At 41.3% G+C, this 288,358-nt stretch overlaps 2 protein-coding genes across 3 annotated transcripts; one reads left to right on the forward strand and one right to left on the reverse strand.

Moving 5' to 3' along the window:
* Positions 1-57,403: 57,403 nt before the first annotated feature.
* Positions 57,404-186,343, forward strand: LOC124596517 (beta-1,3-galactosyltransferase 5-like). Of its 2 annotated transcripts, none has more exons than XM_047135683.1 (2): positions 57,404-57,570; positions 185,451-186,343. In XM_047135683.1, exon 2 carries the CDS (start codon positions 185,515-185,517, stop codon positions 186,163-186,165), a length of 651 nt encoding a protein of 216 aa, XP_046991639.1. In that variant the 5' UTR covers positions 57,404-57,570; positions 185,451-185,514; the 3' UTR covers positions 186,166-186,343. The 2 variants fall into 2 exon arrangements, with proteins under 2 accessions (XP_046991639.1, XP_046991638.1); XM_047135682.1 differs by lacking the exon at positions 57,404-57,570 and adding an exon at positions 166,374-167,303.
* On the reverse strand, positions 134,496-166,276 carry LOC124596518 (probable RNA methyltransferase CG11342). Its single transcript, XM_047135684.1, has 2 exons — positions 165,977-166,276; positions 134,496-138,720 (listed from the first exon to the last, which is right to left on the reverse strand). The coding sequence occupies exons 1-2, from the start codon at positions 166,139-166,141 to the stop codon at positions 138,124-138,126; spliced, it is 762 nt and encodes a 253-aa protein (XP_046991640.1). The 5' UTR covers positions 166,142-166,276; the 3' UTR covers positions 134,496-138,123.
* Positions 186,344-288,358: the final 102,015 nt, after the last annotated feature.

Genomic DNA, 288,358 nt, shown 5'->3' on the forward strand with positions numbered 1-288,358 from the left:
TTGTCTTACTGACTGGTCTATCCCGGCATTCTTCATTACTTAAGTTGTTGTCCGCCACTGTCTTTTCCAGCCCTGACAGAAGGTCTCTTGCAGACGGCGCTGGAGCACCAACCCTAGATGAAAGGACGGCCCCGATAGTTGCTTAGTCAAAGACTACGGGTCGTTTCCAGAATGTGGAATTTAGAAAGTTTGAAGAGGTTCTGATAGATGCACTGCGCTATATTTCACAGCGCATGCGGATAGCGGGGTCAGTTAGAGCAGCACTCTAGATTCGAGTCTCGTTTCGGTAAGGTGCTTAAATCTGTAAGGAGTTTCCAACCAGCGTAAACTCCACTGTAGAGTTAAAAATGTTCTCAGTTTTTCCACCGCCAATTTTGGGCTACATACAGCGAACTTCCTTTTCACCTTCTACACAACTTTGCGTACGGAGTGTAAGCCAACTGAAGAATAAATACTCAGACTTTAAGTTGCTAATTGAAGCAACACAGTTTAAAATTCACAAACAATCTCTTAAAACTGTAGCAAACTGAGGGAGATGGTCAAGAAATGGAATATTCCTCCGTCTCTTTGCTATACGGGGTGGTCAGAAACAGTCTGAAAAGATTGTAAGGATGTTGCAGGGTAGGTTGTGCTGACAAATAATACTTAAGAAAAAATTCTATACGTTGAGCCGTTTTCGAGCTGGTTAGCATGAACTTAGCTGATCACGCCGTTGCGCGCAAATTCAAGCGGCCCACCAGAGACGGTGTCGCCAAACGTGTCCTTCGTTTGGTTTCCTAAAACCGAACAAAAGAGCGATACAAAAATTTGACATGGGACGGTAGTAAGAATCGAATCGGAACGAAGGATTGAGAATCCTCGTGGGTTGTCATCTACGTTATGAGAACGACTGACACTAACTGTACCTGGCGGACCGTCTGAATTTGGGCGCGCAACGACCTGATTGACCAACTCCAATGCTAATTAAATGGACGTACTTACTTCTAATATATTTTTGGTTCCGTGATCTCATTTCGTAGATCAGAGAATTCTGTTCTTATTCTGCTGCTCTCTCAATGTTCACATTAAACTGGTAACTGTTTCTCTTCCAAATATTAAATAACACCTTAGCGTTAGTTTTGTTTCCCTTTAGTCCGTGCCCTGTGAGACGTATGCTGTCCGTCCCATTCAACCAATCTCTTGAGTCTTCTTGCTTCCGGCCGGGATTGAGTCGTCTGCGAAACTTTCCATCGGTAACTCTTCGCCTCATGCTTTTCTTTCACTTCTGAATTAGCGTTTCATTTAAAGCGTTTCTTTTTCTGATGTAAAATTTAATTAATGGCGGCGATAACTTCTGTGCCACGAACCCGCTTAAAATAAGCTTGTCTCGCTTTCTCTCTTCCATTTATTATTTCCTCTTGGTTTTTGTGTATATTCGTGATAACTTGTCTGTCTCTCTGCTTTATTCCTTTTATTCTCACGTTTTTGATGATTTTATACCACACTACATTATAGAAGGCTTTCGTCAGCGAGTCCTCCATCGGGCATTGGTGTGTGTGATGGTCTTAGCATAAGTTAGTTTAAGTAGTGTGTAAGTCTAGGGACCGATAACCTCAGCAATTTGGTCCCTTAGGAATTCACACTCATACACGCTTTCGTCAGATCCACTAAACCGTCGAATTTGATCTGAGTTTTCGTTGATAAATGCAACGTTTGAATTGCTGCTTTGATTCTTTTGGCTTTTCTAAAAGTAGCGCAACCTTGTTTTGACTATTCTTCAGTTTTTAACTAAACAAACACTGTCTTTAGCCTTGTTTCACAATTTATTTTTAATGTTATTGCACAACCCAGCTTTCGGTTTAGTACTTGAAAATGGGCTTATAACCCGAAACCTAGGTTGTGCAATAACGTTAATAATAAATTGTGTAACAAGGCTAAAACAGTGTTTGTTTAGTTAATTTACACTGTTTCACCAAGAACCCACAGTTGATTCAATTAAAATGATCTTCAATTTTTGTTTCTGTTTCTTTATACAGTATTACAGTCGGTAGTTTGCAGACGCATGGTTACGCACTAATCGTTTGATATACGAATATTTCGTAATTACCTGCTTCTACCTTCTTTAGGAATATGAAATCTGGTGGTAAGCCTCCTGTTTCATAAACTGTTAACATCAGCTCCAACGACGATCTAGTTCCTATACTTTTCACTCTTTTTAATAACACAGAAGGTGTACCACACACCGACCTGCTCGTAGAGTGTAATGCGAAGCACACTATAGCTTTCGAGACTTAGAGGTAAGCCATATTCTGATGGAAAATGCGCGGTGAATCAACGACTGCTGTTCGGGTAAACCGGCCAGCCCGAATGTGGTTTGTAGGTGTTTTTCACACGCTGATTAAAGCAAACGTTTGGCTGTTTCCCAATTTCCGCTAGAGAAAAGACGATTGTTTAACAATTAACGTACGATGACACACAAAATAAAGTTTACACGATTTCCAGACAGGTAGCATTCAGTAGTACTGTGGCGACAGAAACGACATTACGACCACAAAGTTAAAATAAAATGAATTTGCCAAATCATTAAAAGAGCCGACCCTGTACGACAAGACAAACACTAACAAAGAGGGATGGTATATCATTGACTCCGTGTGATTTACTTCAACTCAGACCTTTCTGTGTGAACTCTGTCAGACTTTGACCACATCGCTAATTCAACCTATGTATTTTATATTATGTTTCAGAATATTTCCGCATCGAACATGCCTGTAACATAATCTGACCATGTACCGGTGTTTATAACTAAAGTGCAGGTACTCACGGAGGTTCAGTGTGGGCTCTAATTATCGTATGGCAGCGATATATGGTGGGTATGTAATGCGTTAATGCGGAACCGATTTACGCTGGAAAAAACATTAGTTCCAGCTGCGGCCACCAGGTGAAAATCTGACGCTGTTCACTGTTTGTATGACGGTATAACGTACACGCTGTCATTTGACAAGCGATAACGCGAGTGAACAGCATGGCTATCGAGAAGAGAGACAGTGCGCTGTTAGTGAAACTGTTTTACGTGAACGGCAGCAATTACGGTGCTGCATTGAGAGAGTATCGCCGACCAAAAGGTCTGAGGAGAGGCCCGTGTCATTAAATGGTTTAAAAAAGAAGGAAATAAAATTCGAAAACACGGGTGAGCTTGGTATGCACCTTGAAGGGTCCTGTCCCGGTGAAAGTTACTGGGAGGTTGCTGTTGCTGTTTTGCAGTCACCGTTTGTGACCGTGTAATGTAGATTCACAAGCACCTTTATTCTCGGCGGGTTCTTCTTTGAAGAGAATGCATCCAGAGGGCCTGTCGGGTGTACCGTGACTTCTGCACATTATCGAGGCCTCCTTGCACGGCATATGATCTCTGCTTTGGAAGAGTGCAACTATGTAGAAAAGACGATTTGCGCGCGAGATGGTGCAACATCTCATGTCGCCATCCAGAGAAAGATTCGCTTAATGAAACCTTTCTCGAACTTTCTGTCTCCAGAGAATTTCCAGGTGCATGAACTACAAGATCACCTGATCTCAATCCATGCAGCTTTTGGCTCTGGGTATATCTAAAAGAACGCGTTTACCAGGGACATGTTCGGTGTTTACCTATTCTGAAGGCCAATATACAGGAACACATTGCTCAGATTCTTCCTGAACTGCTGCGAGGAACTGTTAATCACTTCGTTTTACTAATACAGCTGTCCGCTCCTGGTAGCTGAGTGGTCAGCGCGACGGAATGTCGTACCTAACGGCCGGGGTTCGATTCCCGACTGGTTCGGAGATTTTCTCCGCTCAGGGACTGGGTGTTGTGTTGTCCTTATCATCGTCATTTCACCCCCATCGACACGCAAGTCGCCGAAGTGGCGTCAGCTCGAAAGACCTACACCAGGCGAACGGTGTACCCGACGGAAGGCCCTAGCCACACGGCATTTCCATTTATTACTAATACAGCTTGTCTTCGACGTCGCCTGTACTCATACTGAATGAATCTTATAATAGGCGGTTAGTAATAAAATCAACATTTTGCCTTCTCACTTGTTTAATCGTCTCTGTCCAAGATCCATTCCTCATACGATATGTACTGGTATATTTGTCTACGTCTTTCTTCCAGTCAAAGCGCCAGATTTGCACCCGGTGGCCAAAATTGGAACTATTTTTTTCCAGCGCAAATCGGCCCTGCTTTGATACATCAGAATATTTACCAAGTTTCGCTGCCATACGATAGTTACAGCCCACACTGTACCTCTGTGTGTAGCTGCACTTTAAGTTTAATCACCCGATATCTGATCACTCAGCTGCACTTTACAGAGGTTCCAGGTCTGTGTCTTCTACCATTAACAGGTTTCCTTTCCTTAACCGAGACTATGGTTAATTTGTATCCGAATTTATTTGCACTCCTCTTTCATCCATGTCCTGCTCAATTTCATTTCCAATCAGTCTGCACTACTGACCTCTTATCTCACCATTTAATTTCCTCGTGTTTCCTTTGTTCATCTTCTTCCATTGATAAATTGTTGTATTACCCTAGTTGTCCCTGATTTCTTTTCCTCTTCCTTCACCTTTCTATGACGTCATTACTTGCTTCTTAAACGCTTTTCAATCGTCGTATACTGAACTATTTCCGGCGTTTTTACTTAGACAATAGGCAAATCGAAGCAGGAATTTTCTCTTAGTACCATTCTGTCCAAAATTCGTTAGTTTCCATATCATCGTATGCGCATTTATATATAGTCCATTTAATTAAATTCCAACCTACTTTTCGTTAGTAATAGATCATGAAATTATCATATAGTCACGTACTTACATAAGGGTATGCTTTACTCTTGCCCATATTTGATTTATAAAAGTCTGTCTGTCCCAAATGTAGTCCAGCTGAAATCTTTCCAAGAATATCTACTTGTCTTATGATAGAGGAAGAGAGTATTTGCAACGACCATATGAAATTTATTGCAGAATTCTAGAATCCTCTGTCCCATCCATTTCTCTCAGGCTATTATCTCCAGCTAGTCTGCCTTCCACATCTCCCCTACTACAACATTTCATTGATCTATGAAATCGTCATTGTCATATGCATGTCTTGGTGTCTCCATTGTTTCCTTGTGCAGTTTTTTTTTGTTGTCTTATCGTCAGCTTGTAACGTGTACATCCAAATTTGGACAGTAGTGGTTTGGCACTGGATTCTTTTCAATCTTTACAAGACATTTTAATCCTTCCAACCCACTTTGTTTCCTAAATTCGTATTCGGAATACTTCTTACACTATCCTTTGATGTTGTTGATCATCTAACCATAAATATCCATCCGCTGTTCGTTTCACTTCACTAATTCCTGCAAGTCTAAGTTCAGAGCGCTCATCTGTTTCTTCATTGACTCCAATTTCTCCTCAACAGTCAAAGTTTCTGACATTCCGTACTTCGATTCATGGAAATTTAACCTAATATCTTATCCTACTGGCAAGATGCTCTTGCGCTGTTTTCAGCAGAGATCTGAATATGTAACTGATTGAAAAAGGAAAAAGTCTTCGTTTTGTAAGGAAATCAGTTTACAGGCAACTGCTACGGACACGTGACGGTAAGTCCGCTGACAGAGTGACGAGGGGTGAGAGAAGAGCAGATATTTCTCGCATATCCTGACTCAGCATCACGCCAATGCATACTATCGTAAAAACTAGTGAAATTTGTAAGTGGAATGAGGATTTCTTACTAGGGAGGATGCAGAATACTATCTTGGATGGAGAGTATATGTAGAAGTTAATTCAGGCTCTCCCACGGAAAAGTGTTGGGTCTCCTGCCGTGCATTTTGTATATTAATGAATTCGCAGACAATAGTAGCCTCAGAGTTTTCGCAGATGATGCAGTTACGTTGTCAGACCTTGATAACGTTTCAAAGCGGTGCAAAGACTGGCAACTTGCCTTAAATGTTCAGAAATGTAAAATTATGCACTTCCGATATAAACGTAGTACGAGTATCTTATGACTACAGTACGTACGAGTCACAGTTGGAATCAGTCATCTCGTACAAATACCAGGGTGCAACACTTTGTAGGAATATAAAATGGAACAATCACACAGGTTCAGTCGCACGTAAAGCAGGTGGCAGACCTCGATTCATTGGTAGAATGCTAAGCGAAAGTCGACAGTCTACAAGAGAGATTGCTTGCAAATCACTCGTGCGGTCCCTCCTAGAATGTTGGTAAAGTGTGTGGAACCAGTACCGTATAGGAATAACAGAGTGACCTGGAGGTGCTGAAGGAACTGAAGTGGCAGACTCTTGAACATAGACGCCAACTATCCCGAAAAACCTCACTTCCGAAGTTTCAAGATCCAACTTCCAATGATGAACCTAGTAATATAGTACAACCCCCTTCGTATTGCTCCCATATGTACCACGGGGACTAGATAGATTAATTGCAGGCACGCAGAAGCACTTAAAAAAACGTCCTTCCCGAGCTCTACACGTAAGTGGAACGGGAAGATGCCCCAATATCTGCCATAATGGGGAGTAGCCTCTGCTAAGCCCGCCCGGTTAGCCGTGCGGTCTATTATAACGCGATGCTTTTCGAGCGGGAAGGCGTGTCGGTACCCGGCACAAATCCGCCCGGCGGATTAGTGTCGAGGTCCGGTGTGCCGGACAGTCTGTGGATGGTTTTTAATGCGGTTTTTCATCCGCCTCGGCGAATGCAGGCTGGTTCCCCTTATTTCGCCTCAGTTACACTACGTCGGCGCTTGCTGCGCAAACACTGTCTCCACGTACACGTAGTTACTCTACCACGCAAACATTTGGGGTTACACTCCTCTGGTGTGGACGTTCGCGGGGTGGGGGGGGGGGGGGGGGGCACTGGGAGCCGAACCGCACAATAACCCTGGGTTCGGTGTTGGGCGGCGGTGGGGTGAGTGGAAAAAAATTGGAAATTTGTGGTAAGGTCTTATGGGACCAAACTGCTGAGGTCATCGGTCCCTAAGCTTACCCACTACTTAACCTAACTTACACTAAGGACGACACACACACCATGCTCGAGGGGGAGGGGAGAGGGGGGGGGGTGTTGAGTGGACTGCTGTGGCGTGTTGTAGGGGTTGTGAACCACTGAGGGCTACGGCGGCAAGGACGAAGCCTCTCCGCCGTTTCTAGGTCCCCATTTCAATACAATACAATACAATACCCTCTGCTATGTACGCCACAGTATTTCGCAGAATATGGATGTAGATGTAGACGCCGAACGGCGGTTACGTGCCACGGCTGTGCGACTGCTGGCAGCGGAAGTACTGTCGCACACGGAGAACGCCAGCATTACTGATGAGAGCAGTCCATATCCTCTCTACACAGTGGCAAGGCGAAAGCTCAAGGATGGTATGAGCTACCACTCCGCATCAGTTCTCAGCTGTCCGAGCAGTGTGGATAGGTATTCTCAATAGCAACCAGTCCATCAGTTATTTGTTGGCTATACACACTCACGGATCTACGATATTTCCGAACCGGGGTGAAAAGCTGATGCTGGTGCCCCCTCCCCCCCCCCCCTACCCATATAACGTTTGAGATGTTGTTGTTGTCTTCACTGCAGAGACTGGTTTGATGCAGCTCTCCATGCTACTCTAACCTATGCAAGCTTCTTCATCTCCGAGTAACTACTGCAACCAACATCCTTCTGAATCTGCTCAGTGTATTCATCCCTTGGTCTCCCTCTACGATTTTTACCTTCCATGCTTCCCTCCACTACTAAATTGGTGATCTCAGCCTCAGCCTGAGAACGTGTCCTACCAACTGATCCGTTCTTTTAGTCAGGTTGTGCCACAAATTTCTCTTCTCCCCTGTTCTATTCAGTACTTCCTCATTAGTTAAGTGATCTACCTGTCTAATCCTCAGCATTCTTCTGTAGCACCACGTTTCGAAAGCTTCTATTCTCTTCTTGTCTAAACTAATTATCGTCCATGTTTCGCTACCATACATGATTACACTCCATACAAATACTTTCAGAAAAGACTTCCCGACTCTTAAATCTATACTTGATGCTAATAAATTTCTCTTCTTTAGAAGCGCTTTCCTTGCCATAGCCAGTCTACATTTTATATCTTCTCTACCATCAGTTATTTTGCTCCCCAAATAGCAAAACTCATTTACTAATTTAAGTGTCTCATTGCCTAATCTAATTCCCTCAGCATCACCTAATTTAATTCGACTACATTCTATTATGCTCGTCTTTCTTTTGTTGATGTTCATCGAAGCGTAAACTGAATCTAATGTAATCTGATCTCATCCAATGTCCAGTGAAATCGCGCCTTACATCACCTCAATTGCCTCCCAGCACAAACTACAGAAATATATTATGTGGCCTGTGAGGAGCTGCTCCACCATTGTAGCTCATTCTTTCTAACTCTCTCTGCAGTCGTTGTGTAATCTGGACTTCTGGTGTCTGTGACGCTATGGAACTGACGATCGATTCCTTCAGTTGAATTCAATTTGGTACAACCGCCTTCCGCAGTGCTCGACGGTCCCTACCCGTCAGTACATGAGGTCTGTCGGGTCTTGGTTTAACTGTAGTTGTTTCTTTGCGTTCCACTTCACAGCCACTGTACCAACATTCGACGTGGGCAACTCTATAAGCTGATGTGTATCAGGTGGAATTGTTACTCGTCCACATTCCAAGTCATTTAGTTCTCTGACACATTAAGCGGTCACAATATCTCTCCTGAGAACACAATTCTCCCCGCCTGTTTTGTATCGGCGCCTCCGACTCGTGACATCTAGCGGCCGATGGCGTTAGTGTATATCCAGGCCCGGATCTAGTGGGGTTGGCAAACCGGAGTATCCGGCCCGGGCGGCTATTTCAGAGGGCGCTGAATTCAAATTCTTGAAGAAAAAAAAACTTGTTTCACAAAACGCCTACCATCCAGTGCACGTTGGTCTATAGATTGTTCATATGATTTTGAAACCCATCCCTGTTCGTTTTTGAACATTTTTCAACAAATTACAAGTTGATTTCTGAATGAATCATTAGTTAATTTTTGAATGCGTACATAGTGTAGGCCTATGTGATGTCTCTGCCAGGGAACCCAGTCGCATCTACGAGTAAAAAACTTTCCCGCAGACAAAAGTGGATGGAGCTTATACGAGCTGAGCCGAATAAACCCGAACGGATGAATGCCAATCACTGTTCGTTTATGTGGTTGATTGGGTGCACGAATGACAAGCTTTGTTATAGATTTAAGTATCAGGAAGTCTATTCTGAAAGTATTTGTATGGAGTGTAGCCATGTATGGATGTGAAACATGGTCGATAAATAGCTTAGACAAGAAGAGAATAGAAGCTTTCGAAATGTGGTGCTACAGATGGATGCTGAAGATTAGATGGGTCGATCACGTAACTAATGAGAAGGTACTGAATAGAATTTGGGAGAAGAGGAATTTGTGGCACAACTTTACTAGAAGTCAGTGAAATTTTGCTTAGCAGCCATTTCTAAATGTGCTCTTGACTTAGTATTTATTGCAATGTTTCTATCATCTGTAAACAAAACAAACTTAACATCCAGACGAGAGGTACGCTGCGGCAATCCGATGGAAGGGTTCGGTTTTGTCGACTGCCTGGAGAACCTTACTTGCCATCACGTGTTGTGCCAAAAGTAGCGTATGGAGGAGGAAGCGTTACAGTATGAGGGTGTTTTTCGTGATTATGCTTCAGAAAACGTTGAATGCGGCAGGACGTGAACCCATTTGACAGCACTGTGCACTGCGTACAGTAGAGTAGCAATTCTCAGACGATGACCATGTGCATCAGCATGACAATCTGTCCTATCGTAAAGCAGTATCTGTGAAGCAATTTTTTGGGGCAATCACATTCCTGAAATGGGTTACCCTGCACAGAGTCGCAACCTGAACGCAATGAAATACCTTTGAAATGACTTAGAACGTCGACTTTGCTTCAGAATCCAGCGTCCAACATAACTACCTTCTCTGGTTGCGGAAGTTGACGGAGAATGGCAAAGCTTATAGGTGACAGCATAGGTGGGGTTGGTGGGATCACTCATGGGAAAATTCCTGCAGTAGTGGGTGTTAGAGCTGCACCTTTTTTAGATTGAAGTCAGCCGATAGGTATTCCTGCTTAAGGGAAGTCTCTCTAACAAGGGAATCACTTTTGACAAAGCTTTGGTATCCGAGTAATGAGGGAATTAGTATATTTCATCAAAATATACAAGGTATTAGAGATAAAGTTAGTGAACTGCTTATAGATGTTGACTCTGAAACTATTGATATATCTGAACACTTCTTCACTAAGGAGATAATTCAGAGGCTTCCTTTACCAGGATACAGGTTGGCTGGCAGCTTTTCGAGGAGCTCTTTGCGGTGTGGGGGAGTAGCCATGTATGGGAAAAACGGCATTCCATTTGAGTCAATTGATGTTTCAAAGTACTGCACTGAAAAGGTGTTTGAATGTTGTGCAGGTGTGGTTAAATTTAACGGAGCTAAACTTCTAACTGTTGTTATTTATAGATCCCCAGACTCCGATTTCACAACATTTTTGTTAAAGCTAGAGGAGGTTCTCGGTTCACTTTATAGGAAATACAAAAAGTTAGTTATATGTGGTGACTTCAATATTAATTGTATAAGTGATTGTGCAAGGAAGAGGACGCTGGTAGACCTCTTTAATTCATATAATCTTATGCAAACCGTATTCTTTCCAACGAGAGTGCAAGGGAACAGTAGAACAACCATAGACAACATTTTTGTTCATTCCTCATTACTAGAAGGGCATTCTGTTAGCAAAAAGGTGAATGGCCTTTCAGATCATGATGCACAAATTTTAACTTTAAAAGATTTTTGTGCTGCTACACGTGTTAAATATAGTCATCAGCTGTTCAGGAAAGCTGATCCAGTTGCTGTAGAGACCTTTGTAAACCTTATAAAGGAACAAGAGTGGCAAGATGTTTATAGCGCTGATACAGTAGACGATAAATATAATGCTTTTCTCAAGACTTTTCTCATGCTCTTTGAAAGTTGCTTTCCGTTAGAACGTTTAAAACAGGGTACTAGCACAAACAGGCAGCCTGGGTGGCTGACTAGAGGGATAAGAATATCTTGTAGAACAAAGTGGCAATTATATCAAAACGTTAGAAACAGTCAAAATATAAATGCAGCAGCCATTACAAACAGTATTGTAAGGTGCTTAAAAAAGTTATTAGGAAGGCAAAAAGTATGTGGTATGCAGATAGAATAGCTAAGTCTCAGGATAAAATTAAAACCATATGGTCAGTCGTAAAGGAAGTTGCTGGTCTGCAGAGACAGGTCGAGGATATAGAATCAGTGCGTAGTGGGAATGTCCGTGTTACTGATAAGTCGCATATATGTACAGTATTTAATAAACACTTTCTGAATATAGCAGGTGAACTAAATAGAAACCTAGTCCCAACAGGAAATCATATAGCGCTCTTAGAAAAAAGTGTTCCGAGACTGTTACCTGAAATGCTCCTCCGTGATACCGACAAGAGGGAGATTGAGTTAATAATTAAATCACTAAAGACCAAGAACTCTCATGGATATGACGGGGTATCTAGCAGAATACTGAAGTATTGTTCTATGTATGTTAGCCCAGTTCTCAGCCATATCTGTAACTTTTCCTTTAGGAGTGGTCGGTTTCCTGACCGATTAAAGTACTTGGTAGTGAAGCCACTTTATAAAAAGGGAGACATTGATAATGTTGACAATTTTAGACCTATTTCTATGCCATTGGTGTTTGCTAAAGTTATCGAGAAGGTTGTATATACAAGGTTACTGGAGCATTTAAATTCACGTAATTTGATGTCAAATGTTCGATTTGGTTTTAGAAATGGCTTAACAACTGAAAATGCTATATTCTCTTTTCTGTGTGAGGTTTTGGACGGATTAAATAAAAGGTTGCGAACGCTAGGTGTTTTCTTTGATTTAACGAAGGCTTTTGACTGTGTTGACCACAAAATATTACTGCAGAAGTTGGACCATTATGGAGTAAGGGGAGTAGCTTACAATTGGTTCGCCTCTTACTTTAAGAACAGAAAGCAGAGGGTAATTCTCCGCAATATTGAGAGTGGTAGTAATGTTCAGTCCCAATGGGGCACTGTTAAGTCGGGCGTTCCCCAAGGGTCGGTGCTGGGGCCACTGCTGTTTCTTATTTATATAAATGATATGCCTTCTAGTATTACAGGTGATTCAAAAATATTTCTGTTTGCTGATGACACCAGCTTGATAGTGAAGGATCTTGTGTGTAATATTGAAACAGTAACAAATAATGTAGTTCATGAAATAAGTTCGTGGCTTGTGGAAAATAATTTGATGCTAAATCACAGTAAGACTCAGTTTTTACAGTTTCTAACTCACAATTCAACAAGAACCGATATTTTGATCAGACAGAATAGGCATATTATAAGCGAGACAGAACAGTTCAAGTTCCTAGGCGTTCGGTTAGATAGTAAGCTGTTGTGGGAAGCCCATGTCCAGGATCTTGTTCAGAAGCTAAATGCTGCTTTATTTACCATTAGAACAGTATCTGAAATAAGTGACACTTCAACACGAAAAGTAGTCTACTTCGCATATTTTCATACGCTTATGTCGTATGGTATTATTTTTTGGGGTAATTCTTCTGATTCAAAATGGGTATTTTTGGCTCAAAAACGGGCTGTTCGAGCTATATGTGGTGTAAGTTCGAGAACGTCTTGTCGACCCCTATTCAAAAATCTGGGAATTCTGACATTGCCCTCACAGTATATATTCTCTTTAATGTCGTTTGTTGTTAGCAATATTAGCCTATTCCCAAGAGTTAGCAGCTTTCACTCAGTTAATACCAGGCAGAAATCAAACCTGCATGTAGAATGCACTTCCTGACTCTTGTGCAGAAAGGAGTGCGGTATTCTGCTGCATCCATTTTCAATAAGCTACCACAAGAACTCAAAAATCTCAGCAGTAGCCCAAACTCTTTTAAGTCTAAACTGAAGAGTTTCCTCATGGCTCATTCCTTCTATTCTGTAGAGGAGCTCCTGGAAGAGCTAAAAAATTAAGCAAATTCCAGTGTTACATTGTTTATTTTCTTCATTTAAACTTACAACTTGTCACCTGAATATGTTTTTTTATATTTCATTTTATCTGTTTCTAATATCGTGTTATAATTTCATGTATTGACTCGTTCCATGACCATGGAGACTTCTCCTTAATTTGGTCGCACGGAACAATAAATAAATAAATAAAAAGTAAAAAAAATGGGCTGTCATTCCTCCACAGACAATCAGACACCTCACTGACAGTATGACACGGGCACATTTCAAACCACCATAAAGGCGAAGGGCGTACACATCTCATATTAATGTCCACTAATAGGCGTACGGATACTTTTGATCATGTAGTATATTCCAATCTACGTCTTCCACCACAGCTTTTACAATCAACATCTCCTTCTAGTACCACAGAAATTCTTGCTTGCTGTCTATGTCTCATCATACCGTAACTTCTTCCTGTCAATCGTTGCTACATGTTCCTCTCCTCGCCGATTACGCAGGGAACCTCCAGATTTCTTATCCTATCAGTCCACCTCATTTTCAAAATCCTTCTGTAGCTTCACATCTCAAACAGTTCGAGTGTCTTCTTCTCAGAATTCCTTCCTCAAATTAATGCCGAAGTTTGAACTAGCAAACTTCTTCTAGCGAGGACCGACCTCCCTGCTTGTGCTAGTCTGCTTCTTATATCCACCTCGCTTCACCCGTCGTGTGTTACTTTGCTTCCATGCTAGTAGAGTTCCTTCATTTCGGCGACTTCGTAGTCCCCATGTTTGCTGCTAAATTTATCGCCAACTCATTTCCGCAAGTCGCCACTACTTCCTCACTTCTTCAGCTTACCTGCCATCCATAGTGATACTTCACTCTCCTCGCTTTATTTCGGCGATATAATCGCTGTTCGAATCATTTTTTCCCATTCGTGGTAAGTGCTGCACCAATCAACAAATATAAAGTGCGCCTATTTTTGCAATTAAGATCCGACGAATTTGATTCTACATTTCATTTACAATGTCAATGTAAATGTTTTGTTTCTAGTGGTTAGCACCGAGTGTTGCAAATGTGATTATACGGTACAAATAGTATGTCTAGACATTGACACTTCTGGCAAACAAGCTACTTGTATGGTAACGTAGTTTTCTGTTCCTTATGGGGCTGATTGTGGAGAATTCCCCAAACCAGACGGAAGACTTGATTTTTGTGGCCGCCCTCGAACCCCGCCATCAGGGTCATAGTTTCCATCCAACCGCCGCAGGTCTCTCTCTGGCCCGTACGCAGCTACTGGCGGAATACAGACAGCAACCACTGCAATAAGGTAAAATGCCCATGACATGATAGTGGCAGGCGCACCTACCACGGATGCACAGATATCGAGTAAACACACACGTGCTGAGCGAAGTCAAGCATCCCAAAGTGAGAGGTAAGGGGACCCACCGAAACCAATCACCCCAATGGTGGGAGGCACCCCGATTTCAGACATTCTGATGGGAACAGAAAGCTATTACATCCATGTCGTTGTTCCTGGATCACGCCAAATGTAGTTTCTAACCAGACATTGAAACGGTTAACCATATTGTAGTGTACAATCAAGTTTGCAACGCTCAAGTAAATTTCGAATGTCAGTAACAACCGCTATAATACAAAGGTTTACATTTACATCGCAAATGAAATATAGAATGAAATGTGTCCATTCGTAATGATATTTGTCGATTACAACTCCACCTACCACGAATGTAAACCAATGGTATAAGTAAACCGTAAGTATGTTTTAGCGTAGAATCCGAATATGCGATAAAAATGGGTGGTTCCCATTTGAAAAAGCAAAATTGACCCCCGCACACGCAGGAAGGGTGGTTAAGAGGTGGGTAGTTGTAGCACAGACAGATGTGCCCTTTACTAATATTAACTTTTCCCTTAGAACTTTTTTTTAGCACGATGCGTCGTTCTTGAGATATGTAGTTGCCTCAAGTTAAAACAAACAGCCTGATGCCCGAATACCGACGAAAAATACGCCACACTGTTCGGATTCGAAGTAATGAGCAAGTACACGTTTTTACTGCTTATCTGCGTAACTGTTCGTCATACGTACCGAAGAGCATTGTTTAAAACACTGCTTCGACAACGTGTTTGTCCAACTCCAGTATGGTTTTCGTATGAACGAGCTCGTAAGTGGTTGCTTTTCTTTTCCTGGTATTTCACATTAGCTGATGTTTTCTTATGCCTTGACTGACGGCAGGAATTAAATTCCGAAACAAAACTGTGGTGGGTGAGGGAAATGCCGTCAATCAATGAGGATCTAGTCATATGGCAAAATCTATAGTTATGCCATTACATTCTGGGGTAAAATGGGCATTGAGGAAAAAAGTGTTTGTTGCACAGAAGCATGTAATGAGAATAATACGTGTCGTCCACAGCACAGTCTATGGTCGACAGCTCTTTAAACAGTTCGGCACACTGACAAGTGCCTCACAGAACGTTTACTCCCTTATGAAGCTTTTAACAATCAATCACAGCTTGAAAACGAGAGTTACGTTCATAGCTATAATTCTGTGAGGAGAAATGATTTACTCTGTGGACCACTCAGCCTTATTGCAGTATAGTTAGCTACAAGGTATTTAGTGATAAAAATATTTGACCATATGCTGACCGCCGTAAGGAATTTAATGGAACATAAAATTAACTTCAGACAAGGACTGGAATCATAACTGCTTGACAACTGCTTCTACTCCATAGAAGAACTTCTGAATGTCACGTAGTGAATAAATCGCAATTTTTTTTGATCATTACTTATGAATGGTGGTGAGCTGAGAAGAACTGAATGGTTTAAACTGAAGAACAACAGCGTATCGCAGACTCGTGGGCGGCAGCGAATGGCACGTTGCACTTCCTCGCCGCTTTCTTGGTGGGCGTGACTTAACAGCGTAAACACGTCGCCAGATGGCGCCGACCCGTAGCTGCCAGTGATTCATGACGTCACAGGTCTTTTTTGCCCGCGGTGCGCTCAGTATCCAAAAGTGGGCAGACGAACGCGGAACAGCTACCGCGAAGCAGCCTGCAGAAGACCTGTCCCACGCGAACCATCAAGATGCATAGCGTGCGAAAATGATGACATAACGCTCAGCGGATGTGACGATCAAACGTCATTACTTGCTTAGGTATGCAGCGACCCTGATGTCCGGTATTATGGTCATGATCCATACATTTGAATGAGATGCAGGGAACATTTTACGTTTTCAAACATCCAGCGAAAGATATAGATATAAACAAAGGAAAGTCTTTTTCTTGCGAAAGTGCTGTCAGGTCTTCGTTTTCTATTACTATTTGTAGACCTTTTGACAACGAGATCGTGAAATATGACGCGATACCTCAGGAAGATAGAAAAGAGATTTAGAAGGCGCTGTTTGGCGTTGGCAGGGTAATAGAAATAGAGAAATACGATGAACACGGAATGAGAAAGATTTATTTATGTTCGGCTTTTACAGAATTAGCGAGAGGATAGAATAGACATTTAGGGCTTAATACAGAGAAGGGAGGAGGCGTGATCGCCAGTGAATTGCCTCAAGGAATCATGCCAGTATACGAGTGCAATGATTAGCAGAAAAGACGGAAATCTTATACCAGATTTAATTTTCCCCGGTAATAACCAAGTTTACAAATGTCTTATTTATAGTGTATTTCGTTTCGCGTGGCTGTTGTTGCGACCCTCAGCCTGAAGACTGCTTTGATACATCAGTCCACGGCAGTCTTTCCTGTGCAAGACTCTTCACCTCTGCATAACTACTGCAACTCACAGCCATTTGAAGCTACCTACTGTATACAAGCCTTGGTCTCCCTCCACCGTCCTCCACACTGCCCTCTTTACTAAACTGACGATTCTTTGATGCCTCAGGATGTGTCCTATTACCCGAACTCTTCTTTTAGTCAAACCGACGCATAAAATTCTTTTGTTCTGGACTCTATTTGCCACCTGTTCATTAGTTATAAGATATACCCATCTAACGTTCATCATTCTTCTATACTACCATGTTCCACAAACCTCTAATCTCCTTTTGTTTGAACAGATTATCGTTCACGTTTGACTTGCCTATAAGCCTAAATTCCATAAGTGACCAGATCGTGGCCTTATGATTATCGTTGGTGCCTCTCGGATCACGAGGCCGCGCGTTCGCTTACCGGCTGAGTCAGGGAATTTCTCCGGTCAGGTCAGCGTGTGTGTGTGTGTGTTGTCCTCCTTATCATTTCATCATCATCGACGCGCAAGTCGCCGAAATGGTGTCAAATCAAAAAGACTTGCAACAAGTGGCGAAATTCCATAGGGGACTCCTAGCCCACAGTGCCATATGTACATTTCATTTTTTCACAGCATACAAATATCTAAGGAAAGTCTTCCTAACAGTGATATTTATCTTTGATGTTAACAAATCTCTTTTTCAGAAACGACTTTCTTGCTATTGCCAGCGTGCAGTTCCGAAATTCTCTTCTTCGGACTGCGTCTGTTCTTTTGCTACCTAAATAGCAAAACTCGTCTCCTACTTTTAGGATTTCATTTTTTAATTTCACTGGACTCCATTACCCTTCATTTTCGTATTGTAACTACTTTTTAAGACACTATCCGTTCCCTTTAAATGATCTTCCGAGTTCTTATCCATCCCTGACAGAAATTCAGTGTCATCGAGGAAATCTTAAAATTTTTTATATCTTCTTGCTAAACTTTAATTCCCTTTCCGAATATCTCCTTGCTTTTCTTCACTGCATGTTCAGTGCACAGATTGCATAACACCGAGAACAGGCCACAGCCCTGTCTCACTCGCTTTCCAATTATTGCTTCCCTTTCATGTCCTTCAACTATTTGTAACAGCAATCTGGTTTCTGCTGAAGTTGTAGATAATCTTTCACTCCCTGTATTTTACGCTGGTGCTTTCCAAATATCTCATTTAGAAAGTATGTGGTTTTCCATAGTAACTTCAGACTACAGCTGGGATGTTTTTTAAATGCGGCAAGGCCGCGCCGTGTTTTTGTGTTCCAGCCCTGTCCTCGTTTTTACTTCTTTTGCAGTCTCTTTTACGGCCATCCAAATATATGTAGTTTACTTAGTTTCAGTGACTAGGTTACTAGCATATGCGGGTGACAATTAACGAAGACAAGGAAAGGGTTACCTCGATACCTCGACAGCATATCTTTGCCCACCGTGACTGGAGATCTATGCTCCATGGAGCGCTGAACTCTGATTAAGTAAAAAAAAAAAGACACTGAGAGAAAAAAATCGCGACAGCAAGAAATAATTAATGTACAGTAATGAAATTTAGGTTCAAAATGGCTCTGAGCACTATGGGACTTAACATCTATGGTCATCAGTCCCCTAGAACTTAGAACTACTTAAACCTAACTAACCTAAAGACATCACACAACACCCAGTCATCACGAGGCAGAGAAAACCCCTGACCCCGCCGGGAATCGAACCCAGGAACCCGGGCGCGGGAAGCGAGAACGCTACCGCACGACCACGAGCTGCGGACTGAAATTTAGGGATTACATTTGTATAGGTAACTGGGCCGTGCTGCGGTTCACATTGCTGCTGTTTGTAGGTTTCTGTCCTCTGTTGGAGGCAAAACCGTATCGTTTAGTTGACATGGTTGCGGTTGTTTGTCTTCATCTCGTGTTGATTGGCGCCAATTCGTTTCGCAAGCGTTGCCTGTCCGCTAGTGGCAGCAGCGGCGGTAATGATATGTAGTAACTGTGGCCCTATCTTTGGGGCGACATCGTGGTTCTTCCGGGTGGTGTCAGTGTGCAGTTCGGTTGGGGACTCTGATTAGCTTTCCTGGACTTCTAATTACAATTTATTGCGTTCAGTTTGTTACTATTTGTTAAGTTCAACCAGCGGTATTTTGCTTGCCTCATGGCCGCTAACGCCCCAGATACCTGCCCTGGAGGTTTCTGTATGTAACGGCAGTGTACGTTTCCTCACCTTGCCGCTGCTGTCCAGTGAGGCATATAGTTTTGACAGCTTCCTTGATTGTAGGTTGGTTGGCGATTCTTCTCCTCTGGTGGTAGTGATTCCTTTCTCGTTCTGGCCGCTCTAAGCACAGTATTCTGCGGGCAGAGTCCAGACTGCCAGATCGAACTTTGGCGTATTTTTACATCTTTGCATTTGGTCTATTGGACGTCAGGTAGTCTCAGCAAGATTATCATTAGTCGTTCGTTAGACTTGTCACTAGTCTGAGTTACCATCTTGTGAAGTGAATGCAACTCTTGGCTGCCTATCTCACCACTCGCGAAAGTGTTTTTTTGCCAGACCTGCTCAGAGGTCTATTCCTGGTGCACCGTCTGTGACTGCCCCTTGTGTTTTATTATTGTATTTTCTGTTTTATTTTATGTTTCTAATTTTTTATATAATTGCCATTCTTGGCGTTACAACAGGTTTAAATGATTGTGCTACCAAGTTCACCATCATTTAGTCTCACCTGTTTGTTGATAAGTTGCTTGTCCTTTCAAATTAACATTTGCTGCTGTATTTGCTTTTTTACTGTAAGTTTTTTTTAATTTTTTATATAATTGCCATTCTCGGCGTTGCAGCAGGTTTAAATGGTTGTGCTACCAAGTTTACCATCATTTGTCTCATCCGTTTGGTGATCAGTTGCCTGTCTTTTTAAATTAACCTTGCTATGCATTGCTGTTTTACAGTATGTTTGTTAAATTTTTTTATAATTGCCGTTCTTGGCGTTAAAGGCCTTCAGTCGTGACTGTGGTTACTTGCCTTAAAATTCTAATTGGGATCACATTGGCTTGTTCGTAAAACATTATTTGCTGTGTCTGTATTTTATGCTCATTTGGTAAACTGTAACACACTGAAAGCACTACTAATTACACAGTTGTTTATTCTGTGGTGTCACCGCCAGACACCACACTTGCTAGGTGGTAGCCTTTAAATCGGCCGCGGTCCGGTAGTATACGTCGGACCCGCGTGTCGCCACTATCAGTGATTGCAGACCGAGCGCCGCCACACGGCAGGTCTAGAGACACTTCCTAGCACTCGCCCCAGTTGTACAGCCGACTTTGCTAGCGATGGTTCACTGACAAATTACGCTCTCATTAGCCGAGACGATAGTTAGCATAGCCTTCAGCTACGTCATTTGCTACGACCTAGCAAGGCGCCATTATCAACTGCTATTTATCTTGTGATGCATGTACCGTCAGACCGATGTTCACCAATTATGGATTAAAGTTAAGTATTCCACAGCTACGTCCTGTTTCTGCTAGTTCATTCCCGTGTCCTGTTCCAGACCTCACGCCAGCCTGCGTGAGCTTAAACGCGTGCCTTTCGGCTTCACCTCGTAGAGGCTTGGCTGTCTTGCCAAGTCACAACAAATTCCTTCATTAATAACGTGTGATATCCTTATTTATTGCTGAGTCTGGAATTACCGTTTTAAAATAAATGTGTATCATTGCAAAAGGAAACAAACAGTAACTGATTACGGCCCCGTCGACGGTCTTCACCGAATCCCGCCTTCCTTGGCTACCAGGTCTCAGTAATATATTTAGCTAATTAACATTGGAAGGTCACAGGTTAATTTAACAGCGATATAAACGACTCCAAATGTGACACGCTGGTACATTAATAACCATTGTAAACGCCAAAATGTTGAATGTAAGCATGCAAACTTTGGAGTCCCATGCCTGTTGCACTTGGTCGCTCAATACAGGACGGCAATGCTGGTTGTGGATGACGCTGGAGTTGTCGTCCGGTGATGTCCCATATGTGTCGATTGAAGACAGATCTGGTGGCCGAGTAGGTCAACGCAAGTCGACACTCCGTAGAGCATGTTCAGTTACAACAGCGGTATGTGAGGGAGCTTTATACTACTGGAAAATACCCCCTCGAATGCTATTTATGAATGGCAGCACAACAGGTCGATTAGTCAGATTGACGTACAAATTTGCAGTCAGGGTGCGTGGAATAACCATCAGAATACTCATGCTGCCATACGAAATCGCGCCCCAGACCATAATTCCAAGTATAGGTCCAATGTTTCTAGCACGCAGACAGGTTGAGTGCGAGTCCTCACTGGCCTACTTCTATTCAACACAAGGCCATCACTGACACCTATGCAGAACCAACTTTCATCAGAAAACACAACAGGCCTCCACCTTGCTCGCTAGTGAGCTCTCGCTTGACGCCACTGAAACCGCGAACGGCGGTGGTTCGGGGTCAGTGGAACGCGCACTACAGGGCGTCTGGCTCGGAAATGTCGTTGAAGTAAGCGATTTGCAACAGTTCGTTGTGTCACAGTGGTGCCAACTGCCGCTCAAATTGCTGCTGCAGATGCAGTACGATGCGCCAGAGCCATTAGTCGAACACGATGGTCTTCTCTCTCGGTACAGCCACGTGACCGCCCTGAGCCCCTTCTTCTTGCGACCGTACAGTCTCGTGACAACCGCTTCCATTAAGGGGGGTAAGACGTCAAACGGACCGACTTGGAGCAGGAGAGGCACCACAGGACATTTTAATTTCCACTGTCTATACTTTTACGAATAAATTCATAAAACTTTGTCAGCATGACCAGGAAGGATTCAGAATTCACACTCTTAGCAGTGGAACTTTGAAAATAATAACGAAATAATTTTTTTACATGTGAAATTCCATCATTTTTTTAACTTATTAATGGCAGCATTTGTTGCTGTAGGCACACTTTTCTTCATAAGTAAGAGATCCTTCGATGAATTTTGCACAGCACACAAACCATATTTAAAGGTGTATGAAACTCTAGAATTTTCCAAATCTATTAAAAACTGTGGTAAAAATTGAGGTAAATATCTATAAAATTTGTGTTTTTTCTAATAATGAAGTTTAAAATCTAACAGCTCATTCTTTTTTTCATAAATTAAATAAATTCTAGAGTTTCATACACTTGTAAGTATGGTATGTATACTGTACTAAATTGATCGAAGAATCTCTCTAACTTATGAAGAAAAGTGTACCTATAGCAAGAAATGCAGCTATTAGTAAGTGAAAAAACGATGAAATTTCGCACGTAAAAAAATTTATTTTGTTATATTTTCGAACTTCCACTGCAATGAGTGTGAATCCAGAATCCTTCCTGGTGAAGCTGACAAAGTTTTATGAATTTATTTCTAAATGTATAGACACTGGAAATTAAAATGCCCTGAGATGCCTCTCCTGCTCCAAGTCGGCCCGTTTGACGTCCTACCCCCCTTAATCACCTACAGTGTCTACATTCCCTCCAAGTGTTTCTGCAGTATCGCAGAAGGAACATTCAACTTCTCGTAGGCCTATTACACGACTTGTTGCAAGCGGTGATGTGTTGGTTCAAATGGCTCTGAGCAGTATGGGACTTAACTTCTGAGGTCATTAGTCCCCTAGAACTTAGAGCTACTTAAACCTAACTAACCTACGGACATGTGTTGAATATGGCCTTTTTGTCGTCTCAAAGGCATTCTTGATTAACTTCAACTCACCACGTCCAGTCTCAAAGGACCGTTACAGCGGCGTATCTGAAGCAAACTGTAGCGCCACTATTATGCAACTGGCCCGAAATTTTAACTGATATCATCTTTCAGATATAGAAACACGCCTACCAACTTCCGTCCAAGTCGCACAACTCCTTCTTTGTATTGCGATTTTTTTAGTGTATATGGAAGGAATAGAAAGGAGGAATCTCAGGGGCGAGTGCTATCGCCACGCCACCGGGCAGTGGGCAGCGGCAGTGCGGTCGTGGACCGCCGGCGGTCGCGACCTCGCGGTGTTTACACGGCCGCCGTTGCCTATCAGCGGCGCGCTGCCCCTCTGGCAACAGGCACCGTCTGGCTGCTACGCAACGCAGCCTTCCCGCGAGCCACCCCACGTACAGCTGCATCGGAGAGTTTTTGGTGAGACTGATTAGCCGACTGCACGACTACTTGCGGGTAGACACTACGCGAAAGGAATGGTTGCCGCGCGTTCCATGAACCTATAAGAGTGCTAGTTAAGAACTAGATGGTCCGTGGTCTGTCAGCGACACCTCTAAAACTTCTTGTTATCAGTTGTATGGATCACAGATAAACCAAGTAGGAATAATGGCAAGCAACTCTTGCAAAGAGATTCTTAAGCAGTTCTACATCCGACACTGAATCTACGGTCGGGCACGGAAGGAAAAGAAGATAATCCTTTGCGCTACTGTCATCGACGGAACAATAATATTCCAAGTAAGTAGTTTTGTCTCATTTCTTTATTTTTATTCTGTGAGTTCTGTATCACTGGAACACTTCATTTCCTCGCCATGATTCTGTGCTCTTCCTGCGGCTCCTGTCTACGCCAAAGTCGGTTTCTCGGAGAAGGAGGCTTTTTTCAAACACGATTTGATGGGTCGGTCTTTCCCTAATCCTCCTAAATGGATAGTTTCTGTAATTCTGCCTTGTATAAATGGAAGAATGGGACTACCGCTGATCGATGTTTGCAGGAAACAGCCGTAAACTTATGTAAAAATTTTATTACGCTACCAGTTTCCGTCCTCATTGGCACCATCCTCAGGCCCCTATACACGAAACGAGATAAGCCATCTAGTCGCTTGTGCTCACTAAGGGAACTTTCAAAGCAATCGTGGATACTTCACACATTTAACGACCGACGTTAGATGTGTGAAGTGTCCACGTCTGTTGTGAAAGTATCAATGGTTCAAATGGCTCTGAGCACTATGGGACTTAACATCTGAGGTCATCAGTCCCCTAGAACTTAGAACTACTTAAACCTAACTAACCTAAGGACATCACACACATCCATGCCCGAGGCAGGATTCGAACCTGCGACCGTAGCAGTTGCGCGGCTCCGGACTGAGCGCCTAGAACCGCGAGACCACCGCGGCCGGCGTGAAAGTATCTACGGAAACCAGATTGACATAGTGGTTCGTTTAGTAACCACAAACGACTGGATAGTATGTCTCGTTTCGTCTACAGAGGACTGAAGAGGGTGCCAGTGAGGCACCGAAAGTGGTAGCGTAATAACATTATTCCATAAATTTCGGCTGTTGCATATCTGTTTTCTACAAGTAAATGGGTAGTGGTCTAGGCATACGCCTGCTCAACGTCGAGTGACTTTCCTTCGACGGCTGGTGTTTACAGTACCCATCGGAGAGAAACTTGTAACAAATTAGAGTTATATATTAATACCTTCCGCTGCTGGCGGGCGTTGATATATATCAACGGGGACAGGTGAAAATGTATGCCCCGACCGGGACTCGAACCCGGGATTCCTGCTTACATTGCAGACGCTCTATCTATATTTATTTATTTATTTATTTTTTGCATTTTGTTCGCTGTTGATCGTTGCGTTGAGGACGTCACATGATATCTGGTCAAGTTCGTTTGTTGATCCTTCCACTCAGTTTTTTTATTACAGAGGCCAAGTAGCTCTCTGACCGAACACCCTGAGCTAGCGTGTCGGCAAACATCCATCTGAGCCACCGAGGGCACAGAAAGTAATGTGACTGCAGGACTATCTCGCGCACGCCCCCCGCGAGACCCACATTCCCACCTTATATGTCCACACACTACATTCGTAGTGTCCCTACCCAACACAATCATTACTCGTGGAAGACATTCTTACCAAGTCCTTTGAGAGTTCGGGTAATATGTGTGCATTTGCACAGAAGAAGAAGGTCATGGCCGGTATTGCCAGAATTATATACTTATATGGATATGGTGTCTGTTCTTTCGGACATGTCCGAAAGAACAGACACCATATTCATATAAGTATAAAACTTGTAACAGTCCTCTGGAAACAGCACCTTAGAGAAGCGCTTCAAGTGGCAGCAGGATATCGCTAATGAAGATATCAACGTTGTGTGCCTGATTCTGATTGGTTGAATTTCCCGAATATTATATAATTTCATGGAGCGATCTGGAACTCGCGATATCGACTAGGCGGCTGACAGCGCTCGTGGGATTCGGAAGTGGTGTGCTCTCAGGGGCGGCGCTGGCGTCCTCACACTGCGTTTCAGATACAAGGGACGCCTTCGTGATCAACTGAGTAATTTCTTGCAGAACGGAAAACTGAGAGATTCCGGGAGTGTGTTCTCGTGCGCGGGCTTGGGTTCCGGGCTGAACTTTCCGGTGCCTTAGCGGCGTGTAGCCGTTTTGGGATTACTGGAGAATGGTATACAACCAGTCGGCTTTCACTAATGACATCAGAAGTTACCAGCGATGAAGTTTTGCACAGCTCTAACAGCAAAGACGAATATTGAGAAACAAAGGAATGCAGGAGAGAGAAAACAGATAGTATATATCACGAACATTCATATTTCGAACATAATATTAAGTATATCGCTTCTTTGTGTCCTAGTATCCTATTCTTCAGCTGACCTATGCAGCTCAACTGAAGAGTCCGATACTAGTGCAAAGAAGAAAGGAAAAAAAAGGGACAGAAGTAACATTAGCATGCAGTGCGTCAGTTGTGACATATATGAATTGTATCCCGAACTTCAGTTGAGCTGTTTAGGTCAACTTGCAGTACGGGATACAAATTTAACGTACGTCGACCTTTCTGCCTTCGCTAGCACCTGTATCCTATTCTTCAGTTGACCTATATATGTCAGTTGAATTACGGGATACAAATTTTACAGGTGTTGCTTTTTTCGCCTCCGCTATTACTTCTTCAGTTGATACTAGTACTAGCGAAGACGAAAAAACTGACGTACGTAAAATTTACATCTCTTACTTCAGATGTCCTACATAAGTCAACTGAAGAATAGCGTACTAATGCTAACGCAAGCGGAAAAATCGACGTATGTAACATTGGCATCCTGACCTCAGCTGAACCACGAGTCAGTGAAAAATAGCTACATATATAAGATTTGCATCCCGTACTTCAGTTGGTCTGTATAGGTCGACTGAAGAACAGTATACTACCCCCGTAATTCAACTGAGGTACAGAATGCCAATGATACGCATGTCGCATTTTTCGTCTTTGCTGCACTAGTATCCTATTCTTCAGTTGACCCATACAGGTCACTTTTCGTAAATCGTTCTTTTCGCCTTTGATAGTACTAGTATCGACTGAAAAACGTCGTGGTAACACTACTGCTAGCGAAGGCGAAGAAAAACAACTGTACAATTTGTATTCCGTACAGCAGTTGACGAACTCTGCTTCAAGCCTTCCATATTCACAGGAATAGATAAATCCATAGGTACAAATGAAAATCAAAAACGAAAAATTGTCCAGAATGAAAAACAATTCTTTCGAAATACCTCATACTGACTAAGAATGAAAATAAGTACCGAATGACTTGGAATCAACAAATCATTTAAATATAATAACAGCGACAAAAATCGTACACAATGTCTACCCCTGTCTTTTAAAAATACATTCATTTATTTCAATTTGAAATAATGACGCCTCGCCACATAAGACAACTGATTTATTATCTATGGCTCAAAAATAAAAACAATAATCTCTATGAGTAAACTATGACGTCATTGGTCAAAGCCGACGGGTTGTATCCCATTCTTCAGTTGACCCTTTAGCGAATGTGAAGGCGCACAACAGGCAGCCAGAGAGCCAGGTAGCTAGCTGGACAGTGGTGTTTACAGAACGAATCGGACTTGGAAAGGTTTTCATTCAAGCCAATAAATTACATTCATTTTCTTGGAAATCTGACATTGGTGCTCTTTTGTGGTTCGTTGCCTGATGAGTATGACATGTATTCCTGTTTTATTGTGTGCAGACTATTGGAGTAGTGGAATTTGAACAGTGAGTCGCGGATGTAAGCGAGGCTGGCGATCCTTGTTTAGACTGACTGGACAGTGTGACAGTGAAGAGAAATAAGCTAGGTCCGCCAATAAACGTTTATAATAAACTCCGCGGAGCAACACGTCACGTAATTTGTCTCGAGTGCTTCGAATCGCCAATGGCGCGTGGATTCCGGCTGCGGCCGCGAGTGTGACGTAACGCGAAGCTACGGGAGCGCCGAAACGTGTTCTATTATGTCATTATAAACATTCACTTATACGGTAAGCCTGAATCTCTGAAACAATAATGATTGTTCAGAGCCTATTGTGAGCAAAAATGAAATATTTTTCTTCATCTGAAATTTATGCATTTTATATGGCTGTTACTTGAGGGCTGCGACTGTACTGTAAGATTTGTATGAAATAATGTATACTGCAACAGTCACTTGTTACTAGTATTTTATTAGCACGACGCATTTCAGCATCATACCGCCATTTTTAGGTGCATTTATGGTTGCTTTTCATTGTAATTAATATTGCATATTAATTACAGTGTAACAGTAGCTGCAAATGCACAATATTAATTACAATGTAAAAGTAACTATAATGCACCTGATGATGGCAGCATGCTGTCGAAACGCATCGCGCTAATGAAAGGTTAGTAACTAGTGAGTGCTGCAGTATGTATTATTTCATAAAAATTTGTGGCTAGATTCATTGTTAACGCAAGGGAACGATGGTCGCCGATGAAAGCAAAAAGACAGAGGATGATGTTGGTTGCCTCCGGTTACAGAGCGTTATCAGAGGAGGGTTTTCCAGACTGTATTCCGCAGAACACTGGTGTTCCACGATAAATGAATAAGTGCTCCGCAAAAAATTTATTAGCAATGTGGAGGTTCTTTTCGACTGTTGACGATGTTAGTTAATTTTTTAAATATTTATCATGATTTCGTATTACTAGGTGTGATTTGAAGTTGAAGCAATCACTGAATAAAACCAGTTTTCTTCATTAAAAAATTAACAGAAAACGAGGTGTTATACACGAGTACTACGTATTTCAGAGTGCTCCGTCAGGATAAAGGTTTGGGAACCTCTGCTCTAGAGCAGGTATGAGCAACCGTTGGCGAGCTGCGGGCCTGATCACATACTTATTTGAGCTCGTGGGCCGCTCCGTCACGTGACGCGACAGCAGCGCTCCTAGCGCATTAGGCCAAAACCAAAGCGTCTGCGACAAAATCGCTTGTCCAAATCGGAAACTATAATTTTAATTTTGTTGTTCCGTAGTTGTCTTGTAGACTGTTTCTGCGCAATGTGTTTCGCAGAACAGTCCCTATTCGTACGAGATTCTTTCACAACAGATAGTTATTGGAATTAGCGATATTAACGTCTGCTTTTCTCTTCTTAATGCAAAGCATTTTGCGTATAAATTCAGTAAATATGCACGGAAACACTTGCACGAAATGAACAATCATAGGACTTTAGGCGTGAAGAGACAGCAGATAACAATTCCGCAAGTAATGGTCCCTGCTCCCTCGTTCAGATCGGCATATTTTGCGACAAAAATCGGCAATTTTCGTGCCATCGTCGCCTACTACCAACATTTGCTAGCTATCAATGTGCAAGCAATAAATAACATGTGAGTGGTTGTTGTAGCACTGATACAAAGACGAAAATATTTCTCCCCGCACCCCTTCAAGGCAGTGAGCTGTTTTCACCATTCTCCACCCGCACATGAGCACACGGCCTTAACTTCGCTCACAGACCGGAAACGTGTTTCTTCTTGCTGCTTCCAGCGGCGGCGAAACAGCATTGTACACCCGAGGAATGACTAAAATATTCACTGTTCAGCGTCATGAGTCGAGCGTCAGCAGAAGTATCCGAAAATGCACCCCGGCCAGGGCACAATACTTGTGCGTCATTTCGTTTTTGTCGAATTTCTTCCGCGTGTCGGACTGAAATCATCGCGGTCCGGATGCGACCCGCGCGCCGCCGGTTGCCCACCTGTGTTCTAGAGTGTAATGCCGTCAATAGTAAAACAGTCTCTGAGAAAACAGTGAAGCCTCCAGTATGTAGTAGTACGTGGCTGACTGAAAGCTACGCTTGTTCGCACGTCGCTGCCGGTATTCGAGCAGGAGTGCCGGCTCACCACATTAACGAGAGTCGGTGTGCCGGCCATCCAGGATGTGGTTTTTATGTGGCTTACCCCACCCGGGTATGTGAATACCGAGCTGTTACCAATGTTCCGCAAATATTCAGAAAACGTTCGCACACTTTCACATGGATAGCACTACGGAAATTCCGTCTCGGCAGATGAGGAGAAGGGGGGGGGGGGGGGGGGGGAGATGGGCGCGGTACAGGGGTGGCGACAGGAATGGCATCTGGCTGACATTCACAGTGCCAAATCCAATGCTAACGAGGCCGACTTCTGCAGGTACAGGATAAAGGAAAAAGAAAAAGAAGCTGTAATTGACTGATGGCAAAACTTTTACTAATTAACACAGTACGATTCAGTATGGTCCATTTCTTTACGGCAGATGTTCCCATAAAACTGGACATAATAATCAAGAAATGTGCTCTAGCAGTTATGAACAGTCTCGAAGCCTCGTAGGAGACTGCGCCTGCTTTCCGATTTGCGGAATCCCTGCCTTGTCGGTTGAGTATCGTAAAGCGAACTCTTCACGTGATTGTATAGGAACACAACTGCGTGTACTATATACTTGACGAAGAACCTGGGCTAGGAACGGGGAAGTATCACTATTAATTACTAAACAATTTAGGAAAGAGTTTCGTAGCGCTACTCGAAGCAAGTGCCGACCCGGTGGCGCTGAAACAATATGCGGGTAGCTTATTTAGTTCGGAAAACAAGATAAATAGCGTCTTCGTATTCACGATTTAGTTCACCTGGAAAGAAAACAGAAAATACACATTTATTCAATAAAAATTTATTCTCCAATTGAAAACACCATTGAAAATCAGACAGCCACCTCTAAAATGGGTAAGCTAAGTTTAAAATTTTTAAAACTGTTAATTTTTTTAAAATTTGGTGGCATATGTAAAGTCATTATATTCTTCAAATGAGATCACGCACTGATTTCTAGACTGAATAGTCCATTAATTTTGACGAGTTAGTACCAAGCAATACCTAACGATCAGGTCTGTTGACATTGTCAAACAGGAGATATGCCGTCTGTTGTAAATCTTTTATTTATGTTACGGACTGAAAATTCATGAAGTCAAGACCGCCCATGAAATCATCTTTCTTAGGACGAATTACCAGTTTCGGCTAACAATCTAGTCATCTTCAGATGGTAAAACATTCTTGATTAGTATGGGTGTCATTAGGATTTCACACATGGTTACAATCTTCCTTAAAATGACGACATCCATACATGACATAGTTAGAAATAGCTCTTCATCGTTCGTGGGCAGTGTAATTGAACGATGAGTAATCCCGTTAAAACAACAAGTGTATGATAATCTGTATTACGAGATAATGTAGATACTGATTGTCACTTACGAAATTTTGACGATATAAGCCTTTCTGCTATAACCATTGTTCAGTTACACTGGCCACGAATGATGGAAAGGTTTTTTAACTATGTCGTGTACGGATTTGTAATTTTAAGATAGAATAAACGATCTGGGGAGCCGTTATGGCACCAACACCAATTGCGAATGTTTTATGATCTGAAGATGGCTAGATTGTAAGCCGAAACTAGTAATAAATCCAAATAAAGAAGATTTCATGTGCGACCTCGACTTCATGGGTTTTTAGTCCCTAACATAAACAAAATAAAAATAGTAAAAAAGCGTTACCTAAAGTTTCTAGCGCTGTTAAAAAGCATTCGGCGTTACCTGATAAAATTGTAAGATACTTAGTTAAATCGAGTGCAGTATACTTTCTCTTGCAACTAACGCAAATAAAATTTAAAATTCTTGGTTGAATGACGAACGTCAAGAAATACCTGTGTGTTTATCAAATGGTTCAAATGGCTCTGAGCACTATGGGACTCAACTGCTGAGGTCATTAGTCCCCTAGAACTTAGAACTAGTTAAACCTAACTAACCTAAGGACATCACAAACATCCATGCCCGAGGCAGGATTCGAACCTGCGACCGTAGCGGTCTTGCGGTTCCAGACTGCAGCGCCTATAACCGCACGGCCACTTCGGCCGGCCCTGTGTGTTTATCATGTCATCTAAAATAATGTGCACGTACTCCTCTGAATGAAAAGGAGGTACGATACGTGAAAATAACTGGATTATATCACATTTCGTTTTTCTGTAGAATCATTTCTCTCTTTCAGTGTCGTTGCAATAAGGTGTGTTTTCCATGTTTCAAAGTAATTGACAAAATATGCAAATGGTGACTGAAAAGTGTGCTTGTTTTATTGTATTTCTTCCAACTTTGGGCGATAAATTGCTCGGATCCGAAGTCTGATTCACGGCACAATGTCATAATAAATAAAGGACATACTTCACTGAGACGATGACCGTAGTAGTTTATTGTAGGTTGGTGGCAAAGTATTTGAAATGAGCATTGTGTACTGGTCCGTTATATCATAAGCTTCTTTAAATTTTATAAAAAGTTAAATATCTGTTTGTAAACACCGTGGAAAATTACCCAGAAGCCGTCAGTTGTGGTGTTATTCCGGTATGAAACAATCCACGAAAATTTGCTTTATCTTTCTCACATCATTTTAACCCGATGTACCTGGACAGCAGGCTAAGCTGACAGTCTAAAAGGTCCACGTTATTTTCTTGAAGACGTCCAGGGGTAAACTGTTACGGTAAAACGAAGTCAAACTGGATCGCTGTTTGCGAAACACCGAACATACTGGCCAGGTACACAGTTGTGCAATGGAACACGTCTCTATAGGAAAAGAGAGCAGCCCACGGCCTCTGTTGTTGCCTTTGCTTGGGCAGAAGCCAAGAATATGATTGCGAAACTTGAATTGGATCCAATGAAGCAGTAACTAAAGTGAATCATAAACTTTGTATCGGATTAATGGCTGGCTGTTACACGAGTCTGTTCATTCATCGCTGTAGAAGAATTGCCGCACTTACGCGCTTGGCATCTTTTATGACAAGCGGAGCGGTGCACAAGGTTTATCATCCCAGAGGAGATGATGACGAGTGCATAAAGAGATTTCGTGTCATAAACACAGAAATTTGAGAAAAAGGAAAGCACGTTTAAGCTTCCGTCGACATGGTGCTCGTTACATACATTGCACTGACGAAGCTGAACCAGACAAAAACATTTGTGTGTCCATTCCGGATAAACTGTCCCGAAATGAACCTCAAGGGAGTAACAATGATTAACAGTCAAATATTACATGACTCTGTTACACTGTGTCAAATCACAATACCTTATATCTACATCTACAAACATCTACATCTACATGGATACTCTGCAAATCACATTTAAGTGCCTGGCAGAGGGTTCATCGAACCACCTTCACAATTCTCTGTTATTCCAATCTCGTATGGCGCGCGGAAAGAACGAACACCTGTATCTTTCCCTACGAGCTCTGATTTCCCTTATTTTATCGTGGTGATCGTTTCTACCTATGTAGGTCGGTGTCACCAAAATATTTTCGCATTCGGAGGAATTTGCTAGAAGATTTCGCTAGAAGATTCCGTCACAACGAAAAACGCCTTTCTTTTAACGATGTCCAGCCCAAATCCGGTATCATTTCTGTGACACTCTCTTCCATATTTCACGATAATACAAAACGTGCTGCCCTTCTTTGAACTTTTGCCATGTACTCCGTTAGTCCTGTCTGGTAAGGATCCCGCACGGCGCAGCAATATTCTAAAAGAGGACCGACAAACGTAGTGTAGGCAGTCTCCTTAGTAGATCTGTTACATTTTCTAAGTGTCCTGCGAATAAAACACAGTCTTTGATTATATCCCCACAACATTTTCTATGTGTTCCTTCCAATTTAAGTTGTTCGTAATTGTAATACCTAGGTATTTAGTTGTATTTACGGCTTTTAGATTAGACTGATTTATCGTGTAACCGAAGTTTAACGAATTCCTTTTAGGACTCTTGTGGATGACCTCACACTTTTCGTAATTTAGGGTCAACTGCCAATTTTCGCACAATTCAGATATCTTTTCTAAATTGTTTTGCACTTTGTTTTGATCTTCTGATGACTTTATTAGTCGATAAACGACAGCGTCATCTGCATACAACCTAAGACGGCTGTTCAGATTGTCTCCCAAATCGTTTATGTAGATAAGGAACAGCAAAGGGCCTATAACACTACCTTGTGGAACGCCAGAAATCACTTCTGTTTTACTCGATGACTTTCTGTCAATTACTACTCACAGAGACCTCTCTGACAGGAAATCACAAATCCAGTCACATAACTGAGACGATATTCCATAAGCACACGTTAGTTCCTGATGTGAAAGGAAATGAGAAAATTAAAGGCAGTTTGTTCCTTCTAACTCGTTCAGAACAAGTGTGTTGCCTACTGTTACACAACGTGATTCAGCTCTGCATTGTGCACGTCATCAGTTGTCTGCACTTTCTTTAAGCTGCGTGGGTTCTTGTGAGATACGAAGTAGAGGGTACTGTTGGTCATCCCGTTGTAATGGATGTGCTCTTTGTTCTGGACACGGAAGACTTTGGATGGAACAACTATTTGCGCGTTAATCTAATCTTATCTCTGCGATGTGTAGATGATAGACACACGGATACCGACGAAAGCATTTGAGTTTCCCTGTTGGAAAGTTGACACCAGTAGCTCCGCGAGAGAATCTTTGCGTAGAAATATAGTGATTTCCCATTTGCTATTACCCACTGTTTAGTATCTGTTAAGGATATCATTTGAAAACCCGACTAGCGTTCTTGCCTACCTTCCCTGTTTTCTTTAGACATCAGCTTTAGTCCTGTTACGTAGGGGTGATGTACCCCCTGGTCGTATTCAGAAATATGTGCACCGACAAGTATTCGCGGATGGACTGAAATTTTCAGAGATGTCCACGATCGCCTCTCGATGGGTCTGTCGAAGGGGACTGTCTGGCTCATCTCCTGGGATACGCACTCCGGATACACACATTCAGAAATTCATTCCACATTCCCGTACCAACCAATAGAGCTCATTTACGGAAGAAAGCATTCTCCAGCCCACTTCTAATACCTTACTTTCTTCGACCATCCTTTGTAAGTTCCTTCCTACTATAGTTCTAACATATGTTCCACTACTATAGCGTTTCTGATTTCGACGATGTTCTCCTTTCTTGATCTTTGTCTCTGCTTTGCTTTCTTTATCCTTAAGCTATATTCTGTAATGAATACGTTGCCCGTGCTTTTCAACAGATCGCCTAACTCATCCTTAAATGTTGTCTGCGAACCTTAACGTGGGATATGTTCACCTTGCATTTTTGTTCATCTCCTTAAATTCTTCCTTCACTTTCTTTGCTGACTTTTTGACGCAAAAGTTGAGCAGTAGTGATGATAAGTTGCAATCCCTGCCATAGATCTTCTTAACAGAACCTATCCTTCTGCATCTTCCACGCTTAATAATTCTGTTGAAATTCAATTGTCTTTTGTTTTGCACAGTGCTACGAGTTTCGATCGTAGAACATTTTCAAGCTTGGCGGGTGTAAATGGCAGGAATGTTTCACCATGGTACAAAGGATTACCAGTTGCTGTTGCAAGCCAATCATACTCAATAAAATTTTCAGCACTATAATAATTGTACAAAGCAATTGTCACCATAAGGCTTATTGCCATTGGCCTGCAACAGCAACTTGTAATCGTTTATATCATGGTGTACCATTCCTGCAATTTACGCCTGCTAAGCTTGAAACTGGTCATGACCGAAACTGCTAGCTCTGTGAAAATAAATAAATAAAGTCCGCTGAACGTTTTCACCATGAATTTCAACGATTATTTATCAGATGATTTTTCCCCACCTATATGCATACATAAATTTAATAATTTCCACTTGTATTTTGCATGTAGCGTAATTGATCGTCTGTCTATGTGCTTTAGCCCCAATCTTCTGGGGATTGTGAACATATTATTTCACATTTTTGTTGTTGTTGTGGTCTTCAGCCCGAAGACTGGTTTGATCTAGCTCTCCATGCTACTCTATCCCAAGCAAGTCTCTTCATCTCCGAATAACTCCTGAATGAGCTTACTGTACTCCTCTCTTGGTCTCGCTCTACAGTTTTGCGTATGAACCGATTCCTTCTATAAGTCAAGTTGTGCCACAGATTTCTTTTCTCCCCAGTTCTATTCTGTGCCTCCTCATTAGTTACGCGATCTACCTATCTAATCTTCAGCATCCTTCAAAAGCTTCTATTCTTCTTGTCTAAACTGTTTTCCGTGTATCTTTTACTTCCATACATCGCTACACTCCAAACACCTCCAGAAAAAATTCCCTAACACATCTGTATTCCATTTTAACGCATTTCTCTTCTTCAGAAACGCCTTTCTCGCCATTGCCATCTACATTTTATATTATCTGCTTCGGCCATCATCAGTTACTTTGCTGCCCAAATACCAAAACTTATCGACTGCTTTTAATGTCTCGTTCCCTCATCTAATTCCCTCACATCACCTGATTTAATCCGACTGCATTCCATTATCATTGTTTTGCTTTTGTTCATCTTATATCTTTCTTTCAAGACGTTGTCTATTTCGATCAACTGCTCTTCCAAGTCCTACTGTCTCTGACAAAAATTATCATCTGGAAACATCAAAGTTTGTATTTCTTATCCCCGAACTTTAATTCCAGCTCCAAATTTTTCATTGGTTTCCTATACTGCTTGCTCACTGTGCAGATTGAACAAAATATAAGCCTGTCTCACTTCCTTCTCAACTACTGCTTTTCTTTCATACCCTCGACTCCCCTCGACTCTTATAACTACCATCTGGTTTCTGTACATGTTCTAAATAATTTTTTGCTCCCTATTTTTTCCCTGCTACCTTTAGAATTTCAAAAAGTGTATTCCAGTCAACATGATCGGAAGCTCTCTCTAGGTCTATCAACGCTGTCAACGAAAGTTTGCGTTTCCTTAACCTATCTTCCAAGATACGTCGTAGGATCAATATTGGCTCTAGTGTTCCAACGTTTCTAGGACCCCAAACTGATCTGCCCCGAGGTCAGCGTGTACGAGTTTTTCCACTCTCTTATTAAACTGATAGTTCGGAAATATTCGCACCATTCAGCATCTACGTTCTTTGGAATTGGAATTATGCATTCTTCTTGAAATCTGAGGGTGTTTCACCTGTCTCATTACCTTGGACACCAAATGTAATAGTTTTATCATCTTTATCAGCAGTTCTGACGGTATGTCGTCTACTCTAGCGGCCTAGTTTGGACTTAGGCCTTTCAATGCTCTATCCAATTCTTCTCGCAGTATCATGTCTCCAATCTTATCTTCATCTACATTCTCTTTTCTTTCTACGAGTATAGTACTGCCTTCAAGTTTATCTTCCATGTGTAATCCCCCTATGTACTCCTTCCACCATTCGGCTTTCCCTTCTCTGTGTAGTACCGGTTTTCTGTCTGAGCCCTTGCCATTCATACAGCTGTTTCTTTTTTCTCCAAAGACCTCTTTAGGTGGCACCTAGGCCTATCGTTTCCTTGTGAAATCTGCTTCTCAACTATTACAGTTGTACTCCAACCATTCCTGCTTAGTCATTTTGCACTTCCCTTCAATCTCATTTTTTAGACTTTTGTGTTGTCTTACACCAGCTTCATTTGTTCCATTTTTATATTTTATCCTTTGCGCAATTAAATTCAGTAGCTCCTGTGAGATCCAAGGATTGCTCCTGGCCACAATGCAATCTTCCGGTGGCTCCAGGTCTCTTCCACGCATAGAAACTTCTTTCACGATTCTTAAACCACGTGTGAGCGATGATTAATTTATGCTCTGTGCAGTTTCCTCTTTCATTCTTTTGCCCCCGTCCACATTCACCTATTACTTTTCCTTCTCTTCGTTTTCCTACTGTCGAATTCCAGTCCTCTGTCGCAATTAAATTTCAATCTCCCTTAACCAACTTTCCCTTACCTCAGCATATATTTCTTCAATCTCTTCATCATCTGCGGAGCTAGTTGTCATATAAACTTGTGCTAATGTGGTGTGTGTGTGGGCTTTGTGTCTACCTTGCCTATGATAATGCGTTCACTAGCTGTTCACAGTAGCTTACCTGCATTCTGATTTCTTATCCATTATTAAACGTTCTCCTGTTTTATCCCTCTTGATTTAGTATTTATAACCCTGTATTCACCTGACCAGAAGTCTTGTTCGTCCTGCCACCGATCTTCACTAATGCCCACCAAATCTAACTTCAACCCACCCATTTCCCTTTTTAAATTTTCTAGCCTAGCTGCCCGATTAAGGGATATAATGTCCAACGCTCCGATCCGTAGAAAGCCAGTTTTTGTTTCTCCTGATGGTGACATCCTCCTGAGTCGTCCTCGCCTGGAAGTCAGAATTGGGTACTATTTTACCTCCGAAATATTTTATGCAATTTAACCATACAGTAGAGTTGTGTACCCTCTGGAAAAATTATGGCTGTAGTTTCCCATTGCTTTCAGTCGTTCTCAGTACCAGCACAGCAAGGCCGTTTTGGTTGGTGTCACAAGACCAGATCAATCAATCATCCAGACTATGCCTCTGCAACTGCTAAAAAGGCTGCAACTCATCTACGGGAACCACAAGTTTACATTGCTGAAAATTTTTTGTCTATCCATAAATGCTAACAAGGTACCCTGAGTTTTCCTCAATTTGCTTTCCATTACGAACCACAACGCTGCTGATCAATTGTAAAGCAATGTTTTATTGCGATCAAAAAAAAAAAATGAAAGATTTTATATTAAAAATATAAAAATTTTAGAAATACATCAGTTAGCTTATCTCCGTCACCTGATGATTCCAAGTCTTAGTAGCAGGAGCGATCTTAGTAATGTCAGAATTGCTTCGCTTGTACGTTTGCCCATACTTAAACCACATTGTGCTTCTTCCAGTAGACCTTTTTATTCTGTCCCTATGCATGACTTTTCTGACTAACTGTCCAATAGTTGTGAATATATGACGCCAAATCTAGTTTTCGTGTTTTAGTTCGTGATTTACGAGTAGTTCTCGCCAGATCCAGTTTTCCTGATTTAGCACCCGCCGCTGTGACCGAGCGGTTCTAGGCACTTCAATCCGGAACCGCGCTGCTGCTACGGTCGCAGGTTCGAATCCTACCGCGGGCATGGATGTGTGTGATGCCCTTAGGTTAGTTAGGTTTATGTAGTTCTAAGTCTAGGGGACTGATGACCTCAGATGTTAAGTCTCATAGTGCTTAGAGCCATTTGAACCCGATTTAGCAATCGCAAACAACGTTCTGTGGCTATATTGTTCGATGCGTCTTATATACGTTTTCCACCACCAATTTTCGTGATACAGTCCATTGAAAATGTGAACAGGAATGTGTTTCCGATATTCCTCCTCACGTGGGCTGCGAATCCATAATGTCAGTGATCCACAGCTCCTAATAGGTCATAGCCCTGGATCGTGTCTGTGGACATCCGTTGCTCTTCATTTCCTCTGTGCATTTCCCGAAGGATGGTTACGTCAACTTAATTTCCCATTAAAAATTTTTGAATGAATCTGACTGTTAGAACTACTAAGCCTCTCTACATTCAGTTGCGAGATCCAGGTTATGCTGCCCATCTCTATTCTCAGTACAGACTTAGAAGTCTGACTTCTTCATACTCGTCGTATTAATCAGCCCAAGTGTTTGAAAGCAAGTTAGACCCGCAAGTGGTTACTGGTGGTCTGGCTGCATTGAATTCTGACTGCAGCTTTGTGGCTCGATGTGAGTGTTTTTTAGCACCACCCAGGGGACACGTATTGCTGGAAAATTCTACACTTGACTGGAGTCTGTCGGCACAAGTAAAACGGAAACAACATGTAGAGAAGCCACAAAATGTTCTAACGTACACTTCGACAATAATATGCTTCCCCACTATCAATTTCCCTATGTACCCTGGCGTCGTACTGGATACACAGAAACAACGACAGGTAGAGTGAAGGCACGCAAATATATCCTGAACGAATTGTGCAGCAGCAGGTGGGGAGAATTTGCTTCCACACTATGAGGTTCTATCCTATGAACTGTGTACTCTGTCGCGTAATACCGTTCCTCTGTGTGTAGTCGACTAGTAGCCAAGTAAGGAAACTAGGCGTCAAACTACACAACAAAATGCGTATTATCAGCTGGCACATCAAAAGTGCACCCCTGTAAAGCTTACCCGTGCTGAGCTACAGTGCGCCACCTCCGCACCGCAGAAAAGGCTTGTTAGTCCATAAACCGAACAGAATTCAAAGTGACCAAGAAGGACAAATCTCACATATTACTGGAAAAGTCGAGGTCCAAGCAACCCTCACTGCAACTATTAGGCACAGACTTGAATTTCAATGCGCAGTGGCGGACAAACTGGAGGGCCGATAATTTGGCGACTCACTGGCCCACTTCCGATGCTAAACAAACACCCTCTGGGTTCAACTTCCCTGCGACAATGGAAAGCTCTTAGCGGTACTCGAACATCGCATGGAATTTGCCAGGACTTTCTGTACAATGGTGCAAAACGTCCACTCCTCAGCTTGACTGCGGATCTCTGCGCCAGACAATGGACCATACTGTGAGTGACTGCAACATCAGAGCGTACCCAGAACGAGGAAAAAAAATCTATTTGAAGTGAATATGCTGCAATTCCCAGTCTGAATGGCTTAGACATTAATATTTAAGGATTATGCTTGCTGTCCAACTTTCTTAATCCAGTGTTAACTTTCTTAGTGTAACTTTATTGTTCATTCTATTGTTCTTTTTATTACTTACGTTATCGTTCATTTTAATATTCTTTTTATTGTTGATTTTAATGTTCATTCAACTGCTCATCTTACTTTTCACTTTATTGTTCCGTTTTATTGGCTCTTTTTACAGCTTGTTTTTATTGGCCATTTTACAGTCCATTGCGTTGCACATTATGCTGTTCATTTTACTGCATATTTTATATCTGTTTTGTAGCTAATTTACATAAATCTTGATGTACTTGTTTCTCAGCTCCTCAGCCGGAGTCATTTACATGCCTAGTGTCCCATACATATACAAGTGTCTGTGCCAAACGGTAAATAAATAAATACAAACAATGGAACGCCGAAGCGTTTTTTGCAGAAAATTGCAGCGAGAAGTTTGCAGTTCTACTTTGCGAGTCACAGTGTCGGATGGCGGCCGTCCAGAGCTGGGCGTCGTCCTTGGTTGGCCTCGCGGAACACACGCCGTCCAGAGCAGGTGTCGGGAAGCCACGGTTGCGGCTGTGAGCTGCTAGCCACACATCCCGCAGCGTGTGAAGTGCAGTTTTATAGGTGACAGGCTTACGCCTACATCACGTGTACTCTTGATGATATTCTGGTTACATGTAAGTTTATTGCGGCCACTCGCACGATTCCGAGCCCCACGTTGGTGGTAAACGGATAAAAATCCAAAAGCGATATGCAAAATCGTAAAGTTTAATGAAGTTCTCGTTAGCTGGGCGCCAAAGTTGATCAGTCTCGATCAAATGGAATGTTACCACTAAAGTGGATATGCATTGCGCGTCGAATTACTTAGAACTGATCTCAAAAGTTAGCACAACAACTAATTTGTTAAAACAATTAATGAAAATAAGAACATCGTTAGTAAATGGTCCCAGGGTCAATTTGAGTGTGCAGACACGGCACAGGTGGGTTATCTACGGCCGGCGACTTTACCAATGCCTCGAGCCAGCTTTCGGCGACGGAGGCGAGTGGCTTTGACGGTATTCGGGCTGCAGCGGATGGACGTTGACCTTTAAGCCTCTTTTATATGATCGACTTTCTTGTCTCAAATGACTACTCGAGACAATCGAGTCTACCGCAGTGCCACTGGCGCTTCATTCCTGCGCTCAGTCTCATCTGTTTCGAGTGGTCATTTTCGTTTACATGTTAGCGACAAAACTGCGTGTGTTGTGAAAGATGTGTGCTGTGCAATTTGACATCTGAATGGTGAAAGTGAGGTTATGAGCTATCCTTTTTAGGAAAAAATCGAAATGTAGTATCGAAGTGTAGGATCAAGCCATGTTAATATATGATTAAAGTTCTTTCGAGTGTTGTTCCGTGTCACTCTGTAAAATACTTCAATTCTACACCCCTAGCGACCGGCCCGGCTTCGAAAGAGAAGCATCAAGTATCTATGGTCAGACAACTTAAGTGGCTTAGGGGATATTGTTTGCGGGCAACTCGATAGAGTCATGAATAAATTTCACAGAACAACGCTAAATAACTGAATATAATCATGTTCATATAACTTACGCGGTGTAGGCAGCGCACAGCAGGACGTTTGTCTGGGGGCACGAATGTTGTGTGTCCCATATTGAATTGGCGTTTGTAGTGACATCTAATGGGAATAATGGGAGCACATCGTTATGTAAGTGATATGTTTACAACCAGTGTAAATGCTGTATGCGAATCATGAGTATATATGTGTGCGTTAGTGTGAGAGAGTGATTCAATGTTTATTGGATACTGGCTGAGGTGTCAGAAATGAAAGAAAAAATTAGAAAAAAACAAGCATGATATACATGTTAATCTCATGTCACAACACTCCTATTCTACATCTACATGGATACTCTGCAAATAACACTTAAGTGTCTAGCAGAGGCCTAACTGACCCTCTTTATAAAATTTTCTATTATTCCACTCTCAAACAGCGCGCGGAAAAACGAACGCCTATATCTTTCCGTGCAAACCCTTACTTGCCTTATTTTGTTATGATGATCGTTTCTCCCTATGCAGGTCGCCGTCAAAAAAATGTTTTCACATACGGAGGAGAAAGTTGGTGACTGAACTTTCGTGAGAAGATCCTGCCGCAACGAGAAAGGCCTTTTTTTTAATGGTGTCCGCTCCGAATCCCTTGTCATGTTCGTGACACTCTCTCCCCTATTTATCGATAATACAAAACGTGCTGCCCTGTTTTGAAATTTTTCGATGTACTTCGCTGTTCCTGTCTGGTAAGGATTCCACACCATGTGCCAGTACTCCAAAAGAGGACGGACAAGCGTAGTATATACAGTCCCTTTGTACATCTGTTGCATTTTCTAAGTGTTCTGCCAATAAAACGCAGTATTTGGTTCGCCTACCTCACAACTTGTGAAGCTTAGCACGCACTGTGATGCATTGCTTACGCTCATTACCACAACTTTTTGTAGTGTACTCTTGATGGCAGACTTCCTCGCCGTGCCACGCAAAAACTCGTGTCATCACCTCAGTTTGATTCAAGGAAGGCAGGAAGCTTAAATTTGTGTCATCTGCTGTTTTGCTGGAAGAACGCACTGTATGCAAACGAAGTAAAGTTGCTGAAGTTACAGAAGTAGTTTTTCGGTAAACGTTTTACCTGTAGCGTAAAAAATAAAATACCACATATTTTGGATTCTCTTATTTCCTCCCCATGCAACAGGTCTCAAACGATTGCAAGAAAGCTATTGGTTAAAAATATTTGATTATTTCAAATGGTGAGTCTCACATCACATCCTGACAATGAGGTGATTATCTTTCCGTTATTTGCCATATGTATTACAATTCGTCAAAGCTGAATGACTCAGTGCCCGTTGTTCGTAAAATTTGCAATGAATTAAGAGTGCAAACAGCGACTGATAATTTGAGGGAAGCAGAAACTAGCAGTTTGAAATTGTAGTAATATTTCGAAATGCTTATCTCCACATCATTGAGAGGTGGATGCTAGGTTAAAACGGGCAGTGAAAAAAGTGACCCAGGCAGGATTCGATCCCCGAACCTACTACTTCTCTTTTTTCGTTCATTGTGTTCGTCATTGCTCTCGTGATTTGGTCTGGACTGACGTCACATAACACTCTTTCAAGTTCATCGTTTAATATTAAACTCGGGTTTGTATTACAGAGGCAGCCAGCCCGATGACCGAACACCTCCGTTAGACCAACACACGTCATGCAAGATATCCCTCGCTAGCTGCGCTCTCAAGAAACTGCTGCTCTCTCGAGTTATGGCGATGGGAGATAGTGCCACAGACATGATACGTGAATTGGAGTGGCAATCATTAAAACAAAGGCGTCTTTAGTTGCGAAGGGATCTTCTCATGAAATTTCAATCACCAATTTTCTCCTCTGATTGCGAAAACATTCTGTTGGCACCCTCCTACATAGGGAGAAATGACCATCACGATAAAATAAGAGCAATCAGGGCTCGCACAGAAAAATTTAAGTGCTCGTTTTTCCCGCGGGCCGCTCGAGAGTGGAACGGTAGAGAGACAGCTTGAAGGTGGTTCATTGAAACCTCTGCCAGGCACTTTATTGTGAATAGCCGAGTAATCACATAGATGTAGATGTCGATGACGGCTGTATGGTTGGTGGCATTTGCATCGTTTTCACAACTTAACTTTAATTAATCGTAATTCAGACGATTTGTACGAAATATTTATAAGTTAGCCTGCTTCGTGAATCAGTATATCCGTTAGTCAAAACTGTACCAAAATCCCTATAGCAGTTCCTGAGATTAGCCTGCACATACAGACGGACGCGAGCAAACAACTTCAGTTTCTATATGGAGAGAAGAGAAGTGGATATAAAACCGACGTTTCGACCGCACTGTAACAGCCAGCCTTTCTCAGGGCATCATGATACCGGCCGCGGAAGCCTACGTAGTTACGCCAGTGACAACAGTTTGTGTGTTAGTGTAAGCTTTTTCTCTGTAAAGCGTAAATATTTTGCCTCTCTTGTAGGAGAATACTAGCTGGAAAAAAAAACCAGCACCTTATGTAACTTTTCCGTGCGTCACAAAAAAACAAAGCAAACAACACAATAAAGACTATGAAGACACCAAAGCACAAGATCCATTTCCATAATAGGAGTGAGCACGGTCAGAATAGGTTTACTTCCTATCTTAGCAGAAGCAGCCACTGTCCTTTGTTTTTGGACATGCGCACTGTCCGGCACACTCGAAACTTAAAACTCCACATTCGGTACAATCTATAAATCGTTGATCTGACAGACACACTCACGTCGAGGTTGGTTGCTGATTCAAGCCTGGTTTCGACAGGCGTGAATTTCTTACAGGTGCATCCCCTCACCACTGCCCTTACATGAGCGTTTCCACACGCCTTAGTTGAAAAACTGCTACCACTACATTTACGATGGTGACAAGTGAAATTATTCGTACCGGAGCTGTGCAACTTTTAGCCGAAGAGCTTATACTGACGCTGACAAAAGAAAAACGGACTCACAGGTTTTGGATATGTAAATGGGCATCACGTTTGGGAACATCAAATGTGATAATCCCATCATTGTGGCATGGCGTTAACTTTTCAGTACATAAACGATCCTAGAGCTGTACTTTCGAATGGACTAGAGCAGAACGACATTTCGTTCGAAAATTATTTTCGAATGAGTGAAACCAGTTCTGAAATCTTTTTGAGCCAAGTTTCTGGATCTGTATAAAAGTCTAATAGGCCTACAAGCATGCGATATCCCGTACCAGCTCGCATTAAATTACAAGTAACATTGCAGTATCTAGCAACTATAGTCACTACGTTTTCCGTATTGCATTCCGAGAGCGTAATTTCTAAATTTTGATGTGATCTGTAACAAACTGAGGATACATCGAAAAATAACGTCTTTTGTACCCACAGTTCAGCTTCGTTTTTATTTTAAGAGTTAGCCCAAGATCTGATAAGTAACAGGTGCTGTAAATATACTTTTGTTTTAGCGGTATTGTATTTAAACTTGTAACCAAACTCTGTACCACTGTGCAGATCAGTCATTTCTCAGTGATAGAGCCAGTACAAACACTCTTATATTTACATAGGATTTTAATACGGTCAAAAGTAGTTTTGCATCTCTAACGCCACAAACGAATTTCCAATTCACGCCGATATTTCCGCTCAGAGACCAAAGCAAAAAATTATCAACATTATATTGAAATAAAAGCTTTAAATTGCTGACTGTTCTGCAATAATATAAATCTGAGTAAAGTCACACAATCACATCAATACTTTTTAACACATTTTGTCACTTCAAACGATAAATAACTTTAAGTGATTATAAAGAGTTGCTGTATGCTAGAATGATATTCTCATCACACTGTTTAAGAACGTTTTGGCACTTTAAAAAAATTTATTTACTTGGTTGAAAACTAATCCCATCGTTCTGGCAAGACGTTAACTTTCCCGTACATTAACGATCCTAGATCTGTACTATCGAACGAACTAGAATAGACTGAGAGCAGATCCATCTGGAGCCAGTTCTGAAGCTCGTAGACGATGGTGGGGGAAGCGACATCGTGCAAGGAAGTTAAAAGCCTTTTAACTGTCGTAAGCTACGCATAAGTTTCCATTCAGAAAGCAAGTAGGGTGTTTCCACATGTAAGTTGACATGCGCAAGTGGTGTTGGGGGGGATGCACGTGTAAGAAATTGATGCCTGTGGAAACTCGGCTTTACACACGTGCACTCCGAGTATTCGATTTTGACCAAAAAATCGTTAGTTCAAATTGGCCCTAGGTGGCGAGTTCCCCTCGCACCTCTGCCTCTCGCACGGGCTGAAGAGCGCGTTTGGCACGGCCTTCGGGGAGCGGCCTTCTCTCCTTTGTATAGGCCGGAGAGGATTAGTGCGGTTTCCTTCTAGCGGTCGCTACGGAGCCTGCGCGTCCACCACAGGTAGCGCACTACGAGGGCTTCATTCGCTGACCGAGATCTGTGAGACCGTATAACACAGGCGGCGTTAATGAATCGGAGTCAAAACTCGAATCGGCGTTGGGAATTATCGTGGACAAGCAGCGTCAGATGGAAAAGAGAAGGTTGGCTTCACAAAAGGCGAAGTCAGTCACACGAGCACTGGACTGTAACCAAAATCCAACAGTGGCTGGAAAGGGACTTACCGTTACATGGAGCAAGTGTAAGTCGACAGGGAATCTGGGAATAATCAGTGCAGGTGCGTAGTCAAGAGACAAGCTCTAAATGATATCAGAGCCATTAGCGAGATGAGAGGATCAGTCAGAAACTCCGGAAAATAGGTAGATCAACCACAGAAGTCAGAGCCCAGCACACCACGAGAAGCTGAAGATTATCAAAAGAGAATACCCGGAAAAATCTCTTCAACTCCCAAGTTCCTGGTATCGCTCGTCGTCTCCCCTCCCCTGTATTGGTTCAAATGGTTCAAATAGCTCTGAGCACTATGGGACTCAACTGCTGTGGTCATAAGTCCCCTAGAACTTAGAACTACTTAAACCTAACTAACCTAAGGACATCACACACATCCATGGCCGAGGCAGGATTCGAACCTGCGACCGTAGCGGTCGCAGGTTCCAGACTGTAGCGCCTTTAACCGCTCGGCCATTCCGGCCGGCCCCTGTATTGGCACAGCACGGAAATCATGTGTCATGTCTTGTCATTGGCTGGCGGAACGTTAGCATCAGCCAACAGGAAATTCCTCCCGGTCTATCACTTTCTTTCAGTCCCAAGTTCCAGGAAGCTGAACTTCCATTGCTGCCCACGCGCCCACTGCGCTCATTGTCTTGCAAGATTCCAGCTTGCGACGTTTTCTAAGTACAACTTTTTAGAGAAAACTCGGGCTGGTCTCCCAGCTGTAGAGACCGGCGCTTCCTGTATTGGTTTCCCGTGTTCACTGGGTCGAGCGCAGCAATATGCTTTTCTCGTGTCGAAAGGGTGCTACTTCGGCGAACCCCTTCTGCTAACTCTGAACCATTCATAACAATGCCTAGCGGGATAGACCGGTTCCCGTGTTCCGTCTGCTTCGTCCTCGTCTCAGGCTCCGCAGAAGCTGACAGCGCCGGTAAACACTTAAGCGGTTCTTTTTGTATGTGGGGCTGGCGCGTCTCGGAGGTGGCACACGTCAGGCTGTTTCGCCCACTACATTATACCACTGGCTTCCTCGAAGAGAAAGACTTTGTGTCAGATGGCTCTGTAGTACTGCTTCTTATGCTACGACTGTAAACATGGATTTTATTCTTTATTACTCAAATATATAGCAGGACATATATCAATGAGTCAGAGGCTCTAGATTTACGCCTATACATATATCTATACTTCGGAAAACACTGTTAAATGCATGGCAGAGAGTATCACTTTTAGGGCTCCTTCCCGTTCGAGTCGCATATGAACAGAGGGGGTGGAGGGTGGCGGTGAGTATGTGTGCATTGCAAGCAATCTTCTTTGTAGATTCATTATACGGGGTGCTCAAAAAGTCTCACCGCAGTGCTGTATGATTGTTAGCCGCGAGTGCCGTATGATTGTTCGCCTGCCTGGGTTACTTCCCTTCAAGTAGACTTTCCCAACATTCCACTGTTTCGCTTATCTCAGCCAGCGTCAGTAGTATAGTTGGTGTGTGTCGTTACGTGTTGACGTAAACGTTTTAGTTCCTTTGTTCGTTTGTTTCGGTTTTGTCACTGTTAAATTGCTAACCACTGAAGAACGTGTGTTTTTAGTCGAATAAGTGTTCAAAGCTGGCGGAAAATACACAGTTTCAGTTCATCAAACATTTAATTCAGTTTTCCTGGAGATAAAACTCCCACATCGCGATACTGTGCGAGATTTGATTAACAAATTTCGGAAGTACGGGTTCAGTGACAGATGCACCGAGAAGTGGTCGCACTAGCGTTTTCAAATGGTTCAGATGGCCCTGAGCCCTATGGGACTTAACTTCTGAGGCCATCAGTCCCCTAGAACTTAGAACTACTTAAATCTAACTAACCTAAGGACATCACACACATCCATGCCCGAGGCAGGATTCGAACCTGCGATCATAGCGGTCTCGCGGTTTCAGACTGTAAAATGTTCAAATGCGTGTGAAATCTTATGGGACTTAACTGCTAAGGTCATCAGTCCCTAAACTTACACACTACTTAACGCAAATTATCCTAAGGACAAACACACACACCCATGCCCGAGGGAGGACTCGAACCTCCGCCCGGACCAGCCGCACAGTCCACGAGTGCAGTGCCTCAGACCGCTCGGCTAATCCCGCGTGGCGCTAGCGTTTTGTCTGAGGATGAACTACTCGATACTTCCGATAAAATGTCCATGAGTCCGAAAAAGTTAGTAAGAAAATTCGCCCAGGCAGTGGATGTTAGTGTCGGAACGTCCCCCACAGCTGTAAGGAAAAAAATTAGAACTTATCCCATACAAAGTGACAGTCGTGCAAGAACTGAAAAATACTGATCATGGCAAGAGGTAGCACTATTGTCACTGGTTCAAAAATTTCGTTCAACAAAATGGAAGGGATATTCTTAATGAGACGTGGTTTCATTTGTCCGGGAACATGAACTCGCAAAATTCTCGTATGTGAAGTACTGCAAATCCATTGCGTATTCACGAGGAACCACTTCATTCTGTCAAAGTAGGAGTTTTGATTGCAATTTCTAGATTTCGGATTGTGGGTCCCATATTTTTCAACGAAACAATAAACGCATAACGATACTGCAGTGATATTCTGTACCCATTCATAGGAGAACTGAACGGTTGTTTTCAACAAGTTGTTGCAACCGCCCATACAGCTCGCGTTTCAATGTCACTGCTTGCTGATGTTTTTGGTGATCGCATTATTTCTCAGGGACTTTGGCCTCCACGATGGCCTGACCTAACACCACCTGACTTTTTCTTCTGGGGTGCAGCAAAAGCAACTGTGTATAAAAACCGTCCAAAATCCATCGATGAATTGAAAACGGCAATATCTACTGTCACTGCTTCTGTTACAGAAGAAATGTTACAGCTTGTGAAACTTCCTGGCAGATTAAAACTGTGTGCCCGACCGAGAGCTTCTGTAAAGTTTGGAAGGTAGGAGACGAGGTACTGGCAGAAGTAAAGCTGTGAGTACCGGGCGTGAGTCGTGCTTCGGTAGCTTAGTTGGTAGAGCACTTGCCCGCGAAAGGCAAAGGTCCCGAGTTCGAGTCTCGGTCGGGCACATAGTTTTAATCTGCCAGGAAGTTTCATATCAGCGCACACTCCGCTGCAGAGTGAAAATCTCATTCTGGTTACAGCTTGTGTTTGGAAACGTGATTAGACGAAATTAATTGTGTATTCAACAACAGGGGCGGGGAGGGGGGGGGGGGGCACTTTCATCATTTAATGTGAAAATTTGTAAGTAAAAATGAATATTCAATAAATTAATAACTTGTATTTCACTGAGTTTCATTTCTGTATATTCACTGCGGCATACGGCACTCGCGGCTAACAATTATATGGCACTGCGGACAGACTTTTTGAACTCCCTGTATTTTCCTAGTATCCTGCCAATGAATCCTGTCACTTGTTTTACCTACGACTGAACTTATGTGATCGTTCAATATCATATACCCAAAAATTGTTACCCTCAAGTACTTCTGTCTCTTGACGGATTCAAATTGTGACTTACTGATACTGTAGTTTTATATTTCTGAGCAGTGAGAACGAGATTCTAATCTTCGAACCACTTTGACATCGTATCCAGATCTGACTGAACACTTGTGTAGCTTTTTTGAGAGAACATGTCGTTACAGAAATGTCGCACGTGGGGAGGAGAACAGTGTCACAATATCGTAGACCGTTGAGTGTACCGTGTTGAAAGAGGCATACAATATTACGACTCCCCCCCCCCCCCCTCCACACACAAACACACACTCACCGAACCATCTGGACCAACAGAACGATCATGTTGGACAGTGTTGCTGAGTGCAATACGTGTCCCCACCCTTCACCGTATAAGGGTATGTTATACAACTCTTTGAACACGGTACACTCACCGTCAGTGTTATTGCAACTCTACACTCCTTCCCTAACGTGCGTCTTTTCAGGACTGCATCCGGTGCTGAGTTCTTTTTTTTTTTTTTTTTTTTTTTTTTTTTTTTTTTTTTTTTTTTTTTTTTGTTGCTAACAATGCGCGACCGCTTCCAACAGCACATGTGGAGGAGCTCTGGAACGAGAGGATATTCGGCGAATGGACTGACCTGTCCGTTCCCCCGACTTCCATCCCATCGAGCACTTATGGGATACGTTGGAGAGATGTACTGCAGCTCGAGCACATGCAGACAACGAAGATCCAACAGTTGTGAACCGCGCTGCAGGAGAAACGTAGCGCCCTACCACAAGAATAACTCCTTACCAACCCTGTGGCCAGCACGGGGGCACGCTGCACGTTGCCGTCTGTGGTGATGTATTAAGAACCATGCCCCTTCCCCCATCCCCGCCCGCCCATTTCTACTGTCCACTGTCCAGGTGGCCATCACAAATCGCGTTGACTTCAACGTAAAGATAGTCTCTGAGTGGAAGTGTCACTTCTGTTCGTGTCATTACGGTATTACTTTTAGTTACCTTCCGTAATATACCCGGCAATTATTTCTATCCATTATGCAAGTTTTATCGAGCATGTTTCTTGGCAGAGGTGCATCACGTGAAAGTTACTTTCGTCCTCACGTTTTGCACTCAACTGTACTAGTTTGTCTTTATATTCAGTTCTAGCACAACGTGCACGAGCAGACCCAACAGATTCTCTAAATACGAGTAACGGTGTTCTTTCGATATCAGTTTCTCACTGTCGTTTAGCGAATTATGAGCTTACCGATTATCAGGCCAGATTTGTGTTTCGATTCAAGACTTCGCTGCAGATAAACTCAATATGTCGTTATTAAAGGGACAAAATCCACAAATGTAAAGTTATCTTCAGGAATACCACAAATGCGTTTTTAAAGGATTGCTGTTTACAAAATATATAAACGGTGTGGTGGATACTGTGGCGAGTTTCGTGAAGCTGTTCGCGGAGAACGCTATGCTCAAGAAGGATTACGACTCCAAAAAACTGTAACAAAAGACACAAAAATCTGGAGAGTGTCAACGACTGGTGGAGGCAAAGGCGGTTGGCCCGGTGAATATTGTGTAGCGTATTGTGTGTAAACTGGCAAAGAGATCCATCACCGTTAGATTACGCTGTTTGAGATATACCTCTGAAAACAGTAAAACATCGAGGAGTAGTTGTCCGGAGCAACACAAGGAGGAAAGATCAGATAAAACAAGTTGTAAAAACGTAGATGCCAAATTGACATTCAATGGAAGAAATTTATTTGAATTTTAACCCATTCACGACACAAGTGGCTCCAAAACTCTCGTTCTTGGGTATCGTTCGCCGCTCTGGGACCCTTACCGGTTTAGATTAACAGAGGAGATAGATGAGGTACGAAGAAGAGCGGCAAGCTGGTCAGCCAGTCCCACGAGACAGGGCGCCGTCGTTACACGGGACGAGCTGGTTAACGTGATTTGCACTTTCAGCGCTCTCCATCAGCTGTTGTCGGCTTTATTTAGCTCGCAAACCATGCAGTTTCCTTACGAAATTCACGTGCGTAAAGTAGCTGCGTTAAGGGGGGGTAGGACGTCAAACGGGCCGACTTGGAGCGGGAGAGGCATCACAGAACATTTTAATTTCCAGTGTCTATACTTTTACAAACAAAATTCATAAAACTTTGTCAGCATCACCAGGAAGGATTCAGGATTCACACTCATTGCAGTGGAAGTTCGAAAACATAACAAAATATTTTTTTTTTACGTGTGAAATTTCATCATTTTTTCACTTCTAATGGCTGCATTTGTTGCTTTAGGTATACTTTTCTTCATAAATTAGATAGATTCTTCGATGAATTTTGCACATCACACGTATCATACTCACAGGTGTATGAAACTCTAGAATTTATTTAATTTATGAAAAAACGAATGAACTGTTATATTTTAAACTTCATGTTTAGGAAAAACACAAATTTTCTAGTTAATTACCTCAACTTTTACCACAGTTTTTAATAGATTTGGAAAATTCTAGAGTTTCATACACCTTTAAGTTTGGTTTGTATGCTGTGCAAAATTCATTGAAGAATCTCTCTTACTTATGAAGAAAAGTGCACCTATATCAACAAATGCTGCCATTAGTAAGCGAAAAAAAATGATGAAATTTCACATGTTTTCGAACTTCCATTGCTATGAGTGAGAATTCTCAATCCTTCCTGGTCATGCTGACAAAGTTTTGTGAATTTATTTGTAAAAGTATAGACAGTGTAAATTAAAATGTCCTGTGGTGCCTCTCCTGCTCCGAGTCGGCCCGTTTGACGTCTAATAGCGATTATCGAAGCAGTGCGGAGAAGATTCTGGAATCTCCGATGGGTTGAACATCGAACTGCTGATGGAGGAACACTATATAATGCTGTATACGTACACGGTCTGAGATACACACTAGTAGAAGCCATTCGTTAACTCAGTTGAATTTCTTATTCCATTTTCGGTTATAAATTGAATAAAGTTAAGGTGTAGTATCCAATATAAGATTGCACATGCACAGCAACCATATTCTCGATGCTGCATTGACTACCATCGCTCTGAAATAACGTACTTTACCACTTAGATTTCAAGATCGAGATTCGTTTCGTAATTTCATAGGTTTAAGAGTAGTCGAATCATAGCTGATAAGGAAAAGCTGAACGAAGCGAAAAAGAGCGTAAAGAGAGCAATGAGAGAAGCATTCAACGAATTCGAACATAAAACATTGGCAAACAATCTAAACAAGAACCCTAAAAAGTTTTGGTCATATGTAAAATCGGTAAGCGGATCTAAATCCCCTATTCAGTCACTCGTTGACCACGATGGCACCGAAACAGAGGACGACCGAAGAAAGGCAGAAATACTGAATTCAGTGTTCCGAAACTGTTTCACTGCGGAAAATCGTAACACGGTCCCTGACTTCAGCCGTCGCACGGACGCCAAAATGGAAAATATTGAAATAAACGATATCGGAATTGAAAAACAACTGCTATCACTTAGTAGCGGAAAAGCATCCGGACCAGACGAGATACCCTTAAGATTCTACAGTGATTATGCTAAAGAACTTGCCCCCTTTCTATCAGCAATTTATCGTAGATCGCTGGAAGAACGTAAAGTACCTAGCGACTGGAAGAAAGCGCAGGTCGTTCCCATTTTCAAGAAGGGTCATAAATCAGATGCGAATAATTATAGGCCTATTTCGCTTACGTCAATCTGTTGTAGAATAATGGAACATGTTTTGTGTTCTCGTATTATGACGTTCTTAGATAATACAAATCTCCTTCATCATAACCAACATGGATTCCGCAAACAGAGATCATGTGAAACTCAGCTCGCCCTATTTGCCCAAGAAATTCACAGTGCCGTAGACACTGGCGAGCAGATTGATGCCGTATTCCTGGACTTCAGGAAGGCATTTGATACGGTTCCGCACTTACGTTTAGTGAAAAAAATACGAGCTTACGGAATATCGGACCAGGTTTGTGATTGGATTCAGGATTTCCTAGAAGAAAGAACACAACATGTCATTCTTAACGGTTCAAAATCTGCAGATGTAGAGGTAATTTCGGGAGTACCGCAGGGAAGCGTGATAGGATCTTTATTGTTTACAATATACATAAATGACTTAGTTGACAACATCGGTAGCTCCGTGAGGCTATTTGCAGATGACACGGTTGTCTACAAGAAAGTAGCAACATCAGAAGACTCGTACGTACTCCAGGAGGACCTGCAGAGGATTAATGCATGGTGCGACAGCTGGCAGCTTTCCCTAAACGTAGATAAATGTAATATAATGCGCATACATAGGGGCAGAAATCCATTCCAGTACGATTATGCCATAGGTGGTAAATCATTGGAAGCGGTAACGACCGTAAAATACTTAGGAGTTACTATCCGGAGCGATCTGAAGTGGAATGATCACATAAAACAAATAGTGGGAAAAGCAGGCGCCAGGTTGAGATTCATAGGAAGAATTCTAAGAAAATGTGACACATCGACGAAAGAAGTAGCTTACAAAACGCTTGTTCGTACGATTCTTGAGTATTGCTCATCAGTATGGGACCCTTACCAGTTTGGATTGATAGAAGAGATAGACATGATCCAGCGAAAAGCAGCGCGATTCGTCATGGGGACATTTAGTCAGCGCGAGAGCGTTACGGAGATGCTGAACAAGCTCCAGTGGCGGACACTTCAAGAAAGGCGTTACGCAATACGGAGAGGTTTATTATCGAAATTACGAGAGAGCACATTCCGGGAAGAGATGGGCAACATATTACTACCGCCCACATATATCTCGCGTAATGATCACAACGAAAAGATCCGAGAAATTAGAGCAAATAAAGAGACTTACAAGCAGTCGTTCTTCCCACGCACAATTCGTGAATGGAACAGGGAAGGGGGGATCAGATAGTGGTACAATAAGTACCCTCCGCCACACACCGTAAGGTGGCTCGCGGAGTGTAGATGTAGATGTAGATGTAGAAGAAGAGAAGTTTTTTTTTAGGCTTCTCACCATAGTTGCAAGAGGTACTTACTGCCAAATACAAACTTGAGCCAGTCAATAAAGCGGAGATAGTTACATTTATTTTACAGAAAGTTTCGTAATAGGAGAAACTTACAATGTGGAACCTGTGTTTACTTGAGACATTAACTGGCAGTTACGTTAAAATTTCTGGCCACTGGAGAAACATTCCAACCGTTGCCCTTTGCAAAAAGAGTTGCAGAAAATACATTATTTGCGATATATAATGTCGACTTTTGAGGTAATACTTCTATTAAATGAATTATGAAGATCGAAAACTTTTACAAAACCAGAAGTTTAAAAAAAATTGTGAGGAGGTGGCCACGAACGTTCTGCCTCTTTCTCCACAAGTCATGTCTACACGTCGCTATCAGCTGCGCTTCACCTTCTAGAGAGCGCAACCAGGCCTCCGTGTATTGCATACACTGTCAAAAGAATGTATCTACAACTCTCATTATTTGATATTTAATATACAAATTGGACCAAAAGGACATCACTTTTGACAGATCACCAATGTGCCGTAGCACTGAAACGGTATATTTTCATAGCACACAAATTATATCATTAAAACATCTACTACAGGAAGCCTTTACCTACCGATATACAGTTTCACATCATTTTATTATAAGAAATCGTAGCTAAAACGACGCGTTTTCGAGAGATTCTCAATTTGCTGGTACTTTTAAACAGCTTATATTCATACTACGTACTCGGTGAGAAAGAAAATCCACCAAATACGATTATTAAAGCTTTTTTATGGCCACGTAATTTTGTATGTCCCATGAACAGCACGTGTCTTTCTTTTATTCACTTTATTTGCAACGCTATTGGAGTTTAAGTTTTTTCTCGTTTGCAGCAGCAGTGATGTTAAAATAACTATGCATCACGTTGCACTTCGGCGTTTGTTGCATTGTCCCCAGTGTGAATTTAAAATTGTTAAGTTCCCTGTTTCATTTGTGTATGAGAGGTGGGAAGACGTAAACCTCCCCACCAGTACTAACTTTTATGATTTTTTTCGTCGTACTCATTTCACAAGACATATGTGGCAGAAAGTAAACTCCCGTGATTTGTTTTTTAAATGATGTCATCTTCGCCATCATCTATACTATTTATTATAATTTCCACAATTGCAATTTAGACTTTTAAATAGCTCAATCTATTGCGAACATGCTAGTTATTACAATTTCCACTGTTGAAATTTAGACTTCTGAATAGTGCAGTCGATGGAGAACATGATTCAACGAGACTGCACTCCTGAAACAACTGTGTCTCGTGATTTACTTGTCTGTTACGTGACAGCGTACACATTTAAGTTATAAATTTGCGCAAGAGTTTTATTGTTAGCCACAATTTTCACTCTCTTAACATTTGCTTCGGAAGATCATTGTTTCGGTTTTCTCTGTAGCTGTTCCCATATCAAATTCACTGTTAAAATGGCTTATCTGTCATAGTTCGCCTTACATTGCAATCTCTGAGCTGGGTAGAAACGTTTTTGGCCAGCAAATAGCGTGTTCATAAGTTTACCGTCACGTACTACAAAAGCACCTGAGCTCTCCCTGTCAGCTTTCTTTAATTTCGTTTGTATGTAGCGGGTGTCCCAGAAGTCTTCCAAGATGTTACTCCAGGCGGGTGTAAAAATGAATGTGCGCAACGGAGAATAATAAACGCTAAAATGAAGGTTTGGCCCTGTCTGACTACCCCCTGAAGCAGATCTTAGGATCGCTTAATTCAATAAATTACAATGTAAACATAAATGAATCCTACTAAAAGATAAACGTTGTTCCTGCTTATATATTTATTGTAGATTTAAAAAACCTTTAGATTACAAAGTTTACATTTCTTAAGTAAAATTACTAATCAATTGCCCTACTCTGCCCCTTATTATGACTGCGCAGTCTAATATCAATAACGCGAAATGACTGACATCATCTACATTCCGAACACCAGAAGACACGACTTTCAAAGATGATCTATGGTGGTGTGGAACCTGACGTGATCACAGCTGTTTAGCTTTTATAGCCCTAATAAGCCGTAGCAATTTGCGATTTCAGCGTATGTACCGTGTCCGGTGCGTCGAAGTGATGGTTCTCGTACGAGTCTGCGACGATGGAAGAACTCCAGCCACAAACAAACTCTTTCGAACACTAGGGCGGCAGAAGGCGGTCCTCTGTCTAATATACTCTGATACTGTCTTCTCCTCTCTGTATTCTACAGACGAGAAACGCAAACTCCCAGCCACAAGTTCGGAGTACAGATAACGTCTCAACGTAAGTATAAGCAGAAGAAGTGCTCTGGATTACTGAACGCTGCGTTCTCAACGACGACTTCCAACTCGGAGGTGAAGTCCAGAATCGTATAGGTTCGCAACAGTTCAGATCCTAACTGTTCTAAAACTCTCCTGAGGGCAAAGACAGCAAGTCCGTCTGTACCAACAAAAGCTGATATCGAGCGACCGTCACACACGGGCTTTCACAACGGAAGACCACGTCTCTCCAGCTCTGGCTTACCAGCAAGGCTTGGCTCCCCACCATCTTAATTCCGAAAACGAATCATATTCCCGAAACCACAGACTATTACCCCTCTCTACAGATTCTTCCGAACGCCGACCAACCATATTTTAGTCTTTTGTCATCCAGCGCGTTACGTTTGCGAGGAAAAACCTCATATACTCAAACAATAGTACGCTTCTGAGTAAAAATCCTTGGAAATAACTCAGCCTGCGTGGTTTCTGAGGTTCTGCTTCTTCGTTCCTCTCACCTGCGTCCAAGATTTTCAGCGTTCGGAAGTATTATCCGGTTATCCTTCCGGCCCCTACTACAATAGCGGCCAGCCGTCACCCCATTGTGCACCAGAGCTCGGGTACCACGACGTCCGTCAAGCTTCTTCCTGTGTTTAAGCAGGATCAACCACTGTGAGGGCCTTCCACCCAGAGCTTGAGTTCTTCCTACCGTTTCATTTCCACTGTCGTTCCTACCTCTACCCGTATGATAGTAAAGACACTCCGTCACTTTTCATGCAATAAGCGTTAACAATTATTTACTAGGCGTACGTGACAATGTCAGTCTCCTTTATATATTCATATATACGATGTACAACCTGTCACATGATACTTAATTGTGTTTTTAGATCACGGCAAAGTATGTGGATGAGTTATTGTAAGGTGCGAAATTATAGCCACTTTACAGTCTATCCATTCATAAAGTATAAAATATGACATATAGATAAATACTTTTTATCTTGAACTGCAAGTGACTTTTTCAAGTTTTTGTGTATGTACATACTTACTGTCACTTTGTTTGTTACAGGGCCCAGTGACGTAACAACAGAGGAATCGGACACCACTTGCAGGCAACATGTACCCGAAATAGGAGAGAGCACAATGTGTCCTCTGGTACCAGGAAGCACAGTCACCAAAAACAGTCCAGAGAAAATTCCAGATTGACTTCTTGGGACTTCTACAGCGTAACAGTAGGTATGTATGTACACAAAAACGTGAATATGTTCATGCAATTCAGAATAAAAAATATTTATCTATGTGTCATATTTTATCCTTATGAACGTAATCAGGGAAAGACTTCTGGGACAGCTGTTACGTTTGATACGTCGCTGACAGAGTAAATTGGTGCCCAGTTTTTTGGTGCCACCTATAAGGCAATCAACATTTTTTTTCTTATTCTTTTAACCTTACTTCTACACAGTAGTTTTATAGTGTCCTTAAGACCCTTTGCTACGTCTTTTCCACTAGAGTCGCAGTGCCTTTCTTTTCCTTCTCAGGCTTTTTATAATAAATAAATATTATGTGATTTTAAACTCTGTTGATATTTTACACACCTCTGTGGCACTAGGTACACTACCAGATGGAATCTGGAGCATGGATCACCTGCTGTGGGAGACAATGTACGCTGCCGGAATTTACGTGATTTCTACGTTTCCGCTAACTACCTTCGTGTCTTCGGGAGGTTAAACGTCTAGTCTCCCTGCTTGCAGCTTCGAGGGTGGATAGGGAGAGGTTCCGGGTTTTTGTAGTCAGCAATATATGGAACAGGAACTTCCCAGCTTGATGAGCCCAAAATACGAGCTGCTTCAATAATTAAGCAGTGATATTCACAGAGCAAGGGAAATCAGAGTGAAACAAGTATTTCACTTGATGGGACACCCAGAAACAATTAACGTGTGTGTGTTTGGTAAATTCAAATCTATTCTCACTCGAGTATTCATGAGCATAAAATGCATAAAATTAACACATGGCTTGTCTGCCTGGATTACGTTACATTTTCTATAAATGAATTCTGTCTCTCATTCAGTATGGAACAATGTCACGATACCTGGGCTGTAGTTTAGGACAAGCGCGAATAAGAAACTGTATGACACAACGTGTCCTTGGCGTATCCTTGCACTATCAGCCGTATTCTAGGGATCAAAATATCTTCCGCTATAGGAATTTGAACTGGCTGCACGTGGGTTGAGCACCAAAGCGATTTATCGACCTGGCCACTCATGTGGGGAGGTGAATGGTTACTCGTGTGCACCGCAGTTTGCTTAATCACTGGGAGACACGCGAGCTCCTACACAAAAGAAGCACTGTTTTCTATTTTTAATCAATTTAGTTCTTAAGGACTCTCAAATCAGAGGTCGATGTTGCTCTATAGTTTAAAGGTCCAAACTCTCTGCGGAGAAGGGATTCAGATTACCAGTAAAATGTGTACTCACTTGATCGGAAGTTTGTCTGTACAGGTAAAGAGTACAATAAAGGTAAAGGAACCTTTTTGCTGTAGCTACAAGTGTATATTTAGATACTTTCAGTTGTATAGTGTATTTACGTATGAAGTAGTAATAAGCAATATTTATAAGTACAGCTTGCCGCAGTTGTGCTCATAGTTCCTCTGCCACTAATATTTTCCCTCCACTAATGTACGGGGTTTGATGCAATGTGCATTAAATAAACTGCAAACTGATGTCAATACAACAAGTGCGACTTGTCTCGCCTGAAACAGCGCTGCGCGATATGACACAGTGGTTAAGAAACTGGCCAAGTATTCCGGAAGCACAGATTCAAGCTGAGTTAGCTTTTTCGTAGTTTTTTACAAATCACTTCAAACGTATGCCACAACGTTTCCTTCGATTTGTCTAGAACCGATTTCCTCCCATATCTTTCTAAGGACAAGGACCAGGTACATTAAACCATAAGCTCGTCTTCTTTTCACGCGAACCTCGTAACTTTAAGCAGAAATGTATCCGTTAGCAATAATGTGTTATTTAGTTGGCTGCTTCATTGCTATAAATAGAGCAATCTTTGTTTGCTATTCAAATAAAATTGTTGTAGATGTGTCATTGCGACCTGGTGTGATGAAACCACCGACGTTTCGCTTTCGCCCATAGTACCGTCGTCGCCTAAAAGACTCTGCTATAGCTGTCTTACATTCAGAATCCAGTTCTTATAATATCAGTATCAGAGTGGCTCATATCAGAACTAAGCAGCTGCCCAATGTGGATGAGTACTAAACTGTATTAACGGCAGAAGCCCTAGTAGCTGCCTGTATAGTATACATCGTCGTTCTTGTTTGCGAGTTCTTTTAACACTTCAGTCCCCCCTCCTTAGTTCCTTAAGAGACGCTTCACTATTCAGTTTTATTGGAATGGTTTGTAAGTTTTATTTATTATTCCAGAGGTTTGCCTTCTTCCTTCTACATCTGTCATTGGTGGGTCCCTTTCGTAATAAGAGCTCAGACAGAAATCTTTTCAAATTGCCCTGCCACTAAGTAGCCGTTGCATCTGACGGTGTAGGCATCGTACGTCAAAACATGAACGTCATTCCTCATCGCACCCTCTCAGCAGCCTTTTTACGTTACTCAATTCAAATATGAGAAGTCTGGACCTCATGCAGTTTCGTTACTCAAATGAAAAATGAGAAGTCTGGACCCCATGCAATAATTTCTGAGTCTGGTTTGATGCAACACTCCGTGTGCAAAACCTCTTTCATCTCAACATAGATACCACAACATACATCCATTTGAGCCCTCTTACGGTATTTAACCCTTCGTCTCCCTCCACAATCCCCCCCCCCCCCCCAATTACGCATTTCCTTCCATTGTCAAATTGATAATTTCTTGATTCCTGAGGATGGAATGTGCCTATCTGTCTAACGCTTCTTTTAGTCAAGGTGGGCCATAAATTACTTTTTTCCCCAATTCGATTCAGCATCGCCTTATATGCAATTCGATTTATCGGCCCATCTGATTTTCAGCATTCTTCTACTGCACTAAATTTCAAAAGCTTCTTCTTATCTGAATTGCCTATCATCCACGTTTCACTCCCTAACAAGGCTACATTCCAGACAAATACCTTCGGAAAAGATTTCCTAATTAATGTTAGATGTTAATAAATTCCGCTTTTCCATAAACGCTTTTCTTGCTGTCGTCAGTCTGTATTTTATATCTTCCCTGTTTCGCCCATCAGCAGTTATATTCTGCCGAAATAACAAAATTCATCTACTTTCAGTGTCTCACATTCCAATCTAATTCCCTCCCAATCTAATTCCCTTATTTAATTCGACTTCATTCCATTACCGCTGGTTTACTTTTTTTAGTATTCATCTTTTAACTGTTTCTATTCACCTCATGTTACGGTAACCTAATTCTATCAATATCAACTGATCCTATCAGTATCACCTGATTTAATTTGACTACATTCCATTACCCGTGTTTTACTATCGTTGAGTTTGATCTTATACCTTCAATTCCCCATTGCTCTTCCACCTCTTTAGCCGTCTCTGACATAATTACAATGTCATCGGCATACCTTATAATTTTTATTTCTTCGCCATGGACTTTCATTCCCTCTCCAATTTTTTCCTTAGTTCCCTTCACAGCTTGCTCAATGTATAGATTGACATCAGGATAGGCTAGAACCCTGCTCACTCCCTTCTCAACTATGGCTTCCTTTTCATGTCCGCATCTTTAACTACAGTCTGGTTTCTGTACAATTGTAAGTAAGCTTCCGCTCCTTCATTTATCCCTCTTACCTTCAAAATTTCAAAAAGCGTAGTCCAGTGAACTTTGTCAACAATTTTCTCTAAATCTACAAATACTTTAAACGTAGGTTTGCCTTTCTTCAATCTTCTTCTAAGGTAAGTCGAAAGGTTAGGATTGCCTCGCGTTTTCCCACATTTCTTCGGAACACAAACTGACCTTCCCCAAGGTCAACCTCTAAGAGTTCCCTCCATTCATCGGTAATTAATTCGTGTCACTATTTTGCAATGACGACTTATTAGGCTGATTCACACCTGTCAGCACATGCCTTCTTTGGAACTGAAATTATTATATAATTTCTGAAGTCTGTGGGTATTTCGCCTGTCTTGTACACCAGGGTGGAATAATGTTATCTTGTCTGGCTCTCCGCAGATTCTCAATAATTCTCAGGGAATGTCGTCTCCTCCAGGGGCCTCGTTTCCACTTACTGTTAGTTCTTTCAGAGCACTGTCAAATTCATCTCGCAATGTCGTATCTCCCATCCCAACTCCACCTGCTTCTTTTTGTACTTCCGTAATATTGTCATAGGTACAATTAACGAAAATTAAAAACAGCTCGATGTTGCTTTCACTGTTATGCGTGCCAAGATCTGCTGCTTTGCTGCTTGAAAATACCATTTTCACAATTTTGCATTGGATAGCACATAACTGCACAAACGCAAACTTATCTGAAGATAAATAGCAACGCGATAATGTAGAATTTTCAGAATTCGTTCTGCCAGACCTTGGCTAGTTTTCATGACCAAAATATAACATCGTTGCATAAGATAACATTCCGGCTACGAACTAACCTCCTCGTGCAGCGTGGATACGTATGCCATTAGATACGTCGGCGGTGACGGGCTGTTGCAGCAAGTAAGTATTCAGGTCGTTAAAAATTATTATGGGTGAGAGCCCTCAGATCACTTTCATGCACTTAATACATTGGGGTGGGGGGAGGGGGGAAGCTCATATTCTAATGCACTGTAGGAAAATGATTGAGATGGCGTGGCTGCTGTCCGATTGTGATAAATGCACACCCAAATCACTACTGAAAGGTGAACATCATCGACTCTTCACATCTCGTTACGGGACATTTCCCATTAAGCCGCAGTATAATGTTATGTACAGTACGTCCACAGGTTAACACCATAAAATGCGCTACTCGAACGAGTATTGCAACGAGCAATTACGTTTAATACATTCTCGAAGAGCGTGAGTGATAGAGAAGCTAAACAGACCCTATTTTACAATGTTTGGATGAACTTCAGCTAGAATTAATTCATGTTATTAACTAAATTGTAGATTATGATCTTCACATTATTATCTGTACTCTTAAAAGAAAGCTCCCCTTTGCCTCTACTGAACATACAAGGTAAAACAAAATAATGGGCAATTTTGCAACGTGTTGTGGCAACACTGCGAGGTAGGTGGCACCGAATGATATATAAATGCTGCTCGCACTATCTTCCCATTTAGTAAACAGGAAACCTGATGCAATGAAACGGTGTGAGCGTGCCTTTTGCGGTAAAAACGTATTACAAGAGTGAAAGTGTGGAGTCCGCGCATCGAGAATTTCGGTGTTATTTCAACATCGGACGCCATACATCAACACCTGGGTCCGCAGTTCTGGAGCTACGGTTTCTGCATTGAAGAAGCAATCTGCAGGGAGACCCCGAACCACTCATAAGGGAGATAATATCGAGGCTGTGCGAACTGCTTTCGTAAGAAGCTCACAGCGCTCTGTTCGTCGTCACGCAGATTCCCTGCAGTCGCACCACTTGAGTGTTCAACGAATACTGAGAGTGGATTTAAAGTTCCATTCGTACAAGCTGCAGATCGTTCAGCAACTTCAACCTGGTGCGTAGACAATTTGCTGAACCCATGTTAGCGGAAGTGCACGACGACGAAAATTTCATTAAGAACCTGTGGCTGTCGGATGAAGCTCACTTCCACCTCAGTGACTTTGCCAATAGACATAATTTTCGCTATTGATCTCAACAAAATGCACGTCAGCTACACGAGCACCTACTGCACACCTGTTTGATGCGCCATGTTATCGATTGGCATTATAGGTCCCCCAGTTTTTGAAGATGATGATGGGTGAGCAACCACTGTAGCGTCTGTCCGGTACATTGCAATGACATAAAGTTGCGCATGAACTGCTCCATTTTCCTGCCAACAGTTGGTTTCATCATGACGGAGTAACGGCACATATGACATAGATATCGACGGGATATGTGCGACTACTGTTTGGTTACCGTGTCATTTCGAGGCACGGTGATACTGCGTGGCCCCCAAGATCGCTTGAGCTGACAGCGCGTGGTTTTTCTTCTGAGGCCGTCTTAAGAGCACGATTTACCGTATTCGACCTGCTACCACCGAAGAACTTAAAGCAAGAATATGAGAGGAAATCAGGATTCCTATTGAAATGTTAGGTCGAGCCATGCGTAAAAAAAATTCCTATCAGGCTGCAGGAGGGTGTGCGCCGAGGGAGATCTCATCTAAGGACGTGATACTCAAGAAATAAAAGAGCATGTGGCATTCAATAACGGCATCCTTTATACTATGCGTTGACATAGCTAAATGTGTGTAAAGAAACTGTGCTCGTCCATTAAACTCCATTCCAAAATTTTCAGTTTTTTTGAGTCACCTTGTAGTAAGTATGATTCAGGACAAAAGTATAGCAAGCCTTTGCTGAAATTATGTGCTGGATCTCTGAACTACCAAGGATCGTCTAAGTTACAGATCAAAAGGTACTTTCTGTTGTTATCTTCTCTATTCTTCCAAATTCTACAGATGTTCTACGGCGATCATTGCATCGGACAATCTTCCATGGCAGAAAGGATGTAGTAGTTATACCCTCTGCGTAGGCGAGATTGCTAAGACGTGCAAGTGAGGTGGCGCTTCATGTAGGGGTAGTCGGTTGGATATGATAGATTGAAGAATTTTCGATGGAAATGACCATTAAGGACGGACAGGTGGCAGTGAACTTTTGATGGCCACCATAGCCTGCACCTCTGTCCATGGTTACAATGAAACCTTCCACAAAGTCTTATGGAAGCAGGACGTAGTACATTGCATACGATGATACGTTTTTTGTAAGGTTAAGTCTCACGGCAGGCGTTGATTTAAATCGAAATACCAAAGCGGCAGTAGATGGTCCATAATTTTTTTCATTATTTAATCATCCCACTATCAGGTTATACAAATTGTGCACTTCTGGTATTTGTGTTCGCGTCTTATTCATAAGTTCGTCACATGAAGTAAACTAATACATCAACAAGGCCATATTGGTGGAGAACGTTAACAGAGAACTACATCATGTAGCACCTGTAAGCAACTGGTTATTTATAGGACTTCTTTAGTTTTAGAAAAGGATATATGACAAATAGTACAAGTAGAGTAATAAGAATATTTAGTGAGAGATATTTTTAAAAATACAGTCCGTGTGCAGCGTATTCATCCTTCTGGAAAAAGAAAATTTGATATACACTGAACCGCCAAAGAAATTGGTATAGGCATGCATATTCAAATACAGAGATATGTAAACAGGCAGAATATGGCGCTGCGGTCGGCAACGCCTGTGTGACAAAAAGTGCCTGACGCATTTGTTAGATCGATTACTGCTACTACAATGGCAGGTTATCAAGATCTAAGTGAGTTTGAACGTGCTTTTATCGTCGGCGCACGAGCGATGGGAAATAGCATCTTCGAGGTAGCGATGAAGTGAGGATTTTCCCGTGCGACCATTTCACGAGTTAACCATGAATATCAGGAATTCGGTAAAACATCAAATCTCCCACATCCCTGCGGCCAGAAAAAGATCTTGCAAGAACGAGACCAACGACGCCTGAAGAGAATCGTTCAACGTGACAGAAGTCCAACCCTTACGCAGATTGCTGCAGGTATGAATGCTGGGCCATCAACAACTGTCAACGTGCGAACCATTCAGCGAAACATCACCGATATGGGCTTTCAGTGCCGAATGCCCACTCGTGTACCCTTGATGATTGCACGACACAGATTTTTACACTTCGCCTGGGGCCGTCAACACCGGCATTGGACTCTTGATGACTGGAAACATGTTGCCTCGTCGGACGAGTCTCGTTTCAAATTGTATCGAGTGGATGGACGTGTACGGGTATGGAGACAACCTCATGAATCCATGGATCCTGCATGTCAGCAGGGGACTGTTCAATCCGTGTGGAGGCTCTGTAATTGTGTGGAGCGCGTCCAGCTGTAGTGAAATGGGGCCCCTGGTAAGTCTAGATACGACTCTTGACAGGTCACCCGTATGAAAGCATCCTGTCTGATCACATACATCCATTCATGTCCATTGTGCATTCCGACGGACTTGAGCAATTTTAGCAGGAAAATGCGACACCCAACACGTCTGGAGTTGCTATAGAGTGGCCCAGGAACACTCTTCTGAGTTAAAACACTTCCGTTGACCAGCAAACACGCGAGGCATGAAAATTATTTACAATATCTGGGATGCTTTGTAACGTGCTGTTCAGAAAAGATCTCCACCCCTCGTACTCTGAGTTAGAAAACTGCTGCGGAAGCAAAGGGAACTTCACAGCAAACATAAACATAGCCAAAGCCTTGCAGACAAACAAATATTACACGAAGCGAAATGTAGTGTGAGGAGGGCTATGCGAGAGGCGTTCAATGAATTCGAAAGTAAAGTTCTATGTACTGACTTGGCAGGAATTCCTAAGAAATTTTGGTCTTATGTCAAAGCGGTACGGGCTTCCCAGAGAAACTTCTGAGACATAGTCGAAACAGCCTTATCAACATTTTCAAGTTTACGAACATTTTGCAGAACATCAGCGTGGATTAGAAAGAAAGGAGATTATTTTACCATTTGCACGCGATACAACAAATTAATTTTAAAATGGATCAAGAAATAACAGAGGAAGTTAAAAGCGATTGCTTATGCTGTTTTCCACAGTCCTTGTTTTGTATTTGTATGGGAGAAAAAAAAGGGTCAACAGGAAGCGTTAGCAAAGCAGGAGCATACTGGAATTTAGGGTTTACTACAGTTACACTGCTGTACTTGTCGAGTAAGTCACGCAGTTTAGTTTGTGACCACATACACTATCAGATAAGCGTTCGCCTTATTTTTATCTGGGACATATTATCCTGGAAACAAATTATAATTATTTCCAATTCCCCAGTTCCTGCCAAGTTTGGAGAGGACTTCTCTTGGTTCTATACAAAATGCCACAGCTCGTAATCCTCTTTCATATATTCCTAATTGTGAACACTTTGCCCCACTTCCAGTTCGCCATGATTTTAACTTAAAAGAAACAAACTCTTTAATGGCCAGGATTTCAAATAACTTACTTTGGGCGTTTGAGCAAGGAATGAAAAGTAGATGAAAATACAAGAGATTTTAAACTATTCTTGACTAACTTTTTAACTTTTCGAGAAGGAACGACGGCGTGCTAAGAATAAGTATGTTTCAGAATAAACCCAGCTCACTCTTCTGAAGACGTTTATTAGTGCAACACGTGTAATTTTCTCACCCGCACTTTTCCTGCCTTCACTATATTTTGCTTCAAAACGCGAATGTCTAAGCACTCTCAGTTGTCTCGTTCCGCTGCTGAAAGCGTAAATGCGCATGTAATAATAACTGAGATGGTTTTTGCAATCATTCACACAGATTCGTAAAAGACGCGATTATTCAAAAAGCAAAAACAACTCGACGATCCTCCCATCGTTACGCATGCTACTTTCCGTGAGCAGACAGCATAAAATTACCATTATGACGTTTAAGCGTAGGTGGTTTCTAGCGGTGACACACAATTGCGCAAGCGGAAGCGCGCGCTCTTGTGTGTGTGTGTGTGTGTGTGTGTGTGTGTGTGTGTGGCGGCCGGTCGGAGTGAGGAGAGAGGGGGGGGGGGGGGGGGAGTATACGGGCTCTCAACGGCTAGCTTATCAGCGTTGAGTGTCTTAATGTTCACGAGTTTCAGATTATGCTTTCGTTATTATTAGCAGTACTGATATATTCATATTCAGTTTTAACTACTGGTGTCAAGTACTATATGTTGTAGGGCTTACGAACCGGCGTGTAAGTTAAGAACTACTGATTTAAGCTTTGTCTAAAGTAATATAGGCTGCGTCCTTAATCGAAACGGGAGACGTATTGCTACAAAAAGTACAAATTTTCAATAAAATTAGTTCATTAGAGTGGTTCCTGTTTTACACATTTATGTATGGTTCTATTCGTGTCCGTTTCTTTCGTCTGCGACGATTTAAGTGTAGGATACCTTACTGGTACGTTCTCCGATTTTTCCTGCACTTTTGTAGTGTCGTCTTCTTTTTATTGTGTGTGTCAGAACAACGCGAAAGTAGCGCATATAGCCAAATACGTTACAGAGATTTGTTGTAGCTTTCCAACATCCACTGATCAATCATAACCTTTTGTCGACCTCCCTACGCAGTAAAAATGTTTTCGTGAAGGGCACGCAATGATGTGCCAAAGGTGGGAAGAAGTCGTTCTTCCGAGACTGGGGAAAGTCGGCGATTTTACCGATTTCAACAAATACAGGATTGTGTTGCTCCTACGGATGGGATGTCTGTCGAACTTTTCAGTAGTGACGTCATTAGCAGTAGTGGACGTTGGTGATGGAGGTCTGCGTGCTCTATAAAAAGAGGACAGTTAGCAGTCGCGGTGCAGCTGAAAGCGGGTAGGGGACAAGTACTTCACAGCACAAACTCATGGTACGTCGTTGTACAAGCCTAATCAGGTACAGTGACACGCATCTATCATGGCTGATAGTAAAATACTGTAAACGGATATCGGGATAGTTCCCGCGTTACGTCAGATGTTGATACCTTCCTCCATTCTTGCCAGAACTGCTCCAATGTGCCGTCTTTAATTATTTCTCTGTCGACAAAACGTTATCCTCTCCCTCTACGTTCATTTAACAAATGTGTGACCATTGAAATTAGAATAGTATGACATTTTTCTTACCATACCACAACGATGTCCTTTATTCATTGACGAATTAATCGAAAGTACATTCTGATTACGCACAGAAACAAATAACATGACAAAGTCCACAAGCGATTCATACGGGAGAGATATGGAAAGCTGAATTTCTTGGTATCTAAGACGTAATACAAGCGTAGTTTTACTTTTTCTGTGTTAACGGATGACCTTTGCGGTAAATGGTGCCAGCATACGAGGTGTGTAACGAAAGTAATGAAACTGTTGACAATGCGAGCGATTTGACAACGCTTTGTTGTTCTGCTTGTGTAGACCAGTGTCTTCATTCCTTCCAGATGCTCAGTCCGAGTTTCATCTCCGTACAGCCATCACGTGATTTTTGAAAGCGCCTTCAGTGAAGTTGCGTTTTTGTTGTGTGTTACGAAAATGGAACAAAGTTATGTCATCAAGTTTTGTGTTAAACTAGGGGAATCCGCGAATATGTCTTGTGAAAAGTTGAGACAGACTGATGGAGGACATTCCTTATCAAGAGCACAAGTTTTTCGCTGGGACAAAACATTTTCGGAGCGCCGAGAAAACTTTGAAGATGAATCTAGCTAAACGAGACCTTCAACTTAAAAGACCGACGGAAACGTCGAACGTCTGCGTGCTCCTATGAGATCAGACCGACATTTAACAATAAGGATGATGGGCAGCCTGTTAAACACTTTCACCGTACATAAAATTTCGTAAAGGTGACGTGAAAGTAATTGTGGAACGACGTCCGAAGACGGAAATACCGGGTATATAATAAAGTTAATATGTACACCTTGTCTTTAACATAGCCCACAAAAAGGAGTCGCATGTGTTCAGATCCGGAGAATACGGTGACCAATCGAGGCTCACGTCAGTGGCCTCTGGATACCCCAGAACCAGAATGCGGTCCCCAGAGTGCTCCTCCAGGAGATCAAAAACTCTCCTGCTTAGGCCGGTATTACACTATCCAATTTCTTTGTCAAAGATTTGATCAAAGATGTGATCCAATATTCCGTCCAATATATTTGACAAAGATCTTTGACGTAGCGCTACAAGGGGTATTACACTGTCATCAAATTTTTCGTCAAAGTTCAAGATGGCTGACAACAACTTGTTATTAACCGCAACAGTTCTACGTACTCCAATTGCTTTGTGTGCACATGCGGAAAAGAAGTGGAGGGGGGGGGGGGAATGGAACCATACATACGAGGTTGACAGTCTTAAAAGTCCTGGGATTACAACTTGATAATAAATTCAGTAGGGAGGAGCACACCACAGAACTGCAGAAAGGCCTTAACAAATCTGTATTTGCAATTCGATTGTTAGCAGACATAGGCAACATAAAAATTAAAAAGCTTGCATACTTTCATTCCATAATGTCACATCGGATAATATTTTGAGGTAAATCTTGAAGTCAAACAAAAGTTTTCAAGGTCCAAAAGCGTGTAATACGTATTATTTGTGGAGTAAATTCACGGACCTCCTGCAGAAACCTCTTCAAAGAACTGGGTATACTAACTACTGCCTCTCAGTATATTTACTTCTTAATGAAATTTGTCGTAAATAATATATCTCTTTTTCCAACAAACAACTCAGTTCATACATACAATACCACGAACAAAAATGATCTGCACAAGGACTTACAAGCACTTACTTTAGTTCAAAAAGGGGTCCACTACTCAGGAACACTCATCTTCAATAATTTGCCAGGAAACATAAAAAATTTAGTTAGAAATAAAGATCAGTTTAAAAGGAGCCTGAAAGACTTACTACTGGCCAACTCCTTCTACTCCATTGCCGAAATTTTTAATAGAAACAAATGATGTATTGTATTTATTCATACTATTAGTATTGTTATTTCAGCTTAAAAAAAATCGACATGTTCCACATCCACGAGGATCTCCTCGGCACAGATCTATGGAACGAAAAACTAATCTAATCTGGGTGAAGCCGTGGGTTTTACGACGACACGATAAAAGCATTCAACAAAACTTGTTACGTGAGCTTACAGTGGAAGACGTCAAGTCATACATCAATTACTTAAGAATGGATGAGCATACATTTCTGTATGTGCTCAATGAAATGTATCCTCATATCACAAAGCACAATATTCACTTAAGAACTGCTACATCTTCAGAAGACAGGCTCACTATAACACTCCGATTCCTTGCTACAGGAGAGGGTTATGTTAGGTTAGGTTAGGTCAAGTTAGGTCTCCAATCTTCTTAATCTATCTTTGTATTCAGGGTGCCTCACGTTGTAAAGCGCCTCATCAGCTTCAGACATTTCTATTAATTTTGTAGTTGTCGGCACACACCAATTGTATTTACCGGCAATGGTTATAAAAACACTACAGACGACAGAACGCTGCAGCGATGCTAGCGCTCCATGTGGTAACATGTCACATTGCAGTGAACAGAAGACAAGCGGTTCCTTTGATCAAATATACAGCGAGGCCCTAGATTTGATCAAATATTGGACGACATTTGACAAAGTCCCTATTACACTATCAAATATCTTTGACAAAGATTTTGGACAAAGATATTGGACAAAGAAATTTGATAGTGTAATACCGACCTTAGATGGGGTCGAGCTCCGTCTTGCATGGACCACATCTTGACGAAATCAAGGTCACTTTGGATAATGAAGATGAAATCATCTTCGAAAACCTTCGCGTACCGTTCGGTAGTCACGGTGCCATCAAGGAACATCGCACCGATTATTCCGTGACTGGACGTTGCACTCCACAGTCACCTGTTGAGAGTGAAGAGACTTCTCGATCGCGAAGTGCGGATTCTCAGTCCCCCAAATGCGCCAATTTTGCTTATTGACGAACCCTTCCAATTAAAAGTGGGCTTCGTGGCTAAACCAAACCATGCGTGCACATACTAATTAGCATCATGCCACGTGGCCAAGCGAGCAGTTTGAACGTCCTAACACAAACTGTTCAGAAGTTATGACGATTGTATTTCATGTAGTTTAATAACTGTCCCCCTTTATCTCGGCTGTGCGGCACAGGCTGGATGCTGGCCTGTATCTCGTGACAAAGGATGTTAACAAAGTAATGAAATTATCTGTTTAGTCACAGTGGATAGTGTCAATATAAGTGACTGAAAGGTAATGCCAATGACAGAGACCAGTGAGTTTTTACCGCCGCTGAAGCAGCCTCCAGCTGCTAGCATAACGCTCTGAGTACGATTATATAAGCCTTACTGACTCTGAAAAAAGCTTGAAAACTAGTTCATGAAATTAAAGTGATTTCTCATAAGTGGCTGCTCACTGTTATCTCTAGTGATATTTCATTCGCTTGTACTAGGCTTTAAGGCACAACTGACACTTCAATTAATTTCATGTAAAAATCCGCTGCTCGTAATCCTAAAAAAGGTCACCGTCAGAAAGCGAAGGTCAAGTCAATAACTGTTGCTTCCTATGGGAAGCGATCCGTAGCAGAAAACAGAACGGTGCATGGGGGGTTTGTAAACAAGTTGTTATTACAAATACTTTCCGCAAGACGGCTAACGTCATAATTTTGTAGGATAAAGCACATCACTTGCACGTGTAGTTGAATAAATTTTAGAAACTGTAAGTAATTAAAAAGTAGTCTTCTCTCACCCTTATTGGTGTTATGGGAGTCCATCAGCCCTTGATTTTGGAAAGAACGACGTTACGGTCATGCTGGATGCGACTTACCGGTACGAAGGCTTTTTAGTCAAGAAAATGCATGCGACAAGATTTAGCAATAGACGTGATGAAGCGATTCACGGCTCTATTTGAAACTGTGGCTCAATATAGTTCGAGGGTGGAGCTGTACAGATCTGCTTTCATACTCATTAGTTAATTTAACTGAAGAAATAGTTACAGTCTGCGATCGTACAGTCAAATAGTCTGTTTTGGAAAGTTATGCGAATTTTTAAAACATAACACGTTGGAATGAAATGCAACAACGAAAGGGGTAATTATCTACTGATAAAAGGATACACACGTCACCACAAGTTTATGTTGAACAAACTGATCCAGTAAATCATTTCAGAGAAAAACGTAGAAATGGTGGTCCTACAATAATTCAATTTAACAAGAAATAAAATAACAAAATATTCAACTGCAGTAAAGCTTGTGTGAATGCGTACCTAGAATTGTGGAAGGTTCCCCAGATATCATTGAATCATCACTGGTCCGCGAAAAAAACAAAGTCCTACACTTCTGAACTCGACACAAATAATCGCCAACTCATATACTAATATAGAGCACTGTGTCGATCCAAAACAGCAAGTAAATAAAGATAAAGTTCCGTAATGCACATCCCATGATCTTCGTGAACTGTTGGAAATTCCCGCTAACTCTGAGAACCAAAGTCCCGCTTGACTCAGAGTTTATCAAAGCATGAGAGAATTTTAGAGTATTCACACGGCGCTTGCCGCCGAGAAACCAACACTTTGCCGCACTATCAGCTCCTCGACGCGTTACCTGAACAGTGCTCTGCCCGAATTCTGGCTTCCGAATCCAATGCCGGATCCCGAATGTCTTTCCCAACAGCGACTCCACTACCTAGAATGCCTGAGAGACAGTCTTCTCGAGCCAATGGGATCTAGCGTCCCTCCACCAAAATTGCCCAACTTACTTAAAATAACAGAAAACAGACCATCATTTGGATAATAATAATATTCTTGACTTGACATATGACTTAAATAGAAGCTATTTCTCTTCCGGTTCCATTAAGACCAAACACAATATTCGATTTATAAAGGTTTAGATACAAACATTTAAAACGTGGATCTTACGTACACTTGCATATGACAAATAATAAATATAGACGTTAAAACATACGAAGCGATAAATTTGATCCGCTCAATTGATAAGTCTTTTCATGCTCTAGCTAGTGATAGTATCAAATCATATGAACAATTTATCATTTTTAAGTTTCAAGTGTTTTTATTACCCAGACGTATTAACTTTCAGTTATATAAATCAAAAAACAATTAATAGCCCAGACAAATGTAAGATGGAGACATATGAGAAATGCTGTACTGCATTCATTTGTTGTGTGACTGTAGAGAATATGACGATCTGAAACATTTACACAATTAAAAATATTTAAAATACTTTGTAATGCATTAAATATAGCATGTACAAATGCGTAGCTTTCTGTCATAATAGCTGTAGTGCTACGCTATTATCCAACATCTTGTTTGTCACGGTCGTACTGACTTTTCAAAATTTAATAATTTTCAGTGACTATTGTAAGAGTGTTCTCTTACTGTGACCACCTAACTTCTGTAGTTGTTGTGATAATTGTATTACTTATGTTACAATAAATGCACCTCAGTGCTGAATGTATGGTGATATGGTTGGATACGTTTTTTGTGGTCTTCAGTCTTAGAGACTAGTTTGATGCACTTCTCCATGGTACTCTATCAAGTGCAAGTCTCTTCATCTCCGAATAACTACTGCAACCTACGTCCTTCTGAATTTGCTTAGTGTATCCATGTCATGGTCTACCTCTACGATTTTTACCCTCCACGCTTCCCTCCAATATTAAATTGGTGATCCCTTGACGCCTCAGAACATGTCCTACTAACCGATTCCTTCTTCTAGTCAAGTTGTGCCACAAATTCCTCTTCTTCCCAATTCTATTCAGTACCTCCTCAGACCGAGCGAGATGGTCCAGTGGTTAGCACACTGGACTCGAATTCGGGAGAACGACGGTTTAACCCCGCGTCCGGCCATCCTGATTTAGGTTTTCCGTGATTTCCCTAAATCGCTCCAGGCAAATACTGGGATGGTTCCTTTGCAAGGGCATGGCCGACTTCCTTTCCCGTCCTTCTCTAATCCGATGAGACCGATGATCTCGCTGTTTGGTCTCTTCCCCCAAACAACCCAACCCAGTACCTCCTCATTCTACATCTACATCTACATGGTTACTCTGCAGTTCACACTTAAGTGCCTGGCAGAGGGTTCATCAAACCATTTCCATACTACTTCTCTACTATTCCACTCTCGAATGGCGCGTGGGAAAAAGGAACACCTAAATCTCTGATTTTTCTTATTTTATTATGATGATCATTTCTCCCTACGTAGGTGGGTGTCAACAAAATATTTTCGTATTCGGAAGAGAAAGTTGGTATCTGAAATATCGTAAATAGATCTGGCCGCAAAGAAAACCGCCTTTGTTTCAGTGACTGCCACCCCAACTCGCGTATCATATCAGTTACACTCTCACCCCTATTGCGCGATAACAAGAAACGAGCTGCCCTTCTTTGCACTTTATCGATGTCCTCCGTCAATCCTACCTGGTAAGGATCCCATACCGCGCAGCAATATTCCAGCAGAGGACGGCCAAGTGTAATGTAGGCTGTCTCCTTAGTGGTTTTGTCGCATCTTCTAAGTGTTCTGCCAACAAAGCGCAGTCTTTTGTTTCGCCTTCCCCACAATATTATCTGAGTGGTCTTTCCAATTTAAGTTGCTCGTAATTGTAGTTCCTAGGTATTTAGTTGAACTGACAGCCCTTAGATTTGTTCGATTTATCGTATTTCCAAAATTTATCGGATTTCTTTTAGTACCCATGTGGATGACCGCGCACTTTTCTTTGTTTAGTGCCAATTGCCACTTATCGCAGCATACAGAAATTCTCTCTAGATCATTTTGTAATTTGAATCGATCGTCTGATGATTTTACGAGACGGTAAATTACAGCGTCATCTGCAAACAATCTAAGGGGGCTGCTCAGATTATCACCTAGATCATTTATGTAAATCAGGGACAGCAGAGGGCGTATGACACTACCTTACGGAACACCAGATATCACTTCTGTTCTGCTCGATGATTTACCGTCTATCACTACGAACTGTGACCTCTCTGAGAGGAAATCACGAATCCACTTACACAACTGAGACGATAATCCATATGCATGCAATTTGATTTATAGTCGCTTGTGAGGAACGGTAATAAAAGCCTTCTGGAAACCTAGGAATATGGACTCGATCTGAGATCCCTTGTCGACAGCACTCATTACTTCATGGGAATAAAGAGCTAGCTTTCTTAATCCGTGTTGGTGATGCATCAAGAAGTCATTTTCTTCAACATGATTCATAATGTTCGGGTACAGTATATGCTCCAAAATCCTATTGCAAATTGAGGTCAGTGATATGGGTCTGTAATTCAATGGGTTACTCCTATTTCCTTTCTTGAATATTGGTGTGACCTGTGCTACTTTACAGTCTTTAGGAACAGACCTTTCGTCAAGGGAGCAGTTGTACATGATTGCAAGGAAGGCGCTATTGTGTCTGCATACTCTGAAAGGTACCTGCTTGGTATACCATCTGGACTGGAAGAATTGCCTTTCTTAAGTGATTTGAGTTGTTTCGCAACACCTAAGCTGTCTACTTTTATGTCACTCATGCTAACAGCCGTTTTGGTTTCGAATTCTGGAATATTTACTTCGTCTTATTTCGTGAAGGAATTACGGAAAATTGTATTTAGTAACTCCGCTTTAGTGACACCATCATCGGCAACATTTCCATCCCCATCGCGCAGTGACGGTATTGACTGTTTTTTGCCACTGATGTACTTTACATACGACCAGAATGTCTTTGGGTTTTCTACTATATTTTGAGACAATGTTTCATTGTGGAAACTATTAAAATTAGTTACGTGAGCTACTCATCTAATCTTCAGCATTATTCTGTAGCATCACATTTCGAAAGCTTCTATTCTCTTCTTGTCTACAGTGTTTATCGTCCGATTGGACATGTACTACGATGAAACATCGAATTACTACAGAATTACAAAGTACTTCATAGTAACCTATTCTGTCTCGCTGCGAACGCTGCCGTCTTTGGAGGCAGCTCCTTCATCGAGCCGCCTTGTTGTCACTCCCTGGGACTCTGGTAAAACCCGGCTTCCGTCCCGCTCACTCGCTCTGGCCTTGGACGGCGGCTCACCTGCCGGGGTCGGCCCAGCAGCTTGTCCTCTCCCCTATGCCAGTCCATAAAACTCAATGAGTTAAAACTTTCACGTGACTAATATCTCGACAGAAAATGCCTTTCGTTACACGGAAGCGTCAGAGATTGGTGAAATATCGTTTGAAAATGGTTTATTTTCCGGGAAAGAGTGGTTATCTCAAATTTACATGGTGTAAACTAAGGCTTTCCTCTTAACATCGGGAGATCAGCTGTGTTGGCTGAAACCAGTAATTTCTCGCTGAAACTATATGTGATTCTGTGGGAAAATAAACGATTTTTAAAATGATTCTGAATTATTTTGCGAATAGAGCTATCAATTTTGAAAAAAGTTTTACTACCATTCGGACTCCCACTTCAGTGGCCCAAATAACTATTACCACAATGAAGATGAAATATCCTATGCACAATACTATCCAGAATCTTGGTAAACTCTTATAAGGAGTCGGCCGCGCAGTTCTAGGCGCTTCGGTCTGGAACCGCGTGACCGCTACGGTCGCAAAAAAATGGTTCAAATGGCTCTGAGCACTATGGGACTTAACATCTGTGGTCATCAGTCCCCTAGAACTTAGAACTACTTAAACCTAACTAACCCAAGGACACCACACACATCCATGCCCGAGGCAGGATTCGAACCTGCGACCGTAGCAGTCGCGCGGTTCCGGACTGAGCGCCTAGAACCGCTAGACCACCGCGGCGCTACGGTCGCAGGTTCGAATCCTGCCTCGGGCATGGATGTGTGTGGTGTCCTTAGGTTAGTTAGGTTTAAGTAGTTCTAAGTTCTAGGGGACTGATGACCTCAGGTGTTAAGTCCCATAGTTCTCAGACCCGTTTGAAATCATGTGTGCTTTAAGTACACACTGTAACCGTCGTGAGTATTAGTTACTCTCGAAGCTGGGCATGGTGAGTTGAAGTTAGTCAAAAATGCCTTTAAGGTGTCAAAGGCGCCGTTATCAACACCTCACTTACTCTGTACGCTGTCGTGTAATAGGTCCATGAGAAGCTGGATTTTTCTTTTGCAATATTGCAGCCGGCCACGGTGACCGAGCGGTTCTAGGCGCTTCAGTCCGGAAGCGCGCAACTGCTACGGTAGCAGGTTCGAATCCTGCTTCGGGCATGAATGTGTGTGATGTCTTAGGTTAGTTAGGTTTACGTAGTTCTAAGCCTAGGGGACTGATGACCTCAGATGTTAAGTCCCATAGTGCTCAGAGCCATTTTTTTGCAATATTGCAGAAAGACTTGACAGGTATTTAGCCACTGTACATGACTGCTGGCACCGAGATTGAGGAGAATGTATGGTCTCAAGAAGACCGGACTCCAGACGGCCACGAAACACCACCGAGAGGGAAGAACATCGTATTCGGCGTATGGCCCTGGTTCATCGTACTGCACCCGCAGCAGCAATCTGAGCAGGAGTTAGCACCACAATGACACAACGACGGGTTGCAATTTGGTTACTTTAAGGACAGCTCCGCACCAGGCGACCTTAGCGTGCAGTCCTCTGACCCCAAACCACCGACTTTTGGGACTTGAGTGGTGTCAAGCGAGAGGTCATTGGAGGGCAAAGTGGAAGTCTGTTGCGTTTTCTGGTGAAAGCTGGTTCTGCCTCGATACCAGTGATGGCTGTGTATTGGTTAGAAGCAGGCCAGTCGAGGGCCTGGAGCCAACCTGTCCATATGCTGGATCTACACCTGGAGTTATGGTTTGGGATGCGATTTCGTATGACAACAGGAACACTCTGGTGGTTATCCCACGCACCCTGATGCAAATTTGTATGTCTGGCTGGTGATTCGACCTGTTGTGTAGCCATTTATGAACAGTATTCCAGGGGCTATTTTCCAACAGGATAACGCTCGGCCACTTGCCGCTGTTGTAACGCAACATGCTCTACAGAGTGTCGACGTGTTGCCTTGCCCTGCTCGACCATCGAATCTGTCTCCAGTGGAGCACATATGGGACATCATCGGACGACAACTCCAGCGTCATTCACAGATAGCATTAACCGTCCCTATACTGATCAACCAAGTGGAACAGCCTTGGAACTCCATTCTACAAACTGACCTCCGACACCTGTACAACACAATGCATACACGTTTTCACGCTTGCATTCAACGTCCAGGCGATTACACTCGTTGTCAGTGCACCAGGAGTTCACATTCGCAATGGCTTATCTTACGCTTACATTAACCTGTGATCTTGTAATGTCAATCACTAAAATATGTTAGGTAGACAGATGTATTCCCGTAATTGCATTACTCTAGATTAATTATTTTTTGGTGCTGCGATTTTTCTTTCTGTAGTGTATTTATGACCTTTTTCGTAGGCTGTGAATGTAGCAGATAAAGTGCTCACCTGTTTCTCTTTTTTTTTTTTTTTAAATTAATGTCTGTGATGTTTGCGTGTACAATGCAGTGATGATGTATGGTTTGTGGGGCGCTCAACAACGCGGGCAGCAGCACCCATACAAAGTCCCAATTTTTACACAGTCCAGTCGAGCCAGTGACACGAATGATGATGATGAGGACAACACGAACACCCGGGCGGGAATCGAACCCGGGACCCCGTGATCCAGAGGAAGCAATGCTAGCCACTAGACCACGAACTGGGGACAAGTACAGTGCAATGTAGTGAATTACAGGTATATTGGGCGTTGATGACGGAAGAGTTAGGAACAGAAAGAAACACATTGCGGGGCTATGGCCCACTCCCCTCGATTATCCCTAACTTAACGTCCTATCTGAAAGACGGCCGGCCGGAGTGGCCGAGCGGTTCTAGGCGCTTCAGTCTGGAACCGCGCGACCGCTACGGTCGCAGGTTCGAATCCTGCCTCGGGCATGGATGTGTGTGATGTCCTTAGGTTAGTTAGGTTTAAGTAGTTCTAAGTTCTAGGGGACTGATGACCTCAGCTGTTAAGTCCCATAGTGCTTAGACCCATTTGAACCATTTCTGAAAGACGAGTCACCATCAATGAGCAGTCACTGCATGAGGCACTGCAGAGCAATTTGGGATTTGACCCACGCCGATAGTGCTCATCATTGCAATCGGAAACTTTATTCCACAACTTCTTTTCCCTCTGATAGCCAAATTCTGATGTTGAGGTAGAAATGTTCTGCTATGAAGCGCAAGATGACAATCTCCTGGTATTTCCGGTTTGTATTTGCCCATTAAAGTTATTTGTCCTCTTCTTTTCGGAATTTAAGCATCATTACATGTTTTTCTCTTTATTTTAATGACCCTCATTTATCTGTGAGCCTACACATATATAAACTAATTCACTGTTACTGAACTGAAAGGTTTTACGCGAATAAATAAAAACGAAATGCGCTACAGTTCTGACACATACTATATGTATTCGCAAGAAATGAATTTGCAGGTTTCCCTATACCTGGGATATGTTCCTCTTCTGCGTAACACTTGAACTTGAAAATGCTTCCTGCAGGACCCAGTTCGCTTCCCCAAGGAAGTTACAAACTGTCTAATGTTGGAAGGTCTCCACTGGAGGCCGTCTACAAAAATTTATTATTTTATCCCCGTTAAAAACGAGGAGAAAATGAAAATATCTTAGCCTGGAAATTAAAGAGAGTATTATTATATAAAAGGCACTTTGTTTTCGACGTAATGTATTTTAAATAATAGTACTTCGTGGAGTGATAGGTTCCATCCACGAAGTGCGAACTTTGAACGCTTGCCAGATATGGGCCCAACGCGTCCAGATGAATATTTCTTTTGGTACTGGTAAAAGTACGACTCACGGGATGCCGAATACAGTGACTACGATTAATGTTTCAAAAACATGCACTTGCAATTCCTGTTTTCCCATATAAAAAAGGCCTTTCTGGGCAAGTGCAGTATCCAGTTGATAGTCAGAAGTCTTGCACAACATTTGCATGTTTGTTTCATCTTTTCCATCCCAAATAAAAAAAAAAGTTTTTTAGTAAATGAAATCGGCTTCACTTATTCTGGTACAGGCTTACCGGCCTCCAGCCAGTGCTTGAGTGCTGTAAATGCTGTTCCGTTTCTGGCGTAGAGCGATGGACCTGCGCCTTAACCAGAACACAGTCATGCGGCAGGGCAATGATGACCACGCTGTCTAGTGCTCAAATCCATCCATCCACAACAACAAATCGGCATACGAAGAAAAAGAATTTTACGACAGCACGTTATTCCGTTTTTTTTTTTTTCAACCAAACGAATACGATATAACTATACTGAAAAGCGGTACGAATAGAATTATTACGCTGATCAAGTTTACACTTGAGCTACATTGTCGAGTACCAAGTACCATTACAACAAAAACAAAATTTCATTGATATAAACGATACCTCTGCGCCCAGCCGAGAACTTTTCGCCTTGCCCTCCAACGAGAAACATCTCAAGTAATGAATAATAATCTGGATTAACATGTTTATTAATAAAAATAGTGATCTAGACGGTGTTTTTCATTTATTATACTAAAAGAGGTCACGGTTCCCCCAGACATATCGTCAGTTATGAATCAGCTCAAATACATTTTCAGTGTTTATCTGTTGACAACGACGTCTTCAGTTTAGATGAGACTGGATAAAAGATAGGAGAGCTGCTCGATAATTAAAGTCAGTCTCTGAGAGATGATGTTTCTTATTACTTTGAGGGCTTCAACACGGATTAATGTAGAGTGTTGTTTCATCAAGCGCCACACGGAGTGGCCGCGCGGTTTGAAATGCTATGTCACGGATTGCGCAGCTCCTCCCGCAGGAGGTTCGAGTCCCTCCCTCGGGCGTAGGAGTGTATGTTGTTCTTAGCATAAGTTAGTTTAAGAAGTGCGTAAGTCTAGGGACCGATGACTCAGCAGTTTGGTCCCTTAGGAATACACACACATTTGAACATTTGTTTTATCAAGTGAGCGAATTAATATTGATTATGACGACCTTTGGAAAACACGAGCTGTCAACCGAATAATATTTCCTGAAAACTTGACGACAAAACAAATTAAACACATGTTGTACCAACATTATAGACGCGACCCAAGAGAAGGGAGAAAACATGTTGGGCGTCCAGCTGTGTTCTCACGCCTGAAATGATTGAAAAAAGATCTTTTATAGAATACCGGCGACTGAAGGTTGCAAGGTAGCTGACAAGGTAGTATTACTTTTGTACGAAGTACTGCATTTTAGAAAGTCTTGTCTACAGGGCTGCACTGCAGCTTCTTCACATTTTCTTTTCACTGTCATTAGCTACCTCCCACCAGACAATATGCATACTAGCAAATATTCGTCGAAGAACGAAATAGTACCCCGTGATTCAGTACAGTGCGCAACATACTGCCGCTGTGTCGTCCGGCGGTCTAAACGGCAGTCAGCCGCTTGTACTTGTCGTATGATAAATGTTCAGAATAAACCCCGTGCAGTTACTCGTTATTTTTTGAGCCATCAGCATTGTGACTGGTTTCTTGTGGCGTGCCAACCTCTTCGCCTCAGAGTAACATTTGCATCCAACATCCTTCAATCTTTGTTGGCTACATTCCAATATCTATCTTTCTCTACAGTTTTTACCCTCTACACCTTTCTCTGGTGCCGTGGTCGTTATTCCCTGTTGTCTTAACGCAGGTCCTATCATACTGTCCCTTCTTCTTGTCAGTGTATTCCGTAAGATCCCTTCTTCACCGATGCTGGGGAGAAGCTCCTCATTCCTTACCCTACCAGTCCACCTAATTTTCAACACTCTTCTCTAGCACCACATCTCAAACGCTTAGATTCTCTTCTGTTCCGATTTTCCCACAGTCCATCATTCACTATCATACAATGTCAGAAATTTCTTCCTCATATTAAGGCCTATGTTTGATACCCCTAGGTTTCCTTTGGCCAGGAATGCCATATTTGCCTGTATTAGTCTGCTTTTTATGTCCTCCATGCTCCGTCCATCATGGGTTATTTTGTATCCAAGGTAGTAAAAGACTTAATATTAAAACGAATAACACTTCCTAATGTTCTACAAAATTATACTTATTTGGTCTCCAGCCGGTTTTCGGTTTCCAAGCCATCTTCAGGTGACAAGATGGCCTGAGAAGCCGAAAGCCGTTTCGTGATCAAATTATATAAGTTTGTAGAACATTAGGAAGTGTTTTCGTTCTTAATATTATCATCATGTTCTACCAAACACCGACGGAAAGTTCAGTTAATGTCAGAAGTCTAAACTTTGTCTACGTTGTGATAATCACTTTTGATGTTTTCTCGCCTGTCTCATTTCTGCTGTTTCTCAGTACTTTCGTCTTTAATAAATGAAAAACACCAGTTTGCTTTTGTTCTACAATATTACTTTTATTGTTAACCGGTTTTCGGCTTACAAGGCCATCTTCAGACATTTACTGAGTATTATCACCAAAGAAGTTACAATGTTTGCAAACAACATTGGGAGAGAAGTAACACGTCTAGACTGAAGTAGAAACATACTGTAACTAACATCTTTGACAGTGTGGTGGTAATGCAATGAAAAAGTAAAAATTGAACAGTACATAAACAACAATGTAGTAGACAGGACAACCTTTAACACAAAATAGGAATAGCATACCTACATAACAGTTTCTATTAATACACAAAAATAATATATAATTAGTACTAGCCAAGGCTACATCAGGAGATATGAAACGGAGACTGATACACAAACCAATTAAAAGAAGAGACAATTATCAATGTAACTACAGAATACATAATGAACTTAAGCAATATGAATAAGATAAACAGAAATAAATAAATGCAGGGAAATGGAGGCGTTTGAGGGAACCTACAGTAAATGCAATTTTTGAGAGTGTGGTGGTACTACATTTTAACATTAACATTATAATCAAAACAGAGGCTGTGTAACAGTTTGCATTAAATAAATGAACAATGTAAAATATTAACAATATTTGATGAGACAACTACAAGGGGTGTTAAACATGGGCAGTAATACAAGTACCAATTAAAAGAAAGCCCTAGCTATTGAAACTACAGTCTATATGGAATACAAAGACAATTTAAACATAACAAAAGAACTTAATGAATACAGGAAAACTGGAATATGAAGGAAGAGACAGTGTGGGAAGTAATGAACAACAGAGATGATTATATGAAGTTTAGGAGAGGGGAAGTGTTGAGCTGTGTCTGGTCATTTAGGATTAGATCTGGGTTGTGAGCAAGATGTTTGTTAATTTCCAGGGTTTCCAGCAGGTTGAGTTTATGGCCTTTGTTTGCTAGGTGAAGTACACGGGACACTGGCTGGTAGTTGTGACCCTTACTCGGTACATGCTCAGCCAATGCAGAGCCTGAATTCTGCAACCTCCAGCTGCGTTCATGTTCAGCCAGCCTTTCGTCTTTCTTCGGTTTACTCTCAATCCATATTTTGCACTCGTTAGACTGTTCATCCCATTCAACAGATTTGGTAGTTCTTCTTTACGTTCATTGAGAACAGCAGTATCGTCAGCGAAAGTTATCTTTCATGAAATTAGAATTATATTAATGCCTTCAGCTGCTGACGCGCGTTGATATATATCAACGAGGACAGGTGAAAATGTGTGCGCCGACTGGGACTCATCCTTTCACTCTGACATTTAATCCACTCGTCAGTCTTTCTTTTGTTGTGGATTGGCAAGACAGCCAACCCACTATAAGAGGAAGCCGAAAGGCACGCGTTTTAGCTCACGCAGGCTGGCGTGAGGTCTGGAACAGGTCAAGGAACTGAGACTAGCAAAAAACGTACGTAGCTGCTGGAATACTTAACTTTAATCCATAATTGGTGAACATCGCTCTTGACGGTACATGTTTTACAGCATCAGTAGTAACTGGTAATGGCGCCTTGCTAGGTCGTAGCAAATGACGTAGCTGAAGGCTATGCTAACTATCGTCTCGGCAAATGAGAGCGTAATTTGTCAGTGAACCATCGCTAGCAAAGTCGGTTGTACAACTGGGGCGAGTGCTAGGAAGTCTCTCTAGACCTGCCGTGTGGCGGCGCTCGGTCTGCAATCACTGATAGTGGCGACACGCGGGTCCGACGTATACTAACGGACCGCGGCCGATTTAAAGGCTACCACCTAGCAAGTGTGGTGTCTGGCGGTGACACAACATCTTTTATTTCCGTTATTGCTACTTCGATGTCTTGATTGAACAGCTGGGGTGAAAGACTGCATCACTGGTACATATGGTGAAGCCCTCTCCACAAAGGTTCATGGCCATATTAACAATTACTGGAAATGCGCTGCTTTCTTCCTAGACGATGGCGTTGAAAGACCTTCAGATAGTCAGAACGGATTTTACAGCATTCTACTGGCTCTTAGGTGCAAATGTGTAAACGAACCGACCACATCCAGTTGTGACGTTTCGTCAAATCCCGAATTCCGTATGAAACTGTAAACAGTTGACCTCGGTGTTCTTTGAATGTCCAAAATTTGTCGCGCCGAGGTATTTCAACAGCGGTTTCACACACCTGTTAATGTGAACGAGCATCGACTCACCAGAATAACTAGTCCTGAACTCCGGCGCCGCTTTGTGAATGGAGTTACTGCCTGTCGTTGCGCAAAAGAGATCACTCTGTCTACAACACTCGTCTGTGATGCGGAAAGGATAAAATACTTCTGATTAAATGGCATTTTGCTTATTTTGGGGCTCTACTGGATCTGGATCTGGATCTACTTACCGTCGGAACCATGTCATTTTGAAAATCATACAACAACTGGAATAGATAACAATAGATTAGCAGTATTGGCGCACTATTTTACAAATAACTTAAATCTGTTTAGACAAGGCTGCATTACCCGACGTTGATTCAGTTCAACATTGCTGAAGTGCATACTAGATAAAATAACAAACAGAGACAAAAAGGGAGAAAGCTATTGACACGAAAGTTGTATATGTGGTTGCCACAATATTGCTGCACGAAAGCAAACCAGCGAGACTGCATTTCACTTTCCCCATCTATACACAGCACACCAGAATATGTTTGGGTATATGACTTCAGTTGCTGTGAGAGACGTCAACAGAAATAGCGATCTTTATCAACTGGAATTCAAGGCAGTATTCACCAAACGAATTGCGATAAAGGGTCATTGACAGAGTGCAGGCAGTCAGCCTCAGATGGGGCCAAGCAGTTAAACGTTTCTGTTTTCCCCAGATTGTGTTATTTCTGCATCCAGAATGTTCAGTTAAAGACAGGCAAGGACTGTGACTTGGTGATGATCAGTATTTGCTGATACTTGGGTAGGGCTGGGACCACATTCCCACTACGGTTTACCCTTTTTTCGTCCACTGATAGTATAGTGTCTTTGAGCAGGCTTCTTTGAGAAAGAGGTATTTACAGTGCAGTGCAAATCAGGAATTAGCGACTCTCTGCCCTTAAGCGCGTGGTTTGCCGAAGTCATAGATTACAAGACATTTCAACTACACTATCTGATGAATAGATCTGAACAGCCCTATGTAATGCAAGATTGACCACTAGATGTCACGAGAGGCAGACCCACCAGTATAAAAAGATGCGTGGAGTACAGTGTCGTCAGTAGAGGAGCAGGAAAACAAAATGGATCCGTCAGGAGAGCTCAATGACTGCGAATGTGGACTAGTCACTGGAAGTCACCTGAGTAACAAATCCATCAGGCACATTTCAACGCTTCTACAGCTGCCCCAACTTGACTGCTGGTGATGGGATTGGGAAGTGGAAGCGCAAAGGAGCAACCACAGATATACCAAAACCAGTCAGACCTCATGTACTGATAGACAGGTACCATAGAAGTTTGTTTTAAAAAATAGGATGAATTAGAGGAAGGAATCACTCTTGAGTTCCAGAGTGCATATACTAAGGTATATGTCCCCTTGCCTATGTAAAAAAATTTAACGTTGTAAGTCAATGCAGTTAAAAGATAAGGCCATCTACGCCACATATTTTGATGCTCGCAAACTCACTCTTCAAAACGCATTGTGTACTACCCGTTGACCTATAATCATAGAAGTTGGCAAGAAGCATGGCGTAACAGTACAAGTAAAGAAAAAAACATTCGAAATCGATAATTTGTAACTATAACACACAAAAAAATTATTTTGTGATTTGTTATGGGACTGTCTCTGTCCGTCCGTCTGACAAGACGCCTTTTTCTCAGGAAGGAGTGGACATAGCACGTCGATATGTCTCATACTAAAGTCTATGATCTCTTGGTGCTCTAAAACCTGAAGATTCTAAGTCAATGCAATGAAAAGATATGGCCATTTACAATGAAACGCCAAAGGAACTGGCATAGGCACGCGTATTCAAATATAGATATATGTAAACAGGCAGAATACGGCCATGTGGTCGGAAACGCCTGTAGGAGACAACAAGTGTCTGGCGCACTTGTTAGATTGGTTACTGATTCTACGAGTACAATGGCACGTTATCAACATTTAAGTGAGTTCGAACGTGGTGTTATAGTCGGCGCACGAACGATGGGACACAGTATATCTGAGGTAACGATGGAGTGGAGATTTTTCCGTACGATCATCTCACGAGTGTACCGTGAATATCAGGAATCCGGTAAAACATCAAATCTCCGACATCGTTGCGGCCGGAAAAATATCCTGCAAGAAAGGGACCAACGACGACTGAAGAGAATCGTTCAACACAACAGAAGTGCAACCCTTCCGCAAATTGCTGCAGATTTCAGTGCTGGGCCATCAACAAGTGTCAGCGTGCGAACCGCTCAGCGAAACATCATCGATATGGGCTTTCGAAGCCGAAGGCGCAATAGTGTATCGTTGATGACTGCAGGACACAAAGCTTTACGCATCGCCTGGGCCCGTCAACACCGACATTGTACTGTTGATGAGTGAAACTTGTTGCCTGGTTGGAAGACTCTCGTTTCAGATTGTATCGAGTGGATGGACGTGTACGGTTATGGTGACAACCTCATGAATCCATGGACACTGCATGTCAGCAGGGGACTGTTCAAGCTGGTGCAGACTCTGAAATGGTGTGGTACTTGTGGAGTTGAGTGGTATAAGACCCATGATATGTCTAGATACGACTCTGACAGGTGACACGTACGTAAGCATCCTGTCTGATCACCTGCGTCCATTCGTGACCATTGTGCATTCCGACGAACTTGGGCAATTCCAGCAGCACAATGCGACATCCCACACGTCCAGAATTGCTACAGAGTGGCCCTAGGAACGCTCTTCTCAGTTTAAACGCTTCTGCTGGCCACCAAATTCCCCAGACATGAACATCATTGAGCATATCTGCCTCGCAACGTGCTGTTCAGAAGAGATCTCCACCCCCTCCTGCTCTTACGGATTTATGGACAGCCCTGCAGGATTCATGGTGTCAGTTCCCTCCAGCTCTACTTCAGACATTGGTCGAGTCCATGCCACGTCTTGTTGCGGCACTTCTGCGTGCTCGCTGGGGCCCTACGCGATATTAGGCAGGTGTACCAGTTTCTTTGGCTCTTCAGTGTATATCACATCTTTTAATACAAACTCACCCGTCAAAACCTATGAGGTATTTCCCGTTGGGATAGAATCACGAAATCTGGCAAATACGAAGGTTTCACAGTGCAACCAAAAGAACAAATCGGAAAACTGTAATTATATCACACAAAAACATGTTCTCATTCTTATCTGACTGTCTGTTCGACCATCTCTCAAGGCCCCCTTTTCTTAGAAACGGGCTGATGTATCAAGTTGAAATTTATGTCGCCTACTGAGGTTTATGGTCCTTTGCCGGTGTAAGAAATTGAAACTTCGATTCACTGCAATCAAAAGGTACCATCATTTATGCCAGATATTTTAATATTCGCAAACTCACTTATTAAAACTGTGGTGTCACCGCCAGACACCACACTTGCTAGGTGGTAGCCTTTAAATCGGCCGCGGTCCGTTAGTATACGTCGGACCCGCGTGTCGCCACTATCAGTGATTGCAGACCGAGCGCCGCCACACGGCAGGTCTAGAGAGACTTTCTAGCACTCGCCCCAGTTGTACAACCGACTTTGCTAGCGAAGGTTCACTGACAAAATACGCTCTCATTTGCCGAGACGATAGTTAGCACAGCCTTCAGCTACGTCTTTTGCTACGACCTAGCAAGGCGCCATTACCAGTTACTATTGATGCTGTAAAACATGTACCGTCAAGAGCGATGTTCACCAATTATGGATTAAAGTTAAGTATTCCAGCAGCTACGTACGTTTTTTGTTAGTCTCATTTCCTTGACCTGTTCCAGACCTCAGGCCAGCCTGCGTGAGCTAAAACGCGTGCCTTTCGGCATCCTCTCATAGTGGGTTGGCTGTCTTGCCAATCCACAACAAAAACCATAGCGTTCTTCCCGTTGTCCTAGGATCATGAAATTTGGAAGAAGCAAGGTTTCACAGTACAAGTAGAGGGAAAAAATGGTTAATTTGCATTTATACCACACGAAAAAAATTCTTCATTTGTTATCCGACTTCGAACTTCAAATTAAAACATTATCGGAAGCCGGCCAGGGTGGCCGAGCGGTTCTAGGCGCTACAGTCCGGAAGCGCGCGACCGATACGGTCGCAGATTCGAATCCTGTCTCGGGCATGGATGTGTGTGATGTCCTTAGGTTAGTTAGGTTTAAGCTTTTCTAAGTTCTAGGGGACTGATGACCTCAGAAGTTAAGTCCCATGGTGCTCGGAGCCATTTGAACCATTTGAGCCATTATCGGAAGTCCCAGAATTCCCGGGACCAATATCTTGTTGGTTTCAATGTCGATAGCAAGCAGAAATCCTGAGATTCTCGACTGCTGGGAAGGATGAACTGTCTATATGCATGTTTGTACGGAAACCTCAAAGTGCAAGTCCTACTGATACGTGGCCAATTATTTTATATTTATGGTACTTGAACTCGAGAACTCAAATATCAATCTACCATATCCTACAATGTAACGCTCAAATATTCTCGAGAAAATCGACTTCGCAGTTTGCTCAATATCTTTAATTTACTAAATCTAGGGCGATTTTTCGATGAGCAGAATGCCTGTCTGGTCGCTGGGTGGGCCACGTTTGATTCCTGGCTGATGCAAATTTTTAAACGAAGGTGCGTGTTGTACGAACAACTACTTGAAAAAACATAATGATGAAGAAAATGTTCTGTAATTATTTTTAAATTTAAACAAATTTTATTACGATCTTTTATGAAACGTCGGGAATTACGATTTTTTATTTGCAGTCAAAACTGGAATTTTGTGTGAGATATGTAATTGGAAATGAGAAGATGTGTACTTTTAATAAAAAATGACAATTAGATATGTGTCGATTAGCATATATCTGACAAATTTTATATTTAAATGACATAGGTATCCGGACCGAATGGAAGTAAATCAGAAAAGTAATGACCAAAACAAGACTCGAACTAGCAATCCAGCGATTATCACTCTACAGTGCAACCGAGTTTTTTCCCGCCTTTATGTATTTTACGCTTAAAGCAAATTCTGGCAGAATATTCACCTTTGTTTAAAAATTTGCATCGGCCGAGAACTGAATACAGGCTGCCCATATAGGACGCGAGCATTCTACCACACAGCCGCGTGGCCCATCGAAAAATTGTCCTAGATTCAACAGATTAAAGATGCTCGGAAAAGTGGTCCGTTTAATCTAGAATTTTTGAGGGCGGCGTCGAGCTGCTTTTGGCGATTTATATATCAGATCTGATTTTCTCGTACTATAATTATAAAAAATTTCAAAAATCGAACTGCCGTTTGGCCTCATTCTACGCAACATTCATAACATCATACAGTTCTACAAATTAACTGACATGTTTATGAGGTACTGCTTGTCATGAATTTCCGATCCCAGATCGATATCTACCGATACTATTTTTTTCTAACTTGCGTTTTATCATCATCCAGCTACTAGTCCATTGCAATTACATAGCATCATATATGCGCTCTATTGCGTATTTTGTCAATTACATTTGTTCAGTTGGACAAAAACAGAGAAAATGATCGGTATTTGTGTGGAATGGTTTAGGAAGATTTAGGAAAGCTGAATCATGACGACTCAGTCACACTCAGCTGTCAATTGTCCGTATGCAAGTCTCTTATTAACCACATGTTGTATTCGATTTAAGCAGTTAGATGAATGAGCTCCCACTACATCAAGTACCGCTTAAGGCTTTAAGAACAAGATGAGACAAATAGAGGGGCCCACACGGGTATAGAAATACTTCTCTCTCTCTCGCACTCACTCACTCTCCATTCTCGAATATCATCTTCACGACATATGTGTCGTGGCAGCGTACAGTCCTTACGAATGTGTGAATGACGCTGCGAACAATACAAGCAGAGCCCGTATGTACATTCCACTACGTGCATTACTGCGTGACACTTTTGTTGGGGAAGGTCTTACTAAAAATATCCCGACGAATCTGACGAAGCTTTGTTGAGGCCCATGAGTACAAGCTCACGTGTATTGTTTTCAAGGTTATCTTTCTCCGAAAAATAGCAATAGCAACATCTTACACTCCAGGTTTCAAGAGTTTGTAACTAAATGTCTAAGAAGCCGACCTTGCCTAGGGTATTTGACAGGTCACAGGTGGCGGATAGTGAACGTTCCACCACATGGACAGCGGCGAATACAGAATAAGCAGTCGCTGACCAAGGCAAAATATAACCAAATCCACTTTGCGTCTGTCTTGTAGCAAGCGGCAAAGTGGTCAGTGTGTGGCTGAAATTTATATCCTGGAGCTAACCCTTCCAGTCTTAACATTCTGAAATCACCCAATGAGTCTTCTCAACCCCTTCTGAGTCCAGGTACAATCATCACGGAGCATTTTGATAATCACTGTATTACCCCAGGTGGTCAATCCACCGCCAGTATTACGGCGCAACTCGTCTTTCGGATTCTGGGGCGGCCAGGTTAAAATGCAGCGTGATTCAACAGAGGCAGTTGGAGTCCCCTAGCGAATTTAAAACCAAAACAAATACATTTTTTGCAACACTTAACATGCAAACGCTTTTTCAATCAGGCAAACTTCACAAACTGGGAGATACATGACAAGAACAGAACAGTCAAATTTTGGCACTTCAAGAAACACGGATTACGGACAACAACACCATGCATTTCGGTAATTATTGTCTTCTTAAAAGTAAAAGTGTTAAAATAATACTTAATAATACACCACGTCTGGGAGTTGTTTTTGGAGTCTACAAAAATATTTTAAATTCAATAACGGAGATAAAACCCATGAATAATAGACTAATGACAATTTCTCTTAAATGCGCAAATAAGGCATACGCTTTAATTAATACCCATATGCCAGTCAGTGAGGACAACCAAAAAAACCTGAAGAAGTTAATGAAACGTTCGAAAGCATCATTTCGAAAATTCCCTAAACCCATTTGAAAATTTTAATGGGCGATTTTAATGCTCGATTAGGTGGAGCGAAAAAGTATAAGAAAACTGTGGGTGGATTTCCTGTGCATAAATGGACAAACCAAAACGGCCTAAGACCTGTTGAAACGTGCAAAAATTTTAACCTTAAAATCATGTGAACACATTTTAAAAAGAAACCTTCTAAATAAAAAAAAACTTGGCGAGTACCCAATACATTTATTGGGGAATTTCAAATCGATCATATAGCAATTTCATACCCCAACTACAAAGAAATTTTAAATGTCCAAGTTAGAAAAGGGGCTAATACAGATTCTGACCATTATTTAATCTGAATAAAAGTAAAACTTCAACCTCAAAAACATTTCAAAACAAAAAGTGTTATCCCAAAATTTGACACTGGCGCACTTGACAAAAAACAGTACAATTGGCAAGGCTAAAAGAAAAGTTCATCACAACAGGACAAAATTTAATTCCGCTTCGAAAGAAACAAAAATACCCTTGTTGGAAAGTGGATTGTGAAACATCAGTTAAGTCTAGGCATGAGGCATTCAAAAATTGGAATAGTAACAAAACTGAAACTACGTACAACACCTTTCCAACTGTATAAAAAGAAACACCTAAATTAATTCGACAGGCTAAAGGAAACTACGAAAATGCCAATCTTCTAGAAATCGAAAAAAGACTTCCAAAAAAAACAATACAAGAAACTTTTATAAAACATTCAAAATACAACTAATTGGTTACCAACCTCAAACTCTTTGCGTCAAAAACGAAAATGGCTGTTTGGGTCTTAACAACCAGGAAATTGCAAGTTACTTGATAATTATTTTGAAAAACTATAAAACTGTCCAGAACCAGTGAATAAATTACAAGCACAGAAAACTAATGACACCAACCATAACTCTAAAGAACCTGACGAAATCGAAATAATTGAACAAATTAAGAGACTTGAAAACTACAAGGGATCCGGAGAAGACGGTATGATTGCAGAACACTATAAAACAGATTACTCAACTAACAGGACAAAGCTGGCAAACTGAGAAAATACCTGAGGATTGGAAAACTGCCCTAATTCATCCATTGTATAAAAAAGGGGATAGAATCGATGTTAATAATTACCGAGGAATCTCTCTTTTCCCAGTCACATACAAAATTCTCTGGCATTGTTTACTTGATCGAGCCCAAGAACAATTAGAATCTAAAACTGATGAGTACCAAGCAGGCCTTAAACCAAACAGATCCTGTCCGGAACAAATTCTTAGTTCAAAACTAATCCCTAGGCACCAAAGGGTTCATGGCAACAATACTGTATGTACATTAGTGACTCTCTTTTCCATATTTTAAAGGAGCAGGGGCTAGATAATAAAACTCTGACTAAGGAAATGTTACTGACACCAGCTCTAAAGTTAAATTCATGGGAGAAATTTCTGAACCATTTGATATAAAGACTGGTGTTAGACAGGGAGATGGACTTTCCCCATTATTGTTTAACTGTGTTTTGGAAAAGGTGATTACAGAATGGCGAGAATAAAAGTCGAGTCAAAATATAGATCAATCAATAAAGTTAGGCAGAAATACTATTAGAGTAGATTGCCTCGACTTTGTAGATGATCTAGGAATTTTAACTAGGGTTGTTACCACAACTCAAACGCAAATTGAAATTCTTAAAGAAGTTGCGGAAAAAGTTGTACTACAAATATAATTCGAAAAAAATGGAACATATAACTTGCAACTAACAAGCACCAAAGTTTTTAAACACAAAATATGGAAAAATGAAAAGGGTTTCTCAGTTAAATACTTGGAGGAAATCATACATGAAAACGGTCTGGAAAAAGCTGAAAACGATGATCGCTGTCAAAAAATGGCAACTGCATTCTGATTACAACATAATATTTGTAATAAAAAATCACTTTCTAAGTTCAGTAAACTTAGGCATTACATCATTGTAATGAAACATGAATGTCTCTATCGAGCAGAAACTTTAATTTTAAATAGAAATAGAGATACTGAAGAAATTCAAAAGAAAGAAAGAAATATTATTAGGAAAATATTAGGAACCGAAATTACTGATGGAGAAACTTATAGGCTGAGAAGTAACCAGGAAATAGAAGAATACACAGACATACATGGTGACATGAGAAAACGGAGACTTAAATTTTATGGGCACATTAAAAAATGGCAACCACTAGGTTGACAAAACAAATAGTAGAATTCTACGAAAACAGAAGTAAGGCCAAAACTGAGCCAATTAAATGGATCGCTGCGATTGAGGAGGATTTAAAGAAACCGGTATAACTCAGGCAGACGTTACAGATAGAAAAAAATTCAGGCAAAAGATATTTGCTTGGAAAGTTGGTCAAAGGGAAATTAGAAAACGGACTGGAACACCGTGGCCTGATGAAAGAAAGAGACTTCATTCTGAAAAGACAAAACAAATTTGGACACAAAGGAAGGCCAACAATCAAAAATAACATTGGTGGATCGTACCTCGGGTGGTCTTATTGGGTCCCTACCGAATAATAAAATAAACATCTTACACATTTTGAAAGGCAATTTCGATGTACAAAAAAGTCTTTTAGTGAAAAGAGAGGACATCGTACTAAAAAAATGGTTCAAATGGCTCTGAGGACTATGGGACTTAACTTCTGAGGTCAGCAGTCCCCTAGAACTCAGAACTACTTAAACCTAACTAAATTAAGGACATCACACACATCCATGTCTGAGGCAGCATTCGAACCTGCGACCGTAGCGGTGGCGTGGTTCCAGACTGTAGCGCCTAGAACTGCTCGGCCACCAAGCCGGCACATCGTACTACATAATTACATTAGTGATTCTGTTCGTTCATTTAATGCTACTTCTGTGATCCCCTGTGTGCATGAAACATCGTCGAGGAACATGGCCGTACACACCCAGAACGGTCTCAAAGAAAAAACTCTCTGTGACGACAGAAATTTTACGAGTGTACCATCCGCAAAGAGATTATTTTACATGCGATATCTTACGTATTAAGGCTGAAGTATGCATCTGGTTAGATGTTAATTAGATGAAGACACATAGGCCAATCTGTAACATATGAACACTTTTTTTTTAAATTGCGGTCCCATCTGACGACGGGATGGAATTATACTGATTGGCCATCAGTACTAATAATGGGTTCACAACAAACAAGTCATATAAATGACTGGTACCGTACTGGATTTTTCTCCAGAAATTAAGTGCCCGTTTTATAAATTCGATAAGGTTGCACTATATGCGGTGGGTCAAAACTTGACAGTTGCTGGCTGTGTCATACTGAGATGAAATGTATAATTTTAAGTAAAAAGGAATGTCCATAACGAAAGTATTTTTTTATTGTTGAAACATATTTCGAAATAAGACGGTAAGAACTACGGAAAAAATTGCCTTTTTCCATACAATTCAACACCCCGTCAACATGAAAGAAGAATAAAAATGTGGCTGTGCTCTTTCACGTATCGTTCATAAATATTCGCCATACCGTGAAAACTGTAAATATCTGACCAGTAGGAAACAAATCGACGTAGAAGCAAATGCGAGACTGTGGAAGTTTAACTGTCTAAGAGGTACGATTCGGATTTAGTGTTCCAGGTAGCCAGAGTCCAGTTGTGACTCGCAGGAGCACCACATTTGGGAGGGACGTTCTGCTAGCAGAGGAACACGACTTTTATAGCGCTGTGGCCTTATCATTTACAAAGGCAGCAGCTAACGATGCTGTAACTGCAACGTTAAACTCTCTTTTTTTTACCGATAAAACTGTTTGCACTGGGGAAGATAATGACCACTGCGTTCTCAACTCGAAAGCAGGTGATATGTTTGTGACCAAAAAACTCGGGAAGTGGAACGCTCTTGCTTATCTCCTTATCAGCAATGGTACGTGTCGCTGACATTCCAAAAGAGCGCGCTTACGTACATAGGAACGCTCGCGCGCGCACACATACACTTGCTTTCGCTTGTGTCTGCGTGTACATCAGTTAACTAGCAGACAGTGACTTGCACTTTCATAGGCGATAGGTATACCGTGGAAAACATTTGCGGAAAGTTTGCCAGCCCCTAGTTAGGAACGGAGTTTTAATGAAACATCTCCAACATTCTACGCACTGTTGGCTAGCTGATTTATTTTGTGTGAGCGTTCTGTCTCATAAATTGAAGAGAAACGATATCTCGATATTGGTATTACTTTTTTTGCTGGTCTCATACCAATGCGTCGCAGTACTTCGCCATCAGAATACAACACCAGCGTCTTTTAAAACGTACATCTAGTATTAGTTGCAGGCGTACACCGGTATCAAGACGGGAATCACTCCTTTATATCGTTGGATGAGAAGATTATTCCACTGCCAGAATTTTAAGAGAGTCTTCGTTCATGTTTGAGAAAATTAATTTGACCATTTATTTGTTGTAGCTGGGACAACACGTATTAAAAAGATTACTGCTTGTAATAAGAGATCAGGCAACAGTTAATGCCAGTCACATCTGACACAAATGCCGCTAAATTTAACGTCATGCTGGATATATCCATGTTTATTTTTTCCCCTTCCCTCCGCTTTTATTTTTTTATTTTTTAAGTCACACATAAAATATGTTTACTTAAACTTTAAATGCCACTTGAAACGAGGAAACACGTCAGAAAAAAGTCTTTATCTCGGTGTACCGATACGGCGTAGTGGTTCTGTTAAAGTAAAAATTAAAAATCGTGCGTATTTTAGTAGACTATGCATTGCATGCAGTACTTTATCGACCACATACACTGAGGTGACACAACTCATGGCATAGCGGTATGCACATATACATCTCGTACAAAAGGTATAAAAGGGCAATGCTTTGTCGGAGCTGTCATTTGTATTTCAGTGATTCATGTGAAATGGTTTCCGACGTTATTATGGCCGTACGACGGGAATTAAACAGACTTTGAACGGGGGGAACGGTAGTTGGAGCTACACGCATGGGACGTTCCATTTCGATAATCGTTAGGTAATTCAGTATTCCGAGATCCACAGTGTTACGAGTGTGCCGAGATACCTAATTTCAGGCATTACCTCTCACCATGCAGTGGCCGACGGCCTTCACGTAACGACAGAGAGCAGCGGCGTTTGTGTAGAGTTGTCGTGCTACCAGACAAGCAACACTGCGTCATATAACCACAGAAATCAATGTTGAACGTACGAGAAACGTATCCGTCAGGACAGTGCGGCGAAATTTGGCGTCAATGGGCTATGGCAGCAGACGACTGACGCGAGTGCCTTTGCTAACAAAAGGTTCAAATGGCTCTGAGCACTATGGGACTTAACTTCTGAGGTCATCAGTCCCCTAGAACTTAGAACTACTTAAACCTAACTAACCTAAGGACATCACACACATCCATGCCCGAGGCAGGATTCGAACCTGCGACCGTAGCGGTCACGCGGTTCCAGACTGAAGCGCCTAGAACCGCTCGGGCGCTCCGACCGGCTCCTTTGCTAACAGCACGATATCGTCAGCAGCGCCTCTCCTGGTCTCGTGACAATATCGGTTGGACCCTAGGCTAGTGGAAAAACGTGGCCTGGTCACACGAGTCCCGATTTCAGTTGGTAAGAGCTGATGGTAGGGTTCGAGTGTGACGCACATTCCACAAACCCACGGACCCAAATTGTCAACAAGGCACTGTGCAAGCTGGTGGTGGTAGTGTGGACCAGATCCTCTGGTTCAACTGAACCGATCAATGACTGGTAGTGGTTTTGTCCGGCAAGTTGGAGGCCATTTGCAGTCATTCATGGACTTCACAACTATGGAATTTTTGTGGATGGCAATGCATCATCTCACAGGGCGACAATTGTTCGCGATTAGTGTGAACAACGTTCTGGACAGTTCAAGCGAATGATTTGGGCATATCAGATCGACGGACATGAGCCCCATCTAACTTTTATGGCACAGACTCGAGAGGTTATTCGTGTACAGTATCACGCACCGGCATCATTTACACAATTATGGAGAGCTATACGGGAAATATGTCTCAATATTTCTGCAGGGTGTTTCCAAAGACTTGAGTCCATGCTACAGCGAGTTGCTGCACAACGCCGAGCGGAAGGAGATCCGACACTATATTAAAAGATATGCCGTGACTTTTGTCAACTCAGTGTAATCTGTAGAGGATGTCCAATTTATTTTGACCACTCTGCATTACTTTTTGTCCAGAAGCAAAATGAAAAATGTATGAAACAATTGTCTACCAGGGAATCGTAACTACAATAACTGCTTTTCTTGTGACTTTTCGTAACGAAGATATGAAAGGCAGTACGTCTTTTTTAAGTAGCACGCTGCTTTTTTTTAAATTCGATAATCTACTTTCTTTCTTCAAAAGCTGTTCAAAAACTTACCTCGGTGTATCGTTCACGTACACTTGACGTTATGAAAAACGTACCACAAAGCTGACTTCGACTCAATGTACACCAACGAAGTAAAGATGAAAATGCAATAGTTTGGGGTGGTGAAGATAAATGGGAGTGAACGACTGGTACCCATTTTCCTTGCGTCTCAATTTGTTTACTGTCATCTCCAGCAAGTGGATGAGTTACGTTACTCCGGCTACCTGCACCGTGCGCTAGTACAGGGAAGTCAGAGTCAAGATTGTGTTCCGTTTATAATAACGTCACGTTTACGTGAATTGTACACGCTGATACGTTTCTGGACGGGTCTTGAGGAGAGGAAGTAGATTACTGAAAAAAATACAGAGTGCTACTTAAAAAAGAATTTGGAAAAAACTAAAAAAGAATTAAAAAAAAATGTCTTCCTAAGGAACAAAATTACAAGAAAGGCAGTCGCGCTGGTTAATGTTCCCATCGTAGCTAAACAACACTTCTTTGAGACATTTTTTATTTTGATGAGCAAGACATATGGGAGACTCCCTGTACCAAAAACTGAATTCAATAAAATTTAAGTTCCACACTCGATAGCGGATTCCCCTGATGACGGTCAGAGCGCAATGACATTGATAATGTGCAGTGTTCAGTGGTTTTGTAAGAGTAGCGAAACATCAAATACTTATACAGTAGTATAAAATACTGCCTAAAATATTTCAGTGGAACAGTCTACTCAAAACAACACCAATTCAGTTTTCTTGCTCTTAGCCCAGCCGCAGTTAACCCACAAATGAAATTATGGTGTGGCATTATTGGCCAGGAGACTCAATCCGGGATATTCGGCTGCCTAGTGCAAGTCTTCTTTTATTTGATGCCAATTCGGGGAATTGCGCGTCGTTGATGATGAAATGATGAGAAGACAAACACCCAGTCCCGAGCGGAGAAAATCCCCTACCCGGCCGGGAATCGAATTCGAGGTGCCTTGATCAAGAGTCAGCAGTGCTAATCACAAGACCACGAGCTGCTGGCAGTCCACATCTGTCATCTCTGGCAAAGATGTGGAGCTTGCTAATTAGTTAACAACTGTAATAGTTCCCCAGTGAAAAAGTGTCAACACACTGACCATTTATTTGCATTACTTTCTTTGACGTTCAACTTAAGCTACCTTTATTATTTTACGTGTAGTGATTTACGCTTAACTCCTTCTCCTTTTCTCTCTTCCCCCCCCCCCCCCCCCCCCCACATAGTCACGTAAGATTTCATTTCTGTTTTTGTTTGAAATTAATTATTTTATTATTTGTTAGTACGCCTGGTGAAAGGCTTTTGTGCTCGAGTATCTCACTTCTTCCTGTGCAGTACTAAGGCTGAGCGGCGGACTGCGTAAGTTACTACTCCTTCTTGTATTATCTTTGCACTAAAGACTGATCGTTGAAAATAAATATCAAAATCGAATGGATGTGCGTAAAATGGAAACAAAGACTCGGCAGAAGCGTACTATTAATCAATCGCGCCGAGAAAAACCTGAGAGATCGTACTGTTCACGTTCTTACCAACACGAACACTCATGAATTTGGAATCTATTTCATTTACTAATAATCTCACACGCAATTTATCAGTGTTCTCTCGCCTTGTGTAGTAAAGAATTGTCTGTATTGTTTTTTGTGTAAATTCAATGACAGTCAGTTAAAAGAAGAAAGAATAGAGTTTAACGTCCAGTCGATAGCGAGGTCATTAGAGACGGAGCACAAGCTCGGATTGAGAAAGCATGGGGACTGAAGTTGGCTGTGACCAGTTTTGGAACTACCTCGGCGTTTGCCTCGAAAGATTTAGGCGAAACCACTAAAATCTAAATCTGGATAGTCGGAGCTGGATTTGAACTGTCGTCCTCCCGCATGCGAAACCAGTTTGGTTATCACTAAACCACCTCGCGCGGTGACAATCGGTTTAAGAAGAATCATTTATTAGCTGTTTGCAAATTGTGTTTTCTGTTTAAGGAGTCATGAGAGTAAAGTCGTATGGCATTGTTTGTTGGGATACTCCGACAGTCAGTGTCAGCCGCCTAATTGGATAGGTTTATCTGTCCTTCGCGCTCAGTGTCACCTTTCATTCGCGACGTGTGAGTTGTGCGTTTAAGTGTCTCCGATAACTGAAGGCGACTGTAATGGATGTGTGTTTGTGTAGACGGTTGGTGAGAGAAGGGAGAGGGTAGAACCCACTGCCGGCACATAGCCTGCTACTCTCGATAGTATCAAGTAGGCCGCTCAGCTTTAAATCCCAGATCACCATCAACAGCTTCTCATGCCTTCACTTCATGAGACAGTGCGGAGACGCCTGGAACTTAATTCAGGGCACTGTCGCAGAGTCTGATGATCAGGAAACTTACGCCACCCATCCCTCCTCCAAGCAGTCAACAGCACGTGGCGTACCCTAAGTTCGATGACCTGACGAGAACCGATGTATTCAACGAGGCAAGGCCGTCGGCTAGTAGTCATCAATTATATAGGGTTTACTCAGAAAGAACCCGAATAAACGCTAAAAATTTTTCCCACTGACTCGATTTTGACGGAACAGCTAAAATGCCCTTTTGCCTTTTTTTCTCTCAACCTCACTTACGTACTATACAGGCTTGTCTTGAGACTTACAAGAGGACTTCAAAAAGAGATTTAAACATTATTATTAGTTGGAAACAATCTTTGTTGCAATTTTAGTTTTCTTATTTATTAACTATACATTTCACCTTATATATGCATCTTCAGGCTTATCTCAATTTGGTGTTTCTTTGGACGATCCTTTAGACCAGAGCTTAACAACTGGCCGGTTTTGAGCGCGAGTACTCGCGTCTGCTCAGGCACGTGCTCGCGAGCAGGTGCAAGGTCGCGGAGTAGGGAGGGAGGGGAGGGAGGGGAAATACGCGCGCACGTTTGAACGTGATCTCGCGTTCTTAGCAGATTTAACTAGCCATCTGAATGCTTTGAACATTTTACTACAAGGTAAAGATCTGCTAATTACTCATTTCATAGATCGAATACGAGCTTTTAAAATGAAATTGACACTTTGGATGAGTCAGCTGGAAACAGGAAACCTAGCTCATTTTCCTAAATTATCATCCATGCAAGATGTTCACAAAGACTGTGAACGTTATTCACATAGTTTAGTTGATCAGCGCTTTCAAGATCTGACAGCACTAGACAGTGATTTTGATCTGTTCTCTCCATATTCAGCGAATATTTAAGAGATTCGTCCTGAGCTGCAGCAAGAAATTATTGACCTGCAGCGTGACAGTGAATACAGAGACAAATTTCAGAACAACAAAAACATTTTGGAATTCTACAGACACTTCCCTCAGGATAGATTTCCTCGTTTGCACAAACTGGCGGCTGCAATAATATCAATGTTCGGTTCCACGTATGTTTGTGAACAACTGTTCTCTGCAATGAAATGTAACAAGACGCGCCTGAGAAACGCATTGTCTGATCGAAATTTAAACTGCACGCTGCGCCTAAAATGCACAAGAACAATTACTCCGAACATAGACGCAATTGTAAAGGGCAAAAAGTACAAGATAACCGAGAATCCCACACTTCAGTGACACCTTTTATTGTGTAACAGTTCACAAATTAATGCGAATGTAGAGGCATACACTAAGCTAATAAAATTATGTGGCATGTGTACATTCTCCTTTATTTGTTTCATTTGTCGCAGAAATAATTCGTGAGTGATATCCCTGCAGGTGGCCGCGGATTTACATTGACTGGCGGCAGCTGCTCTGTGCCCCACGTGACTTTCCCCACTCTCCACTCTGGTTCGGTAGTGGGGGTAGCGTGCTCGCGCTGCTCCGTGCTCGCGCCTTGCTGCTCACAGCTTGCTCCGCGAGCACGTATGTTGTGAAGCCCTGCTTTAGACAGTGTCGCTAAAGGGCATCGTCGAATACATCAGGCCAACATCGCCTTCGTTAACCTCAGTAAATACCTTCTAGATGGACGTGAGTGACTCCAAGACCTGCATAACGCGTACACGTTCCCAGCAGCAAATAATAGCATAAGATGGGGCTTAAGTAGTTAGCATAATGGTTTGCTGATTCATGCCACAGATGGATTGGAAGAATTTCAAGAGATTTAAACATTATTATGACGGACAAAGTAACTTTTATTGAATGTTGGACTACACTTCAGAGTGACACATTTACATGATACTATTTTTCAACATAGTCACCATTGACCAGTCACTGTGAACAACAGTCGGAACGTGCTACCAACAGCTCAGTTCCTCGACGATAGAAATCTTCTGCTTGGACACGGCGCCATTCGAGGACCGCGTGTAAACGTCCTCATCTCCGGAAAATCTGTAGTTACTGCGAAGCAATTTCTCGGCTGGCTGGACATCGTCGTCTGTGGTCGATGTGGGCGTCAATGGCCTTCTTTCCTGACCAGCATCACCCAAGTCTGTGCAACCTTGCTCAGATTGTTGACACCATTTCAATACGGCTGGGCACGACACAGTATTCTGTCCCCACACCGTCAGAATTTCACCGTGAATTTGAGAGCAGTTTAGACGTTTTGCCCACAAGAATCGTACTGTGCCGTGTACAGTTGCTGCGCCATTTCAGTCGCATAATGTAACGCACCTGTCATCCATGCCGCAGCAGAACTGTCTCTGCAGCAAACACGGAACATGTTTTCTCGTCTGACATTGCGTCGCCGTTGTTGCGTAATGAATGGCCTTAGCGTGCGACGATGGGATTGCTGTTACAGCAGACACAAATGAACAGACGAAGAAAATTTTGAAATCTGAATATGGAGATATGAATGAAATCATCCAAATCCACTTTCACTTCTTGGAGAACCTTAACGCGCCGACTTCAGGCAGTCCAGAGCCTCTCAACACCACCTACACTGACTGCCATAAGCGAATTCAAGCGCTACGAGCATTAGGGGAGGATGGGGATTCTTATGGGGGAGTGCTTACCCTCAAACTTTTGCGCGCATTCCCAGAAGAACGCCGGGCGAGGTAGCCGCGTGGTCAAGGGCGCCTTGCCACGGTTCACGCGGCTTCCCCCGTCGGAGGTTCGAGTCTTCCCTCGGCCAAGGGTGTGTGTTTAGTCCTTATCCTAAGTTAGTTTAAGTTAGGTTAAGTAGTGTGTAAGCCCTGGAGCCGATGACCTCAGCAGTTTGGTCCCATAGGAACTTACTACTAGAACATCACCCAGACGAAATTTGCAGAAACTGGTTTATCCAAGCACGACGACCAATGTTCCGGAAAGGGGGTCCCACACAAGCTATGGAGTTTGTCAACGAAGAGGTGCAGCCATCACCGCATGCAGGATACTTGTAGACACTATTCCGCAAGAGAATTATGTACCCACTGCATCTGCCCTTCATATCAAGGTTAAAATGAAAGGTGACTAGAGGAAGAAACTACAAAATTCAGACCCAGGATGTGTGTATTGCGAAGAAAGGCGGCACTGGAGCCAAGATTGCCAAAAGGTTGCGAGCTTGCAGAATAGAATAGATACCCTAAAGAAAATGAACCGCCGGCCGGTGTGGTCGAGCGGTTCTAGGCGCTTCAGTCTGGAACCGCACGACCGCAGGTTCGAATCCTGCCTCGGGCATGGATATGTGTGATGTCCTTAAGTTAGTCAGGTTTAAGTAGTTCTAAGTTCTAGGGGACTGATGACCTCAGATGTTAAGTCCCATAGTGCTCAGAGCCATTTAAACCACTTGAAAATGAACCTCCACTTTCTATGCCTTAGACACGGTCAGAAATAAAATCAGCGCTTTAAACCGGGAAAGGCATCCTGTGCGAAGTGTAAGGCTGTGCGCTAGACTTCCATCTGTAATAACCACCTCACGACAGCCAACAAGACTGAAACGACGACTTCTAACTTTACACTCTTATAAATTGTTCGTGTCAGTATTCGAGGACCAACTGGTAGGATTAACTGACACGCACCATCCTAGACGCAGGGAATCAGTCAAGTTTTATCTACCTTCGCTGATCGAATCTTTCTATCTCAGTGCCACTGGAACAAGAACTTTGGAGTTAACGACATTTGTGTCACCCTCAAAATCATCCCTGTCAAGGAGAAAGAATTTTTTTGATATGATGGGATACTCTGCCAACCCCCACATTTAGTTAAAGCTTTCGATAGTAGCAACAAATTCTTTCATCAACCGACGGTAGCGCAAGATGTAGGAGATACGGCCTTGAGAGAGGGTACACGGCTGAGGGTACACGGCTGGCATAGCTAAGAGGAGGTACTGAGGATCAACCTACATCTACATTTATACTCCGCGAGGCATCCAACGGTGTGTGGCGGAGGGCATTTTACGTGCCACTGTCATTACCTCCCTTTCCTGTTCCAGTCGCGTATAGTTCGCGGGAAGAACGACTGCCGGAAAGCCTCCGTGCGCGCTCGAATCTCTCTAATTTTACATTCGTGATCTTCTCGGGAGATATAAGTAGGGGGAAGCAATATATTCGATACATCATCCAGAAACGCACACTCTCGACACCTGGACAGCAAGCTACACCGCGATGCAGAGCACCTCTCTTGCAGAGTCTGCCACTTGAGTTTGCTATACATCTCCGTAACGCTATCACGCTTACCAAATAACCCTGTGACGAAACGCGCCGCTCTTCTTTGGATCTTCTCTATCTCCTGTGTCAACCCGACCTGGTACGGATCCCACACTGATGAGCAATACTCAAGTATAGGTCGAACGAGTGTTTTGTAAGCCACCTCCTTTGTTGATGGACTACATTTTCTAAGCACTCTCCCAATGAATCTCAACGTGGCACCCGCCTTACCAACAATTAATTTTATATGATTATTCCACTTCAAATCGTTCCACACGCATACTCCCAGATATTTTACAGAAGTAACTGCTACCAGTGTTTGTTCCGCTATCATATAATCATACAATAAAGGATCCTTCTTTCTATGTATTCGCAATACATTACATTTGTCTATGTTAACAGTCAGTTGCCATTCCCTGCACCAAGTGCCTATCTGCTGCAGATCTTCCTGCATTCCGCTGCAATTTTCTAATGCTGCAACTTCTCTGTATACTACAGCATCATCCGTGAAAAGTCGCATGGAACTTCCGACACTATCTACTAGGTCATTTATATATATTGTGAAAAGCAATGGTCCCATAACACTCCCCTGTGGCACGCCAGAGGTTACTTTAACGTCTGTAGACGTCTCTCCATTGGGAACAACGTGCTGTGTTCTGTTTGCTAAAAACTCTTCAGTCCAGCCACACAGCTGGCTCTTACTTTGTTTATCAGGCGACAGTGCGGAAATGTATCGAACGCCTTCTGGGAATCAAGGAAAATGGCATCTGCCTGGGAGCCTGTATCTAATATTTTCTGAGTCTCATGAACAAATAAAGTGAGTTGGGTCTCACACGATCGCTGTTTCCGGAATCCATGTTGATTCCTACAGAATAGATTCTGGGTTTCCAGAAATGACATGATACGCGAGCAAAAAACATGTTCTAAAATACTACAACAGATCGATGTCAGAGAAATAGGTCTATAGTTATGCGCATCTGCTCGACGACCCTTCTTGAAAACTGGAACTACCTGTGCTCTTTTCCAATCATTTGGAACTTTTCGTTCCTCTAGAGACTTGCGGTACACGGCTGTTAGAAGGGGGGCAAGTTCTTTCGCGTACTCTGTGTAAAATCGAATTGGTATCCCGTCAGGTCCAGTGGACTTTCCTCTGTTGAGTGATTCCAGTTGCTTTTCTATTTCTTGGACACATATTTCAATGTCAGCCATTTTTTCGTTCGTGCGAGGATTTAGAGAAGGAACTGCAGTGTGGTTTTGCTCTGTGAAACAGCTTTGGAAAAAGGTGTTTTGTATTTCAGCTTTATGCGTGTCATCCTCATATTGAAGTTCTGAATGGCGCAGATTAATAATAGAAAGTTGTGACCTTGGCGTTGCACGGTGCGTTCATACAGCACGGTCACCTCACGTAAGATGCGGCCACCGCCTTCTCCTGCACCGTGTGCCAACGCTACAGCGGCAGCAGGGTGGCTTACTTCAAAGTGTTCACAGTGAGGGAGCTACAAGGGATGCGGCAGTCATACCGCTGGAGTCGACGGAGCCAATCAGGATGCAACCCCACGTGTTTATGTCGCGTCGTGGCGGCCCTGAGGGGGGAGTCGTCTGGTGGGCCTCCTGGAGTACGGAGCAGGTGTCCTCTCAGTTGCGACGCTGTTACTGTGATAATAGTGCTTACGGGAGATGAACTTCGGCTACGGACCTGGACACGACTGATTACACTGAGTTATGTTTCATCATGTTTTCAGAATAAATATTGTACGTTGCTATTAATTCCTAGGTTCCATTTGGTAGTTTGTACCTGGAACACAACACTTGAAACAACCAGTTAAAGTATGACCTTCATTGGTTCCGTTTCCCACAATCTTCGGTTATGTTCCCAGTGGAAACAGAAGTGGTACTTCAGTTAGTAAGGCAACTGTCAGGTAAGCTTCAGTGATGTATCTGATGAGTCAGTGTGCTGTTTTTGGAACTTGGAGACAATCGGCACAACAGGGCATCAAGAGCGAGCATTCACACCCATGCACCACCATCTGGGAAAAGTTCTTAGGGTCATACTGCATATAGAATGGCCGCAGAGTTGTATGCCTGTCTCGGAAGGAGGATATACTTTTCTCCAGCAGCCTCGCTGCTGCTGAAGCATTTCTCCACTCATTACAAAACAAGTTGCAAGGGAATGAAGAATTGAAGTACATTTATCATGGGATCATATCAGATTGCATTAAGAGGGATCAAGTAGAAGTTGCATCAGAGGACCACACAGTGTTTTACCTGCCGCACTGCATAGTGAAGAAAGACAGCATTAGAAGCATCAAATACAGGAACGTTTTTGATGCATCATCACACGAACAAGACTTTCTGTCTTTGAGTGATGCCCTCGAAACAGGACAACTTTACTGCCAGGCATCCTCGCAACCTTGCTACGATTCCGCAAGCTTCCTACGGGACTAGTGTGTGATGTGGGCCAACCCTTCCTTCAGTTGACCTTGAATGAAGAGGACAGAGATCTCACTAGGTTTTTTGGTACCGTGCTGAACAAAGTGAGAATGGTGCAGACACCATCACAGATGACGTGATCACATATTGCTTCATGCGTTTTGCCATTTGAACTTGGTAAAGCCCATTCGTTTTGTCAGCTACAGTAAGGGAGCTGTCCACACTAAATGGTGACTAAATAGCGCTCATCGAGAATTCTGTATTCATGGACGATTTTGTATTTAGTATGAGAGACAGTGATGATACTGCAACCGTTTATCACGAATTGACAGCCTCTTCCTGCAAATAAGTCTTCCACTTTCCAAATGGACGGCTAATTCGAAAGAACTGAAGCCAATATGGCATGTTGAAGGCTTTGAAACTAATCCCACAACACGAGTCTTGGGAGTCATTTGGAACACTGAAGCCGATTCTTCCTTCCACTGATTACAAAAGGACAGCTGCAGCCATGAGTGACAAACTGGTAACCAAGAGAAATGTTCTTTGGGCAGTCACTCACTTCTATGACTTTCTTTGTCTGTTCACAGCAATTGGGATTATTAATAAACTCAACTTCCAAAACTCGTGGCTGAGAGGTCTTGCAAGGATGGAAGTTTTGCCCACAGATCTTGCACACTGGTGGCACTCTTGGGCCTCAAAGCTATATCATTTGTCATCCTTGCGCATTCCTATATGGGTCGATTTTTGCGAACACAAGCAGACACAAGTAACACTGCAGAGATGTATGTGTTCTGTGATGCATCTTAAAGAGCCTGTGGTACTGTTCTGCATGTATAGACAACAACTGAAGTCAGTTACACAGCACATATTGTTTGCAAGAAGAATAGCTTGGTACCAATCAAGACAGTAATCTTTCCTAGCTTGCAACGATTTTTCGCATTGGTTGGTCCATGACTGCTTTCTTAGTTCTGCTCGGAAACAGGGTTTGATGCCAACGAAGTTACTTTGTGGAGCGACTCAACAGTCGCCTTGGAATGTATACGAAATGATCGAAGCAAATGGAAAACATTCATTTCCAATCAGGCGACAGAGACACTTACTATACTCAATGGAGACACTGTCCTGGAAGTCAAAATCCTGCAGATCATCTCTCATGGGGAATAGAAGCAGATCTACTAGTAACACTTGACATCTGTTGCTGTGGTCCACCATGGCTTTCAGAAGACAAGCTGTCACGGCGATTGGACATCCCTGCTCCATCTAAATCAATGTCAGAAGCCAAAATACAGAAAATGTCACTCTGGTTACTATCACCGGACCCCTGCTCAACATTACAAACTCCAGTTATTCGGCTCAGTGGTAGAAGACGCTGCTTTGTCCAACTCGGAGAAGCATCTCACCATCCTGGATAGACCTCATCATCTCACGGAGCTTCTCAGCAAACGCACACATGTAAAACTGCACCATCTCAGCGTACGCGTTCTGCTAGGGGAACTGTGTGGAGCCGTCGATATGAAGGAATGGGGGCTCCACTGACAATGGACAGTGTTCAGTCTGTTAGACCATTTGTAGTTACAGGCATTGATTTCACTGGGCCATTATGCACACACACACACACACACACAAAAAGAAATCCTACATGGACCTATTCTCATGCGCCACAACACATGAAATTCTCATTCAACTTGTCACCAGTATGTCCACAGGTAGATTTTTGATGGCCATACAATACTTTGGGATCGGTTGGTAGGACATGTTCTGAGGCATCAAGGGATCACCAATTTGGTATTTAAGGGTAAAAATCGTAGAGGGAGACCAAGAGATGAATACACTAAGCAGATTCAGAAGGATGTAGGTTGCAGTAGTTACTGGGAGATGAAGAAACTTGCACAGGATAGAGTAGCATGGAGAGCTGCATCAAACCAGTCTCAGCAATGAAGACCACAACAACAACAATACTTTGCAGGATGTAGAAGCCTACCGCTCACTGTTTACTCAGACAATGCTACAACATTCCATGCAGCCAAGGCAGAAACGTCTGAGCTCTTTTAAACTGTCCACCATACTGACGCATAGTATTTCTGTGCCCACCATGGATTCACCTGGAGGTACATACCACCAAGGGCGGTTTGGTGCGGAAGCGGTGGGAACAAATGATATGCTCCTTCGATTGTTGCTTGAGGTATGTGCATAGTCGCTCTCAGGTGGAGGAAGAGGTCCTAAACGCCACTTTGATAGCAATAGAAGCTACAGTAAACTCGAGATCCTTCACTCATGGAGAGAGCGATGTGGCACTGACGCCAGCCCTCTTCTTAAATAGTGCCAAACTAGTAACTGTTCCATGTGGGCCAGAACCAGCAATTAGGATGGATCTTGTCAAGGTGTTCTGACTAAGACAAAAAGTCAATGAGGTCATTTCGTGTAGGAGGAAAAACGAATACCTCCTGATGATATGAGGCTACCACAAGGTGAAGGAACATCCAGCCCACTTCTTAAATAGTGCCAAACAAGTAACTATTCCATGTGGGCCAGAAGCAGCAACTAGGAGGAATCTTGCCAAGGTGTTCTGACTAAGTCAAAAGGTCAGTGAGGAAATTTCGTGTAGGAGGAAAAACGAATACATCGTGATGCTATGAAGCTACCACAAGGTGAAGGGACATCCATAAAGAATGAAACTAGGAGTTGGGGAAGTCGTTCTACTTCAGGAGGATATCAAGCCGTGACACTTATGGAAGAGAGCAGTGGCGGAAGAGGTGCTGTACGGCAGAGACAACAAAATAAGATGCATCATTCTCTGGCAGCCAGATGTTGGCACAAGATCTGTTGACTGGTCCAACTGGTCATCCCCGTTGAGGCTCAACAGGGGTGGGAGGATGTCGGGGAATAAGAGACTCTTACGCCATCTGTGCTGTGAAAAGTCTGCAACGTGTGTGTATAACTGTAACTGAAACTGTAATGGACGCTGTGAATAAATGAATGAGATGAAGTTACTGAGCTGGACTCCTTTCAAACACGAGTAGTAGCAACGGTCTAAGACTGCAGTGAGCTCACCTGTCATTATGGGTGTCGAGAGGAAGTCTAATCAGTCCACAGTATTGGGTTATTTCGTCAAAGAATGTGCATCCAAGCCGCGTGGGATTAGCCGAGCGGTCTAAGGCGCTGCAGTCATGGACTGTACGGCTGATCCCGGCGGAGGTTCGAGTCCTCCCTCGGGCAGGGGTGTGTGTGTTTGTCCTTAGGATAATTTAGGTTAAGTAGTGTGTAAGCTTAGGGACTGATGACCTTAGCAGTTAAGTCCCATAAGATTTCACACACATTTGAACATTTTGAATGTGCATCCAAAGTCGTTGGCTGTTTCCGATTCATCCACTGTAATTCCATCCTTACCATCCATGAAAGGTACACACATTGCAGCCAGTGGACTTCCCACGTCGACAGCAGTTTGCAAACTAGTTCCTACAGAAATATGATCATTTCTTGTTTAAATGCTTGACACGGAAAGGTCATATTTACAGGAGATGTTCAGCACTAGGAATCAAGTCAGATGTTGATTTCAACGCATTTGACCGAGAGTAAATCCTGACAAAAAATGCCAGATAAACCGGTAGGCTGGGTGAATTCTGTTGTTGTTAAGTATCTACCAGAAAGGGACAACGAGGTGTTGGATGTCCATGAATTATCCAACACTGCTAGAGTCATGATTTACCAGCACTGTAGAAACCAGAAAAGAAGCGATTCACAGTGGAGTACGATGCTGAAGAGCACATGCTTCATTGCACAATGCGGTAAATGGAACGACAAGTTCACGATCTGCACCAAAATTATTTTTGAGGCCTAAAAAGTTAGTAATATGTCGCATAAAGAAAGTTTTTATCGTGAACCAAGATTCACCTATATGTGTAAAACTGAGGGTAGATGACTTAGTATAGGTTGTATCATGGTTGGCACTGTTCCAACGCATGACCTACGTTGGCGATTTACGAGACCGCTGCCAGAAAGAATGTTTATCTGTGGGCCAGCAATGAGGAAATGGACAGCGACGGTACGGGGCGGGAGGAGGATGCAGACAGTTGTGACGGCTTGTCTAGTAAACAGGCGTCCGCAGCCGCCCTGGCATGTGTCTGTGAGTTTATGTTCTGAAAGACTGCATACTGGGCGTCTGTATCACGCTGGGCCTGTACGATGGAAGAATGGGAATGTGTGGCGTGTGTATGCGAGCATCGGCTGCTGTTGCTCTATGTGCTAAAAGGTACTGTCATACACGCTGAGTTCCGTCTTGGACGGCAGTGAGCTGCACTGAGTCCGCCGAATGACCGTATAACTGTATTAAGGCACATAGTGTTTCTTTGGGCGCTGTCGCTTCTGCTTGCTATTTTCTGAAACTGAGTTCCACTCACATAATTAACTTCTGTATCAGCTACTGGGATGTGTGCTGATATTTGCGCTGGTCAGCAGCTGAAATAAAAGGAAAAAAATTATTGAATTGTCTTGATGTTAAGAACAGTGATTACCGGCTATTAATTATAGTCTGTTGCAGGTTCGATTTCCTCTCTCTTTATTACTTGAAACAATCGATGTGCTAAATTCGCGCCAAACGTCGAAAGGAGAATGACGCCGATACAGCACTTAGTGAACAAGGGAAGCTAACGTTGCTTTGCCTTATAGCCTAGTATCATGAATGTACCGTATCTATTATAACAGCATTTTCTAATATTAATTGGACGTGTCGAAAACTGTTTTCCTTGTGTTTGATGTAACAGTCTCTAAGCAGCTTCGTTCCCTATGTTTATGTATTAATGTACGAAAGAGGACCATATGATCAAAAGTTTTCTTTGGTAGTTATGGTTGCGTGTGTATATTGCCTGGTTTTCAGTTTACCCGTCTACAACTAAGCCGCAGTTTCCGGCCTCTCTTAACCAAAGTGTATCTTCCTCATGGACGTTGTGGGTCGTACGGCACTGTTAAGTATTAGTCGTCAGTTTGTTGATAACTAAAGCATTAATTCTTTCTTCAGAAGAGAATTTTTTTGACTGTTGCATTATGTGCCAGCCTTCCTTTTTTCTAATATTGTTTTGTCTGAATTCACCGTCACTGTCAAATCTGTTTAAATAATTGAAAGACATTTCGGTTAAAGCTGTCTTGTTGAGAGGTTATTTGCTGGACTGTTTTCTTAAATGATCCATGTAAGTAAAAGATCAAGTCTTTTAAACAGTCTTGACTTGTTCTTAAATGTGTCAATGCGAAATTTAATAAAAGTTTCAGAAATGTTTTATGTAAAAAGTGTGACCCAAGCTCAGCTCAGTCAATCGCTCCACCCTTTTAATCCTGATGGTCCAGCACTCTACAACGTTTCGATGAAAAAAAAAAAAAAAAAGAATGTATGCTTATCCTTAAGAGGCCGGCCACGGTTGCACGAAGAGATGGAGTGCAGGGTGTTTCAGAGTCTTTGCATCAAACGTCTATGGATGATAGATCACGCCTTGGAGACCAACTTTTGCTAGAAACGAAATGTTCACTATGCTCCCTGGCAACACTAGGCGCCCTTTTTGTGTTGGTTATTCCTCTGAGACGTGGCATGGAGTATGCACTCTGTGGCATGTGTATGCCTATGTGTTGCCTATAGTCCAGTCATCTGCTCCGTACGAAAGGGGATAGGGCCAGCAAAATTAAAGTTCCTGGTCCGCTTCTAAAATATCTTTCTACCCTTAGAGACACTTGTTCTTAAGGTTTTAGAGTTGAAGATAACTGTCAGTTTACTGAGTTAGGCAGTATGCAGCACACCTGGTTGGTAGGCCCTGTTAGTTCCGGGAAATCTCTTCACCCTAGGGCCGGCGAATTCTAAAGGATGCCTGGCTTCACTGGAGAGCGTCAGCTGACATTTTGTATGCAATGTAAGTTGTTCCGCATGACGCCACCGTCACCACTAGACGTTTGGCGCAAAGGCTTTGGAACACCCCGTGCTCTACGGCACCGTCAGAAGTAGTGAGACATTTTCGACCACTTTAAGTGATACTTCATTAGTAATAATGCAGTCACAGACAGTATAATCCACTATGTGACGTTATCGAATCAGGCAAACAGTATATGCCGTTGTGCTGTAAATGATAGAATATCTCAGTTTTGTACAAATATAATAGTTAAGATAGAGACGATTTGCCCTGGCCCTCCTGCTATCCGACAACCAGCTCACGAAGTCAGTGAGTGGGATGTTTACTGTGGAATCCAAACAACAGCACGATTTGCTGTTATTCGTAAATACGAAGTGGTAATAGCCCACAAAAATTATGTTACCGAACTGAGGTCCAATTCCAAGTCTTTGTTTCACCAGACCTCAGACACAATTCTTTCCTCACTTAAGTAACGAAAAGGTTTCTGCATGTTTCCAGTTCATCACTGGAATAATTTTGTGGCTACGTAATCTTCCTGTCAGTACGTTCCGGGCAACTGGTTGTCGCAGTGAACAGAGAGCCTCTTTTTCTGCTTGAGAGCGTGTCTTTTCACATATGCCTACGAGGGATATTTTTCAAAAATAACATTCTTACATCTATATTGTTAGGAGGCACCGCAGTGAATGTCATTGAAGGCGCTTGAACTTGTGTGTGCACAGGAATTTAGTCCCATATATCAAACTTATTATTTCTGTAACGTATAGATGCAATATAAAATATTCCGACTTTTAAGGTCCCGAAACTGTTATTAAACACTTGTGGTATGCAACACTGTTTTTGTATTTAACATCTCTTATGACTTGTTATCGACGTGATGTTATTCCTCCGCACTCTGCATTTAATAATGAAAATCCAGACTTCATATAGTAGGAAAAAATGGCCCTGAAAGAGAGGTAATGGAGGGCGCAGATAGATACAGATCAACGAAATGTAGGCAATTGGCCCTACTGCTGTAGCACCGATAAATGTCTAGAAATACTACGGTACACGATCTCTACATGAACGAATGTATTGCACAAATGCACAATTCTCATTAGCCACAAGGTTCTTTTCCCACAATAGTGCACTATGTCTTATCAACATTAACGACATTATACAGGCACTTGGCTCTGAAAGGAGCAGTAGCTGGCAAAAGATGTACAACTTGATGAATATTAGAACAGGTGAAACACGATTATCAAGGGATTTGGGTGTAATAGGTAGTCAGAAGACTCAGATTAATAACTGGGGAAAAAGATGACGATGAAGAAGAAGAAAAATAATTGATGGACGCACCGAAGGCTTCTAACTATATCCTCTATACCTCTACGTGCAGTAGATTACACAGTTTTCAAAGTACAGGTGAATCCAAAAGAAGTGGTTGAAACATCTGAAATTTTATACAGCTTGCTCTGTTACCTTGCCCCTCCTGGTAACGTTTCAAATAGACTTTCTCATCACTTCTTTCCCGCCATCTATTTTTTATGTACAATTCGAGCTCCTTATTCTAAACTAAATGAAATCGCTCCAATTGGCGACCCAAACGATCTGACACATGTATGGAGAGCGAGCAGCAGTGTAGAAGGCCAGACAGGCACTCTCCTGACGCCCTCGCTCCATGTGGATACGCATTGTTCCGCTGCTCTCCTCCTGGAACCTAATTTTAGACCCAACATACTTGATATGTGGTTGTCCTTGACATAACGCTGCTCTGTCACGACCCTCATTTTCATCGTTAAGAGTGTCCGTCAATTCTGAGATGGCTGCACAGACCAGTGGGGCGCTGGATATGAGAACTCACTGTGAGGCCTCCAAACATGTGCACAACCATCGCTACGCCGGTGTCAAGTAGATTCGTATCTACAGACAATTTGATTTCGTCTGTTGCAGTGCAACGTACACTGTCATGACAACACTACAAACAGAGATTATATTGGAAGGATATCAACAGCAGGGCACACATTGGGCTAGTGTATACGTGTTCTTTCATTAGTATCTTCGCCGGCCGCGGTGGTCTCGCGGTTCTAGGCGCGCAGTCCGGAACCGCGCGACTGCTACGGTCGCAGGTTCGAATCCTGCCTCGGGCATGGATGTGTGTGATGTCCTTAGGTTAGTTAGGCTTAAGTAGTTCTAAGTTCCAGGGGACTTATGACCACAGCTGTTAAGTCCCATAGTGCTCAGAGCCATTAGTATCTTGGTCGACACTATGACTTGTATCAGTCTTGCTCCTTTGGCCTGAATTGTGCACAACTAAAGAGTACAATGCGCAGTGTTGCTTCTTCACCCTGGTTGTGAATAACCAAATAGGTGGATCCTTTTAAATCGATTTTATGATTCCTCATTCTAAGAATCTGTGAAGGAGTTTGAAAAGTCGTTATGATGTCTGTGTGCTCTCACACCCTGCTGTCGGCAGTGGCACTGGAAATGTAAATATCTGTACCTTCCTTACGACTGGACATACTCTTCCCTTTGCTATCTCAGTACTCCAAGCCAAATCCATACCCTTCTTACAAAGGTCAGCGAAGAGTTTCTTTTCAACAGTCAAATGTTCATCGTCTGTCATAGAGGCGACGCATGTCACACTGTCCAGTCTGTCCCTGGCACAAGCTACTCCTCTGCCCTCTTGTCGCCGTTGTGTGTGTCTCCTAATGAGTAACGGGGAATTGCACACAGCTTTAGTGCAGTTCCACACGGCACTGTATTAGCCACACAACTATCTACCTGTGATGCAACTTTCTGCAGAGTTCTCCAGCAACTTGACCATTTTCCTTAGAGCGTAATTACCACCAAGTCTTCAGAACCTGATGGATTAGTTACCTTTTTTCTGTCGGAAGGTCGAATGCACTGAGGTGACCTTATTTTGCCCAGCAACTCAAAAGTCGTTGGAAGTCCGCTGCAGAAATACTGAGGCATGCTGCCTCTCTAGCAGTCCGTAATTGTTGAACTGTTGCCGGTTCAGGATTTTGTGCACGAACTGACCTCTCGATTACGTCCCATAAATGTTCGATGGGATTCATGTCTGATGATCTGGATGGCCAAATCATACGCTCTAATTGTCCAGAATATTCTTCGCAAACAATTGCGGCCCAGTGACATGATGCATTGTCATCCATAAAACTCTCCCATCGTTGTATGGAAACGTGATGTTCATGAATGGCTGAAAATGGTCTCCAAGTAGCGAAATATAACTATTTATAGTCAGTGATCGGTTCAGATGGAACAGAAGACAGTACACTCCATGAAAACACAGCCCACACCATTATGGAGCCACCATCAGCTTGCACAGTACCTTGTTGACAACTTGGGTCTATGGCTTCATGGGGTCTGCGCCACAGTGTAACCCTACCATCAGTCCTTACCAACTGAAATCGGGACTCATCTGACCAGGCCACGGTTTTCTAGTCATCTAAGGGTCAACCGATATGCTCACAAGGTCAGGAGAGGTGTTGCAGGCGATGTAGTGCTGTTAACAAAGGCACTCGCGTGGGTCGTCTGCTGCCATAGCCATTAACGCCAAGTTTCGTCGCACTATCTCAACAGATACACGTTCCACATATATTTCTGCGATTATTTCAAGCAGTGTTGCTTGTCTGTTAGCACAGACAGTTCTACGCAAACGCCGCTGCTCTCTGCCGTCGTCCACTGAGTTGCCTGTGGTAAGAGGTAATGTCTGAAATTTTGGATTTTCGGCAGACTCTTGGCACTGTGGATCTCGGAATGTTGAATTCCCTAAAGATTTCCAAAATGGAATGTCCTACACCTCTAGCTCCAACAATTATGCCATGTTCAACGTAGGGCTGCGGTTAAAATATCAGTATTTCTCCAGGATATATCTATATTTATAGGCGATATTTATTTCATCGATTTATCGATATCCAAATGGCAATATCGAGTGCCGATATTTTTATTTTACACTTTTTCCGCCATTTTCGATAAATATTTGACGTTGTTCTTTTGGAATTGTAGTTGTGTGTGAAGTAGTCTTACTACTTTTTGAGATTTCATCACGTCCAGTCTTTTCTCTTTGACTTTGTGAAGCAAGTATAGATGGCACACAGAAGAAGTCCGTTTGCATTGGGAGGTGCCGATGTGAATGGAATAACAATATATCCAATGTGAAGAAGAGCTCACCAGTTACGTTAAAAAAAAAAATTGTTTTAACGCAACTAGTGTGCTATTTCTCACATCGGCATTCTTCAAAAGCAGTTGCTGAAACTGAAAGACAAAAATCTAAATGACAAGATTGGTCTTTGCGGCAGGAGACGTGTGAGAGGAAATGTTGACGTAATCGGCGCTAGGCGCTACCAACAGAAACTGCGACGTTTAACTTCCCCCGCGCAGTTTTGACACCAGATGTGCTAGATCAATGGCGTTTGCAGAAATGAAAAAAACAGGGAAGTCGACATGAAATCCGATACATAACGAAACAGGACGACGGACCCATCGGACACCTTTTATAGTGCCAGTTACCTGTAGGTACCATTGTTAGCGAAGTGGTTATCGCAAAGAGTGAATGTGCATCTTTTCCCTTTCAATTCTTGCTCTGAAAGGGATAAGCAGGCTGCTAGTTTGCTGATACACAGAATATCTAATAATAAATCAATACTTAAATTTACAACTCTAAAACTGGCAGTATATTTACAATGTACAACAGATATTTTTTTGGCCGGTATGTCATATATTTACTGTCAATATATCGATATACCTGGTGCCTGACATTTTTAAAAATATCAGCAGTCCTAGTTCAAGGTCTGTTAACTCCCGTCGTGCAGCCATAACTGTGTACAAATGATAGCTACGCCACTGCACTGCCCTTTTATAGCTTGTGCACAGGACACTACCATCACCTGCAGGCCTATATGTGCATACCGCTATCCCATAACTATTGTCACCTCAGTGTATTTTGTGATAAATCATTTCAAATGAAAAACTAGAAAAGCCTGTCGCCCTAAAATACGCATCTTTAGGTGACGAAAACTGGTTTTTAACTGGGAGTTAACAAGAGACTTCTTATAACAGGTTCATACAAAGATCTTCCGCTACAAGAAACCGTGTTATGAAATCGCTATCCGGGAATCAAGTACCAGTTGCAGGTTGTCTATCTAACGGCTTCCATTGATTAAAAAAAATTTGATTTTCAATATTTCATGTAATTACTGACCAAATTTAAAAAGTTAACATAATCTTCTAGTTCAGAGGTACAATCTTACGTTAAAAGTTTCACACAACAGGGAAAGTATTACAGTTAGAAACTGGGTTTCCCTTGGTGCAGCAGATGACTCGCAGATACCCGGATTTATTCATCCAGTATTTGAGAATGACACCACTTACGGACATCCAAAAAACTTTACACACAATTTCAAGTCTTTGCTTGACTTCTTCATTCCATCATCCTTTCCGCAAAATGATGAAAGGAAAACAGTTTATCGCTTACTAAATTTTTGCTGCCCATGCAGTCTAGTTTCAGCATCAGAAATGATAATTTATTACTCCTTTACTAACGGCACAGTTTGCACACAGTATGTACCGATATCACTGAATTTATCTGCAAATTTTATATCATTGGACGACATGTAATTCAGGAGAAATTACGTCATAAACATTGAGATGCATGAAAAAATAGCTTTTGCTTATAAACGAGCGCAAATTACCCAAACCATATTCGTCCAGTGTTTCATAATAAGCACTTAACGACTTCCAATTAGCGCAATTTGAAACTTTCCTGTAGTTTTTCTCGCTTACATATCAAATATTTAACACACACATCAAAATAATTCTGCAGCACCCGGTTCCCAGAACTCCTGAAGATAGACGGTGACTGTGGATATTGTAGCACAGACACAGTCCCATTGACTGTTCAGAGATGTCACTAAACCCGTCCAAAGATGTAAACAACCATGCATGAGCAGCACCTATTAGACGGAGGGGGTCCGACAGCCGATCAGTTCCAGTAATTCCGCCAGGGAGGAGGTACACGGCTCGTGTTGTCTGTAGTTCAAACATGCCTACAAGGTCAACACCACGGTTCGATCGCGGCCGCATTGTTACTTTGTCCCAGGAAGGGCTCTCAACAAAGGAAGTGCCCAGGCGTCTCTGACTGAACCAAATCGATGTTCTTCGGACATGGAGGAGATAAAGAGAGACTGTCGATGACAAGCCTCGCTCAGGCCGCCCAAGGGCTACTACTGCAGCGGATGACTGCTACCTACGGATTACGGCTCGGAGGAACCCTGACAGCGACGCCACCATGTTGAATAATGCTTTTCGTGCAGCCACAGGACTTCGTGTTACGACTCAAACTGTGCACAGTAGGCTACATAATGCGTAACTTCACTCTCGACGTCCATGGCGAGGTCCATCTTTGCAACCACGACACCATGCAGCGCAGTACAGATGAGCCCAAGATGCCGAATGGACCGCTCAGGATTGACATCACGTTCTCTTCACCGACGAGTATTGCATATGCCTTCAACCAGACAATCGTCGGAGACGTGTTTGGAGGGAACACGGTCAGGCTGAACGTCTTAGACACACTGTCCAGCGACTGCAGCAAGGTGGAGGTTCGCTGCTGTTTTGGGGTGGCATTATGTGGGGCCGATGTACGCCGCTGGTGGTCACGGAAGGCGCTGTAACGGCGTTACGATACGTGAATGCCATCCTCTGACCGAATGCAACCATTTCGGCAACATATTAGCGCGGTATTCGTCTTCATTGACGACAATTCGCACCCCCATCGTGCACTCGACTAGAGTGGCCAGTATGTTCTCCAGACATGAACCCTATCAAACATGCCTGGGATGGATTGAAAAGGGCTGTTTATGCGCAACGTGACCCGCCAACCATTCTAAGGGATCTACGTCAAATCGCCGTTGAGGATTGGGACAATCTGGACCAAGAGTGCCTTGATGGACTCGTTGATAATATGCCACGACGAATGCAGGCATGCATGCTACTGGCTGTTAGAGGTACCGGTGTGTACAGCAATCTGGACCACCAGCTCTGAAGGTCTCGCTGTATGATGGTACAACATGCAATGTGTTGTTTTGATGAGCAATAAAAAGGGCGGAAGTGATATTTATGTTGATCTCTATTCCAATTTTCTGTACAGGTTCCTGAACTCTAGGAACCGAGGTGATGCAAAACTTTTTTGATGTGTGTATAATCAGATGTTTAAGCTGTTTTATACATGGGATTTTTCGATACTTGAAAGAATCAAGGGTTAACCTGTTTTCTCTAGACACAGTGCAGCCAGTGACACAGCCAGCCAGTGGATGCAAATCGCATGGCCAGCTTGTCGAACATCCAACTTGTCGGCTCAGTGCATTTTTCAGACGACGCGCATTTGTTTTGGTTGGGTGTACAAATAAGTAAAACATATTTTTCCCCAATTTATCAGCGAAAGGAAATAGCTTGGTTTAATCTAGGGGTTTAATACTCTGCTGATTTTGCAACAAATAATCGGAATAATTACGCTTACGTCACGCTCATAACTTCAAACTACGTAACAAAAGCGTCGTATGAATAAAACAGGGAATGTACTTTATTTCCCGAATTTCAGAGAACATTCTCAGGTTTGCATGAATAAAACGAATCGGAGAATATATTCTACTTGAGAATGTACTAAGCTGTGTCACTGACATTTCCAGATGTTAGCTCTGAGCACTATGGTACTTAACATCTTAGGTCATCAATCCCCTAGAACTTAGAACTACTTAAACCTAACTAACCTAAGGACATCACACACATCCATGCCCGAGACAGGATTCGAACCTGCGACCGTAGCAGTCCCGCGGTTCCGGACTGCAGCGCCTAGAACCGCACGTCCACCGCGGCCGGCTTTTCCAGATGTTCATCGTGTTTTCTCACGGCCGAAATTTGGTATCTCGTAATGTTAGAAAAAAGTAGGTGGATCAGAAAAACTAATAACTGGTTTATTACAAAGCTAGCGATCTGCTTCTCTTAACGAAACCACACGGGAGACCGCTTACGTACTTGATCCGCGAGTAGACCATTATGCATCATATTTAACTAAAATTATCTCGTGTAAGAAAATTGTGACAAGAGTTCCGGTTTTGACTAGATGAAAATGTCATGTATCCTTAAAAAATTTCCTTCGCATAATGTGTTCATCGAACTTCAGTAACATAAATGTTCCCCGCCTATCGAAAATCCTCTACCACTGCAAGAAAATGCATTTTTGACAACTATCTGTAATCGTCTTAATAAATTGTTACCGCACGCAGTAGTAAAATCGAAACATAATAAACTGAATAGTTCGCCTGTTTCAGCAGGTTGAATGAAATGTAAGATTACGCGTGTGTTCTGTGCCAGACGCGGCATATGACATTCACTGGTAACCTTCTCAAGGAGGTCAGGTAGTAACAACATAATTGAGAATGAACTGCCTCGTCAGAGAATAGGCTTCGATTTTTTAAATTAATGCGAAATTGAGAACTTTCTCAGATAACGGTCTTTTGCTCTAACAATCTTCTCTAGAGAATGTTCTCTTCTTCATCCATACGACTATGAAAGACTTAAGTGCAGGACAAAGTATGGGCAAAGGTATGAGCAAATATAAAACGTGGAGCGGTTTGGAATCTGATAAAAAACACAACCTGAGATAGCTTTACGGGTGGGTGGTTGTATATGGATTCTGTTAAACCTAGAGTATTAAAAGCTCGTCAAATTTACGATTGCAGTAAGATATAAAACACGACATTTTGTACTTAATTTGGTATGTAACAAAACGATGGAAATGTAATAATTGTAATTAACTAATGCATAACATATAAATTACGACTTCCTTTGAATAAAACGTGGAGTAATTAACTTTACTATGGTTTGGTAGCGAGGTACCGTTTGGCCCCCTTTAGTGTTCTAGGGTTAAGTAAAGTTCAGCGTTCTTTGCTCTCCAAGCCAGTTGTGTATTGTCTAATATGAATTCCCGTTAGGTTTTCGAAGGCGACAAACAAACATTTTTTTGGTTCCGCTTCATACTTATACCTTTAAAACTAATCACGATTTTGATTGAAGATTATCGAACTCATGTGTCAAAGTCCCGAGCAGATAATTCAAAGCAACAAAAGATGGTGATTCCCCACAGAATATGAGTTATTACAGGAATCACAAACACGTGAACTGACAAGCTCCAATACGATTTCACAACTACTTGAAAGAAACTGGTTATCTATTTGATCTGATATGAAAACTGAGCACTCATGTCTCGGCCACTGATTGGTTGGTGGAACTGCATCGATAAAACTTGAATCGATTCGTACACGCCGACTTACAAGTAACGAAGACCGGTACTGTACAATTGGCGTTCGGCTGAAATCGACCGATTAAATGAGGCGCAGAACTTAACATAGGCTACGGAACAGATTAATTTGTAACCACGACCTGTATTTGGCATTCCCATTCGTTGGCTTTGCAAACTGTAAACCAATTTATCATCCTTAAACCTAACCTAGCTCTCGGACTACCCCAACGAAATCGACCGATGTCAGACGAACGCCAGTTGCACGATACTCATTTTAGCGACTCTTGCCGAACGTGGGCTTGGATTTTATTGTTATTCCGCTAATAACTGATTTCCGTATTCATCTTTTAACCGATGCCACGTGCTTGTTTACAGTATCATATACTCCGTATTGTGTTCCTTGACTAGTGCTAATGACAGTTCTTAGAGGATCGTATCACTATAGGCTTAGGAAACTGACAGCGTGTAGCCTACAGACTAATGTAATTACCATGTTGGTTTCTTTTTAACGAGGTCTTTCATCACATATCTAGGTATTTATATAATTGTTTCTCTCCTCGGGCGCCCTGCGACCCATACCTTAGATACAAAGGAAAGTCGTGTGACCGTGGGCCTGCATGGAAATTTTGTAGCAGAGGATGAGGGAGGTTTTTTTAAAAAAAACCGTTTTCATGCAGGGTGTCAAATATAGTATGTGGAAACCTCTGGGAAATTGATAGAGGACATAAAGAAAAACAAAAAAAGTTTATATAGCCTACCGATACACACATGGACAATTACTTTTTTATTCTCTTAGTTACACGTTGCCGTTACGTGTTTGCTTCATTTCTATTTGTTTCCAAATACCCAGTTTGGTTATACAGGTTATTTTTTTCTTTCCATGTGACATTGTATGATGGCTAAAAGAAATACTAAAAAATCCACCATTAGATCCAACATAACCTTCTAAATGCTGCGTTATAGATTGTTGTCATACTCACTCTCATAATTGCAGTTATCTGCTAGTTCTGCCGAAATCCATCATGCACATGCTGGTAAGGTATGCCAACATTTGCAATACGCCTTGAATACACTACATTCTTTAAATGCCCACAAAATTAAGATCCAATGGACTGAGACCAGGAGACTGGGCAGGCCAAGGTGTTGCTGTCCCATAATTTATCTGGGAAATGCAGGTTTAAATCCTAATGGTAAAATTCAGGTTTAATGTAAGTAGCAGGCTGAATTTGTCAGTCACACTCTGCTAGAACCATCTGTTCTCCCAAAAGGTAATCAGGTGCTGTCTACAAGATGTTTATTTAGCACACACACTACAGAAATTTAAAAAAAGAAAAAAAAGGAAGGATCATTGACTGGCAATTATCCCAGGAGATGGCATGAGATCATTCAACTGACACATTCCACAGATAAACATAGGAGGGTACATTTGCTGTATTACGTGGTTGAGTTCTTTGAAGAGAGTTATTTCACTGATATTATTACAGAAAATGAAATGTTCCATTTCCAACTGCTGCTTTCCACAGAGAAGCATTGGAGAGCGCACTTACAAACAATATTATGAAGAGGAGACGTTGCTATTCACCATATACAGGAGGAATTGAGTTGAAGACTGGCACACCGAATAGACTGCTGTACATTTAAGCTTTCAGCTGAAAGGCCTTCCACAAAACACACACACACACACACACACACACACACACACACACACAGTCCACTGTCTCCGGCTTCTGTGGCCACAATGGCTGGGGACAGTGGTGGTATTGTGTGTGTGTGGCTGGAGACAGTGGTGGTCTCGTGTGGGTGTGTGTGTGTGTGTGTGTGTGTGTGTGTGTGTGTGTTTGTTTGTTTGTTTTTAAGACATTTCAGCTGAAAGCTTAAATGTACAGCAGTCTATTCGGTGTGCCAGTCTGTAACTCAATCTCTCCTCTATATATGAGCAATCTATCTTTTTCATAATACTGTTGTTATTCCACCCTGGATTTTCCAGTGTTTGAGAGTACACTTACTGTATTAAATGACCAAGTTCTTCAGGGTCCACTACAGCTGCTCTGCCATGTTAAACTAAAAGAAGCCTAACGATCTTCAAAGGTCTAGGTTGTCCACAGACAAAAGGTGATTAAAGTTATTAAGCTGTACAGAGGAGGGGCCTCCTTCTGGGAACTGGAAAGGAACGTTGGCCGAGTATACTACAGATATGTTTATGCTGGGGTGGTGTGGAAGAAAAGGGATATCCAGAGAATTGATGACTGATACTGCACACCAGTTGCTGGACTGATTCTCCTCTGCAACTTGATGATGACATGTTGAAGGAAGCAAGTTTTGTGCCAAACTAATGCAGAGCAAAATAAATTAACATAAGCAGGTAACCAAACAAATGTTAAGTCATGCAGCAATTGCTAAAGACACTATGTTTCCAATCACATTTGGCTACATAAATTCCAGAACAGCCTAAAACTGTGACTCAGGAAAAATCACAATCATTTTCAGATGTACTTGACAATTCTACTATAAGAAAATCTATACATCAGATTCCAAGGTGGGGGGGACTATGCCTGGTATGATAAAGTAACACAATTAGGCTCCCAGATATTTCTCAGAAAACTATTACAAGCCTTTAACAGTAGTGTTGAACACCACAACACCCTATCCTCATCAGCAAACCAAAAATCAGGTTTTTTAGTTGATACGTACTTCTGTGAGATCTTTTCCAATTTTTCTTAATTGAAATTGTAGTTCTCTGTAATTCATTTCATTGGTCTTGCATCTGAAAGGCAGATGTTTTTATGAAGCCACTTATTTTGGCTATGTATATAGTTTTTAAAGATGAAGCTGATAATCAAAATAATGGAAATATAACATGTTCTTACACCATTTTACTACACATTGCCTTTCATTAATATACTGTTAAATAATGACACACTACTTCCAGCCATGAATACTTTTCACAGTATTTTTGTAACGCCATAATGCAGTGTAACACTTAATTTCCTCTGTAACAATGAACACTGAGTCAACATAAGACTTTTGGCTATAAAACAGACTATAGGTGTTTGACATAGTTAAAATAAAATGGCTGGGCACATCTAGGCAGGTAATGAGTTCATATCTCTGTTTACCAAATTAAGTGTGAACAGATCTGCTACTCTGAAGTGTTGTTACATGTTCATTTTAAAAAATTCTGATTACATCTTTCACACATCAATAACACAAGCTCATTACACTCCACACAAAATCGTCACAGTTGCCTACACCAAAACAGTTAAATTTAAGACATGTGACAAAAAATACAGTGTTGACAACTGGATGGCTTGACCCAAACTGTGAGCCATGTAACTAAAAATTTAAAAGTTATTTCAAAAGGCAATGTTCTTGTTGGGCATCAACATACATACCATATGACGGACCTGGTAACCAAAAGTGCTTGAATAATACTTGACAGCAATACGATCTCAGATAGTATCAATATATGACCAAAACTAAATCACTGGGCCACATCATCACAGAACTGTCTCCACGGCTAATGACAAGATGGAATTACTGCACTTCATGAGCCTTCCTTCAAGGACCACTTTTATTCACTTATTTATTGAATGCATGTACTATAAAGGCACACAAGTGCTACATTGTTCACAGTTGCAAAGTATCAAAATTATAACCAATGTTACATTGAAATCCAGATATACACCATATGCCTGAAATGATTACTATACCTAAAATGACGAAAGTCATGGGATACATCCTAATATCGAGTCGGACCTCCTTTTGCCCAGCGTAGTGCAGCAACTCGATGTGACATGGACTTAACAATTTGTTGGAAGTCTCCTGCAGAAATATTGAGCCATGCTGCCTCTATCGTCACCTATAATTGTGAAAGTGTTGCTGGTGCATGATATTGTGCACAAAGTGACTTCTCGATTATGTCCCACAAGTGTTCAATGGGATTTGGGTCAGGTGATCTGGATGGCCAAATAATTCACTCAAGTTATCCAGAATGTTCTTCAAAACTGTTCACAAACAATTGCGGTCCAGTGACATGGGGCACTGTCATCCATAAAATTTCCATTGTTGTTTGGGAACGTGAATTACATGAACAGCTGCAAATTGTCCGCTCCAGTCAATGACTAGCTCAGTCAAATCATGGGAAAAAGTCCTTGCAATGTAAACACAGCACATGCCATAATGGAGCCACCACCAGGTCGTACAGTGCCTTGTTGACAACTTGTGTTGCATCATACTTGAGCCCTACCATCAGCTCTTTCCAACTGAAAACAGGACTCATCTGATCAGGCCACTGTCTTCCAGTCATCTGGGGTCCGACCAATGTGGTCAAGAGGCCGGGAAAGACACTGCAGGCAATGTGCTTTTAGCAAAAAAAGCACTCATATCGGTTGTCTGCTGCCGTAGCCCATTAATGCCATATTTTGCCACCCTGCCCCACATTGATTTCTGCGGATATTTCACGCAGTTTTGGTTGTCTGTTAGCACTGACAACTCTACACAAATGCTACTGCTCTCACTCGTTAAGTGGAGGCCGTCGGCCACTGCATTGTCCATGGTGAGAGGTAATGCCAGAAATTTGGTATTCTCGGCGCAGTCTTGACACTGAGGATCTCAGAGTGTTGAGTTCCCATGTGCCTAACTTTAACTACCATTTGCATTCAAAGTCTGTTGATTCCCATCATACAGCCATAATCATGTTGGACACCTTTCCACATGAATCACCTGAGTACAAATGCCAGCTCCACCTATGCATTGTCCTTTTACACGTTGTGTACAAGGTACTGCCACCATTTATATATCACCATCCCATGAATTGTCACCTTAATGTGTATGGAGTACATCATCACTTCCCTGTAAATACAAACTCTTCATCAGTTCTGTCTGGAGACACATTTATATCAATCTATGTCAGTGATGCAGAAGAAATAGCTGATTATATTGTGAATACTCTCAATATTCTAGAACCACATTTAGGTCAACTAGACAAATTGAACATCTTTAAAAAACAAAACTCATATTGTCTAGTTGAGAATCAAGTGAAGTCAAGTTCTAGAAGAAGTCAGTGCTGCCAAAGTCCTTGGACTAAATTTGGATAAGAATCAAAGGTGCCATACACATTTGAATTCCTAGCAAATAAATTATGAAGTCTTGTTTTTAATGTGGATATCATTGACTGCAACTAAGAAAAAATAGCATATCATATTCTTAATCTATTATTATGTATGATGAAATTTTATGGGGAAGGTGAAATAGCATTCCTCATATATTAAACTAGCATAAGGTAATTGTTAGATGCATGTGTATCTTGTTACCAATTCTTTAGGAGACTACAGTTCTGGTCACCTTCCTGTACGTTATGAAATTATACTCTAAATGCTAGATTAAAACTGTCGGAGAGCAATTATTTTGTCCTGCACTTTAACTGCAGTAAAGAAAAGTAGTTTTATGGAAAATCTGTTTTGTCATTGCCTGCTCTGTCCAAAAAATTAGGTTCGCTTTTGTGGCGTTTAACAACTTGCGACACTTCAGCTCACCAATTTCCTTCTCTGTTCATCGCTCAGTACTTTTATGACCATTTGTGCACACCTTTCTCAACCTTAATTAATCTCTAAGAATGCAGTAAACATTCAATTTCAGCATATTCCAATCATCTGCTATCATTCTTATGCTCAGGTATCTCTCCCTGTTGAAAGCTTTTCACACTTTCTCCACATTTGTAACATTCGGGGTGTTGATGAATGCCTGAAGCAATCGTTATCAGCAACATTTTCTCAGTTCTCCAAGAGCATCTTGTGCCATTCTCAAATTCTTGGCTGGGACAGTTTCATTCCTGAGGGCTATCCGAATTAGGCATATCGCTTGTCAATTAACTGTTGCATCTCGAATCTCATTGGGTCACCAAAATACACTATGCACAACACGTGATTCTCACTCTGTCACTACCTAGAGGTGACTGAGCCAAGTTGCATTTGTTAGCCATGACCCCTCACCACTCTTCCCTACAAAAACACATCACTGTAGCCTTTCCTGTTCCCTAGAGACTTTTACCTTTGAAATTTTTGGGGCAAACCATACTCAGATTTCACAGCATATTGAAATGAAAATAGGTCACAAGCTAAGAGGCAAAAACATGCAGAGTGTTACACTAGGGCTTCTAAAAAGAAAGCTGCATGACATTCAGCACAATAAATGATAGTAGCAATTTTTGTATTCGAATAGTGGTGAAGCTTTACCACAAATTTTTCCATGTGCCTCTGTTGCCAGATACAATTACACTGATGGAAAAAACAAGCCTATTTCCTCACTCATGGTAAATGACGTAGCTATTATGATCCTAAACAAGTGAGTGAACGGTATATCTGTCCTCTCAAGTGCTGGTTGCCCTGGGCTATTGAGATTCTGCATGGTGTTAAATAGAGTATGTGCAGGATATGGTGGCTGGTGCACACTGATCAGTATTCATCAGAAGCACTAGGAAAGTTCATTCATTTGTTCGGAGTGGGAGGTTGTTTACCTGGTTTCGGATAGCTGGCGACGGACAGAATCTAGGTGCACATCCTGCAGCCTTTCTCAAATTATTTTACAGAAACTATTTGCTTGAAAAAATTCATTTTTGTGTTACTTGTAACTTTATATGTCATCTTCATGATGACATGATCATCATTTCATTACTGGCCATAGTTATTGTTATATTTGCGTAAGTACGACACTGCCCGAAATTAGAAAAATGTTACAATGAAAAATAGGGGGTCACTATGATTTTGTTTTTGGTGCTTATTACATAATTTGTTGATGCATACAAAACTTAGCTAACATATTGAATTTTTCTTGGGTGAAAGTCTCGATCTGTCACCAATCTCGAGAAAATTGATCTTACGCAACACACTCATTTGAGATATCGAAATGAGATTTTGGCAAGTGACAGCATGCAGAAAGAAAGGTGTTTTGTCATACAGTTATTATGCAAAACTTCATTACTTACTGTGTTATTCCACTTTTTCAATGAAATAATGTACTTTTCAAGGGCTATTGATAGCCAGTGAAAAAAAAAAAAATTCTGTGAGCTTTTAGAACAACATAAGTGAAGACATTACGTATTTATTTTTGTACAGAGGATGTGCTTTTTCATAAGCTATTGACCTTACTTTTTCTAAGTCTTGTGTAATAAATTTAATAAACCACTATTTCAGAATTCGCTCACAATTGAGTCCGAACAACACATTTTGTAAACTCCATTTTGTTTTGCCAAAAAAAAGCTCATTTTAACATGGCAACAAGAGAAAACTGGGCTTTACTCAAAATTTGCCACTCATTATGTTTTTTCTGGAACTTACAAATCGCTGCTTTTGTTGCATTTTCAGTGGGATTCGTTTCAGATACTAACCAAAGCAGAGGTGACAGTAGATCTTTTTAAATGGTCACCATTCAGGTGAGGGCATGATGGGGCTTCATTTACTATTTATAAAAAATGTGTGTGTAGGCTCAAGTTTAGAATGGCACTTCCCCTCCAGTTTTACATTTGTGTGACACTCATGCAATCCCAATCAACACAAGCAACAATATCACAGAACAAGAAATTGCAATCTTGATAGGCTGTGATCATGCTGTTGTCGAACTGAGGCTAGTAGATGCTCCTCCTCCTCCTCCTCACAAAAAACATTTAAATAAGATTTCTGAATGAGATCAATATAATGGAAGGGAACATTCCACGTGGGAAAAATTATATATAAAAACAAAGATGAGGTGACTTACCGAACAAAAGCGCTGGCAGGTCGATAGACACACAAACAAACACAAACATACACACAAAATTCAAGCTTTCACAACAAACTGTTGCCTCATCAGGAAAGAGGGAAGGAGAGGGGAAGACGAAAGGAAGTGGGTTTTAAGGGAGAGGGTAAGGAGTCATTCCAATCCCGGGAGCGGAAAGACTTACCTTAGGGGGAAAAAAGGACAGGTATACACTCGCACACACGCACATATCCATCCACACATACAGACACAAGCAGACATATTTGGATTGCTTTTTATTAAATTCTTAAGTACAATTGCTGTCTGCTTGTGTCTGTATGTGTGGATGGATATGTGCGTGTGTGCGAGTGTATACCTGTCCTTTTTTCCCCCTAAGGTAAGTCTTTCCGCTCCCGGGATTGGAATGACTCCTTACCCTCTCCCTTAAAACCCACTTCCTTTCGTCTTCCCCTCTCCTTCCCTCTTTCCTGATGAGGCAACAGTTTGTTGCGAAAGCTTGAATTTTGTGTGTATGTTTGTGTTTGTTTGTGTGTCTATCGACCTGCCAGCGCTTTTGTTCGGTAAGTCACCTCATCTTTGTTTTTATATATAAGATTTCTGAATGAGATACACAAGGTGAAATATTTTGTCGTATACTGTATGAAGATGGCACTTTTCCACCTAATTTGTGCAGCTGCACTGGAATGCTAATCATCTGCATATCCAAGCATTAAAGTATACTTTGTGCTAGTTTGTTGTCTGTTGCATGCTGCCTTTGTTGCATTACAGTTTAAAAGGCCAGCAACGTATATAATTGTGACCACTTCTTTTCGAGCAATAAAGACTTTGAGAGTGGGATGAATTTGTACACAAGATTATACAAAAAAAATATTACATAATGACAGATAACCTGGTATATTCTTTGTATGATGTGTGGCGTTACCACCAATGGGGGGTTGAAAAAAAATGACATAGTTGAACAAACACATCCAAGCTTAACTAATTAGACACACTAAAAGCTCTTGCATGGTAAGAATTAATGGTTTGTAGGATTTGCTAATGTGCCAGTAAATCAAATCCACTTATATTATTCACTAAAAAGAAGTTTCAAAGAACTGTGTTGGTACAACTAAGAGTGATGAAGGACTGGGGTAGATTCGTACTAATCTGCTTGATTGTACTGGAAGCTTGAAGGAGGGGTGGCCAGGAAGCAGATGGCTAAATCGAATGCCACACGACAATCACTTACAGTCTGGTGCTGGAATAGTAATAAAGTTACAGTCAGTGCATGTATCAAACGGAATGAAGAGAGTTAGTGCAATTCATCAATATCTTACTTCTCAAAAGGCAAAGGAGTAATGGTACGTAAATACAGTGAAATCCCTATTTTACCTTTTTGTGCAGTCCAGACTTTAAAAATACAAAACTGAGGAAACTGCAGAATTGAGTAAAATGTTAAAACCCCAAAAATACAAGCAAAACCACATGTAATTGGCATATATGATTAAAAATCGCAATCCTCTCCAATACTTTGCATAAAATCTGCCCAAGTGAAAGAAATTAAATGTACAATACAATGTTTCTACAATAATTTGCGTAATGAATTTCATCAGTCTTTAAAAGGTCACAGATGTGTAACAGCAAGTAAAAACTCACCAAAATGTTGAAACTGGTATCTAGCTACGAGGTAATCGAGCTGTTTTCCGACATGTTACAACCACAAATGATACACTCAAAACACTCGTTTTTGAGTGATCGTCCTTTGTGCACACTCAGAAAAAAGCAAAAATTGATGAACATGTTAAATTAAACCAAAAACATCACAACAGCTACGTGGTTAAACCATAAGCATAAATGCAAACATCTGCTTAACTACAAACTTTGTCCAATTGCTGTTATTGTTTAATGCTTTTCTTACAAGCTACACTTCATATGCTCACCACCGTTTTTGATGAGAGAAACAGAGATGTGAAAAATGAGTTTCCTTCCCCAGTTGACATTACAAGCTTATTACAAGTCTGCTCTGAATTTCTGTGCACTGTTTAAAATGTAAATGTGAAAGAAAGCTCAGGTGCTACAATTTCAGTTCATGCCCTCTATCACTATTGATAGTCATTACAATCTACAGTGTGCAGTGTCTGTGGTGCAAAGTATATATATATATATATATATATATATATATATATATATATATATATATATATATATATATATATATATATATAGTATGTAGTTTTTGCAACTGCATTTTCAGATTTGAACATAATAGTCTTTAAAATATCTTATCGCAAAACCCTTATTCTACTTTCATATGACATCTCTGTCATAGCACATCTGCACAAAATGTATATTTTCAGCACTCCACAAAATGCTTTCCCCCCTACCTTTACTCCCTTCATTTAAGGGTCACTACCCCTGTCCACACATCCAGTAGGTGAGCTCATTTTGCATGAGTTGGTGTGATGTGGAGGCTGCACTGGATATTGTGTGGCTTAAGAAGTCACCAGCCAGTAAAAGTTCACAAGCCGGAGATGGGGGACTCCTTGATTATGACCAAGCATATTCTTTGAGACTCAGTGTCTGAATTTAAAAAGTTGATGATTGATATTTTTGCTGAATACAATACATTGAAAATACATACAGAAAGATGAGACTCATTTATAAGTGGCACAAAAAAAAGGTGGTGGCTGAGCCTGTTTGTCATACATTTCCTCAATACGGAAAACTTTGCGTCGACAGTCTTGTTTTTCCATTACCATTGAACCTAGCAGTAATTGTATCATAGTCGCGCAGTGGAGCTAAATGTTGCAAGTTTTGTTGGCAATACTGATTGTGGATTACGTCAGCATTTCCTCCACAATGGCCTAAAATATTCCATTAACTCTGCCACCACCCATGGTGTGATCCATCTGCCTTCTGTGTCACTTACAACTTGTTCAGTCACATCAAATGTCAATAGGAAGAAAACGGGATGAAGTCACATGAGACGTCGAGTGAGAACTAAGAATCAGGTAATTCTTACTAGGAAGAAATGTAAAATCGAGGAATTTATAGCATTGATCTTACGGGTTTTTCACAGGAACTATGAATTTACGGTGTAGAATCATGAAAAATGTAAAATCGAAGTTCCATTGTATTTGTTACAAAATGTATTCCAATTTACTCAATTTTATCACTTCAACATAGTAGAATACATAGTTTATAGGAATTTATGAACTGTTTTTAAACTGTCCCAAATATAGCATGTAGCCTATTATGTTCTACACGTATTATTTTTTCTTGACTCTTCCCAACACAAAAGTTTATTATAAACTAGCAACTCACCTGCTGCAGCTTTGCCTGCTTTACTCAGTAAAAGAAAACTATGCATAGTGAATTTTTAGAGGGTACTCTTGTAAAATAATAGGCTTCATCATTTTTCAAAAGCATGGGGCTTTACTTTAAACTATGAAATACATTTTTTTTCTTTCTGGTGGTTTATTTCCACTTTCTTAAACTGGTTTCAATAATCAATCTAATACAGTATTTAAAAATGTAGATGTATTTGTCTGCTACCTTTACACTCTGTGATCACAACATACATTTTAATCCAGGCTTAAAGTGGCACACTTTAAGAGTTTTAAGCACAACTGAAATATATGGTCTTAGGCACTCAAAATGCTTCAAAAGAAGTTTTATATCCTAATTTTTTTCAACTTTTTCCAGGGGGATCTCCTGCTTCGACCTAATTGTGACCTGAACCCTATCTACTTAGTCTCCTCCCCCCCCCCCCCAAAACACACACACACACACACACACACACACACACACACACAATAATTTAGTGCTGGTGATACCCATGGTGTGATGGATGCTTCCTCAATCTGATGAATTATTCTAGTTGTAAAGGAAATAGACCTTAAATCCTTCAGAATGTGTTGTCCACAGTCAGTTCTGTAGTTTTGATTTAAAATATCGAAGAGTTTGTTGTACACGTGCTTCATTTATATTGACTATTATTATGTTAGTTTCCACTGGGGCCTTTTGGATAGATGGTTCTGCTGAGGTGGTTTGAGAATTAACACTAAATCAATTTACAACTTTACACATCAATTTTAATAAACAGCAGCCCAAATTGCAATAACTTATTTATTTTTTAGTCTGGTAACTGGTTTCAGTCTATACCTTCAGGCCAGTGGTTTCAGATAACAAGAGCAGCCAGTTCACAGAACTGGTGAGTCGTATCTACTGGTACTTGTCACAACTGCTGGGCACTTCTCTGTGAACTGGCTCATGTCATCTGGAACCTCTAGTCTGATGATTGTCTTGTAGACCAAAACTGGTTGCGAGAGTAAAAAATAAATTTGTTGTTGTGATTGGATTGCTTTTTATTAAATTCTTAAGTACAATTGCTGTAGTTCCACAAAGACATCTAAAGTTATTTAGAAAGAAAGTTATTGATGTTTATGGTCAATGATTTTCAGACACAAGACTGGTGTTATCTGTAAATGCAGTAAACTTATATTTCTAACTGTAGGCTGAAGTTAGGCCACTAGCACAATTCAAGAACAGAACGGGGACTAAGGACAGAGAGTTATGCTACTTCAACTTTGTGACAAATAATTCCTGAGCACCACACAACCATTAGTTCTAGTTTGCAGAAGACAGTTGTGCAGCTAGTTTCTGCTTCCTATTCATGACACAAGATTTCAGTAGTACACGCACTGAGCCCTCAATTTCACTGTGATACAAGTAATTCATAATGAAGCAAATGAAAAGCATTTATAGAGTCACAGAAAATTCCAACTTTCTAATTATTAATGATCAGACAGTTTAAAAACCAGAGCATGAATGTGAAGGTTATCTGTTCACTCAATAAACCATTTTGAAAACTGTACTGCCTTTTACTTGTATGACTGGGGTGGCCATGATGTTTGACAATCCAGCTACAAAATAGTTTTTCAAGTAGTTCTGAAGATACAATTAAAAACTAAATATATTTGCATTCAACATTTGCAGTATCCTGTGTCTTGGGACTAAGTTTGAGAGTGGCATATTTTGTGCTGTCCACTAATACTCCTGAGAGCATACGGCATTGATGTATCATACTGGTAACCCTCAAGCAGTTTTATAAATGTTCACCTTGGATGTGAAGTACATATATTGTTATGCAAGTTCTGAAATTGGTAAGTCACATGTAGTTCTTTGGTCACTAATGGTGCACTTTCACCACTGTAGACCTGCACTGCTCCCTAACTATACTACTTCCAGACAGAAAATTATTTTAATCTGAAACCAATGATTTATATTTCGTTTTTTAAAGCTCGCATATATTGTTCCTTTCTCTCAAGATAACATGATAAAACAAGTAGCAGTAGCAACGAAATATCAAGAAACTAGTCTAGAAACTTTTGAACTATTAAAAGAATAATTACATTTTACTCCAGTTCTCAATGTTTTATTTAAAAAATAAAATGTCACAATATGAAGTACCTTATGCTGCAAGTTACTCACATGTACATTTCAAAATCACATGGACAGTAGCATATTAAGATAAAAAAATTGGAAGCATAAGATCAGTACTAAAACAATTAACAACAAATAAATAAAAATACTGTGGAAAAAAATTGAAAATTATGAACAAAAGTCAATGAATACCTAAATGAACAGAAGACCAAATCAAATATTGCTGGCAGAAGAACATAAAAACAAGAACCTGTATCAGTCTAACAGAATTCTTTTCTGTACTTTCTCTGATGATGTGTCATGCGAAAATGGGTAGAATCCAGAGAACTATTTATTGTAAAAGAATTTTCATTCATGTATCAGTAGGCAGAAATACGAAGTCTAGTACTGGGGTCAATTTTGAGTGCTGCTTTACAATTACTGTGTACAAAATATCTTTGTAGTAAACAGCAACACAGTTTATATTGTAATAAATGACTCGTATGATTACAAAGAATAAAATGGTTGTGCTCAGTGTAAGATGTCTGGACAGCTCTTGTGAATTCAGTGAAACAAAATGTTGCACTTTTGCTTTCTCATGCTGCCAGATCATGTGCCTCTGATTTATCTAGAGTATTTATTGGAAGAATTTTCACTCACGAAACAGATGACAGAAGTGCAATGTCTACAACAACTTTGGTCAATTTCAACTGCAGCTCTATAGCTATTATGTACAAAAGTAATTCTGTGCCTAGAGGACCCTCAGTGGAGTTCCACATGCTTCCATGTCAAACCTATCCAAACTTACCAATGATTTATGCAATGTGTTCAATTTCTGTCTTTTCTCACACATTTTGCCCTCAGGTTTGGGAAGAGCATCGTCCACCACTTCCTTCTTCTAGAACAGTTTTTCCACCAAGCTCTCTAGTGGATCTGTCATACTTAATACTTTTCCATTTCACTGTTCTGTCCACAGAACTTTTGAAGTGCTCCTGAATAAACACATTTCAAATGTCTTCTGCATTTCCAGTCCTCATGTTTCATTTCTATACAGTATAGTATTCCATGGTCAATGTTTCATGTTGTCTTTACCAACAAGCTATGTTCCATTGATGTTCTTTGTGACTTTTTTGAGAACTTGGGAAGTCTGGACAAAATATACCATTCCACACATAAAGGTCTTTAACAGCCACAGTCATGATGAATATCTGTTTCATGAGAATGAAAGTGATATTCAACTGTTAATAACAACATAATGCCAATGAAAACATGTCAGATTTCAAGGATTATTCTCTTCCACCAAGTCTCTCATTTGACAAACTACCGTAGAAACTGTACCAAATTTGATGCATGAGGTATTCTATCATTGTGCATGAGTATTAACTGTGAGAGTGGGGGTGGAAACACAGCAGCTTGCATAAGTAACATTCTACAGCTTGAATTCTGTCAAAGTAGACAACACAGCAAATTTTGGCAGAATACATGACTTTTTTTTAAAAAGAAGACATCAGATAGCACAGAAAAATAAGATCACTACATATGTATTGTGTCTTTTCAACTCTACTGCAGAGTACACTTAAACTCTAAGCTGCATGGTATGTTAAAGCTGGCAGAAACATTTAATAATCGTGCATCTCAAGATTAGAGTTTAACGCACTATTATCAGTCAGGTTATTACAGTCTGACATCAGTTACAACTGGAGAAATATATGTGGAAAAAGTATTGGGCGTAACCTTGATTAATGTATCTACTTAGCATTCACTTGTTATTCTGGGGAACACTGGGAAACCTAAATCCAATGTTCAGACATCAAGTTGAGCTCCACACTTCCCAAACAGATCTTGAGTTGCTCAAACATGGTACAATCATGATGAGACAACAGTTTCTGAGCATTTTCTATTGACTGGAAATGGCTGTTTATAACTCTCAAAATCATTCTGACTTACATTCTGCCCCTTCCACTTGGGGTAGCTTTGCACGTAACACGGAAGTTTAGCAGTGACTGCACAATGCTCCTGTGCCTCACATACGCTCTGAAGGCAACAAACAATTGGAAGTAAGCAATGAAAATTATAAAGAATAAACATCAGTTGTATATGAGTTTTCGTTGTTCTTCCCCTTTCTTTACTAGAACCTTAGACGGGTATTGTTACTACTACTACTACTACTACTACTACTACTCTCACACACACACACACACACACACACACACACACACACACACACACACACACACAGAGAGAGAGAGAGAGAGAGAGAGAGAGAGAGAGAGAGAGAGAGAGAGATATTATTTAAGGTACTGATAGTGTGATGGTGAAAACTTGCAGAAAGATTCTGAAAATGTGTTTCATATGGTCAAGTTAAACAAAAAAAAACAAGTTTACAATACAATTTTTTCCATAATTGAAAGAAGGAAGAAAAAGTTGTAATTTTTGAGAACATCAAAGAAAATAGTGAAACAATAATTGGGAGCAACATGAAATGCAAGCAGATGAAGGTGGAATACTTTAAAGGACAATAATTGCCTGCATAAGTGTGTGACTTATATTATTCTTCTTATATTTAGTGTGACTTAAGATTCTGGCTCTATTGCACCCAAGTTTCAGAAATTTCATTTTATTACGTGGGGTTGCCCTCCTTGTTGCTGCAGTCATCAGTTACCTAAAGGAGGGAAGTCACGTGTATCTCTTGCCTGCAAATTGTGTAAACTTTGTTCTGTGTGTGATTGTATTTTAAATGTTTGTGTAATGCATTATCTGAGGCAGAAAGTGGGGATCAGCTTAGCATTTGCCTAAATGAGCCAGGAAAACTGCTTAAAAACCACATCCAGGTTGGCTGGTGCACCAGCAATACTCATTAACGTGCCATGCAGATTTGATCTAGGTCTGGCTCACCTTCCTGTCCCACAAGTTAGATTGTAGTGCATCATGCTGTATGGGCAGAAAGTGTATGACCTTTATAACTTTTACTACTAAAAAAATACTGGCATTTTATCTACTGAAATAAAGAGAAGCTAATGGGAATACAGGTGTAATCATGTTGATAACTTTTCACCTGCACATTTTACTAGGAGTCGTGTCTTCTGAAAAATATTATTTTCCTTTTCCAGTCTTCAGATGTAGTTTCCAATACTTTACTAAAATTACATTTCTTTTCAAGAATGTCTTCAATTTCAGTCTCTACATTGTGCCTTATTGTTAACGCATCCAATTCAGGAAAGGTTTCGCCCTTAGCACGCCACAACCTTCTCGCTGCTGCTCTGTAACACTTCCACGGTTGTGGTTCAATCACTAAAACTTTTGTCCATGCACATAAGTCCTTAAGAAATTTAATCAACCCTTCATCTCCATAATTTAAATGTATCCACATTGTCACTGAAAAACAGAATATCACATCAAAGTTTTGTTTCCCATGCTGTTTAAGATATGTTTTCAGAACAGTTAGTTTGTCATCAGTCATAAAATTGAGGCAATGGTAATGTATACTGGATACATATCTGTTACTATTTTTTGCTCTTTCAGTGAGCAATGGATCTAGTTCCAGACCTAAAAAGTAACAATTGCTTCCTTTACATTGCGAGTTTTGCAGACTGTCCACTTTATTTTCATCATCTACTGTATGCAGATTTGACAAGATGAATTCATATAATGCTTGTGTCAGCTCCTGCAAACAGAAAGGTTTCTATAAATTGTCTGCTCTAAAGATAAAATAATACTAGTCATACATTCTGGGACTACAAAGACAAAAGAAAAAAACAATACACAGGTGAAAGACAATACCATACACAAACAAATTTAGTAAGAGATTTCAACTGATATATTCAAGGAAGAGATGCACAAAAGTGTGATATGAGCAGAGCAAGACAAAAGTCAATGCAATTAGAAAAGTTGGAAACGCAAAAAATCTGCACATTCTGCTCACACTACATAATTAAGTCATCCATCATGTTCTGTGGATCTTAGAATAAAGGAGAGCACTCAGGAATCCAGAAAGGTCTGGGAACACATTAGTTGAGTGAAGCAACTATTACAATCTGTTTTTATACATTTTACTAACCAACTATATTAATTATGGCCTACACTATATTGATAATAAGGCATTTTCCTTGTTCTATTTACACATTCTTAATGATATTATAGTTTAGATATGCACTGTTTTGAGAAAAGTTGCTGCTTTCTCAAGACATGGGAGCATCATGCTTTGGGATTTCTACAGGTCAGAACAGAGTTATGACATAATAACTGGACAGTGACTAAATTTCCCATAGATATTATGCTGTATAGTCTATCTTAACACAGTTACGTATTTTTAATTTAAAAGACATATATCATAATGCAAATGTGGTAATGTGCCTTGCAGAACATACAATTAATGACTAGTTAACTCATCTTTTTTATTAAGAAAATATTTTTTTGTGTTCAGTAACATTGTGAAAATTGTTGACAATGAACCACATTCCAAAATGTTCAAATGTGTGTGAAATCTTATGGGACTTAACTGCTAACGTCACCAGTCCCTAAGCTTACACACTACTTAACCAAAATTATCCTAAGGACAAACACACACACCCATGCCCGAGGGAGGACTTGAACCTCCGCCGGGACCAGCCGCAGAGTCCATGACAGCAGCGCCTTAGACCGCTCGGCTAATCCCACGTGGCAACCACATTCCAGCCATGTTTGATGCGTGCCATCTCTGAAGAACGCGTAGGCTATGGAAACAGTGGTAACTGCATTCTTTGAAGAAGGCTTTCACCTTTCTCATGTCCTGTGACTGGAAATTGTCATGCTGTGATATGGCATGCTGAGTTGCATGAAGCGATAAAATTGTTTAAGACTCTGACATCTTCATGATGCTCTTAGTTTCCATTCAGACTGTTATCTGCACGTGGAATGGCGTTCACAGGTAGTATCCTGGCATCCAAACTAACACACTTGTCATCTCTCCGCTATGCCACTCAACAATGCAAGCTCTCAGGCTACATCCACCACAGTAGCATATAATTTATCAAAAAACAAAGATGACGTGACTTACCAAACGAAAGCGCTGGCAGGTCGAAAGACACACAAACAAACACAAACACACACACAAAATTCAACCTTTCGCAACAAACTGTTGCCTCATCAGGAAAGAGGGAAGGAGAGGGAAAGACGAAAGGATGTGGGTTTTAAGGGAGAGGGTAAGGAGTCATTCCAATCCTGGGAGCGGAAAGACTTACCTTAGGGGGAAAAAAGGACGGGTATGTATATGTGTGGATGGATATATATGTGTGTGTGTGTGTGTGTGTGTGTGTGTGTGTGTGTGTGTGTGTGTGTGTGTGTGCGCGCGCACACACACACACACACACACACACACACACACACACACACACACACACACACACACACACACACACACATATATATCCATCCACACATATACAGACACAAGCAGACATATTTAAAGACAAAGAGTTTGGGCAGAGATGTCAGTCGAGGCGGAAGTGCAGAGGCAAAGATGTCGTTGAATGACAGGTGAGGTATGAGTGGCGGCAACTTGAAATTAGCGGAGATTGAGGCCTGGTGGGTAACGGGAAGAGAGGATATATTGAAGAGCAAATTCCCATCTCTGGAGTTCGGATAGGTTGGTGTTGGTGGGAAGTATCCAGATAACCCGGACGGTGTAACACTGTGCCAAGATGTGATGGCCGTGCATCAAGGCATGTTTAGCCACAGGGTGATCCTCATTACCAAAAAACACTGTCTGCCTGTGTCCATTCATGCGAATGGACAGTTTGTTGCTGGTCATTCCCACATAGAATGCATCACAGGTCAGTTGGTAAATCACGTGGGTGCTTTCACACGTGGCTCTGCCTTTGATCGTGTACACCTTCCGGGTTACAGGACTGGAGTAGGTGGTGGTGGGAGGGTGCATGGGACAGGTTTTACACCGGGGCCGGTTACAAGGATAGGAGCCAGAGGGTAGGGAAGGTGGTTTGGGGTTTTCATAGGGATGAACTAAGAGGTTACGAAGGTTACGTGGATGGCGGAAAGACACTCTTGGTGGAGTGGGGAGGATTTCATGAAGGATGGATCTTATTTCAGAACAGGATTTGAGGAAGTCGTATCCCTGCTGGAGAGCCACATTCAGAGTCTGGTCCAGTCCCGGAAAGTATCCTGTCACAAGTGGGGCACTTTTGTGGTTCTTCTGTGGGAGGTTCTGGGTTTGAGGGGATGAGGAAGTGGCTCTGGTTATTTGCTTCTGTACCAGGTCGGGAGGGTAGTTACGGGATGCGAAAGCTGTTGTCAGGTTGTTGGTGTAATGGTTCAGGGATTCCGGACTGGAGCAGATTCGTTTGCCACGAAGACCTAGGCTGTAGGGAAGGGACCATTTGATGTGGAATGGGTGGCAGCTGTTGCTTGTTGGTGGGTTTGATGTGGACGGACGTGTGAAGCTGGCCATTGGACAGTTGGAGGTCAACGTCAAGGAAAGTGGTGTGGGATTTGGAGTAGGACCAGGTGAATCTGATGGAACCAAAGGAGTTGAGGTTGGAGAGGAAATTCTGGAGTTGTTCTTCACTGTGAGTCCAGATCATGAAGATGTTATCAATAAATCTGTACCAAACTTTGGGTTGGCAGGCCTGGGTAACCAAGAAGGCTTCCTCTAGGCGACCCGTGAATAGGTTGGCATACGAGGGGGCCATCCTGGTACCCATGGCTGTTCCCTTTAATTGTTGGTATGTCTGGCCTTCAAAAGTGAAGAAGTTGTGGGTCAGGATGAAGCTGGCTAAGGTAATGAGGAAAGGGGTTTTAGGTAGGGTGGCAGGTGATCGGCGTGAAAGGAAATGCTCCATCGCAGCGAGGCCCTGGACGTGCAGGATATTTGTGTATCAGGAAGTGGCATTGATGGTTACAAGGATGGTTTCCGGGGGTAACAGATTGGGTAAGGATTCCAGGCATTCGAGGAAGTGGTTGGTGTCTTTGATGAAGGATGGGAGACTGCATGTAATGGGTTGAAGGTGTTGATCTACGTAGGCAGAGATACGTTCTGTGGGGGCTTGGTAACCAGCTACAATGGGGCGGCTGGGATGATTGGGTTTGTGAATTTTAGGAAGAAGGTAGAAGGTAGGGGTGCGGGGTGTCGGTGGGGTCAGGAGGTTGATGGAGTCAGGTGAAAGGTTTTGCAGGGGGCCTAAGGTTCTGAGGATTCCTTGAAGCTCCGCCTGGACATCGGGAATGGGATTACCTTGGCAAACTTTGTATGTGGTGTTGTCTGAAAGCTGACGCAGTCCCTCAGCCACATACTCCCGAGGATCAAGTACCACGGTCGTGGAACCCTTGTCTGCCGGAAGAATGACGATGGATCGGTCAGCCCTCAGATCACGGATAGCCTGGGCTTCAGCAGTGGTGATGTTGGGAGTAGGATTAAGGTTTTTTAAGAAGGATTGAGATGCAAGGCTGGAAGTCAGAAATTCCTGGAAGGTTTGGAGAGGGTGATTTTGAAGAAGAGGAGGTGGGTCCCGCTGCGACGGAGGACGAAACTGTTCCAGGCAGGGTTCAATTTGGATAGTGTCCTGGGGAGGTGGATCATTGGGAGTAGGATTAGGATCATTTTTCTTCGTGGCAAAGTGATATTTCCAGCAGAGAGTACGAGAGTAGGACAGTAAATCTTTGACGAGGGCTGTTTGGTTGAATCTGGGCGAGGGGCTGAAGGTGAGGCCTTTGGATAGGACAGAGGTTTCGGATTGGGAGAGAGGTTTGCAGGAAAGGTTAACTACTGAATTAGGGTGTTGTGGTTCCAGATTGTGTTGACTGGAATTTTGAGGTTTTGGAGGGAGTGGAACTGGAAGTGGGAGATTGAGTAGATGGGAGAGACTGGGTTTGTGTGCAATGAGAGGAGGTTGAGGTTTGCTGGAAAGGTTGTGAAGGGTGAGTGAGTTGCCTTTCCGGAGGTGGGAAACAAGGAGATTGGATAGTTTTTTGAGGTGGAGGGTGGCATGCTGTTCTAATTTGCGGTTGGCCTGTAGGAGGATGCTCTGAACAGCCGGTGTGGATGTGGGAGAGGAAAGATTAAGGACTTTTATTAAGGATAGGAGTTGACGGGTGTGTTCATTAGCTAAGTTAATGTGTAGGTGAAGGATTAGGTGGGTGAGGGCAATGCATTGTTCAGTTTGGAACTGGTATAGGGACTGATAGAAAGAAGGGTTGCAGCCAGAGATGGGAACTTTATGTGTGAGGCCTTTGGGGGTAATGCCAAATGTTAGACAAGCCTGAGAAAATAGAATATGGGAGTGTAATCTGGCTAGGGCGAAGGCACGTTTGCGGAGGGAATGTAAATAAAACTTAATGGAGTCGCTGTGGGGGTGTTGTGAGGGTGACATGGTATTGGAAGGTGGAAAGTGTAATATGAGGCTGAAATGAAAATGAAAATAAAAATATATGGGGAGAGATAAAGGTGAACTGGAAAGTAACTGGAGATCTGGTGCGAAAAAGGCGAAAAGGTGTTGGTTACAGCTGGGCTATGTTGGACTTGGGTTGGTAGACAACGATGTGCACAAAGGTTAGGTGGTTGTGTTGCCGCCAAAACACGCTAAAGGACGGAGAAATTCGGGAAAATTTCGAAAAAACTGCGTGTAATGTATTAAAAGGAGTGGTTTTGTGGTGGCAGATTACGAAAATGAGGCTAACAATTGTCTGACGAAGAAATAATGACGTTAAAACCTGTGGGAAGCGGCTGAAAGTTATCAGTGATGTGGGAAAAATGGAAATGGAAATAAAGCAAAAGTTATTAGAAATAGCCGAAATGGTTGTTTAAAAGGTGATATTTCCAGCAGAGAGTACGAACTGAAACGGTGGATTTTATAGCAGCGGTAGTGTTGAAAGTGGCAAAAAAAATTTTTTTGGTTATGGTTTGGAAGTGGGTTACGTATTATTGAGTATATATAGGCGGGATAAAATTGTATAGCAGACTACGGTAAAAAGGAGAAGGTGAATACAAAGTGAAACTACTGGCAAAAACGCAAAGAGAAAATAAGACAGGAAAGATTTCGAAATGCAAAAGTGACAATAACAAACGTAATTGTTGGGTTCAAATTAATGATATTAATATAATAGAGGGAAACATTCCACGTGGGAAAAATTTATCAAAAAACAAAGATGATGTGACTTACCAAACAAAAGCGCTGGCAGTTCGAAAGACACACGAACAAACACAAACATACACACAGAATTCAAGCTTTCGCAACAAACTGTTGCCTCATCAGGAAAGAGGGACACTATCCAAATTGAACCCTGCCTGGAACAGTTTCATCCTCCGTCACAGCAGAACCCACCTCCTCTTCCTCAAAATCACCCTCTCCAAACCTTCCAGGAATTTCTGACTTCCAGCCTTGCATCTCAATCCTCCTTAAAAAACCTTAATCCTACTCCCAACATCACCACTGCTGAAGCCCAGGCTATCCGTGATCTGAGGGCTGACCGATCCATCGTCATTCTTCCGGCGGACAAGGGTTCCACGACCGTGGTACTTGATCCTCGGGAGTATGTGGCTGAGGGACTGCGTCAGCTTTCAGACAACACCACATACAAAGTTTGCCAAGGTAATCCCATTCCCGATGTCCAGGCGGAGCTTCAAGGAATCCTCAGAACCTTAGGCCCCCTGGAAAACCTTTCACCTGACTCCATCAACCTCCTGACCCCACCGACACCCCGCACCCCTACCTTCTACCTTCTTCCTAAAATTCACAAACCCAATCATCCCGGCCGCCCCATTGTAGCTGGTTACCAAGCCCCCACAGAACGTATCTCTGCCTACGTAGATCAACACCTTCAACCCATTACATGCAGTCTCCCATCCTTCATCAAAGACACCAACCACTTTCTCGAACGCCTGGAATCCTTACCCAATCTGCTACCCCCGGAAACCATTCTTGTAACCATCAATGCCACTTCCTGATACACAAATATCCCGCACGTCCAGGGCCTCGCTGCGATGGAGCATTTCCTTTCACGCCGATCACCTGCCACCCTACCTAAAACCTCTTTCCTCATTACCTTAGCCAGCTTCATCCTGACCCACAACTTCTTCACTTTTGAAGGCCAGACATACCAACAATTAAAGGGAACAGCCATGGGTACCAGGATGGCCCCCTCGTACGCCAACCTATTCATGGGTCACCTAGAGGAAGCCTTCTTGGTTACCCAGGCCTGCCAACCCAAAGTTTGGTACAGATTTATTGATGACATCTTCATGATCTGGACTCACAGTGAAGAACAACTCCAGAATTTCCTCTCCAACCTCAACTCCTTTGGTTCCATCAGATTCACCTGGTCCTACTCCAAATCACACACCACTTTCCTTGACGTTGACCTCCAACTGTCCAATGGCCAGCTTCACACATCCGTCCACATCAAACACACCAACAAGCAACAGTACCTGCATTATGACAGCTGCCACCCATTCCACATCAAACGGTCCCTTCCCTACAGCCTAGGTCTTCGTGGCAAACGAATCTGCTCCAGTCCGGAATCCCTGAACCATTACACCAACAACCTGACAACAGCTTTCGCATCCCGCAACTACCCTCCCGACCTGGTACAGAAGCAAATAACCAGAGCCACTTCCTCATCCCCTCAAACCCAGAACCTCCCACAGAAGAACCACAAAAGTGCCCCACTTGTGACAGGATACTTTCCGGGACTGGATCAGATTCTGAATGTGGCTCTCCAGCAGGGATACGACTTCCTCAAATCCTGCCCTGAAATGAGATCCATCCTTCATGAAATCCTCCCCACTCCACCAAGAGTGTCTTTCCGCCGTCCACCTAACCTTCGTAACCTCTTAGTTCACCCTATGAAATCCCCAAACCACCTTCCCTACCCTCTGGCTCCTATCCTTGTAACCGCCCCCGGTGTAAAACCTGTCCCATGCACCCTCCCACCACCACCTACTCGAGTCCTGTAACCCGGAAGGTGTACACGATCAGAGGCAGAGCCACTTGTGAAAGCACCCACGTGATTTACCAACTGACCTGTGATGCATTCTATGTGGGAATGACCAGCAACAAACTATCCATTCACATGAATGGACACAGGCAGACAGTGTTTGTTGGTAATGAGGATCACCCTGTGGCTAAACATGCCTTGGTGCACGGCCAGCACATCTTGGCACAGTGTTACACCGTCCGGGTTATCTGGATACTTCCCACCAACACCAACCTATCCGAACTCCGGAGATGGGAACTTGCTCTTCAATATATCCTCTCTTCCCGTTACCCACCAGGCCTCAATCTCCGCTAATTTCAAGTTGCCGCCACTCATACCTCACCTGTCATTCAACAACATCTTTGCCTCTGCACTTCCGCCTCGACTGACATCTCTGCCCAAACTCTTTGTCTTTAAATATGTCTGCTTGTGTCTGTATATGTGTGGATGGATATGTGTGCGCGCGCGCGAGTGTATACCCGTCCTTTTTTCCCCCTAAGGTAAGTCTTTCCGCTCCCGGGATTGGAATGACTCCTTACCCTCTCCCTTAAAACCCACATCCTTTCGTCTTTCCCTCTCCTTCCCTCTTTCCTGATGAGGCAACAGTTTGTTGTGAAAGCTTGAGTTTTGTGTGTATGTTTGTGTTTGTTTGTGTGTCTTTCGACCTGCCAGCGCTTTCGTCTGGTAAGTCACATCATCTTTGTTTTTTGATAAATTTTTCCCACGTGGAATGTTTCCCTCTATTATATTAATAACAGTAGCATATAACCTGTATAGGGCCATCACTCTAGGACATCAAGTGGCACTTACCTGAAAACATTATAGTTTGCCACTCGACACATGCCCAGGACTGAAGTAGAGTCTGACAGTTACTAAAGCTGGAATCTTGCATTACTTTCAGATGATTTATTTCCTGGTAATTGTTTTCATCCAGGAATAATTTTTACAATAACATATGAATTGTCATCTTATCATCTTAGTACAAAGACTAGCAGACAGTCTTGAGAAAAAGTTCTGAATGCTTTCACCACATATAGTGGAAAAAATTTAGCCCTTGTAGCTGCAAAGAACCCTAATTTTATCCACAGTGTCAATACAGAGACAAGGATTAGAAACTGCAATGTCATCATAGCCATAATGGTTACTAAAGTAAACAAATCCATCTAGAAGGCTAGGAAAGTTATTACTCTATAAAGAGAAGATAAGTAGTAGTCAAAATCCTACTTAGACAATAAATTAGAGTTATTTAAGTTCCAGTATGATGCAGGTAGAGAAATTATGAGCAAAATTTAAACTGATTGAAAATCACAATTTGCAGAAGTATGTGCAAGAGATCCACTGTTGTTTAGTAACAAAATATGGAAGAGTGATAAAAAAGATTTATGAAATTAAAAAAAGAAATTGCAGGAAAGTCAACAGGCAAAAGTTAGTAGAAATTAATGTGTCTACAAAAAGGTTGATGTAAATAGCATAAAATTACTTCCATCATCATACATTATCAAAAGATACTGCCAAGAACCATACAAACTTATTGTCCTAAGTGTGTCAAAGGCTTCTAGTCAGTCACTCTTAGTCCAGTCCAGTCTGGTATGGCTGAGGAACGATGAAGTTTTAAATTCTGTGTTAAAAAAACATTCACACAGAGGGGAACTGTATAGACGCATCATCATTTGACTGCTAAACAACCTCCTACATGAAGGGGATGGAAATAAGTGTCTGTTGTTGAAAAGCAGCTGAAAGCATTGAAAACAAATAAGTCACCAGATCCTGATGGAATCCAATTTCAGCATTATAAAGAGTAATCTTTGCATTGGCCTCTTACGTAACTTGCATTCATTGTGAATGTCTTGCTCCAAGACACAATCCCAAGCAAATGGAAGACAGTGCATGAGACATCTATATATAGCAAGGGTAAAAGAAGGAACCTGCAAAATTATAGACCAATATTCTTCTGGATTAACTGGAAAATGGATAAAGCTACGGAAACGGACTAGTGAAAACTGGAACATGAAACAGTAGGAGACTAACGAATAAAGAAGGAAAAATAATTAGAGTGACAGAAAAGAGAACATTATTGTTCTATCACAAACAAAAAAGAAGGGAAACAGCATAGAAAATAAAGGATTCTACATACACTTATACAGTGGGGTGTAAAATCATATATTGACAAAGAAAACAACTATAGAAACTTATTATAAGTTCGGAACCTATTGATGAAAGTCTGATTAAGGTAAACATACAGTAACTTTATATGGTCAGGAAACTACTATAACATGAGTCTATGCAGTACATGAGATTGAACCAGATCACACCAAAGAAAAATTTTTCACTAAATTAAATGACATAGCAGAAGGGATAGGAAATACAAAACAAATAATAACTGCTGAAGATTTCGATAGTAGAACAGGGTAACAAGTAGAAAATAAAATAGTAGACCACATTGAGAAAATATAGTAAATGATAATAGGATAAGATTAATTAATATATGTGAACTAAATTCAGTATAAATTTTGAATGGTTTCTCTCCACACAAAGAGACTCATAAATATACATGGCATCAGGAATGCTCCAATTAAAATAATAATTGATTACATAACAATTCCCCAAAAAACAGTTTTAAAAACAAAAGACTTCAGAGTGTACACAGGAGTAACCCAGAGTGACCATCATATGGTTAACTGTAACATTATGTTTCCACATGTAGATATAAAAAGAAACTGTTAATGAGAAAGAATAAAAATAAAAATAAACTGTTAGTGAGGAGGTAGAATTTAAAACTGACATAAAAATCCCAAAGTACAATGTATATAGCCTAGAAAATGAAAGCAACGGCAGCCAAAGAAGCCCTGGCTGAATAAATTAAGTAAAAGAAAAAAATCTTTATACTATTTTGGAAAATCCAGGATGGAATGAAGGCAACAAGAGAAACACAGGAAAGAAAAGAAAGAAAAATGGACATTGAGTATAGCGATGCAAAAGAAAGTAGTTACAAAGGAAAACAGCACAGGGTTAGGATCGAAGAAAAGCCGTCAGGCAAAAATCAAACAATGGAAAATCCAGGATGGAATGATTGTTTGATTTTTGATTGATGGCTTTTCTTCAATCCTAACCCAGTGATGTTTTCCTTTCTAGCTACTTTCTTTTGCATTGCTATACTCAATGTCCATCCTTCTTTCTTTTCTTTCCTGGGTTGCTCTTGTTGCCTTTATACTATTTTGATACAGAAATACAGAAAGAGATGCAAGTAAAGAAAGAAAAATATTTAAAATGACTAAATACACAAACTATCCAGGACACAATAGACTTAAGAGCACAACAAGGAAAAATTAGGAAAATGGTAACAGAAGCAAAAAATGAGAATTGGGAAAATTCTAGTAATAAAGTGGATAATCTAATTGGAGGTAAGAGAAGCTCAGCGACACGGAAGAAACTGAAAACACGGAGAAAAAATTCTAAAGAAACTCAACAAATTAACTACATTAGTATCCAGACTTGGGGAAAAATACTTCAAAGAATTATTGACTGAAAACAGAGGAGAATTTTTGGACATAATTAATAACGATCTAGAAGACACAAAAATAATGGCAGTATTCAACTGGGCATAGAAATAGTAAAAAAAAATTAACTAAAACCTTAAAAAAGGAAGTGCTACTGGAATTGGAGTAGTGCCAACTGAACTGGTGAAATATGATACAGATAAATTACATGAACTTTTGAGAACCCTCTTTGAAAAATGTTTAAATGGCAAGGCCATACCAGAACACTGAAGTAAGATTTATATCAACAGTCCACAAGAAAGAAAGAAAAGATGAGTGTGAGATCTACAGAGGAATAACTGTAACTAATGTAGAGGAATAACTGTAACTAATGTATTTAGCAGACTTTATGGAAGGATTGTCAAACATTCTTCGGAAACAAAATTTAAGGAAATGGAGGCCAAAGAACAGGCTGGCTTCGGTGCAGGGAGATCAACTATAGATCATATATTTTGCTTGCAACAAATAACTGAAAAGAAAAAAATGTTAGAAATTAACCCCTTCATTTAGTATTTGTAGACTCAGAAAAAGCATATGATAATATACCCATATGTAACTTGTGGAAAGTGTTTAATATAAGTTCCATCATAATTAAAGCAATTCAGAACCTTTATGACAACTCTATAGCAAGAATAGAAGTACAAAATTACCTCTTAGCTGGATTTAAAGTGACAAAAGGATTACGGCAAGGATGCAGTCTGTCACCAACACTTTACAAAGCATACAGAAAAAGCATTGGAAAATTGGAAAAAATGTAAAAACAAGGGGATCGCAGTAAATTATATTATGATATATTAATCACAATTTGCTGAATAGAGGAATATAAAAATGGGGACATCAGGTCAACAGGAATAAAACAAAATATATGGTAATAGGGGACACACATCAAGATTTGACACTGGAAGAAGGGATGGAAACTACTAAACACACTGAAGAGTACAAATGTCTAGGAGTCAATACCACACAAAATGGAAAACAAGACAAGGAAATTAATTCAACAATAAATCCTGAGAAGTTTACTATTGAAACAGTAAATGGTATTTTATGGGGCCAACAGATTAGCAAGGAAACAAAAAGGAAAACCTTCAACACAATTATCAGAAACATTATGACATGTGAATCAGAAACACGGACAGTTAAATCGCAAACAGTAAAAAAGTTGATGGCAATGGAAGTGGGCTTTTGGAGGCAGTCTGGAGGAATATCGAGGTGAGAAAGAATCACAAATGAAGCCACTCGAAAGAAAATTGATGTTACAAATTTAACTGCAGATTTTATAGAAGAAAAACAATGTTATGGCATGGACATACAAAAAGGATGTTAATGGAACTATAGAATGGGAGCCACGAAGAAGAAAGAAAAGAGTGAGACCGCTGACCACATGGATACAGGGAATACAAACCTCTATCAAAAGAAGAAATATTGAAGAAAATTTATGGGCAGGTAGACAAAAATGGAAGATGAAAATCAAGTTTGATGTGTAATCTTGGGATACTGCAAAATTCTGTCCACTGCAGCAGTTGGATATGGTGCTTAACTACAGCAAAGCAAGGAATTACCTCCTTGTCCCAGCAGTGTTGCAAAAATGCTAAAGAACTCAGCAGATGAGATTTCTTTTCGCACAGTTTCTTCAGCAGTCTCACACTGTGCATTATGTCTTCACTGTAGAGGAAAGACTTGTGCCCTTAGAGTCTTTCGCAATGACAAGACTGGATAAAATCTTCTTGGTTTTCAAACTGCATCAATTCCAATAAAATTCTCAAGCTTTTGATGGCTAGCTCCACAATCGCCATCATGAGTAAAACTACTTACTGCTGGGATTGGCACTATTTCCCACTTATGTACCTATGATTACAGCCACTGGCACCAATCATGGGCTGAAACGACGGATGCATGGAAAGTGAGTTGGGCAGTTCATAGAAGCTCCAGCTCGCTGCGGGACTGACTGATGTCAGGTGGCGCAAGGAGCCAGTGCCACGTTTGAAACTGCCGCTCTGCCTCCCTACAATCTTTTCATGGAGCACTTTGAGGAGCAGGCTCTGAAATCTGTGGTGTTGCTTCCATTTTTCTTCCTTAGGTTCGTCAATGACACCTTCCTGATATGGCTTCACTGTGGAAATACAATGCAGCAGTTCATGGATCACATGAACAGTGTCCATCTCAACATTAAATTTACCACTGAGATGGAGAAGGGTGGAAAGCTGCCTTTCTTAGATGTTTTAGATGAGTTGAAGACAGTAGGCTGGCCTGGTCATTCGGTGTACAGGAAAATGACGCACACTGATTAATATTTGAACACCAGTAGTTTTCACCACCTGTACACAAGAAAGCGGTCCTGAACAATACAAAGCACGCGACGCACACACGGACGCGCGACGCGACACAACGCAACACACTTTGCTGGTCGACACTCTGCGGCTCACTTCGTTACCGTCACTCACGCACGCCAATGCCACTAGCCGAACGCCATGTCAGGACGTGGAAAGGGAGGCAAGCTTGCTGCTGTGGCCAAGCTTCTGCTCACGCTGGCAGGAGATGGCCGTGGCAACAACAAGAAGAAGCGAGGCCAATAGCAGCACAAGAGGCAGTGCTACCGCTGCCAGAAGATCGGACACATTGTCAGGACGTGCAAGGACGCAGTTACGTGTCTGAAATGTGCAAAGGCGCATGACACGCGCGATTGCGACAAACCACCACATGTCGCGCCTATGTGCGTTAACTGCGGCAGCGCGCATGCTGCAAACGTTCGCAGCTGCACATGCTTGAAGCAGCGGACATCAATTGCCAAGAAAGAGGTACTTGGAGAAGAGGCAGCGGTCCCGCCACCCCCTCCCAAAGGGGGAAATGGGGAGGCCGCAATCTTGCCCAGCACCACCAGCGACGACGCTGTGGCCGCTCTCAAAGCCACGATGGTGGCAGAGAGGGCGGCAATGCAGAAGGAGATTGTCATGCTACACCGGCAGCTACAAGAGCTGCGGGAAGAATTCAGGACGCTGCAAAAGAAGACACGCGCCCCCGATGCCACCCCCACGGTGGTACGACAAGCTGAGGCGGATGTTTCGACACAAACGGACGTCCCCCCGGAACCTGTACCAATACAGGAAACTGGGGATACGCCCATGGACGTGGTGCAGCCTGTACCACCGCCACCTCCAGATGGGGAGATGAAGACGCAGCAGGATAAACAAGATCAAGAGGGAGGAGGGATGCACTCTGAAGTCGTACCGTTCCCAGACATCACGAACCTGCCAGTGATACTCAAGAGGATAGCCACCATGGCGGGAGATGGGCGGTACGACGTCCACAGAAACCCTTACCTTTCCGCACAAGCGGAAGGGAAACGGAAGCCACCAGTTCCACACCGGCCGTTCGAGCTTCGTGATGGATATTGGGCAATTATGCTCGAATTCGTCACAAAGCAGGACCTTCACACAATCAACTCGAACCCAGTCTTCACGCCGCACGGCTGGGGCTTCATCTTGGAGGATGCGGTGACGCAGCTGAGGAAGGAGGTCCGAGATGGAGAGAGGGAGCTCTCACCTGAGCTGGAGTCCGCACTGAATAACATCACACATGAGGGGAAGAAGAACGAATACAACGTAAACTGCCAACTCCACCGCCAGCATGCATGCATGCTTGCTAGCAGCCAAAATTTATTACCTAAACCACGCAAGGACCATCCACAATGAGAGGCGCAACTAATCCAACCCATAAGGATCTTGGAGGAACAGCTATCCACAGCTTAGACTCCGAGACCTTGGGCCAAGGACTAGGCCCATATGTACAGCATGAGCATGAGCATGTTAATACAAAGAGCCAAAGTTATTTCTGATGGTGATCTCCTGTAGTCTGAATTGCAGCACTTGAGGCACATATTCAGGGAGAATGGACACCTTGTGACACCAGCAGAAGGAGGCAAGCCAGTGGCTTTCCTGCCATACTGAGGGGCAACAAGCAGAAAGTTAGGTCATCTATTGCAGAGACATGGATTGAGACCAGTGTTCCAGCCTGCCCGCCGAATGTGAGATATGTTGCACCCTGTTAAAGATGACTTAGCTCTTTGTGTGCCCAGTGTGTATCGTGTCCCTTGCAAGTGCAGCAGCATCTATATAGGTCAGATAATTCACACAGTTGCAGAGCATTGTACTGAGCACAAGAGACATATTAAACAAAGGGAGCTTAACACGTTGGCCATAGTGGGGCATTGCCTTGAAAACGGACACAAATTAGTTTGAGGACAGAAGAGTTTTGACTCATGTGTCAATGCACTGGGTCTCAGCTATAAAAGAGGTGGCCGAGATCAGAATGAACAGCACCAAGTTCAACAGCGACCAGGGCTACACACAAAGTATGGCATGGGGGCGGACTTTAAATGTTGAAAGGACGCAACGGCAGATGCTTAATGCTTGTAGAGAGGCAGGAGCAACAGTTTCAAATGTGGTCCTGGCTCGCTTGTGCCACATGACGTCACTGGCATGGGGCGGAGCTGCTATGAACTGCCCAACTCACCTTCTGGGCACTCGACATTTCGGCTCTGATTGGTGCCAGTGGCTGTAAACGTAGGTATATAAGCAGGAAATAGTGCCAGTCCCAACAGTCAATAGTTTTACTCCTGATGACGATGGTGGAGCTAGGCACTGAAAGCTTGAGAATTTTACTGGGATTGATGCAGCTTGATAACCGAGAAGATTTTATCCACTCATGCTGCCATGAAAGACTCAGACGACACAGTGGTGCAAGGTACCCACCACCATGCACTGTATGATGGCTTGTGCACTGTGTGCGAGATGAGATAAAATGTGAGTTATATTTTCAGTCACGTTAGTATATATAAATGTATTTAACGAGAATAGAGCAGGTGGTCAGTCATGGCCTTGTTGAAAGAAACATCCTGGCAGTGCTGGAAATAACTTTGGAAAGCCACACACAGCCTAATTCAGGTTGACTTGACAAAACATGAACCTCCATCCTCCCAAATTTAGGGCCATTGTGTTATCAACTGGACTATCTCATTTGGTTTATACTGCAATCTATGGGGTTGGCTATAAAACAGACTAGAACAACATCAAAAATAGTCTGTTCAACTCTTTTCAGGATGATTAATATTGCTCTACACTTTTCAGTCTGTAAAGCATTTTTTATCGTGCAGCATTTTTCTGTGAAGGCTGAAATTATGTGCAAGATGCTTCTCAAGCATTATATTCTTGCAAAATTTCAACCTACTTTTCTCACAGCACATTTAAATCTTCTATACAGCTGTTAATCTATAACAGTTTAACTTCTCCAGTCAATTATGATGCTTCTACAGATTATGGCTTACTATCCTGTTTATACCATTCTCCATTTACAAAGTCTGATACCATTTTGTACTTTATTCAAAACATCATTAATGCTAGAAAGATTGCTTTTAAAAGCCTTGCCACAATAGCCTCCTTCAGACCAATGAGTTTGTGACATGCTTTGAAAAGAATTCAGTTTTTTTTGTAAAGCATTTCCCTATTTTCAGTGCTAGAAATTTATGTAAGACCTCAAAAATGTCTTAGCTTGAATCAGCTTTCAGCTGTTTTAACACTGCAAAGATTCAGGGTGTGATAGATGCAAATTTTAATAAATGTGTCATATGCAACCTCACTTAATGTCTGGTCCATTTGTAGCAGTCCAGGACTGCAATGACAAGACTCCTGTCTCATCGGGCCAGAATACAACCATATATGTTGCCCATAAGCCACTGCACTGCCCATGGGAGACAGAACTTCATACTAGTGTTCTATTTCAAGGACCAGTGAGAAAATGCCCACATACACCCAATTAACACAGGGTACTGATTCACTAGAAGCCAAATTTCATTACACACTAAATAAAAACAATTTTGTGTATTTCCAGGACACAGAAAGCATTATTAAAATGTGCTGTTATCTCACTCCTAAGTAGAATATTTAGTCCCAGTATTAAAAATACTTCACCACTTGAGTTTCCTTTCTTTCAGTTTGTGTGAAGAGTTCTCCTGTCTGGTTGATATCTATATCTTTCCATTTGTATTTCTTCCCTTCTTTATTCAATTAATCTTATCAGCTGCCTAAGATGGCCCTTCGCATATTCTAATATCCATAAAACTCTCAGGAACCCTGAAAAACATGTAACTTACAAACATTTTCTGTCTCCTCAATATGCACAGTAAAATTATTTCACTTTTCATCACTCTACCTTGTTTACAAGATTCTAATAATTAATACATTTCATTTCTTGCATTTGAGCAGATTAGCATAAGGGATTTAATTGGTCATTAGCATATATTTTGGAAGCATGTGTTAACATAAAACTTCACTTTTTTCACATCCCTTAATGATCTCCTTCTTGATGGAAACTATGGAAGACACAGTGTGAATGAATGTTTCCACATGTGTCCTAATCTATCTCAATTACACTCACAATGGAAGCAATAGAAATGCTGCACAGTCTACCTAGAATACCAGTTTTCTAAATTTACCTAACAAAGGTTCACAAGAACAATGCCACTTCCGTTTCAAGGAATTCTGTGCAAGTTCCTTGAGACAATCTGTGTTAAGACTTTCATATATGGAACATCCATTTTGTTACGAACCCAGCAGCACAGCTCTGAATTACATCTGCCATCAGGTCTACTTGTTAGAAAAGGCCAAACAAATATCACACATGATGTTTCCTTAACAAATGCACTGCATCTTTCCAGAATTGTTACAAAAAATCTAAATACTCCAGTTGACTTCCCTACAAAGAACCTCACACATTACTTTATGATAAAATGTGAGTATTTAAAGACTAACATCTGTAGTACATTTCCACTCCACAAAGCACATTGTGATGTATAACTGAAGGTATACTGTGTACCAAAATCAATTTTTCATACAGAAAACAACCAATTTACATACATAAAAAAAGGTTGTAATTATGCAAGCTTTTTGAGCCACTGGCTCCTCCTTAAGGCAGAGCCATTGAAGGGAAAGGAAGAGGGCTGAAGGAAAAGGACTGGAGAGGTCTAGGAAAAAAGGTTAGATTTTGGGAAAGTCACAAAGAACTGCGAGTCAGGGGAGACTTACTGAACAGGATGTTGGTGACTGCATCGGATGAGATTTGAAAACCTAAGAGCTTAAAGGTGGAAGACAGTGTAATATGCAAGATAGAGATTACTGCTTTATCATCATGCATGAGTTAATAAGAGCGAAAAGCGAAGTGCATTGTACGTAACAGAGGTGGGTGGTGAAAATTGGACAGGTAAGACAGTGAAAGATGTGAAAACTAAAACGGAGTGAATAAAAGAATAGTTATTGTCAATAAATGCTGAGACGGAAGAAATTAACGTAAATTAAAGGTGGGTGGTTGGTGAGAACCAAGGACATGTTGTAGTGCTACTTCCCACCTGAGAAGTTATGAGAAACTTGTGTGTGGGGGAAGAATCCAGATGGCATGTGTGGTGAAACAGGCACCAAGGTCATGACTGTCATGTTGTAGAGCATGTTCTGCAACAGGTTACTGCATGATACAAGTATACACCCTCTGCCTATGCCCATTCATCCTAGCTGATAATTTGATGGTAGTCATGCTGATGTAAAAGGCTGAACAGTGTATTTTCAGTTACTGTTCCATTTTTGCGTATGTGCGGGAAGAATGATTGTCAGTCAGAGTTTGCTAGTGCTCAAATTTCTCCAGTTTTCTTTTCACTGATATTTTATGAAATGTATGTGAAAGTAATATATTGCTTGACCCTTCTTAGAACACACACACTTGGAATTTTAGCAGTAACCCTCTCCGGGACACATATCTCTCTTATTTTTTGTCAATAGAGCTAAATGACAAAATGACACACAGTTCTTTCCTAATAAAACCTGTGATCAAGCTGCTGCTCTTAGGAATTTCTCTATTAATCCTACCTGGTTTGGGTTCCAGAATTAACAGCTACAATCTAGAATCAATGAATTTTGTAAACAACCTCTTTCATGTGTGGGTCACATTTTCTTGAGATTAAGTCTGACATCTGCTTTTCCTGCAACTGGTTTTAAGTGGTCATTTTACTTTCAGCTGCTCTGGATGCATGGCACTATACAGTTCACAGTTGTTACTATTTTCACTAATAACCAATGAAACGTATTGCCTGGGGTGTTACCTTCATCTTACTCTTGATGACCACTAAACTGACTGAACAGATTTACCATTCACAGCACACTAACATGAAAATCAATGCTAAATGTTCTACGTGCACCTGATATACAAGCTACAGATAAATGTGGCAGAATTGTGCAACCACACGGTGTGTTATGTGGTAAACTAGCATTGGCCCTTGTTACAGCACACTGACCCACCACCTGCCTTCCAATGTGCACATCACTGTAGTAATATGAAGTTATTAATAAGATAAATTAATTCTGGGATCTTACCATGGATGCTCCTGCAGATAACTAATATCATATTAATGTTTTCATCAATAAAAGGGTAAATGCTATCTCCCAGTGCTCAATGTAGTTTATCTTCTAGTCTCTCCTTATATAGCATTCATTTCATCATTAGGCCTATGGAGGAGTTCCACTAATCTGAAGGGTGAAGAGGGGGAGAAACCTTATCTCAGCAGATATTTCCTATTTATAATACCCTCGGGATCACAGTAATAGAAAAATATAGGAAACACTATCTAGGTAGGAACATGATATAGCTAAAAATCATGAAAAATAATGACACATGGAATGAACAACTAGAACTGAGCTAATACCAAAAAAAAAACCCTAAAGCAAACCACACTATACACCTAATGTAAAATTACAGGACATAACTAAACATAGACTCTAAAACTAGAACTGAGCTATACAGCTAAATTAGACAAAGTAATACAGAAAAAAATAAATCCTAGAATACATGGTGCCAAATTTGGAAGGAATATATATGAGAATTTTGATTATGAATATGATTGCTATGCATTTCACTCACAGACATTTACGTTGTGCTATTAGGTTCCCGCCTAACTACACCCTCGGAATACAGGACATATTTGAATTAAAAAGCACACATCATGTCACTTACAAACATATCCCCATAAAACATTTAATAATGCTTTGCATCAAAACTCATGACGTCATGGCTCAAAGCCGAGAACTAGAATCACACATTAGAAATTATTCATATATTTTTTATTCTGGAAATGCTATATACTTTTGGTAATGAAATCATTGCCAAATGTAATATAATGTTAAAAAAATTGTATAGTAGCAATGAACCTTCTGGAACTGATAAATATCACATGATATAACAGCATAAGTAATAAAATATCTTCTACAGCTATTATAATTACACTTAATGGTCCAAAGTGGAAGTTCTATCTTATAAACTGCAAGTGATTCTCAGATATGTTGTTATATTACTTTCCTTCATTCTTTAGTACTTACAGATCTGAAAATATTATGGAAACTGTTGGTGCCTTACTCTTCTACTCATTGGCTTTAGGATGATGAGACAGGGCACTGAACTTAAAAATTCCTTAGAACCGAAAATGCTGTTTGTTACTAGATTCCTTGCATGGGGTCAACGGAAGTGTCCGATTCTACCCGTGACGTAATGGTGGTGTTTTGTGTGACATCACTATGGTGCAGAGTTTTTGAGTTGGTTGTGTTTGTAGATATTGTGTTGTTGTATTTGGTGATGCCCTCTGGTGGTGGAAGTGGACATACTGAGTTTAACCTGAAGTATTTCCTTCATTTGAGTTTTGGTTGTCACTCGCTAATGTGGTTTTGAGTGTAGGTAGTTGATGCGGCAACGTGGGTGGTGGAAGTGTTTTAAACAAGTTACTAAGGTTTTTCTTCTGTGTGTTTGGCATTTTGTTAGGTCTGCTTGGTTTGATATTTGTAGTGCGGAAAGAAGTCTACAAAATTATTGCTTTTTAGTTAGGCATGGATATGACTGAAGTTTGTGCGCGCGCGCGTGTGTGTGTGTGTGTGTGTGTGTGTGTGTGTGTGTGTGTGTGTGTGTGTGTGTGAGCATGGGCGCAGGCGAGCAGTTGCAAACCTAAGTGGTACTGCTGGAGGCTTTTGTTGGTAAGTAATTTTTTTCCTGGTTTGGTTTTATTCTATAGTAACTGTGATGTTTTGACAGTTGTATATTTATGGTAGATCGGTTGCGTTTTAATTCATGTTATGAATATGGGTATTTGTTTTTTTTTTTAGTTGGGGTATTGCTTCCTCTTTTCGGTGATATATATATATATCTAAAAACAAAGATGATGTGACTTACCAAATGAAAGCGCTGGCACGTCGATAGACACACAAACAAACACAAACATACACACAAAATTCAAGCTTTCGCAACAAACTGTTGCCTCATCAGGAAAGAGGATTGGTTGGTTGGTTGTTTTTGGGGAAGGAGACCAGACAGCGTGGTCATCGGTCTCATCGGATTAGGGAAGGATGGGGAAGGAAGTCGGCCGTGCCCTTTCAGAGGAACCAACCCGGCATTTGCCTGGACTGATTTAGGAAAGAGGGAAGGAGAGGGAAAGACGAAGGGACGTGGGTTTTACGGGAGAGGGTAAGGAGTCATTCCAATCCCGGGAGCGGAAAGACTTACCTTAGGGGGAAAAAAGGATGGGTATACATACACACACACACACACACACACACACACACACACACACACACACACACAAACATATCCATCCACACATATACAGACACAAGCAGATATATTTAAAGACAAAGAGTTTGGGCAGAGATGTCAGTCGAGGCGGAAGTGCAGAGGCAAAGATGTTGTTGAATGACAGGTGAGGTATGAGCGGCGGCAACTTGAAATTAGCGGAGATTGAGGCCTGGTGGGTAACGGGAAGAGAGGATATATTGAAGAGCAAGTTCCCATCTCCGGAGTTCGGATAGGTTGGTGTTGGTGGGAAGTATCCAGATAACCCGGACAGTGTAACACTGTGCCAAGATGTGCTGGCCGTGCACCAAGGCATGTTTAGCCACAGGGTGATCCTCATTACCAACAAACACTGTCTGCCTGTGTCCATTCATGCGAATGGACAGTTTGTTGCTGGTCATTCCCACATAGAATGCATCACAGGTCAGTTGGTAAATCACGTGGGTGCTTTCACACGTGGCTCTGCCTTTGATCGTGTACACCTTCCGGGTTACACGACTGGAGTAGGTGGTGGTGGGAGGGTGCATGGTATAGGTTTTACACCGGGGGCGGTTACAAGGGTAGGAGCCAGAGGGTAGGGAAGGTGGTTTGGGTATTTCATAGGGATGAACTAAGAGGTTACGAAGGTTAGGTGGACGGCGGAAAGACACTCTTGGTGGAGTGGGGAGGATTTCATGAAGGATGGATCTCATTTCAGGGCAGGATTTGAGGAATTCGTATCCCTGCTGGAGAGCCACATTCAGAGTCTGATCCAGTCCCGGAAAGTATCCTGTCACAAGTGGGGCACTTTTGTGTTTCTTCTGTGGGAGGTTCTGGATTTGAGGGGATGAGGAAGTGGCTCTGGTTATTTGCTTCTGTACCAGATCGGGAGGGTAGTTGCGGGATGCGAAAGCTGTTGTCAGGTGGTTGGTGTAATGGTTCAGGGATTCCGGACTGGAGCAGATTCGTTTGCCACGAAGACCTAGGCTGTAGGGAAGGGACCGTTTGATGTGGAATGGGTGGCAGCTGTCATAATGGAGGTACTGTTGCTTGTTGGTGGGTTTGATGTGGACGGACGTGTGAAGCTGGCCATTGGACAGGTGGAGGTCAACATCAAGGAAAGTGGCATGGGATTTGGAGTAGGACCAGGTGAATCTGATGGAACCAAAGGAGTTGAGGTTGGAGAGGAAATTCTAGAGTTCTTCACTGTGAGTCCAGATCATGAAGATGTCATCAATAAATCTGTACCAAACTTTGGGTTGAAAGGCTTGGGTAACCAAGAAGGCTTCCTCTAAGCGACCCACGAATAGGTTGGCGTACGAGGGGGCCATCCTGGTACCCATGGCTGTTCCCTTTAATTGTTGGTATGTCTGGCCTTCAAAAGTGAAGAAGTTGTGGGTCAGGATGAAGCTGGCTAAGGTAATGAGGAAAGAGGTTTTAGGTAGGGTGGCAGGTGATCGGCGTGAAAGGAAGTGCTCCATCGCAGCGAGGCCCTGGACGTGCGGGATATTTGTGTATAAGGAAGTGGCATCAATGGTTACAAGGATGGTTTCCGGGGGTAACGGATTGGGTAAGGATTCCAGGCGTTCGAGAAAGTGGTTGGTGTCTTTGATGAAGGATGGGAGACTGCATGTAATGGGTTGAAGGTGTTGATCTACGTAGGCAGAGATACGTTCTGTGGGGGCTTGGTAACCAGCTACAATGGGGCGGCCGGGATGATTGGGTTTGTGAATTTTAGGAAGAAGGTAGAAGGTAGGGGTGCGGGGTGTCGGTGAGGTCAGGAGGTTGATGGAGTCAGGTGAAAGGTTTTGTAGGGGGGCCTAAGGTTCTGAGGATTCCTTCTAAAAACAAAGATGATGTAACTTACCAAACGAAAGCGCTTGTATATTTATAGACACACAAATAAACACAAACACACACAAAAAATTCAAGCTTTCGCAACCCACGGTTGCTTCATCAGGAAAGAGGGAAGGAGAGGGAAAGGCGAAAGGATGTGGGTTTTAAGGGAGAGGGTAAGGAGTCATTCCAATCCCGGGAGCGGAAAGACTTACCTTAGGGGGAAAAAAGCACAGGTATACACTTGCGTGCACACACACACACACACACACACACACACACACACACACACACACACGCACACACACACACACACGCACACACACACACACGCACACACACATCCAGAGAACTGTGGTTGAGCTACACAGGTCAAAGGAAATGTGCAATTCCACTTTTTGGAGATGTTGTTGTGTTTTTTTGGCATCGATAGTTGCAGTTGGGCTATGTAGGTCAAGGGAAAGATCCAATTCCTGTGGTTTTGTTGGTATGGCAGAATGTTATAATTTAAGATGTGGACTGGGCAAATAAGGATGATTTATGTATGATGTGACTGGGAAGGAGGGAAAACAGTTGGCACTGTCTTAAGATTTGTATTTGCTACATCTTCTAGAGAGTTATTGAAATGTATTGCATCAACAGAAAAAATAGTAAAAGAGAGGTTTGTGGAATTAAGTATGATGTCTGAATACAGTTACACACTCGTCAATTTACTGAGCTGAATGTTTAATGTTAGGTAATGTGCCTGGGAAGAACAGAGGTTAACAACATCAAACTGGACAGTGTTTATTACGACAAGAGGAATGAAGCTAGTGAAGCAACTGAATGTAGATTTCACAAGAGGTTGGGCACCTTAAAGAAATCAATGAGATGTGCTCTACTGTAAACACCAAAGGGGACTTTATTGCATAAAGTTTCTTAAGGTGATATTATGGAAAGAGAGCTGTTATTTTAAGTGGGAGGTGCACATTATCACAAAAGTATGCATATATCTAATGAGGTAACCAGTTGAGAACTAGGACAGTCCATCTTTAATTTCATTATGATGGGAGGTCATCCTTCTGGTAAAGGTTGTATGGAACCTTTTAGCAAAGAGTATCGTGTTTAAACATTACAAATAAATGTACAGCAGTTTTGATAACAATAATCTCAAATGAAATTCTTGAAACATTTACTATTTTGGATACTGTTTATTGTACCAGTACCAGAAAATATCTGTTTTCGATGCAACCAGACTGCGGAAATACGGAAGCGTCCGATCCCGCCCGTCTGCTTTGACCCATGACGTCACAAATATGGCGGAAACAAAAACAAACACACACACTTTCCACAAGAAGCCTGATGACACTAACGGGACAAGCGCGGGAAATGGGGTGTTTTGGGTGGGGAGCAAACAAATTTAGACGCCTTGCGTAGCTACAACGTGTAAGTGAAGACAGCCATGCATGAATACCCACCCACCTCCCCAGGGGTCGTAACCCCTGCAACCCATAGAAGATAAAGATGCTTCAGTAGCTGATTAGTGTTTTTTGTCTTTAAAAAAATCTCACGGGATAGAACGAACAGATCAGAAAGATAAATTTAACAAACTAAAACAGAAATTGGAGGAAACAGATAATTAAAATAAGTAATAAGTGTTTTTAAATTTAAAAAAAATCTCACGAGATAGAACGAACAGATCAGAAAAGTAAATAAAATAAAACAGAACTGGAGACAGCCACACTCAAACCAAACTCCGCGCCATCATGACGTCACACACGACAGCACCCTTACGTCACGGGTCAAAGCAGACGCGTGGGATCGGACGCTTCTGTCGACCCCAGACTGCTATAGACAATGCCAATGTGGTGTGGGATACTACACGCAGATTTAGCTTCTGAGAGATGATGCTTTTGGTAGACTTTAGAATACTTTTGCTTTTACTGTTTCTCCACGATATTTTGCATACTTGTCCCTATCAACCTTTTAAGTCCATCATTCAAACTTTTAGTTTTATTACTGAAAGTTATCTTTGGGATGATTTGGTGGTTCAGCACTAGGAAGAATACTGAACACAAATGAATCTTCCAACTATATGAGTCAAGACCATGCAATTCCACATTCGAGTGAGACCATAGAGGCTTTAGAAACAAATTTTTAATTTCAACATGTCAGACAGCTTCAAATTTTCAGCAACTATCAGTCACATAAGTAGGCCTAATCCACAGTAGTGTGTTTATAGTGGGAATACACCAGTAAATGCCTGTCAATCTGTAGTAATTGAGCATGAAAACGATTTTCAGTGGGTTGTTCCATAATATCTATTGAAGCAATGAAGAGCTACAGATCACAAATCAATGACACTGCTCTATGCCAGAGAAGTCAAACAACTAAACAGGTTACCAGTCCAAGTGGGAAAAAGTTGTGAAAGCAATCCACACCTATGCATTAGCTTCTTTGTGACATTTGAGACTGAGGTGGTGAAGAACAATAGTACATGTGGAATGAATGAAAAAGATGATTGCTCAGACATATGTTTCCATCCCATCTGGGAAAAGCATTGCCTTATACAGTAATGATCTAAGTACTGGTGACATAACAGCTACAACCACAGCGATACAGCCTAAACATGAGAGCAGCAACTATACACCAGAGTTACCATTCGATAATTGGCAACGAGCACTTGGCTGAAAGCTCGTGGATATATAGCCACTTGACATGGGTGGAAGGCTGAGAAGATTTTATTCAGTCACGTCACCAAAAATCAATGTCACGTAAAGTCTCAAACACATACGGTACCAAGTTTTTGAAACCAGGACTCAAACTATATGCTCTTTACATAAAGTACTAGTTGACATAAATGTACTGAACAAATCTGAGTAAATACAAATACTGAAGTCAGTTTCTGAAATTATATCTGGATATTATCATTAAAGAGCCAGTTGATTAAATCTTAAAGACAGTTATTGCAAGAGTTGGAAGTATCACCAATTTTGTCTTAAACTTTTTAACAATGGCACAATTACTTAAAAATTTATTGGATACAACCAGTTGAGGAGTTTGGTACATTCTCAACTATGAGGTCTTTATACATACTCTGAAAACAGTTGAATTGTGCAAAAATGAGAAAAGAAATCATAGTGACATTCATTTATATTCAATTAGCTGCTCTTTATCTGTATGAATTGATCTCAGGCTAACAAGACAGGCTCAGCAATGAGAACTTATGGACCCAGCTATTAGAAAATACAAGTTTAAATCTGATAAGATTTATGTAGTGCTCCCCCTACTGAAGTTTTCATAATAGATGTATGATAGGCCTATATGTGCATAATATGCACCAAAATACTCATCACACATCTATTACATAGTACAGCTCTTCTGGATTTACCTTGGTGTGTCACACACGACAACACCCTTACGTCACGGGTCAAAGCCGACGCGTTGGATCGGACGCTTCTGTCGACCCAGAAAAAAAAACATCAGGTTTATGTTAAAGATCAGTCTGCTACCACAGTCTTTAGTTTTCATTTAAAATTTTTGCCTTCACCATTTCTAAACCACTTTCCAGGGTAGACCAACTTGGGCTATGCTATGGATCCACCAAAATTTCAGGTGTGGCGGACACTTCATACCCCAGCTCTAGTCTTGACAAGTTTCACTTCAGTTTGCAATTAATTCAACAATAATCAATCACAGTGAGCTAAGAGACTTAAAAATGAAATCTTAATGTATGGGTTACAACAGCACATTGGGGCCAACAAATATTTATGAAAAATCATGTGCATAATAGCTTGTTTGGAGGATCTTAAATAACCCAAAACTCTCTGAAATCATAGGCACTATTGGCAAACTAAAACAACCTACATTTTAAAGAAAAGATGGATTCTAGTACTGTAATTGGACCGTAATCGTATGCTGGTACAAATTGAACATATTAAAGGAACAAAAACGAAATGAGCGTATTACAAATAAAATTACCCCCGAGTTAGATCCCACATCGAGGCAAAGCATGTCTTCGCCTGCCTTAACATTCCAAACATCTGTTGGTAAGGACTTTATTCTTGCTTCCGTAGGGTGAAATTGATAATAATTTATAAAATTTCCGTACTGAGCAGCTCCAGGATCATTTTCTTTGAGACGCATACTGATAATCAACTGACTTCCAATGACAATAACAGATGGATTGTGTACAACTCCGCATCCGTAAACTGTACACTCAGTTTTCCACGTTTACTCAGACACTTCTGACAAGACAAACTACTGTCGTGTTTGTCGTAATGTCGCCTGTAATCATGCTGAAAATATCGACTGTTTTCGAGAATCGAGAGCTAGTATATTTTGGCAGTCGATTGTTCCATGCAATATGTTTCCAGTTTCAATTTTTTTTTTGTTTTGTTTTGGCGTGGGCGATGAGAAATGCGTACTACGTGTAGAACAAGACTAGTGGCAAAGTTTCATGGCAGTATGGGGTGTTTGTTGTAGAGTTACTCTCCTTTACACTGAGTTTTAAAACATGTTTCTGTTTGCAACAGTGCTCCAGACGAAGTCCGCAAAATAACGTTGGCGTTTAAAGCTGTTTCAGATCCCACTCTTAACGCCAACGGCCCGAATACAGACGACAGGAGTTTGTGTCTACAAGATATTTACAAGCTGTGAAATTTCCACTCTTGGCATAACTGTCAGCGAAGAAGGCAATCTAGACAAATCTCTTAATGTTGTCAAAGAAATGACATTATCTCACTGTCATTATGCTCAATGTTAAGCAACGGTTGCTGTAATATGTCTTATACAATAAAATGGAAATCACGAACGAGAAATCTACCGTTATTCCGGTATACAGACGCCTTGCCGTCGACAGTGCCTGAAAGTGTCAAATTTAGAAGAAGAAGATGATGATGATAAACAAATGAAGCAATATGATTCGACTGCAGTTGTTAATATTTACTTTGTGTCTTTTAGCAATTTGCGTTATTGGCTTAATTGGACTGTTTACGATCATAGCGGAGAATGAACAACCATTCCTAATCAGACCACGCCCACGCCAGTTCTACGATCTTTATCCCCTCGGTTTACAGCTGTTGAATTTACCACATTTTAGTTACATCATAAATAATGACATATGTGGACAGAAAACAGTTGAATCAGTTTTGTTAGTTACTTCTCACTGCGGAAATGTAGAAGCTCGGAGTGCTATAAGACAAGCATACCCCCAGCATGAGTTAATAAAGCTCGGAATTCGCAGACTTTTTCTGTTAGCAGTATCACTATCTGTAAATCAAAATTCAATACATGACGAAAACAGAAGGTCAGTCCATTTCTCATTCACATAAAAATTTTGTTTCCTATTGCAGTAAGTAAAACGGTGCCAATATACATAGTTTTTCGTAGAAACGAGATATCACTCTTCCTTTTGAGAATATGCCTTATCTCAAATTGAATTACACATTAAGCATTATACTAGTAATATTTCTCTCTTTCCCATTGTAATGTGTGTTTTAACTATGATCTAATGGATATGAATCAAACTAACAAACTGGTTTTGAAATGTAGAGTACGTTGGTACAACATTGTAATGGTGTAATCATATTTCTTGGGAATGACTGAAATCCAGAAGCTGCCACTGATTTCTTCTTCATTCTCATAAAGACAGTAGTAGTAGTAGTAGTAGTAGTAGTAGGACTACTCCTCCATGTGTGATAACTATTGTTGGGATATTCACCACCATTATGTGTGTGTTAAAGTATGTAGGCCTACTATAATTTTTGTTTAGTGTGAATGTTATGCAACTTTTCTTATATTACTTACCCTATTGCTGTGGATTAAATAAAGAAAAATAGGCCAAACAATGAAGCTCTCGCCTGAAAAGGAACATATGTATTTATACCACAAAGCAACATTGCGAAGTTTCTTATGTCAAGACTTCAAATCAGAATGGCTTTTGATGTGTTTCAACTTATGTCTTGCACATTGCTACAGTAGGAGTACAGTACAGTTCATTTGTGCTGACATCTGGATCAGATGAATGATTGAAATATTGGGTGACTTAACTTCTTATGCATTTATTTGGTGTCTTGGCTAGCCAGGAAGCACCTCAAGGTTCATCAATTCACTTGGGTTGTAGGTCATGGAGGAAAACCTTCAGGGATGTGGAACAAGGCAAGGTATATATTAACAAACGAGAAGCAGTTCTTAGGAATGTGAACTGTACACCGTTAGGAGGAGGCTGGGGAGGAGAGGGACAGCAGGATAGGGGTGGGGGATGGTAAAGTGCTGCTGGGGAGCTTGCAGGGATGAGATGGAGAGAAGGTTGGCAGCTATGTGCAGTTGGAAGGTTAGACAGGGTGGGGTAGCGGAAAAAGAGAGAAGTGAAAAGACAGTGTGTTGGTGGAATAGAGGGTTGTGTAGTGCTGGAATGGGTAGAGGGAAGGAATTGATGGGTAAGGACAGTGACTGATGAAAGTTGAGGCCAGGAGACTTATGGGACTGTAGGATATATTGCAGGGAGAGTTCTCACTCGCACAGTTCAGAAAAGCTGGTGTTGGTGGGAAGGATTCATATGGTGTATGCTGTGAAACAGTCACTGAAATGAAGAGTGTTGCGTAGGGTGGCGTGCTCAGCAACAGGGTGGTCCAGTCGTTTCTCGGCCACAGTTTGTCGGGGGCCATTCATGTGGACAGACAGCTTGTTGGTTGTCTTTCCCACATAGGATGCAGCACAGTGATTGCAGCTTAGCTTGTACATCACATGACTGGTCTCACAGGTAGTGCCCTTGATGGGATAAGTGATGTTTGTGACCAGACTGGAGTAGGTGGTTGTGGGAGGATGCATGGGAGAGATCTTGCATATGGTCTATTACAGGAATATGAGCCATGAGGCAAGGGGTTGGGAGCAAGGGTTGTGTGGGGATGGCAGAGGATATCGTGTAGGTTTGGTGGACAGTGAAAGACCACTGTGGAGGGGGTGGGGGTGGGAAGGATATTGGGCAGGATATTTCTCACTTCAAGGCATGACGAGAGGTAGTCGAAACCCTGGTGGAGAATGTAATTCAGTTGCTCCAGCCGTGGGTGATACTGAGTTACGAGGGGAATGCTCATCTGCAGCCGAATGGTGGGTCTTTGGGAGGTGGTAAGTGACCAGAAAGATAAGGCATGGGAGATTTGTTTTTGTACAAGGTTGGAAGGGTGATTATGGCCTGCAAAGGCCTCAGTGAGATCTTTGGTATATTTCAAGAGGGACCATTCGTCACTGCAGATGCGATGACCATGGGTGGCTTGGCTGGAAGGGATGTCTTGGTATGTAATGGGTGGCAGGTGTCGAAGTGAAGATATTGCTGGTGGTTGGTAGGTTTGATATGGACAAATGTACTGATGTAGCCATCTCTGAGGTGGAGGTCAACGTCTAGGAAGGTGGCTTGTTGGGTGGAGTAGGATCAGGTGGAGCGAATGGTGGAGAAGGCGATGAGGTTCTGGAGGAATGTGGATAGGGTATCCTCACCCTCAATCCAGATCACAAAGATGTCATTAAGATTTCTGGGTGCTTAGGAAGGATTCCTCTAGATGGCCCATGAATAGGTTGGCATAGGATGCTGCCTTGCCTGTGCCCATAGCCATAACATGGATTTGTTTGCAGGTAATGCTTTCAAAGGAGAAGTAATTGTGGGTGAGGATAGAGTCAGTCATGGTGACTTGGAAGGAGGGTGTTGGTCTGGAATCCATTGGGCATTGGAAAAGATAGTGCACAATAGTGGTAAGGCCATGGGCATTAGAGATGTTATTGTAAAGGGAGGGAGCATCAATAGTGACGAGCAGGACACCATGTGGTAAAGGGACAGGAACTGTGGAGAGTCAGTGGAGGAATTGGTTGGTATCTTTTATATAGGAGGATAGGTTCCAGGTAACAGGTTGAAGGTGTTGGTCTACGAGAGTAGAGATTCTCTCAGTGGGTGTGCAATAACTGGCCACAGTGGGGTGTCCTGGGTGGTTGGGTTTATGGACTTTAGGAAGCATGCAGAAGGTAGGAGTGTGGAGAGTGATAGGGGTGTGGAGAGAGATGGACTCCAGGGAAAGGTTTTGGAATGGGCCTAGGAAAGGGATCTATCTGACAGCTGGTGGAGTCCTTCTGCCAGGTAATCATTGCTGTTCAAAGCAACTGTGTCGGAGCCTTTGTCAGCAGGTAGGATTATAAGAGCAGGATCAGTTTTTAGACAGTCGATTGTGGTTCTTTCTGCTGCGGATGTAAGAGTTTGCATGTTGAGGAGTTTGGGGAATGATGGTGAGGCAATGTTCGAGGTTAACAAATTCTGCAAACTTAACAGGGGGTGATTTGGGGGCAGTGAGGATGGATCATAGTTGGATGAAGGAGTGAACTGAGTCAGGTAGGGTTCAACATTGGTCTTTGGTTGAGTCTGATTGGTAAGGTTGGTGGTGAAAAAGTGTTTCCACTGTAGGGACTGGGAGAAGGAGAGTATGTCTTTAACAAGGTCTGCATGACTGAATTTTGGGAGTGAGGCAAAAGGTGAGGCCTTTGGAAAAGACTGATTTTTCTGTGGGGCTAAGTGTTTTGGAGGAAAGGTTCACGACTGCATTTCTGGTCTGGTTAGGTTCTGGATTCTGTGTGGCAGTGTGAGGGAGTTTTGAAGAGTAGGGTAAATGTACTATGTCTGCGAGGCAGGGTTTGTCAACTATGAGGGGACGTGGGGGTTGGGGGGTTTGTAGGTTGTTGTAGAGGTGGTGGACTGTGATACTGCAAGATTGGAGTAGCAAGCAAGTAGGGTGGAGAGTTTTTTGTGGTGCCATTGTGCATGTTGCTCTAGTTCCTAGAGGGCAAGAGTTTCAGTGTGTGTTATGGGTTCCAGGAGACAAGATGCAAGACCTGTCCCATACATCTTCCACCACCACCACCTACTCCAGTCTGGTCACGAACGTCACCTATCCCATGAAAGACATGGCTACCTATGAGACCAGTGATGTGATCTACAAGCTAAACTGCATCCATTACATGGGCATGACAACCAGCAACCTGTCTGTCCCTGTGAATGGCCACTGATAAAATATGGCTAAGAAACAACTGGAGCATGCCACCCAACACAGCATTCTTCATTTCAATGACTGCTTCACAGCATGTGCCATATGAATCCTTCCCACTGACACCAGTTTTTCTGAAATGTGCAGGTGAGAACTCTCCCTGCAATATATCCTACATTCCTGTAACTCCCCTGGTTTCAACTGTCATTAGTCATTGTCCTCACCCATCAGCCCCTTCCCTGTTCACGTTCTAGCACTACACAGCCCTCTATTCCACCAATGCACCCAGTCTTCTTACTTCTTTCCTTTACTGCAATCCCCCTCCCCCCTCCTCCAGTCTCTATCCTGATCTTCGTATAACCTCCAGACTGCACACCTAGCTCTTCTATATTCTCTCTCCACCTCTTCCCATCCCTGCACACTCCCCAGCAGCATTTTACTGGCCCCCTCCCCTACCCGGCTATCCCTCCCCAACCCGGCCTTCTCCTTACCCTCACTCAGCTGCCTCTCCCATTATGTGCTGCCGCTGCTCATAGTCCAGCTTCAGCTGCCAGAGACTGTCGTTGTGTGTGTGTGTGCATTGCATTTGTGTGTGGGGGGGGGGGGGAGGGAGGGGGGTCTACTTTTGAAAAAGGCCTCGTTGGCTGAAAACTGATTTTGTGGCGGGCTTTTTGTTTGCTCTCTATTTGTCAAGCCAGATATTTATTGCTTTGCAGCTTTTTGCTTTCTGTCTTTTCTTCTGTTCCTCACGTTTTTGTGGGTCATTTTTAATCCTTTCCCTTGCTCTCCTCATCCTGAGGCACTTACACTCTCTTCTTATATTTACTCATATTTATTCCTGAAAGTAGGTTTATTGCATATTAAACTTTTGAGCTAAATTATTTTTACATTCACTAAGTCTCACACCACATGAAAGCAATGCTTTTAATTGACACCGTACGCAATATTGAAGATATTTATCCCAGTTGTCAATTGTGATTATTGCAACATGTTTCTGGGCAACATTATTCCATTTTCAAGTGCAAAAAATAAGGAAACCAGATTAAACTATCCTCCTTATACCACATACATATAAGGATAACAGATGTCGTACCTTAAAAAAATTATGCTGTTAGGCTCCAACACAGCTTAAAACACAACCAGCACACATGCATTTTCTGCTTAAACCATAAAACATGAAACATCACAAGCCAGTGCATTTACCATTCCAATTGCAAACGAAAAGCCACTGCAATCACCTGCCAGTGGTGATATTTACATATAGCCTAATGCTCAGCACCAACGACACTACTATCTGTCGTAAAATCTTTGAGAAGTGCCTGTCTTGTCCTAGACTATACTATCTTAAAAATACCTCTATGCTGCCGTCTGAACAGAAATTGCATGCATAAATCCTATGTCACTAGGTGAAATATGTTGGTGGCTGCTTCTTAAGGAGGGTATCACTGGAGTGTGCCCAGAAATGCTTTTTAGTCACTTCCATCCTCTCATTTAAAACGCTGATGCATTCCTCTTTTAAGGCACAATTAATGTCTACCTCCTCTAAATTTGATGGCAACCACCTTTTTTCTTTAATGTGCATCACCCTCATGCTTTCTGTTATATCCCCCAATGAATGCTGCTCATTCTTGAGATGCTTTGCAACAGCTGATGAGCGATTCTCTCTATTATTATACTCTTTAAAACTAAATTTAAAATTTTGCCCCATCTGTCTCCCATATCTTGCTCCACAAACCTGATATTTTATTTCATACACTCCCAATTTCCTCATCCAGTCCTCATCTGTGTCAGTTTTATGCCTCTGTCTCTGTCATAATCTGTTGTCTGTCTTGAAAGCAATACTAACCACTTTTGTGTTAATCAGCCTCACTAATTTATGTTTGAAACAGCTTTTTTAAAGGCAAATGTTAAGTGTAGTGAAAAAATACAAGTGTACAGAAGATATGTCGATGATATTATCATTGTCTATAAGGGGTCATAGGAAGATTGCAGCATAGAGGTATTTTAAGTGAGAATGGGCTAGGACCAGACTGTGATGTTTTATGATTTATGGTTTGAATTAACAATGTACATGTGCAGCATGTTTCTTAAGTTGCAATGGAGCCTAACATCAAATGTAACAACCATGGTCTCAAACACTTTCTTGTTTTGTGAGGTACCTATCTAAAATGTACCGGGTGATCAAAAAGTCAGTATAAATTTGAAAACTTAATAAACCACGTAATAATGAAGACAGAGAGGTAAAAATTGACACACATGCTTGAAATGACATGGGGTTTTATTAGAAGTATTTGCTAGACGCGTGAGAGATCTCTTGCGCGCGTCATTTGGTGATGATCGTGTGCTCAGCTGCCACTTTCATCATGCTTGGCCTCCCAGGTCCCCAGACCTCAGTCCGTGCGATTATAGGCTTTGGGGTTACCTGAAATCGCAAGTGTATTGTGATCGACCGACATCTCTAGGGATGCTGAAAGACAACATCCAACGCCAATGCCTCACCATAACTCCGGACATGCTATACAGTGCTATTCACAACATTATTCCTCGACTACAGCTATTGTTGAGGAGTGATGGTGGACATATTGAGCATTTCCTGTAAAGAACATCATCTTTGCTTTGTGTTACTTTGTTATGCTAATTATTGCTATTCTGATCAGATGAAGCCCCATCTGTCGGACATTTTACGAACTTTTGTATTTTTTTGGTTCTAATAAAACCCCATGTCATTCCAAGAATGTGTGTCAATTTGTACCTCTCCATCTACATTATTCCGTGATTTATTCAGTTTTCAAATTTATGCTGACTTTTTGATCACCCGGTACATATTCATAGGCTCCATTGAAATATTTGCTATGTAACCTTTTCTCTTTGGTAATATGTAATAAAATAATGCATTTCTGCATTATATTAGAAGTTAAACAAGGCCTAGCAAAAAATTAACTCATACAATGAATTATTACAATTAGGCCTATTTAGTTATAGTATAGGCCAATGTCTTAAACTCGGAAATTATGAACTGTAAAATACAAAAATGCACAAAGTTTTGTAGCTTGATTTAAATATTTGTCACATCCTCAGACATGACAATCTGTGGACACCATGTCCATGAATGTGGCATCTAGGTATGTGGCAGATATTATAAAAGTGTTGAATTTCAAAATTTACATTAAATTTATAGATAATATATTATTAAATTAAACATATCAACATATACCTTTCATGCATACATAATGACAGGTTATTTTACATGTAAAGTAGTAATGGGCACATATGTGAAACAGTGGAAATAACAACACACAAATATTTACATTAACAACAGTCTTTCCTCTTACAAGTAAGTCAGCAACTACATAAAATAATGTTCTTTGACAAAATGGCTGCTTGCTAGTCTTCATCAATATTATGAGAATACTGCTGCTTCCACCTTTTGTTGTGGACATGACTTAAAATCTTAGGACATGAGTTTAGAATATTTGTGAAATTAGTCTCTTTTGCAATTACTTTTTAAGTTAAATATATGTTAATGCCTAATATGTGCATTTATAAAAAATAATATTTCAGTACTTATAACATTACAACTGTGCAAACTGGAGCTGGGGACAGTCCATGGACAGACATGTCACATTCCATGGCCAACTTTTGAAACAAAAATTAAATTACAATTTTTTTGCCAACATAGTACCTTACAGTATATGTTTTAAAAACTTCTAATACATTTAATGGCCTTTAAGGATTTCTATATCATGTATTGTGCTGGGACAAGAAAGATCTCTTTCCTTGATAATGATCCTACTTAAAAAAGATGTGCAGTTCTTTTTTTATATTAAATAGCATTTGTGTCTCATGTCCTGGTAACTTACTCCTTTCACAAATATATAGATATTCTTCAAAGATGAATAGTTACCTACACCTATAACAACAGAGGCCTACACTGGTACTTATCGTACAGCTAACAGGAATTTCAAATCCTAGGATTTAGCTAACCAGATAATTTATGTAATGAGTATCTAACAAGTTAATGTTTTAAATTTTCTTTTGAATTGGTAGTGTTTCCCAATTTTTTTCATTATGAAACAGGAGCTTGTTGAAGACCTTTGGCTCAGTGTGAATAACTTTACTGAATCGTTGAGAAATAAGCAAATCTACATCAACGTCTATATACTCTGCAAACCACTGTGAAGTGCTTAGCAGAGGGCACATACCATTGTAGCAGTTATAATGGTTTTGTACTGCTCCATTCATGTATTGAGTGCAGGAAGAATGATTGCCTCTGTGTGTGCTCTCGTTAATCTAATCTTGTCCTCACGATCCCTACGTGACTGATAAGTAGGGGGTTATACTAGAATCATCATTTAGAGTTGATTGTTGAAACTTTGAAAATAAGCTCCTTGGTGAAAATAAGCTCCTTGGAATAGTTTAGCTTCAGGAGTCTGCCAGTTTAGTTTCTACAGCCTCTCTGTGACACACTGTTAGTGATCAGACAAATCTGTGACCATTCATGCTGCCCTTCTCTGTATACATTCAATATTCCCTGCTAGTCCTTTTAGGCACATGTCCCACACACTTGAACAGTATTACAGGATTGGTCACAAGTGTTATTTGTAAAGAATTTCCTGTGTAGACTGGTTACATTTTCCCATTATTCTACCAATATACTGAAGTCTACCTCTTGCTTTACCCATGACTGAGCATATGTGATGAATCCATTTCATATCCCTTTCAAAGCATTACACCCAAGTATTTGTTGGAGTTGACTGAAACCAACTGTGACTCATTAGTATTATAGTCACAGGATACTATGTTCTCTCATTTTGTGATGCGTGAAAGTTTACATTTCTGAACATGTAAAGCAAATTGAGTTTCCAATCTTTGCACCACTTTGAAATTTATCAAGATCTGACTGAAAATTTATGCAGCTTCCTTCAGACAGTACTTCATTATACTAATTGTGTCATCTGCAAAAAGTCTGTGTTACTATTAGTATTGTCTGCAAGCTCATTAATATAAAACATGAACAGCAAGGGTCCCAACACATTTCCCTGGAGCACATCCAAAGTTACTGATGCATCTGATAATGATTCTCCATACAAGATAATAAGGTGCATCGTCTCTACCAAGAAGTCCTCAATCCAGTCACTAATTTTGCTTGACACCCCATATGATCATAATTTTGAAAATAAGTGTGGAAGTGGTACTGTGTCAAACATTTTTCGTAAATCAAGAAATACTGCATCTGTCCAACTGCCTTGATCTACATCATTTGGTATGTGGGAAAGTCCAAGTTGGATTTTGCACAACTGATGTTTTCACAATCTGTGGGATTGACTTGGAGGAAGTTATTCTGTTCAGGATACCTCATTGTGTTTGAGCTCAGAATATGTTGTAAGGCTCTACAACAAATCAATGTTTAAAGTTGTGGATGGTAATTGTATAAATCACCCTTCTTGTAACCTGTTCTTGTGACCTGTTCTTTCTTCCAACTACTGTGCACCGTTTTTTGTTCATTGGATCTACGATAGGTTATAGTTAGAAGAGGAACTAACTCAGCCACAAATTCAGTATATAACCTGATGGGGATTCTGTCTTTGTTCAGTTTTAATGATTTCAGCTTTTTCTCAAAACTACTAACACTAACACTTTTTCAGTCGTCTTTTCAGGGGTGTGAGGATTAAATGAGAGCAACTCTCTTGGGTTTTCCTTTGTAAAGGAACATTTGAAAACAGAGTTAAGCACTTCAGTTTTTGGGTTGGTACCCTTAATTTCAGTTCCTGTCCTGCTTGCGAGTGAAAGGACACCAACTTCAGTGCCACTAACAGCCTTTACATACAACTATAATTTCTTTCGGTTTTGTTAAGGACTGTTTGACAGTATTCTTCTACAGTAGTCACTGAAGGCTTGCACACATTGCTCTTTTGACAGCCAAATGTGTCTCATTCAGGATCTCTCTATCTACAGCCCTATGCTTGTTTTACATCTGTTATGCAGTGTTCACTGTTTGTTTCTAGATGTTTCTTTAGAGTGACCATATACCATAGAAGGTCCCTCCCATTATGAACTGTTCTTCTAGGTACATATCTACCCGGCCCATGTGCTAAAGGTTCCATGTTCCTCATTGAGATATGACACTACTGATTTTTTATGTGTTTTACTTAATATGTGTGTGTGTGTGTGTGTGTGTGTGTGTGTGTGTGTGTGTTTTAAATGATGACACCAGCATTTGACTGCATTGTTGTTATTTAATTACAACCCACTATTATCTACTTATCTTTTTACAAGATGATGATTTTACATCTGGCATTTTATTTCATATTTTTCTTAATTTATAGCCAATTTTAAGCTTGATGACTTGTTACAATGTTAATGACAAACTCAATCACTTGAAAATAGCATAAAGGGCCGAAACCTGGGTTGTAATTAAATAAACAACAATACATTCAAATGGTGGTGTGTTCATTTGAAAATTATTGATCTACTGTTGCTCAGCAACATCAAAAACTGTTTAATGTGTATATCTTTCTACTTGTTTTAGTTGTCCTTTGTACTTCAGTAATCATTGTTGCCACAATTGTGTCATGGCCACTGATACCAGTTTCAATGTAGACTTCTTCAAAGAGGTCGTATCTATTTGTTGCCATTAGATTTAACATATTTTCATCATAAATGGGGTTCCGAACTATTTGTTGTTGGAGGTTTTCAGAGAAAATAGGATATCTTGTCATGCCTACGATTAACAAAACTGTAATTTTCCAAGTTGAGTGTTGGATGGGTAAAGTCTCCACCAATGATATAGTATGGGGTTCTGTAACATTTTTGGGTACATCAAGAGGTGAGTCTGGAGGGCGATAGAAGGATCCATTACCACGTCTTGCCCAATCAATCTTGCATGCAGCTTTAATTTCTATCTCAATGGATCTGAGTTTCTTGTCTACTGTGGCAAATACACCACTTCTAGTTCCCAGTAGCCTATCCTTTCAATAAAAACTTAAATTTTCCCCAAAAATCTCACTCCTATCAATTTCAGGTTTCAACCAGCATTTTAGTATTATGTAAGATTCACTGCTTTTCAGGAGCACTTTAAACTCTGTCATCTTGTCGTGAATGCTTTGGCAGTGGTTTTAGTACTCTCACTTGTGTATGACATTTTTTTGGACCTTATACTTCTGGGTCTCCTACGGCTGTCATCATATGGACTGGTTATCCGCCCCTGGTAGCTGAGTGGTCAGCGCGACAGAATGTCAATCCAGCGGGCCCGGGTTCAATTCCCAGTTGGGTCGGAGATTTTCTCCGCTCAGGGACTTGGTGTTGTGTTGCCCTAATCATCATCATTTCATCCCCATCGACGCGCAAGTCGCCGCACTGGCATCAAATCGAAAGACTTGCACCAGGCGAACGGTATACCCGACGGGAGGCCCTCGTCACTCGACATTACTAGTATTATGGACTGGGTGGAGAGTTGCCTAATGTAAAAAGCTCTGTGTGCACTTCTCACACAGTCAGCTACCTAAATAGCAGTATCTGATGTTTAGTGCACATCTAACCTATTTATGGGGACCCTACAGTTCTGAACCCTATGTCACAATTCAGGAAGTTACAACCAAGCTTGTCACAGAACTCTCAAATTCTGTGGTTCAGCCCTTCCACTCACCTCAGAACCAGAGGCCATGATCAGTTCTGGTGACAAAGCCACAGGTTGTGAGCTTCATTGAAACTCTGTATGCAAGGCTGGCTTTCTCAACCTTCTCTGACAGTCACTGGAATCATCCAAGAATGACCTCAGGACCCAGATAATGGGCATCATTTGTTCCAGTGTGCACCATAATCTGTAGGTGGTTGCACCCTGTTCCCTCAGTTGCTGCCAGAATAGCCTCTTCAATGTGTTTAAGGAGGCCCCTAGGCATACATAATGAGAACACCTTGTGTTTGTTCCTGCCCTTGCTGTCATTTCACTAATAGATACCATTATTTGTCATATGTTTGAACTATCGATGATTAATAGACACCTCCCCTTTTGTGTTTGCCTCTTCTTGACATGGGACAAATCAAGTTTCCCCAAAACAGCTGAAGTGAGTCCTATTGGCTCAGATTCAGTGAAAGATATCACCATGAACATGTTGGTTATGGTGATCAATATTACAACATGGGTCCTTGCTTGTCCCTGTCTACCCTGTACAGGTCACCCAAATCTATCGTTGACACACCACTTGCATTCAAGTGGAAGAGTAATGGCAGATCCTGTACTTCCTGTAAAGGAGACAGGATCCACAGGAGTGGATAGTACTTGAGGTATTTGTGGTACCACAGGTACATGACTCTTGTGAGCTCATTCAGCACACTGATTCTCAGCAGCTGCCAATTGTTTGGCAATAGTCAGGATGATTACCAGCTGCTTATGAATGTCAGTTAACTCATTCCTTGTTTGGGACTAACATTCACAGTGGGGTTACATTGTGGTTGGTGCAATGTTTTACAGAGTAGTTTAACAAATGCCTTAAACTAAAATACCATGCTACATTAATTTCTTTTACATCTTGTATTGCAGATATGCCAGTTGCTGTTCAGCTGCATTGGTTTTTACCATATTCTAGGAACTTCCGACACTATCTACTAGGTCATTTATATATGTTGTGAAAAGCAGTGGTCCCATAACACTCCCCTGTGGCACGCCAGAGGTTACTTTAACATCTGTAGACGTCTCTCCATTGAGAACAACATGCTGTGTTCTGTGCGCTAAAAACTCTTCAATTCAGCCACACAGCTGGTCTGATATTCCGTAGGCTCTTACTTTGTTTATCAGGCGACAGTGTGGAACTGTATTGAACGCCTACCGGAAGTCAAGGAAAATGGCATCTACCTGGGAGCCTGTATCTAATATTTTCTGGGTCTCATGAATAAATAAAGCAAGTTGGGTCTCACATGATCACTGTTTCTGGAATCCGTGTTGATTCCTACAGAGTAGATTCTGGGTTTCCAGAAATGACATGATACGTGAGCAAAAAACATCTTCTCAAATTCTACAACAGATCGATGTCAGAGATATAGGCCTATAGTTTTGCGCATCTGCTCGATGACCCTTCTTGAAAACTGGAACTAACTGTACTCTATTCCAATCATTTGGAACCTTCCGTTCCTCTAGAGACTAGGGGTACACGGCTGTTAGAAGGGGGGCAAGTTCTTTCGCATACTCTGTTTAGAATCGAATTGGCATCACGTCAGGTCCAGTGGACTTTCCTCTGTTGAGTGATTTCAGTTGCTTTTCTATTTCTTGGACATTTATTTTGATGTCAGCCATTTTTTCGTTTGTGCAAGGATTTAGATAAGGAACTGCAGTGTGGTCTTCCTCTGCGAAACAGCTTTGGAAAAACGTGTTTAGTATTTCAGCTTTACACGTGTCATCCTCTGTTTCAATGCCATTATCATCCCAGAGTGTCTGGTTATTCTGTTTCGATCCACTTACTGATTTAACATAAGACCAGAACTTCCTAGGATTTTCTGTCAAGTCGGTACATAGAATTTTACTTTTGAATTCACTGAATGCTTCACACATAGCCCTCCTTACACTGACTTTGACATCGTTTAACTTCTGTTTGTCTGAGAGGTTTTGGCTGTGTTTAAATTTGCAGCGAAGCTCTCTTTGCTTTCGCAGTAGTTTCCTAACTTTGTTGTTGAACCACGGTGGGTTTTTCCCATCCCTCACAGTTTTACTCGGCATGTACCTGTCTAAAACGCATTTTACGATTGCCTTGAACTTTTTCCATAAACACTCAACATTGTCAGTGTCGGAACAGAAATTTTCATTTTGATCTGTTAGGTAGTCTAAAATCTGCCTCCTGTTACTCTTGCTAAACAGATAAACCTTCATCCCTTTTTTTATATTCCTATTTACTTCCATATTCAGGGATGCTGCAACGGCCTTATGATCACTAATTCCTGTTCTGTGCTTACAGAGTTGAAAAGTTCGGGTCTGTTTGTTATCAGTAGGTCCAAGATGTTATCTCCACGAGTTGGTTCTCTGTTTAATTGCTCGAGGTAATTTTTGGATAGTGCACTCAGTATAATGTCACTCGATGCTCTGTCCCTACCACCCATCCTGAATATCTGAGTGTCTCAGTCTATATCTGGTAAATTGAAATCTCCACCTAAGTCTGTAACGCACTGAGGAAATTTATGTGAAGTGTATTCCAGATTTTCTCTCAGTTGTTCTGCGACTAATGCTGCTGAGTCGGGAGGTCGGTAAGAGGGGCCAATTATTAACCTAGCTCAGTTGTTGAGTATAACCTCCACCCATAATAATTCACAGGAACTATCCACTTCTATTTCACTGCAGGATAAACTACTGCTAACAGTCACAAACACGCCACCACCGACTGCATGCAATCTATCCTTTCTAAACACCATTTGTGCCTTTGTAAAAATTTTGGCAGAATTTATCTCTGGCTTCAGCCAGATTTCTGTACCTATAACGATTTCAGCTTCAGTGCTTTCTATCAGCGGTTGAAGTTCTGGTACTTTACCAATGCAACTTCAACAGTTGCTGCTTGGTCCCCGCATGTCCTGACTTTGCCCCACACCCTTTGAGGCTGTTGCCCTTCCTGTACTTGCCCGAGGCCATCTAACCTAAAAAACTGCACAGTCCACGCCACACGACCCCTGCTACCCGTGTAGCCACCTGCTGTGTGTAGTAGACTCCTGACCTATCCTGCGAAACCCGAAACCCCACCACCCTATGGCGCAAGTCGAGGTATCTGCAGCCAAACTTGATGATAGGTCAAAACTATGTGATGGACTGTGACTCGAACTCGCTTCCTTTGCCTTTTGCAAGAAAGTGTTCACCGACTGAGTAGCCAAACACAACTCGTGACATCACAAAAGTTCTCCTGTGAAACTTGCAAGAATAGCACTCTGGGAAGGAAGGATATTGTGGAGACTTGGCCGCAAAAGATAAAGGTCCCAAGTTCGAGTTTTGATCAGGCATACAGTTTTAATCTGCCAGAAAGTTTCATATCAGTGCACACTCCTCTACAGAGTGAAAATTTATCTCTGGGAACATCCCCCAGGCTGTGACTAAGCCATGTCTGTGGAATATTCTTTCTTCCAGGAGTGCTAGTCTTGTAAGTTTCACAGGAGAGCGTCTGTGAAGTGTGAACATAAGAGATGAGGTGCTGATGGAAGTAAAGCTGTGAGGATAGGTCATGAGTCACACTTGGAAAACTCAGTTGGTGCCCATGAATAGCAAATGCTCCGAGTTCAAGTCTCAGTCCAGCACGCAGTTTTAATCTGCCAGGAAGTTTCGCATCAGCGCACACTCTGCTGCAGAGTGGAAATTTCATTCTAGAAACATCCCTTAGGTTGTGACTAAGCCATGTCTCCACAATTTCTTTTCTTTCAGAAGTGCTAGTCTTGCACATTTTGCAGGAGAGCTTGTGTGAGATTTGGAAAATAGGAGACGAGGTACTGATGGAAGTAAAGCTGTGAGTTGTGCTTTCATAGCTCACTCATGAGGACTTGCACACAAAAGGGAGTTAAAGTCTCAGTCTGACACACAGTTATAATCTGCCAGGAAGTTTCATATAGTGCACCTTCGTCTGCAAAGTGAAAATCTCATTCTGGATAATAATAATACATTGTTTAGTTACAATAAAATATATAAAATATTTTAATATCCTAGTAATTTGTTTGTATGACTGCTTAGTTCAGCACTTTAACATAACTCACAAAAAATGCAATTTAGAGAAATACAGCATTTGAAAAGGATTTGCCCAAAAGTTGAGAAGTATGTGTGTCATGCGATTGATTAAAGAACTATAATAGCAGCAATACCTTTACTAATTTGATAATGTAATAATTTACACAATATGAAATCAAAGTGTGCAGTCAGTGTTATTAGTATTTCACGTAGCGCTATGATTGTGAACACAAGTTTGCAGACTGTGGCTATGTGTGCATGTAAATGAGTGAAATGGGGTTTCTGTCACTACTTCCTGCCTTTGTTCACTAAGTCAGTAAGTTTATTTTATTCCTTAGTTGTGAGTCTTTTCCTTTCTGTCTTTACTGACTCAATTTCCTGTTGTTTACTGGTTCTATCTGTAGACTCACAGACAGTGTCAGATTTGCTGGTGACAGCAGTTATGAACATTGTGTGAGTGTATACCTTTTTGTAGCTGGAATGGTGTCAGCAGCCGACCAGGTCAGGAACCCATTCACATGGGCAGAGTGTCATACAAGCAACTGAAAATCATAGTATGTTAAACATAGCTTGAAATTTCTAGAATTTTATGCAATTTTTGTGATTCTTTATTTTACTTTTTTAATATAAAGTTAGCCAAAAAAATTTTAAATTAACACATATAAACACACAGATTCATTAACCGAACTCCTGAACTCTTTTAAGGAGGGGGAATCATGACTCCTCCCGCTTGGATCTTGGCTTGTGTCTAATTTGTGTGTGTCAGGTAGGCCAACATATCTGTACATTACCTGTTAGATGTTTATGGATCAATGCATTCATCACAAGTATAGTTACAGATGCCAAAGTCAAGTCATAATCTCAGTGATACAGATGATAATTCTTCTTTCCCAGCTAACCTTGTGCCAGATTTGTAACAACTGGACATATATGACATTTTTTCACTCGGCAGTAAGCCCTTTCTTAACCCTCAGAGCGTACCACTATTGAACAAAGGAATTAAATCAAAGAAATCTTCAGGAAATACATAAATTGCCTCCTTGATTTAGATTTATGACATACAGATTGTCTTGTAGCTTCAAAAAATAGATATTGTATGATGATGCTTTATTTACATTTGCATCAAATTTTAATTGTTTACTTACATCCCTATGAGTCATATGTGGGTCAGTTAATGCATTCTCAGTGATTCAGTTCATGATGTTGCTTCCTTGTTGCCCATCTGTGGATGCTCACACGCCGATTTCCTTTGATTATACCATAAGGGAGACCATTGTTTTCTATTATGACTTACACATATTCCTGCAAACTCAATTTTACATTAAAGCACTGTGAAACACACGTCAGAGAGTCTTTCTTGTTGTGTCAGATGTTAGGATTTCTTCCCATTCTGTAACTGCATAAATGTATCTGTGCAAATGGTAACTGGTCTAATCTTGTCTTTGTGGTCTCTTCACGAGTGGTATGTAGGAGGCAGTAGTTTGTTTCTGGATTCCTCATAAACTGATTCTTCAAATTTTGTAAGTTGAGTTTCAGAACATAGTAAGCTTCTATCTTCGAGCATGTGCCAGTTTTGGGTTTTTCAGCATTTCTGTGACACTGCCATGGGTCAGACAAACTTGTCACCATTTGTGCTGTTCTTCTTTTATATATTCAATATTTGACATATTTGGTACGGATCCCACACAATTGGGCAATATTCCAGGATGGCTTCCACGAGTGTCTGGTAAGGAAACTCCTTTGTAAGACTACATTTTCCCAGTATCCTACTAATGAACTAAAGTATATCAGCTGCCTTATCAATGACTGACCCTGTGTGATCATTTAAAACAAGTGGTCATTTATTAATATTAAAAAGAAAAAAAATGAAGGCTAACCAGCACATGCAAGGACACCATTACACATGCATATGCATATGCATATGCATTAGCAGGTCCTGTGGTTTTGAGGGGATGAATTCATCTACAGAATAAATGCAACTAGTCCTGATTCTTGATGAAATGATGTTGAGAAAATTATATTCACAGTTCTGAACAAAATAAAGAATTTATATCTTGCACTTGTGAGTACTTTTATATGCAAAATACCATGACACCGTAAGTTAAAATTGTTTATGAATATGTAAGTGAATGAAGCACTCATTACAGCACAGCAAGGTGTAAATATTAGTGTGAGATTGACTGTTGATATTGATCACCTCCTGCCATCTGGTTGTTTTCTCTAACTTGGTTCAGAAATGTAATAATATCGTAAGGAGAGATCAGGATTTAAAATGGTTGTTCGAGACTGTCCCACTCGAAAGTTGGAGTGGCAGTTATTGACTAGGAAAAATATATACAGCCATTATCCTGGGGTGTAATTCTAAGACAGGTTTCCAGAACAATCCAACAGCAGTAATCCAAATATATGGACAAATTCTATTAACACGATGTTTTCAACCATTGAAGATGACGTGCCTTCTTATGTGTCTGTGACCTGACTGTTTCCATTCCTTAATCAACAACTGTTGAAATGGGTTGTCGTGGTGGCACCGTTTTTCATCCTCAATAATACTGTATTACATGAAACCCTTTTGTCCATTTGGTATTGACAGACCATGTTCCAAAAGAATTAGACATTACATCCACGAATCTGCTACACACCCACTTGCTTTCATGAGTGCTTGTAGTATAATACATCTAACTTTGTGCCTATAGAAGCATTTTTTTATATTTTTTCATCACTATGATCTGTTGTTTTCTTGCAGGTATGCAGATGTTCTTCAAGGAAGCTTTCTTGAAGCTTATCGCAACCTGACATACAAACATGTGATGGGACTGCAGTGGGCTGTACATCACTGTCCACAAGCACGATTTGTTATCAAAATGGATGATGATATTGTAGTGAATATGTACAAACTTTCTGAAATAATTTCATATATTTCTGAATCACAGAGAAAGGATCTCCTTATGGGTTATGTACTTAAGGGGATGGTTCCAGTTCGAGAACCTGCTAACAAATGGTATGTGACCCATGAGGAATTTGATGGTAATATGTATCCCCAGTTTCTATCAGGATGGATGTACATAACCACACCTCCAGTGATAAATAAACTGCTTTCTGCAGCTCAGAAGGAAAAATTCTTCTGGATAGATGATACCTTTGTCACAGGTATTCTTGCCCAACAAGCAGGTGTTGAAGGCTATAGAAATATAAGCAACATGTTTACAACAGATCCTGGTTATCTGGAGTGCTGTCTCAGACACTCAGATGTGTACTGTGATTTTATGGTTGGTCCAAGTGGAGGTGATTACAGTTTACAAATTAGATTAGCTATGCATGCTAAAAGATGTCGAGATATGGGATCTTGCAAGAACAGAAGCCCTCAAAATGCACTGAGAAGGACCTGTGTAAATAAGGGCAGGCAGCAGCTACCTCTTTCTGGTGGACAAGGCTATGTTGCTGAAGTAAAAATAGGTTGATTTTTTTCAGTGGAGGTGTAGGTTCACTGATGGATTTTCAATTAACTAATACAAAGAGATCTATTTTACTGAGTTTCTGGCTTGATGCTATTATAGTGTGTGTATTTTAATAATGGATATAAGATTTCTGTATATGCATACTAATATTTTGTCATGAAATATATTTTATACAATTTTACATAACATAATCAATAATTCCCATTCATGTACCTTTACTTGCAAAGGAAAAAAATGCACATATAGAGAGAAAACATACATCTAGATTAAAAAATTGTAGTTAACTGATGGCAGCAGACTGACAAAGACGGACAATGTCTGGACATACTGATAGATGCGCCACGTGAAAATACATTTTATTCAATACAAGATACAATGGTTAATTATATAACCCAATTGTAAGCTGCAAGTGACGTAATATATATTTATTCAGAGTGCAAAGACAGCACCAGTAAGCAAATAATCTACACTGCACACATAATATAACCGACAATTTGCTGTCCATATCCTTCTGCCACTCCCTCCCAAGTCTCCTTAAATGTAATAAAGGGTGTGACAGTGGAAAGTTGTGCATCTGGTGTGCACATGGAATCATATATAAATAAAATGTTGGTGTTAATCACCGACACAGACCTGGTGAATGTCACAGCTGGTGCAGATGCTGGCTTCAGGCTGTCAATGTATTTAGCGATGGAAATGCCATCGGTGATAAAATATAACGTTCTGTCATGGCATGCCAGTAATATATAGAGACCATTCTACGATGCTTAAAGAGGATTTAAAATGGCATCGTGTTTGATGATTCCAGGACTGTAAGTTACAGAAAATTAATAGTCGCCAAATGGAATGTTCTTTTAAAACAGCCAGGTGGAGCTTTTATATCTCTAAGCATAGATTAACATACAGCTGATGCTTTAATAATATTGTTTGACATGTCAGTGAAGAATTTTCCAGAGAATTAAAGTGTTTTTTTGACATTGGTAAAGGTCCATTGACCTCAATACGTACGTGTTCAAATTGTTGACTCAGTGGGGTGAATGTTCTGAGCAAAGCTGTAACATGCTAACTGTTAGTTATGTTGTTGTGCTGGCAAGCATTACACTGGCAGATTAATGTCTTGAAATCCTTCTCAATATTTGGCCAGATGAACACCTTTTTCATTCCAGTTTAGTTAAAATTATTTATTGGTTGACACTTCACACATTGGAGGTGTCTCCTCCAATCAGAGTGCTCATTGTCACACCTGAACTGTTCAGCATTGCCAAACTGTCACAGCAAATGGCTAGTCCACTTCCATTGTTTGGCTAGTGTAGTATATGAACCATTGTTACATGTATGTTTTTTTTGGCATCATTATTGTAAACAAAGCAGTAAAGCTACATATGCAGTCAAGTGCATTAAAACTGAATCATGTAATCTAAGCATTTGCATTGATGAAGCAAATGAAAAGCACAGCACAAAGTACAAACAAAAGAGGAAGCAAAGGGACAGAGACAATTCTGAGTGACAGTCACAGACATGATTCCACAATCATTAGAAGACACTAGCAACAAGGTATTTAGCTTTGTCACATCAGGGGCAGTGTCATCCGAAATACTGAAGATGACGAAATACTCAGGAGTAAGCAGTTTGACGTCGAATAATTTTATTGTGTTAAGAGCTGGTTAAAATGACATATACAAAAATGAAGTGCAATAGCTGTTACAGCTATGAAAAACTGCATAGAAAACCTAACACACCAAAATGTCTGCAACATCTGCACCTACCACCAAGTTAATGTGTTTATGCAGAAATTTGCAGCACAAGCTTGCAAGTAAAAATTGAGTGCAGGAATTTTGAGAATGTAGCAACTGTGGACATAAACTGTTTGAGACAAAGATTTCGTACCAGTCATGGACTAAATTTTAACCACTTAGGAAACAGTTTCAGGCAATGAAAATAATCTATGTTGTAGGAGGACTGAAAACTATAAGCACTCACAAAGCGGCATGTAAGTAGTTGCTGACTACAAACGGATTAACAAGAAATGAGACAGAAACATTGATGAAAGCAAAGTCATTGTGTATTGATGCTTCTACTATAAATGGCAACAGACAATTAATGTAAACACTGTTGAAAGGACACTCTTTGACTGAGAGCTAACAATTAAGTAAGGACAGCAAACAAAATCCACCAGCCAGTGTACAAGTGATTCCTGAAAAAACATCATCATCAGTAGCAGAAACAAGTATGTGGAGAAAAAAAAACTCCAGAAAAATCAACAGCATGAGCAGCAGAAAGTACCCAGAGAAAGAGCCTGAAGCCCAGAAGCTACACAGGAAAATCATCACCTGAAACATCAACAGCAAGCACCCACAGAACGTGACTGAGACCAAGAAGAGCTGCAAAGCAGGATGAGGATTGTTTTATGGTATTGCTGCAGAATGAGAACAGATCCAGCCCATCTGAAAGTAAAATGGCCTTGTCAGAGGCAACAGATAATGTTGATGAGATGATTTTCTGATAGGTAGCAGCATTATTTTTAATATGGACAGATTACCTATTTCATATACTGACCACCAGAGGCTCTGTTGTGGCTCATTTCGCAGTGAAAAATTATTGTTTAGTTAACTCCTCAAACTTCCATCTATACACATTTCTTCATAGGCTACAGATTGTTGGTAAGTGATTTTTTTTTTTTCAAATTTTGTATCTTTTTACAACTTTATGTACAAAACTACACTGCTGTATGTAAAATGTAGTTTATTAAAGGGTTTTCCAGTAATTAACTACAAGAACACCCCCCCCCCCCCACCCCTCTCAACCCCCTTGCCATCAGTGGTGTGGCTTGTATGCTTCAGCAATACAGACAGTCATACTGTAGGTGTAACCACAACAAAGGGGTATCTGTTGAGAGACCAGACAAACATGTGGTTTGTGAAGAGGTGCAGTAGCCTTTTCAATAGTTGCAGGGGCAAAAGTCTGGATGACTGACTCATCTGGCCTCGTGACATCACCAAAACAACATTACCATGCTGGAACTGCAAATGGCTGAGAGCAAGGGAAAACTACAGCTGTAGTTTTTCCCTAAGGCATGCAGCTCTACTGTATGGTAAAATGATGATTGTGTCCTCTTGGGTAAAATATTCCAGAGGTAAAATAATCCCTCATTTGGATCTCTGGGCACAGACTACTCAGGAGGATGTATTCGTCATGTGAAATAAAACTGGCATTCCACTGATCGGAGTGCAGAATGTTAGATTCCTTAATTGGGCAGGTAGGTTAGAAAATTTAAAAAGAGGAATGGATAGGTTAAAGTTACATATAGCGGGAGTTTGAGAAGTTTGGTAGCGGGAGGTGCAGGACTTCTGGTCAGGTGAATGCAGGGCTATAAATACAAAACCAAATAGGGGTAATGCAGGAGTAGGTTTAATAATGAATAAGAAAATAGGAATGCAGGTAAACTACTATGAGCAGCATAGTGAATGCTTGATTGTAGCCAAGATAGACACAAAGCCCACACTCACCACAGTAGTACAAGTTTATATGCTATCTAGCTTCGCAGGTGATGAAGAGGTTCAAAGAATGTATGGTGAAATAAAAGAAATTATTCAGATAGTTACTGGAGAGGTAAATTTAATTGTGATGGATGACCAGAATTTGATGGCAGGAAGAGGAAGAGAAATAAAATAATAGAAGTTTATGGACTTTGGAAAGGAATGAAAGAGGAAACTGCCTGGTAGAATTTTGCACACAGCTTAATTCACTCATCACTAACACTTGGTTTAAGAATCATAAAAGAAAGTTGTATATGTGGAAGAGACCTGGAGATATCGGAAGGTTTCAGACTGTTTATATAATGGTAAGACAGAGGTTTAGAAACGAGGTTTTAAATTGTAAAACATTTCCAGTGGCAGATGTGGATTTATTGGTCATGAACTGTTGATTAAAACTGAAGAAATTGAAAAAGGTACGAAATTACAGAGATAGTACCTGGGTAAATTGAAAGAACCAGATGTTGCTGATAGTTTCAGAAGGAGCATTAGGCAACAGTTAACTATAAAAGGGGAAAGGAATACAGCAGAAGACAAATGGGTAGATTTAAGAGATTGAATAGTGAAGGCAATAGAAGATCAAATGGGTAAAAAGACAAGGCCTAGTAGGAATCCTTGGATAACACGAGAGATACCAAATTTAACTGATGAAAGGAGAAAATATAAAAATGCAGCAAATGAAGGAGGCAAAAGAGAATACAAACGTTTAAAAAATCAGATTGACGGGAAGTGTAAAATGGCTAAGCAGGAATGTCTGGATGACAGATGTAAGGATTTAGAAGCATATTTCATTAGGGGAAAGATAGATACCACCTACAGGAAAATTAAAGAGGCCTTTGGGGAAAAGATACTCCACCATGCAAAGGCTGCCCTTTTTTCCCTCTTTTTTCATTTTTTAGATTTGGCCTACTCTTATATGCCTTCTATTGTGAGTGTTTTTAGCTTCTTCGCTGTACAGTTTGACCCCTCTGACTGGACCTGCCATAACTTTTGAATCACACGACTGATGACCTCGCCGTTTAGTCCCATAATCCTCCTCAGTCAATCAATCTATCTATCTTTGGGGGAAAGAGGAACAGCTGTATGAATATCAACAGCTCACATGGGAAACCAGTCCTAAGCAAAGAATTGAAAGCTGAAAGGTGGGAGGAGTGTATATAGGGTCTATACAGGGGAGATACACTTGAAGGTAATCTAATAGAAAGGGAAGAGGACGTAGATGTAGATGAGGTGGGAGATATGATACTGCGAGAAGAATTCGACAGAGCTCTGAAAGACCTAAGTTGAAACAAGGCCCTTGGAGTAAATGACACTCCGTCAGAATTACTGGTAGTCTTAGGAGAGCAAGTCACAATGAAACTTTTCCACCTGGTATGAAAGATATATGAAACAGGTGAAATTCCCTCAGACTTAAAGAAGAATGTAATAATTGCAATTCCAAAGAAAGAAGTTGTTGATAGGTGTCAAAATTACTGAACTATCAGTTTAATAATGCAAAATACTAACACAAATTCTTTGCAACCTTGGGGAAGATCAGTTTGGACTCCGAAGAAATGTAGGAACATGGGAGGCAATATTGACTCTCTGACTTTTCTTAGAATATAGGTTACTGAAAGACAAACCTACGTTTACAGAATTTGGGAAAGTTTTTGACAATTTTGACTGGAATACCCCCTGACATTTTGAAGATAGCAGGGGTAAAATACAGGGAAAGAAAAACTATTTACAACTTGTACAGAAACCAGATGAGGGGCATGGAAAGGAAGCAGTGATTGAGAAGGGATTGAGATGGGGTTGTAGCTTATTCCAGATGTTATTCAATATGTACATTGAGTAAGCAGTAAAGGAAACCAAGGAAAAATTTGAGCTTGGAATTAAAGTTCAGGGAAAAGAAACATAAATTTTGAGGTTTGCCAGTGACATCCTGTCAGAGACAGCAAAAGACTTGGAAGAGCAGTTGAATGGAATGGACGTTGTCTTGAAAGGAGGATATAAGATGAACATTAACAAAATCAAACCAAGGATATGGAATGTAGTCAAATCAGGTAATGCTGAGGGAATTAGATTAGGAATCATGACATTTAAAGTAGTGGATGACTTTTGCTATTTGGGCTGCAAAATAATTGATGCTGGCCAAAGTAGAAAGGATGTAAAATGTAGACTAGCAATGGTAAGAATAGCACTTCTAAAGAAGAGAAATTTGTTAACATCGAATGTACATTTAACTGCTAGGAAGTCTTTTCTGAAAGTATTTGTCTGGAGTGTAGCGTTGTATGGGAGTGAAATGTGGGCAATAAACAGGTTAGACAAAAAGAGAATTAAAACCTTCAAAATGTTGTGCTACAGAAGAATGTTGAAGATTAGATGGATAATCATCTAACTAATGAGGAGGTACTGAATAGAATTGGGGAGACAAGAATTTGTGGCACAGCTTGACCAAAAGAAGGGATCAGTTGATAGGAGACATTTGGAGACGCCAAGGAATCACCAGTTTAATACTGAAGGGAAGAGTGGGGGGTAAAAATTATAGAGGGGGACTAGGAGATTCAAAGGATGTAGGCTGCAGTGGTTATTTAGAGATGAAGAGGCTTGCACAGGGTAGAGCAACATGGACAGCTACATCAAACCAGTCTTGGGACTGAAGAACACAGCAGCAGCAACAACAAGAAGATGACGGTGCTCTAATCAAGTGCATGGAGCCCACCGACAAAGCCTGAAAATGTCAAGTGCCAGAGGATATTTTGTTCTACAATTGAAAAGACAATGTTGGAAAAATAAAATCTCCATAACTTGTGAAGAAAGGTCTTTTTACAGTCACTTTGAAGCACACCATATAATACTAAATATTATCCCGAATTTGTCAACATTTATTCAGTGTTTCTATGACAATATTTGTTAGGTATGGTACACTAACATTCCAACATACTTGGTGAAATATTTTTTCACAGTCATTTACCACAAATATATGAATAATTCACGTGTTGGTTTTTATCCTCGTAAAATTTTTTAAAGTAAACTATATTTCTTCCCTTTTTTTTTTTTTTGTAACCCTAAGATATTCCTCTAATATGAAACTTCAGTCCTACTTGCCGAGCGAGGTGGTGCAGTGGTTAGCACACTAGACTTGCATTTGGGAGGACGATGACTCAATCCCGCATTTGCCCATCCTGATTTAGGTTTTACGTAATTTGCCGAGATCACTTCAGGCAAATGCCGGGATGGTTCCTTTGAAAGGGCATGGCCAATTTCCCTCCCCATTCTTCTTTAATCTCAGTTTTTGCTCCATCTCTAATGACCTCATTGTCGATGGGATATTAAAAACTAATCTCCTCCTCCTCCTCCTTTGTCCTACTTGCTTAAAACAGTACAAATGGGTGCTAAATCACTGGAAAAGGGACTTGGGCTGAATTTAGTAAGTGAACAAAGACCCAAGGTAAATTAACTTGACAGCAAATTAGTACATGAAAGAAACTAAGTAATAAGAGTTGTTTCCTTGCAAATATTTTGCAGTTTTGGAAAAACATATCTGATGTGAAAGAAGTTAAAGAAAGTAGGAAAAATAAAATTTTGGACTCGAGTAGTTCTAGTTTACGGGACTTGTACACACATCAAAAATAGTTTTGCATCACCTCGGTTCCGAGAATTCTGGAACCAGCACAGAAAATTGGAGTAGAGATCAACATAAACATCATTTCTGCCGATTTTATTGCTCTTGAAAACCACAAATTGCGTGTTGTACCACCATACAGCAAGACCTTCAGAGGTGGTGGTCCAGACTGCTGTAGACACTGGTACCTCTAATACCCTGTAGTACTTCCTCTTGCATTGATGCATGACTGTATTTGTCGTGGCATACTATCCACAAGTTCATCAAGGTACTGTTGGTCCAGATTGTCCCACTCCTCAACAGCGATTCAGCATAGATCCCTCAGAGTGGTTGGTGGGTCACGTCGTCCATTTCAATCTATCCCAGGCATGTTCAATAGGGTTCATGTCTGGAGAACATGCTGGCCACTCTAGTCGAGCGACGTCGTTATCCTGAAGGAAATCATTCAGAAGATGTGCATGATGGGGGCGCGAATTGTTGTCCATGAAGACTAATACCTCGCCAGTATGCTGCCAATATGTTTGCACTATCAGTCAGAGGATGGCATTCATATATTGTACAGCCGTTACGGTGCCTTCCATGACCACCAGTGGCATATGTCGGCCCCACATAATGCCACCCCAAAATATCAGGGAACCTCCACCTCACTGCACATACTGGACAGTGTGTCTAAGGCATTTGGCAAGACCGAGTTGCCTCCAAACCCGTCTCCAATGATTATCTGGGTGAAGGCGTATGCAACATTCATCGGTGAAGAGGACATGATGCCAATCCTGAGCGGTCCATTCAACTTGTTGTTGGACCCATCTGTACCGCGATGCATGCTGTCGTGCTTGCAAAGATGGACCTCACCATGGACGCTGGGAGTGAAGTTGTGCATCACGCAGCCTATTGCGCACAGTTTGAGTCATAACACGACATCCTGTGGCTGCACGGAAAGCATTATTCAACATGGTGGCATTGCTGTCAAAGTTCCTCTGGTCCACAGTCTGTAGGTAGCTGTCATCCACTGCAGTAGTAGCCCTTGGATGGCCTGAGCGAGGCGTGTCATTGACAGTCCCTGTCTCTCTGTATCTCCTCCATGTCCAAACAACTTCGCTTTGGTTCAGTCCGAGACACCTGGACACTTCCCTTGTTGAGAGCCCTTTCTGGAACAAAGTAACAATGTGAATGTGAACGAACCATGGTATTGACCCTCTAGGCATGGTTGAACTGCAGACAACATGAGCCATGTACCTCCTTTCTGGTAGAATGACTGGAACTGTACTGCTGTCAGAGCCCCTCCGTCTAATAGGTGCTGCTCATGCATGGTTGTTTACATCTTTGGACGGGTTTAGTGACATCTCTGAACAGTCAAAGGGACTGTGTCTGTGATACAATATCCACAGTCAACGTCTTATCTTCAGGAGTTCTGGGAACTGGGGTGCTGCAAAAGTTTTTTTGATAAGGGTATTTATGTGAAGTTAAATAAAACCTTGTCAAATATTTTACTCAAGAAAAGGGAATGAGTTTCACTTTTTGAATCTTGAAATGGACATTGCTAGCTGCAACCTGCTGTTGCCAGATAGCTGCAATCTGCTGTTACCAGAAAACAAATGGTATTACTGTGTCTGTTTTTATTTTTGAACTATTGTATTACAGTCGTTGAACAATTCATAGACATGACTGTAAGCAGATGGCTTTTAATTCTGAAACTTCTTGTTGTTTAGAAGAGTGGTGCAGTGTTGATATTGTTTATTTGATCCTTTGATAAAGTTTCACATGTACCTGAATTTGTTGACTATTGTAAAGTCAAGTTCATTTGTTTTATATGATCTGTCAAATGTTTAGTGTTAAGGCAAATTTTTATTTTGTTTTGTTCCTAGAATTTTCAATGACATTGCCCTTTTAGTAATACAGAATGTTATTTATTCATTTTAACATATTAAACTGTTAAGTAATTTAATTGTACACATGTGAAATGCGTTTGAGATATTATTTTTTATTTCTATCATTGTTTTGTATTGTTATAGGCCACCTAACCATGAAAAGGGAAAGAGAAAGTGTAGCATAAAATCAAAATAAGAAGAAATCCAAGGAGGAAGGTATCATAAAAGATGAAGGGGCTATACTAAAGTTCATGGAAGTTTCTTTGGAGATGCTAGAAGTTCCACCAGGGCCATCACGTGTGAGTTCTTCTGAGGCTGGTGCTGCTCAGAACCAAGAAGCAGCTGAAATAGTACAAGTACACAACAGTGATGACTTACTGGGACCTGTAATTGATACTATAATTTTGTCAGCTTCATCTGCTTCTGATGGGATTGCTGAAATTATGATACCAAATCAGACTGTAATCTTATCAGCTGCTTCAGACTTTGTCAGAAATGTTATTGGAAAATGGGCTGAAAAGACAGATTCAAACATATGATTACTATTAATACATGGATGTCTCAAAGTCTTATCAGCACATTAATACAAAATTCATAGAAGGGCCAACAGTACCACTCACATCTAAATCAGAGTCAGAGACAGGCTGTATCATACTGAAAGTACTGTCAAGGAGGCAGCTAATGCGAGAACGGTTTTGGTGCACATTGACAATGGCAGAAAAGTGTTACATGTTTGTGTGGCTTATTTTCCTTCTAAAGCATCATTGTTTTACTTCTGTTGTTGTTTGTTTGAGAATAAAAACACACCAAACACACTGGCCCCTCCCCTCTCCCCACCAGGGGGCTCACCACTCTTTGGTGAGTTCGTGCTTGGCTACCATGGGGCCCCAGCCTTTGCAGCACCTCTTCCCTGTCCAAGCTGCATGTTTGTACTCGTGCTCTTCTTTTTCCCCTTCCATGGGGAACGTTTGTGGGATGCTTTTGGGAATGTGTTCTGAAGTTTTAATAGCCTGACAGCAGAACAGTCCCCCATCTCTCTTCTTTCTTTCTCTCTTTCTTTCTTTGTTCTCCACCTACTGCCCTTCCTCTGATCCAGCTTATGAGGTTTCCTCTGCTGGCTGCTGTGGCCGAGCGGTTCTAGGCACTTCAGTCCGGAACCCCGCTGCTGCTATGGTTGCAGATTCGAATCCTGCCTTGGGCATGGATGTGTGTGTGATGTCCTTAGGTTAGTTAGGTTTAAGTAGTTCTCGGTATAGGGGAATGATGACCTCAGATGTTAAGTCCCATAGTGCTTAGAGCCATTTGAGGTTTCCTCTCTGTTTTTTCTTCCATCCTGTGTGCTCCTGAACACTGGCCCAGGCGTTTGACACATAACAGGTGACTGGGTAACGCTTAATTCCCAGCCCCGGGTCGACAGATAGGGTTTGCATTTATCCCCTGGTACAGGCCAGGACCAAGGAGGGGTGATTGCCAATTTGCCCCTCTGCCAGGAGTTTGGAAGGTTTGAACAATCACTGATGATGGGTGATCCCCCCTTTTGAGGGGGCCCCAGTTGGAAGGAGAGCGGAGATTCTGCCAATCATGGAGATTTTTTTGCAATGAGCCACTCATCTTCATCTCAGTTTGTAACTACTAAATGTATACAGAATGAAGCTAAATATTCAAAGACTCTCCAAGGTACACCTAGGTTCCATGTGGTGTCACATACTAAAGGGGGTAAGTCCTCTGCTATGGTTAATCCATCCATTATTCAGAAAAGCGTTGATGCAATTGCAGGCCTTGTGAAATCTTGCTCTTGTTTACATAATGGGACTTTGCTTTTGGAGACCAATAGCGATTTTCAAGCTCAACAACTGCTTTCAGCTTCTCTCCTCCATGGCTATCCTTTTCGATTTGGGGGAGGGTCATAATGGCGGAAGGGGAGGACGAAACAAATGAAGGTTTGTCAGCTCGACAGTTGTCAATTACCACCCTTTGAAGACTCAGTGCTAAAGGCATGGTATTCTCGCTGGTTCGACATGCAGATTCCAGGGCAGAAAAAACAGTAGGCGATGCGCACCAGTGAAATGGAGGTTGGCCAGGTGATGGTATCATGCGGTGACACCGTTGAAGAGGATCTCCAAGTCAGGGGAGGAGAAAACCGATTGCTTTTGTTTGATTTCTTAGAGCCTTTGCTGTTGGCAATGAAGACTCAGATGTTTGTTGGCTGGAGGGATGTAGAAAGTCTTTGCAGGAGCATTCCTTTTGTCCCATCAAATGCTGTACTCTTTGCATGGTGTTATTTACACTCAGCTGTCAAAGATTACTTCTCTGATCAGAACATCACTGCAGTCCATCAGGTAATGAAAAAGGTTGATGTCACCTTAATTCTTACAAGCACTCTTTTACTCATTTTTGATCGAGTAGTGCTTCCATCGAAGTTCAAAGCAGGCTATGAAGTCACCACAGTCTGATGTAATTCCAAACTTGTGTTGCTATCAGTGTCAAAGTTACAACCAAACTTGATTGTCCTGCAAAAACATTGCCAAATGTGTTTCTTGACAGTTCATCATTTCCTGACCGAATGCTCTATTTTTAGCCACTTACATTCTCATATATGTTTTCCATGTGAGTTGTTGACTGTTTTAGTGAATGACACAAGGGCTGTCGACCACGTTTTACTTTTTATTCATCTTAGCAATATGGTGAAGGGACCTCCTCTGTCTCTACAGCGTATTTTGCTGTCCATGTTCTCAGCTCACTTTCCTTCCACCAATTGGGCTTAATGTGTAGTTGCTTTTAAGTTCCTTTACTTCTTGATGTTCTAAGGATGGGTTTAATACATGGTGGAAACTGAACCCAAAAGTCACCAAAACTTTTACAGATGGAAGGGGTTGAAACAAAAACTTCAAAAAGGTCAGACTATTGGCAAAAAAGAACAGGAAGTCATGGAAAAAAGAATAATAAATATCATGAAATTCTTACCAGACTGTTTGATATGGCAACATTCCTGGGCAAGACAAAATTTAATGTTATGTGGACATAGGGAAAATGATACCAGAGCCAAAAGAGGTAACTTTTTAAAACTAATGCATCTGTTGTCAAATTACAGTCCTGTTCTTGAAGAACATTTAGTAAAATTAAATATGGGCCAAAAATTCACTTAGACCCTCTTGTATACCACCAGAGGTTTGAAATGAGTTTAATGAAATTTTAGGAAATGAATTTCACCAAGAAATTATAGGTTGAGTTCTCAAGGCCAAGTATTATTTGGTGATATTTGACCATACCCCAGGTATTTGCCACAAAGATCAAACAAACCAAGTATTATGATACTTGATCACTGAGGACTGGGAAATACGAGTAGTGAATCTTTCATAGATTTCATAGAAACGAAAAACAAAGTCGTATGTATTAGTGAGATGATATTATGTATTGGTAGTGGGCTGGACCTTATGAATTGTAAAGGGTAAGCGTATGACAATGCTGCTGCAATGATTGGAGGACAGACAGGTGCACAGCAAACTACTCATTGAACCTTGCATGCAACGTTGGTGAAGCTGAATGGGTCATTCCATGTCAAGTCACCCAGGCCTTGATACCAACCATGTCAGATTTTGATGAAACTTCGTACAATTACTTCTTTTATCATCCTGAAAGCACTTGTAAAATGTTTTTGTTCTATCTCTTATAGTTTTTTTATATAAATTTTTAAAGTTTGATTTGGCATTGTTTCAGCATTTGGAAATAGTAACTTAAACATGTCCTCACAACTAAAAAAAATTGTATATTAAAGAATACTCAAGATATCAGTATGAAATTTTGGAATAAGTTTGTGTATTATATCTAAATGTAAAAAAAAATTACCATAAGGATATATTAAAATCTTCCAAATGAAAAAAAAATTTACAAGTTGTGTGGTTTTTTTTTTAGCTAACAGATGTTTAGTTTTAAAAAAATTGCACAATATCTAGAGTCTCAGACCTGATAGAAAGCTCAAATTTGTTTTAAAATGCTCTTAATTGTATAGGCTATTAGATAAAAGAAAAATTATGTTGGCTTTTTAACCTGTTTAATAGTTACCTAATTTTTAAAATAATATTAATTATATTTTAAAAATAAAAAGTACCAAGTGACTTAGACACCGAAAATAAGTTTTTGTCTTCTTGGAGTAACAATATACGCTTGGATTTTGTTTTGTTACTCCTGTGTTTTGAAGTAAAAAATTATTACAGTGTTAAATAGTGCTTGGATAGTATTTTATTAAGTTTATTCGAACTTTCAGTAAGTACTGTTACTTAGTTTACAGAGATTCTTTTCCAATATCCTATAAAAGTAACCACAACAGTAATCAGACCAAAAGTGAAATCAGTATGTCAGATATTCAAACCTGTAGCGTAGGGTTATTTAAAAAAAATCTGACTGTTTCCAAACAACATACACACCTTCAAAAAAGTTACAACCGGTATCTGAATTGAGTGAGGAAGAAAAAGATTTGATCCACTTACGATCTGGAATTAATCTGTGTGAATTTAAGAATATATGTTCACACCACAGCTACTACTTTTTAAATGTTTTTGAAAAGTATCAAACAACATGTGTAGACCCACTAAAAAAACACAAAAAGCCCATCAAAAAAATCGTTGAGAAGTGTAGGATTGGATCTTTCTAAACAATTACTGACAAAAAATATTAGCATAAAACCTGGACAAAAGCTTTGCTCAACATGCTGTAACTTTTGTGAGGAAAAATTAAGAGTTGAAGTCAATGAAAGTGAAACAGATGATGAAGTCATGGTTGAATTAGAATCATTAGAATCCAGAAATGAATCCCTCGTACAAACAAACATTGCTCTTGATAATTTAGGTTTAACACTGATAAAGTTTCATGGCTTGTCAGAACAAAGTAAAGGGTCTTATTTTAAAAGGAAGGTTAGCAGTATTGAAAAGACTGCAAAAAAGGCGGTTTCAAAGGCATTAAAATATGATGCACCAAGTTCTGATGATGACGAAGAAGATACAAGTGTGGTTGAGAAAGCAAAGGATTTTGATGTAATGATTTCTCTAATGAAAGAGAAGATTTCATCTGTTGGGAGGTCTAGAAAAATCCAGATTCTGACCTTGGCTCCAGATTCTTGGAGTCGAAATAAAGTGATGAAAGAATTTAATGTAAGTGAGTACATGGTGCGACAAGCTAGAAAGCTAAAATCTGAAAAGGGTAATTTGGAAACTCCTGGTCCAAAAAAAGGTAAAACTCTTTCTGAAAATACAGTAATACTTGTAACAGATTTTTATGAAAAGGATGAAAGTTCCAGAGTGCTACCTAGAACAAAAGACAAAGTAAGTGTTCAAAAAAATGTGTACATGCAAAAAAGACTCATTTTGTGTAACTTGAGATAACTCTATTATTCTTTCAAATGGGAGAATCCCGAGGTAGAAGTAGGATTTTCAAAATTTTGTTACTTGAGACCTACATGATGTATCCTTGCTGGTGTTGCAGGCACACACACTGTATGTGTATGCAGTATCCACCAGAATGTTAAACTATTACTGGATGCTGTGAAAATTGAAGAATCTTATAAAGACCTAATTAAGATGCTTGTGTGCAACACGGAAAACCAAAACTGCATGCTACATCATTGCGACAGCTGTCCTGCAAATACTGCACTAACTGAGTACTTAACTGAAAAACTTAAGTGAAGATTATGATTTAGAAGAAGGAATTGTAATCAGTCAGTGGGTTAACACAGACAGGGCAGAAATGATCAAACAGTCTATCAGTGTTGAAGACTACATTTCTTTATTGGTTAGGTCATTGGAAAAGCTCACCCCGCACTTGTTTATAGCAAAATCCCAGTCAGCAGCCTTTAAAAGATTGAAAGAAGACCCACCACCCAAAACAGCAATTATTGTGATGGATTTCAGTGAAAATTATTCCTTTGTTATACAAAATGAGATCCAAAGTTACCACTGGAATAGAGGTGTTTGTACTCTACACCCAGTTGGAGTTTTTCTAAGAAATGAGGAAAACTATGTTTTTGTTTCCAACCACTGTTTTATTAGTGATGACCAAGAACATGACACTGGTTTTGTTAACTTTGTACAAAAAGAAATTACAAAGTGGCTGTCATTACATCATACTGACATTGACTCAGTTCACTACTTTACAGATGGTTGTGCTGGGCAGTACAAAAATAGAAACAGTTTTAAAAATTTGACTGAACACTTGATAGACTTTAATTTGAAGACCCAACACTCTTTCTTTGCAACAAGTCATGGGAAGTCAATTTGTGATGGCCTAGGAGGAACCATTAAAAGAATTTTAAGGAAAGCCAGTCTACAGCTTTCGGACGAAGGACAAATAATGACACCAATCGATGTGTACAAGTTTTGTGAAAAAAATATTGAAAACATTCATTTTCACTTTATTGACAAAAAAGAAGCTGATTTGCTACGGTTAAAACTAGAAAAACGTTTTTCAGCAACTCAAACCATTCCTGGAACAAGAAGTTTTCATAACTTCAAACCACTTCCAACAAACAACCTTGAAATTAGGACTACAGATAGTGTAAAACCCTCCTTAGTCTTTTCTTTCCATTCTTCTTCTGATTGGGTTCGTGTTAAACCATCCATAAATAGCTAGGTGGCTGCAAATTATGATGGTAACTGGTACTTTGGACTGGTAAAAACAATATTCAATGATGAAGAAGATGCAGAAATTCTATTTCTACATCCTTCAGGACCAGCTGCATCATTTTATTGGCCTGAAAAAGAAGATTCTTGCATAGTGCCTTTGGAGCACATAGTCTGTGTAGTAGACGCACCTCAATCAAGCGGCACTGGAAGAATGTATTACTTCAAAAAAGACTGTATCAAAAGAACTGAAAGCTCTTGGATGAAGTGGAAAAACAGTTTGAATCAGCATTAATGTTTATTAAAAATACAAAATTACTCAAAAAATTCAATGTTTCAAGCAATCAGTTGGGTTATACATAAGTGTCGTAAGTACACTATCTTTGTACATAGTCCTAATGTAATCTACTATAATTAATAAACATGTTAAAAAGCCATCATTATTTTTGTTTTATCAAGTAGCCTATATGTTTAAGAGTAAATTAAAACAAATTTGAGCATTCTATCAGGTCTGCGACTCTAGATATTGCAGTTCTTATAAAACAAAACATCCGTTAAAAAAAAATACATATATATTTTTTTTCATAGAAAATATAAATATATTTTAATAGTATCATTTTTATCTTCAGATATGTATAATAAATAAACTTGCTGCAAAAATTCATGATGTTATCTAAAAGAGTTTTTAAGATAAGCAATTTTAAAGTTTTGAATACAAATTAAATTTACCATTTCCAAAGGTTTGGAAAACGCAAAACATAAAAACTTTAAAAATTTGTTAAAAAAACTATAAGAGATACAGCAAAAAATAATTGCAGGTGTTGTCAGGATGGTATTAGAGCCATTTGAGCCAAATTTCATGAAAATCTAAGGAGGTGGGTGTAAAATTTATTTTTTATTGGGTGATTTGATATGGAATGACCCGAATTCAATCAATTTTTTCGGCACATCATGATGCTGTTATGTTTTCTTTTCTGCATCCACAAACTGAAAGGTGGTTCTGATTGCTGTTACAAGCAGGAGTTTGAAGAGACTTCAGAACACGTTGGGGCACAAGAGGCGATGCAGTACACATTATACAGAACCATTACAAAGAAATTTTGACAACACAAGAGAAACTAACAGAATCACAGGAAAGCTTAAACATGTGAATGGAAACAGGAAATTGTTAGTTGTGATGCAGGCATTGTTGTTTCTATGTTTCTTCTGTCTCTGGCAGCTGGTGCTGCTTGAAGTAAATGATGCCCAAAATTATTTGCGAATGGAGGGACTTAATGTATATCGATGTTCTCAGAAAATAAGTGTCTTACAGATGGTATTAGAAGGGAAATGAGAGGAATTTGCAGATGAGTCTTCAAGTTATGTTAAAAATATGTGTGAAGAACTTGGCATTTGAAACTCCCTGGCACATTAAAATTGTGTGTCGGACCGAGACTTGAACTCGCCACATTTGTCTTTCATGGTAGAGCATTTGCCCGTGAAAGGCAAAGGTCCCGAGTTCGAGTCTCAGTCCAACAAGCAGTTTTAATCTGCCAGGAAGTTTCATATCAGCGTACAGCTGCAGAGTGAAAATTTCATTCTGGAGCTTGGCATTTCTATTGAACCTCCAAGACAAGTTAGGAGGAGGCAAATTTCTGGCAGTGTAAGTAGAAATGCTGGCGTATTGCACAAAGCTGATTTAAAATGAAAAATGTTTCCTCTCTTTAGATACACTAACTACTAAAGTTTTGGAAAGGTTTCAGCAGCTCCAGAAGATGGCTGGAAAGTATACCTTCCTAAGCCCTTCAATAGTATTGGGCATTGTTGGTGACAAATGCAGCTTTAACCAAGCTCCTCAAGATATTGACAGAGAAGAGTTTAAGCTTAAGGGAATGCATCTACAGGCACCCGTAGTCACAGAAGACTGTAGTTACAGCACACTGTGTTTTTGAATCCACAGTTGAAGGATGATCCCCTAATATAATTACAATGTGTAGAATGTTCCTCACAGCTGCCATAAGTAATGCCAGTTGTGAGAGAAGGTTCTCTAGATAGAAACTGATTAAAAATTATGTAAGATCTACATTGTCCACATTGAAATAAAAAAATCTAACTATTTTGGCACTCAAACAAATTAACATTGATGAATTTACTAAAGAGTTTGTGTTGGAAAAAGGATGCAAAATAAAATTTTAATTTAAGAAAGACATTTTATTTTGAATCCATATTAGATAATGACAGAGCATCTCAGGTTCTTTTGCTTAATTGTGAAAATAAGAGGGCAGCAACTTTAGGGTCACAATGGGTGGCAGAAATCCAAGCTACACAACTGTGAAAGGTCTCCCTTCTTCATAAAGAATAGATCTTTGAATACGATGGAAAAAAAAATAGCAACATCCAGGTCAGTGGATCAAAGTACTGACAGATGTAGAGACAAAGTATTTATTTTGCTAAAAATCTATATACATGCAGCATTAGAAAAAGATACTAGAATTAAACGTTATTGTAGAAGTAAGAAAGTGGGTGCATTGTGTATATATGAGAACACTGGTTAAATGAGATGGAAATAGACATTTTTGTTCCTCGAGGCTAGTTGTTACTAGCATAAGATTCAGAAAAAAGAAGAGAGTGATGGAGTTGTAATTCTTATCAAAGATGGTCTGAAATTCATGAGATGTAAGATTGGCAATCTTCTACAGGAGCTTGAAATTTAGCACAACTTCAATGCGAAATTCTTATAATAGTTTCCATAGTAGTTTCAAAACTGGCAGAAAATCCAGAGAGATTCTTGTTTTATGTAAAGTATGCTAGCAGTAAGACACAATCAATGCCTCATCTGCATGATAGCAATGGAAATACTATTGATGACAGTGCTGCTAAAGCAGAGCTACTAAAAAAAGCCTTCCGAAATTCCTTCATCAAAGAAGATGAATTAAATATTCCAGAATTTGAATCAATAATAGTTGCCAACATGATTAACTTAGAAGTAGATATCCTGGGAGTAGTGAAGCAACTTAAATCACTTAATAAAAGCAAGTCTTCCAGTCCAGACTGTATACCTGTTGGGTTCCTTTCAGAGTGTGCTGAATGCAATAGCTCCATACTTAACAATCACGTACAACTGCTCGCTCAACAAAAGAGTTGTACCCTAAGAATGGAAAGTTGCACAGATTCACAAATATTGAAGAAAGGCAGTAAGAATAATCCACTAAATTACAGGCCCGTATCATTAATGTCAAAATGCAGCAGGATTTTGGAACATATATTCTGTTTGAACATTATGAATTACCTTGAAGAGAATGGTCTATTGACACACAGTCAACACAGATTTAGAAAACATTGTTCTTGTGAAACACAACCAGTTCTTTACTCACGTGAAATGTTGAGTGCTATTGACTAGGGATTTCAAATTGACTCCATATTTATAGATTTTCAGAAGGCTTTTAAACACTACCTCACAAGCGGCTTGTAGTCAAAGTGCATGCTTATGGAATACCATCTCAGTTATGTGACCGAGTTCACAATTTCCTGTCAGAGCAGCCACAGTTTGTAGTAACTGACGAAAAGTCATAAAGTAAAACAGAAGTGATTTTGGGCTTTCCCAAAGGTAGTGTTATATGCCCTCTGCTGTTTCTTATGTATGTGAACAATTTAGGAGACAATATGATCAGCTGTCGTATGATGTTTGCAGATGATGCTGTCATTTATTGTCTAGTAAAGTCATCATAAGATCAAAAGAAATCGCAAAACAATTTAGGAAAGATATCTTTACGGTGCAAAAATTGGCAATTGACCTGAAATAATGAAAAGTGTGAGGTCCTCCATATGACTGCTATAAGGAATCCAAAATTTCGGTTACATAACGAATCAGTCAAATCTAAAGGCTTTAAATTCAACTAAATACGTAGGAATTGCAATTACGAACAACTTAAATTGGAAAGAACATATAGAAAATATTGTGGGGAGGTGAACCAAAGACTGTGTTGTATTGGCAGAACAGTTAGAAGATGCAACAGGTCTACTAAAGAGACTGCCTACACTATGTTTGTCCATCCTCTTTTGGGGTACTGTTGTATGGTTTGGTATCCTTACCAGAAAGGTTTAACAGAGTGCACCAAGAAAGTTCAAAGAAGACCAGCACATTTTGTATTATTGAGAAATAGGGGAGAGAATGTCACTGACATGATACAGGATTTGGGGTGGACATCACTAGAATGAAGGCATTTTTCATTGTGGCAGAATCTTCTCACGAAATTTCAATCACCAACTTTCTGCTCCAAATGTGAAAATATTTTGTTGGTGCCAACCTACATAGGAAGGACAATCATCATCATAAAATAAGGGAAATCAGAAAGATATATCTGTTCGTTTTTCTGCACGCTCTTTGAGATTTGAATAATAGAGAATTATTGTGAAGATGGTTTGATGAACCCTCTGCCAGGCACTTAAATGTGATTTGCAGAGTATCCATATAGGTGTAGATGAATATTTTTTGGGAGTTAGACTATAAGTTCAGCTGCATGAAGCTGGCAGACCAGAATATAGTAGTTCCAAACCCTTTTAGGTCTCTGAATGGAGAAGTCTAAAATTTTTGAACTTATTGTGAAAAAAATATCAAGGAAAATGTAAAATATGGAAATGTCAAACTCTGCAACCAGTTATCAAGATCTTTTTTTCAATATTCTAACGCCATTAAACTTACTCTTTAGAACCAAAAATGCTACTCGTAAAGAAGCTTCGTAAGGGAATATTATTGTTAACTTCTCTAGTGAGATTTTTACTGTGTGTCATGAAAATGGATGTTTTTTGACCATGAACTCTTACTCCTCACACACTACAGCAAACTGTCAAGTCCTATCTATAAGACCACCCAGGAAGAAGATATAGTGACTTGGGTGATAGGTCAGAAAGATGAGTTTGCTGATGGACTAAGTTCCACTGATCACCCAGAACATTATGACCACTGACCTACTTTTGATACAAACCTGTCCAGATGATAGCAGCATCACCTGGTGAGGAATGACTGTTAGTCACACACACACACACACACACACACACACACACAGTGTATGTTGTATCAGTGAGCATGCTGTCCGTGTGTAGAATGAGTAAGGTGCGCAGTCTATCTGAGTTTGACCAAGGGCAGTTTGTGATGCCCCAGAGGCTTGGGATGAGCATTTCAGAAACTGTACAACTTGCTGGGGGTTTGAGGAGTGATGTGGCAAGTGTCTTCAGCACATGGTGACACCACAGCCAGACTTTGTGGGGTTCGGTGGCCACCCCTCATTAGAGATGTTGGATGTCATATGCTGGGCAGATGGAGAAAACAGGACTGGCGGTGAACTGTGGTGGAACTAACATCAGACTTTAATGCTGTGGGACTAACATCAGACTTTAATGCTGGGCAGAGTACAAGTGTGCCTGTACGCACAGTGTACCAAACACTCCTAGGCTCTGCAGCCGACGACCCATGCAAGTTTCGCTGTTGAAATGAAATGTTGTGTGGCTAGAGCCTCCCATCGGGTAGACAACAAGTGTGCCTGTACACACAGTGTACCAAACACTCCTAGGCTCTGCAGCCAATGACCCATGCATGTTTCGCTGTTGAAATGAAATGTTGTGTGGCTAGAGCCTCCCATCGGGTAGACCATTAGCCTGGTGCAAGTCTTTTGAGTTGACGCCACTTCAGTGACTTGTGTGTCAATGAGTATGATGTGATGGTGATTAGGACAACACAACACCCAGTCGCTGAGTGGAGAAAATCTCCGACCCAGCTGGGAATCGAACCCAGCCCCCTTGGCATGACATTCCATGGTGCTGACCACTCAGCTACCAGGGCGGATGTTTCACTGTTAACACCATGACATTGGCGACTACAACTGAAATGAGCATGTGACCATCGGCACTGGACATTGGTGCAGTGGCAGAGCGTTGCATGATCTGATGAATCCCAACACCTTCTTCATCATGCTAATAGGAGGGTGCAAATCCATTGTCTTCCAGGGGTACAGCTCTGTAACGCTTGTACTGTGAGATGGAGACAATCTTGTGACAGCTCCATTATGTTCTGGGGAACCCTCATGTGGACATCCATGGGTCCAGTGGAGCTTGTGCAAGGCACTACAATGGCCAAGGAGTATCATACACTGGTTGCAGACCATGTCCACCCCTTTGTGATGATCATGTTTCCTGATGGCAGTGGCATTTTTCAGCAAGATAATGCACCATGACAGAAGGCCAGGAGTATGATGGTGTGGTTCAAGGGAAACAGTGATGAGTTCCAATTATGTGCTGCCCCCCCACCCCTCCTCCCCCTGCACCCCGTTACCACCACCACCACCAGCACCAGCACCAGCACCACTTGTCAGATCTTAACCCAATGGAACACATCACACATCTGGGATGTGATTGAATGTGCCATCAGAACTTATCACCCCCACCCAGAATTTATGGGAATTAGGTGACTTGTGTGTAGATGTGTTGCCAACTCCCTTCAGTGATCTACCATGGCCTCATTGCTTCCATCCAATGATGCATCGCTGCTGTTATCTGAGCCAAAGATGGACACACTGGCTATTAGGAGGTAGTCATAATGTTCTGGCTGATCATTGTATGTAAAATGGGATTTTATATATGAAACACAGATTGGACAAATATATGTTGAAATTGTGTTTGATAGAGTCTTTGGAAAATACATTATGTGTGTTACACTTGGTCAGTACTAACAGACTAATTTCAAAAGTAAGACCAAGAAGAAGCCATGGAAGAACCCTGGAGATACTAGAAGGTATCAGATAGATTATATAATGGTAAGACACAGATTTAGGAACCAGGTTTTAAATTGTAAGATATTTCCAGGGGCAGATGTGGACTCCGACCACAATCTATTGGTTATGAACTGTAGATTAAAACTGAAGAAACTCCAAAAAAGCGAGAATTTAAGGAGATGGGACCTGGATAAACTGACTAAACCAGAGGTTGTACAGAGTTTCAGGGAGAGCATAAGGGAACAATTGACAGGAATGGGGGAAAGAAATACAGTAGAAGAAGAATGGGTAGCTTTGAGGGATGAAGTAGTGAAGGCAGCACAGGATCCGGTAGGTAAAAAGACAAGGGGTAGTAGAAATCCTTGGGTAACAGAAGAAATATTGAATTTAATTGATGAAAGGAGAAAATATAAAAATGCAGTAAATGTAGCAGACAAAAAGGAATACAATCATCTCAAAAATGAGATTGACAAGAGGTGCAAAATGGCTAAACAGGGATGGCTAGGGGACAAATGTAAGGATGTAGAGGCATATCTCACTAGGGGTAAGATAGATACTGCCTACAGGAAAATTAAAGAGACCTTTGGAGAAAAGAGAACCACTTGTATGAATATCAAGAGCTCAGATGGAAACCCAGTTCTGAGCAAAGAAGGGAAAGCAGAAAGGTGGAAGGAGTATATAGAGGGTCTATACAAGGATGATATACTTGAGGACAATATTATGGAAATGGAAGAGGATGTAGATGAAGATGAGATGGGATATATGGTACTGCGTGAAGAGTTTGACAGGGCACTGAAAGACCTAAGCCGAAACAAGGCCCTGGGAGTAGACAGCATTCCTTTAGAACTACTTACAGCCTTGGGTGAGCCAGTCCTGACAAAACTCTACCATCTGGTGGGCAAGATGTATGAGACAGATGAAATATCCTCAGACTTCAAGAAGAATATAATAATTCCAATCCCAAAGAAAGCAGGTGTTGGCAGATGTGAAAATTACTGAACTATCAGTTTAATAAGTCACGGCTGCAAAATACTCACGCGAATTCTTTACAGTCGAATGGAAAAACTGGTAGAAGCTGACCTCGGGGAAGATCAGTTTGGATTCCGTAGAAATGTTGGAACATGTGAGGCAATTCTGACCATATGATTTATCTTAGAAAATAGATTAAGGAAAGGCAAACCTATGTTTGTAGCATTTGAAGACTTAGAGAAAGCTTTTGACAATGTTGACTGGAATACTCTTTTTCAAATTCTGAAGCTGGCAGGGGTAAAGTACAGGGAGCGAAGGGCTATTTACAATTTGTACATAAACCGGGTGGCAGTTATAAGAGTTGATGGACACGAAAGGGAAGCAGTGGTTGGGAAGGGAGTGAGACAGGGTTGTAGCCTCTCACCGATGTTATTCAATCTGTATATTGAGCAAGCAGTAAAGGAAACAAAAAGAAAAATTTGGAGTAGGTATTAAAATCCATGGAGAAGAAGTAAAAACTTTTGAGGTTCGCCGATGACGTAATTCTGTCAGAGACAGCAAAGGACTTGGAAGAGCAGTTGAATGAAATGGACAGTGTCTTGAAAGAAGGATATAAGATTAACATCAACAAAAGCAAAACGAGGATAATGGAATGTAGTCGAATTAAATTGGGTGATGCTGAGGGAATTAGATTAGGAAATGAGACACTTAAAGTAGTAAAGGAGTTTTGCTATTTGGGGAGCAAAATAACTGATGATGGTCGAAGTAGAGAAGATATAAAATGTAGACTGGCAATGGCAAGGAAAGCGTTTCTGAAGAAGAGAAATTTGTTAACATCGAGTATAGATTTAAGTGTGAGGAAGTCATTTCTGAAAGTATTTGTATGGAGTGTAGCTATGTATGGAAGTAAAACATGGACTATAAGTAGTTTGGACAAGAAGAGAATAAAAGCTTCTGAAATGTGGTGCTGCAAAAGAATGCTGTAGATTAGATGGGTAGATCACATAACTAATGAGGAGGTATTGAATAGAATTGGAGAGAAGAGGGATTTGTGGCACAACTTGACTAGAAGAAGGGATCGGTTCGTAGGACATGTTCTAAGGCATCAAGGGATCACCAATTTTGTACTGGAGGGCACCGTGGAGGGTAAAAATCATAGAGGACCAAGAGAAGAATACACTAAGCAGATTCAAAAGGATGTAGGTTGCAGTGGGTACTGGGAGAAGAAGAAGCTTGCACAGGATAGAGTAGCATGGAGAACTGCATCAATCCAGTCTCAGGACTGAAGACAACAATGACAACAACAACAACAGCCCAAAAGAAAGTTACCAAACTGCTAGATTATAGAACTTGAAAGTACAAGGGAACAAATGTTCTTACTGTGAAGTATATATAAGAATAACTGTTAGAGTGACACTAAACAGGGTGGTATAGATTATAGAACAAATCTAAAATGTATTTTTTTATATAAAACTAAACTTCTTTATGTGAAAAAGTTAGTTTATGAAAGACTTATAAAAACTGTTCCAAACAACTGCAAAGTGGCATGGCAGATTATCACATAAGAACACTCTTCTACCCACACACAAGAAGTTTCATTTGAACCAGACCAGTTGAATGAGTTCTTTGTGTCTTCAGTGAAAGAAATTGGAAACAGAACAACTCAGCCAGTACTTCCGCAAGTGAAGTACTTGACAAGCATCTGCCATTGAAATAGTCTTTTCAGCAGAAAAGTATCATATCTGCTAATGTCATAGCAGTGGTAAAAAAATTTCTCCTACTCTAAAACTACCGACGATTACTTGATCCAACTACACTCCTGGCAATGGAAAAAAGAACACATTGACACCGATGTGTCAGACCCACCATACTTGCTCCGGACACTGCGAGAGGGCTGTACAAGCAATGATCACACGCACGGCACAGCGGACACACCAGGAACCGCGGTGTTGGCCGTCGAATGGCGCTAGCTGCGCAGCATTTGTGCACCGCCGCCGTCAGTGTCAGCCAGTTTGCCGTGGCATACGGAGCTCCATCGCAGTCTTTAACACTGGTAGCATGCCGCGACAGCGTGGATGTGAACCGTATGTGCTGTTGACGGACTTTGAGCGAGGGCGTATAGTGGGCATGCGGGAGGCCGGGTGGACGTACCGCGGAATTGCTCAACATGTGGGGCATGAGGTCTCCACAGTACATCGATGTTGTCGCCAGTGGTCGGCGGAAGGTGCACGTGCCCGTCGACCTGGGACCGGACCGCAGCGACGCACGGATGCACGCCAAGACCGTAGGATCCTACGCAGTGCCGTAGGGGACCGCACCGCCACTTCCCAGCAAATTAGGGACACTGTTGCTCCTGGGGTATCGGCGAGGACCATTCGCAACCGTCTCCATGAAGCTGGGCTACGGTCCCGCACACCGTTAGGCCGTCTTCCGCTCACGCCCCAACATCGTGCAGCCCGCCTCCAGTGGTGTCGCGACAGGCGTGAATGGAGGGACGAATGGAGATGTGTCGTCTTCAGCGATGAGAGTCACTTCTGCCTTGGTGCCAATGATGGTCGTATGCGTGTTTGGCGCCGTGCAGGTGAGCGCCACAATCAGGACTGCATACGACCGAGGCACACAGGGCCAACACCCGGCATCATGGTGTGGGGAGCGATCTCCTACACTGGCCGTACACCACTGGTGATCGTCGAGGGGACACTGAATAGTGCACGGTACATCCAAACCGTCATCGAACCCATCGTTCTACCATTCCTAGACCAGCAAGGGAACTTGCTGTTCCAACAGGACAATGCACGTCCGCATGTATCCCGTGCCACCCAACGTGCTCTAGAAGGTGTAAGTCAACTACCCTGGCCAGCAAGATCTCCGGATCTGTCCCAAATTGAGCATGTTTGGGACTGGATGAAGCGTCGTCTCACGCGGTCTGCACGTCCAGCACGAACGCTGGTCCAACTGAGGCGCCAGGTGGAAATGGCATGGCAAGCCGTTCCACAGGACTACATCCAGCATCTCTACGATCGTCTCCATGGGAGAATAGCAGCCTGCATTGCTGCGAAAGGTGGATATACACTGTACTAGTGCCGACATTGTGCATGCTCTGTTGCCTGTGTCTATGTGCCTGTGGTTCTGTCAGTGTGATCATGTGATGTATCTGACCCCAGGAATGTGTCAATAAAGTTTCCCCTTCCTGGGACAATGAATTCACGGTGTTCTTATTTCAATTTCCAGGAGTGTATATTATCAAGAAAACTATTCATTTGATCTGTGAACCTGTAATGTTCAGCCGGCCGTTGTGGCTGAGCAGTTCTAGGCGCTTGAGTCTGCTACGGTCGTAGGTTTGAATCCCACCTCGGGCATGGATGTGTGTGTAGGTTAGTTAGGTTTAAGTAGTTCTGTGTTCTAGGGGACTGATGATCTCAGATGTTAAGTCCCATAGTGCTTGGAGCCATTTGAACCTCTAATGTTCATCTTTAAACAAATGTTTACAGTTTGGAAATTTCCCTGAATAACTAAAAATTTCAGTACATTCGACTAAGTGGTTGTTGTTGTTGTTGTTGTTGTGGTCTTCAGTCCTGAGACTGGTTTGATGCAGCTCTCACTAAGTGGTTATCTTGTAGGAAATAACCTATTTGCAATGAATCAGTTTGATTACAGATGGGGAAAAATTCCACTTCAGCAGTTCTTGACAGTATAAGCCAATAATCACCTAATCACCAATTTTGAAAACAGAATAAGGCATCACATGCTTTATATGGGCTAAGTGAAGTCTTTGATTATATTCCTTATGAAAAATTGCTTGAGAAGCGTAAACTTTATGGGGTACATAATACATCAGTGAAAGTAATTGTTTCATACTTGAGTAACAGAAGACAATATGTGTCAGCGAGAAACACGAGATTCGCTGATGAAATTTGTAAAAAAAGGGGTACCACAGCAATCAGTTCTTGGACCATTCCTTTTCATAATGGCAGTCAGTGATTTGCCACATCATGTTCACCATTCTGTGATATGATGTGCAGATGACACAACAATAATTACTATACATATATAGCCAACAGTGTTACAACTGTCATTGGAATCACTAGATGCTGCAGTGTAATGGTTCTCCTCCAAGAAACTTCTTTGTAAACCAGATAAGACCCTTCATCTTCTGGTAGGGCTATCTAATGATAAAGGAAACAAGACTGTTAAACTTTTAGGATTCCATATTGACTCCAAATTGACCTCAGGAAAACACATCAGTCGTGAAACTTCCTGGCAGATCAAAATTGTGTGCTGGGCCAAGACTCAAACTCGGGACCTCTGCCTTTCAAGGGCAAGGCAAAAGTCCCAAGTTCGAGTCTTGTTTCAGCACACAGTTTTAATCTGCCAGGAAGTTTCATATCAGCATGCACTCTGCTACAGAGTGAAAATTTCATTCTGGAAACATCCCCCAGGCTGTGGCTAAGCCATGTCTCCGCAATATCCTTTCTTCCGGGAGTGTTAGTCTTGGAAGTTTTGCAGGAGAACTTCTGTAAAGTTTGGAAGGTAGGAGACGAGGTGCTGGCAGAAGTAAAGCCATGAGGATGGGTCGTGATTCATTGTTAGGTAGAGCACCTGCCTGAAAATGCAGAGGTCCCAAGTCGGAGTCTTGGTCGGGCACACAATTTTAATCTGGAAGTTTCATGCCAGTAGACACACTGCTGTAGAGTGAAAATTTCATTCTGACCCATCAGTTATATTTGCAAAATACTATTAAGGGTAATATCCCTAATGTGGAAATTGAGACATATTGTAACACCGGAAATGTAAGACTGACTTATTTTGGACTGTTCCAGTCTCACATTTCTCACGGACTGCTAGTGTGGGAACAGTCTTCACATGTAAGTGGCACAGTGGAACTTCAAGTTTATGTTCTCTGATTTTATGTTTTTTGTGATTCTACGCCATAAATTCATAGCTCCTGTGAAAAACCCATAAGATCAATGCTACAAATTCCTCAGATTTTACATTTCTTCCTAGTAAGGTTTACCTCGATTCTGCAGTCTTACTTGATGTATCACTTAACTTTGTCCTGTTTTCTTCCTATTGGCATTAGACGTGACTGCACGAGTTATAAATTTCACAAAAGACAGATGGTTTGCACCGTGGGTGGTGGCTGAGTTAAAGGAATATTTTAAGCCGTTGAGGAGAGGTGAGACTTGAGAAAATAAATACTGACATAATCCATGTTCAGCATTGCCAACACAACTTGCAACAATAAAACTTTATCATACAATTATGATACAACTACCAGTAGGTTGCGGCAACAATGGAAAACAACGTGAAGTGTTACAGGTTGAGCCAATATGTGACAAAGGGGCATAGCCACCACTGTTTCTTGTGCCACTTATAACTCAGTCACGTCTTTTTGCATCTGTTTCTGATGTACTGTTTCCAGTAACAATATCAGTTGTCAACCTTTTAGTTTCAAACACTGAGTCTTGAAGAATATGCTTGGTCAGAATCAAGGAAATGAATAGCCATTTCTGGCTAGTGAGGTCTCATTGGCTGGCAGCTTGTTACATCACCCAGTAGACAGCACAACCACCACACCACACCACACTAATGCAAGTAATAAGCTTACAGAGCTTAGCCGATGAAACATTCAAAATTCCTAAAGTACTGGATTTTAAACAGGCACAGATGTTATAAATCAAATTCGATGTGAAAATTTTATTCTTCTCCTCCAGGGTAGCAATTTTACCAACTCATAACATGAACTAACATAACCAAATTGCAAATCCATAAGCAAACAAGAAAGAAATTTCAAAGTTTTACGTCATATAATAGACTTATTAGGACGAAAAGTGGGTTTTTCCACTAGAAACACTGTAGAGTGTGTAACTGACAAGACTACCTTTTGCTAGTGACGTATGAGGTAATAGAGACATTTCCTAACACATTACTGCCACAAATTGTACCTTAAAACACACAGTTTTGATTGTTTTTTTTTCATGTTATGTTCACCTGAAAAATAGCAAAAATTTATAGCATACATGATGAAATAAACTGAAAACTGTGAAATACAGTGAATACTACCAGATTACAATATATCGGATGTTTGTAGCACTCAGAAGTTTGTTTCCCACCTGCAGCCATTAGCTGTATAGGATGATAACATCATGCTAATGTAGTGGCTTCTAGCATATAGAATGATAAAAAGCAAGCTTATTTGGTAGCTTGTTCCAAAGTACAGCTGATGTGATTGGTGTTTAGCAAATGGAGTGACTGTGGCTTCCAGTTAGGTTTAACTTATATAGTTATACATTGTATGCCCTCCACTACTGTGCATTAATTCTATTTACAGTAGTTCTGCTTGGAGCCTGTCAACAGAATCCAGAAGGTATCATGCATCTACTGACTGCAGCCAATGTAGGCTTCTCAATTTGCTATGTGAGATGCCACAATTAACAGGATGTGTTCAGTGAATAGTTGTGCGATTCCTTGATATCTTTATTGCTGTCCTCAATGGTGTTTAATGTGTTGTGCTCGCAAAGAGATTGTTATAAATGTAATGGATGGATGGGACAGAGAAACATTGAAATTACAGCAGGCTTAACTTTATTTTATATTCATTGGTATAAATAGGTACAACATGTGAAGGAAAAATTATGTGTATGTACTTGCTTTCAAAAAACCTACAGGCAATATGCCAGTGGTCACTGCACTTGTGTCACCAGAGTATGCTGACTGCCATTAGCTGCAGAAGGAAAAAACACTCCCACATTAGATTCTGACACCTTTCATTGTGCTTTCAAAATTTTCAGTTTAATTCATCATGTTCAGCAATTTTTGGTTGTTTTCTGGGTCAGCAGAAAGCAAAGATCTCTCAAAAATGTATTCAGTTTTTTAATTTTTTGAGTTTTTCCTCACTGTTACATATCTGTGATTTTTTAAGAACTGATGAAATTCATTACCCCACATTATTGTTTAAATATTGTATTGTACATTTAATTTCCTTGATTTATAAAGATTTATACAATGTATTGGTGAGGATTATGATTTTTAATCATATATGCCAATTACATATGTTTTTACTCATATTTTGTGGGTTTTAATATTTCCCATTTTTACGTCTGGCTCACATGAAAATTTAAAATAGAGGTTTCACTGTATATTGAAGATACAAGAAAAATCATAAGACAGATTTGTAGAGCTGGGCTAAGAGATCACTGTTGACATCTGTATATAAAACTTAAGGTACTCACATATGTAAATTTCTAAATAGGAGATATTCACCACCACAGTACTAGGAGAAAAGTTAAAATGGACATTCCAAGGCACATACTGGTAAAAGCAGCCCACTGACACATTGTCAGCTCTCCAAAAATCTTTAATAAATTACCACCCTCAGTTTGGTCCATGCCTTGGTAATTATTTCAAAGAAAATTGTGTAGCTAGTTTGCTGAAGATGCATTTAATAACATAACAGAATTTTTTGATGTACAAATTGTGAACATATGTTAAAATTCAAAGTATTGCCAAATGTATGTAATTATGTACATAATTAAGTGTACTGGTAACTATGTGTGACCTTTAATTACCTGTAAGGGATGCATCCTGTTCCATTATATATGTGTTTAGTGATGAGTAAAGATGACATGTCTGATGAAATGCGAAATAAAGGAAGCAGACTCAGAATTTGTGATCCAAACACAAAGAAAGGAAGCCAGACAAGGAACTGTGTTTAAAGGATGATCATGACAACTTGTGTGTAATGTGTGGGAATACTTTGAAATGGAGGCAGAAAATAGGAGACCCCTCTTCCCAGTTTCCAATGTAGTCATGCCGACTGTAGCCACTGTTAAGGGTAGCGAAATGAGTATACTTAAAGTTGGTAAGGAAAATGATGAGAAGGAATGAAGTGAAGCAGGACCATCTTGTCTTTATAAGCTGGGCAAGAACAGAAGTACTCAGAAATGTGTAACAAATCTGGAGCTTTTCACACAAGATATGATCCTGTGTCACAAACACAATTATCATCATAACAGAGACTGGCCCACATTAGATAACGTTCGCACAACATTGTGCAAATCATCTGCAGGGCTTGGTTTTAAATAAAAAGTACTTCAGACCATAAAATGTGTGTGGAATGGGGGCATAACTGCTGGGTGATTCAGATTTTTGCGTGAAGTAAAAGTCATTAATTTTGAGGACGTAACTTGGATCAACAAAATGTGTGTGAGTGATTGTCACACTGTTAACCCTTTAACAGCTCTGGATGTGTTAATGGGTGCACCTTTGTACCTGTCTCTGTGTGCTCTGAACATGTTTACGCGCACCACCAATTTTTCTACCTGGTATTCTGAACATGTCTATGCGTACACACATTCAGAGTACCAGGTAGAAGGACTGGTGGTGTGCATAAACATGTTCAGAGCACACAGGGACAGGTACAAAGGCACGCAGGTTAGCATGTCCAGAGCAGTTAAAGGGTTAAGAAAGGTTGGAATGATGACTAAGAAGAAGGTATGGCACTCCCCACTGGCATGGGTGATAGAATTATACTTTCGCATGCTGGTACCTACAATTGCTTTATTCCTGTCTGTCAGCTACTTTTCAAATGGAGGAAAATGTCAGAGTACTGAGAAAAAATGAATGGTGAAACATTTTAAAAGTGGTTTGAAATTACAAAGTGCAGAAACTCAGTCAGTAGTTATTCTTGACAATGCTCCATATAATTCAGTTTTAAAGGACAAAGCTCTAACATTGCCCTCTCTAAAGGAAGACATTCAGTGGTTACAACATATAGTTAATGTGAATGATACACTGAAAGAAGTAGAATTAGTAGAACTCATGTCGCTTCACAAACCACAATTACTGATGTACATTATCGATTAGGTAGCTTATAAATATGGATGTACCCCCTTATCACTGTTACTTTAATGCATTGAACTTATTCGGACACAAGTTAATGGAAATGTTCCTCATGGAAACAAAAAAAATTACTGTGAGTGAAGTTAAGGAAACAGTTTGAGTCTGGAAAATTTCAGCGAAATGGACTGGAGCGCTGCTGTGATGCTTACGAAGTGAATAATTGAATCTCATATTTTTAAAGGACATAAGTCAACTGACATATACTTGTGAATAATTGGAAAAAAACATTAATTTGTATTGTAACTTTATATGGGTATCTTTATTGGCAATGATGTGTTATATGGCACAATTGTGACTGTCAGACAAGAGATTGTATTTGTAATGTTTCTATTGCTATATTTTGATAATGTAATTGATCATTAAAATTTGGAAATTGTTGTCTTTTTTTTTAAAAAAAATGTGGGGTAGATATTGAAGTCACCCACTCCTTTTTATGTACATAAACATTATCTTAATTGTATACAATACATTTCACAGTAGTAGACTGATGACCTCAGAAGTTAAGTCCCATAGTGCCCAGAGTCATTTCACAATAGTAAACACTGATTATATTGTTTGACAGACTATTCATCCATTGTCTTGGCTGTTGTTCTATACAGGTCACTACACAGTTTCTTCATAGAAAGGTAGGTGTTCATCAAGCATACAACATTTTTCCAGGTCCTTGATTGTATTAGATTTAGCTGGAACCTTTCGTGGTGGATAAGTTAGTTTTCTGGCACAGTCAACAGAACATATTGGATGGATACATGAAAAGTGTGACTAATTAGTCCACTGATATTTGTAGAAGCTTTCTTGTGTTACCAAAAACAAAATATGAAAAAGTACTTGTAGAGAATGTTACCTTCCCTTGTCTTTCATTTCTTTGAATTTCTTTAGAAATTCTGGTCTCCCTCTAGTACGGCTGACACCATGGCTTGAAGTCTGGTATCTCAGTAATATCAGCCTCTGTAATGGGAAATTTACTTGGTTTTGAACATTTTAGAATCACTGCCTCCTCTCACTAGAAATTTTGAATTTTGTTGAATTACCCAGAATTGGTTAGGATGCCAGTAATTGGCTGAAAGAGTGAGTCTTATTCTGAGCTGAGCCACTGTCTGAGAAAAGACAGAGTTTGGCGTATGCTTGTGCTATGCTGTTATGCTGTTGGAAACACTCATTGTATTACAAATAATCGGTAAATATTACTGCCAACCTATAATGCAGTGTATATTTGACTGCATGGATAACAAAGACAGCAGTGTACAACAGTCAAAACAATTGCAGCCCTACTGTAATTCTCTCTAGCAGTATGAAAAGAAAATCTTAAAAATGATATACAGCATTGCCAGAATTGCTATCTATGCTTTATTTTGAATGGGTCATGAGTCATGACTGATATCTCTTCACTTTTGAAAGGGCATGAGTCATTGACTGATGCTCCTGCAAAAATAATTTTATTTTTCAAAATCCTATAGAATTTACATTAAATGTTAGATTAATACCCATTTAATGTTGGTAACAAATGATGGAGGAGTGAAGATATTGATGACAATTGTGATACTGGGGAGAATGAAAGCGATGGTGACTTGGAGGTAGATGGCGAAGAGCAGAAATGTTTTGTTTGTTTCAAGGGAGAAACAGAGTGATAGGTAATGTATGAAGATTTATAACTGTGCAAGTGTCGTGCAAATGCCCAAGGACATAATTAGAGATTTAAGTAATATTAATGATAGTGAAATAGTTAATGAGTTCTATAATTTAACTTCTTGTAAGTGTGTAGATAATAATAATAATAATAATAATAATAATAATAATAATAATCCAGTTGCTGAGTATGACAGTGACAGTAGGTTACCTGATGAAATGGGAAAGGGTGAATTATTTCCTTAAGACTCGTGTCCGAGTAGCGATGCTATTTGTAACGATAAGAACTTCAGAAAAATTATCATCAGTATGTGTCCTGTTTGGTGATATAAGATTAAGTTTATCATTGTCGAACAACTGAAAGGTGTCATACTGCGGGACAGTGTCAAATGGATGAAAGTATTGGACTGTTGACATTATTGGCAATAATAATAATAATAATAATAATAATAATAATGGTAATTATGTTAACGTAATGAAAATATGTTACTTAGATAGTAATGGTAAATATAACAATAAACCTGAAAGTCAAAGTTTCAAGGAAATTGTGGATGATTTTTACATGAAGATATTGGTTCTGAAAAAAGTGTAGAAGTTTTTAGTCCATTTAACAGAGTACAAATTTTTTTCTTGAGGAAGGAGTGCGACCGCAGGTTTTGACCGGAGAGGATACAAACTTTTTATAACAGCACCAAATGGAGAATATGTTTGTACTAGTTTTATTAAATCACATAGAATTTGTCATGACATTAAAATTGGTAGAATAAATTTTGAGGCATTGCATTTCCCTTGTTTTGGAGTCCCATAAGTACTCTCCTCTTGTATTGTTGCCATTGGGTGTTGATTGTCTTTTGTACATAATCAGTAATATAATTTTAAAGCAACCCAAAATTAATGAACTTATCTTTGTGGGCAAAGACCTTACTTTATGAATAAAATAAAATGTAATATCATGTATCTGAACAAGAGACACTCAAATTGCCGATGCCAACTTACGTGTATTTATATTTTACAAGTATTTATATTCTGCAAGGATTTTATAAAAATTTTGATAGTATGTAATCAAATTATTATCACTTGTTATCTTAACAAATGCAACAGTTATTGTTTACCATCACCAATGTGATGAAATAAAAAAAGAAAAAGTAGTGTTTAGTGTGGCTTATGCCTCTTTCCAGACTTTGCAATGTCCTGTTTTTAATTTCTCATGTGTGTTTCTTATTTGCTAATATTTCCAATTTGATTGTCATGCTGTATTTTTTGTGTGTGTCTAGATAATGGTGAATTTTTGTATTTTGAATGACATGTTGATCTTTCAAAGGTTGTGAATGTATTTTGGTTTTATATGTATTTTCATCTTTGAACTCTGCATATAGTTTGAAAAAGCTTGCTCAGAAGTCGCTACTTCCACCCACTGTTAGGAACAACTCAGGTGTATAAACCTGCTTCCTATCTACATATGTATGACTGTTGCTGCCACAAATACTTATGAACTAACATTTTTGTAGCTGATGTATTGTGAGGGAAATTGAAGTACAACATGAGAAATATATATCTACTACAAGAACATAGCTATAAAAGATATTTAGACTGCCAAGTGTTATCAAGGAGAGATCGCCTTTGAAAGTGGCAACAGACACTTATCAAAGAGACAATCACCATAATACTAAGTCAAGAACAATGAGATATGTAATGCTGTACCAAAACTAATGTTGAACTGCTTTATGCTTTTGTAATAGAAAACTTGCTTTTATTTATGCCTGAGAGATCACAAGAGACACTGAAGTATCATATGCTGTAAGTCTTTATTCTTTCTACTGTTTTTGTTGGAAACAATACTTAAGAACTTTGCATTAGATATGTGTATATTTTGTCATGTTTAGTTTCATAGAAAAGTTTATGTATATGCACTTTTAGTGCTATTTGGAATATTTGCTGATTGTAGGAGCATGCAGGCAAGGTGTTGGGACAGGGTAGGGCTGCTAGGTGTAGTCGGGAGATTTGAAAGGGGGGGGGGGGGAGGGAGGGGGAGGGAGAGAAGGGAAGTAGAAAAGGAAAGAAGTAGGAGTGGCCATATTGATGAAACAGAAGTAATTGCTGCCAGGTATTGATCCTGGGTGATTAGGAAGGAATCCTGCAGATGGTCCAGGAACAGATTGGCATAGGATGGTGTCATGCAAATGCCCAATGTCATGCAAATGCCCATTGCTCTACCATGGATTTGTCTGAGTGGAGGCAGGGAAGGGAATAGATGAGTGAAGGGCAGAAAATAGCAAAGGGTGAATCAGAGGGTTTCTGGGAATGTAGGCTATATTACAGGGAGAGTTTGCACCTGCACAGTTCAGAAAAGCTGGTGTTGGTAGGAAGGCTCCAGATGGCACAAGCTGTGAAGCACACATTGAAGTGAACATGTTATGTGGGGCAGCATGTTCAGCAACTGGTTGGCCTAGCTGTCCCTTGGCCACAGTTCGTGGCTATTCATGCGGACAGACAAATTGTTGGTTTTTATGCTCATGTAGGATGCAGCACATGACTGCCACACAGGTAGCCCTGCCTTTTATGGAATAGGTGATGCTTGTGACTGGACTGAAGTTGGTGATGGTGAGAGGATGATGGGGCAGATCTCACATCTAGGTCAGTTATAGGGATACAAGCCCTGAGGAAGGTGTTTGGAGCAGGGGGGGAGTAACAATGAACAAGCGTATTGTGTAGGTTCAGTGGGTGGTGGGGGTGGGGTGAGGAGGATAGTGGGTTGGATATTCCTCATTTCAGTGCACAATGCGATGTAATCGAAACACTGGCAGACAATGTAATTCAGATGCTCCAGTCCTGGCTGGTATTGTGTAAGGAGGGGAGTGCTCCTTTGTGGCCCGACAGTGGGAATGTGGAGGGTGGTAAGTGACTGGTGAGACAACGCATGGGAAATCTGTTTCTGTACAAGGCTGGAAGGGTAATTTCAATCTGTGAAAGTCTCAGTGAGACCCTTTGTATATTTGGAGAGGAATTGCACTTTAATACAGATGTGACAGCCACTGGAGACTATGTTGGTAGGGTATGTTGTATGGAATGGAATTCTTTGTGTGGGATGAGTGGCAGCTGTCAAGGTTAAGGTATTGATCCTGGGTGATTAGGAAGTATTCCTGCAGATGGTCCAGGAACAGATTGGCATAGGATGGTGTCATGCAAATGCCCATTGCTCTACCATGGATTTGTCTGTTGGTAATGCCTTCGAAGTTGAAGTAATTGTTGGTGAGGTTATAGGTAGTCATGGTGACCACGAAGGAGGCTGCATGTTTCGGATCAGTAGGGCTTGAGGAAGATAGTGTTGAATCACTGCAAGGCCATGGGCATTAGGGATGGTAGTGTAGAGGACATCAATTACAAACAAATCTGTGCTGTAGCAATGGACACCCGCATGGCACCATCCAATGCCAATCTGTTCATGGAACATCTAGAGAAATCCTTCTCAACCATCCAGAATCCCAAACCCCTCACCTGGTTCAGATTCACGAAAGATATCTTTGTGATCTGGACTGAGGGCAGGGACACCCAATCTGTATTCCTCCATAACCTCAACACCTTCTTCCCCCTTAGCTTCACCTGGTCCTTCTTAAACCAATAAGTCACCTTCCTCAATGTTACCTCCACCTAAAAGATGGCTACATCAGTACCTCCATCCATAGCCAACCTACCATCCACCAGCAATACCTCCACTTTGCCAGCTGCCACCCATTCCATCCAAGAAGTCCCTTACATACAGCCTAACCACCCAATGGCCGTCGCATCTGTAGTGACGGTGGTGGTGGTGGTGGTGGTGGTCACAGTGATGATGAGGTGATTTTGATGTTGTTGATGATTTTGTTGAAAATGATGTAGAAGTGACAATTGTTAGAGTTGAAAAACTTTATTCTGAATTATGATGTGTCATGTCATTTGTGTGTGTATATATATGGTGTTACAAAAATGTACGGCCAAACTTTCAGGAAACATTCCTCACACACAAAGAAAGAAAATATGTTATGTGGACATGTGTCTGGAAATGCCTACTTTCCATGATAGAACTCATTTTATTACTTCTCTTCAAATCACATTAATCATGGAATGGAAACACACAGCAACAGAACGTACCAGCGTGACTTCAAACACTTTGTTACAGGAAATGTTCAAAATGTCCTCCGTTAGCGAGGATACATGCATCCACCCTCCATCACATGGAATCCCTGATGTGCTGATGCAGCCCTGGAGAATGATGTATTGTATCACAGCCGTCCACAATACGAGCATGAAGAGTCTCTACATTTGGTACCGGCGTTGTGTAGACAAGAGCTTTGAAATGCCCCCATAAATAAAAGTCAAGAGGGTTGAGGTCAGGAGAGCGTGGAGGCCATGGAATTGGTCCGCCTCTACCAATCCATCGGTCACCGAATCTGTTGTTGAGAAGTGCACGAACACTTCGACTGAAATGTACAGGAGCTCAATCATGCAAGGAACCACACGTTGTGTCGTACTTATAAAGGCACGTGCTCTAGCAGCACAGGTAGAGTATCCCATATGAAATCATGATAACGTGCTCCATTGAGCATAGGTGGAAGAACATGGGGCCCAATCAAGACATCACCAACAATGCCTGCCCAAATGTTCACAGAAAATCTGTGTTGATGACATGATTGCACAATTGCATGCGGATTCTCGTCAGCCCACACATTTTGATTGTGAAAATTTACAATTTGATCACGTTGGAATGAAGCTTCATCTGTAAAGAGAACATTTGCACTGAAATGGGGATTGACACATTGTTGGATGAACCATTCGCAGAAGTGTACCCGTCGAGGCCAATCAGCTGCTGATAGTGCCTGCACACACTGTACATGGTACGGAAACAACTGGTTCTCCCATAGCACTCTCCATACAGTAACGTGGTCAACGTTACCTTGTACAGCAGCAACTTCTCTGATGCTGACATTAGGGTTATCGTCAACTGCACCAAGAATTGCCTCAACCATTGCAGGTGTCCTCGTCATTCTAGGTCTTCCCCAGTCGCGAGTCATAGGCTGGAATGTTCCGTGCTCCCTAAGACACCGATCAATTGCTTCGAACGTCTTTCTGTCGGGACACCTTCGTTCTGGAAATCTGTCTCGATACAAACGTACCGCGCCACGGCTATTGCCCCGTGCTAATCCATACATCAAATGAGCATCTGCCAACTTCGCATTTGTAAACATTGCACTGACTGCAAAACCACGTTCGTGATGAACACTAACCTGTTGATGCTACGTACTGATGTGCTTGATGCTAGTACTGTAGAGCAAAGAGTCGCATGTCAACACAAGCACTGAAGTCAACATTACCTACCTTCAATTGGGCCAACTGGCGGTGAATCTAGGAAGTACAGTACATACTGACGAAACTAAAATGAGCTCTAACATGAAAATTAAGCGTTTCCGGACACATGTCCACATAACATCTTTTCTTTATTTGTGTGTGAGGAATGTTTCCTGAAAGCTTGGCCGTACCTTTTTGTAACACACAAAATTAAAGCTTTTGCAACCAATGGTTGCTTCATCAGGAAAGAGGGAAGGAGAGGGAAAGACGAAAGGATGTGGGTTTTAAGGGAGAGGGTAAGGAGTCATTCCAATCCCGGGAGTGGAAAGACTTACCTTAGGGGGAAAAAAGGATAGGCACACACACACACACACACACACACACACACACACACATATATATCCATCCGCACATATACAGACACAAGCAGACATTTGTAAAGGCAAAGAGTTTGGGTAGAGATGTCAGTCGAGGCGGAAGTACAGAGGCAAAGATGTTGAATGACAGGTGAGGTATGAGTGGCGGCAACTTGAAAGTAGCGGAGGTTGAGGCCTGGTGGGTAACAGGAAGAGAGGATATACTGAAGGGCAAGTTCCCATCTCCAGAGTTCTGACAGGTTGGTGTTAGTGGGAAGTATCCAGATAACGCGGACGGTGTAACACTGTGCCAAGATGTGCTGGCCGTGCACCAAGGCATGTTTAGCCACATGGTGATCCTCGTTACCAACAAACACTGTCTGCCTGTGTCCATTCATGCGAATGGACAGTTTGTTACTGGTCATTCCCACATAGAAAGCTTCACAGTGTAGGCAGGTCAGTTGGTAAATCACGTGGGTGCTTTCACACGTGGCTCTGCCTTTGATCGTGTACACCTTCCGGGTTACAGGACTGGAGTAGGTGGTGGTGGGAGGGTGCATGGGACAGGTTTTACACCGGGGGCGGTTACAAGGGTAGGAGCCAGAGGGTAGGGAAGGTGGTTTGGGGATTTCATAGGGATGAACCAAGAGGTTACGAAGGTTAGGTGGACGGCAGAAAGACACTCTTGGTGGAGTGGGGAGGATTTCATGAAGGATGGATCTCATTTCAGGGCAGGATTTTAGGAAGTCATATCCCTGCTGGAGAGCCACATTCAGAGTCTGATCCAGTCCCGGAAAGTATCCTGTCACAAGTCGGGCACTTTTGTGTTTCTTCTGTGGGAGGTTCTGGGTTTGAAGGGATGAGGAAGTGGCTCTGGTTATTTGCTTCTGTACCAGGTCGGGAGGGAAGTTGGGGGATGCGAAAGCTGTTGTCAGGTTGTTGGTGTAATGGTTCAGGGATTCCGGACTGGAGCAGATTCATTTGCCACAAAGACCTAGGCTGTAGGGAAGGGACTGTTTGATGTGGAATGGGTGGCAGCTGTCATAATGGAGGTACTGTTGCTTGTTGGTGGGTTTGATGTGGACGGATGTGTGAAGCTGGCCATTGGACAGATGGAGGTCAACGTCAAGGAAAGTGGCATGGGATTTGGAGTAGGACCAGGTGAATCTGATGCCCTCTATATGTTGAGTAGTGATCTATCATTTTCATAATGTTGTTTTTATAATCCTAATTACATTTTTTAAAACATAGTTTTTGTCTAGAGGAAGGATGTTGTGTTTCAGACCACGTATGCAAGGGAAATTTTGAAAAACTGTGAGCATGTACTGGATTGGTCATAGTTTGAGTTTAGATGCACTTTGTTCAGAGTAAATTTGCAATGTCAGGATGATACGTTGACAATTATATATTGAAGTGATCTACATATTTTGAGGTCTTTGTGAGATGTTGACGTAATACTAATATAAGAGATTATATAATAAGGATCTGTTTTCAGTTATGAGATTGGCAATTTTGATATTGTTGATGATTTTGTTGAAAATGGTGCAGAAGTGATACTTGTTAGAGTTGGGGAACTTTATTCTGCATTGTGATGTGTCATGTCATTTATATTGAAGAATATGTTTGTATCCTGAAATATGTTGAAAATTCATAATTTTCATATTATACATAACATAAGAAAAATGCCGATTACATCATTTTGGAAACAAAAATACGTGCTGGGATAACAGAGATAGTGAAAATAGTTAATTGTGGAAAATATTTGTAATATAATGGTAAATTCTGACTAATAATTTGTACAAGGTGTACAACTTTGCTTTCGCCGTTTTTTCCCAAACATTTGAGGTTTTAATGAAACAAATTAGTTACACATGTATCATTCAAAGTTTTTTCCATTGCTGGCCACTATTTTCTCCCATCTCTTGGACAGTGTGCGATTCCCACATCAAAAAATTTGTTCATCTTTTGAAGCGATCCATGAATCGATCCAATTTGTTACTTCTTCATTAGATCAGAAGTGTTGGTCAGCCAGGCCATGCGCCAGGGATCTAAACAGGTGATAGTCAGAGGGAGCAACGTCTGGAGAATACAGTGGGTGGGATAGGACTTCCCATTTTAACATTTCCAAGTACGTTTTGACGTCTTTTGCAATGTGGGGTCAAGCATTGTCATGCTGCAAAATCACTTTATCGTGCCTCTCGCCGTGTTGTGGCCATTTATCTTTTAATGATCTGCTCAAATGCATTAATTGCATTCAATAATGAGCACCTGTGATTGTTTCACTTGGTTTTAACACCTCATAGTACACAATGCCGAGCTGGTCCCACCAAATGCTGAGCATGCTCTTGGAGCTGTGAATATTCCATTTGGCCGTCGACATGGAAGCATGGCAGGGATATCCCCATGATATTTTGCATTTAGGGCTATCATAATGAACCCATTTTTTGTCCCCAGTCACAATCTGATGCAGAAATCCCTTCTATTTTTGCCTGTGAAGCAACTGTTCACAAACACACTAATACTGTTCAACATCTCTTGGTTTCAGCTGACACGGGACCCAAGTTCCTTCTTTCTGAATCAGGTCCATAGCCTTGAGACGTTTTGAAATGGCTTGCTGTGCCACTCCCTCTAATTGTGCCAATTCTTCTTGAGTTTGACGTAAGTCTTCACTCAGCAATGTCTCCAATCCTGCATCTTCAAAAACATTCTCTCTTCCACCACTATGCCGGTCTACGACGTTAAAATCACCATTCCTGAAGCGTTGAAAGCACTCACAACATGTTTTTCACTAGTAGCATCCTTACTATTCGATGAGACTCAGCCGCTGTTTTCTTCATATTGAAACAAAACAGTAACACCTCCTGAAAATAACAAGAATTAGGCTCCTAAACTGACATTTTCAATCGAGAACAACTTTATGATGCAGATACAAATTGACTATTGTTTGATTGAGGTTATGTTGACCGAGGTCCAAGCTAACTGCCTGACATCTGCGATCTGTTTCTTTCGACTGCTACTTACCGTTTTTGTCACCTATCAGCAAATGGTGGAAGCAATGTTGTACACCCTGTCTTTCCGGAGTGTTGGATGTAACAATTCGTGATTATTTGAAAAAAGTGTGAGGTGCCATTAAAACTGAAGAAAGACATAGAAACTGTTATGGAAACAGAAAAAGGTTATTGGGAACTGTAATTCCTGATGCAATGCTATGTTTTCTAAATTTTGTAAAAAAAATGACTGAAAAATGTTTGTGGAGCATTTTTCTTCTCATAAACACTTTTCATGGAATATAGAAATGGTGTGGTGTTGTCATCAGGGTCTTTGGTCTGAAGACTGGTGTGATGGAGCATTCCACACTGCTTTCTCCTGCGCAAGCCTCTTCATCTCTGAATAACCACTGCAACCTACATTCTTTTGAACCTGCATACTATATTCTTCTCTTGATCTCTCTTTGGAATTTTACCACCACACTTGCCTCCAGCACTAAACCAATGATTCCTCAATGTCTCATAAAGTGTCCTATCAGCCAATGCCTTATTTCAGTCAAGTTATGCTATGGATTTGTTTTCCACAGTTTTATTCAGCACCACCTCATAGTTACACAATCTAGCCATCTAATCTTCAGCAGTCTTCTATAGCACAGCATTTCAAAAGCTTCAATTCTCTTCTTGTCTCAATTGCTCATTGTTCACATTTGACTCTTGTGCAAGGCTATACTCCAGACAAATGTCTTCAGAAAAGACATCCTAACACTTAAATTTATATTTTATGTAAGCAATTTCTCTTCTTCAGAAATGCTTTTCTTGCCATTGCCATTCTACATATTTCCTCTCTGCTTTGGTTACCGTAAGTTATTTTACCACTCAAATCACAAAACTCATCTACTACTTTCACTGTCTCATTTCATAATGTAATTCCCTCAGTATGGTTTGATTTTATTCAACTACATTCCATTACCTTTATTTTGTTTTAGTTAAATTTCATCTTATCCCCTGTTTTCAAGACACTATCCATTCCATTCAACTGCACTTCCATGTCCTTTGCTGTCTCTAAATAATGTCGCTGGCAAACCACAGAGTTATTATTTCTTCTGCCCAAACTTTAATACCCATTCAAAATTTCTCTGTGTGTTCCTTCATAGCGTGTTCAGTCCACAGATTGAATAATATTGGGGAGAGGCTACTGTCATGCCTCACTATCTTCTCAACAGCTACTTCCCTTTCATGCCCTCCACAAAAGTAACCTTTCACACCCTGTATTTTACCCCTGATAACTTAAGAAATTTAAATAGTATATTCCAGTAAACATTACTACAAGCTCTCTCTGAATCTACAGAAGATGTAAGCATAGGTATGCCTTTCCCTAACCTATCTTCTAATGTAAGTCTTAGCCTCAATATTGGGTTGCATGTTCCAGCATTTATGCAGAACCCAAACTGATCCACCCATTTTTCCACTCTTTAGTAAATAATTTGTGTCAGTATTTTGCAACCATGAGTTATTAAAATGATAGTTTGGTAATATTTACACCTGTCAACACCTGGTTTCTTTTGATGTGGAATTCTTACATTCTTCTTGAAGTCTGAGGATATTCCCCCTCTGAGGGAATGTTGTCTGCTCCAGGAACCTTGTGTTGGCTTAGCACTTACAGTGCTCTGTCAAATTCTTCTTGCAGTATCATAGATCCCATTTCATCTTTATCTGCTTCCTCTTACCTTTCGTAATATTGTCTTTCAAGCTCATTTCCCTTGTATAGCCCCTTTATAAATTCCTTCCTCCTTTCATCTTTCCCTTCTTTGCTTAGTACTGATTTCCCATCTGAGCTTTTGGTATTCATAAAGCCACTTCTCTTTTCTCCAAAGACTTCATTAATTTTCCTGTAGACTGTATCTATCTTTCCTCTTGTTATACATGCTTCTCTAGGCTTACATTTGCCCTCTAGCCACTCCTGCTTAGCCATTTGCATATGGTTTTACATGTTTGTACTCCATTTCAGTTGCTTCATTTTTATATTCTCGTCCTTTATCAGTCAACTTCAGTATTTCCTACGATATCCAGGGCCTTATCTTTTTTACCTATTTGATACTCTGTTAACTTTATTCCATCTCTCAAAGATACCCATTCTTCTTTGACTGTATTCCTTTCTCTGCTTCAGTCAACTGTTGCTTAACGGTCCCTTTGAAACTCTCAACAATCCTCGGTTCTTTCAACTTATCCAGGTTCCATCTCTGTAATTTCCTACCATTTTGCAATTTCTTCAGCTTTTTATCTACAGTTCATAACCAATAAATTTTGGTCAGAGTCCACATCTGCTTTTGGAAATGTCTTACAGTTTAAAATCTGTTTCCAAAATCTTTGTCTTATCATGATATAATCAATCTGGAACCTTCCATTGCCTTCAGGTCTCTTCCATGTTTACAACCTTCTTCCATGATCCTTAAAGTAAGTGGTAGAGATGATTAATTATGCACTGTTCAAAATTCTATCAGGAAGCTTCCTCAAAAATGGTTCAAATGGCACTGAGCACTATGGGATTTAACTTATGAGGTCATCAGTCCCTTAGAACTACTTAAACCTAACTCACCTAACGACATCACACACATCCATGCCCAAGGCAGGATTCGAACCTGCGACCGTAGCAGTCACACGGTTCCAGACTGTAGCGCCTAGAACTGCTCGGCCACCCCTGCCGGCGAAGCTTCCTCTTTCATTCCTTTCCCCAGTCCATGTACTCTTACTATTTTCTTTCTTTTCCTCTTCCTGCTACTGAATTGTGGTCATCCATCACAATTAAGTTTTCCTCTCCATTAACACTCTGAAAAATTTCTTTGATCTCATCACAGATTCTTTGAATTTGCTCATCATCTGCAGACCTACTTAGCATATAAACTTGTACCACTGTGGTGGGTGCGGGCTTACTGTCTATCTTGGCTATGATAAAGCATTCACTATGCTGCTCATAGTAGCTTATCCACATTCACATTTTATTATTCATTATTAGACCTATTCCTGCATTTATTTGATTTTGTTTTTATAACCCTGTACTCACATGGCCCGAAGTCCTGTCCATCCTACCACCAAACTTCACTCTTTCCCTGTATTTAACTTCAACTCACCCATTTCCTTTTTCAATTTCTAACAGAGCTGATGTTCAATGCTCTGCTCCATAGTATGCCAGTTTTGTTTTACCTAATGACAACAGCCTCTTGATTAGCCCTGCACAAAGATTGGGATGCGGGGCTGTTGTACCTGCAAGAGGATGTCGTCATCATTTAACTATACAGGAGACTTACATGTCCTCAAAAAAGAAAAAAAAAAAGGCAACAGCTGTAGTCTCTCCTTGCCTTTAGCCATTCGCAGTATCTGCACAGCAAGACCATGTTGGCTAGTACTACAATGCTAGATCAGACAACTGCCCAAACAGTTGGCCCTACTACTACTGAAAAGGCTGCCGCTCCTCTTGAAGAACCACATGTTTGTCTGGCCCCTCCAAAGATACTCCTTCATTTGGGTTGAGCTTACGATATGGCTATCTGTATCACTGAGTTGCACAAGTCACCCAACATTGGCAATGTCTGTGGTTCATTCAGCATAACCAATAACAGAAGGTGCCTTGCATTGCTTTGTCTCTAACAAAAGTTGTTCCCCATGGCATGATCTATCATCCGTAAATGTCTTATGCTAATACTTTGAAACACCTTCAAGAACCATTAATTTCAACACTCTTAAGAGTTTTTATGTGACTCATTTGATCAACCATAAAAAAGGGCTCTAGGTTTATAATGACAGTTATATGTTTCATAACAGATTGGAAAGGAATATCACCGTTTTCCTCACAAGAAGTACTTGGTGTTGGACAGTGCTTGCTATTGTTTCAACCTCACTGCATAACTGTTTCAGACCAGTACACAGACCTCTAGTCACCAACAGATAGCAGAGAACGAATCTTCATCTATACTCTGTAAAAATGAAATGTGCATATGGCATTTTTGGCTGGGAACTCCCTTGTTTTGGGGAGAAAATTCATGACTTGCCCAGGAGTTGAACCTGGGGTCCCATGATCGAGAGTTGGTAATGTTAATTACAAGAACGTGAGCTGCTGTCAGTATTCTGCAAACCCCTGTGAACTGAATGGCAGAGGATGGTTGCATTTGTACTAGTTGTAAGGGCTTCTTTCTGTTGCAGTCATTTATGAAGCATGGGAAGAATGTTTTCTTAAATAGCTTTGTGCACCCTTGTAACCTTGTTACAATCTCTATAGGATTGATACATAGTAGTCAACAGTCTATTCCTTTACCTACCACTTAAAGCTGGTTCTTGAAACTTTTTAAGTAGTCTTCTTGGGATGCTTTGCACCTATGAGTTGTTTGTTGTTGTGGTCTTCAGTCCTGAGACTGGTTTGAGGCAGCTCTCCATGCTACTCTATCCTGTGCAAGCTTTTTCATCTCCCAGTACCTACTGCAACCTACATCCTTCTGAATCTGCTTAGTGTATTCATCTCTTGGTCTCCCTCTACGATTTTTACCCTCCACGCTGCCCTCCAATACTAAATTGGTGATCCCTTGATGCCTCAGAACATGTCCTACCAACCGATCCCTTCTTCTGGTCAAGTTGTGCCACAAACTTCTCTTCTCCCCAATCCTATTCAATACTTCCTCATTAGTTATGAGATCTACCCATCTAATCTTCAGCATTCTTCTGTAGCACCACATTTCGAAAGCTTCTATTCTCTTCTTGTCCAAACTATCGTCCATGTTTCACTTCCATACATGGCTACACTCCATATGAATACTTTCAGAAATGACTTCCTGACACTTAAATCAATACTGGATGTTAACAAATTTCTCTTCTTCAGAAACGCTTTCCTTGCCATTGCCAGCCTACATTTTATATCCTCTCTACTTCGACCATCATCAGTTATTTTGCTCCCCAAATAGCAAAACTCCTTTACTACTTTAAGTGCCTCATTTCCTAATCTAATTCCCTCAGCATCACCCGACTTAATTAGACTATATTCCATTATCCTTGTTTTGCTATGAGGGTCACTCCAAAAGAAATGCACACAATTTTTTTAAATCCATCTTTTATTCTACATGCTGGAAAGTTTTACAGTGTGTAGATACATCCTTTAGGAACAATATTTTCATTCCTCCACATAATTTCCATCCCTCTCAACTGCCTTACACCATCTTGGAACCAGCGAGTGTATACCCGCATGGTAAAATTCTGGACAAACCTGTTGGAGCCACTGTTTGACAGCATGCATAAGGGAGTCATCATCTTCATACCTTGTTCCGCAAAGAGAGTCTTTCAGTTTCCCAAAGAGATGATAGTCACATGAAGCCAGGTCAGGACTGTAATGCAGGTGTTTCAGTGTTGTCCATCTGAGTTTTGTAATCGCTTCCATGGTGTTTTGACTGACATGTGGCTGTGAATTGTCATGCAACAGCAAAACGTCCTGCTTTTGCTGAAGTGGTCGAACACGACTCAGTTGAGCTTGAAGTTTCTTCAGTGTCGTCACATATGCATCAGAATTTATGGTGGTTCCACTTGGCATGATGTCCACAAGCAAGAGTCCTTCAGAATCGAAAAACACTGTAGCCATAACTTTTCCAGCAGAAGGTGTGGTTTCGAATTTTTTTCCTTGGGTGAATTTGCATGATGCCACTCCATTGAGTGCCTCTTCGTCTCTGGTGAAAAATGGTGGAGCCATGTTTCATCACCTGTCACAATTCTTCCAAGAAATTCATCTCCACCATTCTCATACTGTTCCAAAAGTTCACTGCATACCGTTTTCCTTGTTTCTTTGTGAACCACTGTCAACACCCTGGGAACCCACCTGGCACAAACCTTCATTAACGCCAACACTTTCAGTATTCTGCAAACACCTCCCTCCCCTATCCCAACGTAACGTGACAACTCGTTCACTGTGATGCGTCTGTCAGCAGTCACCAATTCTTTAACACTCTGCACATTATCTGGAGTGTGTGCAGTACGAGGCCTGCCACTGTGAGGACAATCCTCAATATTGCCGTGCCGTCTTTCATCACGTAACCTGCTTGCCCACTGACTAACTGTACTGCAATTGACAGCAGCATCTCCATACACCTTTCTCAACCTCTTGTGGATGTTTCCCACTGTCTTATTTTCACAGCACAAGAATTATATAACAGCACATTGCTTCTGATGAATGTCAAGTGTAGCAGCCATCTTGAAGGCGGACTGTGACGGTATCACTCACGGGAACAGGTTGAACTAAGTTTGAAAACTTAGGATGAATCTACACACCGTAAAACTTTCACACATGCAGAATGAAAACTGTATTTTTACAAAAATAGTATGCTTTTCTTTTGGAGTGACTCTCGTATCTCAACCATTTACCAGTTTAGGTTTTCCAGCAACTCTGTGACCATGGGTCAGACAAACTTGTGACCATTCATACTCCTCTCCTTAACATATGCTCGATGTCCCCTGTTAGTCCTATTTGGTACAGGTCTCACATACATGAGCAGGAGTGAAGAATGTGTTGGACAAGTGTTTTGTATACTATCTCATTTGTAGACTGGTCGCAATTCCTCACTAAGCTAACTTCCTTTACATATGACAAAGCCTATGTTGTCATCTGTTTGTTGTCACATTCAGGTATTTGCATGAATTGACTGTTTCCACTTGTGACTCACTGATATGCTATATTTTTCATTCTGTGAATTTTACATTGCTGAACATTTACAGCAATTTTCCAATCAGTGCACCACTTTAAAATCTTATCAAGATGTGACTTAATATTTGTATGGCACTTAACAGACAGTACTTCATTGTAGATAACTATCATCTGCAGAAATTTTGAGATTACTATTGACTATTGATATTTGTGCCATGAGGGTCCCAGCCGGACATTTGAATGTTCTGATGGTAGTGTTGAGTGACACTGCAGGACCATATAGAGGGCATGGTCATCCCTGCACTGCTCAAGGTGGACGGACACACACTGTGACTACTAAGTCTTGGTCTGGAGTGGGACGGAGCAGCAACTGACTGGCTGGTGTGCAAGTCATGGGATCTGGATGCAGGGCACCACTTTTACCCGTGGTCAACGTGGGAATGTTAGCTTGTGTAGTGGGACTCTACCAGGACAATTATGTATATCCTGTGCTTTGTGTTGTCACCAGTCATTGTATAGCTATCAACAGAGCTCCTTTTGAGAAATGTTAAACACAGTTAAGTCATTTCAAGTGGTGCAGTGACATATCATTATTTTTTATTTTAACTGTTTTCCAAGACCAGCTGTTAATATTTGGAAGAGAATCTTTATTTTGTGATGGATTACCTCTTGAAGAATGGAATTTCTTAGAATTTCATTATTAATATTAATTTTGATTCAGTATTAGTCATACACACAAATATTTTATAACAAGTTTTGCATCATGAACTTGTTATTCTGTTCAAGAGCTTTTTCTGTGATAACACTTTTATGTTTATTTCTGTTGAAGTGTATCTTATTCGGGAGTTAAGTGGCTGCAAGGTGTATACATTGCAATAGTCTTTAATAAGTATTGTAAACAGAGCATGTAATCAACTCATTCCTACCTCTCTATCACTCCATAACAATACAGGGTGCCCCAATCAAACCTCCATGATTTCAAAGACCGAGGAAAAAAACACATTAGATACAACAATGAAGAATTCACCACATTGTAAAGCATCTCAAAAAATTATTTATTTATTACCAATACACCTCTACATGTGAACCATTTGTAGCATGAAGAATATCGAGTCTATATTCAGTTTCTTGCCAAATTCTTTGTAACATTTCCTCTGTTATTGTTGCAATCGCATTAGTGATATGATGTTGCAACATAGGAATATCATCCACTTTGGTTGCATACACACGGTCCTTCATGAATCTCCACATGAAGATATCAAGTGGCGTAATGTCAGGTGAACATGGTGGCCAGGCAGTGGGTCCTCTGCGTCCGATCCAACAATTGGGAACTTTCCTATCCAGGAACTTGCGAACAGCTGTTGACCAATGTGGTGGAGCTCCGTCTTGTTGAAAAATGATGTTGGGTTGCAAGCCTTGTATCTGAGGGTACACAAACTGCTCCAGCATGTTCAGATACACTGACCCATTCACTGTTTATTTCACAAAGAACAGTCCAACAATCCTTTCGTTCGTTAGCCTGCACCAGACGTTTAGTTTAGGTCTACCATGAACATGTCCCTTCCTGATAGATGAAAGGTTGCCTCATCTGAGAATAAACATCTTTCGAGGAAGCTGGCATCCATATCAATATGCTGCAGCATATCCGTGGCAAATTGTTGTCAGCGTGGTTTGTTGTTCAGCGTGGTTTGTTGTTCAGCATCAGATGTTGCAGAATTTGCACTTTGTAAGCACACATATGAAGATGCTGGTGAGCTACACGCTGCAATGTTGATCGAGGTACATCAAGTTGCCTAGATGCTTGACGAATTGACTAACGTGGGCTTCTGAGAAACGTTTGTCTGATGTCCTCCACTGCCTCTTCTGAAACCCCGTAATGTGCACTGCCAGATTGTTTCAGAACACTTCCTGTTGCCAGAAACTTCCTATACCATTCCTTAATAGTTTTCACATCGGGTGGATCATATTAATACATACAACGATAATTTATTTGCACAGTAATCAGCAATTTTGTTTCTGCAAACCACACTACTGCTTGTGCTGCTGTGGAGTTGCCATTTTCACTTCATGCGACCATGCTGCACTCTGGCGACGATTCTCGGCACTTCTGACATGGGAATATAAATTCTTTGAGATGCTCTACAATGTGGTGTGCTTTTTAATGTTGTATCTAATGTGGTTTTTCTCTGCTGGGTGCTTGAAACCAGGGAGGTTTGAGTGAGACACTTTGTATTATCTGCGAGGTTATTAATATACAACATGAACAGCAAGGGACCCAACACACTTCCCTGGGACATGCCTGAAGTTACTTTTACATTGGTTGATGACTCTACATCCAAGATAATATGCTACATGCCCTCTAGCAAGAAATCCTTATGCCAATTGCAAATTTAATTTGCTTTTGATAATAAGCTTAGGCATTGTGCTGAGTCAAATGCTTTTCAGAATTAAAGAACTACTGCACTCACCTGACTTCCTGGATCCATAGGTTTCAGGATGTCATGTGAGAAGAGTATGAGCTGGATTTCTCATGACCAATGTTTTTGAAATCCATGCTGATTGGCATGGAGCAGGTCTTTCTGTTTGAGGTACCTCGTTATATTTTAGCTCAGAATATGTTCTAAGACTCTACATCAGATGGATGTCAAAGATATTGGATGCCCTTGAAAGGCAAAGGCCTGGAGTTTGAGTCTCGGTCTGGCACACAGTTTTAATCTGCCAGAAAGTTTCACATTGGATGGTAGTTTTGCAGATCACATCTATTACCCTTCTCATTGATGGCTGTGACCTGTGCTTTCTTGTAACCGCTGGGCATAGTTTTTTTGTTTGATGTAGGTTTTCAGACCCTTAAGATTTATTTGGTTTTAACAATTTAAGTTGTTTCTTAATGCCATTGACAGTTATATCTATATTATTCATCTTCGGAGTGGTATGTGAATTTAACAGAGGCAGACTAGAATGAGAATTTAACAGATGCAATGCTCTTGTATTGTCTATTGTAAAGGAACATTTGTAAACAGAGTTCAGCACTTTTCCTTTTGCATTGCCACCCACATTTACAGTTCCTGTATCATCCATGAATGTCTGGACATTAACTTTGGTGCTGCTAACAGCCTTTACACGTGACTGGACTATGGCAGTAATATTGCTTGAGGGTTGAATAACACTTAGGCAGTTTTTTGTTCTACTGATTTTTATTTCTATGAACTAGTTTTTGGCTTATTAGGCCATCTTCAGATAACTACTGGCTATTGTTTACAAGGAGCTTTTGTTCTTATGAACCAAACATTCTGGACTAAGATACAACACACCTGCATATGATCTTTAGTTATGGTATTGTCTTTGGAATTGTCAAACAGGTCTTTTCATGTAGATCCAGTATATTTCCATTGTGAGTGAGCTTCTGAACTATATAATGTAGGTAGTTTTCAGAGAGTGCATTTAGTATTACTTTGCAGAACGTCTTGTCCTGCCCACCAATTACAAAATTGTAACTATCCCAATTGGTCATTGGATGCTTAAAGACTGCTACAGTGAGTAAGCTCAGGGAACTTATGTGCCAACAAATTGAGATCTTCGCTAAAGTTTATGGTTATGTCTGGTGCTTGATAAGATGATATAATTTCGTGCCTATGGTTCAGAGCATATAGTTTCCTGCTAAATGAAAATAAAACTCAGCAGATAATCTTCACTCTAAGAGACAAGCCACTATCTGATGACCCTAGTTCTGTTAAATTCCTGGGAGTTTGTTTAGACGAAAAGTTATCCTGGGGCCAACATGTAAACTATATTAGTAGTAAACTATCTAGAGTAATTTATTTATTAAGACAACTCAGAAATTGTGTACCTGAAACATACATCAGATCATCTTATTTTGCATTTTTCCAGAGTATAATATCCTATGGCATTATCTTGTGGGGTAACTGTAGTCATATACATGACATCCTATTATTGCAGAAGAAAGCCATTAGGATAATTACAAATTCTTCACATAAGGCTCACTGCAAACCCTTATTTACTAAACAAAAAATTATGACTGTAATAAACCTCTATATATACAATGTCTTAATCTTTACGAAGAAGAACCTACAAGATGTGAAACGTAGAGAAAATGTACATTGTTACAACACAAGAAGCATCAAACACATATACACGCCTTACCACAGACTATCAAAATCAATAAATAGCTATGAAGTCACAGGGCACAAGCTATTTAATAAGCTGCCACATGCCATACAGGATCTTCCTGAACATACATTCAAAGAAAGACTGCATGAATGGTTTATTGCCCACCCGTTCTATGATATCAATGAATTCTTCAACTGTAAAATGCAGTAATCCAACAGATGACCCACTGTACATTTATTGTAATATAAGCTAAAATATTTCAGTAGTCAATACCTTATCACACTGTATTATAAATTGTAGCTTCATTTGACGTTGTCAATTGCTGTAATGGCCTAAAGACAATAAAATCTTTATTATTATTATTATTATTATTAATCTAGGATGAAGCTTAACTTTCTTGGTGGATTTAAGTTTCTTGTTTACTGTGACAAATACACCACTCCCATTTCCCATTAGCCAAGCCTTTCAGTACACCATACATTTAGATATAATCTTGGAAGCAAGCAGCAGAGGAAAGTTGACCATGGAAGAGGAAGGAGAAACTGAGTGTCTGACAGCTCAAATATGAACACGACGTGAGAATACTGCCTTACAAGAAGAGGATATTTAAAATACAAGAAATGGAGGTGGACAAATAAAGACCAGAAACTGAAAATAAGAAGTCTGAGAATGCATTGCTATGTATTAGTAAATTCAGAGGGATGTGCATGATCTGAAGCATTCTGTTGAAATAATTTTCATGAAGTGAAATCTGATTAAAAATCATGAGGGTACGTAAAAGACAGGAACCTTCTTGCCCAGACTATAATCAATGAATTATGAATGCCAGTCAGATGGTTTGTTTAGTGCTGTAATAATCTGTTAATGTGCTGGCCTTGCAAGACAGATTAATCTTGTTAGCGACTTACTTCCCAGAACAGTTACCTCTGACAGCTGCTGCTTATCTTCTGAGCTGTGAATGTTTTCTTTAGATTGTGTTTAAATAGGACAAGATAAAATTATATGTTGTTCTGACTACACAATGTGGACAAGACTAGAGAACCATTATTTAATGAACATCAGACAGTGATATCAGTGGATGTCATTTCCACCATACCCATATCCTCCTGTTAACATGGCTGCTGGCAAACAACTGAATCCATAGGTACAGCAGCATAAGGGTAGCTTAAACTTGATTGGAAATGTTATGACCACACCACTCAGTTTGCTGCAGTCATGGCAACATGTATTCTAGGAAACATTTTCACCTAAGAAGGCTGATATTTGCCACGGTAGCTGACTCTGCCTGTAAAAACAAAGCCCCATATACATATGGAGACCCTGGTGCCCAGTAGCTCAACACTATTCACCATGTGAATAGTTATGGGCAAAGAACTGCAAAAGTTGAAGATTTAAGCTGTGCTTTTACGGAAGTTGGCTTATGAAATAAGGACTTCCCAGACAAACAGAGATAATATTGTTAACAAATTGCAATATATGCCACCCAAGCCTGAAGCAATGGGGGATGGTCAATACAATGGACAGGAGAGGAGAAATACTGGGCATTTTTGGTTTGTAGATGTGGAAGAAGAAAGATTGTGGCACAATATTCAGAAGGCGAAGGAGCCTTACTTGTTGGAGGTGATGGGAAGCAAACTCCCAATTCCCAGCAACGCTAAACCCAATACACGACTCAGCAGACACTGCCACAAGAATTATGAGAGGTCAGTGACCAACTGCCAGGTGCTGAGCAGACAGTGATTCCATAAGCTGCCTGCCTGGGTAAGTTGTGTGAGGTGCATGCCTTCCAGAGCTAGGGATACCTATAGCTGCAGACATTTTGCAAGTCCATCCCAGCTCAGTCATGTTGAATGCACTTGAACTTAATCACTAGAGACCGAATTATATGCATCATAAAAACCTTAAAATATGCATGAAAAATGTTTAAAAAATGCATGAAAAGTGTCAAAATATGCAAGATCAAATAATAATAATAATAATAAAAAACATGGTAGTTACTGCATGCATTATATCTCAAAGTCAAACCTGTGCATATCAGTTACAAGGAAGAGCACCAGCCATGAGAAAAATCGGTACATTTAGAATACTGATATCATTTTCTGAATACTTTCTGGTGGAGTTTAGGGAGGGGGCTTTCTGGGATATACCGTGTTTGAAGAACTGTTCCTTCTTTGCTATTGTTGTCCATAACAAGCGGATGTGATAACGAGTGAGTCACAGCGAAATAATCAACATGTACAGGACCAACTTCAAGATATATCGCATGCAGAGGGGCACGCTCAAAAACTCCATAATATTTTATTTAAAAAACAGCATACAATCATGAATTATTTTGAACAGCATTAACTTTTAATCCTGTGCCAAATGTTTGGTAGTAAGGTTGTGTCTTCGATCATTCAAAACATTTTTATAAGCAGAAAAGGACAATTCTACATCAACTGAAGTAACTGGGCAGTATTTGAATTTGGGTGCTATGTTGGTACTTATTGTTTCACTAAAAGTTCACCTGTCCCATTAAAAAACTATTAATTTCGTACAAGGGTTCAAAGCCTGGGTTTATTGTTTAAAATGTTTTTAAACTTTTCTTGGGAATACCTCCATCGATGAGTAGTTCACTAGAATAAATTTACTCATTAACTGAATAGATTCATTCAACACCCAACCTTGAATTTCAAGCTTTTTAATACTTGCAGGTATATAGGAAAAATGAGTGCTAATCATGGCAATGTCTTTTTTAACACCAGAATCATTAAAAGCTTCTTTGCACTGGCAAACTGCCAAAGCCTCTGCACTATCAAAGTCATTTACTACCCCTCTAATGACCTTGAAATGTTCATTGTAAAACAACACAGCTTTGACCCACGTACCCCAACGAGTTACCACTGGTTCGAGAGGTAAAGACACGTTTGGTAGTTTTTCTTTGTAGGTCTTGATGTAAGCAGGAGCCCTTAGAGACATGTTCTTTGTGGATGAAATCAGTTTATTTGTATTCACAAATGTGGAATGTACTTCTTTAGCAAGGCGATGTACTCCATGAGCAAAGCACGTCACATGAATCAAACTGGGACAAAATACTCGGAGGGCTTTTCCTGCTTTGATCACATAGGGAGCAGCCATTTGAAATAAACACAAACATCCTTTCATCTGCAAAAGATTCTGGAAATCTTTTTCTAATACCCTCATTCACAAATCTGGCACCGTAGAATGATTTACTTTTTCAAGTTCTTTGCTGGACGCAGGCTCTTCTTTTAAAGCACAAAAAATTAAATTTGCAATTTAATGGTGTCTGTAGTGGTGTCAACTGAAATATAGATAATACTGTCCTTGAGTTCATTGCAAATTTCTTCCAGAACATTTATGTAAATTGACTGTATGTAATTTTTACGCGATGTTGATTCGTCTGGTATATTTTGATTTAAGCAATACTTGTGCAGGAAGCTTTGAGGATAGGGTTTGTAAGTTTATGAAGGGGAGTATTTCTTGCAATGAATGCTTCACATAGATCCATATTAAAATGACTTTTTTTTGTTATCTTTGGACAAATCACTGGTACTGCCACTTGCTGTTGTTAGAAGTTGTTGTCGTGGTCCTCTCTTCTGCATTCCTGCGATATGAAGACTTGTCTTGACATGGTGGTTTATTTCAATTTTTTTTTTTTTTGCGTGAAACATTTTTCTCACAAACTCAACAATATAAAACAATTCCGTCATACGTAAATGTCCCAGGATGGTCAGCTATCCGTGAAACAACATTTCTTTTTTCGGGCAGCATGGCACACAATATGTTACACATAATATGTTGTAAACAGGTTCAGCTGTGTGCAGTAAATAAAAAGCTTAACTGAAAAATGGATGTGCAAACAAATAAGGTATGACAGTGGAGCGGATTAACCAGGGGTATGGTCACAAGAGCATCGAGTCTGTCTGATGATGGTGGTGATGATGATGATGATGATGTCCCATACTTCAAGGAGAGTAGGGGATGATGTGGGAGACCCGCTAGGTAGTGGCGTCTTGGTTAGTGATTGCTCGCAGTTCCAGGTCATGGTCAAACTGTGAGACATCAAAACTAGATTGAGCTAGAGATCGCTCTTTTAAATTTTTAAAATATTGCAAACATAGAGTGTTTTTAGTTAAAATATGCAATAACCAGTGAAAAGGAGCCAAATATGCAAATACATATGCCACATGTAAATGCATATAATCCGATCTCTACTAATCACCTATAAAGTAGCCTTTTAGAGGGAGTCTCCTGTTAGTTTTTATAATTGTTTTAATTTAGTTTATTTCATGAATTAAATCCCCCCCCGCTCTCTCTCTCTCTCTCTCTCTCTCTCTCTCTCTCTCTCTCTCTCTCTCTCTGTGTGTGTGTGTGTGTGTGTGTGTGTGTGTGTGTGTAAGAGAGAGAGAGAGACCAATTATTTATAAAGTGGATTGATCAGTTAATGAGGAATCAAATTCTGTCAGCAAAACATCATATTTACCTGTATCTCAGTCAGTCACTTCAACCTAAGAGTAGGCAAAAGTTGGAGAGAGGTTACTCATAGGTTTATTACCTCAAATGGTAGCAGTTTCTCTGACCAAGATATGATTCTCACCTTCCTGTTGATGTATGTATAATTGATGGCATATTCAAGGAAGTGCACACAAAGTAGAAGGGCACACAGATGAACTTCACTATAGCAATGACACTGCACTCAGGAGATGAAAATTAAGTATGGTGAATTGTTAGCTGCAACAGACAAAAGACTTGCTTTGTTGGTTCTGCACATTTTAGTGATTTTGATCATGATAGACTTACTATGCTGCAGTGTTCTGCTTTGGCACCACAGTGTAGAAGCGTGCACAGAATGAGCTAAGTGAAAAATCTGTGCAATATGCATGTTTATTTATTTACAATATTTAGGAATTTTCCCTTGTGTGAGACCGTGTGTACAAGATCAAGTGCTGTTTGGAAGTTCTAGATTCGTATATTTTACTGTTCTCTTCACTTCTGTGTAATCTTTTATAGATTGTATCAATACCCATTTGTATTGTGAAATTTCTAACATCCGCGAGTACTGTGATAAACTAGTACTGTTATCGTCAATTGCAGGCCTAAACTAAACTGTGCTCTTTTTAAAAATGTTTCATAACAGTAGGCCTACCTTTGCTCAAAATGACTGTTCTCTTATTTCAGTGCACAATTCCATGAGAAATAGTCTAGTTTGAGAATTTTTAGATGCTTACAAAAGTAGATTTTCGTAAGTTACCAGTACGAGTGTTTTGGAGACATTATTTATTTCATAGCAATTCAACATTTGTGGTTAACAGTTCAGCCAAAGAATACATCAGCCATGAATTTAATTGTATATCAATGCAAATAAACGTGGTTTTTGAGAATTTTTGGAAACTCCATTGTCCTTTGCATAATCTATGAACCATTTGTAGCAAATTGGCATTTGTGATGTAGTTATTGTAGCATATTTTCTAACATATTGTGTTACATCTAGTTTTCCCTTAAAGAGGAGTAGCTCTATACATAATCTCCATTTATCGTAAACTAACTGTGTTTTTGAGTTTGCTAACAACTATAATTAACGTCCAAATGCTTTAAGAAACTAGTAATTTTTACCACAAGTTTTTGTGTTACCTTAATAGAAATCTCATTTTTGTGTATCTGCTTCAGTTCTTACAGGGAATTAACAACTTTTTAGCTCAACAGATTAAAGGATAATCAGTGGGTTTGATTTGAAGTTATTTCTTCCCTGTCTTGTTGTACATTGCACCAGCCAAAATGCAGCTTCACTGTGAATGCTATTCTCAAACACGGGATGAGTTTGTTGACATTCATAAGCACCTGGAAATCACCCTGACTATTGTTAAATGATTGGCAGCTGCTGCAAATCAGAATCAGTGTGTTGGAGGAACTCCTTAGAGACGTGTACCTGTGCTACCTATACCAGAGGTACCTCAAGTACTGTTCTCTCTTGTGGATCCTGTCTCCCCTGCAGAAAGTACAGGATCTGTCATTAGTTGTCCACTTGACTGCGAGCGGTGTGTCAGTGGTAGGCCTAAGTGTCCTGCACAGAGTGGATGGGGACTAGGGACGACTCAGTGTGTTCTACCAATCCCTCTAACCAACAAGTTTGAGATGCTGCCTTTCACTGAAACTGAAACTGAAACTGAGGCAGTGGAACTCATGTCACCTGTTTTGGGGAAACCTGTATTTGATGTCAGGAGGAGGGAAACACAAAAGGCAGTGGTCTATTAATTGTCAGTAGTTCAAACATACAGTGACTGATGGTACCCCTTAGGGAAATGGCACCAAGTGACAGGAAAGGGGCCCTCATTCACCATGTTGAAGAGTCTATTCCAACAACCATTGAGGGAAGAGGGTGAAACCAACTGCAGATTGCGGTGCACATTGGAACAAATGGCACCTGTCATCTGGTATCCGAGGTCATTCTTGGGTCATTCCAGTGCCTGGCAGAGAAGGTTGAGAAGATCAGCCTTGAGTGTGGAGTTTCATCAAAGCTCATAATTTTCAGCATTGTCACCAGAACTGATTGTGGCCCTTTGGTTCTGAGTTGAGTGGAAGGAGTGGATGAGAGACTTCCAAGGTTCTGTGAGAAGCTAGACTGCAACTTCCTGGACTTGCACCATAGGGTTGAGAACTGTAGGGTTCCCCTAAATAGGTCAGGTGTGCACTACACATCAGAGGCTGCTACTCAGGTAGCTGACTGTGTAAGGGTGCAAACAACTGTTTTTTAGTTTAGGCAACTCTCCACCCAATTCAGATAACGATAGCTGTAGGAAACCCAGAAGTATCAGTGTAAGACCGAAAGAAATGCCTCCCACAGGTGATAGTATTAAAATCCTAATGATAAACTGCCAAAGCATTCACAACAAAGCGCCAGAATTTGAAGCACTCATGAAAAGCAGTGAAGCTCACATAATACCAAGTACAGAAAGATGGTTGAAACCTGAAATTGATAGCAGTGAGATTTTCGTGGAAAATTTGAGTGCGTATTGAATGGATTGGGAAATGGAGGTTGTGTATTTGTCACAGTAGGCAAGAAACTCAAATCCATTGAGGTACAAACTGAAGCTGCATGTGAGATTGTTTGGGCAAGACTCAGTATCAAGAGTGGGCATAAAATGATTACTGGATCCTTCTTTCACCTACCAGACCCATCTCCTGATGTACCCAAAAACTTTTAAGAGACCTCAGTTCACTTGTCCATAAGTTCCCCCATCATACTGTAATCATCAGTGGGGACTTTAATCATCCAACAATTAATTGGGAAAATTAAAGTTTTGTTAGTGGTGGGTGTGATAAGACATCCTGTGAAACTTTACTAAATGCCTTCTCAGAAAACTACCTAGAACAGATTGTTAGGAACCACACTCAATGATGGAAATGCATTGGATCTAATGGCAGCAAATAGATCTGATCTTTTTGAGGATATCCACATCGAAATTGGTATCAGTGACCATTTTGCAGTTTGACAACAATGATTCACGAAGTACATGGGACAGTTAAAACAAGCTGAAAGATATGTATGTTCAGCAAACTAGATAAAAAATCAGTAGTGTCATATCTCAATGAGGAACTAGAAACTTTCAGCACAGGGCAGGAGCGTGTAGAGGAACTCTGGCCCAAGTTTAAAAGAATTGTTGGCCATGCACTGGATAGATCTGTGCCCAATAGAACAGTTCATAAGGATAGGGAACACCCATGGTATACAGCCTCCTAAAGAAACTTCTAAATAAATAGAGATTACTGCATAATAGATGTACAATAAAGTGTAAGGTTATAAAAAATAAAATAAAAACTGTATGGGATATAGTGAAGACAGAGACAGGTGGGGCCAAAAAGGAAGAGGAACAGATGGCTCTAAAAATAAATGAGATTTTGGTAACAATTGCATGTAGTGTTGCAAACCTTTTAAACAAGTACTTCATTTCTGTTACTGACAGCCTGGGGTTATCAGGTTCAGTGAATGGATTATCTGAGACAAGTATTTATAAATAACTTCAGTAAAATGGAAATGACACTCACATCTCCCAAAGAAGTAACATCCATCTTAAAATCTAAGTGCTCTAGTGGGTATGATAAAATGTCAACAGAGTTAATCAAAGAGTGCTCATGTGAGTTGAGTTCTGTTTTAAGTTATTTGTGTAATCAATCTCTTATCAGCAGAACTTCTCCAGACTGGCTAAAATATGCTGGAGTTAAGCCTCTTTACAAGAAGGGGGATAAAGAGATACCATAAAATTGTTGACCAATTTTACTTTTGCTGGCTTTCTCAAAAATATTTGAAAAGGTTGTGTTCAAGCATCTCCTTAAGCCTATGACTGCAAATAATGTATTGTCCAAGTCACAGTATGGATTTCTTAAGGGTTCTGATATAGAGAAAGCTATTTACACTTACAGATAATAAATTAGGCGCTACTGGCGTTTTCTGTGACCTGTTAAAAGCCGCTGACTGTGTGGACCACACCATTCTCTTAAGTAAATTAGAATACTACGGTGTCACCGGCAGTGCTGCGAAATGGTTTAGGTCTTATGTAACTAACAGGAAACAAAGGGTGTCATCGCGAAATACCTGTGCAGTAAGCAGTCAGTCTTCATCTGAGTGGGAATTAATTACATGTGGTGTTCCTCAAGGTTCAACCTTGGGTCCATTGCTTTTTCTTGTGTACATTAATGATGTCTCATCTGTTACATTGCCAGATGCTACGTTTGTTTTGTTTGCAGATCATACAAACATTTAAATAAATAGCAATCAAGTACAGAATTAGAAAGAGCTGCTAATCTAATTTTCGCATTAATAAATGATTTAAAGCTAATTCACTGCCATTAAACTTTGAAAAGACCCACTGAATTCAGTTCAGAATCTGTAAGAGATTTCCTTCCAGCATTTATATAAGACGTGAAGACATGCAGATCAAAGAGGTTGAAAGTGTTAAATTTCTGGGATTACAACTTGATAATAAATTCAGTTGAGAAGGGCATACCACAGAATAGCTTAAGCACCTAAACAAGTCTGTATTTGCAGTGAGAATGATGTCAGATGTAGGAGATATAAATATAAAAATCTTGAATGCTTTGCTTACTTTCATTCTATTATGTTATATGGGATCATTTTCTGGGGTAACTCATCAACCAGAGCAAAACTTTTTAGCGTGCAAAAGCATGTAATGAGAATCATTTACAGTGTAAATTCAAAACCATGATGACGAAACCTGTTCAAGGAAATTTATATTCCAACCACTGCTGCTCAGTATATTTATTCTTTAAGAAAATTTGTTGCAAGTAATATATCTCTACTTCCAACCAATAGCTCATATATAGTATCAATACTAGGAACAAGAACAATCTACATAAAGACCTAAAATCACTTACCTTGGTCCAATATTCAGGAACACACATTTTCAATAAATTTCCAGCAACTGTTAAAAACTTGGTTTCAGATAAAGCATGGTTTAAAGCGAGTTTGAAAGACTTTTTGATGAGCAACTTCTTCTACTCTATAGACGAATAGCTTAACAGAGGCTGTTAGGCCAGCATAAGTAAAAATGTCTGTTAGATTTCAGTCTTGACAGCACTTTGTCACAACAATCAAGATTATGTATTTTGTATATGGTGTTGTTGTTGTGGTCTTCAGTCCTGAGACTGGTTTGATGCAGCTCTCCATGCTACCCTATCCTGTGCAAGTTTCTTCATCTCCCAGTACCTACTGCAACCTACATCCTTCTGAATCTGCTTAGTGTATTCATCTCTTGGTCTCCCTCTACGATTTTTACCCTCCACGCTGCCCTCCAATGCTAAATTTGTGATTCCTTGATGCCTCAGAACAAGTCCTACCAACCGGTCCCTTCTTCTCGTCAAGTTGTGCCACAAACTCCTCTTCTCCCCAATTCTATTCAATACCTCCTCATTAGTTATGTGATCTACCCAACTAATCTTCAGCATTCTTCTGTAGCACAACGTTTCGAAAGCTTCTATTCTCTTCCTGTCCAAACTATTTATCATCCATGTTTCACTTCCATAAATGGCTACACTCCATACAAATACTTTCAGAAACGACTTCCTGACACTTAAATCTATACTCGATGTTAACAAATTTCTCTTCTTCAGAAACGCTTTACTTGCCATTGCCAGTCTACATTTTATATCTTCTCTACTTCGACCATCATCAGTTATTTTGCTCCCCAAATAGCAGAAATCCTTCACTACTTTAAGTGTCTCATTTCCTAATCTAATTCCCTCAGCATCACCCGACTTAATTCGACTACATTCCGTTATCCTCGTTTTGCTTTTGTTGATGTTAATCTTATATCCTTCTTTCAAGACACTGTCCATTTCATTCAACTGCTCTTCCAAGTCCTTTGCTGTCTCTGACAGAATTACGTCATCGGCGAACCTCAAAAGTTTTTACTTCTTCTCTGTTGTAGTTGTTGTGATCTTCAGTCCTGAGACTGGTTTGATGCAGCTCTCCATGCTACTCTATCCTGTGCAAGCTTCTTCATCTCCCAGTACCTACTGCAACCTACATCCTTCTGAATCTGCTTAGTGTATTCATCTTTTGGCCTCCCCCTACGATTTTTACCCTCCACGCTGCCCTCCAATACTAAATTGGTGATCCCTTGATGCCTCAGAACATGTCCTACCAACCTATCCCTTCTTCTGGTCAAGTTGTGACACAAACTCCTCTTCTCCCCAATCCTATTTAGTACCTCCTCATTAGTTATGTGATCTACCCATCTAATCTTCAGCATTCTTCTGTAGCACCACATTTCGAAAGCTTCTATTCTCTTCTTGTCCAAACTATTTATCGTCCATGTTTCACTTCCATACATGGCTACACTCCATAGAAATACTTTCAGAAATGACCTCCTGACACTTAAATCTATACTCGATGTTAACAAATTTCTCTTCTTCAGAAACGCTTTCCTGGCCATTGCCAGTCTACATTTTATATCTTCTCTACTTCGACCATCATCAGTTATTTTGCTCCCCAAATAGCAAAACTCCTTTACTACTTTAAGTGTCTCATTTCCTAATCTAATTCCCTCAGCATCACCCGACTTAATTCGACTACATTCCGTTATCCTCGTTTTGCTTTTGTTGATGTTCATCTTATATCCTCCCTTCAAGACACCATCCATTCCGTTCAACTGCTCTTCTAAGTCCTTTGCTGTGTCTGACAGAATTACAATGTCATCGGCGAACCTCAAAGTTTTTATTTCTTCTCCATGGATTTTAATACCTACTCCAAATTTTTCTTTTGTTTCCTTTACTGCTTGCTCAATATACAGATTGAATAACATCGGGGAGAGGCTACAACCCTGTCTTACTCCCTTCCCAACCACTGCTTCCTTTTCATGTCCCTCGACTCTTATAACTGCCATCTGGTTTCTGTACAAATTGTAAATAGCCTTTCGCTCCCTGTATTTTACCCCTGCCACCTTTAGAATTGGAAGAGAGTATTCCAGTTAACTTTGTCAAAAGCTTTCTCTAAGTCTACAAATGCCAGAAACGTAGGTTTGCCTTTCCTTAATCTTTCTTCTAAGATAAGTCGTAAGGTCAGTATTGCCTCATGTGTTCCAGTATTTCTACGGAATCCAAACTGATCTTCCCCGAGGTCGGCTTCTACTAGTTTTTCCATTCGTTTGTAAAGAATTCGTGTTAGTGTTTGGCAGCTGTGGCTTATTAAACTGATTGTTCGGTAATTCTCACATCTGTCAACACCTGCTTTCTTTGGGATTGGAATTATTATATTCTTCTTGAAGTCTGAGGGTATTTCACCTGTTTCATACATCTTGCTCACCAGATGGTAGAGTTTTATCAGGACTGGCTCTCCCAAGGCCGTCAGTAGTTCCAATGGAATGTTGTCTACTCCGGGGGCCTTGTTTCGACTCAGGTCTTTCAGTGCTCTGTCAAACTCTTCGCACAGTATCGTTTCTCCTATTTCATCTTCATCTACATCCTCTTCCGTTTCCATAATATTGTCCTCAAGTACATCGCCCTTGTATAGACCCTCTATATACTCCTTCCACCTTTCTGCTTTCCCTTCTTTGCTTAGAACTGGGTTTCCATCTGAGCTCTTGATGTTCATACAAGTGGTTCTCTTATCTCCAAAGGTCTCTTTAATTTTCCTGTAGGCAGTATCTATCATATTAATGGAAATACTGACAATCAGCTAAAAGTATTTAAAGATTATATTATTGGATAGTTAGATGGAAATAGGGAACAACTCAAAACAATTGGCAAAAAAATACAAGTCAATACTAATCTAGTTACAGAAATTAAACTATTTGGAAATAGGGAAGTCAGTTTTGCTGTTGAAGAAGAGAATCCAGTTGAGGCAACCAGTCATTCTTTTTGTACAAGAGGAAAACTTAATTATTAGTGTGACACTAGAATCAGACGGTACTTGGAGGACACAGTCTCACCCATTTAGGCTTACCTGTTGTGTAAAATAGTAAAATTTCGGATTACACTCATTTAACTGTTGTAACAAAAACATTTAGAAGTCTGACTGAAGCAAAAGCTGAACAGTATATTAAGTGTGTATGTAAGACAAGTCGGAACTGTACTTTTATGTTGACTGAAATTCAAAATAATGAGACTTTGCCTATGGTAGAATGTTACCTTCAATAATAATTTGACAGAATTACAAGCTACAGTGTGAAAGAGTGTGAGGGGCAGTGAAATAAAAACCAAACGCCTGCCACAATGGGACCCTGGAATGATTCCATTTGAAAGTAATCACCATGCATTTTAAGACATTTATCCCAGTGGGAGATGATATGACCAATTCCTGTTTCGTAGCGTGCAGTTGCCCACTGTTGGATCCACAATCACAACCACTCTTGCACGTCCTTGTCTGACTGAAACCGGCAGCCACGTTTGTAAAACAATGGAAAATCCAGGATGGAATGTAACAATATTATGAAAAGGAAAGTTGAAACACGTTTCATAATATTGCAACAGTATTCCTGGACATTTTGACTTTATGACACACTGCAGTTTCTCCAAAATGTCTTCATAGCACTGCTGGTTCCACATTCAAGGAACCTGATGAGCAGAAGGCCCCTCTAATCTAAGAAGGAGGTTATCATGTCCTTACTGGAACTGGATTCAACAGCTATGGATTTCTCTGCTGGGGGAGATGTGGGATGTTCCCAGTGTTGGTTTTGCCATTTGCCCTCTAGCTTGAAATGGTGGCACCACAAAAGGTCATTATAGGAAGGTTAGTGTCAATTTTGTGTGTAATGTAGGATATGTGTAGTTTTTTGGTATGAAGGAGAAGGCTACTACAGTATGTACAAGAGCCAAGAGGGAAACATAAAGGTTAAGGCAACAGAGAGGCAGTTCTGATGTTGAGGTTGATAGTGTAAGCAAGGCTGAAGAAAAATCAGCACACACAAATAGGATGTGTTGACCTAGAAAAAGCATCCAACAATGTGAAATGATGCAAGATGTTCGAATTTCTGAGAAAAATAGGAGAAAGCTGTAGGGAAAGGTGGTTAATATACAATATGTACAAGAAGCAAGAGAAAACAATAAGCCTGGAAGACCAAAAATGAAGCACTCACATTAAAAGGGTGCAAGATAAGGATGCAATCTGTTAAATATATACATTGAAGAGTTAATGATAAAAATATAAGAAAGGCTCAAGAGAGGAATAAAAATTCAGGATGAAAGAATATCAGTTATAAAATTTGCTGAACGACCTTGTTATCCTCAGTGACAGTGAAGAATTACAAGATTTGTTAAATCGAATGAACAGCCTAATGAGTACAGAATATGGCTTGAAATGAGAAGTGCCAGAAATGAGAATAACGAGAAGCATAACATCAAAATTGGTGATCATGAAGTAAAAATAACGCATGACAGTATGAAGTAAGGAGGACTTCAGAAGGAGACCAGCACAGGCAAAGAGGGCATTCCTGGCCAAGAGAAGTTTACCCGTGTCAATCATAGGCCTTAATTTGAGAAGAAATTTCTGAAAATATATATTCAGAGCACAGCATTGTATGGTAGTGAATCATGCACTGTGGGAAAACCAGAAAAGGAAAGATTCAAAGTGTTTGGAATGTGATTCTACAGGAAGATGTTCAAACATCCTTATCAGGAATGAGGTGGTTCTTTGCGGAATTGGCAAGAAACACATGGAAAACACTGATCAGAAGAAGGGACAGGATGATCGAACATTTGTTAAGATATCAGGGAATAACTTCCACGTTACTAGACGGATCTGTATAGGATAAGAATCTATGTGAAAAGACAGATATTGGAATGTATCCAACAAACGACTGAGGTTATAGGGTTCAAGGTATACTCAGAGATGAAGAGCTTGGTACAAGAGAGAGAAGTTGTGAGTACTGTATCACATTTAGATGTATAAATCTTTTTAGTGGGAGTGTCTATATTATATTTGCTTAACAACTGTAAAGAGAAAGAAGAAAATGGCCATTTGATTTTAATGTTCCCATATCCAGAAATCTATCCTGAGGGGAAAGCAGTTTCACTGCCAGTTCCAACAATCCACTGAAACAAAAGTGTACTTGAAAGCTGAGAGTGCAAGCTATTACTGTGTAGGATGTAGGGTTTGCAAACAGAAAGAGAAGATACAAGTAAAAAAGTAGAAATAGAGTAGGAACCTCTGCTGAACAACAAAAACTGTAAGGTAGAAGCAGTGGTAAATGCTAAGTAATTCTGTAATTTGTGAAAACAGACTTACCTAAATAATTTTATGTCCGTAAATATGGTACTACCTAAGAAAACCGTTGTACAAACATATGACGTCTATAATTTTTCAAAACAGCTATATGTGTGTGTGTGATGATTTTATGCATTAACCTAACTGTTGTACATAAATACGACATTGGCGAAAGAGCCAACTTGATGACTACATGAAAAAATGTGCACCTGAGACTAAGAAGTAAACAGTAGCACTTTCAATCCCAACCTGCGTGTGGTGTTTGGAAAGCGCTATTGCAGCATTGTGGTGACATCTGGTGACGGGTGGCGGTCAAGAGCGCGGACCTTGGGGCGATATCGGCCCCCGGCTCGGCGGCTACCAGTCGTAAAGTGTTAACGACGTCGTTCCGAGCACCCTGTATTGCGCTTAGGTCGTCTTCACAGAAGCGGCTTCCGGCGCTGGCGGAGGTCACCGACCAGCACGTTCCTCTCTACGCAGCGCCAGGGGCAGCGGAATTCTGCCGGGGTTGCCCCTGCATTCTAGCGAGAGCTGTAAGCTGTCTCGGTCTAACAGAGATAGTGGCGGTGCTACACGAAAACTGGACAACGGCGACAAATCAGCTTTGCCAGGACTCTTTCATTTTCCGGACAGAAAGAAAATGTTACATAAAATAAGCCGAATTATACACTAATAATAATTATACACAAATTTTATGAGAATACAAGTATTATTGTAATGACAAAAATGACCATAAACAAACAAAATTTAAAAGAGAAGAACTTTTCGGCTTTGCGCCTCATTGAATTTTTTGACATTACGTCATAGTTAATACCAACGTACGCTATTTCCACTTCAATTGATAGTACTGACGACGCAGGCAGTCTTTCGTGGCTCATTGTGCTTCTCGAGTAGGCCTTAATCAATTTAACTTTGAGAAGCTTCTCTCGGCCGTACTATCCGAAACTGTGAGCATGATTCTGATTTTTATATAAACATTTGGATATACTTCTTCCAAATTATTTTCTAAAATGTGCTGACTATGTTATTTTGCGTCTTTGAGTGAGTCCAGGGGATTGGATTTTTAAAGCTGGTGCTACTCATCAAGTTCGAAAGTTTTCGCCTTCTCGAAGTTCTGTATCCAAATCATTACAATGCTTGAGAAGGTCGTCCTTGAATAAAGATTTCAATTATTGGTATCGTAAATAAAACCAAATGGTTCAAAATATTCGTTGTGCGCTTTGAATCGACATTCTATCTATCATTGTGTTAAAAAAGTTAATTCTGCATTGCATTTCAACAGATTGTATAGGTTCATCAATTTGTTCATAATTCTTTTTCACTGAGACTCAGTCTCGTAACTAGCTCTTGTCAGCTAACAGCCGAGTTTCTGCAACGATTGTTTCAAATCCAGTACAACTGAATTCCTGAATCCAGTCACGAAATGAACGTGACGTACCAATAGCGACTTTGAAGTTTTCTTGAAACGGTTGCCATAGTTTACTTATATTGTTCACATGTAGTAAAATCTCGCTCCACACGTACGTTGCAACGATAAACTCAAAAGTTTAACATTTCGTTCAAGACTGCTTCACAGTTACTAAGAGTTTGGGAATCATCAGCTTTATTTTTCAGGTTATTCACGTTTTCGATGAGACCATCAAATCGCAAAAATATCGCTTTTACTGCTCTGATTCTACTTTCCCATCGTGTTTCACAAGAGCGCCCATTCGACACTTTGTAGGGGAGGGGCGGGGGTGAGATGGGATGGGGTCGGGGGGGGGGGGGGGGGGGGGAGGGCGTGAGGGCAGACTGGAGGGTACGAAGTACTTGTAATATTTTGGAAGACAAAATGCGATTTGTATGTAGCCATAATAAAGTTACAGCTCAACCCTGTTAAAAACCTGCATAGTACCAGCCTTTACATCATTTTTTAAAAATAAAACACCTGACTGCACTACATTTTTTCTTTGCCTGAGAATTTGTGGAAGGAAAGGTGGGGGGGGGGGGGGGGGGGCAAGCGGCGGCCATCCCTTGTCCCCCGAGTATGGGCGCTCTTGGTGTTTCAGACAGAGGTTTTAATGTCAAGTTTAATTTAGTTCTTGCAGGATTCCAACATTTGCTTGACTTTGTGAAGACCACAAAAATTTTATTGATGAAGCTGAAAAATGTTTTAGCTGTAGCGGAAGAGTTAGCTGCATCTATCAAAAGCAACTTCCAACAATGACATCCGCACGGCGTGAAAATGCCTATGAATTAATATCGAGTATTCCCGTTCTGACGCCTTTATTAATGCCAACCATATTGGCACCGTTATCATACCCCTGTCCTCGACAGTTCTGGATATCTCGGTCATTATTTTCTAGTTCCTTTAAAATAGCATTTGTTAAATACTCTACCTTCATTTCTGCGACGTCGATAAACCCATCGAACTGTTCCTCTACTTCTCCAGCTGCGGAATTGCAAAATCTTAATATTATTGACATTTGTTCCACACGACTCCTATCCCTGGTACAGTTAGGATGAAGGCATTATAGTTTAACTAAAGATACACTGGTTTTCGCCTTGTTTCACAAATTTTATTATTAATGTTACTGCACAACTAGGTTTTGGGTTATAAGCCCATTTTAAAGTTTGCTAGTTTGACTCAATTGATAATTTCGTTAATAACAGGTTTGGTTATTGATGTCATTAGTTCGTTTTGAATGTCGTGGCTTAGATAACGTTGACAAAGTTACTTTACATTAATATGTGCAAATACTCTTCTAGTGTTAGATGAAATTTGGATAACAGTTTAAATAGGTCTAGAAAATTTGCATCATTTGATCTATCGCTCAGGATAAGGAATTCTCGATGAGCTCTAAATGCCAGATTGTGTGAGGCTAAGTAGTTAATATAATATCGATCAATTCTGAAAACAAGTTATACCAATATTTTTGTCATTCCCTAATCGGTCTCTCGTTTTCCTTATCTATTGTTTTTCCGTATTTGATTCCGTTACAGAATTCTATTCATTTAATCATGCACGCCATGTGTCTTTACTTTGTTTATGTCTTTGCAATGTCCTACTCATATCTTTTCAGTCACGACGTCCTTCTTTTACCATATGTGTCTGCAAGAAGAAGTTCAAATGGCTCTGAGTACTATGGGACTTACCATCTGAGGTCATCAGTCCCCTAGAACTTAGAACTACTTAAACCTAACTAACCGAAGGACATCACACACATCCATGCCCGAGGCAGGATTCGAACCTGCGACCGTGGCGGTCGCGCGGTTCCAGACTGAAGCGCCTAGCACCGCTCGGCCACACTGGCCAGCCAACAAGAAGTCTACACGGAAAGCAATAAACTGTATTTTGATATATGGAGTAAGCTAACCATTTGCAGTGTTGCTTTTCACCGTTACTCAGTGTTCTAGTAAAATGTAATTTAATAATTGTCTTTTATTTGCGTCTTTGGGATATCTTTCATCAAATTTCTCTAGTTTTTGTTGGGGACCGTTCTGAATTAAGTCATTACGCTGCGAATCCGTTGCTAGAAATACTCACTTCCCCCTGATCTATTTCTATAAATGACTCTTTTATATTAACAGTGTGCTCTTGTTTTTATGCATCTCAAGTCTTTTCACTTTTTAACTCTTCATTAGGCTAAGAGTCTTGGATCAGATGCTTATCAGAAAGGGTAACAGAGTCATTCAATCCTTAGGCTGGTTCTGTTTCAGAAACTAAAAAAGCTTGGAGAAGAGATTCATCAGAGGCTTCTGAAGCAGTTACGCCTAAAGGAGGTCTCTTAAGTAATTTCACCACACTCGAACTCATAGCTTGCTTGTATATAACTGTGGTGTGCATACTGTAAGACCTTCGGTACACACACCATCAGATTATTTGACTTGTCGCTCTAATGAAGTAGGCAAGTGTCAGCAATATGTCTCGTGGTCTTATTGTGGCGTGTTTATCTTCTGCCGTTAGGTCAGACGATAGAAATGCCACTTGCACGCTTAGAGTAGCAGATTGACGGTGGCCAACTTTAAACAGAACTTGATTAATTTTCACACACATTTATTAAAATAATAACAAGCATAAAAATAACTTAACTTGGTTCTGGATGCTATTTACAATGGACAACTGAAGTTCCTTTGGTCTTGGTACATTAATCTTATTCTCACATATCTCTGATACTTGACAAAGTGTCTACACATTTCTCTTCATGGCTATGTACAGGAATATGGTAATCTTATTTGGCGCAGACTGAAACTTGACTACAGACTAATGTAGACTAATGCAGACTGACTAATCGGAGGTCTGTACACTCGTTATGATATCTCGCGTGTTCAGGTATCACTGAGCGAGTGTGATCCGCGAGGAGAAAACGTTCTACGTTAGCAGCAATCTTATTGGCTGCGTTACATATTAATACGCAGATTGGCGGAAGCAGAATTTGGTCCGTCTCTAAGACAGCGCCATCTCATAGTACGGAGACGGACGAGCGCTGCGCCTGCGCTGTTGTGCTTAGCGGGGCGCGCTCTATTGGGAAAGTTGTGTACGCACTGTCTCAGACTTTCTTCTCCTTTTTGATGCACCGCTTTCTCATTTCCTGCCAATGTCTGTGTCTCTTGAGGGTCCCTGAGGCAAGATGATCTAAAAAATATTTTATGTTAAGTAGGTTGATAAGTACAGTACTTAAAGTACTCAGCGTTATATTATAGAGAGAATAGGAGAATAGGAGAAACACATTAAAATATAAAAATTATTTACGAAATATTTATCTAAAATAACGTTTTACAGGCAAATAAATATGTTAAGAAATGTACTTTGATTCTGACTTACCTAACAAATATGAAATAAATCACAACACTATGATAAATGTACCAAAATGTAAGTAAAAACTTATTTACCGTAAACAAATAACCAATTTTTCACTTACGACGTTGCCAGAAGTTTTCCAATTGCGAGTCTCTTTACTATCTGAATTTAGAGCGTTATTGCCGTCTGATGCCCACGCGCGGATTCACGTCAGGTATTTTTGAGCAACTTTTTTGCGATCCCTCCACAGGTGCGAGGCCTTTAGCAGTCGCCGCGCCAAACTCCGCCACTGAACAGAGATGACATTATTGTGGCTGAAACACTAGGATGTCCACTGATAAATCCGCTGCTAGTCAAATGTAACATGGATTTCCACCCATCCAAAGTCCTGTACAGCCCTACATATTCTAGAATGTCATACCTAACCTTTTGGATCCAGTTACCCTTCTCTACATGAATCCATCAACTTATATTATTCTCCACCCTTCTCTTCCATATTGAACAACTACAAATATCCTACATTACACGCAAACTTTACACTAACCACCCTATAGCTTCCCCCTCCTCTCTGAACCTAATACTCAGCTACGTCTGCATCGACACATTCTCTCAACATTACAGTTACGCACTTCTTCACACCCTCTCCAACGGAACATTAATCACCTCTGCTTACCCTACCTTGAAATCCTCCCAGATATTTACCCATTCAGTCAGACCTATTAGAACCCGCCCCCCCTCCCCTTTCCGGGCTCGAGTCCTCACCACTCCCCTCCACCCACATCCTAAAGGCTGCTTCGGAAACTCTTCCTCATCACCCTCTGAAATACTTCAACCATACATCCACCCACACAAAACCCGTAATACACATCACTCGGAGTCTTACATGTTGCAAATACCCTTACCCCCGCAGTCTACATAAATTCATCACCTCATTTTTCTCTGCTTCAATATTTTAAACAGTCAACAAATTATCCTTTTATTTTTTAACCAACGCAACTTACCACCTGTATTTCCATTTTAACACCTTTCAGATTTGTATACTACCGGTATGTTTTAAGTTGTACCCGCAGCATGAACGCCCAAGTGCTGAGAAACCGCCTCCAACGCGGGTGCGACGCCTTGGGCTCATGGGCAACAAAGTGGCGGTTGAAATTCAACGCCACAAAGAGCCAGGCAGTCGTCTTCACTCGAAGACTTCTGCCGCCAGGGCTTACGCCGCTCGAAATCCTGGGAGAACCTATCCCATGGAGTGGGACGGCGAAATACCTAGGGGTTACCCTAGACCGCAGGCTCACCTGGAAGGATCACATCCGTAATGTGAAAGGGAGAGCAATTGGACGCCTCCGCACCCTGTATTCGCTGCTAAACCCGCAGTCGTCATTGCCACCGCAACACGGCATCACGCTTTACCTAACATTGGTTCGCCCACTGTTAGAGTACGCGGCCGTGGTCTGGGGGAAAGCCGCAGACGCTCACATTGTGACTCTGCAACGGATACAGAAACGCGCCCTGAAGACTGCTATGCATCTTCCGAGGCGCTTTTCGACGCGCCAACTCCACGAGGACACCAGGATCCTGCCTCTTCCGCGCCATCGCCAGGAAGTTCTACGAGAAGACGGGACGCTCCAGCAACCGGCTCGTCCGTGGACTGGGCCAACAATCTCATCACAGACCAACCACGCGTTGGCCTGACCTGCTGAGAGATTAAGTTTTACTAACCCCTCAACAGAATGCGTCTTTCTCTTTTTCAGGTTAAACCAGTTAGGACCAATCGACAAGAGTGGTAATATATATTTCTCTCTCTTACAGGAACCGCAGGAATGACAAATTTTGTCTAAACTGCACCACCACGAGCCAAGGACAGGCTCGTCATTCCAGCGTCAGCGTCAGCCTCACCGGTATGTTTAAAGTTGTTGAAATCGTTTTGCTGCAAAGCAGCAAATTTTGACCGCTGACAGTTCATACGCCGCCCGTGAAAGGTAAAGGCTGAAATAACAATTAAAAAAACAACATTATGATATCTAAATATGACCTCTTAGATAACATGCTGCGAAGTTTCAGATATCGTGTACTTGCTTGTTTGAGGGAATTGTGTAAACTATCAAATGTTAAAATTTCAATGAAAATGGCTGCAGTTGAATTATGTTAAGAGGGGGCAATAATAAAGCTATAATCATTACCTTGGAGAAAATCAAGCAGTGGTAATGAAATTTGATGATGGTATTGATCTTTCTCTGCATCTTCATCCTTCAATGTGACAATAGCTGAGACATTGATAGCAGAAGTGTGAATTTTGGCTGTTCACAAGATGATACACCTTGAAAATTAGCTTCTTGCCGTACTGGAAATGTCTAACAAGCAGTGGTTTCTTCATCTAAGGAAAAAAGTAGCCACGTCAACAAAATACGGAGGGGTGGGGAGTAGAAGGGTGCGGGGGGAGGAAGCAGAGTCCAAAAATGGATAGCCTAAGGAAAGAGCAGAATGAAGTGGGGCTGTATGATGTAGCAAAAACACCCCGTTTGACACACTCCCGTAAGTTCGTCGGGATACATTGGCAGCAAGCTCCTGTGACAGCTTGCCCGTTGTGAGCATATTCTGTTGTTACGACACATTAGCATCCGATAAAATGTTCAGCAAGTCCTTGTCCGATGATGATTGGGTCTACGCCTTTCTCGACGTTGAAGAATCCACGTGTTTCCACTAATTGCTTTGCTACTTTGTCTCAGGGTCGTACAGATACACCCAGTTCTCGTTCACAGTGATCAGATGGCTAAAGACATCAACCAGAATGGCCTGAAACAGCTTCAAAATTTTCCGCTGTTGCGTCGGTTTGTGTGCTTTTGAATGAATGTGAGCACTGGCGGAACCCAGCGAGCGGCGACCTTTGTCTGGTCCAAAATGTCGTTCAGGCTGTTGAAAACTGATCCGTGATTGATTTTCGCTGCTTTCACTGTCGCCGATCTTCGAGCACCAGGCCTGTCATTCAGACTTATTTGGCCACACTAGCAACGTTTGAGTCACTTAACCACTGTGTCATGATGTTGCACAATCGCTGTACACTTTGAATAAAATTGGTGATTTTCTGACCTTGTACATTCGTCTACTGAACGAGGGAATAATGACTGCCTCTAAGCTTTGGTACGCATTCTAAGCTGTCTTATCTTATTTTCATGGTTTTCATGAGAGCTACGTAGTATACATACTGGAGGCACCAGAATTATCCCACTCTTCATCTAATACCAGTTCTCTGGATTTACCCAATATCCTCGTACCGTACAACTTCGCCTTCTTCCAGACGTTCCCATTTCGATCCACCGAGTATTTATATTACACCTTCCTGTGGGCTATGTCTACCAGCTATGATCTTACCCGCGTGTCAGTTAATTAATCATTGGCTACTGTCATGAGTGTATAAATACTCCAAAGCCGGAGCAGTACTCTGAAAGTAGTTGCACTAGCGACTTGAATACGAACCACTTTACAACTGCATTATACTTTCATGGAACCCTTCCAACAGAAGTAAGTCTACCATTCGTCTACCCTACTACTGCGTTTGGATGTTTGTCCCACTACATATCACTTCGTACTATTACCCCAAAATATTTGTACGATATGAAGGGCTCCAGAAGGTTACCATTAAGCTAATAATCGGGTCTATCGCATTCTTTTTTTGGAAATTAAGATGAATTTATCCATATTTAAAGAGAGCAGTCATTAACTATATCTGATGAAATTCTGTCTAAATGGTTCTGCATTTGTTTGTGATCCTTCAGCAACGAATCTTCCTTCTAGATACCAGCAACTTCAGCGAACAATCTAGTAGCGTTGCTAGGCCTATATGAACAGTTTATATACAGTGTGTTTCAAAATTACACCGACGAACGAAATGTAGAAGGTGTCTTCAGGAACAAAATGAGGATGGGAAACCGTGTCTGGAAACTTCATCCAAGGCGCTACAGAGGGTCGAAACTATAGGCACTAACGCCTTGGGGGCTATATGTGTGTATGTTCAGAGTATTCCTGATGATGACACAAACTTTTAGGGATATGGAGAAGGATAAATGTATCAACTTTGGGTAAGGGATCCTGATCCAGGAACTAACGAATCGAAAGTCATAAGCGAAAATCAGTCTAATACCTCTGACAGTGTAATACATGTACCAGGAATGTTACTGCTAAGACTGTAGGGTAGACAACTTTCAGAGGTGGCACAATGGACCAGAAGGAAAAAAAAATGTTTAGTAAACATGAACTCAAAATGCATACCTGACGAGCAATGAATTCTTGTGCATCTTCGCTACTGTGAAACGCATCTCCTCTATAGAACAAGTTATGATACTCTTAAGGTATGCATTTTAAAGCCCACATTTATTAGAATTTTTTTCTTGTTTTGTTCCATACTACCACCTCTGAAAGTTTCCTACCTTACAATTTTAACAACACTATCGGTGCATCAATTCCACTGTCAGAGATATCAGAACGATTTCCCTTTGTTTCTGGATCAGGATCTCTTACCTCAATTTGATACATTTATCTTTTTCCTTCATCCCTGAAAGTTTGTAACATCATCACGGAATCACCCCGTAAATGCATACACACAGGTGTCAGCAGCTCTGTAGCATCGTTGGATGACGTTTCCAATCACGGGCTCCTGCCTTCACTTTGTTTCTCAGGACACCTTCTACATTCCTTCGAAATTTTTTTGGTGGAATTTTGCAACACCCTGTATAGAGAACATTAATTGCCCTATTCCGTTTCCTTGGATTACACCCCATGTTACTTTACGTTTCTGCCGCACAGTGATCGTGTAGTTAACGTTCTTGGTTCTGTGAGTCAAAATTTCTTCGATCCTATCGTGTACCTGTGAAGAAACTCCATGTGATCATATATTAGTATCAGTTAACAATCTGAAACAGTGTTGGACGCTTTAGGGATATGTACTGAATCTACTATTTCCAAGATGTTATGTGTGAATAAAGTCAGCCGTGTTTCACTTCCCGTTGTTTCTTCTGAACCTGTGTTAATTCGTTTGAATAAGCTCCTCTTCTGGTTCGTCACAATGTTTGAGCGTAAACACAGTATGTTGTAGAATGCCCACTCTGAATGATTCGGAATTTCATATTTCGGCTCTATGTCTGTTGTCATTAGTTGCGATATTTAACTGATTCACTAGAGATTGGTTGGAAGGTTTAGGCCCGTTCATTGACTTAACATGAGCGCAACTTTCCAGAATTTTCTGATAGGTCTTTTCTTACAGAGATGGAGCCATTAAGTTATCTCTGTCAGCTTCCTTACATTGTAGTTGGGAAAGAGAACGCAGAAATCTTTGGCTTAGAATCATTATCCGAATGGTATCATTAAACCATGGTGGATCTTAACTGTCTTTCACACTGACGGTAGTGGATAGTGTTTCACCACGAAGCACCAGTCCGATATTTATCAAACTTTGTAGACATTTTCATCACATCATTGTTATTAAATGATTAAACTTTCATTCCATTAAGATCTGATGTCCAACATCAACTTCAGTTTGAGACGTGACCCCGCAGGCATGAATACACTCTTGCATTCGCTGTGGCATGGAAGCCTCTGTATATCATCTCGAGGAATTTCCATCACCGAAACACAAGCTGTCTCACTCACTTCATCCACATTGCTGTCTGGACCCTGTTATGAAAGTATAAACCTTGCCATCCCATCCCACACATGGTGTGCTAGTGACAAATAAGGGGCAGAGCAGGCCAATCAAGAATCTGTATCAACATACCTCACAAGACGTTTGTGGTGTGAGCTGTCGTGTGGGGTTTTGTATTATTCTGCAGAAGCATCCCATTTGTTAACCTGGTAATGGAAGGTTTCATAGCAGGGTCTCCCATTCTTACCATATACTGACGTGTCTATACCATGAACCACAGACATTGCTGAGGACAAACGTGGTCCTGAAGAAGGGCAGCAGCGTTTTTAATAATTTCAGATGCAACCGTCTGGATGATTGACGGATCTGACCTTGTAACATCTGCCAACATGGCCTTGCGGCGCTGGTACTGTGAACGGCTGAAAGCGAGGGGAAACTACAGGCGATGCTTTTCGCGATTACATGCATCTCTACTGCATTGTTAAATGATGATGGCAGCCTCTTGGGTAAAAACTACCACAGGTAAAATAGTTCTCTATTCAGATTCTGTACGGGGACTACTCAGGAAGGTGTCGTCATCAGGAAAAACAAAACTTTTCAGATAGTCTGAGTTCGAAAGCATCGTTGATGCGAGCTTGCAGTTCTGGCACGTTTCTTGGTAGAGGAGGGTTAAACACTGAATCTTTCACATAACCCCACAGAAAGAATTCACATGGGGTTAAGTCGGGAGAGCGTGGAGGCCATGACATGAATTGCTGATCATGATCTCCACCACGACTGATCCATCGGTTTTCCAGTCTCCTGTTTAAGAAATGCCGAACATCATGATGTAAGTGCGGTGGAGCACCATCCTGTTGAAACATGAAGTCGGCGCTGTCGGTCTCCAGTTGTGGCATGAGCCAATTTTCCAGCATGTCCAGATACACGTGTCCTGTAACGTTTTTTTCGCAGAAGAAAAAGGGGCCGTAAACTTTAAACCGTGAGATTGCACAAAACACGTTAACTTTTGGTGAATTGCGAATTTGCTGCATGAATGCGTGAGGATTCTCTACCGCCCATATTCGCACATAGTGTCTGTTCACTTCACCATTAAGAAAAAATGTTGCTTCATCACTGAAAACAAGTTTCGCACTGAACGCATCCTCTTCCATGAGCTGTTGCAGCCGCGCCGAAAATTCAAAGCGTTTGACTTTGTCATCGGGTGTCAGGGCTTGTAGCAATAGTAAACGGTAAGACTTCTGCTTTAGCCTTTTCCGTATGATTTTCCAAACCGTCGGCTGTGGTACGTTTAGCTCCCTGCTTCCTATATTCGTCGACTTCCGCGGGCTACGCGTGAAACTTGCCCGCACGCGTTCAACCGTTTCTTCGCTCACTGCAGGCCGACCCGTTGATTTCCTCTTACAGAGGCATCCAGAAGCTTTAAACTGCGCATATCATCGCCGAATGGAGTTAGCAGTTGGTGGATCTTTGTTGAACTTCGTCCTGAAGTGTCGTTGCACTGTTATGACTGACTGATGTGAGTGCATTTCAAGCACGACATACGCTTTCTCGGCTCCTGTCGCCATTTTGTCTCACTGCGCTCTCGAGCGCTCTGGCGGCAGAAACCTGAAGTGCGGTTTCAGCCGAACAAAACTTTATGAGTTTTTCTACGCATCTGTAGTGTGTCGTGACCATATGTCAATGAATGGAGCTACAGTGAATTTATGAAATCGCTTCAATCATTTGTAATAGCCCTGTAGATTTAAGTGCTGGGAGGTCATTTCTTATGGTATCTATCTCGAGCTTGGCTTTGTGTGGAAGTGAAACATGGACGATAAGCAGTTGAGACAAGAAGAGAACAGAAGCTCTTGAGATGTCGTGCTACAGAATATTGCTGAAGATTAGATGAGTAGATCGCGTAACTACTGAGGAGGTGCTGAATAGAATTAGGAAGAGAATAAATTTGAGGCGTCGCCTCACTTGAAGTTAGAATCGGTTGATAGGACAGATTCTTAGACATCAAGGAATATTCAGTTTGCTATTGGAGGGCAGTGAGGGAGGTAAACATTGCAGAAGGAGACCGAGAGGCGAGGTAACAGGTTCAAGTCATCTTGGTTGCAGTAGTTATTCGGAGATGAAGAGGCTATCAGCAATAAGTTTCTGACGGTTCGTAGTACTGCCTGCACCTCATCCTGGATTTCAGAACCAGTCGGATAATCCTACCATCTTCTCGTGGTGTAGTCCTTCTGGAAGGTAGAGTGCCTGCGCTTGCTACGCTGTTGTTCTGAGTCCATTTTGCCTCCACTTGTTCTGCAGTCTTTGCACTGCTGCCAACTGTCCGTATGATCTGCCAATATGATTCTTCAATGTATCTCATGCTAATGATTCAACATTTCTCAAAGTCCGAAAGATGGGAATAAGCTGCACATTTAGGTTCTCCAGTAATGCTAGACACAGCTGAAAGTCATGATGCACTTTCACCATTCTTCGTCTTTCCTTTATTGAAAATAAGTTTCATCGACATATTCCGCAGGAATGGAAGTACTGCTGTATCAATTTGGTAGCGTTCGATCAAGGTGTTCATTGTGTAAGATGCTAGAATATGCAACAATTGTAAAAAAGAAGTAGTCGCTTTTGTCACTAATGACATCGACGTGGAATGCGCCGACTTGCTTCCTTAGGTGTAGCAGCGAAGCTGCTTCTTGAGTTTCAGCATTGGCACAGTTACAGTACAGTTTGCTTCAATGACTTGACTGAGTCTATTAGTAAGAGAACTGCTGGCGAGGATTGCTTTGCACAGGATGCTCTCAACAACAGACACATCGCTTACGCTGATTGTAAGCACCAAAAAAAGGATGCACTGAGTGTCAACGTGGCATGATTTTGGAGGAGTTACAACTCGTTCCGAATTATAATGACACGTGCTTTCGTATTGCACCATAGTGTAGTGAGTACTGTATTCCATTCACTATGTGATGAAAAGTATCCGGACACCCCCAAATACATACGTTTTTCATATTAGGTGCATTGTGCTGCCACTTACTGCCAGGTACTCCGCATCAGCAACCTCAGTAGTCATTAGACATCGTGAGCGAGCAGAATGGGGGCGCTTCGCGGAACTCACGGACTTCGAACGTGATCAGGTGATTGGGTGTCACTTGTGTCATACGACTGTACACGAGATTTCCACACTTCTAAACATCCGTAGGTGATAGTGATGTGGTAACGTGAAGGGACACGTACAGCACAAAAGCATACAGGCCGACCTCTTCTGTTGACTGACAGAGACAGCCGGCAGTTGAAGAGGGTCGTAATGTGTGACAGGCAGGCATCTATTCAAACCATCACACAGGAATTCCAAACTGCATCAGGATCCACTGCACTATGACAGTTCGGTGAGAGATGAGAAAATTTGGATTTCATGATCGAGCGGCTGCTCATAAGCCACACATCACGCCGGTAAATCCCAAACGACACCTCACTTGGTGTAAGGAGCGTACACATTGGACGATTGAACAGTGAAAAAACGTTGTGTGGCGTGACGAATCACGGTACACAAAGTGGGGATCCGATGGCAGGGTGTGGGTATGGCGAATGCCCGGTGAACCTCATCTGCCAGCGTGTGTAGCGCCAACAGTAAAATTCGGAGGCGGTGGTGTGGTCGTATTTTCATGGAGGGGGCTTGCACCCCTTGTTGTTTTGCGTGGCACTATCACAACATAGGCCTATATTGATGTTTTAAGCACCTTCTTGCTTCTCACTGTTGAAGAGGAATTCGGGGATGGCGAGTGTACCGTTCAGCACGATCGAGCACCTGTTCATAGTGCACGACCTGTGGCGGAGTGGTTACACGAAAATAACGTACCTATAATGGACTGGCCGGCACAGAGCCCTGAGGTGAATCCTATAGTACATCTTTGTAATGTTTTGGAACGCCGACTTCGTGCCCGGCCTCAGTGACCGACGTCGATACCTCTCCTCAGTGCAGCACTCTGTAAAGAATAGGCTGCTATTCCCCAAGAAAACTTCCACCTGATTGAACGTGTGCCTGCGAGAGTGGCCGCTGTTATCAAGGCTAAGGGTGGGCCAACATCATGCTGAATTCCAGCATTACCGATGGAAGGCGCTACGAGCTTGTAAATCATTTTCAGCCAAGTGCCCGGATACATTTGATCACAAAGTGTATCTGGAATGATACACGATGGTAGACACTGCTACAGACTGCTGGAACGCCCAGTGTGGGGCCAACTACTAGTCAATCCAAACAAAAAAAGGAAGGAATATTAAGGTCATACAGGTGGAACACAAGCTGGGATAGGGGAAGAATGGGATATAATGTTAATCGTGCCCATTCGAAGGAACATCCCGCCTTCACCTTAAGCGATCCAGGAAAATCACGGAAAACGTAAATCTAAATGACCGGATGAGGACTTAAACTACTGCTGTCCTTAATACAAGTCCAGTCTCGCACCACTTCTAACTCGCTCGGAGCTGTGTAATTTGTCGTAATTAAAATTAGTTCATCCGAACGATGCTGCGTATCACTTTCACGAGGATACCTGCAACCATTTTACAACGTTTCACAAGCTGCGACGTCACTGGATGCTGATCTCGCGACACGATACAGTAACTAAAGTATCTCGATTCGTCAATTTTCATTACGGACAGTTTGTAGGCCCCTCTCAATTAGAATGTTCGCTATACTACCATCAAGTCCACGTTTGTTTATGCCGTAACAGTCATGGAGCGGCTGATTGTTACCTCGGCGACACAGTACACGAATGCGGAAAGTACACTTTTCGTAATAATTACAGATATTTTTGCCTATGAAATCTGCTATAAAACATAAATTTTCTGTAGTGCAGGATTTAACGATTTCTGGCAACGCAACAGTTGACGTTTCTGCGTCCAGGAATATTCGCGGCGCCCACACCGAAGACTCACGCGGGACTCAACGAACATTCACACACCGCTGTCTCCAGAGAGGCGGGTAGCTATAGTACAGTGCAAGTGGGTATCCTCGTTTTCGGTCATTGGTCTTCTGGTATGCGGCGCACCACGATTTCCTCTCCTTTGCCAACCTCTTCACGTCATAGAAGCATTTACATATGACATCGTCAGTTGATGTTTTCTAGTCTTTGTCTTTCCTTACAGTTTTGGCCCGCACGGCTGCCTCTAGTACCACCGAAGTTATTCCCTGATGTATTAACACCTATCATCATGTACTTTCTTCTTCTTGTATTTTAAACATGCTCCTTTCCTGGTTGATTCTGTGCATCATCTATTTGTACACAACTCAAACGTTCAGATTTTTTTTTTCTTTTACAGTTTTCTCACAGTCCATGATTCACTTGCGTTATTTTGCTTCCAATCTAGTGAAATCCTTTCACCTTGTCCCTGCTTGCCCCCACCCTTGTCATGTTAAGTTTATTGCTAATCTCATTTTTGCTACTCTTCATTATTTCGTCTTTCTTTATTAGACTGTTCATTCCGTTCAACTGGTCCTGTAGTTTTTCCTCACTTTCCCTGAGAAAAACAATGTCATCATTGATGTTCTTCCACCCTGAATTTTAATCCACCTTCTGAAATTTTCTTTAATTTCCTTCACAGATTCTTCAATATACAGGATGAACAGTTAGTTGGTTACTTAGTTATTTCTATGTTCCACAGATTATTTGAATGATTCTTTTATCGAAATCATGCGAAATGGGTCAGTTTACAGGATATGTCTACACAATTAGAATTAACATTGATGAACACCTTACTTTTTTTAGTCGTACACATGTAACTACACTCGAAAACAATTTGTTACAGGTTATCAGCTTTTAAATAGAAATTCGTCCATGGAATAGAAGGAGTTGTCGGTAAGAAATGATATTAGGTTAGATCTAAAATTTGCTTTGCTTCCTGTAAGTCATTTTATATTATTGGGCAAATGATCAAATATTTTTGTTTCTGCATATTGAACTCCTTTCTGAGGCATGACAGCTTTAATAATAGGTGATAAAGGTCATTTATCCCTCTAGTGTTTAGGTATGGACATCACTGTTCTTCTTAAACAGTGATGGAGTATTTATGACGAATTTAGTTAACGAATATAAGTATTGTTATGGCGCAGTTAAAATGCCTAGTTCCTTGAAGAGATACTTAGATGACGTCCACTTGTGAACACCACATATATGTTCTTATTGTTCGCTATTGTGCAATCAATACATTCTTTATAAGTGGTGAGTTGCTCCAGAAAATTATTGTATAAGACGTTACTGAGTGGAAATATGAAAAATATGTCAGGAGGTTTATTCGTTTCATTCCAAATTAGCAATTATACAAGATCAAAAGTTAGCGAATATATAAGAAGCCCAGTGGCATGCTTTTTCCAGTTAAAGTTTTCATCAATATGTACACCGAAAAATTTGGAAGATTCTACCCTGTTTAACGTGGAAGAAACGCTGAAATCATGTCTTGCATTCTTTTTAATCAGAGCACTTCTCTCTTCATTTTCCACTGCTACTGTTTCCTCTACCTCCTTGTACGTATTTTATACTAGCATTTACCCTGTAGCTTCGCCCCCATATGCGCTAGAGACAGTACTGTGAAGATCTCCTCCATCTATTTTTCAACCTCCTCCTCTGTCATTATGTCCACCTCACCACCCACATCTATCTCCTCCTCCCCTTTCTCTTTCTTCACTTCTTCCTCCTCTCTCTGTTTTCCTCCAGCTCCCCCTCTTTGTATGCATCTCCTCCTCCACCTCTTCCTGTACACTTCTCCTCCCCTTCTCTCTGCATATCTCCTCTTGCCCCTCCCTCTGCGCATCCCCTCCTCATCCTTCTGTCTGCCCACATCCTCTGCCCGATCTCCATCATGTCTACCTTCTCCTCCTCCACACTCTTTGTCTGGCTCCACCTTTTCTGTTCTCCATCTTTCTCCTCCTACCCCCTTCTCTGTCCCTACTCTTCTTTCCCCTCCTATCTATCCATCCCCCTCCTGCCTCCTTCACTTCCTATCATCCTTCCATCCAGGCTGACAGTACTGCAATACAATACACCTGTCATGCAGGGCAGGCTACATTTTGGGTCATAGAAAAAAAAAAATCACTTCTTGCCCCTGATGTATAGGCTACCATGGAAAGCACATCGATAATACAGGCCGATACTACTCCAATATGGCATGCCTGTAGTGCAGGACAGTCCACATGTCTGGGGCTGGAAAACCATTTCTCGTCCCTGTCATGTAGTCTGCCATGCCAAGCAGATCTATCATACGCCCAATACTCTTCCTACACAATATGCCGGCTATGCAGGCCAGCCAGTATATCAGGAGTGGGGAAAAACACATTTTTGCCAATATCTCCTCTCCTATTGGAGCTAGGAGGTTATAAACCATCCAGTGGTGATGGTCATGAGGCCTATAGTTTCTGTACCAAATTTGGTTGCAGTCGACCCAGGTATTCGGGAGTGTTATATATATATATATATATATATATATATATATATATATATATATATATATATACCACTTTAAATTTTCGAACAAATTTTATAAACCGACAAATCTGATGATGAAAATGTCACGATTTTCCCAAGCCTTGCTTCTATTGTCAAGTGAAATTCCTGAACAGTTTCTCTTGTACCCTTACCTTTCCTAAAATCAAACTGTTCGATATAAAACAAATATTCAGTTTTATTTTCCATTCTTCTGTTTATTATTCTCGTAAGCAACTTGGACGCCCAAGTTGTTAAGCAGATAGTTCGATAGTTTTCGGATTAATTTTCTCTTGCTGTGTTATGGATCATGAGGGTGATATTTTTCCAAAAGTACATTAGTATGTCCCCCTCCAGGTTTATACGATCTACACAATAATTTGAATAATTGTTTAACTGCCATTTCTCCAACGATTTTGTAAATACTGCAGAAATGTTATTTATTTGTTTTACTTTGTTTAACGGTAAGACTGCTAAAGCTCTGTCGAATTCTGACTCTAATAATGCAGCCCCTAAAAGGCGAATACTCTGGGCATGAACTGATGCAAAACGTTTTGTAACATCATAGACTTCCACATAGTTTTAACCATAGGTCCAGGCAATACAGACGTCTGAAAGAAAATGTGATGGAACACCGTCTTGTTGCAAAATAAAGTTTCCGTTGTCTTGTTGGTTTCCAAATTTCCTGGGTTCTCTTAATAGCTTTTTTGAAAATAAGAAACATTTATGACTATAATTATACAAGTGTTCTCATAATATCTCATAAGGTCGTCTGTATTTATTAACCATTAGTACAAATAGCACAATAATCCTCTACATGTATCCGCCCTTAGCCTTGATGACAGCTTCCACTCTCGCAGGCATACGTTCTATCAGGTGCTGGGAGGTTTCTTGGGGAATGGCAGCCCGTTCTTCACGGAATGATGCGCTGAGGAGATGCATCGATGTCGGTTGGTGAGGCCTGGCACGAAGTCGGAGTTCCAAAACATCCCAAAGGTGTTCTATAGGATCCAGGTCAGGACTCTGTGCAGGCCAGTCCATTACAGGGAAGTTATTGTCGTGTGGCCAGTCCGCCACAGGCCGTGCATTATGAACAGGTGCTCGATCGTGTTGAAAGATGCAATCGCCATCCTCGAATTGCTCTTCAACAGTGGGAAGCAAGAATGTACTTAAAACATAAATGTAGGCCTGTGCCGTGATAGTACCACGCAAAACAACAAGCGGTGCACACCCCCTCCATGAAAAACACGATCACACCATAACACCACCACCTCCGAATTTTACTGTTGGCACTACACACGCTGGCAGATGACATTCAACGGGCCTGCGCCTTACCGAACCGGATCGCCACATTGTGTATCGTGATTCGTCACTCCACACAGCGTTTTTCCACTGTTCAGTTGTCCGAAGTTTACACTCCTTACACCAAGTGAGGCATCGTTCGGCATTTACCGGCGTGATGTGTGGCTTATGAGCAGCCGCTCGACTATGAAATCCAAGTTTTCTCACCACCAGCCTAAATAGGGTACTTACTGTGGATCCTGATGCAGTTTGTAATTCCTGTGTGGTGGTCTGGATAGATTTCTGCCTATTACACATTACGACTCTCTTCAACTGTCGGCCATCTCTGTCAGTCACGCCGACCGGCGTGGCCGTGCGGTTCCAGGCGCTACAGTCTGGAACCGCGTGACCGCTACGGTCGCAGGTTCGAATCCTGCCTCGGGCATGGATGTGTGTGATGTCCTTAGGTTAGTTCGGTTTAAGTAGTTCTAAGTTCTAGGGGACTGTTGACCTCAGATGTTAAGTCCCATAGTGCTCAGAACCATTTGAACCATCTGTCAGTCAACAGACTAGTTCGGCCTGTACGCTTTTGTGCTGTATGTGTCCCTTCATGTTTCCACTTCACTATCACATGGGAAACTGTGGACCTAGTTATGTTTAGGAGTATGGAAATCTCGGGTTCAGTCGTATGACACAAGTGACACCCAATCACCTGAACACGTGCGACGTCCGTGAGTTCCGCGGAGCGCCCCATTCTGCTCTCTCACGATGTCTAATGACTACTGAGGTCACTGATATGGAGTACCTGGCAGTAGGTAGCAGGACAATGCACTTAATATGAAAAACGTATGTTTTTGGGGGTGACCGGATACTTTTGATCACATAGTGTATGACTGTCTTGTGCAGAAGCACCCCCTTGGACAGATTCCGGGTACGATTCGTCTTGAAAAGCTCCAGTAATCTCGTCAGGAAATTTCGACAGTGTGCTTCTGTGACGGTTTTCCCTTTATGTGTGTAATCTGTTAGAACCACACCATGGTACTGCCAGAAAACACTCTCTATCGCCATGTGCGATAGTGGTTGGGTCTTCGCCTTTTTCGGCAATTTTGAATTCACATGTGTCCACAGCTTGCTTTGCTCCGTAGTCTCGGATTGACTTGGTACAGCTGTATTTCCGTTACTGCCTCGTTGCAGAGAGCATTTTGAATGACTGTGTAGCGAACCCAGTGGGCGGTGATCTTTGCCGTGTTCAAAATGCCGTGCAAGACATTGAAAACTGATCCATGACTGATTTTCATTTTTTCCACTGTCGTCTCGATTGTTATACTTCGGTCTTCGAGCACTAGGCCTTCACTTCTCTTGCAGTTCTCGGTTCTTCACATATCGCACCCCCGTACGAACAGTGACACAACTCAAAAATGCAATACTTGAGAAAATTCGACTTAAAGAATTAATTCTATAAAACTTATACCGAACTTATACTGAAATACTGTAAGCTTCCATTAAACTTCAAATAAATATTATTAGCAGTAAATTCCATTAGATTTTTAGTGTGCGCTGGGGCACTTCACAAGTATTTTTCAGTGACATAAATTAAAGATGTCGGTTTTCGACTTGTGACCCTTTTCTTCCCAGGGTGTGGTATGGTGTGCTGCTTCGTTTTTCGTCACTCAGACTTGTTTGACCACACAGGAAGCATCTGATACATCTCACCACGGTGTCATATTATGGTACATGCTTACTGTAGATCGCCCCCAACTCAGCACGATTTGTTTCAGCCACGTTCCGCTTCAAATGTGGAAAACTGATTCCTGCATTCTGTCCGCCTAGGTAGCTGCGCGGTCAGAGTGGCAGGTTGCTAACCGAAGAGGACCGGGTTCGCTCCCTGGCCGGGTCGGAGATTTTCTCTACTCTGGGACTGGGTGTTGTGTTGTCCGTACGTTCGTATCATCAGAAACGACTTTCCACTGTTGAGATGGCATTATGAGCGCGCCCCGAAAGCCAATAAATAAATAAAAAAAATAATGCACGGTACACCATTTCATCAGTGAGCTGCGCCATTTCGTTTTGCCACCTCTTTTGGCGTGCTACGGTACTGTGGTGCGGTAATTTCAGTGTTTACCAAGACTTTAGACATACATCTGCAAAGAAACAATAAACTTTTAAAAAGAATGAACCAGAATTTGACTGTAATATTATATTTATCTTTTGTACTATCCAGATTTCGGCTTTTATGCCGTTGTGAAATCTACATCTACATCTACATGGATACTCTGCAAATCACATTTAAGAGCCTGGCAGAGGGTTCATCGAACCAACTTCACAATTCTGTATTATTCCAATCTGGCATAGCGCGCGGGAGGAATGAACACCTACACTCCTGGAAATTGAAATAAGAACACCGTGAATTCATTGTCCCAGGAAGGGGAAACTTTATTGACACATTCCTGGGGTCAGATACATCACATGATCACACTGACAGAACCACAGGCACATAGACACAGGCAACAGAGCATGCACAATGTCGGCACTAGTACAGTGTATATCCACCTTTCGCAGCAATGCAGGCTGCTATTCTCCCATGGAGACGATCGTAGAGATGCTGGATGTAGTCCTGTGGAACGGCTTGCCATGCCATTTCCACCTGGCGCCTCAGTTGGACCAGCGTTCGTGCTGGACGTGCAGACCGCGTGAGACGACGCTTCATCCAGTCCCAAACATGCTCAATGGGGGACAGATCCGGAGATCTTGCTGGCCAGGGTAGTTGACTTACACCTTCTAGAGCACGTTAGGTGGCACGGGATACATGCGGACGTGCATTGTCCTGTTGTAACAGCAAGTTCCCTTGCCGGTCTAGGAATGGTAGAACGATGGGTTCGATGACGGTTTGGATGTACCGTGCACTATTCAGTGTCCCCTCGACGATCACCAGTTGTGTATGGCCAGTGTAGGAGATCGCTCCCCACACCATGATGCCGGGTGTTAGCCCTGTGTGCCTCGGTCGTATGCAGTCCTGATTGTGGCGCTCACCTGCACGGCGCCAAACACGCATACGACCATCATTGCCACCATGGCAGAAGCGACTCTCATCGCTGAAGACGACACGTCTCCATTCGTCCCTCCATTCACGCCTGTCGCGACACCACTGGAGGCGGGCTGCACGGTGTTGGGGCGTGAGCGGAAGACGGCCTAACGGTGTGCGGGACCGTAGCCCAGCTTCATGGAGACGGTTGCGAATGGTCCTCGCCGATACCCCAGGAGCGACAGTGTCCCTAATTTGCTGGGAAGTGGCGGTGCGGTCCCCTACGGCACTGCGTAGGATCCTACGGTCTTGGCGTGCATCCGTGCGTCGCTGCGGTCCGGTCCCAGGTCGACGGGCACGTGCACCTTCCGCCGACCACTGGCGACAACATCGATGTACTGTGGAGACCTCACGCCCCACGTGTTGAGCAATTCGGCGGTACGTCCATCCGGCCTCCCGCATGCCCACTATACGCCCTCGCTCAAAGTCCGTCAACTGCACATACGGTTCACGTCCACGCTGTCGCGGCATGCTACCAGTGTTAAAGACTGCGATGGAGCTCCGTATGCCACGGCAAACTGGCTGACACTGACGGCGGCGGTGCACAAATGCTGCGCAGCTAGCGCCATTCGACGACCAACACCGCGGTTCCTGGTGTGTCCGCTGTGCCGTGCGTGTGATCATTGCTTGTACAGCCCTCTCGCAGTGTCCGGAGCAAGTATGGTGGGTCTGACACACCGGTGTCAATGTGTTCTTTTTTCCATTTCCAGGAGTGTGTATCTTTCCGTACGAGCTCTGATTTCCCTTATTTTACCTTGGTGATCGTTCCTCCCTATGTAAGTCGGTGCCAACAAAATATTTTCGCATTCGGAGGAGAAAGTTGCTGATTGGAATTTCGCGAGAAGATTTCGTCGCAACGAAAAACGCCTTTGTTTTTAATGATGTCCATCCCAAATCCTGTATCATTTCTGTGACACTCTCTCCCACATTTCGCGATAATACAAAACGTGCTGCCTTTCTTTGAACTGTTTCGATGTACTCAGTCAGTCCTACCTGGTAGGGATCCCACACCGCGCAACAGTATTCTAAAAGTGGACGGACAAGCGTAGTGTAGACAGTCTCCTTAGTAGGTCTGTTACATATTCTAAGTGTCCTGCCAATAAAACGCAGTCTTTGGTTAGCCTTCCCCACAACATGTTCTATGTGTTCCTTCCAATTTAAATTGTTCGTAATTGTAATACCTAGGCATTTAGTTGAATTTGCTGCTTTTAGATTAGACTGATTTATCGTGTAACCGAAAGTTTAGCGTTCCCATTAGCACTCGTGTGGACGACCTCACAATTTTCGTTATTTAAGGTCAACTGCCACTTTTCGCACCATTCTGATATTTCTTCTAAATCGCTTTGCAGGTTGTTTTGATCTTCTGATAAATTTATTACTCGATAAACGACAGCGTCATCTGCAAACAACCGAAGACGGCTGCTCAGATTGTCTCCCAAATCGTTTATATAGATAAGGAACAGCAGAGGGCCTATAACGCTACCTTGGGGAACGCCAGAAATCACTTCTGTTTTACTCGATGACTTTCCGTCAGTTACAACGAACTGTGACCTCTCTGACAGGAAATCACAGATCCAGTCACATAACTGAGACGATATTCCACAAGGACGAGATTTCACTACGAGCCGCTTGTGTGGTACAGTGTCAGAAGCCTCCTGGAAATCCAGATATACGGAATCGATCTGAAATCCCTTGTAAATAACACTCAGTGAATAAAGAGCTAGTTGTGTTTCACAGAAACGATGTTTTCTAAACCCATGTTGACTGCGTGTCAATAGACCGTTTTCTTCGAGGTAATTCATTATGTTAGAACACAATATATGTTCTAAAATCCTGCTGCATATCGACGCTAACGATATGGGCCTGTAATTTAGTGGCTTACTCCTATTACCTTTCTTGAATATTGGTGTGACCTGTGCAACTTTCCACTCTTTGGGTACGAATCTTTCGTTGAGCGAACGGTTGTATGTGATTGTTAAGTATGGAGCTAATGCATCAGCATACTCCGAAAGGAACCTAATTGGTATACAGTCTGGACCAGAAGACTTGCTTTTGTTAAGTGATTTAAGTTGCTTCACTACTCCGAGGATATTTACTTCTACGTTACTCATGTTGGCAGCTGTTCTCGATTCGAATTCTGGAATATTAACTTAGTCTTATTTTGTGAAGGCATTTCGGATGGCTGTGTTTGGTAACTCTGCTTTGGCAGCACTGTCTTCGATGGTATCTCCATTACTATCGTGCAGAGAAGGCATTGATTGTTTCTTGCCGCTAACATACTTCACATACAACCAGAATCGCTTTCGATTTTCTGCCAGGTTTCGAGACAAACTTTCGTTCTGGGAACTGTTATAAGCATCTCGCATTGAAGTCAGCGCTAAATTTCGAGCTTCTGTAAAAGATCGTCAACCTTGTGGACTTTGCGACTGTTTAAATTTGAATGTTTCTTTCGTTGTTTCTGCAACAGTGTTCTAACCCGTTTTGTGTACCAAGGAGGATCAGCTCCATCGTTTGTTAATTTATTTGGTATAAATCTCTCAATTGCTGCCGATACTGTTTCTTTGAATATAAGCCACATCTGGTCTACACTTATATTATTAATTTGGAATGAGTGGAGATTGTCTCTTAGGAAGGCGTCAAGTGAATTTGTATCTGCTTTTTTGAATAGGTATATTTTTCGCTTATTTTTCGAGGATTTGGGGTTGCAATATTCAATCTTGCTACGACAGCCCTATGTTCACTAATCCCTGAATCGGTTTTGATGCTCGTTATTAACTCAGGATTATTTTTGCTAAGAGGTCAAGTGTGTTTTCACAACCGTTTACTATTCGCGTGGGCTCATGAACTAACTGCTCCAGATAATTTTCAGAGAACGCGTTTAGCACAATTTCGGATGATATTTTATGCGTACCTCTAGAATTAAACATGTATTTTCGCCAACATATCGAGAGTAAATTAAAGTCACCACCAACTATTATCGTATGATTCGGGTACTGTTTGAAATCAAACTCTAAAGTTTTCTTTGAACCTTTCAGCAACTGTATCATCTGAATTGGGAGGTCGGTAAAAGGATCCAATTATTGTTTTATTCCGATTGCCAACAATGACCTCTGCCCATACTAACTCACAGGAAGTATCTACTTCAATTTCGCGACAAGTTAAACTACTTCTGACAGCAACAAACACGCCTTCTCCAACCGTGTTTAGCCTATCCTTTTAGGTTCTTCGCAAAAATTTCGGCCGAGCTTATATCCGGCTTTAGCCAGCTTTCAGTGCCGATAACGATTTGAACATCAGTGCTATTAGCGCTTGGAGCTCTGGTACTTTCCCAAAACAGCTACGACAGTTTACAACTGTTATATCAATGGTTCCTGTATCTACGTTTTTCCTGTGTTCAGCCTGCACCCTTTGTGACTGAAGTCCTTCTTGTGTTTCCCAGTCCACGCCACACAGCCCCTGCTACCCGTGTAGCCGCCTCCAGCGTATAGTTAACACCTGTGCTATTCAGCGGAACCCGAAACCCAACCACCCTTTGGCACAAGTCGAGGAATCTGCAGCCTACACGGTCGCAGAACCGTCTGAGCCACTGATTCAGACCCTCCACTCGGTTCTGTACCAAAGGTCCGCAATCGGTCCTGTCGACTATGCTGCAAATTGTCAGCTCTGCTTTCATATTGCAAGCAGGTCTGGCAACTTTTACCACTTCTGTTAGCCGCTCGAAACCAGAGAGAATCTCTTCCGATCCAAAGTGACACACGTCATTGGTACCGACGGGAGCAACCACCAGCAGTTGGCTGCACCCTGTGCTCTTCATGCCATCCAGGAGGACCCTTTCCACAGCTGGAATGACTCCGCCCAGTATTCACACGGAGTGCACATTGGATTTCTTACCCTTCTTGTCAACGAAGTCCCCAAGGTGCCCCATAACGCGCCTAACGTTGGAGCTCCCAACTACCAATAATCCCACCTTCTGCGATTGCCCGGATCTTGCAGGCTGAGTGGTTTCTTCTGAAACAGGACTGGCGAAAGCATCTGGCTCAGCGAGTGTCAGCCACAGACAGCACCTGGAACCTGTTTGTCAGACAAACCGGGGAGGCCGTATGTGCGGCCGCCTCGGAAGTCTTTCGCCACCTGCTTCGCCCCGGGGCGACCTCCCACTCGACCACAGGTGAGGGGTTAGCCTCAGTGTGAGCAGTAACTGGGTTGGCCACCGGTGAGGACCTATCGGAGGACTCTGACGTGCTGGACGTCCGTTGTATCCCCACGGCCGGCCCACAACAGTGGTGCCCATCCACAGCAGCCTCAAGCTGTATAACCGAAGCCACCACAGCCTCAAGCTGAGAGCGAAGTGGCACCAACTCCGCTCGCATCCGCACACAACAATCGCAGACCCTGTCCATACTACAGACTGTGGAAAACTAAACTATACAGGTAAACGTACTATCAGCACGTGCTGCGCAATTCTACTGCAGAACCTGCCGAAAACGAACGAACTGTGTCTAGTAATACGCAGATATTCAAAAACCTAACTAGCGAAGCATTCAGGTGAAACTAAATAATTTGACCCTGATTTGGAACTTGTAATATGTCTCAAAATCGGTTTACTTTCGGATTCAAACTAAAACATGAGAACTGTGGCTATTAGATGTTAAATTTACATGCAGAAACTCAAGAAACTAAATTATTAAAGCACACAGATGATATAATAAAATTCGCTCCTGGTTAGGAACTCGTAAATGACAAATACGGTTACTTATCTGTTGCTGCGTCTGTCGCGGTCGGCTACTGCTGCCTGACTGGTACATACAATGCTAAAGGGCGTTAGACCATTATCAAGTCATATTTCTTGAGGCAGTCCAAATCAGGTAAACAATGTCAAAGACCGTTTCACAATTGCATCTTCAAGACATGTCTTAGCCTTGTTTACATACTTTGGACTTCCTCAACAAATCTGACTTAGCCCTGTACCTGGCAATGGCGTAGAAGCCGAAATATGGATAATACAGAAGATAAATATAACAATACGAAGTCAAATGGCGGTTTACTCTTTTAAAAAGTATTAGATGAGTATGGCTTAATGGCATCGAAAACAATAAATTGATAACTTAATTGTATTCTTTCGATATAATTAAAACTTTGTGGCTGCTCCTTGTACATGCTCATAAATGCTTCGTTAGCCGATAAAATGGGAGTCTTGAAATATGAATTATTAGAATGTCGATCAATTTCACCAGATATGGAGCCCTACGACATACACCTACTCTACCATCTGAAGAAATTGATTCCTGGCTATGACGGGCATTGATTAATAATTTTGCAGATCTTACATAATCGAACTTACATAATCTACTTGCTGTAAAAATATAGGATGAAGTTTATTGATCTAAGAGGTAAGTATTAGATAATAAGTTGATTTTGGACCTACCGCTAAGCCTTACTCACGCAGGAAGTAGTGGAACGGACGTGGTGCGTTTAATGTTTGAAGAGAAGGAGCAGAACAGTAGGAAAAAGAAGATATGTAGGAAGAGAGCTGTTCATTGTCTCTATTCGACAAGTACAATACAAATTGAGAAAAATGAATGAAACAGATCTTAGAATTAAAAATGGAAATGCCGTGAGGCTAGGACCTCCCGTCGGGTAGACCGTTCGCCTGGTGCAAGTCTTTCTAGTTGACGCCACTTCTGCGAATTGCGTGTCGATGGGGATGAAATGATGATGATAAGGACAACACAACACCCAGTCCCTGAGCGGAGGAAATCCCGACCCAGCCGGGAATCGAACCTGGGCCGTTAGGTATGACATTCCGTCGCGCTGATCCTTCAGCTGCCAGGGGCGGACAGAATTAAAAATAAGACTGGAGAACAAGTAAAGTGGAACTGTAGCTTCAAATACTCAAAGACGGGGTTTAAAAGTATAAAAAGCTCTCCCTATTTGAGCTGAAAAAGAAATTTGTACGTGCAGTTATTGATTGCAGTGATTATCTGGCAAGAGCGTTCTCAAGAAAGCTCACAGCGTTTGTAACAATTGATGAATGCATGCACACTTTCTATTCGTGACGTTCGACTTTTTGATCGTATTTTGCCTTCTTAGCTGTACTGACTGTGGTGTCACCGCCAGGCACCACACTTGCTAGGTGGTAGCCTTTAAATCGGCCGCGGTCCATTAGTATACGCCGGACCCGCGTGTCGCCACTGTCAGTAATTGCGGACCGAGCGCCACCACACGGCAGGTCTAGAGAGACGTCCTGGCACTCGCCCCAGTTGTACAGCCGACGTTGCTAGCCATGGTTCACTGAGAATTACGCTCTCATTTGCCGAGACGATAGTTAGCATAGCCTTCAGCTAAGTCAATCGCTACGACCTAGCAAGGCGCCATTTATCCTTTGCTATGTATCTAATGAAGCATGTACAGTAACAAGACCATGTTCACCAATTGTGGATTAAAATTAAGTATTCCAGCAGCTACGTACTTTTATTTATAGCATTCATTACGTATCCCGTTTCAGACCTCACGCCAGCCTGCGTGAGCTTATAGCGTGCATTTCGGTCTCCTCTAACCACACGGTGTTGGCACTTCTGCCGACACTTCACTGACTACGTTCGGAGAAGTGCAAAGATTTCCACACATTCTGTCTTCTCTGTAGCACCACTACCAGGTTATGAGTAAAACTTGTGAGAAGATGCGATGGAACATGGATGTTGTCGCCGGTGACCAGTGAGCGGCGTGTGTCGACATTCGGGTCAAGACAATAAGCGTGTGATATCATTGCGAGACTGACTAGGCCTGCTTAGTGTAACTTGCCAGTGAATCGGTAATGCACAGCGCAGACAAGGCGATTCTCTATCATCGGGGTCTGTGGTGATGCCGAGCACATGACTAGGAATGGCGCCTTGTCACAAGTGCGCTGCTCTCTGGTATAAACGACTTTTGATTCTGCAACAGATTCATTTGCAGTCCAGCACAGGGCGCAGGGGCTGTGACAGATGGGGAGACGACACGGAGGTACGAGCCACAGCCATGTGTTCTAGTCCCGCCGGCGTACCTGCTTTCTGCACTAAGTCCTCCCACTGTACTCCGTGCCACGGCGCAGCAGGCCTGCCGGTCCACCCCAGAAGCAGGCAGACTCCAGCCAGGAGACAACGTGTTACACCCCAGACACGGCAGCCGCTTTCCAACAATGAGGTGGGTGCGCCTCTTGGCGCTCGTATGAGTGCAGTCAGTCATTGAAGAGGGGCTACCACCAGCAAGATTCGAGTACACACTGCTGACGTCAGTGCTGTGGCTTACGCTGCATAGACACGGGCCCGGAGTGTAGATGTCAGCAAAGCAGGGCATCAGCACATGTTGTAGCCAGCTGGACGGGCTCTGGCCGCCGGCTAAACGAACTATCGGCCCACTTCTGTTGGGCAACGACGTGATCGCCTCCCCAACACGACGCAGAGTCAACGTGTAAGTTGGAAATAACTGTTCATTTTGACTGCCGCTTCTCCTGGGCTTCTTCGGACTACCGTCTAGTATCATCCCTCGGCCATCTAGCCTTCTGAGAACGTAGCCACCCCACGTCACTCCTGGAGTCGGGTACACGGCTACCATCTTATAGTGTACTGTCCCTCGTGTTTCTCCTTGGCCTTAACGCTCTTGTCTGAAAAACAAAACAGCTGGAACACTCAGCCCACTCCAGTGGCAGAGGAAGCAAGAGAGGTATTCTGCATCACGCTATGGTCTATTGTTGAAATTCCGACAGTGTATGTTCCTAGGAGATTCAACCGATGTATTGCTTCCTCTTGCGCACATCTCACGAGATGTTGATCAAGACAAAGTTTAAGAAATTAGAGCCCACATGGAGGCTTACCAGCAGTCGTTCGTCCTGCAGACCATACGTGACTGGAACAGAAAAATGGAGAAGTGACACTGGTACAAAAAATACCCTGTGCCACACACCACAATGTGGCTTGTGGCGTATAAAGGTAGATGTAGATGTAAACACACGTTTCTATCAAGCAAAATCATTTTTGCCCCACTCTATCACTCAACTCCCTTCTGTTGGTGCTTGTCAGTACCATGAACCAGACTGTGGAATGATCTCCTTCACTGTATCAGAGGACTGAATACCATCTCCAGCTTTTAATGACAGTAATGACACATATTCTGAAACAACAACAATATTTGCCTTGGTCACTTACGCGCTTCTTACCGCATTACAAATAAATGTCCTTCTTTCCAATCAAACCACCCTCATCTCCCATGGCTCTTAGCTGGTGCAGTCCACCTACATTTATCTTCCTTGAAACTCGCTATGGGCGAAGGTTTCACTTTTGTACACTTGTAAATACATTTTGTGTGTGCTATTATCACTGTCACTCCTACTACTACTACTATTTCACTATTGTTGTTGGTAGCAGCAACAACAGTAGAACCTTGAGTATTGACGCTGTCAGTTCACTTCAATGGAAGTACCGTTATCCGTACTGCCAACACGGATATTCAAATGTTCTTTCAAATCGTGTGTTTACTCGTATTGATAAAATTTTATTTCTGTTCATAATATTCAAATAATTGTCGTTTTTCAAGTAACTTAATTTACTGTATATGTGAAACCCTGGTCCTATAGAGCAGAGTGCCTGTAAGGCCTATTTTGATCAGCCTAAAAGCGATTAGGACCTCGTATTTAAGATATTTTGCACAGTAACGTTGCAATCTAGCTCCTCCTCTGGTGCTGTTCTGCAGAGATCAGTATTTAGGATCTTTGACTGAACCTAGGACGTCGGCCCTAACATACGAAGTTTTATGATAACACGCACACACACACACACACACACACACACACACACACACACACACAAACACAAGCACACACAAAACAGAATTTTAGATCAACTTTCGGATTATAAGCCTGTAATGCAGCATTGAAGTTTATTATGTAATTTTATGAAATTTGTGTGTCACAACTGTTAGATTTAATGAACTGACGAGATTAAAAATATTAAAAAACACCATTTATTAACAGTGTTATGAGCAAACAATAAGTTTAAAAAAATGAAAATAGATTTGCGGTTCATGTCCACGCAAAAATCAGTGTTTCAGTTTTAAAAATGACTTATTGCAGATGTAAATAACTGTTAGGAGTATAGCGGCCAAAGCATTTCTTTATAAAAAATTATTGTTAATTTTATAAAAACACGTTGGTTATCTGACTTTTGAATTCCATGTTAAAGCGGTCACGGTGGTAGCGGGACCTTGCCATGACGTCAGGATTCGGTAAGCTATCTATCGGACGCAATGGCTCTTTGAGAAATGTACATTTCCCTCAATATCTCGTTAACGAATAAAGTATCTGAAATGACGTTCCTTAGTTTAAAGAGTTTAAATATCATCGTCTCGCGTCACGAAGTAAAATAATTTTTTGGTCCTTATTTGGATGAAAGAAATGCAAGAAATGGAAACTCGTCGATATCAGACTAACTTTAGATTGTCAATATTCTGTTCCACACTCTCTATAAGTCTTTGCGATTATGCTAACTGAAGTACCATTCGTTTGATAATGTTCCCCGGAATTTGAAGCGAGGGAGCGCGAGGTGTGGACGATGATCAGCGGTCTACGAAACATGCAGGATGTCCACATGAAACCGCCCTGATTCCCAAAGGCAATTTAAAAAAAGTATGAGGCATGGATACTTGTGGTTTTCAAGTAAACTAACTCAAAAAATTCTGTACAAAAAATTAATAGACTCTTTTAGGGGCTGCTTTCGTAACTCTTAAAAAGTGTACGCGATACTGTATCTCAACCTATCTGTGGTCAAGCATGTCTGTAGTGAGGGAGGCTATTGTATCCACAGTTCTGCGGAGATCACTAAAGTTGTGTACAAGCGAGGCATGCACAAAGTTATGTACAAGCGAGGCATGCACAAAGTTTTCACATAAGCCCACAGGAGGAAATCCAGTGCATTTATGACCGACGATCGCGGTGGCCCCTTGATTGGTCCATCAATTTCTATCCATCATTGTGGAAATGTTCAGTCCAGGAAGTCACGAACATGTAAACTCCAGTGCTATGGCACACTCTATCCTGATGGAAGATGACATCTGGATGAAAGGGAAGAAGCTGAGGGGTACCATATTGCTCAAACATGTGCAGATAAACGATTCCTGTCACTGTTTGCTTGATGAACGAAAATGGTACATCATTGCCCACCACACATTTACCTTTCAGCTGTCTCTGGTATGCTTCCGAAAGCTGAGGAATGCGAATAGCGAATGTTGTGCCGATTAACGTTTCCACGTGTGTAGAAGGTTGTTTCGTCAGAGATCACAACATTTTCTAGAAAGAGGGAGTTTTGCCCGATCCAATCCAACATCACAGTAGCAAATTCGTGCCGAAGCTGCAAGTCATTTCGCTCCAATGGTAGCCCAAGTTGAACTTTGTAATCGTGCAAGCGAAGTTTTTTATGCAGTACCAAGTAAACTGTTGAATGAGGAGTGTTTAGATTTGTGATGCTCGGTGAACTGACTTCGATGGACTTCTTTGGAAGGTCTCTATGATCTCTATCATTTCATCAGATGCACGTCTTCTGCTAGATATGCAATGAACTTGTCACACCAAGCCTTAATCGTCTTAGCATCAGGTGGCTTCCTTTAAAATTCACGTCTGAGATTTCTGTGGAGAGCAATGGGTCATTTCGTCTCCACATACCACACCACACACTGATCTCTCTTCTGAAGTGTTATCATTTCTGGTAATTATTTAACACTTGAAGCGAAACAAAGGAAGTTGTTTCTTTATTTTCTTTAATGTCGTTTGTTGTTAACTATGTGAGCTTATATCCAAGAATTAGCAACTTTCACTCACTTAATCCCAGGCAGGAATGCAACATGCATTTGGATCGCACGTCCTTGACTCGTGTGCAGGAAGGCTCGCAATATTTAGGAATTACAAAATCATAGCAGCAATCCTCGCGCATTCAAGTTCATTCCCTCGCTGTTCACTCCTTCCATTCTGTCGGGGAGTTCGTGGAAAAATTAAGCTAAATGCTGTTTATATTGTTGAATATGGCAACAAATATTCGCAGCTTGTCATCTGAGTAGGATTCGTCTACATTTTAATTTAACTCTATTAATTTCTTGTACTGACTCGTTCAATGTCTCTGGAGATTTGCTCCTCATTTTGTTGCTACGGAACTAGACGTGTAAAATGAAATAAATAAATGAAAAAAAAACTAGACAAAAATTATATGAGTTGCTTTACATGATGTCGCAAGTATCTGTGTCTCACAGTTTTTTATTTGCATTTGGAAATGAGGGAGGTTTCATGTGGACACCGTGCACATCCGAAAAAGTCCGTACAGAGTAATTACGTATGCGTCTTTATGATTGGAAGATGACCCGCCCGACATTATTGTAACATATTCATTTTGTATTTTAATTTTTTGTGGTGCGAGCCCCATTATTTTGCTGGCCCAGAGGCTGCAGCCTAAACAAGAAAATTCAAGTTCCACGGTCTGGCCCTGATGGGACCAATCGGCACCGACGGACCACTGTGTTATCCTTTGTCAACGACGTCATTGGATGCGGTGAGGATGAGTGTGGGGCCAGCGTATCGCTCTCCCGGCCGTTCTTAACTTTCTTGACCTTGGTAACGCTACTTGTCATTCACGTAGACTCTCAGTAAATTAGCCGGATAGGGATGAAAGCACCCGTGTCCAGACGTCCCACGAAGGAAAAAATCCATGGCAGCACGGGGATCCAAACCCAGGTTCTCCGGATAGTAGACAGACATTTAGAGCATTGAGCTACAGAATCGAACGCAGGCTAGATAGCCGGCGCGTGAATACGGTCCGGCCCCAGAGGGCGGTAGCAGCAGAAGCGGCGGCGTCGTCGCCGGCAGCGCAGCGTCCCCAGGGGCAGTTATCTACCGT

The sequence above is a fragment of the Schistocerca americana genome, chromosome 2 (assembly GCF_021461395.2).
Source record: "Schistocerca americana isolate TAMUIC-IGC-003095 chromosome 2, iqSchAmer2.1, whole genome shotgun sequence".
NCBI lineage: Eukaryota > Metazoa > Arthropoda > Insecta > Orthoptera > Acrididae > Schistocerca > Schistocerca americana.

Bases quoted from the DNA above. Each gene is read 5' to 3' on its own strand.
- LOC124596518 (XM_047135684.1), bottom strand. From the start codon at position 166,141: ATGCGTCTCAAAGAAAATGATCCTGGAGCTGCTCAGTACGGAAATTTT. The intron at 138,721-165,976 runs GTAATTTTATTT...TTCTGTTTGCAG, and splicing joins ATGTGGGATCTAACTCGGGG to GAGCTGACACAAGCATTATA.
- LOC124596517 (XM_047135682.1), top strand. From the start codon at position 166,915: ATGATTCGACTGCAGTTGTTAATATTTACTTTGTGTCTTTTAGCAATT. The intron at 167,304-185,450 runs GTCAGTCCATTT...GTTTTCTTGCAG, and splicing joins ATACATGACGAAAACAGAAG to GTATGCAGATGTTCTTCAAG.